At 43.6% G+C, this 234,306-nt stretch overlaps 1 long non-coding RNA gene across 1 annotated transcript; it reads left to right on the top strand.

The window, feature by feature from the left end:
• Positions 1 to 103,093: 103,093 nt before the first annotated feature.
• Positions 103,094 to 222,566, top strand: LOC115073496. The gene is made up of 3 exons (XR_003852030.1): positions 103,094 to 103,228; positions 188,898 to 188,986; positions 222,264 to 222,566. It is a non-coding gene; the product is annotated as an uncharacterized LOC115073496 (long non-coding RNA).
• The last annotated feature ends 11,740 nt before the right edge of the window (positions 222,567 to 234,306 follow it).

Here is a 234,306-nt window from a genome sequence, read left to right as displayed (position 1 = left end):
AATTTTCAATATTCTCAAGTCTCTTATTAACCATATCTTCACTTTTATTAATTTTGACTGCACCTTTTCCATTTCCTTAAGTCGACCTTCTATTGATTCCATTTTTACATTTTGCTGTACAATTCCATTCGCATTTAAATGGACTTGGTCTTTTATTTCTATGACTTCTTTGGTAAGTGTTACAATCGATTTCTCCAGAGACTGTAGCGCAGTCCATATAGTGGAAAGTGTAATTTCCATTGTGGGTTGTAAAATTACCTCCGGCTTAGGAGGGTCCTTTCCTCCACCTCCTCCACCCACTGATGTGCCGGCGCCCACTTCTAGGCCCGCGATCCCCAACATTTCAGCTTTAGGCAGTCCCCCACTTCCATTACCCCTCTGGGGCTGTACCTTTGCCGATTCCACGATGGTAAATCCAACTACTGCTGCTTCTTGCCCAGCCGCACCTTCCCCCTCCTCGGGGGCCTCCCGACGGGGCAGCGGTCTCAAGTTGTTCTCTTCCTTCCTCGCGGCCAGGTGGTGCCGGCCTATTTGAAGAACCGGGGCTTAAGGATGTTTCTATAGTCAAGAAGGACGGCTCTCGCTCCTCAGCCGTCACTTCAGCGACTAGCTCACCCGGCGTTAACGGTGTTGCCGTTGAAAGGAAGCTTCCTATGCGGGGTTGGTTGACTTCTGATGGGGTAGAAGAAGCCTCCTCCTCCCCGTACCCTCGCTTTTCTTTTAGTGTGGGGCATTCCGATAGAGGCAATCTGTAAGAACCAGGAAATTCGGGAGCCTCTCGTCAGCACAACCACTCAGGCGGCCATCTTAAGGGCGTCTCACTAGTGGATCTAAGGGGATAAAAGAACGTGTACATTCCCAATATGAAATGCTGACGTTTTTCAGGATCAAGAACCAGTGTGCTGTGCACAGACCACACCCAATAAATACTGCGTGTATGTGCTAAGCAATTACACAGTAACTTATAAACTAATGCACATGCGCCCATAAACGCACTTATGAGTGCACGAGTGAAGATATGCTGGAACTTCTAATCGTGCGGGCACTTATGCGCATATGGTTTAAAATGCACCAACTGCGCGTTAAGGGGCGGATTTTAAAAGGGCCGCGCGCGTAAATCCGGAAGGATTTACGTGCACAGGGCCCTTGCGCGCCGGCGTGCCTATTTTGCATAGGCCGCCGGCGCGCGTAAAGCCCCGGGACGCGCGTAAGTTCCGGGGCTTTCGAAAAGGGGTGGGAGGGGGCGTCCCTGAAACGACGCGGCGTTTCGGGGGCGTGCCGCGGCGTTTCGGGGGCGGGCCCGGGGGCGTGACGCCGGCCCGGGGACGTGGTCGAGGCCTCCAGACCAGCCCCCGGGACCGGAGGACGGAGCGGGGCTGCCGACGACGCGCGCAAAGTTACGCCTGCTGAAAGCAGGCGTAACTTTGTCGACAAAGGTAAGGGGGGGGTTTAGATAGGGCTGGGGGGGTGGGTTGGGGAGGGGAAGGTGGGGGGAGGGCGAAGAAAAGTTCCCTCCGAGGCCGCTCTGAAATCGGAGCGGCCTCGGAGGGAACAGGCAGCGCGCGCTGGGCTCGGTGCGCGCAGGTTGCACAAATGTGCACCCCCTTGCGCGCGCCGACCCCGGATTTTATCAGATACGCGTGGCTACGCGCGTATCTTATAAAATCCAGCGTACTTTTGAAGATCTACCTCTAAGCGTGCTCCTAATTTTAAGAGATTACTTGAGCACAGCTAGCGTGTGTGTGTCTTCCATAGGACCATGTCAGATTTTATGCGCGCATGTCAGCGGATTTTAAAACATGCTCGCGCGAGGCACATTCCCAGTTTTCCCATTAGTCCACCAGTTTGTCCAGTTAATATCAAGGCTTTTCAGATTCAGACCCTTCTATTTCTTCATCCTGCACAGCGTCCAGTTGACCCGGACCCCTCACCATGTCCTCTAAGCCATACAACTCAAGATCTACAGACTTGCTCCTGATCAGGAGCAGCAGTAAAGTTACGCGGATATCTTGCACGCACGTGCTGTGGTTTTCAGTTTTAAAATTTGTACTTTTGCGCATAAGTGTTGGCTCCACCCCTGTCCCTTTTCCACCCCCTCATTCCTCACTCATGCATGGCAATTAATGCGCATACTTCGTGGCCTTTTTCAAATCCGCGTTGCTCAAGAGCGGCCCACATACGCACATATGTGGGCACTTTTATACAAGCAATGCTTTTAAAATCAATCTCAAGGTGGTTAGTGTATAAAATATTACATTACTAAGCAAGGCAACTTTATGTAGTGCATTCCCTACGATTTATCCCCAAAAACTTCATAATCACAAATAAAGAAAAGGCCAAGGCTGATATATGAATAATCTTGAATAGATCAAGCTAATATCAGTAACTATAGGCGAGGGAAAAGAGACAAAGGCAAGGGATCAAACAGTGATTGGAACTGAAGAGATGCCTGTGAGGTTCTCCAGACAGAGGGTACCTCAACCCCGACCCTGCTGGATAAGGAGTTGGAAGAGAGAGGCAGGAGCTGGAGGAGTGGAGAGAACAGGGAGAGCTGTGAGCAGAAAGGAGGGAGGCATAGGTCGATAGAGGATTCTAGATAAAGGAGAGCAGGAGCTCACTGCTGCTGAAAGAGGCAGGGAGCTTGGGCAGTTCTTTGTGATTTAGGGCGATATGGTCTTGCTCCTTTGGATGGGTGGAGAAACCAATCATATTATTCCACACATAAATAAAGAGGAGGCATATGGGACTGGGGGACAATTCAAAGACGATGGGGACATGTCAAGGACACCATGTATATACCACTGTACATTATATACACTTCACTTCCTCTCTCAGTCTTAAGAAGAGTCCATCAGCCGAGATGGAGAATCATTGCAGAGAATGTGCAGTCATAAAATACAATTTAAAAACGAAGCATGATTGGCTGGTGATTGCTCTGAGTTATGTAATTTTCCTGGAATTACACAGGGATAACATCATAGGCTTCACATCCCTTGGATTCCACACTGGGAATCAAAAATGTAAAAAGCTGAACACTGTAAATGGTGCAGAAAAACATTTTAACAATTTACGACCGTCCAGGGTGTGACTCGGTGTTCTATAATTACAATTATGAGGTGGCAAGTTTCTGTTGTTCCAGTATTGAGCCTCCCCACTGAGTTCTGCCAGGCTACCTCAACCCTAGCCTGAAGTAATCCTGTTATCCTAGTAATGAGTTCAACTCCATTCCCCACTCCTGCCTCAATGCATATCCCTCTGCTGCTATTCCAGTCCTGGGCCTACTCATAATTGTGTTACTGCACCTCAGCTCTGACTTAAAGCACCCCCTGACATTTTCAGTACTGTTGACCTTAGCACAGATTTTCTTAATATACAGAAAAAAAAGAAAAGAAAAATATTAAAAAGGGAGGGGGAGGGGGAAGAAACAGTGCCTCCACTGACACAGCCACCCATATTTTCTTTTTTGGGTTCCAGCAGAGATGCCCTTCAGGTGCCCTTGACACCTTGCTGTGAGAGGTCAACATCCCATCTGTATTGCTTACTGCAGAATGCTGGTGGCGGCTTCCAATGTATCATCAGAGCAGTCACACTGGAGCCCGCTTGTCATTTCCATTCATCTTTGCCGAGCGCCCCATGTCACAGCTGACACACAGACCTGAAAGAAGGAGAGAGAGAGAGAGAGAGAGAAACAAAGAACTGCTGCTCTGGGTTTTATTCTTGGCTAGTTTCTCTCTTCCACATCAGAGGACGAGTTGGATGTGCTCTCAAAAGCCCTTGTACAGCAATGTCTATTAAAGAATGTTTACGTTGCCTCAATAAAAGGTGTCAGAGCCCGTAGAGAATTCAGATTTCTCCAGAACCAATAGGGCGACTGGAGCTGGGCAGCACCCGTTTCTTCCTTTTTTTTTTCTCATCAAGGTGTTTCTTCCATGTCTGCAGGCTCCGTGCCGTACCCATGGCCATCGACTTGCCTCTGCTGTTAAACTCAGTCCCCAAAGCTACACTGGTTCTTCTCTCTCCAGGCCTGACAGAGAATAATGATTGTGACGATGAATGCCTCAGGAGCCAAGCTGAAAGGAGGAAGTCAGTTTCAGCCTAGAGAGTTTTCCCAAAGTCTGCAGTGTGCCATCTTTTATAGTGGGGAAAGTTAACTTGGCAGGAAGGACTTTATAGAGAGAATGCTGTACTCTGCATTAATTGAACACACACATTGCCAGATCATCCCAGGAAAGAGTAATCCTGATAGTTGTTTAAGTAGTTTAGTGGCAGGAAAAAGAGTCATTTCATTGAGTTCAACTGTCTTCCGACTCACTGCTACGGTTCCTGGTTATAGTGATCCAAAAGAAAGCAAAACCCCTCAAGAGCATCAGCTGATGATGTAACCTTTGTAGAAAAGATTCCTTCCTGATATTGAAAGCAACTAATATACATCCCTGGATATAACCTAGTGAAACAGTAGAACTCTAAGGAAATGCTGATTTACATTTTCCTGGGCTTTGGTGCTTTCTCCTTTGGCCTTATTTCCAGGTCTTCTTGCTTTAAAAAAAGAATCTTACAATGCATTATTTCCTAGGGCTTTGCACTTTTCTTTTTAAATTACAGGTGTGTGACTTTTACTGTGAGCACAATACTTTTCTTTTACCTCGCTCTTCCATTTTAAAAAATATCTCTTTCCCCAAGTCAATTCTCCAGCAGTTTGCTCTAGTAAAATTTCAGAATCCACATATGGGGATCTGATAAGGAACAGTGAAGCAGAGCGCTGCGTTTAGAGAGGTGCAGGATCTGCCGTTTGCTGCAGCACACCCACAAGAATTTCAAGGGTTCAGAAAATCAGTTTGATGAACCTGGTTGAAAGAAATCAGAGGTGGAGTTTGCTTAATCAGTGAATTCACATTTTGCTTTCAAGTGGATTTGCCCTTTCACAGAGAACTGCACTGGATCTTCCCAATGCGAGTTTCTGCAAACCTGCTGTTGCGATTGGTAGTCTGCAGGCTTCTCCCACGAACCACTACACTTATCCCTCGGACCGGGCCTCATCTGTCATCCCCTGATGCTGCCAGACTGCTTGGCTCCCCAGCGTGGCGGGATGCCGCACCTCGCCTCAGCAGGACGCCACCAAGGTTCTTTGTAGCAGGATGCCACCTATGCTCATCCAGTCTCTCTCTAAGGAGTGTGCGCTCCTGACAGTCCACCTTTTAAAGGGCCCATGGAGAGAAAGGGCCGGTGGCACCCCTTGATGACCTAATTCTGCTAGGCCTATAAAAGGCCCTCGGGTGCACCCCTTCCTTACCTCGGCAACAGGGCTTTCTACTTGCAAGTAGTGCGTGTTGTCAGCATTCCAGTGTCTTCATTCTTCAGTTCCAGTGGTCCTTGTTTTTCAGTTCCAGTGTATTCTTTCTTCAGTTCCAGTGGTCCTTGTCTTCATTCGTCAGTTCCAGTGGTCATGTCTTTAGTTCTTCTGCTCTTCAGTGTGCCATGCCTTCTGTGCTATTCCTTGCCTTCCTGCCCTGCATATCTATCCCGCCTTCCCTTCAGACCGATACCCGGCATTGACATTGGCCTGACTTCTGGTTTCTCCTGACCGCCACCTGCCACTGACCACTGCCTGCCTCCTGGACATTCTTGAAAGCTGAAGGGGCAAAAAGATTGAGTAGCTCCTAACATGGAAGAATTATGGCCTGGAAGAGAACTTCTGGGAGCCAGCCTCCAACATATTGGACCGAAACCTCCTCAAGGAGTTCCATCTATGTCACCCCAGGAGGACCCAAGCCTCTGGAAGGGGGTTCAAGAGAGGGAGTACTGCTGCATTTGGTGGTCTGTGGGCTCCTCCCAGAACCGCTGCACTTATCCCTCAGGCTGGGACTCACCCATCGTCCCCCAGTGCCGCCAGAGTGCTTGGCTCCCCAGCATGGCAAGATGCCATGCCTCGACGCAGCAGGATGCTGCCAAGCTTCTTCATGGCAGAACACTGCCGACGCTTGTCCAGGCTCCCCCTAAGGCACATGCACGCCCAACGGCACATCTTCAGTCCCAGCATTCCAGTATCTCATTATCCAGTTCCAGCGGTCCTTATCTTCTGAATTCTCCTGACTGCTGCTTGCCACTGACCGCTGCCTGCCTCTTGGACAATCTTGAATGCCACCTGCCACTGATCACTGCCTGCTTCCAGATTCGCCTGACCTACCTCAACCCCGAACCAGCGACCCCAATGAATCGCTTTACCATCAGAAGAGGCCCCCATCTAAGACCTGATGGCTCCTGCACCCAAAAACTCAACCTGAGGGGAACATGGGCTGGTAGAGACAAAACTCCAGGTGGGTCTCTGCCTCATCCAGGTCTGCCTGCCGACGGTGGGGACCTGCAGGTTACGCCAACTCCAGCTTGGTCCAAGGATCCACAAATCCAATACATGCATCAGATTTTATTTGTTTATTTACTTTGATATTCTGCCTAATTCATTTGCACAACCCCTAAATGGATTACAATAAGATTTTAAACAATATTCAATGAGGAAGCAACAAATACAATAGATAGAGCAATAAAATTAATAAATATGATCAATAATAAGCCAAAAGCAGTAAATAAGGAAAAGAAAACAAACTAAAACAGATATTAAAATATAAAAGCAACCTGCTAAACAAATTAATCTAAGAACCTGCCAGATAATTCCTTAATTCTTTCTATCATTCTTTCTGTCATTACAAGGTTCGCCTTAGACATATTGTTATATGTAAACCGATGTGATATACCAAATCGAATGTTGGTATAGAAAAATAAATAAATAAATAAAAATAAATAAATAATATACTAATCTTTCCAAAGAGGTCCAAAACTAAATAAGACCCTTAATAAAAATAACAGATGAAAAGCCATGATTTTATTCTCTTTCTAAAAGCTAGATAATTTAATACTTGTTCCAGTCTTTAATGGCATCTCATTCCACAATGCTAAAGCTTTTTCCTAGCGTTCATCACCCTTCCTAGGTTCAGCACTGGACTAGTCAAAAAGGTTAGTTGAGAAGATTTTAAATCACGTGACAGCAAGACAAATAATCAGGCCCTAGTCTATGTAAAGTTCTAAAACTCATAGCCATGATTTTAAACTTGATTCTCCCACCCGCCTAAGGTTGCCATCTGGCTCTGTCTCATAAGGAACAGGTTAATTGAGTCCTGGTTTTACCCTGTATCATGCAGGGATTTGTAGCTCTGATTGTCCCATTCATTTTCCTAAGAAAATCAGATCTATTTTAAACTGGCCCAACTGGAGCCGATATGGTGGTGGCAGCAGTCATTTTGAACAATTTTAGGCCTAGATTCATCATTCTGCTATATTTAAAGCAGAATGATGGCCCGCAAACAGAAAAGGGGAGGGGGTGATAGTGGGCAGCCGGCTGCATCGCGGTGCTGCCGGCAATAATGTGAAAAACATTATCGCCCCCACAGCGCTGCCAGGACATAACCCCGCCCAAACTCCTCCCCTTCCCTTAATTTGAATAGTACCACCGCGATGCGGCCAGTATCAAGTGCAGCAGGGCGGTCATTGCTCACAATAAAGCCCTGACGCCCTCGATAAGGCCACATTGCAGCTTGATGAATGACCCAGTTAGCTGCAGAAATGGAGCTAAGAAAGGATGAGTTTACAGCAAGTATTATCAAAACCCAGTAATAACATGAGTGCAAATCAATAATGAAATACAGTGCATGAGGAAATTAGACATTCAACTGTAAAACATAATCCGGGGGAGAGAAACCAAGCAAAGCACATCGTTCAGTGCCTACTGGCAACAAAAAGCATCCAGCCAGCCAGTAGGCACAGCGACATAATGCTCTGCTTGAATGTGGGAGTGCGCCATCACCTGGTACAGAGCTTCACAATCCATGGGAGTATCCCTGCTCATGGGCTGCCTCCTAATCATAAAGATGTCCATCTTTATATGAGTCAGGAGGAGATTGACAAGGACATCTTCTTCCCTGTATGTTGGAATCCTAGACATGGTGCACCCCAAAATAAACAGGGAGCAGCAGGGAGAAATGAAGCCAGAACTGCAGCAGCAGCTTCTTTAGCAAAACCAAAAAGGACTGCAGTCTGCCTGAACTCAAAAATATGTGGAACAGGGACTCCGTCCTCCCACAGAAGGCAAGGAAGAATGAGGGGTCCATGAACTGTGCCAAAAACTCATCCATGTTGAGTTCACCATGCAAGATCCTCCAACTTAAATCCCTTGTGGGCTTTGGGATCAGCTGGGAATGGGAATGAGAATATGACTGTTCTGCTTGCACTCATGTGTGGAAGGACTTGATTTTTGCAGATTTTGAGATCTTGAAATTCTGTAATGCCGAGCCATTGCTAGATAGGCTTTCCAAACTCTAGAGAAGAATTGTGTGAATTTTTGCAACACAGCCATAGCCAAAAAGTAATTAGATCCAAATACTGAAGTGAATTCCATGCAATTAATTTATTTTCCTCCAGATTTAAGATTTCATGTTTACATTTTAAGAGAAAGCTGCCCAGAAGCAAAACACAAACTCAGGAAAGAGAATGTTGTAAAGAGGTCAGAAAAGAGCAATACAGGAAACAAAGGTAGCCAGACATGTGGATGACTGAGAAAAATGAAGGCAGCTGACTCAAAGGCAGGACTGAAAAATTCAAGAGCACAGCCTATAAATCCAGGGATCCTTGCCCTCAGATGGTGAGAGAGAGCAGGGGGTCAGTTCTGATTAAGAGCAAAAGGATAATGCTAAGAGAAACAATTAAAATAAGGGTCGCCTGATATATGATACATATTCACTGTGACTACCACAGCTACCACATCATCTTATTCACAGATAGTGTAACTAGTAGACAGAGATAAGCCTAACACACTGACCAAATCATGATCCAAGACCCACAAATCACTGGCAGGAATTACAAGCACCACAATAATTTCTGAATCACAACTGGCAAATTCAAAGTCAGGATCTGCAGGCTGCAAATGTTGGCCTCCGTTTCCTGAATGGAAGAAATAGCAGTCAGAAAGGGTCAGAATGGGCAGTACCTCCACCTTGTGCTCTCCACTTAATCAGCTTTAAGTAGGGACACTAAAGTCCCGCAGCTCAGTCCATTAGTCAGAAAGCTGTCAGCAGCAGTTTGTGAATCTCAGTGAAGGAGTGCAGAATCCCACCCTCACCTCGGATAACCAGCCAGGAGAGCTATGTTGCACCAAGTTAGCTTCAGAAACTAATTCATTCTATTTTTCTCTTTGGGCTAAATCCCCCTCCCCCAAAATATGGCTGGCATTGGACAATGTATCTTATGGGAGTGAGGTGCAAGATTTGAAAGAGGGAGCCGTTAGCTGAAAACATTTATTTATAATTTATTTATTTATAATTTTTCTATATACCAACATTCGATCAGAGACATCACATCGGTTTACATTCAGGTACTGTAGGTATTTCCCTATCCCCAGAGGGCTTACAATCTAAGTTTTGTACCTGAGGCAATGGAGGGTAAAGTGACTTGCCCAAGGTCACTAAGGGCCATATTTAATTGGTTACTTAGAGGTAGAAAGGGGTTAGTTCAATTGTTGGTTTCAATATACATTGGATTTTTTTTTTATACAGTGATTATATAACAGAGGGACTATATCCTGCTGAAATGTTAATTGGGATTTATAGGTTGTACTCTTAAATCTTTCCATCCTGTCATTATAACCTTTGAGTCGTCAGCCTTCAGTTTTCTCATTCCTCCACACATCTGGCCTACTTTTGTTTCCTATATAACTCCTTGCTGACCTCTTCCCAACATTCTCTTTGCTGTGCTTGTGTTTTGCTTCTGGGCAGCGTTCTCTTAAAATGTAAAAATGAGATCTGGTGTCTGCTGGAAAACAAATGACTTGCATGGAATCCACTCGAGTATAAGGCTCTAATTAAATGCCATTGCTGCATGGCAAAAACTCTCATGCCGACCTATTCTGATTCTTGGGAAGCCTACCTGGGAATGGCACTCAGTCAGAGTTTCGAGATCTCAAAAACTCTGAAAATCAAGTCCTGCCACACAACAGCAAGCGGAACGGTCATAGAGTACAGAACAATATAAGCAAAAGTGACAAGAATTATATTCATAGACGTGTAGCCTGAAGATGAAAAAGAGGGTAGAAATTAGGAAAGACAGAGAAACCAAGAGGGGCCAACCTGAACTTTGCATGTAATTACTCATAGTGACTTAGAAATCAGGGTCTGATCTGAGTGGAAGTCTTAGTGCTGAAAGTTGGTGTTAGATTGAAATTCCCGAGGGAATGTTAGATTTTGTGTGTGTGTGTTCATATATTTTTATTGTATTCACAATAATTTTTGATACAATTTTCACTGAGTAAACATTACATTACCTCGTCTCTGGGAGGATGCTATTACCGTATTGTGCATTTTATCTAGTGACACCAGTCTGCATTTTCCCATATTCAATTTCATCTGCCAGTCAGTTGCCTACTCTCGTAGTCTCACAAGGTCTTCTGTAGTTCCTCACAGTCTGCTGCTGTTTTAACAATTTTGAATAATTTTTTGTCATCTTCAAATTTGATTGCCTTGTTCCCTTTTCCAGATCATTTCTGAATATGTTAAACAGCATAGGTCCCAGTACTGATCCCTCTGATACTCCACTAATGACCTTTTTCTATTTGGAAAGCTAATCATTTAGTCCTAACTTTTGTTTTTGGCCTTTTAACCTGTTACCAATCAACAACAGGACACTGCCTCCGATCCCCTGACCTCCCAATTTCCTGAGGAGCCTCTCATGGGGGACTTGGTCCAATGCCTTCTGAAAATCCAATTACACTATATCAACCAGCTCACCTTTATCTATGTGTTTATTTATACCTTAAGAAAATCCTAAAACACTGGTAAGACAAGACTTTCCCTTCCTAAGACCATATTAACTCTTCTCCATTAAGCCATGCCTATCTCTATTGCCAGTGATTTTGTTTTTAAGAATAGCTTCTACCATTTTACCCAGCACTAATATCAGGCTCACTGGTCTAGTTTCCTGGATCGCCCCTGGAGCCCTTGTTAAAAATTGGTATCTCATTGGCCACCTTCTAGTCTTCAGCAGTTGTGGCTGTTTTAAATGATAGATTGCAGATTACTAGTAACAGGTTAGTGATGTCATATATTAGTTCTTTTAGAACACTGGGGTTGGTACTGTCAAGTCCCTGTGATTTGTTACTCTTTAGTTTGTCAATCTGAGCTATTAAATCTTTGTCACAGATATTTGTTTTAGTTGCTCAGAATCTCCATCATTAAATAATGTTTCAGGTATGAGTATGTTCCCAACATTCTCCTCTGAAGACTGAGGCAAATAATTAATTCAGTTTCTCTGCTAGCTCCTTGTCTTCTATGAGCCATCCTTTTGCCCCTCAGTCATCTAGCAGCCCAACTGACTCCCTCACAGGCTTTTTGCTTCAAATGTACTTGGAATACATTTGTATTAGAAGTTTTTGCCTCACTGGCAAGCTTTTTGTTAAAGTCTGTCTTGGCCTGACATATTTCTATTTTACATCTAACTTGCCAGTATTTTTGCTCTTGCTTGTTTTCTTCATTTAGGTCTGCTTTCCATTTTTTGAATGATGCCCTTTTAGCTTTAACTGCATCCTTTATCTCATCATTAAACCATGCTGGCAGTTGTTTGGTCTTCTCTCAATTTTTATTTTTTTAACTCTTTATTTATGAAAATGTTCTGGTGTACAATATGAGAATATTCAGAGTAGATTAAACAATTAATATAAAGCTTAGAGAAATATCTTAGCAATACCAATAGAGTTATAATCCTCCATTCCCTCAATCTTTTTTAATGCAAAGAATACATTTTATCTGGGCTTCCAAAATGGTGTTTTTAGACATTATTGGAACCAGCAAGCCGGAATGATAGCGGCAGAGCATAACAGATTTATCGCCCTATGAGGAAGGACCAGGACTCCGAAACACAGACCGTGTCGGGCGCACCTTAGAGTATAACGTCGGTTGGGCATTAGTCTATTCAATGGATTTCAGTTTAATGAAATAGAGAAAACAAGAAAAAAAGAATGGATTTCGTCTTATAAAAGCTAAGTATTTTGTTCTGAATGTCACTGTGAACTACTATGAACATAGCAAGGAAGGAGACAAAAGAATAATTTTGGGACATTTTGAATACACTTGGGTGAATTTTATTGGTAACAAAATATTGAAAAAAATTAACAAAATGACCTATGATTACAAACATTGGCATATCTAATGAATGTGTTCACACGCAGTATGACATATGCCCTAGTATGATGGTCATATCTTGAAGAAAGAAGAAGATATAATTTTGGTGTGTTAGTTAATTATACAGCTACAGTTTTTAAACAATGTCCATGCCTCATGCAAAGTTTTAACCTTTGCAACTGTTTTGTATAGTTTTTTTCTAACTAATTTCCTCATTTTATCATAGTCTCCCTTTTTAAAGATTATATATACTACCATAGTAGTTTTACTTAATGTCCTCCCTCCAGTGATTATGTGAAATTTGATTACATTATGATCACTATTGCTTAGTGTCACCCCCCCCCCCCACACACACACACAGACACACATAGTAAATTCTCATACCAGGATGTACATTCCACTGATGACTAGATCTAAAGTAGCTGCCCCTTTTGTCAGTTCTAGGACTAGCTTCTCCATGATCCTGATGCTCACTATCTACTTAGCTATCTACATTCCTAATGATTGAATCATCCACTGTAACAAGCATCCAACTCTTCCCTCCTGGGCACATGGACCTGGAGACCCATCCTCAGTGTGAGAGGATAATGCATCACCTTATCAGATAAATTTTATCTGAATAAGTGGTAACTAGATTCAAAACTCAGCATTTATTTGGATAACTCAAAAGTTATCCAGATAAGTGCCTTTGAATATTGACCTCTATATAATGGGCAATAATCAGGGAGGACAACTTTAAAACAGTTGCAAGCGTGCCAATGTATGCATGCATGTGAAATGCGTGGGATATAAAATACACATACATGTACCCTACAACACTCATGCATGTGTAAAAAAAAAACCATGCAAATACATATAAAACTGATAAAACATCAGGGTAAGTTCCGACTTATCTGGCTAAGTAGTGGCACTTATCTGGATTCTATTTTGGACTCTAACATTGGGATTTTCTATCCAAGATTAATGAAACTTGCAGGGAGGTATCAGCAGCAGAGGGAAGAGACCAATACACCAAGCATAGGGTGACCCAAGACACTGTGAGAGGGGTGAAGGAGAGCTGGCAGTGGCAAGAACACTCTAAGGCACTGTGAGAGAGGGAAAGCAGTACCAACAACAGTTTCACGAAGACCCCAAGATACTGTGAGGGGGCAAAGCAGCACCAACGATGAAAAAACTCCACAAGACACCAAAAAAGGGGCAAACATGTACCAACAGTGGCAAGAACACCCCAAGAAACCCAAAGAGGGGCAAAGGGCACAAAAAAAAGTGGCATGAACACTCATAGTATGAGAGAGGTGAAGCAGAACCAATAGAAGCAAGAACATCCCCATGGCATCAAGAGGGTCAAAGAAGCACCAAGACTGGTATAAAGAGCCTAAGCCACTGAAAGAATTGTAAAGGGCACAAACAGTAGCTTGGACAGCTTGAGATACTGTGATAGTAGCAAAGCGGCACCAAGAGAGGCAAGAGTACAAGGTATCATGAGAGGGGCAAAGAGCAACAACAACATAGTCATGAGTACCCACTAGGCTCGGTGAGAGGGATAAAGCTAATGATAGTAGGAGTTCCCCAAGGCATTCTGGGAGGAGCAGGAGCAGGCTGGGAAGTAACAGTGGCAGAACACAGCATGGCACAGAACCACGAGAAAGGCAGGGTGGGAGACGCAGGCAGGGCAGCAGGAGCAGGCCAGGCAGCAACAATTGAACAACACATTATGACACTGAATATATTATTGTCATTTATATTTATTTTATTTATTTATTTATTCAGAACTTTTCTATACCAACATTCAAGTGAATATCACATCGGTTTACAATGAACAGGGGTAACCAATATCTTTAGGAAATAGATTACAAGTAATGAAAGGGAGCTAGAACTGAGGGGAGAAAGGGCTGGAGTAGCAAAGTCAGGTGCATGCGAGGTATGGTAACAAAATTGAATGTTAACATTTGTTTATGCTAAAAATAACCATTATTTACAATATATACAGTAGATACAATCTGCAGGGGAGGAGGGTCTGCGAGGTTAAATGAAGGCTTGAGAGAAGAGCCAAGTTTTAAGGTTTTTTTTAAAGGTTTGGGTTCAGTGTTCTAGGCGTAGGTAGGGGGCATGGAATTCCAAAGGGTTGGTCCAGCGAGGGACAGGGCCCATTCTTTAGTGGCTATGGGCTAGGTAAGTTTGGGGGGAGGAGTGTAGAGGGTTCCTTTGAAAGCCGTTCTCATGGGTCTGTTAGATAAGAGATGCTGTAGGGAGTTATCCAGCCAATGGATGTTTTGCTTGTTATACTTTGATCCATCAAGGATGATCTTTTGGATTTGTGGAATCTCTGTTTTTGAAAATAAAAATAAAAATAAATTAAAAACTGGGTGAGAGGCAGGGTGGGAGGAACAAGCTGGACAGCAGGAGCAAGAGTGGCGACTGGCAACAACATAGCAAGGCACTGGAGGCAAAAAGTGTGGACATTGTGTGCACTCAGTCCTCCTGCCGTTCACATTGAAATTCAGAGAAACCCTGCAGAGGGAGGTTCATTTTAATGAAGACCAACTTTTCTACCAACTCTGGTGCTAGCTATGATTGTGAACTCATAATGCCCCTGCAATTGAGATTACCCATTTACTAGGCACACTGGTTGGTTTGTTTATTTAGTTATTTATATGTTTTATATACCGTTATTCCTTGTGAAAATCACTAGTTCATAACGGTGCACAGGTTTGGCATTCATAAATAAATAGTGAAAAACTGAGGTAGACATACGTACAGGTAGCAAACTAGGGAAACATTTAGACAGGTACAGTTAAGGAAAGACATAACTGAGCAATAGAAGGGCCAAGGGTAGGGGGAATTGGTCAGGAAATTTCTGGTTATCAGACTCATGTTGAACTGGAGTTTTCTGTCAGACAGTAGGTATTTGTGAATAGCCATGTTTTTAACTCGCTCTTAAATTTTTTTTAAATCTGTTATTGTTTGCAGGTCCTCTGGCATGGAGTTCCATAGTTTTGGGCCAGCGACTTAAATCGCTCTTTCTCTTGTTTGCGTTAGATGAGTTAGTGGGTAGAAAAAGAAATGTTGGGCCACCTTGGTGTGGTCTGACTAGAATGTGGCCTTGTGTGCCATATGCCAATAGGTCTATGTCCATGATTTCTATGAGTTCTCCAAGGTATCAGATGACTGAAATTTGGATGATGGGGGGGGGGGGGGGGGGGGGGATTGAGCCTATTTTCCAGTTACAGTCACAAGGAGTCCATTAGCAACACCATCTCTGGTTCAGTCCCTCTAATTTTTCCTCCAGAATATTAACTATGGGGATGACCTCACCCATGGTGGCTCTTGTTGAACTTAGATTCTTTGTGACTTGCATGAATGGCTTCAGGATTTGTTCCATCTATTTCATGTGTAACCAACCAAGATGACCCAGGGAACAAACTATACCTGTCTTGGTTTCCAGAGACAATTAATGAAGGGCTGTCTGTTACTCCATTAACATCAGCAGAATCAGATAGGTGGAGTTCCCCTGGTGCCTACACCCTGAATAAGCCAGTGCAGAGCCTCGATCACAGAGCTGCTGTCCACTCATCATGTTCCAATGAAAATGCCCCACTAGTACCTCTCTATCAGTTCCTTTGGAATTAAGCTGCTGCATTCCTTGACCTCCAGTCCAAAGTATCCCTTACTGTCAGATGCAGCAAGCATGCAAATAATTGGATCCCTTCGTAGCCCCATTTTCCATCACCCTTGTCATGTTATTGCCACTGTCTGCAACAAAGAAACCAGCAATACTCACATTTCCTGCCTAGCTGCCAGCTCTTCATCATCCTCCTTATCACTAACAATATATAGTTCAAGGTAGAGCTCTCATCCATCACCTGGGTGTGCAGCATGACTCACCTGAACCCTGCCGGTCCAACCCTATTGGAGCTTCTGACTCACTCAGCTGTCACCTAGTGTGCCTTCAGGGAGAGATAGGCATATATAGTGTTCTGGCTTGTCCAGATACTACTGGTGAAATAGATGGTATACCCCTCCACCTTGGCTAGCTGTGCTTGCATCTGAGCATGACACTAAGTTTATAGTGTGTGGATCACTTGCATACTGAATGTTGTACTAGAGGGCAATTTATTATTGGGACTAACAGGTACATCAGCCACTTAAATTCTATGTTCTCTACCACCTGCAGAGATTGATCATCCAAGAAAATCATTTTCACCTTTGATGCTGCCTGTCCCTGCTTCTTACCCTGGGACAGTGATTTAGAATGTCACCTTATCTGCTCCATGGTGGCTTGCCATTGACATGGGCATGGGGGTTGCTTGTTTCCTCCCTCACTGGGACAAGATGGGAGGGGAGGAGGGGGGTTCAGCTCTGGAGATTGATTTCTTCTTTTATGTGGGTTTTCTACTCCTGTTGCTACATTGAATGGAAGATGGGGGTCTCAGATTAGTATCAGTGGCCTCCTCTGAAACCTATGCAAATGGGTGGTGTTTTTGCAAATGATGTAGCATATCACTGTTTGAAAGATAGCCCAGTATCTCCTCTCTACTGATGGTCTTCCTGGAGTGAATGCATTCTGCAAAACACTGGTCCTCTGAAACTGGAACTTGCTCCACCCTTTTGATGTCTTGTAGGATCCCCTCTCCCTCTCCGGATCCTTGGGTGCTACTGTGGTGGCTGTGGCTCTGGTTAATGGCAGACGAGGAGGGAAAAGACCAGGGACATTTCTCACTGCTCTTTCTGGGGAGTGATCTTGGCCCCAGCAGTATCACTTCCGCTGCTCACCAGATAGCATGCTGGTAACTTGATGGACTTGAAGAGAAGCTTCTCTACCTTTGCACGCTTTCCCTATGTCATTGATGCTATTGACTGCACTCATGTGGCCATCGCTCCACCTGGTCAGAGGGAGGAGACGTACCGCAACAGAAAGCTCTTCCACTCCATCAATGTGCAAGTGGTCTGCGATGCTCGAATATGCATCCTGGACATGGTGGCCAGGTACCCTGGAGCTGCACACGATTCCTTTATACTTAAGCAATCAGGGCTCTTTCAAAATGTTGAGGCTGGCCTGTATGGTGATGCTTGGCTTGTAGGTAAGACACCCTTTTCTTTCTCATTTCCATCAATGCTTATGGGTATGTGGCTAATGCCACCCAAATTGGGGGGGGGGGGGGGGGGGCTTTGGGGGAAGGACATGATTGGTGGCATAGCACCTGGCTTCTTTTGTTCTGTATGCAGGTCATGGCCCAAGGTCATGCCTTTCTCCACCCATATTTCAGAGGCCTGCCAAAATAGTGCAGGCAAACAAGGCACAGGACCTAAGGTGAGGATCCACTATATACATAGTAGCATGTATGATTACCTAAAAGGCTCCGTTCCTATCCTCCCCCTGGGAGCTGTTACAATGTGTCATGTGCATCCAAACCGTACACTGTGCACACTGCCGGCACAGCACCTTCACGTGTGGACCATTACTGAGCCGTCAGGAATATAGTCATCTACACTTTCTGTACAGTCTCACACAGGCCTGCCATATTCCCTGTGTGTGGGCTCACTAATGGGTTTCAATGCAGGACAGACTAGAGTGCAGCCACAGAAAATCGCTGGCACAGCATGAGGTGCGCCATTTGCTGGTAGCGCAGGTTTTTCACTTCTTACATATGTCTTGAAGGTTGGCAGGCTTACTGATTTGCAAGGGCTTGTCATGCAATACTTCCAATTATCACATCAGAAGCTGTAGTAATGAAGAGATCGGCTCCTTTTGGCTATAGCTTGCCTGCACATCTAGAGGCCAACAACAATTTTTAAATGCTCAGAGGCAGCGACAATCAGGTTTGATGGCTCATCAAGGGTACAGGCTATCTTATACAGTCTTACTGGATGTTGTGGTTACTGGCAGATGTGGACACATCTGCCAGTAACAATGCAAACATTCATGGTTTTCTTCTGTCATTGCCACAGGAGACTCAGGGTACGGTTGCAGGCCCTGGCTTCTCACCCCCATACACATGCCAAACATGCCAGCAGAGACGAGATACAATGAGGCCTTAAGTGCTACCTGCTGCGTCATAGAACACACCTTTGGCCTTCTGAAAAGATGCTTTCGCTGTTTGAACAAGACGGGTGGAGCTTTAATGTATGCCCCACTCAAAGTAGCAAAGATTGTCTTGCTGTGCTGCATTTTCCATAAAGTTACTCTATGCCATGGACTACCAATGGACATACTTCCAGATCTCCAACGGGTTCACCCATGTCTCCCTGCTGGAGGCCAGGAGAACACGCTGAGCGTCAGCCAGATTCGGCAAAACCTTATATGGATACACTTTGCCTGATAGGACTCAGATTCCTATTCCTCTTCTAGGGAAGGTCCGCCTGAGGCCTGTTAGCTGCTGCTCTACTCGCTATCCCTTGTCTTTCTATTACTTCTTGGCTGAGTAGATCACCGTGTACCATACAAACACATTTGGCTGATTAAGATTTGTCTTAGCGATGGATCATAACAGTGTACTTGAAATAAAGTTGTCACTGTAAAAATTACATGATAGACATGTGGCCACCACATGTTATTGACAGAAAATGAGGGACGTTTGGTATGACACTCCGTGGCCTAGTTAGCACGGTGTGGCCTGAGAGCCATCAATAGCACCCCTCATTCTCACCCTCACATGTGGATGCCACAGTGTCATAAGTGTGCTGGTGGCCCACATGCTCCTGGACCCTGGAGAGTGACAGCTGTAGTAATGCAGTAAATGTGAAATAACATTGAAGGTGCAACGTGCATGGCAAAGTAAGAAGGGCACATTTAAATGTAGTACTGGCAGCTAGCTATTGTTACACTCTCATTTGGAAGTGCTTACAGGTGTGCAGGTGAACTAGTGCAACTCTATCTTTTTTGAGATGAGGCGATCAGAATTGCACACAGTATTCAAGGTGTGGTCTAACCATTGAGCGATACAGAATCATTATGACATCCTCCATTTTAGTTGCCATTCACTTCCTAATAATCCCTAACATTCTGTTTGCTTTTTTTCTTTCACTTTCAGGTTAAAATTAATAAGGAAGTCATGCTGGGATAGGCTGGCTGATAGAGTGCTTCACCTTGATTGGTCCTCCTCCTTCCTGTCCTTTTCCACCTTGGCTCCACTCTGGCTTGAAATGAAAAATGCAATTTTGCTTGCCCCATGGCCTATAATGTGTTCATGTAGCAAGCAAATGAAACAAATAATTTTGGACATTTTTGGAGATACCATCCATTTGTTTTAGAAACAATGAACCAAATTGAAAATGTAATAATCTGTTGCATTTTCCCCCATTCATTTCAAATAAGTACACACATCTCTAATGACCTACAGCTCCCAATGATTCCCACATCACGAAGGACTCGGTGCATCTCTCCAGAATTCTCTGACAGCCTCCTTTTTCTGTGCATCTAAAACACCAAGCCTCCATAATGGTTGATTGCCATTAATTTCAGTAGATATGTTCTTATGCTCCTTATATCACAAAAACATTATCCCATAGATAATCTCCTTCAGTTCAAGCATTCTTATATCTTCATCTCCATATTTTCCATTAAAGCCAGAGATTGTTGGCAAAACTCATTGGTTCACATTTTAAGTTAAATGATGTATCAGCACATCTCTGCCAGATTTCCATATAGACCTGGATTACTAAACTGCATTCTCTGCATACCCATTACATTCCACAGGAAACCTCAGGAAGACTTTTCACATTGCGTAGAGGCACTACAGGACTCTACTGCCACATGCAATCAGACTTCATAGTAACAAATCTGCCTACAGACCTAAACTTCTCAAATTATACTAGCTTCAGATTCGCTAATTTACAATTCTCCCTAAATCTCCCTGGCTCACACAGTCCAGTTATAACCTGGACCCTCACTTTAACCTAAACCCTTATGCAAATGCTTGTTTACAACTATAACAGTACAAATACAAAAATTCTCATGTAGTCTCTTAGCCAGGAGTACAGTATAGAAAACTCACGATCGCTCCATGGGTTTCTCCTTCTTCTGCACATATAAATCAGAGTCTCAATTTCATTTTCTGAAAAAGAATCAATATAAACTTATGATCTTCAGGAACCTCAAATGTTTTGGTCTTATGAGGGGGGCAATTTTCAAAAAACTGCTTAGAGTATGAAATACAGAGGTACGTTTAGCTTCATATCTTTAAGGGGATTTTCAAACACAAACTGCATGCTGTTTAAGTCTCAAGGTCCTTCATAAACTGAATTTCCAGCAGCCTTGCCAGAAATGTCTCCATAAATTTCACTGGACCATGACCTTCCGCTCCCTCTGGAATCCTCCATATTCTCTGATCCCTGTGATCTGCATCTTCAAACTCCATTTTCTTTTTCAGCTATGATTCTGCCTTTATCCTGAAGCCGGATCTTCCTCCAAGGAAGTCCTTGCCTCCAGTTCATCCATTCTCTTTGGAAATAGAAGAGGACTGTGCTGTCAGGGAAGTCACCTTCCCTTTTTATTTCCCTATATGCACCCTGATTCTCTGCCATTAGTACCTTTAGGGGTTGCAGTTCCTTCATGATGATGATAAGGGAGGTTTTGGTTTCAGTTTTCTTGTGGGCATCCATTTTCCATGGTTATGGCGGGTCCTCTTTGGACCTTTTGATTCAGAGTGATGCCAGGAAAGCTGATTTACTACTGGCCGTGACAGTTATCTCTGAGAATAAGTATTTGGAAGAGACAGCAATCCTACTTGCAAGGTTTACTGATTTCTGATTTGTTCCTCAGAGAGTGAATTATCTTGCCAACACCCATCTGGCAGGAAGCTCTTGGAGGTGTTAGATCTTAAAAGTTTTTAAAAACTTCTCTTATTCAGCCCTCTCTTCTGTACAAATGTAAAAACCCGTGCAAATGAAGATATCACACTGATGCTACATGTGGGACTATTAGTAAGGACAACTGAAGAGCAAAGGCAGGGAAGGAGATGCTCAAAGAGGAGATGGGTGGCTTTAAAATTAAAAGATACCGATTAATTAAAAAGATGCGTAACTGCAAATAATGAAACATTAGAAAGTAATAAAGGAAAGACACATAGGAACAAGGCCAAAACAGGAAGGGGAATGGAACCAAAAGAAAAGTTAAGATTTTGAAACAATCCAGATGGAATTGTGGATTTCGTGGCCTTGCGACTGAAGCTGGACTTGGTTTTCAGATAGGCAGGAGGAGAGGAAGGGGGGGGGAGGGGAAGGCAGGGCTTCCTTATATTCCTCCTCCATTGCTTTGTCCTTTCTATTTTTCTCTACTGCACTCTTCTCTCCTGCAAAACTGGTGCAGACCGGAAGGAGAAAGCAAACAGAAAAGCCGAATCATATCAGTTATTTTCCATTTACAGTATTTGGCACCTTTCATTCACTGCGCTGTACAACGATGGCTCCAAGAGGCCTCTGAGCAGAATTATAGCTCTGCCCACTGCAGGGCACTTTCTAAAGGGAGGGAGAAGGAATTTCTTGCTAACAGGTCGATACTGTAAGACCGCGGGAGAGCAGACGAACGCCCGCTCTCCCGGCGCGTGCACCAGCCCTTCGCCGGTGCGGGCGATTCAGTATTTAAATGAGGTGACGCGGGAAAAACGGGGAAAAGGAGGCGCTAGGGACACTAGCGCGTCCCTAGCGCCTCCTTTTTGTCAGGAGCGGCGGCTGTCAGCGGGTTTGACAGCCGACGCTCAATTTTGCCGGCGTCGGTTCTCGAGCCCGCTGACAGCCACGGGCTTGGAAACCGGACGCCGGCAAAATTGAGCGTCCGGTTTTCGGCCCGACAGCCGCGGGCCGAATTCAAATTTTTTTTTTTTTTTTACTTTTTTTTACTTTTGGGGCCTCTGACTTAATATCGCCATGATATTAAGTCGGAGGGTGCACAGAAAAGCAGTTTTTACTGCTTTTCTGTGCACTTTCCTGGCGCCGGAAGAAATTAGCGCCGACCTTTGGGTCGGCGCTAATTTCTTAGAGTAAAATGTGCGGCTTGGCTGCACATTTTACTTTCTGTATCCCGCGCGCATACCTAATAGGGCCCTCAACATGCATTTGCATGTTGAGGGCGCTATTAGGTGCTGCGGGTGGGCCGCGTGTTTTCCTCCCCTTACTGAATAAAGGGTAAGGGAAAACACGCGTCCAGAGCAGGCTGACAGTGCGCTCCGACGGAGCACAATTTACTGTATCGACCTGTAAGTTGGGTAAGCGGAGGTATGGCGAGGTAACACACTGGTCCAAAGTCACACTGGGAGCAGGGATAGGTTTGTGCTAGGGGGAGGGATTTGTGCAAGTTAAGGCCGGTGAGCGACATGAAATTAACAGTGGATTCTTTTGTGGAAGTGGGAGGGAATGGGTTCACATTTTATTCTAAGTTATAGCTAGGATATGCTGTCTGGAAGGAAATCAACCTTTCGCTATTACAGCTTAATATCTGCATTATTCTGTCTTATTTTCCCTCCCACCCCACTTTTTCCTTCTTTAGTTGTTTACCCTTCTAGATTCTTCTCCTTCAATCCTCCACTATTGTTTACTTTTACTCTCCCTTCTCTCTCCCATCATTATTCAGCTCCTTCTTACCTTACATTTTAACTTTGCTTTCCTCGCCTACTTGTTTTTTTCTGTTCTCTCTTCCTATTTTCTTCTCTTCCCTTCCCCTCATCAATCGCCCGTCCCTTCAGCCGTGCCTTTTTTTTCCCCTCTGATTTTCTCTCTTCTTCATGCCGACTCCATTTTCAACTTTGTTCTTCTATTCTGCTCGATCCTCTCTTCTTTCCCTTCTGTCCTGCTTGTCTTTCATTGTTTCCTCTATTCACCGCTTCCTCTTGTCTCTCCCTGTTCTTTCTGCGGGCCTTTTCTTTCACATTCGCTTTCTTCTCACTCCTTTCTGTGCCCACCCTTCCCCCATCCTGCATGCTGTGGCGCTGCTCTCCCTGTGTCTCTGCAGGATGACAGAAAGAGCCCTCGCCTGCTGCCACCTCAGCACATTTCCATCCAGGGCTGTGATGAAGACGCCAGCACCTCTGGCCATTGGAGCAGCGAAGGACAATAACAAATGTTCAATTTCTTCTGCCTACTTTGGCTGACGCTGACATCTTAGTTATTATTTAGGGATGTGCAGTCATTTAAAAAGGCATGGAAAACACCAACAACTTTCTTCGTTTCATTTCGTGTCAGTTCCCCTCTGAAACGATACAAAAAAAACAACAACAAAATTTCACCTTGGTGGGCTAAAACAGAGAATGGAAAGCGGTGGTAGAAAAAGTATTAAGAGGTCAAGTGAAAGACATGAGGTTGGGGAGGAGTGGAGTTGGTGTCTGGTTTCATATGGGAAATTGTATGCGCCTCTACCCAAAGTGGAGTGGATGAATCCCAACTGGGCAGACTGGATGGGCATTAGTTACCATCATTGACTATGTTACCTTGAGTACCTATTACTGGGCAGCAGAGGCTAGTGCATTGAGGGTACAGATCAAGGGGTTTATCTCTTCTGCCAAGATAGTGAGGAAGGGATTCTAATTTTATCGGGCAGTAAAGTAAAAGCATGGCCCCCTCTGCCAAGGCAACAAGTAGAAGTATGCCTCTTGTACCCCCGCAGTGGGGCAGATGCAATAATCATGTGCAGTAAAACGGGTGCTTGTATGGTGCGCCTGTTTTCCTGTGCTAAAAAGGACAAGCTAGGGAGAAATCATGCATTCCTAGGGTGCCCAGGAGCTGCGGATGTGCGCACATCAGGAAAACGGGCGCTCAATACGAGTGTCCGTTTTCCCGTCCCACAGTTGATTTGCACGCACGATATACATCGACAATAGCATCGCCTTGAATTTTTTTTTTTTTTTTTTATTATCAGCCCATTACATTTTCCTTTAAATTTCATCGCCACAAGCAGTAGATCTTAGTATCCCAACAATACTACGTAGGAGGAACCAAAGAGAGCAGTGTTTTTTGCTTTTTTTTTTTTCATGCGCCCTTGGCTCACAGTATGACTTAATGCCAATTCCGGGGCTAGTGTTAAATTTGCCATGTTAAGAAGGGTGTGTTGGGCGACCGGCATTTCTCTGCATTGGGGAGAATCACTAACAGCTTCATCTACATGGCATTTCCATGTGATGAGCGCTATTAGCTATGTGTTTGTTAGGATGCGCATTTTACGTCGGGTGTTAGTCTAGCATGTTCAAAACGTGCGTCCGACCACAGTGCTGTGGAAGCATGCATCCTGCCCTCAGACAGTGATTAGGAGCAAACTACCTGTGCCAAGGCAGTGAGCAGGGGCACATCTCCTACATTCAGGCAGCCAATGGAAAGTGCACCCCCCCCCCCCCCCCAATGTCCAGGCGGCGAGTAAATGTATACGTCTTACATCCAGGCAGAGAGTGGGAACATGTCTCCTGTACTCAGGCAGGGAGCCTTCTGTTCCAAGGTCCATTAGCTTTGCAATATTGATGATAAACTGCTTGATTGATTTTTTTTTTTTTTTTTACCTTGACTAGAAAACTGTATTTCAGCATTCCTAGTGATAATGCAGAAGCTTCTGTAAATATTTTAAATCTTCTAATTAAAATACTGTACACCTGCATACGGTAGAGCTGGGAGATCCCTGACGTTAGCCCTCCTGCGCCAGTGATTCTCAACCCATTTCTCAGTCAGGATTCCAGGATACCCACTATGAATTGCATGGGCTAGATCTGCATGCACTGCCTCCATTGATGTAAATCAGACTCATGCATATTCATTGTGGATAACCTGAATATCTGTCTGGCTAGGTGTGTCACCAGACCTGGGTTGAGAACTGCTATCCTACACCATTCCCTAGACTGGCTCCTGCTGTCAGGAGCAAGGACTGTAGGAACTCCCTCAAAGCCAGTGCTCTTGCACCATTCCCTACAGTGACTCCTGCTGGGAGAAGGTAGAACTGCAAGAGCAGAATGCTCTTCCACAAACAGCATTCCTACATTTGCCCCCACGGTTACTTCAGCTGAGAAAGGCTGTGTTAGGCAGCTTCCCCATAGCTGGCACTCTTGCAGGCAGTTGTAATGAATGATTAAGGGTATACTAAAGACTGTATATGCAGGCAGCACCTCATCTTTCCTCCGAAAAACAGAAAAATAATTCACTCAGTTAGTTAAAAATCACTGTAGGGAAAATTCAAATGGCTAATCTTCTCTTCACATGTGTCCCAGTATCCTCTGGCCTTGAGGTTCCTGCTAGCCACCACTTGAATCAGCACTAGAGGATTATGGGACCAGCAGTCATTAATCTAGGTGACAAACAGGACTCCAAAGGAATATTTGTACCCCGAAATTGAAAAGATTACGCCATATTTGTCAAGGATTGGTGGGCTTTATCGCCTGCTGAGCAGATGCTGTTAAATATTCATTAGGAGGATAAGTGGGAGAAGACCTAGCAGGAGCCTGATGACTTTCCACTGGGGAGGAGGGAGGAGAATTTATTTAAGCAAACTCTGCAAAGGATGAAAGGGTCCAGGAAAATAGGGGAGAATTTTTATTCCATAAAAAGGGATAGGATCTGAGGAGTAAGCATCAGAGAAGGCAATCTGTGATGTACACAAACACTGATTCTGAGATGGACTTTGAAGCAGAGACACTGTCCCTGTTGCTGTGGGGTCATTATTCTATCCCTGGATTATAGTGCTGGATGTGACATGGGATACTGCCCCTGTGCTGGGGGGTCATTATTCTATCCCTGGCTTATAGTACTGGGTGTTAGATGGGACACTGCCCTGTACTGTGGGGTCATTATTCTATCCCTGGATTACAGTGCTGGGTGTGACATGGGACACTGCCCCTGTGCTGGGGGTCATTATTCTATCCCTGGCTTATAGTACCGGGTGTTAGATGGGACACTGCCCTGTACTGTGGGGTCATTATTCTATCCCTGGATTACAGTGCTGGGTGTGACATGGGACACTGCCCCTGTGTTGGGGGTCATTATTCTATCCCTGGATTACAGTGCTGGGTGTTAGATGGGACACTGCCCCTGTGCTGGGGGTCATTATTCTGTCCCTGGCTTATAGTACCGGGTGTTAGATGGGACACTGCCCTGTACTGCCCCTGATACTTTACCCTCCATTGCCTCAGGTACAAACTTAGATCGTAAACCCTCTGGAGATAGGGAAATACCCTCAGTACCTGAATGTAATCCACTTTGAAGTGCTGAAAAAAGTGTGAAAAGCAGAATATAAATAAATAAAATAAATAAATAAATCCTGTGGGGGGGTCATTATTCTATCTCTGGATTACAGTGCTGGGTGTGAGATGGGACACTGACCCTGTACTGTGGGGGTATTCTGATTATAGAAAACAGAGCTGACTGTGAGATGAGGCTGCATGCCTGTGGTGTTCAGCTAATAATAGTGGAGGATAATATTGAATAGCTCATGTTATGTGCATTATATCCTGGCACTTTTAGCCTGTGTACATTGCAGCCAGTTTTCAAAGGGAAAACATGCAAGGATGAGACCCTGAAACTATGCATGATTTCCCTTTGAGAATGATCAGCCGCAAAATATGCATGTTAAAATGACCCTTCTGCTTTGCATCTGCTCTTTGTGTGAGCAGCGGGGATTGAGGTGCAATTCTTAAGTAGCGTTTGTCATCTGAAAATCCCATGTATTGATTCAGTTTTCCTCCTCTGATCTAAACAAACATATGGGAATGTCTCTTTCTACCTCTGCTAAAAAAAAGCACATGGTATGGAAGCTGGTGCGTGCTTTGGAGGGAAAGTTTTAGCCCAGCCACTTTACCCAGAGAAATAACTATTTACCTGGGTAAACTGTCCTCCCCAGGGCACTCTGGGATGTGTGCATTTGTGAGGGGGGGTTGGATCACTTCTTTTGATTAAGCTATTTGGAAGTAGCAGACATACATTGGCCCTGGGAAATCTGTTTTTGTTAAGTTACCTAGTACTGCATAAACTTTTAGTCATCCCCATCAGATGGCATCCCATCCCTTCCCAGCTAGTGAAACTTTTTCACTAATCCTAATACCCACCAGAACTTCTCTGACCTCTCTTATTATCCTAGGTTGTATCCGTCTGGCCCCATGACTTTGTCCACTTTCATGATTTCTAGTTCTATATCAGTTCTACATCTCTTCTATAAATGGAGTGGCATCTACTCCACTATCAACTGCAACCCTTGCCAACAATTTGCCATCCTTTTCCAAGCCCTACTTCAGTGAATATGGAACTGAAGAATTTTGTTTTGCATTTCTGCTTTTTCCTTTTACCTCTTCACACATTTCTCCTTTTCTCCTCTCACTCTTACAATCTCACCTTTTCACATCCTCCTTTCATCGACATATCACGTGTGGGAAGCCAGATAACATCAAGGGGCACCCTGCAGCGCTTCTCACCCCACAGTCATGGGAGGGGAAGTGAAGGAAACAGCTTGATCTTCACCTGGAACTGGAAAGAAGCAGCGATGTAAGTGCTGCGATCATTAGACCCGCCCCTCCATGACGTCACTAACATCGGACAGTTAAGACAGCCTCAACACCAGGCGTCGCGCGCCAAAGGGGTGCAACAAAGGGGCTCTCCCCTTTGTGCACCCTTTCGTGCAAACCTTTGTGTATATGTAAAAATTTATTTTTATGTTTCCTTTGTTAACTAAGCTGTTTCATTGTATTCGACTAAGGAATTTTTTCCTGCTTTTTCTGTTTTACTGTAAACCGGCATGATTTGCATTTAATGCAAGAATGTCGGTATATAAAAGTTAAAAATAAATAAATAAATAAATAAATATCTGAATATAATCTTGTCACTTTGCTTTCCCTCTTTAACTATCTTTTCTTCCACCCACATCTTTGCCATCCTACTTTTCCTGGCTCTTTCAGTTTTACCAGATATTCTTCTTTTTGAAATCCTTTGTATATTTTGAATGCTACTTTGCTTGCCTTTACTTTTTATCCACCTCTTTTGAAAACCATATTAGACTCTTTTTCCTCTTACTTCTATTTACTTTCTTATTTTTGAAATCCAGAACTCGGACTTTTATGTAATTCCCTATTGCTTTGACTGTTATATCAAATCAGACCATCTGGTAATCATCGGTGCTTGCCTTTCTGGATATTAGAAACATCTCCATTACCATGACAGTCCTGGCGTCAATGTCAAATTTACTTGATGATTCTGAGTGACATTCGTAAGCTTCTGGCTTGTGACACCAGATTTTTCTTGATCTGGTGTTTCACTTTACAGTGAAGGAATTCCAAGTAGAATCTTTGCCAAACAGGACACTGAAATTGTCTACAGTATATTGTGGGATCTTATGCTGCTCTTGGTTATTCTTGAGCATCTGCAAGTGTGTCCTTGGCTTTGCATCACTGATCCTCAGTGCTGCTTCCTCCCGCTGCTCTTATGCTGCAGATCAATGAGTGAGGTCTCCCTCTTGCTCATCCTATGGCCTTCTCTTCTCCTCTTCTCCCCTGCCTGCTGTCTTCCTTCATGTGCCTACTGAGCCTTAACACTGGCCTCTGCCCTTCCTCCTCTACTTCCATGAGCTGGCTACCCTGCTGCTGCACTGTGCTCTCCTCCCTCTCTGTCATGACCTGCACTCCACTGCTCTTCATGGCAATCATAACTTCTCCTCTCTTGCTTGACCTTCTAGGCACCTTTTCATATACCTAACACCCAAACTATCTTTCACAGCCTTCCACTCTCCACTGTCATTTCCCTGTTGCAAACTCTAGTACACAGACTGGAATAACATGTGGCAAACCAAACCAACAGACAAACAAAACCTCAAAAACATAGCATAAATCAAAATAGGAAGAAGAATAGAAGAAGAAACAAGAAGAACATGGCACTGTTCAACAGGCTGCTTGCTGAGACCACAACTAGTATATTGTGTCCAATTCTGGAGGCTATTCCTTTGAAAAGATATAGGGGCCTGTTTGTCAAATTAAGCTAATGTGCATTGTTAGTGAATAATTTATTGTACAGCCTCTGTATCCCATTCAGAGCTGTAGCTAGCATATGGCTGATATGGCCACGGCCATGGGCACCATCCATCCTAAAGCACCACTGCTCTCACTCAGTGCTGCGGAAAAGCCGCCTCCCCTCCTCCCGATACAGCCCAGAAGTTTGTCGCTGGGGGGGGGGGGGGGGGAAGAGAAGGAAATGCTGTGCCAGTTCTTGTTATCCCCCCTCCCCTTGGAGCCATCCTTGAAAAGGAGAGGGGGGGGGGGGGAAATCAAAACAAAAATATCAGTAGAGGCGGCCGGAGCAGGAACCCCTCCCTCTGCAGTCTGGAGCAGTGCGGTCCACGGATCACAAGATGAATCGTTGGGAGCAGGAAAAGCAGGGCGCCTGCCAGCTTGAAGAAGATGGCCTTGGTCTCCCTCTCACCTCCCCCCCCCACCCCCCAGTTAAAGCAGCATGGTCCACGGGGCCACATAAAATATTAGCCTCCTTTGCCCCGGGCACTCAGGAACAGCGCAGCCTGCGGTTCCGCAAGATGAAGAATCGTCCTCCCCTCTGCTCCCAGTAGTCAGGTGCAGGAGGAGCAGCACCGCCCATCGGCCAGAGGATACATTATCGGCCTTCCCTAAGACTGGAGCCAGGAGCAGGTGCGGCGTGGCCCTGATGCTAGAAGGAGGAGTCTGGTGATCCCTGGGGCAGAAGGAGAGGGGGGGTGGTGGGGGGAACAAGTGACAGAGCAAGAGCAAGTGTATGGGCATGACTGAACATGGCAGAGAGTGTGGGTATGGATGGGACTAAGTATAGCATACAGTGAGGGGAAGGGGGGGTCGCCCGAGGGTGATCTGAAAGGAAGTCTTTCAGAGAGGATCTTTCCTTCACTTGAGAATCAAAATGGAGAATTTTTAGGGGGATGGCTCCATTGGGGGGGGGGGGAGGAGATTGGAAGGAGAGGGAAGAGGATGGGGAGCATTGTGTGTGTCGGGCTGGGTTGGGGGTAATTGACCCATTCACTTTGGGGCAGTAGCGCGAGGGAATATTAATGCTAAAATCCATGGGGGCATTTTTCAAACTGTCTGCCTAGATGGAAAAGTCCATAGCTACTTTGCACCCATGGACCTTGTACCTAATTTTCAAAAGGAAAGTACACGCGTGCTTTCCCTTTGAAAGTTGCCCATGGGTACAAATACTAAAGACTTTGATACCTACTTTTTCTGTGGGTAAACTTTATATGGGAAAAAAAACATGCACAGAGTTGAAAAATCAAACAATCTTCATGCATTACTTTCTGATCTCACTCAAACGCACCCCCTGGAACGCCTTCCCTCAATCTGGTTAACAGTAGGCGCATGGCAACCCGCACACACCTTTAGCTAGACTGAGCAAGGACAAGATTTCGGAAAACCAATTTACCCAATAACATTTTTTGAAATCTGTCTTCCAGATGCAGAGCATGTGTAAAAGGACCCGGATCTCTTTAATGTGGCCCGTGCTCTCTGTAGAATCAGTTTAGTACATCGGGCTATGTTACTAGGTTACGTTACCGTGATGTGCCGCACACGTTCCACCGCCTTATCATCTAGGAACCAGACACGGCTCTAAAATCAGTGCTTTAAAGCTCTGACTTGGCTTTCTGTGGCATAAATCATATTTTGTTTCTCTTCTCTGTCCTGTCTATTTCAAATTCTCTCCTTCCTCTCTAGGTCCCAAGCCCCCCCCCCCCCCCCAAGCCCCTGTTAACTCCAGCACCATTTAATGTCTTTACAGATCGGTCCCTATTTGACAAACAGGTGATTTTCCTAATGAGGAATAAATGACCTCCTGTGACTGTGGGTAAGGGAACGGCAGCTGCTGTGAGGACAGTGTGCACCAGCTTTATTAAAATCATATAAGGCCACATGCTTGGTATTAAAAGGCTCGCTGTGATCTCCCTCCCCACATCCTCGTATCTGGAACATTTTCCAACCAGCAAATTGCCAACTGGAGCTTTCTGGGAGCATCCCAGACCATGCATACCAAATGCAGCTTCTCCAGTTGTGTCATGGGGGGGGGGGGGCGGCTTGCCGTGGGGAGTGGGGCTGTTCTTAATTGAAAGATGACAGGGGTCACTGGATGAATCTGACTAACGAAAGGAGTTTGGAGCACAAAAAGATGAAAAGGGGATGGAGAAAAAAAAAAAGAAGATAAGAGGGCAGTGAGGACAGAAAGGAAAGAGAAAGTGAACAAAAGCAAGGGGAGGGAAGAGATAAGAAAAAAAAAAAAGGAGAGACCAAGTGGGAGAAAGTCTGGAGAGAGAAAGAAACACAGACTGGGAAAGACCAAGAGGGGAACAGGAAGGGATGAAAAGGATCGAGACAACACCGACGTTTCATATATAGGAAGCAAAAGGGAAGGGGGGCGAGAGCAAGTAAAAAGGGACAAAGCAATGGGAGAGATTGATGGAAGTAGTGGGAGGTGAGAGTGGAAGGAGGGACAAGGGAGAAAAACAAAGCTAATGATGATGAAGAGGCAAATAGAGAGATGGAGTGATGGCAAAGAAGCTGAAGAGACTGAGAGGGAGAGATAAGAGGGGGAGAGAAGGGAAGAGGGGGATGGGAAAGCAGCGGGGCGGTAGGAGAGAGATAGGCAGAGGGGAGAAGGGGGAAGGACTGATGATAGATTGGACGTACAGTACATCGCACTTCATGTCAGTGATGAGGCGGTCTTGCTGGCTGACAGCTCCTCGACTTGCTCGATCAGCAGCTCTGTGTTTACTGCTCCTCTGCTGCCAGCTCTGCACTCTCTGCATCCCAAGTGCAAGCAGCCCAGGACTGTGCCTGTGTGCCAATGAGGACAGTGGAGGGTGGGGAGGCAAGAGGCAGAGCAGGGTCTGGATGACCAGCATTGTCTCCTTGACTCCTTGCACCATTAATAGCCTCAATGTGTTGCAACATATTTAAAGAAACAGAAAACCCCAATGTACTGTGTGAGATTGTCACTGGGTCATGCTAAAGCCTAATGCCCTCCTCCAAACCTCTGACAGTGTCAGGGGTTTCTATGCGCCTCTTTCTCAGATTCTCTCTGCCAAGGGTTTCTGCTTCCTGTTCTCCTTCAGCCTACTTTCTTTCCAGTCAGTCTCTCTCATGTTGCCAATTCTTTTTCTGTGTATGGCAGTTTTTCTCAGTTCTGTCTGCTTGTGCAACAGTAGCCTGGCCCCAGAGCATGTAGCTTGCAGACATCTATAGAATATTCCTTGTTAGAGCCTTTAAAACCCCTGCAATGGCTTAGCAAGATACAAGGCATGTGGAACTCCCGGCACAGCAGGTCAGTCTTTGTCGATACATTACAAAATACCTTTTCCCATCTCTTAAGGATTTTTTTCTTCATCATTCATAGGCAGCTTACCTAACCATTAACGTTTAGCACTGGTACCGTAACTGCCAAGCAGATTTTTCCCTTACACAGATTGTATAATAATCAACCCATGCATTACTTTATTGGCCTCAAAGCTCAAAACAACAGCAAACATATCACCACTGGATATCAAACCAGTGGGAAATAGAGCCTCATCTGTCCACCGGAGATGCCCTAAGGACTCTGTACAGGACATCCCCGGCAGCCATGTCCTCAAGCAGGGGGCTCAGTGTTCATATATGCTACTCCTGCCGCACCCAAGTACTTGCACATCTCATCCATTACCCACATTGGGAAAAGATCTGCATAATAGGAAACCCTGCTCATCTCCCATTCTCCCAGCTCTGTGTAGAGATATGGGATATCATCCAACTGACATGTCTGGAGACTGAAGAGCAAGTGATGCCACTCACTCTTCCTGCACTTTCCCAGCAGGTCATTGTCATAAAGAGTTGGAGGAAGTGTTCCAGCTGTGCCAAGTAAGGTCAAACAGATGTTGTCCTTTTAAACGGCTGTAATGCATCAACCTACAGGTGGAACTGGACACCTAGCTGTACTCAGGACCTGCTTATTATTAGACGATGCAGGCAGTTTGGAGTCATTTTTATCCATGTGCTCTGGATTTAAATACATCTGGGATGTTCCAGGCTTTTACAACCACCTCTCTATCGGGATATTTTAACTTACTTGGCTTGCCAGCATTCTTTGAAGATACTTCCCTCCGGACCATGCAAGCGACTGTTGACTTTCCCCCATGTTCTAGTTTAAAAGCTGCTAGAACATGAAAAAATTGCCATACTAGGTCAGACCAAGGGTCCATCAAGCCCAGCATCCTTTTTAAACTTAGCGACAGCAGCCTGGTTAAGATGGAGCCCATCGCATCAGAATAGACTCCCCCTTCCTCAGAATGTTTCCCAGTTCCTAACAAACCTAAAATTCTCTTCCCTGCACCATGGTCTCATCCACGAATTGAGAATCTGGAGCTTGGTCTGCCTCTAAGGCCCTGTGCAGGGAATGGGAAGCATTTCTGAGAATGTGACCCTGGAGGTTCTGGATTTCAATTTCCTACTTAAAAGCCTAAATTTAGCTTCCATAACCTCCCTCCTGAACCTTCCTATGTCATTGGTATCCACACGTACCACGAAAGAGCTGCTCCATATCACTCTCTAGAATCTTATCTAGGTGGTGCGTGAGGTCCATTACCTTTGCATCAGGCAGGCAAGTTACCTCATGTCCACCAGCCACCAAGGTATCTACTTTCCTAATGATCAAATCACCCACTACACCAGACATCTTAACCCATCCCTCCTGGTCATGGACCACTGAAGACACATCCTTAGTGCGAGAGGATAAAACATCACCTGGAGGGCAGGTCCTAGCTACAGGATCACTTCCTGCCACATCAAGGTGATGCTCTCCTGTCAGGTGACCTTGTTCCTCCAAAGCAGTACAAGGGCTGCTAGACTAGCGTTGTGATCACTCTCCTATATTCCTGAAGATCTCCTCTTTATACCTCTCTGTCTGCCTCAGCTCTTCCAGATCTGCCATTCTAGCCTCCAGAGATCAGACATGTTCTCTAAGAGACAGGAGCTCTATGCACCAGGTGCACACAATGCAACACCTCACCAGCAGGTAGATAGTCATACATGTGGCACTTGGTGCAAAAGCCTGGATAGCCCCCGACTCACTGCTGGACTTCTGTCTGCATCTTATTTTGTTGACTCTATAAAATCTTAAAGGCTGATTAAGGAGTAGATATGTCTCAATTTAAGGGCTGTTAATTATGGCTAGGGTTTTGAAATTTATTTATTAGGTGTATGTTAAAATCAGGGATGGCGACTTTCAAGCAGGTGCATGGGCACACAGGGGTACAGCCACTTTATAACTTGCGCACATGTTATAAAATAGCCTGGCCGTGCGCACGTGAGCCTAATTATAAATGGGCACACACAGGGGTGCACAAATCACGCTTCCACCGCATAAATTGGGGGATTTTAAGAGGGCCGTGCACCCACTTTTTTGCCAGTTTACCACTTCAGCCACCAGTTCACCCAGTTAACAGCTAGGTCCTCCAAACCCCCTCCCCTGGTTTGATAGCCTACACCTCCCCCCTAGATACCCCAGACTCTTTAAACCCCTCAGAAATGCTTGATCCTTTTATTTTATAACTTACACATCATCCATAGCTGAAGTAAAGTTACGCAGCAGGGGACCTCAGCGCATGCCTGGAGTGCGTAAGTATTTACGCGTGCATTTCTCGGCCAGGCCCCGAAATGCCCATGCCCCGCCGAGACACGCCCATTCCCCGCCCCTTTTCAGATGTGCATGCAGCAGATTTTGCGTGCGCATCTGGGTGATTTTTAAAATATGGTCGGTGTGCGCGAGCCCGACTTCTTCGTGCATCCCCTAATTGGCGCGTGTCCCAAAGGTAAGCAATATGGTTAAGGATATGCATTTAGCATAGCACAAAATGCCAAGTTCGCTGTCTGGTTGCAACCCACTCTGGATCTGTGTTAGTCCCCTTTAAAGAGGCCATGTGCAAAACTACCTGTGGGATGCACGCAGCACTTTCTATCTTCAGCACAAGGATAGCAAGCATGATGAATTTCCCATCAATAGGACAGGATTATATAATCAATACATCTGTTTTAAAATAATGGTGAATATATGTAATTAGATTGCATATTTATGTTGTTACATTGTTATAGTACACACATTATAAGAGACTTCTTTAAATTATATTTAAAATCCTTTTGCCAATTCAGTCATGTGATCATAGCTGGGCTGTTGATCATGACAATGTGTTTATCTGTGGTCAGGCATACAGTAGTTGTACCAGCTGCAGTATGGTATTGTTTGTTGACCATGGTGCTGATCATGGTGAGCTGCAATTGAACTTGATTGTTTATGGTTATTTCACCACTGCTCACAGCCACAGACTACAGATATCCTTTAAATTAGGAAACTGTGATATTACTTGCATAGCTGGATATTGTTTATTTTTGTATGAATATTTCTATCTCGCCAGTCCAAAAACACTTGCTCCAATCAGATTACAAATAAAATGGAATACCATAAAACTTCAAAATAAGAGAGACTCAAAAAACACTTATATTTCACATTTCCCAAACAATTTTAAGAAAATTTCAATTGAAATAAATCATCTATAATTGTGCACACTATATATGTTTATTTAAACTACTCCATGTCTGAATATACAAAAGCTAAAATTCACCTTATACAATATCAACACAGAAACATGAAACACAGTCAAATTATGCAAAAGTTGCTTACACAATTAAACTAAATATAACAAATGAATGACATACATAAAGAGAGTCTGAATACCACTGATTCCTTTTCATACGTGTGTTTTGTTATCAGTGCAATCAGTCCAACAACAGACTATCCAGCCGATATCCTTATATTACATGTGTAATCAATCCAATAGGTGTTTATCCAGCTGATATCCTTCACTTTCACTGTTCTTCACTTTACCATACCCTGAACGTATGCCAAACCAAAGGCTTTCGCTTTGACTGTTCTTAGCTGAAGTCTGTCGTTTCAAATATTCTTCACTTTCCAATGCTTCATTTCAGATGTTCTTCACTTTCTAATGCCCCAGGAAGGGCCACCTGTTTCGGCCAATATGGGCTTCTTCAAGGGAACTACTTCATCATTTCTTATAAAATAAGAATAAAGAGTCAACGAACAGCATGAAGAATAATGTGGATGTTTCCTCTGAGATATTTCATTTTTTACGATCTCACTCCAGATATCCCAGAGGGACAAGAGGGATGTGGCAGAGTACATCCATACAATCCAGAATCAATTTTCCTGTTCACAAGTAAAGACTTCTCAGGTTTGTAGTGCTGCAAGTTTGAGCAACTACAGAGACAAAGATTGCAGCTCTGTATATAATCTGCCTTCTAAGCAGTTATCTTGACTATCTGTATTGAATAAAGGCCTTTCTATTGTCCCAACATTCAAACGTGATTCTTTCAATACAAGAGTGGAATTGTATAGGTTCTTCAGAAGACTTAAGATTGAAGATTCTTTTGCTAGTAGTACTGAGTTGAACATCGAACCTAAACTTGTCAGAAAATCTAAATGGGTTGCTCCTGATGCCTCCCCCCCAATCCCCTGATTTCTGTGTTTCAGACTCTAGTGTTAAGGGATTTAGACATTCTTGAATCTTCTCATGAATGTTTAATTTATCCAAATCAGAAAGTCAGGTGATCTGTTCTTTACAGGATGATATATCCCTTGTCATTAAGTCAGCCAACAAGGGAGGGGGTGTTATGGTTTCAGATTGAGGACAGTAAGTCAGGAAGCTATTTGTCAGCTAAGTGATACCTCCTAGTATCAGTTACTTGATCATGATCCTATGTTTGAATTACAGGCAGAAATCAAAGGGATTTTACAGCAAGGGATTTCTGAGAAATCTCTCTCTATAAAAACCTATAATTTTTTATATGAACCTCACCTATCAGTTTCTACCTTTTATATAATTACCAAAATACATAAGACTATGGAATATCCTCCTGGGCATTCAATATTTTCAGGTAACAGCTCAGTTTGGAACATTTGTCCAAATTTATTGATCAGTTTTTGCAGCCTTTAATTCCTCAAATTCAGTAGTATATAAGGGATTCCACTTACCTGATTACCATTTTGAAGGATTACCAAGTATGGATTCCTCATGTTATTTAAGTTTTGACAGACATCACCTCCCTGTATACACATTATAGAACAAGTGTTAACTTATATAGGAATGCCCAAGAGATGGAAGAATTTGATTTTACAGTTAAAGGATCTTTCCCTAACTCATAATTATTGTATATTTGGAAATTATTTTTATCAACAAATTATAGGTATTCTGATGGGTTCTGCCATGGCTCCATCAGTGGTCTGTTTGTATGTAGCGCAGTTTGAACAAATGTTTATATGCCCTGCTCCCTTTTCGGTTGTGTTATTAAAGCTCTGTTGATAAAGCTGGGAATTAGCAATCTGTTATTAGAGCTCTGTTGTTAAAGCTGAGAGTAGCAGTCTGTTATTAATGGAGTTGCTGGAGATAGCAATCTGTTATTATTTAGAATAGTTGTGGGTGGATCCTTGGACCAGTGGCAGGTGACCACGCCCTCGGGGGAGCTCCCGAGAGGGACCACTGGTCAGGCTTAGTGTAGGAGACAGACACAGACTAGTTCTTTTATTAGACAATATATTAAACCACCAGAGGTGGCAGTAGTGAGCTGGAAGTGCCTGGCTGGGCTATAGTCCCTCAGGTACTGGAACAGCGATCCCAAGGTGGCTGAGCTGTAGAGAAACTAAGAAAGTGAGTAGGCAAGACATGCAGAGTTCAGGAACAAGTCCTTGATGGTAACACTCACACAATAGTCTCTTGAGGCAGCCCAGAAGTTGGTATGCATTAGGCCCTCGAGGAGCAAGGAGCGAGTACCTAGTTCCAGGGAAAGCTCTGAGAGATAGATAGGAACTCACTGATGTTATAAGCAACAAAGACTTCTTAGTAAGCAATATATTAAACCACCAAAGGTGGCAGTAGTGAGATGGAAGTGCTCGGCTGGGCTGTAGTCCCTCAAATATTGGAACAGCGATCCCAAGGTAACTGAGCTGTAAAGAAACTAAGAAAGTGAGTAGATAGTATATGCAGAGTTCTGGAACAAATCCTTGATGATAACACTCACACCATAGTCTCTTAAGGCATCCCAGGAGTTGGAATACAGTAGGCCCTTGAGGAGCGAATACCTGATCCCAGGGAAAGCTCTGAGAGATCGATGGAAACTCACTAATGTTGTAAGCAGCGATGACTTCTTAGCAGAAGTGGTATTCAGGAGCTGGTCCGGGACATGGGCCCTCGAGGAGCGAGTACTGGTTCCGGACTGCGACCTGAAAAGAAAAAGAGAGAGCGAGGCTCCTGAGGAGCGGGTACCTCTAGTGAAGTCCGAGGAGGCAGAGTAGCTAGGTTTGAGGAGAGCGAATCCCATCCACAACGATACCCAGAGGTAGCGAATGCCCTTGCTAACTCGTCTTGTTAGCGAAAATGGAGACCTTAAATATCTGGAGCTGATGACATCATCTCAGGGGGATGCCCCTGAGGTACGCGCCAACACTGGTATATCAGTCAGGCCGCACACGCCCTTAGGCATCTGGTCAACATGGTGGCTTGCAGCGTTGAGCTGGCCTGGAGACGACGGAGGAGGATGGCCTGGAGACGCTGCAGCAGCTAGCCTTCCATCAACCCCGGATGGAGTCGCCAACGAGGTAAGGTGGACGGAGCAGAGACGTTGGACAGTGGCAGACACAACAGGTTGATATCATCATTTGAAAGACATTTATTGATGATCTTTTTTATGTTTAGTCAGGCTCTTGTGAGAGGTTAATGACATTTGCTGAGTGGATGAACACATTGGATCTAAATTTAAAATTCACTTTGCAATTTCATTCTAATACCATTCCCTTTTTCCGAAATCAAATTAATTAAAATACATGGTATTATCACTATATTAGTTTATTGAAACTTACAGTTAAGAAAATGTTTCTTCACTTACAAATTTTCATCCAAGACTATTTAAAGAGAATATTCCCATTGGCCAATTTTTATGTTTTTGCCGTCTGTGCACCACTATAGCTGAATATAAGATCCAGGCCAGTAAGTTAATGGAGAGGTTTATGAACCAAGGTTATTCTAAATCTTGTTTGAGATGCGCTTACAAGAGGGAGTTGTATGCGAACAGACAGAATTTATTGATTAAGACTGCACGTCCTCCTATCTCTCGAATGGTATGTACTATCCTTTTTTTTGACATTAGCATCAGCTATTAGACACATTATTTTGAAGCACTGGGATGTTTTATCATCTTTGGGACCATTCAAAGAGAAACTGATTTTTGTGGTGAAAAAGGGGTGCAGGAACTTGAACCCATGCCTTTCCTTCTCTGAATTGTTACAAGTAGGAGAGATAGGTGATCCTGGCCAATTTACTTGTGATGGATGCTCTGTGTGCACTCATGTTGTACAATTGTCTAGATTTTTTTCACTCATGTTTAAAACATCCGTACATTCTCCGAGGAAGATTTACTTGCACTTCTAGTCAAGTTGTATATGCAATGGTCTGCCCTTGTAAGATGTTATATATTGGTCAAGCCAGATGTGAGATCTGGCATAGAATTATCGAACATAGGAGTTGCTTACGTTTGTGGCATCATTAAGCTCCCTTGGTGGAGCATTGGGTTGACAAACATCATTTGATTGAAGATTTAAAGTTTTTCGTTTTGACCCAAGTAAATTTGCCTCAAGGAGATATCTGTCTCGGAAATTGATTCAGCAAGAACAATTGTTTATTTTTTCATGGGACACCTTGGCTCCTAATAGTCTAAATGCTGACATTGAATGTCTGTGCTTTTGTGAATTTCATTTATTCATATTTTTACTGTCCTTCAGAGATTGGGTAGTAGCTGATAGTCATATTTTTCATATGTATGCTAGTGACACATTTTTCTGTATGGTACATGCTTTGATTGTTGGATGGATGCTAGTTTGAGGTTTTGATTGGATGTCATATTATATAAGGGTGTGTTGTGATTAGTCAGTGTTAATATATATTTTCGAGTCAGTCTTTGGAAGTATATTGTAATGGGGAAAAGCTTCCTTATAGTTTTTTGGATGTGTTGTGATTGGGTGTTTCAAATAGATATGATTTACATTGATTGGTTAATAGGTTGTCTTTAGAAGTATGTTGTAATGAGGAATAGCTTTTTGGATGAGAAATTTTGAGGGTGTGTTGTGATTGGGTGTCTTGAATAGATATGGACTATGTTGATTTGTTCCTTTATATCTGAGTGACCTTTCAGCATACATCAATTATTTAAGAGCTGTTTTCTCTTGTGGCCCTTAGTGGGTAAAACCAGTATGTAGAAAGTATTGGTGGCCATTTTTGTCACAGTGTCTGTGATTGAGGTATGCTGATGAATGGCTTGCATATTAAATTCTTCCTCTGTTTACTGGGTGTTATTGTTCTTTGTGAATACTTTTTGAGGATAATTTTGGTGGATATTTCTGATCGATGAAGCTGTTTTACTTTATTTTATTTTGTAGGAAGTGAATACTGAGGCACATGTTGTTCACTATTATAAGCCAATAAGAATATTTAAAAGTGATTTTTGCAAAGTTTCTGGTACAGATAAGTTGACCGTCGGGTGAATTTTAAAAGCCCCAAAGCCAGGAGATATGTGCATGTATTGACCCAGCATGCGCCTCATGGATTTTAAGAGGTGCCGGGGTATTATGCGCATATATCCTGGTACGCGAGTAAAACTTTTTTTTCATAAAAGGGGTGTTACATGGGCATGGTTTGGGCAGGGCATGGGCATTCAAGGAAATATGAATGAAACCAGCACGTAAGTATTTATGCACACCAGTGCATGCCAAGGTCCCTATCTGTGTAACTTTTCTTCTGCTATGGACGGCTTGTAAGTCATAAAACAAAAGAACTAGGATAGTCAGTGTTGGGGCTAATAGGGTAAAAGGGAGGCAAGTTAGCTAGGGGGTTTAGGAAGTCCTCTTCTTTACTGGGGTGAATTGTGAATGAACTGGGGAACTAGGTCATTGCGTTGGCATGCATATCTACTAAAATCCCTCCACTTACATGATCTAAGTGGCATTTGTGTGCACATGTGTATGTCAATGTAAAACTGTGTGCACATGTACACGCGTATAGCAGATTTTCTAACAGGCACCCATATACACGCATATATTATAAAATCATTGCGTGCATGTGTGCAAGCTGGCTCAGTGTACTGCAGCAGTCAATAAAGCAAACAGAATGTTAGGAATTATTAGGAAGGGAATGGTGAATAAAATGAAAATGTCTTAATGCTTTCAGTACTGTGTACAATTCTGGTTGCCAAATCTCAAAAAAGATATAGTTGTACTGGAGAAGGTACAGAGAAGAGCAATCAAAATGATAAAGGGGATGGAATGGCTCCCCTATGAGGAAAGGCTAAAGAGGTTAGGGCTGTTCAGCTTGGAGAAGAGATGGCCGAGGGGGGATATGTTAGTTGTCTATAAAATCATGAGAGGTCTAGCATGGGTAAATGAGAATCGGTTATTTACTCTTTCGGATAATAGAAGGACTAGGGGGCACGTCATGAAGTTAGCATGTGGCACATTTAAAACTAATCAGAGAAAATTCTTTTTCGCTCAATGCACATTTAAGCTCTGGAATTTGTTGCCAGAGAATGTGATTAGGGTGATTAGTATAACTGGGTTTAAAAAAAGTTTGGTTAAGTTCTTGGAGAAGTCCATTAACTGCTATTAATCAAGTTGACTTAGGGAATAGCTATTGCTACCGTATTACTGGCATTAGTAACATGGGATCTACTTAATGTTTTGGGTATTTGCCAGGTATTTGTAATCTGGATTGGCCACTGTTGGAAACAGGATGCTGGGCTTGATGGACCCTTGGTCTGACCCAGCCAGTATAGCAACTTCATATGTTCTTAAACGCGCACACATGTGCTCCCACATGCAGGTCTTAAAATTCACCTTACTGTGTGACTTAGAAGAGGTAGCGTGAATCCTTTTGGGTCTACTTTCTGAGTTATATTTAGTGTTATAAATATTGTGTTATTCATTGACTCAGTATTCTTTTTTATAAGGAATGATGAAATAGCCCCCCCGAAGAAGCCCATATTGGGCAAAACAGGAGTCCTTTGCTGGGGCATTAGAAAGTGAAGAACATCTGAAATGGGGGATTAGTAAGTGAAGAATATTTGAAATGACAGACTTTGGCTAAGAACAGTCAAAGTGAAAGTCTTTATTTTGACATATACTGAAGATATGGTAAAGTGTTGAACAGTTAAAGTGAAGGATATCAGCCAAACACCTATTGGATTGATTGCAGTTGTAACATAAGCATATCAGCTGGATAGACCACTATTGGATTGATTGCACTAACAAAACACACAAATGAAAAGGAATCACTGGTATACAGATTGCTGTGTATGTATGTCATTCATTTTTTATTTTTATTGTTAGTAATTTTTGCATAATTTGACTGTGTTTCATGTTTTTATGTTGATATTATATAAAGTGATTTTTAGTTTTGTATATTCAGGCAATGAGTGGTTTAGATACACATTATATATAGTGTGCATGATTATAAATGATTTATTTTGTTTGAAATTTTCTTAAAACTGGTGGGAAATATGATATACTTTTATAAGTGTTAGTATGAGTCTCTCTTGTTTTGGTATTATTTGATATATGTGAAAGACTTTAATTACCTTCAGTTGTATTATACCATAAAAAATAACACAAATGACAAATAAAACATTAAGCACACAAAAATAATATGACATAAACAAAACATAAATCAAGGTTAAATCACAGCAGTACTCAACCATGAATAAAATAACAAGCAGTAAACCAAATAGTCTATCCAAAAGCTTACTAAAAGAAAAAAGCCTTAACTTTCTTCCTAGAAGACAGATAGTCCAGTTCTTGTCTAAGATCTAGAGGCACTGAATTCCAAAAATAGGACCTGCAACGAAAAATTCATGAGTGTGAATCTCCATTAAATGAGCCTCCCTTAAAGAAGGAACACAAAGAAAGGCTTTACTGCTTGAATGATAGAAATCAGATGGAGTTGGTCCATAGGGCAACTACTTAAACAATAAATGGTTAACATCAGAAAGCAGAAAATGGGAACCTCAGAGCTGCCACACCAGGCAGATTTTCAGGCTATCTCTAATGAACATATATGAGATAGATTTGCATGTACACTTGTTCAATTGCAGGCAACTCTGTCTTATGCAAATTTAGTATGAATAGCCTGAAAACCTCACCAATATGTGGCTCTTGAGGGCTGGAGGTTCCCACCCCTGCCATAATGCATATGGGGACAGAAGTAAAGATCTAAACATGTATTTGTTAGAGGAAAGGAGGAAAAGAGGAAATATGATAGAAACATGTGAATACTGGTAAGGAATAAATGCACAGGAGGCAGGCCTCTTTCAACAGCAAGGAGGCTCTGCAATGAGAGTCATGGGAAGAGAGTGAAAGGAGGAAGAATCTAGGGTTGTGCACTGAAAATGTTTTCATTTGGTTTCATTTTTGGATTTTGTCTTATTTTTCTATTTTTCATTTTCTTTGCTATTTGTTTCCATTTGTTTTATTTATTCAAAATGAAATAAACAAAGAAATGAAACAGAAGAAGGAAACAAAAAAATGGTGAATCTGGGACCCACCCTGCCTTCTCTGGCAAAGGTTTTAAAGAAGCCCCCTCCCCCAGGGGTGGTTCAGACCCTCTATATACCCTCCCCAGAAACTTACCCCATCTGTGGAACTATCAGGGTCAAAAGCCATCCCCAGTTGCCCCTGCTCTCCAGTGCTGTATTTCAAAAGGGTGCCAGCCCACTGGATGGCGTAAGATACAGGGTGGGGGACTTGAGGAGCTTGGGGAGGGGGAAGTCAAGCTGGGGGGGGGGAGTGGTTGGGGGAAAAACATTTTAAAAATTTCAGTGGCACAGATTTTTTTTGCTGGATAGGAGCCCCCCAGTGCTGGTTATTGCTTATTTGTTTTTGTCTTTTGAAAACAAAATGAAACAAACAAGATTTTTCTCTTTTTTTTGTTTTGTTTTGATTTCAAAACAAAATGAAATGAAATAGATTTTTTTTTTAGATTTTCTATTTTATTTCAAATGAAAACACATCCTTTGAAGACTCAAGAGGTATCTAAGTAAATATTAATTTAGTTATTAAATGTATAACCTGCCTATGCAAGACACGTTCAATGTGATGCACAAAATAACCAAATACATAAAACAATATCAGATAATGCAATAAAAGAATACTGACATAGAAAACTAACAATTCCAAAATTCCAAGCTATAAACCATCAGACTAAAAGCAAAAGATCAGGAACAAATCAAACAGTATAACTAGAATTATGAAAATCACATCTGAAAGACAATATATCACCTGAAATAGGCTGAAAACCAGCTTAGCTTTAAGCTCTTTACTAAATATAGATCATTAAAGGCCCCAGTCTGGGAAGGAAGTGAATTTCAAAATTTAGGGGCCACAACAGGAAGCATTCTAACAAAATTTCTCTCTAACCAAACTTTCCTGCAGCTTGGGGCAGAAAGTTAATCCATTTGGGGCGATCTTGAAGCTGTAGCAGGAAGATAGTGGACAATTTTATCAATCAGGTAATACAAAGCCATGGCCATGATATATCTTAAATAACAGGATTGCCATTTTAACCTGAAAATGATAGTGAACAGGTAACCAATGCAGTGTAACAGAATTTTCATTGTTAAGGCTTTCTACAAGTCATCGCAATGTTCTGAATTAATTGTAAATGACGTAAAACCTTTGTTGGTAACCCAAAAAGAGCTACAGTATAGTAGTTAAGCCTAGATAGCACCAGCGCTTGCACTACTACTCTCATTTCCTCCAGAGGAAAAAAAAAAAAGCATGCAAGTGACAGATAACCCATAAATGAAATATGTGCTTTTTGAAATGGCAGACATCTGGGTATGCGTTGATGGGTCAGATTAATGAATACAAATTGTTTTACTAATAGCCAACTTTTGCCCATTCAAATGAAGGGAAAAACTAAAATGCAATTCAGAAGTATCCACCCACACATCTCCAGTTTCTTAGGATTAAGTTTAAGACAGCGAAAATTTCAAAGAGACAGCAGTTAATCCCTGATTGATTCTCTAAGACTCAATAGAGAAGAGAAACCGTACATCATCAGCATAAACAGGAACCCCAAAAATGTTTAGCAATTTACAAAGTGGTGACAAAAAAATATTAAACAGAAAAGGAGAAATTATGGAGCCTTGAAGGCCCCCAGAAGAAAGGAAGTTCCTTCCACTAAAAGGGTGGTGGATGCATGGATATATCACTCTATATATATGCCTCTATATCACTCCATGGTGAGACCGCACCTTGAATACTGTGTACAATTCTGGTCACCGCATCTCAAAAAAGATATAGTTGCACTGGAGAAAGTACAGAGAAGGGCAACCAAAATGATAAAGGGGATGGAACAGCTTCCCTATGAGGAAAGGCTGAAGAGGTTAGGGCTGTTCAGCTTGGAGAAGAGACAGCTGAGGGGGGATATGATAGAGGTCTTTAAGATCATGAGAGGTCTTGAACGAGTAGATGTGACTCGGTTATTTACACTTTCGAATAATAGAAGGACTAGGGGGCATTCCATGAAGTTAGCAAGTAGCACATTTAAGACTAATTGGAGAAAATTATTTTTCACTCAATGCACAATAAAGCTCTGGAATTTGTTGCCAGAGGATGTGGTTAGTGCAGTTAGTGTAGCTGGGTTCAAAAAAGGTTTGGATAAGTTCTTGGAGGAGAAGTCCATTAATGGCTATTAATCAATTTTACTTAGGGAATAGCCACTGCTATTAATTGCATCAGTAGCATGGGATCTTCTTAGTGTTTGGGTAATTGCCAGGTTCTTGTGGCCTGGTTTTGGCCTCTGTTGGAAACAGGATGCTGGGCTTGATGGACCCTTGGTCTGACCCAGCATGGCAATTTCTTATGTTCTTATGGAACTAGCTTCCATGAATCCTGAAGGCCTTGCATTGGCTCCCTGTGAAATTTTGCATCATGTTAAGACCTTAACCATCATTCACAATGCTTTAAATAGAAATATGCCTTTTTCAATTAACTTACTCTTCAAACTGTACAGACTGGTCAGGAGCTTGCAATCGGAAGGGCAATGTCTTGATGCTTTTGATGTAACTACAACATCACTCTCCACTTTGACGGCAGTTGGGGGGACATGTTGGGGGGGCATGGAGGCTGGTGGAAGAGGAATTGGATTCAGACAACATGAAAAAGTGCAGGATTGCATCTAAGGCCAAGTCTACCATACGCAAAAAACATCAGCACTGTCTGAATATTCAAGAAGGCTCATTGAATAACTGCATGGAGTGGCAGTTGCTGCCCTTAAGAGAAACATGGGAGTAACCTGCATGATGCGGCAGCTACTACCATAAGCAGCTTGCTGGACAGACTGGATGGACCATTTGGTCCTATTCTGCCATCATTACTATGTTAGATATTCCCAGTTACAAGAACATTAATTTATCTGAGTCCCGAGGTCAGATGCAATCAGTCACAGGTGCACAATTATGTTTTAATTAATGTAACATTTGGAGGCTGCCGAGAACATTGGATTGCACAGCCTTCAAGTTTGCTCTGTTCCACTTTCTCGGGTCCCAGAAAAAAGGTGGCAGAATGCCATTCTGGGTTGTTCTGCCAGAAATGAAGCCCTTGGGATTAGACACAAAAAGGGGTTGAATTAGCGGAAGTCTGAAAGTTGTGAGCAGTATTTATTTATTTATTTATTTATTTATTTATTTAACAGTTTTTCTATACCGACATTAAAATAAACATCATGTCGGTTTACATGATAACAAAAAGGTGGAAATTACAAATAACAGGGGGGGGGGGGAGGTGGGAAGCTAAGAATAACTGGGGGTCGGGAGGAGACCCCAACAAGTGGAAGGAGAGAAACGAGAGGAACAGTAACATCTAAGTAACAAAGGTTAACTATGGTTCAAGAGAAAATATATTGTTAAATAAGGTATAGGAGTATAAGTATACAATGGGTGAATATACAAGGGGTAAATATACAAGGTGCATACCGGGGGTAGTGAGGAAGCTGGGGAAACAAAGGAGGTTAATCCGGGAAGGCTTGATGAAAGAGCCACGTTTTTAGTAGTTTTCTAAATTTGAGAGGGCAGGGTTCCATGCGAAGACTGGGTGGTAGGTCATTCCAGCGTGTGGGGCCAGCAATAGAGAAAGCACGATTTCTTGTAACTGAAAGGTGGGCTTTTTTAAGGGGGGGGATGAGCAGAGTACATTTGTGGATTGTTCTGGTAGGGCGGGAGGATTGTGTGGGTTGGAGGGATTCATTGAGCCAGGAGGAGTTGTGGTTGTAGACAGCTTTGTGTAGGATGGTGAAGGTTTTGAACAGGATGCGGAAGGAGATGGGGAGCCACTGTAGGCTTTTGAGGACAGGGGTAATGTGCTCAGATTTACGTGTGTTACTGATGATCCTTGCTGTGGCGTTTTGCAGGATCTGGAGAGGTCTGATGGTGGAGGAAGGAAGGCCAAGATAGAGGGAATTGCAGTAATCTAGCTTAGATGTGAGTGTGGCATGAATGACAGTTTTGAAGTCGTGGGTGTGGAGGAGTGGCTTGAGCTTTTTCAGGACCGAGAGCTTGTAGAAACCTCCCTTAATAACGGAGGTGATGTGGTTTTTGAGGTTCAGATGAGGATCGATAAGGACCCCTAAATTTCGAACTGAGGGTTGCGAGAGGAGGGATGTGGTCAGAGGGTCAGTGGGAATGGCCAGTTTAAATGTGTGGTGGTTGTGAATGAGGAGTAGTTCGGTTTTGGTAGAGTTGAGGGCAAGTTGCATTGAGGTGAGTAAGTTGTTGATGGCAAAAAGGCAGTTTTCCCAGAAACATAGAGTGGCAGCAAGAGAGTCGCGGGTGGGAATGACGATCTGGACGTTGTCAGTGTAAATATAGAATTTGAGTAGGGCCATTCATCAAGACTAGGGTTGAAGCTTTAACAATTGGCATTTCTGCCAGGGCTTAATTTGTGGGGGAACGGTATGGAATGCATTTCCGGCACTTCTTTTGAAGCTTAAGAGGCAGAGAAGCAGGGGTGTCTGCTCCAGCCCTTCCCCTCCCCTGCAGTCTGCATGGAAGAGAAGAGGAGGGGTGGAGCCTGAAGCACACAGAGAAGAGAACAGCCACTCTGCTCCCAAAACCAGCCCCTCCCCTCTTGTTTTCCCTCTCTTAGCTCTCCTCCTGTATTGCAGGGAACAGAAGGGGAAGGGGTGGTACTGAAGCAGACTCTGCAGAGCAAAGAACAGACACAAAAAAACCAGTTTGAATTAGCACAAGTTTGAAAGTTGTGAGCAGTGATGCCAATTGTTAAGGCTTAGACCCTGTTCTTGATGAATGGCACTGCTGCTCACAACCTTCACATTTATGTTAATTCAAACCCTTTTTTGTGTCTGTTCTTTGTTCTGCAGAGTCTGCTTCAACATCACCCCTTCCCTTTCTGTTCTCTGCAATACAGGAGAAATGGGGAGGGTGGGGGATCAAGGGGCTGGATTAGGGAGCAGAGTGGCTCCAAGCTCATGCCTCCCCGCCCCTGCAGACTGCCTGGAGGAGGAGAGCCTTAAGCAGACCACCCCCACTGCTCTGCCTTCTTAGGTCTGAAAAGAAGTGCCGGGAACTGCGTTCCATCCAATTCCCCTCCCCCCCAAAAAAAAATTAAGTCCTGATCTGCTATCATATTCAATGTTCTATAGTTCTCAGAGTATCACATTTTACAGGATTTGATTTCAGTTAGCACACAGGTGATGACTTTGTCATATAAAACAAAATAATATCAATAATATAATGACAAAGGCAAGTTTCAATCAACATTACTATTATTTTATTATCTTACTAATGTTTGGCTTGACATAGATATCAATGGTTGAGTGCCATTGTCAATGAGGAATCAATGGCCTTGATTAGAACTGCGGCATATTTGCAATTATGGCCAGAGGTTGATGGCTGATAATCCCTGGTCAACCTTGTTCACATCAATATCAATAATATTATATTTTACTTTTTGATGAAAGCATCAGACACCTTTATCACCTTGCACTTGAAAGTTTTACTGTAGTAACATGATCTCACGCAGCTGTTACAGATACCAGAACCATAATTGAACGTTACTGTTTCTTGTGGTGGTTGACTGAATGCGCGAGGGCAAGAAAAGGGTAAATGGCCTCAATGTTCACATGAGTCTAGCAAACAGAGCTTCATAAGATGCCCTTATGAAAATCCACCTATGCTTCACCAATATTTGTCTCAGAAGACTGTTCATTGCATCAAACTTATTTGTCAAAGAGGACCTCACAAAAGATCCATTTATAGAGTAGATGGAAACAGCGTCGGATTTCTAGACCATGGACTTCATAATGCTCGTGTACAAAGGTCAATCGGTGCGCCTCTGTTCTGAACTGCGCTTATTTCATTTTTTAGACATACACACAAATCTGCCAGTATATCTTGATTCTGGCCTGCGACACTCCCTGTTATTTCAGTACTGAGTCCCACACACTGCTCTGCCAGTGCACATCAGTCCTTCTCTTCCAATACTGAGCACTACATATAGTTATGATACTGTACCTCTGTTGTGAACTACAACACTTCTGGATATTTTAGTTTTGCAAAACAGACACAGCTCCGACAATGCACCTTGATTCTGCCCCACTGAACATTTTGATATTCGATAGAGACACCTGCACATCTCAGTAAATGCACTGCGGCTGAGGCTTTCAGCCCCTCCCCCCGTTTAATTACTGAGCATCACACGGAGCATTGCCAGTATCCATCGATCCTGATATGCGGTACCCGCTCAACACTAAAAGTCCTCTGACATGAGGCGTAAGGATCTAAATATGTATACTTTAGAAAAGAGGAGAGTCAGGGGGATATGATAAGGATATTCAAAGGCATAATAATGCAACAGAAGCAAACCTATTTCAGAGGACAGAATGCTCCAGAGCAAGAGGTCCCGATATGATTCTCCCAGGGGGTAGACTCAGGAACCAAATCAGGAAATAATTCTTCACAGAAAGGGTGGAGGCCTAAATCAATTTCCTAAGTTTCGTGGAGCTACATTTAGGTGAATTTTCAGTTGAAAAAAATAAGTTCCAACAGACAGCAGAAAATCTTCCTAAATTTAGGCTCCCTGCATTTTACGCACCTTATTTAGGGGCTAAACAGGTTGGAAAATTGACCCCCTACACACCTTAATATTTTTCATAAGCATATAAGATTTGGCATACTGGGTCAGGCTGAGGATCGATCAAGCCCAGTCTCCTGTTTCCAGCAGTGGCCAATCCAGGTCACAAGTGCCTGGCAGGATCCCAAAAGGTCGATAGATTCCATGCTGCTTATCCCAGGGATAAGCAGTGGCTTTCCTCGTCTGCCTGGTTAATTACGGTTTATGGAATTTTCCTCCAGGAACTTGTCCAAACCCCTTAGCACAATGGGAATTATAAAATCCTATGGTTTGTTCAGTTAAGTCCTGTTCTTAGTTGGACACACTTTTGAATATGGACTTCTAAGTTCCCACATTTATGTGCTTGGCCCTAATCCATTTTTCAAAGCGGTTGATTTAGGTTCCTGATTCCTAAAGTTAGGCACCTAAACCCTTTGAAAATTGACACCATGGTAAATGATGCCAGAAAAAGACCAAATTGGCTCATCCAGTCTGCCCAGATGAGATTCTTCCATTTTTCACTTCTCTACTATTGTCTTGTGTGAGCTGTTTTCTGTGACTATTCAAGCTAATGCAGAAAGTGTGAATATTTTTATAATAATTGGGTATGGAAGTATGACAAATTTTGTCTAGACGCTGCATATTATACATTTCTCTACTTTTTTACTCTTTCTGTGAGCTATGATCATTAATCCAAGCTTTTCATAGATGTTTGTCTGCTCTGAATATCTGTGAAATGCTTGGATTAATGATCTTAGCTCACAGAAAGAGTGGGAAAAAAAAGACGTGCATATAAGCTAGACAAAATTTGTCACTCTTCTGAACTCAATTACTGTAATAATAGTTCCTTAGTTGGCTAGGTGGAAAGACCAGTGGGCCGGTAAATTCAACCTTCTTTCTGACTGCCTGATACTTCTTCCTCCACAGTAATCTATGGGAAGGAGGAAAAAATCGCCGTGCACGTGTAACAATTCTGCTATGGTGAAAAAATTCCTTCCAGACCCCAAATTATAGAGAGTAGCTCAGTTTAACACTTTTCCGTAGTGTGTGGCTACATCATTACAACCGATGACATCTTTTTTGCTCAAAAATCTTCCTCAGTTTACTCAGGAACCGTGTGGCAGCCACAATTACTTCTGCTGCCAAAATGTTACGTAATGAGTACAATATCCCTTGCTCTGAAGGAAGTAAAATGGATTACCCCTTAATTTTAGAGGATGCCCCCTGTTTTGTTGTGATGCCTTTGGTAAAAGGATCCCTGTAGGGACCATTGATATATTTGTATAGTGTAATTAAATGTCTTTTTTTTTTCTAATGTAAATTAACCACAGTGTGGACAGTCTTTCAGCATATGGAAGCCCCCGTGTCCCTTTTATTAGCTTAATGGCCCTTGCCTGTACCTCTTTTACCATTTGGATATCCTTTTTGAGGCTAGCTGCCTGGACTCCAAATGTGGTCTGACAAATGTTTTATGCAATGGTAAAATGCTATCCTCATTCTGCTTCCTGTTAAATGCATTCCAAAAGGCATTCAGCTTTGGCTGCTTCTGCCTGACTTTGTATGCTCCTTGCTAGTTTATCAACTAATGTGCCAAGCTGTTCTTCCTGGTTAGAGTTAGCAAGTTTTGCTCTATTGATACTGTATTGCATTTGCCTATTCTTGCACCCCCAAATGCATTGCTCTTCACTTTATTCACTTTAAATCTCATCCACCAGTTGTTTGCCCATTCACTTAAGCACTGGTTCCCAAACTTGCCCTGGAGGGAACCCAGCCAGTCGGGTTTTCAGGATATCCACAAAGAATATGCATTTGTATACACTGCCTCTATTGCATGCAAATGTATCTCATGCATGGTCATTGCAGAAAACCCAACTAGCTTGGGGGTCCCCCAGGACAAGTTTGGGAACCACTGCGCCTAAAGTATTTATGTCTCTCTATAAAATCAGTGAGCCCTGTTATGTATTTACAATATGGCAGTTTAGTGTCATCTGCAAAAATGATAATACTGCTGTTTATTCCTTCCTCAGATAATTGAAAAAAATTAAATAACAGCGGTCCCGCTTGTCACCTTAATCCAATTAGAATATGTGCCATTAATTATGACCCTTGGTAGTCACCCCCATCAGCCAGTTTCTAACCTATATGAAAAAATTATTAAACCCCATGTTTCTTAATTTATAGATGAGCCTTTCATGCAATACCACACAATATGTGTTGGAAAAATCTATCAGTCATGTTCCCAATATAATATGATGGTGGTTCATCTGATTGGGTCTTGTACTTACATGCTATTGTATGTATATCTTATACATAAAATACTGATGTATTTTGCTGCTGATGTGAGCTACCTTGGGTCCTTTTTGGGAGGAGAGCGACATATAAATAGAAAAATAAAATGAAAGACCTATTGCTCCTGAACCCAGGCTGATTCTTCTCATCATTTCCCTCTCCTCTAACTGTGCAATAATCTCCCTTTTCATGGCAGCTTCCAATGTTGTCCTTCAAATTGACGTTAAGCTAACCAGTCTATAGCTGCCTGCTTCTGTATTGGATATCTATATGAGTATGGACCCTATGGGTTGAATCTTCAACCTGGTTTTGTGCATATAAATGGCTGTTACAAAATCGGCCATAGATCTGTTAGTGTAAAAGAATATATAATCTGGTTTCATGCATACTATTCACATGAACTGAGCAGAGATGTTCCAGGGGCAGAATCACCTCTTATGTGCATAAGTATATAAGAATAAATTTGCTTTGCAAATCTTCAGTAGAGTCTAGGTGTATAATGTATTCGCAGACTTTACCGCGATATAGAGAATTATAAAATTGCCACCCCTATTGTTATTGGTTTTTTTTTTTTTTTTTTTTTTTTTTACTATGTGACGTTTGACAGTCCAAGAAATCTGCCCAAACTTAATTGATTCCTGAAAAATTAGGCATAATGGTCAAGCAATGATTTCACTAATTTCCTACAATATGCTGAGTGAATTTCATCTGGCCCTGGTGCCTTATTGATTTTCACATTGTCTAATTCTTTTTAATAAATGCATTCTTGAGTTATGCAAACCTGATTCTGCTTAATGTTAGGGTCTGGTGCCCTTATTGATGTATCTTGGTTTATCTCCTAACAGTTCCAAGGTTTCTTTTATATCAGTACATAAATTCCAATCAGATAATAGTTGGCTTAGAATAACCCCATCCTACTGTATCTAGAATCAGAATTAATTCAGATCTAACTTCCCTATCTTTAATGAAAATGTCTGATTGTATGTATCTTTAAGATTTCTATGTAATATAAAACCATCCTTTTTTGTATTAAACTTTTAGATAAAATTGTAAAGCTTGAAAAATCACAGATGCATTAGTATCCTAATTTTGCATACTTCTAAGCATCTGAGATGGCCAGCAGTAGGTCAGAGAAACACATATCAATGACCAACGTGCCTGAGGGAAATAATTCTACCTTCAGTTATTGTTTAAGCACTCACCAGGAAATCTGCAAATGTGTTGGGCTCAGCAGCTCAGAGATATCCTCAGGGAAGTAGATGATAAACTTGCTCCATCCCTTTTTTTTTGCTTTTGTTAAAGTGCCAAGGTGCATTAGTCTATGGGGACAAGTTCTATTGCATCCTTTACAGTCCTGCCACACACAGTGACAGAGGCATTTTAGTAGAAGGCCCCAAGGTTTCGGAGGTCTATTCATATGGAAGTGTGCATCCTGCCTCAAATTCCTGACCCCTGACAGTGCTATATCAGAGAGTGTGTGAGAGAGAAAGATAAGAGGGAGAAGGACAGAGAGAAAAGTTAGTTCATTACATAGGGAAAAACTGTAACAAGCAATAAAAATAGAGAGGTCCTAAAAAAGGGAAGCAAAAAAGAAATACATTATTATGCCAATCTGTTTTCCTGAATCTGAAAGAGAAACAGTAGTATGAAGGCCAGCACTTTTGACTCCATTGCCACATAGATGTGTGCAGGGAAAAAAATGTGTTTTCATTTTCAGTTCGATTTTCGGGAAGTTTGTTCCCCACAAATTTCGGGGCCGACCAATGGCACTGGTAGCCCCATGACATAATAAGGGCAAAGGGCTATCGGCACCATTTTGAATACTGGCAGCCGACGGTCTGAGTGCAGGATATGGCTCCAGGACCCCTGCAGGACCACCACAAGATGGCGCCAACCATCTATTGCTCCTACCATGTGACAGGGGCCGACCAATGGCACCGGTAGCCCTGTGACATAGTGAGGGCAAAGGGTATCAACGCCATTTTGAATACCGGCAGGCGACAATCCGAGTGCCGGAGATCGCGCCAGGACCCCCACTGGACCACCAGGGACTTTTGGTAAGTCTTGGGGGGGGGGGGGGGTCAGGAGGGTGGGGGGTTGTAGTTAATTAAATTTAAAGGGTTGGGATGGGGGTTTTTTTGGGAAATGAATACATATGTAACTAATGAACGGATCGGGGTCCTCTGAGAATGGATGCAATGGATTTGGCTCCCCACGAATACGAATACCGAATGGGACGAATCCGTCCTTGCTGCACATCCCTAGAGAGCAGTAACGTTTCAGTGCTGAAGAATTTACGAAAGCCAAATTGGGAGGGGTGTAGTACATTGTGTTTTTCTAAGTGTTCAGTTTGTTGATTGTTGACTATTTTTTTCCAGAAGTTTTGCAAGAAAAGGGAGGATAGAAATGGGTCTGAAGTTATTTGGTTCGGCAGGGTTTAATTGTTTTGGTTTTTTTTAAATGGGTTTGACGAGGGCTTCTTTTATGTTGGTGGGTACAAGTCCCTGTGAACAGGGAAGTGTTGATGATGTTTGCTATGGGTTTAGCTACGATGTTTGGGATCAATCTTAGTTGTTTAATTGGGATTGCGTCGGCTGGGTGTGATGTGCGGTTGATTTTTCTAATGAGAGGTTCTGGTTCTGTGGAGAAGATGATTTCGAATTCGTTGAGTATGGCATCTGGGATTTTAGGTAGGGTGATCTCGGTTGCTAAGGTGGGGGGGGGGGGGATTTTGTCCATAATGTTGGCGACTTTATCTTTGAAGAAGAGGGCAAGTTCGTTTCATTTAGTTTTGGTTTTGTTGTCTGGTATTGATGGTGGGGAAGCTTTCGTGAGATTAGTGACGTATGCAAACAGTACTTTGGGGTTGAATTGGAATTCATGTATTCTTTTTGAGAAGTAATCTCATTTGGCGTTGAGGATTGCTGTTCTATAGTTTCTTTGACATTTAGAAGCACTGACATTTCTTAAAATCTTGGCAACCGTGGAGGATGAGATCTCTTTTTCATGTAAGGAATGGGCCTGTGTAGCCCTGGAAGAGAATGGTCAGTAGCACCTTATGTATGCAAACCCTATCTGTTGAACCAGTAAAAGACATCGCTATCTCCAGAAATATTCACATTTTCTTGGAAAAGATAGGGCAACAGAAACAAAGAATTGCATGAGACAACACAATGTATATACTCATTTATACTGTTTCCTTGCTGTTGCTGTCTAACAAGATGTACCGGTGTGCCATGTTACGTTATGATGCTTATGCTAACACAGAAAACAGTAAGTATTATGCTTAAAAAATATATTTTTTCTAAAATTAAATCTGGTGGCAGGTTGACAGGAGAGAGCAAACATCATTAAAATTTCACGGGAGATGACAATTGATAGCAAAAATTTTAACACCTGTGGACCTGAGATGAAAAAACAAAACAAAAAACAAATTACTTTTAATTTTCGACTTGTAGAGGTCAGGCTTTGCCTTGCAACCTCTTCTGAAAAACACGCAGGCCTCATTAAAACCCAGCCATGCAATTAAGGTAATTATTATTGTTATTTATATTTAGGTTTCTTCTTCGCAGGTTCCCAGGTGTAAATTAAAATAATTGCAAAGTTAGGCTAATAGAGGACAGCAGAAGCAGAAAGGAATGGTTTTATTTCTTAATTGCGCTATGCTTACTTGCAGTGTAACCTGTGTGTCACCAATCTGATGGTAATTTCAGTCAATAGATTATCTGTTCAAATTAGGAAGCTCTTAACAAGGGAAGGAAAGGGAAAAGGGTGGGCTTCATTCCCAGACTTTACTTGATATGGATGAACCCTTAAAAACCGCTTAAGAGGAAAAACAAAGTTTACAGGTGAGCCGAGAAAAAGCAAAGGCTTGGAACATCAAATTCAGCTGAAATGCAGTGCACAGAGGAATAATGATCATTTCTATGGCAGTTACATTCATTCAAGGCTCTTTGTTTCATTCACACTTTTCTTGTTAGGGTTTTAGGGCTGTTGAATGGTGCCGGAACTGAAAGCATCATCTGCTGAAGTCTTCTTTCATTAATTCAGCAGTTACGGCCCAGGCAGCAGCAGCAGCAGCAGCAGCAACAGCACAAGCTTTCCTCCATGCATCCCACGTGCCGCTCAGGTGAGTAACGTTTCTCCATGTACACACAGAACAGCCTCCCCAGTAGAGGCCGAAATAGTAATAGAATTCAAGAAAGCGCGGAATAAGCAGGAAGGATCCTTAAAGGCAAGGATGAGAGGGTAAGCTTGAGATCAGGTAAACGATGCGATATTGCAGCAGGAACTCACCAACTACACACAGGCCTTGGTCCTCATCTGCCATGATTTTCGATGCTTCTGTCCTTCCATGCTTCTGCATCCTTATCTACCTACAAAAACTGCCAATCAGGGGGCCAAATAGTGCTTGAAACAAGAGTCCTCTTTTAATGAAGAGGAAATGCTTATTCTGAGCAAAGTAGAAATGCCACAAATACATTTCACCCCCCAGTATATTGGTATTTTCCAGTTCCTCACACCACTTGTTATCTAACCCAGGTTTGTAGATTTTATTATCTGAACACAAGGCTGCTGATTGAGATGTCTCAGACATGAACCTATGGGACTGTGTCTCAGTCTGTACTAGTCTCAGCTTGCAGACTTGACCGAGCTGATGCACAGACAGAGGTTGAAAGTAAGGATCAACCATGGTAGGTGTGAAATGGCAGCTCAAAAATGGAATTTTGCCTGCTTTGCTGGGTGATGATCAATCACAGGAGCGAAACCGAGGCATTTAAAATCCTCTGTGGAACTCAGACCCTTACAGCAGCAGCAGGAGCATCTTTATTGCTGAAGAATAACAACTTGCCCGTCTCTTGGCCTTGCTTCTTCACTTGATCTTATTCCTTTGGTTCTTTTCGTTCTCGTCTTTCCACAAGGATGGACATTCCAGTGGGAGTAGAAACAATAGGAAGTGATTTAAGAAAGCTCATGCTATGATCAGGAGTTTTTCAACTAAAATTTAATGCTTAAATGTGTATAGTCAAGTGTTCGGGTTGCAGAAATCCAGGAAAGCAGTACTTGATTTCAGAGGGTGGGGATGGCGTTTGAGGTAATGATGTGCACTAAGCAGGAGAGGGATCGTGGAGTGGTAATATCAGTGCAACAAGGCAGTGGTGAGAGTAGGGCAAAGGTTAGGGTGCACAAGGAGAAGTAATTCCAGTAGAAAACAGAAGGTGGCAATGCCTTTGTACAAGTCACTGGTGAGACTTCGTAATCACCAAGCCGTGCAGTAGCGTCCTCAGTGGCCATATTCAGTTGTTGTAATACAGGACTGGTTTACCCTACCGTCATTGACAATACGAGACATGGTTTATATTTTGATACAATTACAAATCTGGGTTATTACAAAGATTCTAACAGTGAAGGCTGGTTTGTATTTTGATATAATTATGAATTTGGATTATTATAAAGACTCTAACAGTGAAGGCTGACTGCACACAGATCCTGACCTGTTTAGAACCTATTTAACCAGGTCCACTGATGGTATGGAAGGTTGAAGCCAGGTGGTTAGATTGTGGACTCTGTGATAAAGAAATTGGTGGTGATATCAAGGTCCATTGCCATACAATCCTGGTCTAGCAGTTTGAACCATATTGGGAGTCATGATGGTAAAAGAGAAGCAGATGAATGTAAAAGATCTTTGTACAACTGCAAATTTGCAATGGCATAGCTTTTCTCCATTGGCTTGCTAGTTACAATAGTAGATTCAGGTCACTGAAGAGTATCGTTTGTTTTTCTTGAAGAGTGAATATCATGTATAGAAGAGTATTGATTGCAAAAATGAACCTTCCTGATGCAGCCTATACAGCGAAACACTGGCCAGGGTCGGAGTATGTTATGGAGTGTGGCTCAAATTGAAAATCCTTATGAACATCATATGGAGGTTTTCATGAAATTAAAATTCTTGTGGATGACACATTGTTAAGTGCAATTTCCTTTTATGAAAAAATGAAGGACTGCATTTCAAAGGAGAAAAGTTATTTTGATAATTAACGTTTAAAAGCATTGATCAGCTGCTTTTTTATTAAAAATATATAATTTTTCAAAAAATAAATTTTTTAAGAAAAATAATTTTGAATAAATAAAGTTTAAAGCCCTCTAAATAAATTACAGGGGGGTTTCAGACTGATGCTTATATATCTACTGCTAAATCTTCGGTAACTGAACTGTTGATTTGGTATCTGAAGTCTTTTCCTCCTGATATTTATTTATAGGTATTTAACACCTTGTAATGGCATTGTGGAACTAGTAATATGCGATTTTCTAGGTTTTTATTTGATTTACTGCAACTACAGCCTGTGATTTTTTGAATTCATAGTAAAATTGACATCATTAAAGATTTGTAGTCATTATAATGGATGAAAAATATAACTAGAGGAGTAGATTTGTACAACACAAACCCCTAACTCCCCCACCACCACCTTCCGAAACCCACCCCAATTCAAAGTGCCCCTCAACAGTGGGTACATATATATAGAGTATCAGACTGAATCTATACAGAGGTGCTCTTTTTCCGTAACGCAAGACTATCGCAAGCACAACACACTGAAAAATAGGTGTAGTTATTTCCAGCACTAAATCCTGCATTGCTGTATTGCATCAGATGCTAATGACCCTCATTTCAATTAACTCCACTCAAACTCCTCCGACTAAAATGCTTAATTTTGCATTTGCATTACGTTATTTATCGCACGCGTTAGGGCATTATTGCGTGCGATAATGCTTTAACGCATGCGTTAAGGCCTTACCGCGAAAAGCTAAATGACCGTGTTAGCTACACATTGATAAGTTAGGTATCTGGAGACCTCATATGAACAATTGTGTCCAATTCTAGAGGCCATATCTCGATAAGAAGAATACAGATGGGCAGTGCAGAAAACAGTTACCAAAATGTTTCAGAGTCTGAACTATAAGTCTTATGAAATGAGATCTAAGGACCTAAATATGCATACCATACTGGTGCAAGAGGGGAAATATGACAGAGACATTCAAAAACCTCAAAGATATTAATAGTGCACAAGAAGCAAGAATTTTTCAGTGGAGAGGAAGTTCTAGAACAAGCGATCATAGTAATAAGCGATCATAGTAATAAGCCAATGAGCAGTGAGAAATGGATCAATTTCCCAGTACCGTGGAACTGGCAAGCCAGATTTTGTTCCTGAGACAAGGAACAAAATCAGTTGTTATGAACGTCTCCCAGTTGCCTACAGAGTAGAACAAACTAACTCAGCAATTCTGAAGGGGGCTGAGGGAAAAAATAAAAGATTAACTGGCCTAAACAGATCCTTCGAAAGAGCAGATGTGTTTATAGACCTGTGTATTTGGATTGAAAACTGCCTGGCTAAGCAATGGCAGGAGTGAAAGGAGCCACACACCTTTTCTTACCTGAGCACTGCTTGCCAGATGTCCCAGGAGCCTCCCTACCCACAGGTAAGGTAGATGGCCATGGGGTGGCCTTAGCCTACCCCTGAAGATAAAGAATGTAGCGGACACCAAAACCTCTGTTTATGCTAGCGGTGTGTATTGGAAAATGTTTTGTTTCATTTTGCTGTTTCTTTCTGTTTATTGTTGTTTTTTTGTTTTGATTTTTGTTTATTTCATTTTGTTTCATTTATTCAAAAGTTTATTCAAAATGAAACAAATAAACATAGGAAAAATAAAACAAAATGAAAGTGTACCTGCCCAATCTAAAAAAATTACTTCCCCTGCCCCCTAATCCTCCTCTATCTTCTCCTGCCAGACTCCTTGGATTCCATCTTATCCCAACAAGCTGTGATATCTTTTATTGGCACATGGAAAAAAATGCAATAGGATTCCACTGGAATAAACCATCAAGTGGATATATGGGTAGGAAGTGGGTTCATAATGAACACCAACATAACGATTAGCCAAGATCTTGCTGTACATGAGCTTTACAGACAAGATGAGAAATGATCTTTGTGATTTCAAAAGCTTAAATTACTCCAGGAGGAATTTTGCGCAACATAGAATTTGTGCAGAATTCTCCTCCTACCTGCATAGTATTTTATATTTATCATGCAGAATTTAGTATGGGGAAGAGGTGCTATCAGTGTTGGTCTGCATTGGCCCCGAAAAGGAGGGAGACAACATTAACAACTTGCATGGGTTGGAAGAGGAAGCTTGGCCCATGTACTAGAAGGTGATGGTTGCTACTACATTATCCTGCACGAGGTGGGACAGAGGGTGGAGAGGGGAAGAGGAGAGAGAGTTTGGGCTTTGAGCCTGATGCAAGGAAGAGAAACAGAACTGAAAGACTAAGCCTGGGGGAAGCAAGGGAGAGAAGGAACTGGAAGGAAAGAGGGTTAGGGGAGGGGGAAGGAGAGATAGCTGGGGTGGGTTGTCTAGGGGGAAACAGCTGGAAGGGGTTGAGCCTGGGGAAGGGGCTGGGGAGGAGTTGGGAGGGAGGAAGAGAGCGAAGTCAGGGGCTCAGTCCTGAGGAGGGAGGAAGGAAGAAAGTGAACTGGGGGATCGAGACTGGAGAGAGAGAGAGGAAGAGAGTGGGCTAGGGCAGATGAGCTTGGGGAGGGAGTTAGAGGATGGGGGAGTTGAGCCAGGGGGGAGAAAGAGAATGAGTTGGGGGTCAAGCATTCTTTACCCTCACCACTCCACACAGTTCCTATATTCCACATAGTTTTATTCAGTTTTGGAAAGTGTTTTTCTTAATAGTGTTAATTGCACACTAAAGTACTAGCATCAATTATCCCTACAACCACTAATTAAAACAATGATGCATAGGTTTACAAGTCACTATAATGAAGTTTTTATAATTATAATTTATTTTAATAAATGAATTAATTCTTTCCTTTTATTAAAATTAATCCTAATGTGAAAAAGTTAATTTTAAGTGGTGGTAGAGGACTGTAATTATTCTTAATTCATTTTTTTGTTTGCTTTCACAAAGGAGACGATCACATTTCAGGCAAGAAAATGAATGCAGAATGTCCATTCATCACCTCGGTCTAGCATTAATCAAGAGACATTCGTCTCTCTTTTCCACCTCTTCTCCCTCTGTTTAACTGCTTTCCCTGCCCTCTGTCATGCTGGCTGTCTCTCCCTCTGTTGGATTGCGTCTCTCTCCTCTTGTCTGACTCTCCTTGTGGGCTTTACTATGTTGTGGTCCGGCTCCCAGTGAAATGGTACTGTAAATACAGAGGGAGCAATTAAAAAGATAATCTACTCTGTGTGCAAAATATGCATGGTACTTTCTACTCATAACTTTAGGTGAATTTTCAAACACAGACTACCTAGAAAGTTGGTTTGAAAATCCAAGTTATGTTGGTGCAAAGCACCTGTGTGTGCGTGCATCCACTATCTCTTCAGATTGCCTTATACTATATGCACATAGTGGAAAAATCAATATCTGTTGGTAGTACTCTCCCCGACCCAACCCCATCTCCCGGAATACCCATATTTTGAACAGCTATATGCAACCACTTGCTTTGTGCCTGTGTCAAGTTTCAACGTGAAAGTATGCATGTATTTTCTCTTTGAAAACTGGTAATAAGCCTGCCTAGACAGTTTGAAAATTTCCTCTAAAGGGTCCAATTCCAAAGGCTTAGTCAGGATATACGTACGTACTATGAAGGAGTTGCATCAGTAGATTGGCAGAATCTGCAAGCATGATGTAACGACTGGCCAGTCAAGGGGAGGTCCCATGACCGGCCGCACCCACCTCAGGACGCCGCTTGCCCACCCTGACGCTGTGCTTGGCAGCACGAATGCCACCGCTTCTGTGCGCATGCCTTCACCAGGTTTAAGGACCCCATGGTGGGAAAACCCTCTTGGCACGTCCTGATGACATCAGGCCCTCTGGGCCATTTAAACCCCAGAAGAACCCTGTATCCTTGTTTCACCAACAGGTTTTTCCTGCTCTGCAATGTGTATTGCTATTCCCTGGGCCTTGTCTTGCTGCCCTGTTTTCCTGCTGTATTGCGATGCCTTATTTGTGCCCTTGCCTTGTGTCCATTGTTTTGCCTTGTCCGTCCTGCCCTGCTAGCCCCTTGGTGTCTTGTCTCTGCCTCTCTTGTTTGACTTGGCCTGATTCTCTGGTTCTGAACTCTGTTTTGGACTCTGACTTTTATTCCTGGATTGCTGCCTGCCCTGGCCCTTGGCCTGGACCCAGATATCGTCTGCTCACCACCCACCCCTGATGCTTGGCCTGGACCCAGATAACATCTGCTCACTGCCTGCGCTGACCACTGTCTGTATTTGGACTCTCTCATGCCTCCCCTTAGGGAACACTCGCCTAAGCCCTGTCAGCACCTGGAAACCAAAGGCTCAACTCGTGGGGAACATGGCTGGCACAGGTGAAGCTCCTGCTCCAGTAGAGCGTGTCCACCAGCTGTTGGCGAGGGCCTAGTAGTTTTGCCTGAGAGGCAAAGTCAACCACATCACAGTACAAGGACCCACAACCGCAACACACGGTTTCATTAATGTGTGCATTTTTTGGATGCACTAAAAAGGGGCATTCCGTAGGGAAGAGGGGTGCATTTCAGAGGTGTATTTGTAAATTAAACTTGCACATATGCATTTAAAGAAATGTACTCACGTAATCAACATTCCAACAACATGTGCCCTTCCTTCATTTAAAATGGCTTCAGATTCTCAGGTACTTTTTAATCACAAAACAAGCACAAGTTCTGCGGGTCCTTTGTGTTTGAATATCAGTTTGGTATACTGACTCATGCAGTTACGAGAGTATTTTCCAAGCTAACAAAAATGCCATTGTTTGCTTCTGCGAAATGGAGTAGGAATGGAACTCAGGAGGTGGCAGCTGCTTCGATTCTGGAAGGGTCAGGAGTGGGGAAATGTCTGAGGAAGGGGTTGCAAGTAGATACCTGCTCTGCAAATCTAATTAACTGTTGTAAATTGCATTCAATTATGCTCATTATTATTATCATTTTTAGAATGGTACATTTAGGAAATAAGCTGTCTGTCTCATTCACAGCATGGATGGAATTGATTTCTTAATGGTTATCTTCATAACAATTTAGCCTTTGTAAGCCCTCTTCAGTTGTGTACGAGGGGATGCATTTGTATATCTGCCTGTGTATATCGCAGGGTATGTGTGTGATAGAACAACAAAGTATGTCAACTCTCTGAGTTTTAGCAAACCATTACCTGAAAGCAGAAGCTCATTTGCTCCAGCTGACTCTAGTTCAGAAAGGACGAATTAAGCCAGCCCTTGTTTCAATGCCATTGCACTTCTGGCATTAGAGTTCCAGCGCTCTAAACAGAAAGAACTAGAGGTCCATAGATGAAATGAGGCAAAACCCTAATGACCTGGAGCCATTTAATAATGGTAGCCCTATCACTACATCATGCAGCTGTCATCAAAGTTTAGATTGCAAATAGAAAAAATGTAAAATGATGCCCCCCCCCCCCCAGATATAGGGATAAGACAAAATATTTAGAAATTGCTAATAAATTAATTTAGAGGCCTTTGGATTAAAACTTGCTCTATAAAATGATAACATGTGCATTGAAAACAATTTAGGGGTAATGCCTGCCTGATAACGATTTTCAAAGTAAACTTATACATGTAAGTACATTTTGAAAATTATTCTACAAAACTATCCACAGACAGTTACACCTGCTACTTTTGGCAGGAAAAGTTATTTACAGATGTATTTTTCAAAGTTGAAAAGTATGCACGTAAATGCAACCTGCACACCCAGACTCAACCCCCAGAATACCTATTCCAATCTGCATAAAATGACATGTATACAGGGTGTATTCAGTCACTTTACGCACATACTGACCAGACAATTTTCAAAAGGGCCATTTTTGCAGGTAAAGCACTGTTTTACTGGCTGAAATACCTTTGAAAATGACTCTCTTAAAATGCATGCTAAAACACTATTTAATTAGCTATGCATTACATTTTAGCATGTAGGCAGTTAAAAAATTACCACATTAGCATGTATACGCAATTAACATACATTTTAACCCAAAAACCTGTAGTTTCAATATGAGAGGAAAGTTCAAAATGGCCGACCTTGAAGATGCCAATACAGCGGGCAGAGCATTGGAGGATGTGGTGCTGACAGTAGAGCCTGCCTCTTCTGAATTAGCAGCCACAATTGTTACCGCTCTAGAAGGACGGTTAAATAAACTCTGGGGTTAAACAAAGCCTGACTGAAGTGGAACACAGAATATCTGGGCTAGAAGACCGTGTGCAAGCCCTGGAAGGTACAATCACGGAACTCAAGTCCTCTAAGGAGCTTCTCCTGGCAAAAGTAGATGACTTAGAGAACCGCTCCCAGTGGAACAATTGTAGACTGGTTGGTTTCCCCGAGACTGTTCCTGATTCTTGTCTGGTGGAGACCCTGGAGACATGGCTGAGCTCTCCCTCTGACTAAGGGACCCTTACATTGGAAAGAGAGCACATAGAATGGGCCCACCACAAAAATCACTTTCTTCACCTGGTGGATGGAACCTTAAGGCTCGTGTTGTCATCTTTTGTGTTCTCAACTTTACCTATAAGGCGGACATATTTTGGGCATATAGAAAATTGCGTGATTTGCAATATGAGGGAAAAAGGATTCTACTGTTGCAGGACTATTCTGCTAGTGTGGCAGAGAAGAGAAGATCCTTTGCATCGGCCTGCACCCAACTGATCAAGAAAAATTTGTGCATTACACTTTTATTTCCTGCTAAACTATGTGTCATCCACCAGGGCAAGGCGCACATGTTCGCTACCCCACAAGAAGCTGCGTTTTCCCTTCAAAATATGGACAGAACTTGACTATTCTTTTCCTTATGATACATGGCTACTTGTTGCTATTGATTCCACTTAAAGCTTTGGAATTTAGCAGGCCAACAGTTGGCTTGGTCACTATTGCTCTTTTTATCTTTTTCATAACATTTCTTTTTCATGGCTGATTTTTCTGGGTTTGAGGGGGGAGGAGTCCTTATGGCATGAACCATGTATCTCCCTGTGTGGATCCCAGATGGCTTTTCTTATGTCCTTTTTTTATTTTTCTGTTTCTCTGTACAGCCACATGGTGTTCTTGTTAGTTTTGGGGAGGTTGGGGAATTGGGTATGGGGAAGTTTACAGGTTTGACCACAGATGTATGTTTTATTTTTCTGAGTCATTTTCACAGGTCCTGTTCCAGGTGGATTCTCTTGGGGGGTGACCTGGGCTGGGGGGTCTCTCCCCTCTACTTAGTAATAATGCATATTCCTTTTTCTTATTCTCTTTCATTGGAGGGGGAGGATGGATAAGACTCTTAAATGTGTTTCATGGAATGTGTAGGGAATTGGTATTTATTTATTTCTGTGCTTTTATATACCGAGGTATAGCGGAAAGCCTTCACCCCGGTTTACAGTAGAACAACTTATTACATCGAAGCCAGGACATGGAACAATGAGGTAGAGAATACATCGAAACTGGTAACAGATAAAAAACGTATAACGAAACTTAAATGCTTGAACAGGGTTGCGTCGTGTTTAACTTAAACTTTGCCTTGCATGCACGCACAGGGAAATGGTTTCAAAGAGAACAAAAATACAAGGTACAAAGTACAAAACTGTAGTGTAGCTTATTGAGATCATCTGGGAAGGGAAGTTCTAGTGGAGGGGTTATATCATTTAGCCCACGCCGTCTCTGAAAGTTTGGCTAAATAACCAGGTTTTCAGTTCTTTTTTGAAGGATTTGCAGTCTGATATCGATCTAAGGTATTGGGGTAGGGTGTTCCATAAGAATGGGCCAGCAATTGAGAGGGCTCTGTTTCTTGTACTTGTGAGTTTCGCTGTTGGGAGTGATGGTATGTCGAGAAATAGTTTGCTTGCCGATCTGGTGTGACGTTGAGGTCTTTGTTGGTGTATCATGTTGCTGAGTGTGTTGTTCTCCGTTTTGTATAAGGCGTTGTGCACTAAAGTTAGGGTCTTGAATTCGATCCGTTGCTTGATTGGGAGCCAGTGCAGACTTTTTAGCACAGGGGTGATGTGTTCCGACTTTTTTTTTGCCTGTTAGGATTCTGGCTGCGGCATTTTGTAGTAGCTGGAGTGGTTTTAGTGTAGATTTGGGAAGACCTAATAAAATCGAGTTGCAGTAGTCAGTGCTGTTGAAAATTAGTGATTGAAGGACTGTGCGAAATTCCTGATGGTGGAGAAGTGGCTTGAGATTTTTCAGGACGTGCAGTTTATAGAATCCTTCTTTGGTTTTGGTAGCGATGGTCTTTTTTAGGTTGAGATCTTTGTTGATCCAGATGCCGAGGTTCTTTGTCTCATTTTTTATCAGGATGTTAATGTTGTCAATTGTTAGGGAGAGTGTGTTGACGGTGAGATCGGTGAGATTTCTTCCTATGAGGATGCATTCCGTTTTAGACATGTTTAGGCATAGTTTCAGATTGTTTAGCGTGTTACTAATTGAGGTTAGGTGGTTTGCTGCAGTGGCGAGAGCTTCTTAAGAACATAAGAAAATGCCATACTGGGTCAGACCAAGGGTCCATCAAGCCCAGCATCCTGTCTCCAACAGTGGCCAATCCAGGCCATAAGAACCTGGCAAGTACCCAAAAACTAAGTCTATTCCATGTAACCATTGCTAATGGCAGTGGCTATTCTCTAAGTGAACTTAATAGCAGGTAATGGACTTCTCCTCCAAGAACTTATCCAATCCTTTTTTAAACACAGCTATACTAACTGCACTAACCACATCCTCTGGCAACAAATTCCAGAGTTTAATTGTGCGTTGAGTAAAAAAGAACTTTCTCCGATTAGTTTTAAATGTGCCCCATGCTAACTTCATGGAGTACCCCCTAGTCTTTCTACTATCCGAAAGAGTAAATAACCGATTCACATCTACCCGTTCTAGACCTCTCATGATTTTAATCACCTCTATCATATCCCCCCTCAGTCATCTCTTCTCCAAGCTGAAAAGTCCTAACCTCTTTAGTCTTTCCTCATAGGGGAGTTGTTCCATTCCCCTTATCATTTTGGTAACCCTTCTCTGTACCTTCTCCATCGCAATTCTTCTAGTGTGTTAGAGATTGGGATGATGAACTGGATGTCATCGGCGTATATATAGTAAGAAATTCCGAGGCTTGAGATGAGGTGGCATAGAGGGAGAAGATAAATGTTGAAGAGGGTTGCAGATAGGGCAGACCCTTGAGGTACACCGGTCTCGAGAGGAAAGGGGTTAGATGAATTGTTGTCCATGGAAACCTTGAAGAATCTGTTCTGTAGGAAAGAGGAGAACCAGTTGAGGGTACTTGCTGTGAGCGATGTTAGCGAGGCTTGAAAGTAGGCTTTTGTGGTCGACGGTATCGAGAGCCGCAGATAGGTCAAGCAGTATTAGCAGATGGTTTATTTTGTTGTCGAGACCTCTTAAGATTTCATTCGATAGGTTGACAAGAAGAGTTTCTGTGCTGCGGTTTTTTCTGAATCCGTGTTGTGTGTCGTGTAGAATTTTGTTGTTTTCTAGGTGTTCATTTAGTTGAGTCAGAGCTGCCTTTTCGGTCAACTTGGCAAGTAGCGGAAGATTTGAGATTGGACGGTAGTTGTTCAGGTCTTTTGGTAATGTGGTGAAACACTTCAAGCTCTTGCAGGATATGCGGTGCTTCCAAGCTGACATAGCACTGCTTCAAGAAACTGCTCTTGATCATGCCAAATTGCAGAAACAATGGGTTGGGCGAGTGTATCCATGCCTCCACTACTGATCATAAAGCAGGCATAGCAATACTGATACATAAATCCTTACATTTTCAATAGTTAAAAGTGATGCAGGATCCCAAGGGCCATAATATATTTGTGAAGGGTCAACTATTTGGTCATCATATACGTCTGGGGAGTATTTATGCACCTAATATTTATTCTCACACTTTTTTTTGCCCAGATTGTTAACCTTTCGGCCCCTTATTCTCATATACCTATCCTTCTTGGCGGTGATTTCAATGTTGTTTCTGACCCCCAAATAGATCGTTACCTGGTTAGAACCCCCAGTAGGAGTTCTCAGAGGAGGGGTATTCCATATATGTGTGTCTTGTAGATGTTTAGAGGTGTCTTCAGCCTCTAGAGGTGGACTTTACCCACTATTCAAGGGCACATGACACAAAGTCCCGACTTGATTATATATTATTGACTGAGATTTCCTTCTCACTAGTGCAAGCTGTGGACATTGGGCCTTTGGCAATATCAAACCATGCACCACTTTGGGTTACTTTGGAGGGGTTTATGATGCAGAGTCTTTGAGATCTTGGAAATTCCCTCCTCATCTATATACTGATAAGGTTTTTCACTCAAGTCATAGATCATTGGAAAGAGTATGTGGAATTTAATAGTGTACATTCTGATACCCCTTTATTATATTGGGATGCTGCTAAAGCTGATTTAAGGGGGCCTGTTATTTCTTATGTAGCCCGAAAAAAATGGATGAGGGCCAAGGAGATTCTCTTGTTGGAATGACAGCTTCGTTCAGATAAACGGAAACTACTTCTTGACCCTTCTCCGTTACATAAATCTCAATTCCTATCGACACAAGTTGCACTTAATGCCTTAATCCACCAACAGACGCAAAAGAGTCTTCTATATACTATAAATTTCAATTTTTTCTGCACAGCAACAAAACTGGTCGCATGTTGGCTAATTTGGTACGGAATTGGAGGGGGAAGACACATATAGTGGAAGTGAAGTGGTCTAGTGGTCAGTCAGGGTGCTCCTCTAAAGGAATACATGTATTTGCTAACTATTACTGTTGTCTATATTCAGAGGAAGGTGTGGAGAACAATGATATATTGTTGTTTATGAATCAGATTGTGACACCTAAGCTTACTGAGGATCAGCTGAAATCCTTAAATGCCCCTTTCAAGTTTGCTGAAATTTATTCTCATGTCAAATTGGCAACCCTAGGCAAAGCACCAGGCCCCGATGGGTTGCAGGAGGAATTTTATAAGATTCTATTTGACAATATCTGCCAACCCTTGGGGAGGGTGCCCTACCTAAGGAGACTAATACAGCGACTATAGTTCCTCTACTGAAACCAGGGAGAGATGCACAGCTGACCAGTTCTTATCAACTGATTTCATTATTAAACTTCGAGATTAAACTAATAGCCAAACTGTTAGCAGATTGGTTGTCTAAATTCCTCCCCCTTTTAATTTCTCCAGAACCAGGTGGGTTTTATAAAAGGCAGATATACTGTGGCTAATGTGCGTAAAGTGTTGGCTTCCGTAGCCCACTCTCTGCAGTTTAATCTGAAGTCTTTGCTGATCAGTTTTGATGCTGAGAAAGCATTTGGCTGCATGAACTGGAGTTACGTGTTTGCTGTGCTTGGGAAGTTTGGGCTTCAGGGTAGCTTTTTGGACTATGTTCATATTCTATACTAGAATCCTAGTACGTGTGTTTTGGTCATTGGCACCCTTTCCACTGCCTTCCCATTACAGGGGGCACACAGCAGGGCTGTCTCTTCTCTCTACTTCTTTTTGTGTTATCCTTAGACCCTCTGGTTCATACTATACTGATGGAATTCCGGGGGTTACCATCCAGAACCATACTTTTAAAATCGCGGCTTTTGCAGATGATCTGCTGATTCATCTTATGGACCCTCAACTTCATCTCTCAATTTTGTTACACACTATTTCACAGTACAGTACCATAGCCGATTTGAAACTGAATTTGGACTAATCTGACGCTCTGGTCATTGGTCATTGGAACAGGTGTACATAACAACATAAGAACATAAGAAATTGCTATACTGGGTCAGACCAAGGGTCCACCAAGCCCAGCATACTGTTTCCAATAGTGGCCAAACCAGGCTACAAGTACCTGGCAAGTACCCAAACACAAAGTAAATCCCATGCTACTGATGCCAGTAATAGCAGAGGCTATTCCCTAAGACAATTTGTTTAATAGCAGATAATGGACGTCTACTCCAATAACTTATCCAAACCTTTTTTAAACCCAGCTACACTAACTGCACTAACCAGTTTGAGTGGATAGGCCCCTTTCCTTTAACATTGTTGTGGTTATGTGTGTTTTGGTGACTCCTTGGATGCTGTGGAGGTGACAATGCCCATGGGGAGGAGCCCTGTGAGGAGCCACAGCACTGGGCTAGACTCATGCTACACAAAACACAGGAAAATGTTCTTTTATTAAACAGCTAGATGGTAGCCACCAGGTGGCAGTAGTGAGGTAGTCTGTAGTTGCAGTCCCAGGGACCTCGGCAGAGGGAGCCCTTCTCTCCACGATGATGTCAGGAGATTCCGCAGCAGGTCTCCCAGCGAGGAGCCATATCACCTCTCAGTTCTTGGAACCAGCTTTTAAAATCCTGCCTTGTAGAAATGTCGGAGCCCTCCGCATCCGCAGCCGAAGCTGTGTCGGTGCCTGCATTTTTCTCCTGCCTGGGTGCCATTTTGTCTCTGGGCCCGATTGCTGCCATCACTGCTGCCAACGCGAACGAAAATCTGTTTAAGTCCGGGTTTTTTTTCGGGGTTGTCATGCTTAACTTCCCGGAGCTCTGCTGTGAATTTTGTGTGCAGTCCCAAGCACCGAAGCTGCCGATGGAGAAGGATCGCGGGGGTGGAAGGCATGAGCCATTAGTTCAAGCGGCCATCTTAGCGGGTGACGTCACCGCTCTCCAGGATTTTCTTTTAAACCATATTGTTGATGAGCAAGGGCAAATGCTTACCCTGGTTTCCTTGTGACAAACTTTTCCTGATCTTACTATTCTCATGTTTAATTATTTACAATTACAATATTATGTGAGATCTTTGGATGGCAAGGCCCTAGCAGCTAAGGGATGGGAGGTTTTCCAGGATAGGTTTGATACAGAAGATCCGTCCAGACATTTGTTATCATTTTTTCATAAATCTTTAAAATTTTTACTTGGTAGCATCTTTTTCAGACCCATTTGGTCCAAGTGGAATCATGACTTGCACACCTCTCTCCCTTTGTCTGACTTTTAGGCTTGTTTTCGGCGTCTCTCTAATCTCACGCAAAATGCACACGCAAAATGCACAATTAAGGGAGATGCAATTTAAATTGTTATCCAGAACATGTTTCCCAATGGCAAGCCTATTTAATGAGCCTGACTCTGATTTATATAATAAATGTATGATTGCAGAGGGAACCTTAAGACACTCTATCTGTTCCTGTACTAATATTCAAGTTTTTTGAAAGCAAGTATTTGATTATATGGAAACCACTCTGTCGCTACATTTGCCTTTATCTGTACAACTTGCTGTTTTTGGGCTCTTTCCTGTGGCTAGAGGTTTTACTGCAGAGCAAAGGCTGTGGGTTTCTAAAGCTTTGCTGGTTGCTTGTAACACTATTCTGCACTATTGGAGGCAGGATGTGGACCCTTTTATTTTTGGAGGAACACTATCCATCATCTGTTAATCATGGAATTAATGCTGGGAAGGCATAGTCACCCTTCCAAGAAGCAGAGAATTCTGGCAATATGGCTTCCATATTTGGATTCTTTATCTACACGGACTAGAAGTTTACTTTTGAAAACTTATTGATAGACCTTGTTGAATAAGAGACTCACATTGTGGCTATTGGGGAAGGTGGGAATGGGGGTTTTATGCTTATTGTCAACTCCATGATTTATACTTTCTTTGTGTGTCCTATGCTCCTGTTGTGTTCAGAGTTCAAACCAACAGGATGCCATTTTGATTCTCCACAATTTATGCTAGTGGAGCTTTTTGTTACTGTTATTATCATTATGTTGATATTAATAAACAGATTTAAACATAAAATAAATTGGAACAATTATCTGGTGTGGACTTTGGTTTTTGTGTAAGTCTCCTCTTGGGTCTCCCAGATTTTCTGGTCCCTGATTGGGGTGTTTTCCCCAGTCCAGGGTTGCAACCACCAAAGGTGACCCCAGTGGAAAGAGGGTTACACACAAAATGGTTTCGTCTACCCCATCCCCATTTGTGGTCTTGTCAGCCAGCAATGATTCATCTCCAGGGTTTTCTTTAGTGAACACAGAACTGAAGTATTTAATATTTCTGCCATTTCTTCGTCTCTCTCCAAACATTGCTCCTTATCACCTTTCAATTTCACTGTACCACTTCTGGCCTCCCTTCTTTCCCTGATATATCTGAAAAATGTTTTGACACCTCGCTTTTCCTCTTTGGCAATCCTTTTTCCGCTTGATCTTTTGCTGTACTGATTTCTTCATCTCCCTCAGTTTCACTAGGTATTCTTCCTTGTGTTCCTCTTTTTTTGGGATCCTTTATACTTCTTGAACGCTGTTCTTTTTACCTTTATTTTTTCAGCCACCTCTTTAGAGAACCAGATTGGTTTCTTATTGCCCTTTCACTTGTTTACTTTTCTAACATATAGATTTGTTGCCTTTGTAATAGCTCCTTTTAATTTGGCCCACTTTTGTTCCACCTCCCCCATTTATTCCCAGTCTTCTAGTTTTTCCTCCAGGTAATCCCCGTTTTGACAAAGTCTGTGTTTTTGAAATTCAAAACTCGGGTCTTCGTGTGACTTCTATGTATCTTATTTGTGTTATCAAACTATACCGCTTGATGGTCACTGGTGCTCAGGTGGGCTCCCACCCGGACATTAGAGACATTATCCCCATTAACGAACATTAAGTCGAAGATCACACCCTCCCTCGTGGGTTCCATTGGCATTTGTTTAAGCAGAGCCCTTGAAGGGCATCCACTATCTCTCTACTTCTTGTTGATTCTGCAGAAAGGATTCTCCAATCTACATCTGGCAAATTAAAATGTCCAACGGGCAACCCTTCGCCCTTCTTTCCCACCTTTTGGATGTCTTTGATCAGATCTCTGTCTAGCACTTCTCTTTGAGGCCTGTAGACCACACTGATGTAAACGGAAGCACCATCTTTTTTATTTAGGACAGCCCATAATGCTTCTTCCCTACCCCATGTCCTTGCATTTCAGTTGCTTGGATATTGTTTTTGATATAAAGAGCTATTCCTTTCCCTTTCCTGTCCTCTCTGTCCTTCCTTATTAAATTATAGCCTGGGATGGCCGATTTCCAATCAGGAGTCCAATATTAGGGCCTGCAGATCTGGGATTTTATTGCCCAGACTACAAGCATTTGTGGTCATAGCTTTCCAACTTTTCTGCCTTGGTTTGATGCTCTTCTTAGTCACCTTTTCTGCTTTTGGGAGCTGATTGATTTTGTTGTTTTCTTCTCTCACTTCCTGTATTGCCTGGGGGTGACATGGCAATTTCATTGACCAATTCCTGCCACTTCCGCACTGTAGTTTAAATGCTTGATAATGTATGATCTGAATTTCTCACTTAGCATCCTATATCCTGCCAAGGACAAATGTAAATCATCCTTATCATATAACATTTTACTGCTCCATGCACGGCCCCAGCCTCCAATGTATCCAAAAGCACTTTCTTTACGCCATGTTTGTTGCGCCGGAGGTGGACCCTTAGGCTGAGGTGGGGTTGATGCTACCAATAGGAGGGATACAACGGGTCCCCATCGTAGGCAGGCAGAGAGGGCTGACGGACAGAGGCTGGCTGGCGCTTCACCAATACAAGCCCTCATTCCCTGCGGGTTGAGCCTTTGGGTGCTGAGGCCAACTGCACTTAGGTGGCCTCCATCAGTGCTCGTCGATGGATGGATCGAGGTCAGCCCAGAGGCAGCAACTAGTGTAGGTATCTGTCTGTACTGGACGAGGCGGAGTCCCTGAAACCCGGGCGCCAATAGGAACACAGTCTGACAGAGGGTGCCCGAGCAAGAGCAGGCCGAAGCCTGAATGAACCACGTCCAGGACAAAGGCTGAAGAAGCGGCTTTAAGCAGGCTGGGATCAGGCTAGACGAGGAGAGAGTCAAAAGGATGGTCAGACAAAGCAGAAATCCAGGGCTGGAGAGAGGCAACGGTGTGGTCAAGCAATGCAGAGGTCCAGGGCTGGAGAGAGGCAACAGAGTAGTCAGGCAATGCAGAGGTCCGGGGCTGGAGAGAGGCAACGGAGTAGTCAGGTGATGCAGAGGTCCGGGGCAGGAGAGAGGGAACAGAGTAGTCAGGTAATGCAGAGGTCAAACCAGGTTAGCAATCTGAAGGAGAGACGAGGGAATTGGAACACAGGAACAGGAAACAGGAATGAAGGCAATCAGGATCGGGAACCAGGAACTGAAGAGGCAACGAGTACTCAACTAGCGAGGGGACCTGTTGCAAAGGCAATTTGAGAGAGTGGAGCCCGGGCTTATATACCGGAGCTCTGCCGACGTCATCATCCGGGGCTGCGGCCAGGTTCCCAGCGTGGGCCCTATTTAAGGACTAGCCGTACGCGCCTAGGGAGGGGCGCAGCGCTGGTCGGGACAGCGTCTGTCCGCGGGCCACGCGGAGAGGCCCGACGCGGAACATCAGGAGTTGCAGCAGAGCCAGAGGCCCCAGGGGCGGCCCGAGGACAGAGCTGGATCACTTTGAAAGAGGTGAGGGGGCCGAGCCGCGGGTCTGCCGCAGCTGGCGTGCCTAACAGTGTTTTGAGTCAGAAATTGAAGTTATCTATATGGCATAGCCTTTCCTTCCCCTTTCCATGAACAGATAATACTTCCACAAAGGCAATGGTCTTTGCCATGTGTTTAATCTTTCCTAGATTTTGGAAATCTTTTTATACTTCAAGGATACCATTTCTAGCAAGTTCATTGGTCCCCAGATGGATGATAACATTGATATCGAGTCTCTACTTTGATTATTTATTTGAAAGGCAATAGATCAAGGAAAATAAAACGAAATTTTTAAATGTAACTCACTGTACCTTTTACATAATGCTGAATACTGACGTATGATGTAGTAAATCCAGAACAAAGTTAAACATGCAGTGCTGAATATTAATAAACCATTAAAAAATGTATAATAAAGATGAACAATTTGATTCTCACATTGTCTATTATTGGAACTTAGCAGTGCACACATTGAAATGCACCATTGTGCTTGAAGATGAACACTGGTATATATTTATTTTATTTATGTAATTTTCATATACTGTTACACAGAACCCAAGATTCTATCTATACGGTTTACATAGTAAAACAGAATAAAGTAACTTTAGAAACTGTAAATTCTTTCCTTCTCCTTTCCGTGCCACCCCCTTTCTCTTTTCTGTTTCTGAGAGGGATAAAATTATTTGAAGGGGGGGGGGGGAGACACTTCTTTTCTCTCTGAAATATTCTGTTGCTTGCTGGACTGATCAATTCCCCGCTTCCTGTAAGGGAAACCATAGATGAATCAGGAGCTGTGCACACATAAACCCCTGAACTTGCAGGGGTCTTACCAATCTTCTAATGTAATAAAGTTTCCATGTCTGAGCTAGGTCTGGGATGTCTTCCTTAAGTTCAGAAGTGAATGGAAATTACTTTTGGCATTTCAGTAGGTAGGTCCTGAAAAGAGAGAGCTTCTCCTTCCTTCTTGTTTGCTCCCTGAATCTGTAGCATACAGGGTCAGGAAGCACTCGCCAGGCCGATGCAATGAACTGCATTCATCCTGGAGCATGGATCTAGGTGGGGTTGGGCGCGCCAGATTGGCACCCGATACAAGGAGATTAGCACGTCCAAAATGCGTAGCTGCTAGCGCCCATCACATGTAAATTCCACGTAGAGGAGGCTATTAGCTATTACCGCCCAATGCAGGAAATCGCTGGGCGCCCAACACACACTTTTATTGCTGCAAATTTGGCTCCAGCACCGGAAGTGCCATAAAATCAGTTCGCAAGTCAAAGGTTCACGACAAATAAAAATATAAGGTCCTCTGTATGTCCTGCTTAATATCGTAGTGACACTTACATTTAGTGTTTGTGGTGTTGAAAAATAAACCTATATTGGCTTGATTTAAAAAAAAAATATCTCTTATGGCCGCACAATTTAGATGGCAAAAGCAAGGGACTCTTAGCTATGGGCGTCTTCAGCAACCTCAGCAACATAACACGGAAATTGGCCTGAAGAAGCGGGATAAGAACGGATGCTCATATTGAGCTCCCGTTGCAATAGCGGGCACTCGATGCATTTGAGCGGTATGGATGCACAATTCTTCCCTAGCAAACACTTTTTTTTTTTGCGCTGCTCCTCATTTAAATATTGCATGGGGGGGGAGGGGGAGGGCCCAGGGGATGTGGCTGCCTGTGCATTAGGAAAATAGGCATCTTATTGCCCCTCGGGGTGGCAGGAGAGCTCAGCTTTGCCATCCAATGTTCTCAGTTTAAAGATGAGTAGCTCACCAAAAATGTTTGTATACATGATGAAATAATATTTTCTAGGACATTAGAGACAGATGAAGCAGAGCCGAGGACATCAAAGTCTGAAGAAGACACACTCTGATCATGTCATCAACATAACATCCATGTGGAGGCAATATCTGCAGAGACTTGGGCCTGCGGGTAATTTTTTCATCCTAAAACAGCGCGCGTAGTTTTGGGTAAAGAGAGCTACGAGCCGTCATTGCTTGCTCCGCCCAATCCCTGCGCCCAGGAAGAGTGGAAAATGTAACGCAGTGCGTGTATTTTTACGCACTAACAGGGTGGGTAAAATTCTATTTTACCCGCAGAAAGCGATTTTGTGGCTTCCAATAAAGTACGCGGGCACTTTCAACGCATAAAATTTGCATGAACTTTCAGCTGCAGGCATTTCCTCTTTGAAAGTGCATGCAAAGTCTGCCTGGTAAAAGTGGCGGGGGGAGTTCGTTCCCGCTTTCTGGTGCGGGCGGCCGAGAAGAGGGGGAGGGGGGATGCTGCTACCAAAGCCCACGTATATTTTTACCTAAGGTCTCAGCCACGCCATTTCACTCAGGGTGTACGGCTTTAAAAATTATCCTCATAAATGTACAGGTTTTTGGGGGGGTTTTTTGCAGGGTGGGCATTGCCTTCCTTCCATACGTAGGAACCCCGCGGAATGCGGAGCAGCTCGGTTTCCTCCAACAAGAAACGGGGAGGTGAGTCATAGAGAAACAAATCTGCAAGGCACAGTCGGCCAACCGCTGCCACTGCCTCCTGTCTGTCGAGGCCAACCAAAGCCTCGACAGACAGGAGCCGGGTGGCAGTGACTGCCACAGCGCGCGGCGGCCCCGATTAGATCACTGTCACGAGGACCAAGGAGGTTAATTGCCATGCGCTTTGTGGAAGGTCCTTGGCGCTGCTTTGGAGGAACCGAACGTCACCTCGCTCTCTTTGGTTGGGCTGGAAGCGGGGCACGGAGACCAGCAAGGGAAGGGCGAAAAGGCGGGGGAGAAGGAGGGAGCGTCAGGCTGTGCATGCTCTAAGCTCGGCCGCTGCGTCTTGTCAGGTTCAGCAAAGAAGTGCTTACCAAGTATTAGGAGACACCAATAATGGGGCTTCTTTTTTTTTTATCCTCCTCTCTTCTCTCTCCCTCTCTTTTTGTGTTAAATCCCGCTTACTATATCTGAATAACAGCATTCCTTCGCGCCGGACCTTTTATGTAGCTCCCCACCCCACTTCCCACTGAGCTGGGTTAGGAAACGAACCAGCCAGTGCAAAAAGGAAGGTTGGCCAAAGCACAACGGAGGGGCAAAGTGCCTTCGGATTACTTTGTCTTTTCTTCTTCAGTCTCCCTCCCCCCCCCTTGTTTTCTTGCTTTGCAAGTGAGTAACGAAGGCTTAAAGTGGGGGGGGGGGGGGGGGGGAGGCGGAATAGAGGGGGTAGGTAGCTACAAACTTAAGGGGATCAAGGTCTATTCAGGGGACTTGTCCACAGCCTGACTGCTTTTTGTTTGGTTTCTATTCTTGCTCTGATTTCTTCACTTGAGTAAAAAAGCACTTTAATTCCTTTTTAGACACTGAGAAATCCCCCCCCCCCCTTTCCCCCATCTTTTGCTTTCTCAGACTTCTTATTCAGTGTCCTAACCACCAACAAAGCACCAACATCATCTCAAAGTACTGCTTTCAGGGTCCAAGGTAGAAAGAAAAAGGGAGATCAGGGGAGAAGCGGGGGGGGGGGGGGGGGATCAGGAGAAGTGGGGGCCATACTCCTTGTTACTTGTTCTCTGCCTCAGTGCCCTGAACAAGTCGACAATAAAGAGCACAGAAACTTTGTTTGCCACTTGGTTAGCCCATGGACAAGACGGCCCTTTGTATGTGTCCTTGTTTGACAAGAACACAAGGCTTAAAGGGTCACTGGGGGTGGGGGGGACAGAGAAGAGGAGAAGAGAGGACTTTCACTGAACATTTTGTAACAGGTTGCATAAATCCAGAAGATGGAATGGTGTAATATGGAGCCCAGGGGGGGCCTTCAGCCCAGCACTTTAATCTCTGGACTTTTTTCCTGTGAATAGATGACATGATAAGATGAGTTGGAGGGCACCAAGTCTATTCAGGAATTTCATCCTTTCACCAGTGTCTATCCATGTTTCTTTGCTATTGATACCCCTTGTCCCTGGCACTGAGCACAGAACTCTCTATCCTTCGCATGCTCTTAATTTCAACAGCTTCTTGTTCCTAGCACTTTCTGTTCCATTCTCAGGATTCCTTTTCCCAAACAGCTCCTGTTAACCATTTCCATTTGTCCGCCGTGGCTCTAGGGCCTTTTATGCACAGCTCATTCTCGGGCTGATACAGTACCTGCCATTGAACGCGCGTTTTCCCTTACCCCTTATTCAGTAAGGGGCGGAAAACGCGCGTCCAACCCGCCGAACCTAATAGCGCCCTCAACATGTTGATGGCCCTATTAGTTATTCCCGCGCGATTCAGTAAGTAAAATGTGCAGCCAAGCCGCACATTTTACTTTCAGAAATTAGCGCCTACCCAAAGGTAGGCTCTAATTTCTTCTGGCACTGGGAACGTGCACAGAAAAGCAGTAAAAACTGCTTTTCTGTGCACTTCTGTTCACTCCGACTTAATATCATGGAGTGCACTTCTGTGCACTCCGACTTAATATCATAGCGATATTAAGTCGGAGGTCCCGAAGAGTAAAAAAAGTAAAAAAAAAAAAAAAAAGTGAAGTCGGCCGGCGGCTGTCGGGTCGAAAACCGGATGTTCAATTTTGCCGGTGTCCGGTTTCTGAGCCCATGGCTGTCAGTGGGCTCGAGAACTGACGCCGGCAAAATTAAGCATCGGCTGTCAAACCCGCTGACAGCCGCCACTCCTGTCAAAAAGGAAGTGCTAGGGACGCGCTAGTGTCCCTAGCGCATCCTTTTGCCCGTTTCTACTGTACTGCCGGGCCTCATTTAAATACTGTATTGTGCACACAGGCGAGTGGCGTGTTCGCCCGCTCTCCCACGGACTTTACTGAATCGGCCCGTCTGTCAGCAGTATCTAAATGTACTCTGAATGACAGCTGGGCAGTTTAAAAGCCTGAAGAGAGAGAGATCCAAGTTCCAGAGATCTATGTAAGGAAATCATAGGGACAGGTGAAAGAATCCCCAGTAATTCATGATTTGTTTCTATCTATATTTCCTATACATTTTGGGGTGCATAAACTCAAAGGAGCAGTACTCGATGGGAGGTGAGAGACTATCGTGCACCCACCAGCAGAGGAATCTTGGAGCTGCAGTGTCTAAAGATCTGAAGGTGGCAAAACCGCAGGATAAGGTGGTGGCTAGGGCTAGGGGGATGCAGGGCTTTATAGAGAGAACCATAAACAGTAGGGGAAACAAAGGTGATAATGCCTCTGCAGAGTTCATTGGAGAGGCTTCACATAGAACACTGTATTCAATTTCGGATCCTGTTTCTCAGAAAGGATAGAAACAGGCTAGATGCAGGCTAGTCTGCAATCAGGGCCATATGAGTTAAGACTTGAGGACCTAAATATGTATGCCTTAGAGGAAAGAAGAGACTGGGGAATATGATAGAGACACTGATATACCTGAAAGATATTAATAGACAAGGAGCAAATCTTTTCCAGTGGAAAAGAAGCTAAGAGATGTGCATTTATTTGAAAAGAATGGGTAAAATGCAACAAATGAGACCATTTTTGCTTCATGCATGGATCCCCGACCCTCTGCATAACTTGCCCAGGATATTCAGCAAAGCACTACCGATTAGGCGTTCTGTTGAGTTATACCTACTTAGCCAGAAAAAATTATCTGAATAATTTTAGGACCTTTCTCTAAACAACTACATTTAGCTAGATAAGTTAGCTAGCAAACTTATCTGGCTAACTTAATTCTGACCTGAATTGCTCCTCCAACTTATCCAGATAAGTTTAAGAACATAAGAACTTAAGAACATACAAAATTGCCATACTGGGTCAGACCAAAGGTCCATCAAGCCCAGCATCCTGTTTCCAACAGTGGCCAATCCAGGCCATAAGAACCCCTCAAGTACCCAAACACCAAGAAGATCCCATGCTACTGATGCCAGTAAAAGCAGTGGCTATTCCCTAAGTCAACTTGATTAATAGCCCTAAGCTCTTCAGCCTTTCCTCATAGGGGAGCTGTTCCATCCCCTTTATCATTTTGGTCGCCCTTCTCTGTACCTTCTCCATCACAATTATATCTTTTTTGAGATGCGGCGACCAGAATTGTACACAGTATTCAAGGTGCGATCTCACCATGGAGCGATACAGAGGCATTATGACATTTTCCATTCTATTCACCATTCCCTTCCTAATAATTCCTGTTTGCTTTTTTGTCTGCCGCAGCACACTGAGCCGACGATTTTAAAGTATTATCCACTATGATGCCTGGATCTTTTTCCTGGGTGGAAGCTCCTAATATGGAACCTAAGCTTGGCGTTCTAGGCAACCACCTAGTTTGCATAATGGAAGCACCAGCCCTAGCTGTCCAACATACAGGAGAAGATGGAAAAGGCAAACATCAAAATTATGGAATTGCCAACACAAGTTTTAGATTTCTTCCATACAACAAATTACACTGGCTGTATGCTCTATAGCCATATGCTCTGTGGCAGTACAACAAAATACTTACCCTGGCACCATTTTGTAGGGGAGTCAGCGAGCCAGTACTGATTGGGGTAAATGTGATCCAGGGGGTTGGGGGATTGTTTCTTTTCCTTTTTTTAAATCATGGGGCCAGTATTCAGCCGCAGAGTGGCTAGTTAAGTTAGCCGGATATAGTTATCTGACTAAAGTGATGGTGAATTCCAGTCCTTGAGTGCCACAAACAGGCCAGGTTTTCAGGAAATTCACAATGAATATGCATGAGAAAGATTTGCATACAATGGAGGCAGTGCATGCAAATCTTTCTCATGCATATTCATTGTGGATATCCTGAAAACCTGGCCTGTTTGTGGCACTCAAGGACTGGAATTCACCATCACTGGACTAACTTAATGGGGATATTCAGTTATCTGTCTAAAAGGCTTTTGAATATTGACCTCCCAATGTTTATTTCAACTCAGCAAGTGAAATGAACCGAAGTAAACATTAAATGAAACAAAACCTGAATAAAAAAGCTCCCTCAAATGAAAAAAACAAAACAAAATATTTTCCCTACACATCCTTATCAAACATACCCTGGCTTAAGAGTGAGGTTCATTCCTATCAAGGTATGTGCAAAACAAGCCCATCTGGTGACACTACCCGAGCAGAAATCCACACCATTGTATCTGATGTTTAAAATATTCCTGCATAATACCATGCCATTCTAAGACAAATATATAATACCTTAGTGATAATGACATTTTACTAAACCCACAGCATCACCAAAGCATGCAACAACTCTATATTAGCACCAAATCAGAAGCATTTCCTTAACAATATATCCTATGGAATATGTCAATCCAAGGCAGTCCTGCAGAGTAAGGCAGATCACTATGCCCAGACTCTTGCCTCAGGTTGATGGTTCCCTTCCCTCTGTTTTCTATACTGGCTGGGTGGGGGAGTGGGAAAAGATTGTACAAGACAGTCTTTGAATCACTACAAAATATAGCTTCATTCTGTGACACTTATTGTGATTCAAGCACTGTGTTCAATGCTCTCTTGTCTTTTTCACTTTTTATTATTGTATTGCAGGAAGTTCAGGAGTTGTACTACTCTTGGAGACAAATTGATTTTGTGGTTTTTTTTTTATATTTTTTCTTATGATATCCTTTTTTAATGCCCAGCAGTTTCCTCCTGTTTCTTTGGGTTTCCAGCACAATCCGAGTGGGTCTTTTTTGGACTCCAGAGACATCAGCCTTCATTCTCACCTACCCAGATTTTTTTCCTCTTGTTTTTAAACCCTCTCCCAATTTACTCAGCCCAACCATTAAAGAAACAGTCCTTGGCCAGAGGGCCTCCTGCTCGGGCTGGGATGAAAGCTGGCTCACTTTGGTTTCTTGTTCCGTGCCGCACCTTTCTCTCTTCTGTTCTCCCCCTTACAGGGAGTTTCGTCATGGGGGTCCATCAAATGGAAAGGGCGGTTGTGGTGTGCTCGTGCCATTCAAAGCTCAACGTGTTGCTAATTGGCGCCATTTGGAAGTGCGAGGCTTAGCTGCTAGGAAATAGAGGGCACTCATCCTGAAGGAGTTAGTAGGAGGTTATGATTTGCTCTAGGGAGGAAAGGTATGGCAGCCAATGAGGGGAAAGGATACTTGTTATTGGGTGGGGGATGATGGGCTGCCTTAGAAAGTTAAGGCCTGGATAATGTCCCTTGCCATACTTAGCTGCTAGCTTGCCAGCAACTTTGTTGTGCTGAAGGTAAACTACATCCCCTGAGGTGTAGTTAAACTAATGTAAGTAAAGTGGCCATGATAACTTGAACTCTCCTTTGCAAAGACTGTGGTAATGACTAATTATTACCATGGAATTTGCATATTTAAAATACATGGCACAATTAAAAATTCATGCACTCATGTTATTTTGAACACAGCTGTGTTCTGGATAATAACGTACAGTTAGGGATCATCATTACCTAACACACGTGTTAAGCCAGATCTAGCATGCACATTAGCAATAATGCTACATAGTACATAGGCCCCATGCTGCATATGATAAAATGAAGGATCCTGTGGAACGCCACTCAAATGGTACAGATGGAAAGTTAACCCCCCCTCTTCTATCTTGCCTCTGCCGTGACTTGACCTACCACAATGATAGTTCCCTTCATTCTGTAAATTCAACAACTATGAACCAGAAATCTTTTGGGGAGTTTTACTGTTCATGCAACAAAAATTATTAAAGCAACACTTATGGGCTTCTGTAGCACATATGCCCAGACAAATTTATATGCTAGTTGATCCAGGGTTGTTTTAGATAAGGGTTGATCCTCTAAAATGAGTTTCTCTTTGACTTAGAAAGTCACAATCTGTATGTTTTAGAAAGGTTTTTCACTTGATGACTTAATATCGATGACAATTTTGGAAGCTAATTGGATATGCTGAAGTTTGACTGTACAAAGCATGCAACTTTCTATCCATGGTGAACAGTGAAGTCTGGCTGAATATAATGATTCTGCTAGGGATACAGACATATAAATGGTTGAATTGGCACAAGTTTGAAGCTGTGAACAGCAGCGCTAATTGTCAAGGCTTCAGCTCTAGCCAGGAATATAGCAAGCTTTGACCTGGACTACAGAATACCTTAACTTTCTCTTTGGTGTGAATTAAATGGTTGCAAATCATTCTACAAAACACCTTGGATGCAATATTAGTTTTCTGAGAAACTGATCCTAAGAAGTGCCATAATGGGTCAGAGCAAGGGACCATCAAGCCCAGTATCCTGTCTCCAACAGTGGTCAATTGATCACTAAGAACTGAAGTTCCCGGAAAATCTCAAAGTGCAGGTCCCTTTCAGGCTGACCGCTCCCCAGGATACGCAATGCTTTTCCCTAACACTACCTGGCTAGCCCAACTACTTACAGGAACAAAAATATGAGAGCATATAACACCAGTACTGTCATCTTTACACTGGTTTCCAATAAAATTTAGAATTTAATATAAGATGCTTACAATTGTACACAAACTTCCAAATGATTCCATTCCATGGTTCAATTCTACCCTTCGGATTTACAAACCTAATCGAGCCCTCCAATCTGAGAATAAAAATACTTTAGAAGTTCTTTCGGTTAAAATTGCCTGATTAGGTATCCCAAGAGAAAGAGCTATTTTGACAGCCATACCTAAATTATGGAATTCTCTCCCAGAACAGCTATGTTTAACATCAGCAGAACTTTGAAAACATCTGTTTAAATCTGCTTATGAAATGTAGGAGCCTAAGAAGATTCTGTAAGCACACTGCAGGTTTCTTACTTGTCTTTTTATTCTATCTGTTTATTTCATCATACTTATTTTAACTTAATTGTACTTTATCTGTAAAACTTAAACTATGTTATATGTTATGTTAATATCTCTTAAACATTATTATGTATGTTTGCTTTGTAACCCACTATGAGCTTTGGCTGTAGCAGGCTAGAAATTGGTTTAAAATAAATAAATAAATAAATAAATGTTTATGCACTATTTTTTTCCAAGATCTTCTCCAAACTCATTTTAAACCCAGCTTGCTAAATGCCTTCACCACATCCTCCAGCAACAAATTCCTCAGTTTAATTGTACACTGAATGAAAAAATACTTTCTCCAATTTGTTATAAATCTAATACGTTTCTTGGGCTATCCATTGATGCAGGAAGTCATGTTGTAGAGGTTTAAAAACTTATAGAAAAATAGTTAAATGTATGTCAGAGAATGGTATCACATAACCAATTTTGTAGAGCAACTATTTTGGTTTTTTTTTGTTTTGCCGAAGTTCCACCTCTTCTCTTGCCCCATTTTTCCTTCTCAGGGAAAGAGACTTTAGGATTTTTTTCTTTTTTATTTCAGTCAGCCGGGGCGGCCCCTGCTGGAAAATGATTCTCACAAAAGGGCTCCCCTCAGCTGTAATTACCTAAACAGGCGGGCCAGAGGGGAGAATCATTTAGAAAATGCATTTCATTCCTGGATTAGCTAATTAATTAACGGTTTCACTGACAACTTGAAGGGGGAAGAGTCTGTTAAATACGAATGCTAGCCAGCTTGATTTATGCACACTGACACCCACATCGCCTTCCTCCCCTCCCCCCCCTTACAGCCATCAGAGAAAAAGTCTGCACAGCCAAAGTGGTCCATATATCTCTCCACCCAGGGGACCATATACTTTGACAGGCAGAGTGGAGAGAGATTGAAAGAAATTGACAGAAAAAGAAGGAAGAACAATAGGGGGATAAAGAGAAGGGAAGTTAACCAGCTGATGCTGGGCAGCACTCCTAGCACTGAGGCAAAATGAGAAGAAAGTTTGGTGCCTTTAGTTTTACTGGGGCCAGGAATAGAAGTCAGTAGGCAGAATTTTTTGTAGGCACTAGAATTAAATATAACAATAAGAAAAGAAATGTGAATTCATTTAGTGTCTATATCCCAATAGGACCTGTAGATAATATTTCAAAACATGCACAGAACAACCTCTGGAGCAGAATGGCAGGCAGCACGCGTCTGGTGCTTGGACTTCATGAAAGCTTTCCAAAGTAGGGGAGGAGGAAAAGGAACAATGTTATTTATATTGGGATCCGGCAAATTTAGGCCAATAAACCTATCTGACTTACCTGCCTGGGATATTCAGTGGTGCGAGGGCTCCTGAATATACCCAGCTATCTTAATGTTAACCATAGAAGATTATCCAGCTAACTGTAGGGTTGCTCTATAGTAGTCCTAGAGTTATTCAGCTATGTTGGCCAGATAACGCTGAAAATCTATGATACCCAGCTGGATAACACTGCTTTGCCCTGGAACACCCCTGGATCGTCCCTGACGTAGCTGGGTAAGGCTTAATTGGCCAAAACCTTATCTGGTTATTTCAGGGGCATTCGAACTTCTAAGTCCAAACTTAGGGCCAGATCCATTAAGGCTTTTCTCTCATTTTGTGTCTATGGGAAAAACTCTTAGGGGTAGATTTTATAAAGTGCGCGCACGCATGGACGCGTGCATGTTATAAAATACATGGACCCGCGCGTACGTGTGCGGGGGCTTCTGCAATTTCTGCCCGGGGATGCATTCCGGCCTTCCCCAGTTCCCTACCCCCCTATCTAATCCCCCTCCCCCTTTCCTCCACACCCGCTAAAACCTACCTTTTTCTTTTTTTTATCCTCGTTTCACAACTTACTTCAGCTCCCGAACTGAAGTAAGTTGAGCGCGCCGGCGGTCAGGTCTTCAGGACAGCGAAGAATGGCGCTGTCCCGGCCTGCCCCCGCCCAGAACAAGCCCCCGGCCAGCCCCTTCGAAGAGGCCAGGCAGTTATTCGCGTACCGGTGTCTATGCGTGTGGCTGGGCCTCTTCGAAAATTCGCCCGGCGCGCATAAGGCTCCGCCATGCGTGTAAACGCCGGAATTTGTGCATGTAGGGCTTTTAAAATTCGGCCTCTAGTGAATTAGGTACTTTGTAAGACTGATTGACCCTATTATTATTCTAACTAATGTACAGTTGGATAAACATAGGTATGGAGGGATAAAGAGACTGGACCAAGGTCACTTGGAGGACATACATCCTGTGTCCCAGAATTTATCCTGGCTTGTAACCCATTATTTGTCCTTTATCACTACCACATGCATCCCAGTGTATGAGCCGGCACAGAATACAACACCTACACTCTCCAGCCCTGGACTGAATGACTTGGTTTTCATCAAGATATACTCAGTGCCTCTTGGACTAAGCTTAAATCTAATTGGAACCCTAGAGCTTGACCCAAATGTTGATTTTTAAAAATAATACTTCTGCAATAGAAATGTCCACGGTCTCATGAAAACATCAGTTAGGTTAAATCTATGGGGAAATCAGAGTTGTGCTGACCCTGGTCCTCTTTAGTAAATCTTCTCAAAGCAGGGGATGAAAACTGCCTTGCCCAACCCTAGCTGAAAAGGAAATCAGTGTTACTTCCGTAACAAATATAACTGTAGTCTTGTTTTTAATGCCAACAGTTGTAATAGTTATTTTGCTGTTACCAAATTTGATTATATTGTTTCTTTTACTTCTGTAATATAACAAAATAACATTCCAAGAACAAACTTGAATTTTGTAATGAAGCAAACATAACAAAAAATAAAAAAATACAATTAATTGAACAACAAGAAAAAGAACAATGCAGCTTCCTTTCAGCCCTCAAAATTTGTTGAGGAATCATAAAGAAAAATAACAGAGAACTAAATGATTAGCAAAAAAAGAATAAAATTAGGAAAAAGCAATCTTGCCTATTACATCATATCAATCCAAGTATTCCCATCAGTCAAAAGTCAATCACCCTTGCGTATCAATAGCTTAAACATGAGACTTGAGCAAAACTTCGCTGACTGGGCTCATAAAAAATAAATATTTTATCAGGCAATTACAAAGTTGTTTTAAGAAAAATTAGTGCCTATGGCAGTAATTTCCTGGTACCTCGCTAAAAACAGTTTTCTCTTCTTCAGTGTTGCTTTACAGAAACCTGGGAATATGTAGATTTCATAGCCTCAAAACAGCTTCCCTATATTCCTGAAAAAAGCCTAAGGATCCAGCCCTGATCTTGTTGCAATGTGAAAGTTACTAATAAGGTGCCACATTCAGAGATCTCTTCCAATGATTTTTCCAAGGCTTAGGTGAGGTTTAAATTGTCCCAGAAACAGGTCTCTCTTTCCTTCTTCCCCAGCCATGTCCCTAACCTGCTTCCTCACTGGTAGATAATGATAGCTATTGATTGTGGAGAGTGCATCCCCTGGAACTCTCAGGATCTCAAAGAGATATTTCTTCACCTTCCCATTTGCTGAAATTATTGGAGATTCGGGAAAGCTCAGAAATCTCAAGCTGGAGTGCCTTGCATGTTTGTTTTTTTTTAATTCTTTATTTATATGAATTTTCTAATAAATCACATAAATTATGATTTACAGAAACACAAAAAAAAATATGGTTTGATAATAAAGAAATGATTACATAACAAATATTTTAAGATAATATTAACAATCAATCAAACCTATTTCCATTTCAAAACAACCTTGAGGGGATTGTGTGGTATCTGAAGTTAGGGAGATTAATATTTTATACATTCCTAATATAACAGGGCTAATACAGAAGCCTACATTTTCCTTTATTTGTATTTAATCTTTAGACACAGGGGATGAAGTTGTTAACTTCCGTTGTTCTAGGAAATTTTTTAAGTGCTCGGGTATGAAAAAAATATATACTTCATCTTGCTTTTTAAGTAAACATTTACAGGAAAATCTCAAAACAAAAGAAAAACCCAAAGCAATCACTTCTTGGCAAAAACCCAAAAAGAATTTCCGCCTTACCTGCGTGGATGCAGCTAGATCTGGGAACACTTTGATCATTTTTCCCAGGTGATTGACGGGCTATTTGCCAAAATATTTTTTCATAACTAGGTTAATGTCATTTAAAGATGAAAACGTTACCAGCAATGTACCCCTATCAATCACCTGGGCTGAGGAATCCTCAAGAAAATTTGTTAAATCTCCCTGAAACATTTGATTTGCCTAGTTTTAAAGTGCAATAACATGTTTTCCTTAGCATCTAGTCAGATGAATCCAGAACCAGTGGGTTATGCACCTCTACCAGCAGATGGAGATAGAGCAAAGCTGACATCACAGTCAGCCATTATTCTCCGTCTCCAGCAGATGGTGGATGGGCATCTCCCTACTGGGGATTGCTTCAAGTTTTGGAAGGAGAAAGAAACAAGGAAATTTAATTCGCCCTGTTCTCCTGTGATGATACCAAATGGTCCCACCCCCAGTTGAGAATTCCTGAGGTGATTTCCATGGTCCCTCAGATGAATGCCTTGGTCTGGTAGCTGGCCTTTGAACTGGCATGAACTTAGCTGTAAAAAAAAAAACAAACCAGCTGAAAGGCAACGGGGTGCAGAAAGCCAAGCGTGGCTGTGACCATATTTAGCTGGAGACCGTGCTGTACTCAGCCGGGATGGGCTAAGCTCAGGTACAGTTTTGTAAAATTGTTTGAGAAAAGAAGGGTAGTTGATTAGGGATTCTTCCCCTCCCCCTTTCTGGTCTCCTTCCTCAGCAAGTGATCTAACGGCCGTTCCTGCCTTTGGTGATGTTTGGGATCTGGGGACAGCCTGGTGGGTTGAGCAGCCCTTGCGGGTAGGCCCTGCTCCAAAGCTCGGCTGGTTCATCACGTGGTAGGCAGCAGCAACCCCTTTGCATGCTGTTTGTGTGCCTAATACTTCCCTCTTCACTTCTTTTGAATCGTGATTTGTGTACCCAACTGTGTGGCCTGTTGTGCGTTTTGGTCATGTGCCTAGTTGAGTGCCTAGCTGGGTGCCTACTTCGGCGCCTAGTTAAAACCATGGTATGCAGATCTGCGAAGGCTCCTGGTGGACTCCCCTCTCCGGCTTCTGGTGCACAGAAATCTGTTGTGGCAGGGACCTGTTCTTCATGAAGATCCGGCTCGATTTTGTCTTATTGTATGGACCTTGAGAGGGTTGCTTGCTAATGCGGGGATATTCTACTACGGTGATTTCCACCTTGCTACGAGCGAGAAAGTTCTCTTCCTCCTTAGCCTATGTGTGGGTTTGGCGAGTGTTTGAGGCTTGGTGTGAAGATCAAGGTTTTCTTCCTCGTTCAGTTCAAGTCACGCTCATTTTGGAATTTTTGCAGGATGGTTTGAATAAAGGGTTGACCCTTAATTCCTTAAAGGTGCAAATAGTGACTCTTGCCTGTTTCAGGGGTCAGGTGAATTGTGGTTCCTTGTCAGCTCATCTAAACATGGCCCATTCCTTGAAAGGAGTGAAACATCTTCGTCCTCCCTTGCAGTTACCGGTGCCCTTGTGGAATCTTAATCTGGTTTTGGATTTCTTAGCGGGTGCTATGTTTAGACTAATGCATAACCTTTCTTTGCGGTTACTGACCTTGAAAACGGTGTTTCTTGTGGCAATTTGTTCTGTACGTAGAATTTCTGAGCTGCGGCCCTTGTTTTGACAGGAGCCATTCCTCTGAGTGACTCCAGGGGTGATACAGATGCGTACTGTTCCTTCCTTTTTGCCAAAAGTGGTCTCAGATTTTCACTTGAGTCAGTCCATTTCCCTGCCATCTCTGGATTGGGAAAGAGATGCGAAGGAATATTGCCTATTGCGACATATTGTGAAGTATCTGGGGTTTTCTAAACCTTTCAGGAAGACGGATCACCTGTTTGTCTTCCATGGTGGTGGTAGACAGGACAAGCTCAGTGGATTAAGGAGGTGGTCAGGGCCGTGTATGTGGGTGGAAGTTAGATTCTTCTCTGCCGTCAACGTTTGCCGAGCTGCGACATGGTCGTCTTTACACACTTTTCCCAGGTATTATCGTCTGGATGTGCAGGCCCGAGAGGACACAGCCTTTGCACGTGCAGTTTTGACTGGACCTCAGGCAGCCTATTTGGGAGTAGCTTGGGTACATCTTACTGGTTCTGGATTCATCTGACTAGATGTTAAGAAATTATTTTATTTATAGATTCAACTTTAAGAGTTTAAATCTGTTAGATATTACGAGGATCCCATTTATCGAGTTTGTATTGTTTTTAATGTGAGCTCAACTGCAGATATATGTCATGCTTTCATGAGTTCACCTCGTTAAATAAAAAGTTTCAAAACAAAAAAGAAAAGAAAGTCAATGTAGAACAGGAAGGAAGGAAGAAAGAAAGCCCAAAGAAAAATGGTGGTGAGACTAAAACTCCCAGAAACCCTGGAGGCAGCAGTGGCCTAGGTAACTGAGCAGCAGGGGAGGGGCAGGAAGTGCCTTTAAACCCCAGCGGACTAAACAGGCGGAAAGAAGCTTTCTGGGCAGCAAAGACCGGAGCCATGGCTGCAGCTGCAAGCCAAGGTAAAGGAGATTTTTGCTTTGAACTTTTCACCAAACGCCAGGGAAAAGGCCAGCGGGTGGATGTGGGAATGGTTTGGAAAAGTTAAAGAAAGAGAATTTAAACTATTTCCCATCAGGAGGTAGCAGTGAGGCTTGGCCCAGAGGGATCAAGACCATACCAGAGGAAATAAGTAATTTTAAATATCTAAATTAAGGTGGAATTATTGTTTGAACCAAATACTTGGGGGTCAAGATAAATTATTCATTTAAGTCTGCTATCTTGACGTTAAAGTGGACTATTGTTTAAGCCAGCATCCCTAAGCAGAGAAGGCACATTAAACCGCATCCCTCCATGAGAAGGTAGAGCTCAGAGCTGGAACCCGGAAGGATAAAGGGTGTAAAATTGTCATAACAGTGTGAGCTGATCACATCTGACCACAGGGCGCTCCCATCAACTAAAATGTAATACAAAAAGCGCAGTTTTGTATTTGTATACAGAAAATCAATGGAGCATTATGCGATAGGAGATGAGTTAGAACATAAGAAGTGCCATGCTTGTAAAGACCATCGAGCCCAGCATCCTGTCTCCGACAGCGGCCCTCTGGGTCTTCGAAGTACCTGGCAGATCCTAATAAGAAAGTCTATTCCATAATGTTCACTTGCAGAAGTAAGAGATGGAGACACCCAAGTCTGTCTAATAAGTAGTAATGAATCTGTCCTTCAAAAATGTGTCCAAACCTTTTTAAAACTCACCCACACTGTTAGCCTTGACCATATTTTCTGGCTTAATTGTGTGTTGAATGAACAGAAAAAACTCTCACCAATTGCAGAGTAAGTAACCACAAATTATAAATAGAAATATGCAGATAAAAACTGAACTCTTGTATACTCCAAGCTCATCTCTGTGCCCTCCTGTTCCCTGCAGGACAGGAAGGAATAGAGAAACAACCAGAGGGGAGAAGTTGGATTAGGGAGCAGAGTAGCACTTCTTTGCTTTGCTCTGTCCATTCTAGCTTCACACTCTCCCATCTTGTTATCTGCATGACACAAAGGGGCCAATGCAATACAGTGCGCTCAGCTGAGCGCACCATATAACCTGCAGTCGGACGCGGGACAAATAGACGCTAATCCACCCCCTAATGCAATAGGGAGATTAGTGCCTATTTATCGCACATCTGATGCGGAGTGAATGAGATAGCGCTCATCACATGCAAATGCATGAAAATGAGCCTATTACTCATCCACTCCGAATGCAAAAAGTAAATGTGTGTCTCAGATGCAAATTTATTGTTCAGATATTAACGCCTGCCTGGAGCAGGTGTTAATAGCTGAGTGCATTGAAAAGAAGTACAGAAAAGCAGAAAAAACTGCTTTTCTGTACTTCTTTTTTAAAGTAAAAAAAAATAAAATAAAATAACTCGGCAGACCGCCAAGTTATGAAGATCAATGCCGGTAAACTCGGCCTTGGTTTTCATAGCCTGCCTGTCTGCCAGTAATAAAAATGGCCGCTGAGCAAGCACAAGCGACCCTAGTACGATCCCCTAATTTCCATATTACATGATGCCCCCCTTGCGGGCACCATGCTTGCGTTAAAAAAGCAGGCGCTGAAAAGTCAGCGCCCACTTTCAGCGCACATAATTGCATCGGCCCCAAAAGAAGGAAGGAGAGAGAGAACATGAGGGAGCAGAATGGCTCTTCTTTGCTGCGCTCTGTCTCCTCCGGGCTCTCCCCCTGGTTCTGCCCCCCAAATTACTGTGCTGTAGGTTCTGCTGTTCCTCCTAGCAGGATTCACTGTAGGAGCATGAACAGTGGGGTCTTTTCAGCATGGTGAGGAGATGAATGAGAAGAGATGTGACAGAGATGTATAAAAGCATGAATGGTATGGAGAAAGTTAATAGAGAGCAGTTATTTATCCTTCCAAATAGCATACTCCATGAAAGTGAGTAGTACCAGATTTGGAACAGTTTTTTAAAAATAGTTTTTCATTCAATACATAATTAGGCTGTGGAACGTAACATAAGAACATAAGGCTTGCCATACTGGGTCAGTCCAAGAGTCCATCAAGCCCAGTATCCTGTTTCCAACAGTGGCCAATCTAGGTCACAAGTACCTGGCAGGATCCCAAGACAGATTCCAAGCTGCTTATCCCAAAAATAAGCAATGGATTTCTGCAACTCTTATGTTTTATAATGGTTAGTGGAATTTTCCTCCAGGAATTTGTCCAAATCTTTTTTAAATGCAGCTACACTAATATCTTTCACCACATCCTCTGGCAATGAATTCCAGAGCTTAATTTTGCATTGAGTAAAAACATATTTTTGCTGACCTAAATACCTATTTGTTTGAATTGGCAATTGGCCCATAAACTGTTTGATGAACATTATTTCAGTTTCCTGATGCTCTAGCTAAGCTGGAGATGACATTAACTTATTTTCTCTTTGTGTTAGTATGCAACAGTATTTTTTTGTTGTGTCTGTTATTTTTCTTTGTTTGATTGCTTAACTGTGAATCAAGCAATCAAACAAATAAAAATACCACAGCCGCTTAGAGTTGTGGTATAGGCAGCATATACAAATGTTTGAATACATATATAGCAGCTCTACGACCTCAAGGACCCCAGGGGAAGGGGTGGCACTTCATAGCAACTCTTCATGGGCCAGCGGGAAGAATGCCCGTGATTCTTCTTCTGCCCAGCAGCTGCATCAGGAGGGGGTGCTGGCACCCCCTAATGCTTGGCGCCCTGTGCAGGCACACAGATCTCACACTTCAAAGCCCAGCCCTGTTTATGTTCCAGTCACAGCTTTTGTTGCAAGAGGCCTGGTAGACTGAAACCTTTGTGCTGACAATGGTGGGAGTGTAACTTAATTTAATTTACAGATTTATACTCTGCATTTTATTGGCCCCGGCCAGAACAAAGCGGGCCAAATATAAAGGATCTAAGTTACAGGGGCAGCTTTCAGAAAGCCCAGGGTTGATTCCCTTCAAATATTTCTAGAAGGAGCCTGCTCATGGACTTTGCACCTGCAATTTAGGTGCCCATAAATTGGCTGGAAAACAACGGGCATAGATTTGAAAATCATACCTATGCGTGTTGCGTTCCTTCCCCAGCCTAAATGTCCCACCCTTCCCCCCCAGAAATGCTTCCTTGCAAGCCAGCTAAAAGCACATGCGCTGAGGGAGCCTGAGCTTCCTCTTCCCAGAACCGAGGGAGGGCAAATTTCCCGACGGCAGGCCAGCGTACCCCAGGGTCGTGATTCAGAGACTGTCTTCCCCTGGGCCCCCTTTCTCTGCTCCTCGGTCACATTATCCTGGTGGCAAGGAGGGAGTTAAATAATAATAATTAAAAAAAAAAAAAAAAAATGTTATCCTAAATGAAATAAAACCCCTCGACGAAGGTCTCTGCGTGCTTTTTTTTTTTTTATAAACAGAGCTGGGTGCTCGCATCTGGGAGAGGAATGGAGCAGATTTCATTTCTCGCACGAGGCACAATGGAGCGCCCAACAAAGGCAGGGAGGCAGGTAATTGTTCTGTGCTGCCATAGCCACATCCTACCTCTGTTGAACAAATTAACCCCTTTCACCCCCTGGCATTGTTGCAACAGCACTTCAGAGTCATTCAACAAAGGTTGGAGAAAACCTCTCCATGTACAGGATGGGGGGGTGACGAGCGAGGGGAAGGAAAGGACAGGCAGAAACGTAGGGGGTTATAGCTACACGTCTGTCATTTTGGTGTGCGGTTCCTTTCCCTGTGTCTGACTTGTCGTTCACCAACAAAGGTGGGGTGGGGTGTGTGTGGAAAGGGGGGGGGGGGAGTCGTTCTCTCTGTCAGAACAGATTGCACAGGCTGTCTTGTCACTCAGCAGCACAATGCACTATTTTTTATGCAGCAGGGAGTGCGCTAGTAGTGTAGCATGTTCAGGTCCTGCGCTAGACAATCTCTTGGTTCTTGTGGCTGCCTTTTATCTTTCTAGCCGTGCAGCTCCCACCTGGATGGGTGCTGGGGGTACATAATAAAAGTTGCTTAATATCTGCTGGCTCCACCTAATAGTCTACACGCACTTCGTGGTAACTGCTGTTGATGTGCAATGCTGGATTGGTGAGTCTAGCACAATTAACCAGTGTAGGGCAGGGCCGTACTTAGAAAGCAAAGAAACGCTTTCCCCCTGCGGTTATGGTCAATTTTGGTCCCACTCAGGAACTGGATGTGGGACAGCCCAATGCCGGAAGCACTTATGCAGAGGGACTATCATTCTATTTGGAAGCAAATAAGATTCAGATCCCAAAAGAGAAATGGGCTGTTCTCTTGACTATGTGTGGGGATAAAAAGTAGGCCATCACACATTCATTACTCTTGTTAGCCTGGCCAAACATTAGTGTTGCTGAAGGCTCATTTCACACCTACGCCAGTTGTCATAATTCCACAAGTGGAATCGAGATCGTAATGGGAAAATTGCCCACCTATGTGGCTGAGCTGTGCAGAATCGCAGAGCATTGCAGATTCGTCCGGTTCTTAAATGACCTAGTTCATGACTGTCTAGTCTGTGGGGTCAGAATGAAGTACTTCAGCGCTGTTTCCTTGCTGAGCCAAATAAGGCCCTTGCAACAGCAGAGGAAAAGGCTTTGCAGCTGAAATGAAGTTTGGATCACACCAACCTCCGTGGACACTGTCAGCCGCAATAAGAAATTCACTCAGCAACCAACCCAAGGGGCTGTGCTTCCAAACTCATGCTTCAGCTATGGAGGACAGCAGCATTGCTCTGTGTGCAGATTTAAAGGGGCAAGGCCACATTGTTTCCTACTCAGAATCCTCCCGAGCTGTCCACTCCCCAGTGCAGGCTCCATGGTTACAATGGGCAGAACGTTGAGCTCATAGCAAGTTATGTTCTAAGTGTTTACTGTGGCCCTTTTCAGGAAGGCTGCCACTCATAGTTATGCAGGGTAAATGCAAGAGTATCTTGGAAAAGAAGTGGTTCACACCTTTGGGAGTCAGTATCCAAGGGGCCCATGTCATCACTAATGGGCATCTCAAGGTCATCATAGATGAATTCGCCATGGAGCTGGGAGTGTCCTTTCACCTAGACCCATTGCACCCATTCATCTAAAGCCAGAAATGTGCCTTTTGCATTACACCCTGAAATCTAGGAGACCTCAAGCATCTCATAGCACTAGGTATCCTAAAGCCAGTTACAGTGCACACACAAAATGGGCCACACCCACTGTATCAGCGCTAAATCAAAATGGGCATGTGAGGATCTGCACAGTTAATCGATGCACTGTTAACAAGGCACTTAAAGATCATCCGTACACCGTGCCTGCTATTAACCAACCACACACCATACTTGCAGAGGGAAGGACTTTGCAAAATTTGATCTTGCACAAGCCTACCATGCAACTGATGGTGGATAAAGAATGGCCAGTCATCACTCATTGAGGATCTTTCTGAGTTAAACGTCTCCAGTTCAGAATCTCTGCCTCACCGGGCATCTTTCAATGCTTCATAGAAAGATTGCTGGCTGGAATTCCAGGCATGCACCTTATTTTAATGCTGTCTTGGTCATGGCAGCCTCAGAGGATAAACTCTCAGGATGAGTTAGGGAAATCCTACAGTCATTTGAGAGTGAAGAAAGATAAATATGACATTGGGAGTACCAGTGTCACATTTTTCGGCTGTCGCATTGATGCTTCAGGAATCTAGCCAATGGAAGAGAAGGTAAGGGCAATCCATGATGCCCCTGGACCAGCTTCTAAAGATGAGTTGAGTTCTTTTTTGGGAATGCTCAACTTCTCTGGTATGTTTCGTCCATAAAAGCCAGCTCTTGCTGAACTGCTACACAGCCTTCTCCACAAAGGAGTGCCATGGAAATGGACCGGCTGACATTGAATGCTTTCTGGAACATTTTTCTTTTACACTGGTACACTAGCTCCTGGATATATGGGGTCCATTTCCCTGTATTTGCTTATTTTGTATGTTTATATACACAGTTTTATGAGTGTTTTTATGTTACCTGCTCTGAACTTTGGAGGGTGCAGGATACAATAAGGACCGGATTTTAAAAGGGTTACACGCGCTGGGCCTATTTTAAAAATGCCCGGCGATGCGCATAAAACCCCAGGATGCATGTAAGTCCCGGGGCTTTACTAAAGGGGCAGTCCGGGGGCGGGGCAGGGGTGGTCCCGGGGCCTCTGCATGGCTGCTGGGCCGGGATTCGCACACCGGCAGTTGGCCAGCACGAGCAACTTCAGCCCCAGGGCTGAAGTAAGTTTTGAAACAATAAAAAGAAAAAGGAAAAGGTAGGGGGGAAAGGGCGGGGGAGGTAGGGGAAGGAAGGTGGGGTGGGGGGGTAGGGAACGGGGGAAAGCAGTGCGTCTCGGCGCGGGCTCGGTGCGCGCAAGGTGCACAATTGTGCACCCCCTTGTGCGCGCCGACCCCCAATTTTATAACATGCGCACCCCTGCGCGCACATGTTATAAAATTGGGCGCACATTACGCCACGCGGGCTCCTTTTAAAATCTACCCCACAATTTTTAAATAAATAAATAGATTCAAAAGCATTTAGCCAGCTATCTCAGAAATGTTAGCCAACTAAATGAATATTTGGGCACATAACACCCTAAATTCTAGCCAGCTAATAAGTTAGGTGGCTAGAATTTAGATGGATAAGTTAGGGGTGCTGCGGGGGCATAACTGAGAGGAGTTGAGTTAGCCGGCTAAGTCTAGTCGGGCAAGAGCTGTCCTACAGTTAGCTGGCTACAGTTAACTGGCAAACTTTAAGATTGCCAGCTACATTCAATAGTGCAGCTGTGCTACTGAATATATATATATATATACTTTATCCAGCTAACTTTGCTATTTAGCCTGTGTCTGAACATGGTCCTCTTTAAAACTCCTAACATCAGACTTTGTACTCATTCATAATGATGAACAGAGGCCTCGTGCACTGGAGGCAGTGCATGAAAATCTACCTCAAGCATATCCATTGTGCGTATCCTGAAAACCAGTCCAGTTTGTGGCTCTTGAGGACCAGAGTTAGCCACTCCTGACCTAGGGGGAAGAGGTGTTATATATGCAGCAGGAAGCACTCTAGTTGTATACTAGGGATGTGAAGACGCAAAATCTTTGTTTCAGTTCGTTCATTTGTCTTGTAGGTCACCTCCTTTCATTTCGTTAGTTTCAAATGAATTGGAAATGTTTATTCATTTTATTAATTTAATTTATTTCCAATTAAAGTCAATAGGGGAAACAATGCAGCCTATTTTGAGCTTCAAAATTGGGGTTTTCTAATCAATTCTAATGAAACTTGTGGGTACACCACATCAGAAGGGGGAAGAGAGCTCTAAGACACTGATTGTGGCAAAGTGACACCAAAAATGGCATGTATGGCTCACGGCACCATAAAAAGGCAAAAGGGTACCAGCAGTGGCAGGAGTTCTCGAAGGCAACAGAAGAGGAGCAAAGCAGCAGCAAGCGCAGCAAAAACGCCCCAAGGTTTCAAAACAGGGCACAGATAACAGTTGCACGAACCTCCGAAGGCAGCACGGAAGGGGCAAAGGTCGCCAAGAATGGCCCGGACATCTCGACACAATGAAAGGGGAGCAAAGCAGCAAAGGTGCAGAAAAAAAAATCCCAGGCACGGACAGAGGGACAAAGCAGCACAAAGAGTGGCACGAATATCCTAAGGCTTCAAAAGAGACGCAAAGCAGCCACCCGCAGTGGCAAGAACAGCCTAAAGTATAGCATCTAAGGCTGAGTGGTTGCAAGACCTCCATGATGGGTACATTCGGAGTATGGCAGCAAGACATTGTAGCAGCAAGACCCCCAAGATGTAGCACAAGGAGGAAAGCAGCAAGGGAGAGCAGCAGCAAAATTAGGGATGTGAGTTGGGCTTCGGACGATTGAAAATATCGTCGATATTTTCAAAATCGTCAGAAATCAGGGGCTCCCCCGAAACAATAGGAAAACCCCACGATATTGATCGTGGGGGTTCTCTTATTGTTTTGGGGGAGGGCAGGAAAAACGGCACACAAAAATAACCCCTAAACCCACCCCGACCCTTTAAAACGAATCCCTTTGCTTCCCCCACCTTCCCGACCCCCCCAAAAACATTTTACAGGTACCTGGTGGTCCAGTGGGGGTCCCGGGAGCGATCTCCCGCTCCCGGGCCATCGGCTGCCACTAATCAAAATGGCGCCGATGGCCCTTTGCCCTTACCATGTGACAGGGTATCCATGCCATTTGCCGGCCCCTGTCACATGGTAGGAGCACTGGATGGCCCGCGCCATATTTAAAGATAGCACCAGCACCCACCTAGCTGTGCTTCTTCCAGCTAGGTGGGTGCTGGTGTAGAGAGCACAAGCTGATCATATCTGCTGGCTCCATCTTTTTAAACTAGCTTTAGGGGTATAATATGAAACATTTTTAAATACCGTAAAATCTTTGTGGTACGATAAACGTTTGTGTTTTGCACTGCAAGCCGCATAGATCAACAATGTTGGATATTGTGGATTGGTAAATGTAACAAATAAATAAATAATATTCCACATGTTCCTTTACCATTTTCGAGCCATGTTCATAGTTGGGCATTTTATAATTCAATAACAATGGCAGTTGAAGTTTATATAGCCTCTAACATCCAAACAGTATTTCATGGCAAATGTAACTAGTGAAATACAGCTGGGTAAGATGTGGTGCAAGGAAGCTACCAGCAAGTGTCTTGTTGAAAGTCACACAGGGTCAGAGTGGCACAACAGACCCCCATCTTACTCTGTTATTCTGAAGTTCTTGATCTACTCTATTTTATTTATATATTTTTTAAACTGGTGAAAGGGGCTAAATTCCCTTTATTGGAAACAGAAGTCCTGGAATCATCCACATTATAAGCACAGGAGATCCAAAGGCAGTGTTCTTGTCTCTGGTTCTGCCCTACCAACGTGCCTCATTTCTATTTTAGAGCTCATCTCTGGAGATCTTGGGGATCTCAGCCTCTACCTGCAATCAGCCAAACCAAGGAAATTACTGACAATTGTGACTGCAGCTTGAAGGTGAGGTGTATAGGCCAGGGACAGCATTTATCAGGTTTAGGTTGATTTTATTAGAGTTAAGTGAAAGTCCAGTACCTCAAGGATGTGACTTAACCTGATAAAACTCTGGTACTTTCTGAGTTGAGTGATCCAAATTTGAACTTCCACCCTAAGAATGCCATAAAACTACATAACATTTTGGAACTATTATGAACTTTACAACCTGCACTTTGATCTTTCTGGAGTGGTGATCTAGTTTTGACCTTTCACCCCCAGTAAACATTTTAAAGATTTGTGATTATATTGATACTGCTATAAACATAAATTTAAATCACGTTGGTGAATGAGGGAGGGGGTGAAGGACGGTAAGAAAAGAGCGTGTTTGACTTAGGTTTAAAAAAAAAAATGTAGACTCTTCCCAAAAGATTAAAATCTTCAGTGAAGTCAAACCCTAGAGTTTGGATGAAGACGAGTATATTTAATTCAAACCAGTTTCAGGTGGGCTAAGACAAACATCCCTGTTCATAGGGGCCACCACCACAGCTCAGATGGGAATGATGTTTGCTGTTTATCCAAGATGGCTATGAGACATGTCACATAGAAACAAAACCAGTTGTATGTTTGTGTTCCTTGCATTTGAACCCTGGAGCCATAGGCAGCATCAGATCCACCTCCCCCAGTGATCTAACATAGAACCTGAACAGTAAGCGATACTGGTACCAGGTACAACTGCTTCTCAAAAAATACTATCTTAAAAAAGACTCTTAAGTACTTTTAAAACATGCAAGAACATTGTTTGTTTAAAATGGCATATATATAAACTCTGGGGAACTTCAAAATGAGTTTGAATTAAGCAACCATTATATTGCTAATAATTGTTTCAGACTGAATATTGTTTTCCTATTATTTCTTCCATGATAGTCATAGCTGCAGGAGATTAAAGGATAGGAAGGAGGGAAAGTGTGAGCTGCAGAATTCATTTTGATTTCTGCTGCTCAGTGGGATGTGCTGCGGCTGATAATTTCCAATTATATGATTCTCCAGCTCTCTTCTCCATTTTCAAGTCACATGGACCATCCCTATTTTATCAAAATTTCCAGTACACGCCCTGCTCCTCCAACCCACTTCCCTCTTGTACAATGAAATTCATTAACTTTGGGGCAAAAGTGCTTTTATAAAGGAAGCTAAACACACACCAAAAGGAATAATAGGTAAAAACAACGATAGAGACAGATAGAAATAAAATGTGATATAGATATGCGGAGAGGGCAGAGAGTGGAAGGGTGATACACCAGAAGACTCAAATTAAATTCAGGAAACTTTATTGAAATAACTATTTGTACATGTTGCCAAAATAATACATAGGCATGGTAATTTTACAGCTACCCACATAACAGTAAATTCTGCGTGTACATTGTGCCTGTAAACTTCACCAAGGATTTTCACAGCAAATTTATGTGCATCCTGCCTTCATTGGCCGGGTATGTGTGGAATGGTATATGCACAAAGTTACAGCTAATCTTTAGAAGGCATAACTTGCGTGCATAACCTTACACATATAATTATGAAAGTATAATAGTATGCATGTCCCCAACTCTGCCCCTTCTCCGCCCCAAATGCTTACTGCGAGTTTGTGTAAAATGATGTGTGTAATAGGGTTATGCAGGTACTCTAACAAGCATCAGCTCCCAAGCTATTTTCATAGATCCAGTGACATCCATAAAATGCTTTCAAAAATCAGGCCCAATGGGGGGAATGAAAAAACGGGTCACATAAATACAGTCTGTAAGAACTTTTTACCAGTGGACTTTCCACCAATTTTCAAAGTGAAAGTATGCACATACCTTCAACTTTTAAATTTATCCCCATACAACTACTGTTTACATTTTCAGCTACCAACATGTGGGCCAGCTTTCAGGACCTTTGAAAATACAGCTACCAACATGTGCAGCCCTTTGAAAACTTCTGCTATGAACAGATTTTAAGCCCGCTGAGTACAGGGAGATATACGGTACATGAATATAACTCGCCTGAGCTACCAATGAAAAGGCGTGAGCTAAATAAAATTCAATAAACTATCTGGGTCTCCAAGAGAATGACATCGTGCAAGAGACAAAAGGAGAGAGCGTGGTAGATGGGAGCTTGCAGGCAGGAGGTACTTTGTACTGTGGACCTGCAAGTGCATTTTAAAAGGGAAACGTCTGACAGTGTTTCCCTCTAAAATTTGGGGCCAGCAGGGACCGTGCTGCACCTGCTTTGCAGCAAATACCAGGTACACACGCTAAAGGGCAGGTGAAGATTTCAAGATGCAATCCTCGTGCCTACTTTGTTTCCCCCCCCCATAGCAGACGGGTACGCGCGCTGCAAGGCACCAGGGAACTGCCTTGCTTTGAAAAGTGTCCTAAAAGAGAGAAAAGCAGCCAGATTGAGAGCGGGAAAGAGAAAAGGGACAGAAGACAGAGGGAGGGGGAAGCAGCGGAAGAAAGGAGACAGAACGAGAAAAAAGAGACACAGAGAAGAAAAGCAGGAAACCAAGAGAAACCTAGGTTGGTTTGTTGTTGGTTTTTTTTTTTATTCACCCCCGAAGATTTTATGTTCACCCTTCGCCGGCTTGAAACCGTTCTTGCTGTGTGAGCTTTATTCCATAAAATAAGCCAATGTGACCCTGTGGGAAAATGCAGGTGCGGGCTTTGAATTGGATGTGAATGGGAGGGGCGAGGCCGGCTTCTGTTTCCAGGCCGAGGCTCTCGTGCTCGAGCGAGGAAGGCGGGCGCCGAAGCGTTCTTTTCAGCCGCCGTGGGATTTAACTCCCCGCTGGGGCCTGGCAAAGGTTAGATAAGGGAATATACAAACACCGACTCCAGATTCCTCTTTTTATCTCTCTCCCTATTTTTTTTTTTTTTTTATTATCTTCTTATGGCTTTTGAATTATCTACGCCGATGCAACATTAATTTAGTCGGGGCAGGTAAGGTCACGCTTGCACACAGGTGCTCGTATTCATGTAGAATTCAGCAGAGGAGATAAAAGGGAAAGCAGACCAAAATCAGGAGGAAAAATATTCAGAAAGATGTGGCGAGAATCAGGCGCCGAGTGACCTCTGAAAGCGCGGTCTGTGTCAGGCAGAGGCTGATAATTCCACCTTGGTCATGAACGGATTTGTAAAAACGTAAGTTATTAATTGTTAACAACACTAATAACAACTTCCACGTTAAAGGGCGCACTGAGACATCTCTTACAGTGTAAGAGAACTGTTATTGCATCCATGTCTCATCAAAGCATGTCTTATAAGAGAAAACACCCAGACTTCATATAACCTGAATATGCATTTCACATTTGTAGGTGCGTTCTATTAATTTTTCAAAAATTGGAACTGCCAATGCCACACTTAAACGGGCATTGTATGAGGGATGTTCCCCTGACCAAATAACCATATGCTGCATACAAGTATAAGAGGCAGTCTGATTGGCCGACTGTTTTCTAACGATTTACATAGCTTGTTATCCAATCAGAATTGTGACAGCGCACTATGAACCTTGCACTAGAGAGCATCCCCCCCTCCCTTCAGAATAGACTCCCGTTCTATACACTATGGTGGGACAGTTACAAGCCACCTTCCTGAAAAATGGCAACCCGAAACCCTCACTTGGCAAGTTGGATCAGAAGGCACGTACTGGAATGATGTTTCTGTTTCCACTTGCGTCAAGTGCGCTTGGAACCAGAACCTTCCGGAAGCGAGTGGCCCGCCACGTGTCCTGATGCCACTGAGTGGCGTGTAATCGGCCGCGCTTTCGGGGTGGGGGGTGAGGGGTGCATTAGTTCCAGGGCATTGCCTTGCACAGCGGGTTGCATTCAGAAAACGATCTGCAATTAGGTGTCTCTGTCGCTCGCCGCCTGCTGCTTTCGAGACACGTCCGCTTCATAACTGAGCGAGAAGACGATAATATGTTCTCCCCCCCCAGCCTGTGCTTCTACATTTAGCAGCCTACAGAGGAAGTACCTCAGTGACTTAAAGGGAGCGTGAGCAAGTGGTGGCCAGCACAGATCTGAGCCATAAATAGCACTTTCAAAGGCGAGCCATGGTCTTTCTATACTGGACAGTATTTAGGAATCATACACAGCAAGCAAAGTGCAAAACTCTCCAAAATATCCGTCTTGAGAGTCGCTATTCTGGAAATTGTTTCTGCTACTTTCCTGCAGTTGCTCTCAGCAGCTGGGAGTAGCCATGTACAGTGTCATAAATGGCCTCACACGAGGGTTGAAAACGATCTTACAGTTTAGGCTGCCCAAAATTGATCTGATTGGTGTATAAATAAATAAATAAATGTGTCCCCTCACTTGTAACATGACAGCGATGTTGAAAATCGGATCTCACCAGTGTGGGGTAATATGTAAATCTCTTGAGTGTATTGGAGTGTGCAAGTTTTTCATTTGTCTGCATGTGCTATCTATGAATCAGTATGATATGTGCATACTTGTGTGTACCTATGTGAATTTTCAGGCATGCCATATGGCACACGTTTGCTTTATATACACTGTGAGAGATGTATATTGGTGCTGTATATGGTACTTAATTGGGTACACAAGGCATGTGTTGTCTATAAACGTGAGGGAATGGGAAATGTTGGAAATATGTCTAATGTTCTGCGTGTTGGGTATAAGAGCTTTGTATTTGTGTGTGTTCTATCGCTGAGCTGTATGTGTCCAGATTTGTGCATTTCTGCAATGTCACTGAGTTGTGTGTGCATGCTAAAACACATGGGAGCCAGTGCAATAAAGTGCGCCCAGCCTAGCACATGGGTTAACACAATGATTGGGTGTGCTATGCAGTAAGATTAGCGTTCCCAAAACATGCACCCTATATATATATATATATATATATATATATATATCATTGTGACACTTTAATTTACTGCTTGTTGTGGAGAAAAATAAATGTATAGTGGCTTAATTAAAAAAAAAAAAATTTTTTTTTCTTATGACCGCACAATTTAGATGCCCATAGCAAGGGGTGCTTAATATAAGACACTTCAGCAACATCAGCAAAATAACAAAAAAATCGGCCTGAAGAAGCAGGAGAAAAACAGACGCTCATATTGAAGTACTACGGATGCGCAATTTTCCTTTAGCACACTTTTTTTTTACGCAGCCCCTCATTTAAATACTGCATCGGGCGCCCAGGGGATGTGGCTGCACATGCGCATTAGGAGAACGGGAACTCAATATGAGCACCTGTTTTTAGTGCGCGTCTTACTTCATTGGCCCCTGAAAGTGGAGGAGTGGTTAGAGCAGCAGGCTGAGAAACGGGAGCCAGGATTTAAATCCAGCGTCTCCTATTGATGCTCCTTGTGACCTTGGGCAAGTCACTTCACCCTTTATTACCTCAGGTATAAATTTAGATTGTGAGCCCTCTGGGGACAAGGAAGTACCTGATAGTAACTTGCCTTGAGTTTGAATTTGGAAAGGCAATAATTATATCCAGAAACAATACGGGGGAAAAAAAATAAAGTTGAAGAGAAACAAAATGTTTTCTCATGCACATCCTTAGTTATTGCATATGTATTCTGTATGGAATGGGCTATATATTTTTGCTGGGATTAAATAAGCGTGCACTCTTTGCTCAGTATAGCATGTGACTGCTGATGTGGAATATCTGTGCTGTGTGTAGCACTGGCTGTATAAATCAGTGCATTTATATCATATGGTATATACACATTCAGTAAATAAAGTGGCCGCTGAGGTAGAATATTTCTGCTGTGTTTCTGTGCTACTGCTTGTGTAAATGAGTGTATGTGTGTATGTCTGTGTTGGTTTTTTTAATGCTGTAATTCTTTTATCTTGTTCTCACACCCTCGGCATTATGAGCATTCATCAAAGCAACTGACGTGACTGAAATTAGCGTTCCCTGCTATGTTGGGCAGATAAACTTTGCTGAATATTGATTTCCCACAAAGAAAATGACATGTGCCTGGTCCTCACCCTTTATCTGGATGGGCCAGGAAGATGCTGGGGGGAGGGGACTCTGTGCTGTCACTAGAGAAGTGTCCATAAGAATTACCTTTATCTCTTCTACTACAGGAAGACAATCCACGATAAGGCTAGGAGGAGCAAGCAAGTGAGAGAGAGAGAGAGAGAATAATACTCCCAGCAAAGTCCTGCAGTGCCGGGGCGCACTGCTATAGGTAGTCCAAAAAAAAAAAATAAAGAACCCAGGACTCCGGGTCCCAGGGCTAGGGCAATGAAGTGTGCAGCTTATTCCCACCAAATAAAGATACGCTGGATGTATGAAAATATGTGCACGCTATTGTTGTTCTGATACTGATGACTTCTAGTTTTCTGATAATAACTATTTAACGTGCTTGCTACTATAGTTTTGTAGCTTCTCTGTAACAAAGCAACACAATGCAGTACAGGCACCAGGAGTAGACAGCATGACACATACAAGTCATATTACACACACACCCACATGTGACAACGTGTACAAATTCACACGTCTGTCATACCTGGTAGCCACATCTCCAAAAAGCTATAGATAGAAGAGGGACTGTCCAAAGGAGGCCTACCAAAATAAGAGCAGATTCCACGCTGTGATACTAACAGGGACCTAAATACACATACCCTAGAGGACAGGAGGGTTGTGGGGGGATATGATAGAGGCATTCAGATAGCTCAGAAGTGTTAATATTGCACAAGAAGCAAGCTTTTTTTTTTTTTTTCATAGAAGTGAAGAATATGGAGGGGGTGGGGGGGGGGGGGATGTGAGGCTGAAAGTGGGGTACACATAAGGAAATGCTCCTTCAGGCTCAGCCTCCCAGCAGGGGTGGTGGAAGCAAAAAAAACAGTAACAGAATTCAAGACAGTATGAGATAAGCCTGGTGAATCCTTAGCTATAGAAAGGGAGGCAAAAGATGGAGACTGGACAAGGTCTGTATTGCAGCAGGAGGGGGGGAATGGGCAGACTTGATTTGGGTTGGTTTTTTTTTTCCATCTATAGCCCTTTCCTTCCCTAGGTTCCCACACTTGATTCCATTGTGCTTCTTGCTTTCTCCCCAGCTCACCTTTTCCTCCTAGCCTGCTATCTCTCCAGACAGCTTCTATGTGAGAGAGCGGGGATGGAGGGATTTTGTGTTTTTAAAGGTGGATGTGGCTGCTGCGGGGAAAGGCACACAGTAATCTCCTGGCTCTTTCCCCCCCAAAAATAAAGAGCGCAGGAGGTGGAGGGAGGGGAAAGACAAGCCAGCAGGAGGAGAGAGGGTACACAGGAAGAGAGGAAGGGTAGAGTGACCTAGCACACAAGGGGGTGAGAGAGGGAAAGCACAAGGGGAGGCAAGCAGTTCAAGCACAGGACAAAGGAAAGGAAGAGCATGCAAGGTGAGGGGGACAGAGAAAGAAAACCATGGGGAGAGAGCAAAGAAGGGGTGCATGAGCACAAAAGGAAGAGGGAGGATAGGTGAAGGGGAAGACACTCTGAAGAAGGTGGGGGGGGGGGGAGAGACAGTATAGGTGGAGGGAAGAGAGTGAAGGAGGAGCGGATAGCATTTACAGAAGGGAGAAAGCACAGGAAAGAGATTCAGGAAAGGACAGAGGAGCTACATGGAGAGGAGAGAGGGTATAGAGCAGAGTGAAAGGAGTGACAAAAAGGAACAGAAGCACAATGCTGAGGAAAGAGAAGAACGGAGGACAGAGACACCAGAGAGAGGGGAGGCAAGAAAACGGGGACTGAAATGAGAGCATTACTTCTCTAACCAACAGGGAATAACTTGTCTGGGACTATTATGACTTGGAGAAAATGTGCAGGATGGAACGGGCTGAATTTGATTAGCTAATGCTTTATCCAGTGATTGTATTCTCTTTTCTGCAGATGTAGCAGCCCTGATAGTTTGCATGGGGTCCCTAATACTTTGTGGCAAATAAGCATATGAATTGTGCATCTTAGGGATCAGAAAACTGCATGTTTTCTCAGGAGAAATGCCCTGGACTCCCCTGTGCTTACACAGGTGTTTTTTCTTGCGGGGGCTTAGGGTAAGAGGGGGAATGGTGCAAAGGAAAAGGAGTATGAAGCTGCATGGAGAAGAGAGAGAGAGAGAGTGGGACAGACTGATTGACATGGAGGGGAAGCTGGGGGGAGGGTGTCCTTTTTCTTCTTCCTGCTTCCAGACCTTGTTACAGAGCATCTCTGGAATATCCCAAAGTAGTACAAAAAGTACCCGCATGCTTCACGCCAGCTAGCTCTGTGGAAGATTGTAGTCCCAGTTATCTCCTTGTTACAGCCTCAAGAATGCCTACATTTAGAGCCTGTAAACGAAGCTGCCCGGAGAAGCTAGCTGCTGTGTGTGTGTGGGAGGGCAGTTTTCATCCTGGGGAATTTTGCAGGCTACATCCTTAGGTGGCGAGTTTCCTTTGAAAACTACCCTCTTAGAGGGCACGGTTTGCCATGGGCAGGGTTGGAAGAAATAATTTCCTCCTAAGTTCTAGTTTTGAACAGATTAGACTGAATTTCAAGCCAATATAGGAATGTCTCAAAGCACTACTACTACTACTACTACTACTACTACTTATTTCTAAAGCACTACAAGACATGCATAGCACTATCCCAGCAATGAGATGATAACTAACATACAGCACACGACTACATGATAAAAAATAATAAGCAAATGAATTAACTCACAAACTTATTGAAATGTAACTGTTAGGAATATAGCACTAACAGAAGGATAAATGGTAAAAAGGAATTGATTCTTATCCTGATGTAGCAGATCCAAGGTAAGTGCTCTCTTACTGTCTCTTCCTCTCTGTCTGTTTGCTGACTTTTCCCCCTGTATCTCTCTTCTCTCTGGCTTGCTCTGTCTTGTTGCTACCTCACTCTTATGTCTCTGCCTTCCATCCAGGGCCAGATTTAAGATTTTGGAACCATAGGCCATGCTACTGTCCTTTTGAAGTTCTGCCGGCACATGGGCCTTAAAGCAAGCAGAAGCAAGCTCTGCTGTGTCCTGAATATTTGGTGCCTTCAGAATTTGCACCCTAAGCAGTTGCCTATGCCTAAATCCAGGCCTGCCATCCCCCTCATCTTGCTGTGTCTCAGTCTTCCCCCTTGTCTCACTCCATCTTGCTGCTGCTTCTGTGTTCCTCCCTCCCCATCTCATCTTTGTCTTGTCCTCACTGCACGTCTCTCTTTCACTCTCCTGTTTTCTGTTTCTCCTTTGTGTCTCTTTCACCTGCTGGCCATACTTAGGGGATAAGGGGCACAGGCTCTGTAGTGGGTTTCCATGCTCCAGCAACTGCAAATGGAATATTTTTACATTTTATTCTAATCTTCCTACTCCTGGGAAAAGCTGCTCCTTTCTGAGTGTGAACCATATTGCAGCTGGCCCTTTAAAGCTTTTTGTTTTGTTTTTATTATTATTATTATTATTATTATTATTATTGCTATTATTGTATCTGTTTTGCCAGATAAAATCTGCTCAGACCTTTCCCAACCCAGAAATTGACCCGGATCTTATTGTTCCTCATCACCCCTCCCTTTTAAAGAAAAGATTAATCCAGTTTGTAAATCTGAATATTCTATCCCAGTGTCCAATCCTCCTTTCTATCTGCTGCCCACCCCACTGTACCCCCATTCTTTCATAAATGCCCTTTTGACCTCTTCCTGTCCGTATATGCTGGACTTGCTGGCTTTGCAAGCTGTGTGAGACAACAGCAACCAGCACAATTTATGTAGATCCTTAATAGGGTATGGCTAGCTAGGAGGAGTTTTTAAAGCACTTATTTCTGCTCAGGTAGAAAATACATATCAGAAGCCAATGGTTTGTCTTAACTTCTAGCTAAATTATTTTTGCTAAAGATATCTGAAGAGCCCTGTGCGCAATATCTCATGTGACGGAGTATGGTTCATAAGTAGCCTGTCACTATTCCAGCAGTATTTACATTAAAATGAGCAGCGAGATCTGGTCCATGGGTGCAGTAAGGTAACACCAGGACTGGCTCAGCCTGTCCCAGAGGACACAGAGCTACCTGTTTTTCACCTGAATTTAATGATGACAGGGCTCTGAAAGCAGACGTGCACGTGGTACACAAAAAAAGAGCTTGAACAGAACAGAGTGCTGCTGCGCTTTCGCTTTGCTTTGAGGTCTTAAATCATGGCTATCCCTGCTCCTAGCTTTGTAGGTTTTTAACCTTAACTTTTCCTGGGCCGGCTGAGTGGCAGTACTGAATCCAGTTTGATCCCCCAAATCAGATCTTCCAATCCCTGGGCCAGGTATAGAGGCAGCATTCACAGTCCCTGGGGGTGGCAGGCAGGGAGAGGAAGTCTTCACTCAGGGGTGACACCTAGAGACCAGACTGCAGTTCTGGCTCAGGACTTTCACTGCAATGACCAAATTAGGTACATGGGGGGGAGAGCAAATATACATTTGCAGAAAGGGTTCAAGTGCCAGTATGCCATACCTGGTTCTGATCGAGCTGGAGGCTCAAAAAATAAATAATTTTCCTGAAACCTCTTATTTGTCTTGTCTGTATTGCGCCACAGAGCAGGGGGACTGTCTTATGTGTATCTGTACAGCACTGCATATGGCTAGTAGAAGTGGAGGAGTAGCCTGGTGGTTAGAGAAGCAGGGTTCAAACCCCACTGATGCTCCTTCAACCTAGGGGATGATGCAATAAGGTGCATTCAGGGGAGGGCATGTTTTACCCTCAGTTGTGTGCACATTGTTTGTTTGTTCATAAATGCACCCTACCAATGCAGCAAGGAGATTTGTGCACATAAAACTGCATTCTGCTTAGCCGCTTTGTATGAAAATCCCATGCAAATGAAGGCATTAACTATTACCCCTCCAGTGCAGAGAGGGGCACTGGCTTAACTCGAGAATTTTACTCCTGGTCAGAGGTGAAATAAAGCTTCCTGCACTTGTCAGCCTATGGACAGAAGCTGAAATTTTGACACTAGAATGGGTAATTGGGATTTAAGTGCGGAAAACATGCTGTGTACACAGCATGTTTTCGGCACATAAATATGCTTTGAGGGCACAGTACATCATTTCTGCACTGAAAGCATTTTTGTGCACATAAATAATGGCTGAAAGGCCCCCCCCCCCCAGTTTAAAATGTGTATTCAGCCTGTGCACATTTCCAATCTGCACACTTTTTAAACTCGCAATGCTTTTAGCAGACCATTAGCTTACTGCATTGGGAAATGTTTGTTTGTTTTTTAACCAGTGTGTTAACTGCATCAGTCTTTGGATAGTAAACCTTCTGGGGACAGGGAAATATCTACAGTATCTGAATGTAACTTGCCTTGAGCTGCCATGGAAAGGGGTGAGCTAAATAAATAGTAGCACTATAAAAATGATTAGTTAATTCAGCAATGCAGAAATTATGTTGGTAGGCTTTTGCCCAGCCCATGTGATTGAACCCTCCCTAGCATGTGACACTGGCTATCCCATGTTGACTAGTTGTTAGATGTGGTTTTGATTTGTGGTTCAAATTTTGGTTCTCCATTTCTGGAATGCTAAGGGGGTAATTGCTTCTCCATCATCAATATAATGCTAAGACATCACTCTTACAGGCAGATACAGAAAAACGCGTGGGAGAGCGGGCAAGTGCCTGCTCTCCCGGCATGCACACAGGCCACTCTCTTGGGCGCACGATTCAGGAGGGTGGCCTATGCAAATTAGGGCCTGCGGTAAAAGGAGCGGCGGCTGTCAGCGGGTTTGACAGCCAAAGCTCAATTTTGCCGGCGTTGGTTCTCAAACCCGCTGACAGCCACGGGTTCAGAAAACGGACGCCGGCAAAATTGAGCGTCCATCTTCCGACCTGCAGGCCGATTTTTACTTTTTTTTTTTTTTTTTACTTTTGGGGCCTCTGACTTAATATCGCTATATTAAGTCGGAGAGTGTACAGAAAAGCAGTTTTTTCTGCTTTTCTGTACACTTCCCCGGCGCCGGCAGAAATTAACGCCAACCTGGGCTAACAGTGCGCACGCTGTACTGTATCGGCCTGTTAGAAAGCTCCTCATCTTTTCTCTCCTGGGATAAAAGATGGCAGTGCTGGGAGTTGTACTTGTTTTCTACTATGATGTCCTGTTTTATTCATAATATTGCAGGTCAGCTATTTAAGACCGCAGTAAATGGGGAAAGTGGGTGTGGAATAATTTCTGGTTTTCTCCAGATGGTGGGGAATGGAGGGAGACATTAGACAAAAGAATGTATTTACATAAACTGTGTTTGCAACTCTAACCCACACTCAGCACCAAGGCTAAGTCCTAGACCTGTCCTCTGTTGGGGGGAAAGGATATACTTTTCCAAGGTCCTAGGCATTCTCTATCCTCTGCTCTTCTTAAGTGCCAATAACAGGACTCTGGAATGGTGTTTCAAGATAAATCTTTCCTCAATCATTTGTGCCATGGTAAACCCTTGGCACTGTGTAAGCACTAAGCGAAGCCTCAAGGAGAAACGGCCCATGTAGTCTCGCAAAATCCACTGCAAATACTATGGCACTACCTTGCATTTGTGCAGGTTACCGAAGTGTTCCTTTATTATCTCTAATCAGCTACTTTGCCGACTGTGGTGGGCTAATACAGCCCTCCCTTTCAACTTTCTGGAAAAAAGATATAATCGGGCCCCACTGGGATCCCCGTTAAGGATGCCAGTGAACCTTTGCTTTCCCATGTTCCGATGATCCTAAGATTGTCATAGATTAACAGGGGGAATAGGGGTATTTACACACAACCTTCCTCCTCTGTCTCACACACTCGTTCTCGCCCACATGCTCTAATAGTCACACGTGCTCATGTTCACTTTCTCTAATACACTCACTTGCTTACTTTCACTTGTACACATGCACACTATTTTTTATTTTTTTTTTTAAACATACTCACTCATTCTCTCCCCCTTCTCCAGAATCCACCAATAGCACCAGCCTCCTCCTTTGGGCCTGCAAGGCCTATAAGATGCTTCCTTATTTATTTATTTATAGTTTTTTATATACCACGGCACGTAATGCACATCACCTCGGTTTACAGCAAACAGTAATTCAGCCAAAGGCTTTACAATGAAAATAAGTGGAAAAAGCAAAGTGCTAATTTAACAGAAGAACTAGGAGTATACATATCAAATACATATGTGTAACAATATTTATTTATATTAACTAAAGTCTGTCTTGAAGGGAGTTATTTCTAAGGAAGAGGAGGGTAAGGGAAAGGGGGAATCATAGTGGGGGGGGGAAAGGGAGTCAGACCCTCACTGCTGGTCTGACTCTCTTATTCCTCCCTCCCCCCCCCCCCCCCCCCCATGTCAGAGTGGAAAGGGAAAGGCAAGGTAGAATAGAGGAATCAGGAATAGGTTGAGCAGTGAAGTATGTAATTGCATGATTCCCATCCTTCAAAGGAAGGCTTTTCTAAACGGCCATGTTTTTAGGTCATGTTTAAATTTTCGGTGGCAAGGTTCTTCTTTTCTTTGGCCAATGCAGGAGACTTAGCATGACTGTGTGTGTGAAAGAGAGAGTGCCTGTGTGTGAGAGTATGTAAGCATGTGAATATAAGAACATTGAGGTAGGATAGTTGTGGATATTTGCTCGGTGCATGCGGTTCTATGCAGTTTGTAAAAGTACACAGATCTTTGCAGTTAGGCACCTTACTGACTGTTTCCCCCGTATGCTCTTTCTACCATAGATTTCAACACACACGTGCATACACTTGTACACACAATCGTAGACTATACTGCATGGCACCAGATTAGGTACACACAACAGTCGCACACTGTAGAACAGCACACTCGCAGTACGCAGATGTAATTGCAAGTTGTTTGTGCACAGTATACGTCCCCCTCTGGCACGGATTCAGATGTATCCATGCTGATATCCCATTTTGTGGGTTAATGTTTATCTGACTCTGGCAACTTTTAAAAGACGAGACTTTCACTATGCAGCAGTGTTAAGGGGTTGTTTTTTTTTTTGTTCTTCTTTTGCTGCAGAGATCTGAGTTGCATAGCGCTCCCCAAGTCTGACACCCACCCCCTTCTCTTTCTTTTCTCTTGCAGGCTCTCTGCCTTTCTTGTCCTTTTCTCTTCCCCATTCCCTTTCTGCCTGGATTTATCTCTACTTGCCACAAATCTGTTTTTTTTTTTTTTTCCTCCACAAAGCAGCTGCCATCTTTGTTCCTCTGCCATTATCAGCGGTGGCACGCGGGGGCCCGGCTGGGCAGAACCGCCAGACAATCGCTGAGTAATAGAGTGTCGAAGAGCTATTGTGGAGTGTGTCCAAGGCAGATCTATCACCATGTCCTATCAGCCACACTGCTCTGTCACAAAGCTATCTGTGTGATGGGAGGGGGGGAAGAATGGGGCAATGAGAATACAATGAGCATGCATGTGTCAGATTATGAACCTGCATGTTTGGAAATACTCTGGAACAGATGTATGCTTCTGCCCTCATCTCCAGCCTGTCTTGTGGGGGATTTTTTCCACTCAGCAGAGGGCACATCATGGTCTAAAAAAAAACCCCAAACAAAACAGGGAAAAGGCTCCTTAGAGGCTGATATTCAAAGGCTTATGTCGGAGTAAATTTTGGAGAAACTAGGATAAAACCTGAGATTTGAAAAATTCCCTTGCACCCAAAGCTAAATTTTGTCCAGATAAGTTGTTACACCCAGAAAATTTACTGTCTACAAAGAGAAGGCCTGGATTTATACACAGACCTATTAGGCCTGTGCCTAGCCTAGCAAATTTGGGGCATGGCGAAATTCTTGGCCTCTCCACCTCATAATCCTGCCCTGCCACTGCCTCTTCCCCCTCAGCTCCAGCGGTGATCCTCAAAGTGCAGTGAGCACAGGACCAGGCCAGTGCTCACAGGCCCTGCTTCTCTGGGCTTCAGTGTGGGGAGGGCAAAGCCTGTGAACAAAGGCTTAGTGTTCCTGCGCTCACTGTGCCGGGAGGATCGCCGCTGGACCTGAGGTCAGAAGGTGCCGTGCATAGTGTGGTGGTGATGGGGATCAGTGTGGCAGAGGAACCGAATCTGTGCCTAGGGCAAGCAGCAAACCAAATCCATCCTCTTGACAAAAAGCTGGCGCTGGGGGACATTCCTGGGCCATGGTTTCGCTCTGATGTTCAGCGCTGCCCGTACAATATTAGCCAGATAACTCTGGCTGAAAAAAAAAACAAACAGCTGCCCTAAAGTTACCTGAATCAATTTAGCTAGATAACTTTAATTGGATATATTCAGTGGAACATTCTGAGTATGTTGTGCAAAATATCCCGGTAACTTTACCAACCACTGGCCTGCTGAATATAAAACTCGTAATGCCTTTCTGTTCTCCTACAGACACCCATGCAGGTGGAACACATACTGTATGTTTTGCTGCATCTGCAGGATTTTCGGTAGGAGTAGCACTTAAAATATGATGAACTTCCTCGACCATCTAATAAGGGCTTCCCTGTTCTGAGCCTGTGAAAAAAAAACTTGTGCTAGGAATGCCAAAGTGACTGTGGGATTTGTGATTGTTTTATATGTTTATATTTGTAGACCACCTTTGAGCTCCATGTATTTTACAGCATTTTCTTAGATATCTCCCTTCCCCCAAAGAGCTTAGAATCTAATTGGGTACCTGAGATAACAGGAGATAAAGTGACTCGTCCAGTGTCTAACCACTAGGCCATTCCTAATCCTGATGGAGTGGAGACCTTTAGCCAAAGAGGTCGGTTTGGACGCTTCCCTGCTGTCGGAAATGCAGCCACTGTTTTTATGCTTAATTATGGCTCTCGGAGATTATCTAGTGAAAATGTATGCAATCATCTTACCTTAATCATCTTTCGGGTTGCATGTAAGGAGAAGGCTTACAACTAGCCTTCAGTCACCCAGCTGATGGACCAGGTTGCATTACATGTGGCCAGCCTCTCCATCAGTTTAATGTCAAAGAAAAATCTGATAGTCTCTCTATACAACAAGCACCCTTATACCAAACTTTGGACCTTATTCAACACTTTTTTTTTTTTTCCAAAAGCAGAGAATGCGCAAAATGTCCTTTCTGAATAAGGTCTTTTGTTTCTAACGAAGGGAAATCCTGGCTCCAGTGGAGTAAGTGACATCTAAACAGCCCCTGCAGTGCAGGGATGAAATCAAGCAAGAAGGGGGCCCAGTGGCCTGAGGCCCTGCAGCAGTTGCTCAAGGCCGGTGGAGATGAGCAACAGTAATAGGAAGGAAAATCAGAGCAGGGGTCCCACTGGGGCATACCGACAGGCTCTGGGGTGGCTGCACCTCTCTGCATAGGCTTCCTGTTACCAAGGAAACCCAAGAGAGGTGCGAGGCCACTGCAAGGCTCGCAGGCCCTGCCTGATTTTTTTTTTTTTCCCCTCCTGTTGCAGCAAGGTGAAGATCCCTGCCAGGCCCAGGACTAGTCAGTGAGGGGAGGTCTGGAGATGCATGGGTAGGAGATGGAGAGGAACTGGCGTGGAGCCATGGGGAGAGGGGCAGGAGTAGGCCTGATTGTATGTGCCAGCACTCCGAATGTTGCTGTCCTCACACTGGCCTGCAAGCCCCTCGCGGGGGCTCACAGGCTGACTCTGAATTTAGAGAAGAGCTGACTCCTCAACTTTAGAGCGAGATTTCTTCTCCCCCCCCCCCCCCCCCCCCCTATATTCCCCCTGGGCTGGTTTGGGCGGGAGGGGCATCTTTGAAATTTGTGCTTGGGAGCCTGGCATTTTAACTTATGCCACTGCATAGCTCCCAATTAAATCTGGTACAAGAATCGGTGTTCTTACATTTGTTGGCAACCTGCCTATTTTTAGGCAGCAGTAATGATCTCATTTCAGTGAGTCAGAGTTACTTCAGCTGTAATGTGTCTCAAAGAACCACATCAAAACGCACATTGCGGCTGCAGGCTACCCCAGGTGAGCTACCAAGGTTCCAATCCCAAGTCCGGCTTCTGCAGAGGCAGCACTCACTGTGCCAGGAAGAGGGGAGGATGTCCCGAGCAGTAACAGTGCTGACACCTAGTGGTCAAACTCTGTGCAATCAGACCAGGTTCCAGAAGGAGCCACACCGTGTGACTCTTAGCCAAAATAGTTGTCACTGCAGTAGCTGGGCTTAGATAAAAATGGAAGAACATTCCCCACCCAGTGATTAAGAATAAAAGCTCATCATGGTGCCATAGCCAAATAGAGAACAGTTCTGATTGTGCTGGAAGCCCAAAAAGGTGGAGGAAACTACCAGGCCCCAAACCCCATCATCATAGCCCTCCCTTCATTTTAATCTTCATATTTAAATATATTATCAGGTCGTCTGAAAAATTCTACAGTGTGAAAGAAACACACTGGGGACCCTGGCAAGCCACATATAGTTTCTGATTGACAAGTTCGGCAGTGCTGTTATAAAGGAACCATTGTACGCTTGTAAAAAAAAACGTTAACATGGGAACAGCAAGCAACAAATACAGACAGTACTGCAGTGGGAGCTGCATGAGGAGGGCCAGATAATTAATAAGCATGGCATTAACCAACCCCCACCGCCAGGCACTATCTCTGCCTTTCACCCTTTGTACATACAATGTCCCACTGGGGAGAAGCTTCAGGTTAAGTCTACTGGCTTTAGATAACCTTCTGGTTGGACCATTGAGAGTAGAAGATCAGCGCTGGAGGATCCCTCAACAAATAAGACAAAAGCGCCCTAATCTCCTTATCTTTGTAGGCCTGAGCCCTGCAGGCTTGGTTATCTGAATAAACAAGGGGACGCCATGCAGTACAGGACCCCCCTCTGGCTGAGACCTCCTCTCCCCCTCATCCCCTCCCCATCCCCCACACCTCCTTTTTATCTCTCTGCATTCTTTCTCCTTACACTGAATCCTGCCCTCTTCTCTCCCCCTCCCCATCCCTTCCTCCTGAATTCCTGATCAGAGGTAGCAGAAATCATAGGACTGGGCTGGTTAATTCAGGTTGCTACCATTAACACCTTCAGGCCAATGCAATACTGTGTGCTGGCTGCAGCGCACGGCTCAAACCTGCGGTTGGACGCTCGTCCATAACCCCCGATGCAAAATGGGGGTTAGCGTGTCCAATTGCGTGCATAGGAAATAGTGCTCATCACATGCAAATGTATGCTGATGAGGCCTATTCTCTATTCCCCCATGCAAAAAAAAAAAAAAAAAGTGCACCAGACATGCACATTTTTACCCAAAATTAACGCCAGCCCTGAGCAGGTGTTAATTTTGAAGGAGCCAAAATAGTGTACAGAAAATACTGCTTTTCTGTACTTCCTCTGACTTAATATTGTGGCGATATTAAGTCGAGGGAACAAAAAAATGAGAAATGTCCCAAAAAATAAAAAGGTGCCGGCAGTCAGGTTTAGGAAAAGGGACGCTCAGTTAACGAGCATCCATTTCCTAACCTTTGGCTGTGCACAGGTTTGGAAAACAGACACTCTAAAATTGAGCGCCCGTTTTCCTAACCGGCTGACAGCCACCTCACCCTGGTGCCCGCTGCCGAGGAGGCGCTAGGGATGCGCAGTTTCCCCTAGCGCCTCCTTTTTACTGCAGCACCCGATTTTTAAATTTTAAATCAGGCGCCCAGGAGAGCTGGATCGGCGTGGATTAAGGGAGTTGGGCGCTCAATCACGAGCGCCCATTTAACGTGCGCCAATGCCGCATCGGCCTGCTTGTGTGAAAAAGAGGTTGTGGAAAGGAACTGGGGAGAGAGGGGACAGTATGGAGGCTCTGAGGGGAGAAGCCAGGTAGCTTCTGTGACTCTCTCTGTCCGCTCAAGTGCTCTATGCTAGCATTGCAGTTATAATATTGATGTTACAAAGATTTGAAATTAGAGGAACAGGCTTCAAATTCCTGTGTGGCAGAATGAGTGCACTTTCACAGATATGCACCTGCCTCGTACATACGCTCCCTCTCCCTGCTTTTCTGTCGTGCTCTGAGCCTCTTCTGTCACCTTTTTTCTTTACTTCTCTCTTGAAGTTGCTATTATCCTGTTCTCTCTCTCTTTCTGTTTCCTTTGTAGCACCTTCCACTTTCTCTAATCGCACAGCTCGGTATTTCCTCACCTCTTCTCCTCTGCATTTCTCCAGGCTCGGTTTATTATACTTCATTTTCTAATGCCAAGTTCTTCCGTTTCATAAATTTCCTTCTCTCTTTTCAGCCATTTATTTGCAAATAAGTAAAGTAAAGAATACCCAATGGGCTGATTTATGGTCCGTTCATCTGTCTGTGATCTTATTTCAGCAGACAAACCACAAAATGGATTGAAGTACCATTTAGGATTTTGCAGTTGGGGTTTTAAAATATTTGAATTTTTTTTTTTTTTTTTTTTTATACAGGGGAGAATGTTTGTTTGTTTTTTATGGGGAAGATTTACCTTAATTTGCTTCTGGCTCCTTTTATGGTGTCTGCAAAGGCAGTAGCATTCACAAAGCCAATGTTGTGTTCGCTAGCTGGTTTTACCTGCACTGAACGAATGTGGTGTGTGTTACAACCTGTTAATGCAGGGGAAAGTGATTTCGTCCATGCTAAGTGGAAGAGTAAGTGTCTGTGGGATGCAAAGTGACTTTGAGAAACGAATGCCACTCCCACATATGTAGCTTCGCGGGGAGTACATCCCTTACGCTGTATTCTTTAATATATTATTCTGTCTAGGCTCTTTTTTTCTTTAAAGTCATTTCTTCTGCCCCTTTTCTTATCAATCTTTTCTTTCCCATGTATTTATTTATTTATTTATTTATTTATTTATTTTATAGTCCTCTTTTCAGCACTTCAGTGTATATCAAAGCAGATTACATTCACCACTTTTATATCCTTTTAATCCCCTCCCAGTTCCCTTTATCATTGTCCTCTACAACTTGTTTCCCTGCTCAGTGTCTTCCATTTCTTTCAATTTCTAGTCCATTTTCTCATAACACATCTTTACGCTGTTTAACGTTTTTCTAAACTAATTTCTGCTTTTGTTCTCATTTAATTTGTTCGCACATCCCTCTCTCTAATCCTTCTTTCTCTTTTATGTCCTCTAGGGGGTGTGCAGACTTTTTTTTTTCCATTTCATAAGAAGATAGATGCCATACTGGGACAGACCAAAGGTCCATCAAGCCAATATCCTGTCTCAGACAATGGCTGTCCAGATCAGAAATACCCGGCAGGATCCCAAAGATTAGATCCAATCCTCCTTGCTCATAACAGGGATGAGCAGCGGCTTCCCCAAGTCTACAGGGCTAATAATGGTTTATGGACTTTTCCTCCAGGAACTTGTTAAACTCTGTTTTTAAACCCAGCTATGCTAATTGCTTTCATCACATCTTCTGGCAGCAAATTCCACAGTTTAATTGTGCACTGAGTGAAAAAAATAATTTCTCTGATTTGTTTTAAATGTGCTTCCTATTAGCTTCATGGAATATCCTCTAGATCTAGTAATACTGAAAAGGGTAAATAACTATTCCCTGTTTACTTGTTTCATCTCACTCAATGATTTTATAGACATATCTTATCTCTTCTCAGCCATCTCTTCTCCAGGCTGAAGAGCCCAAATATATTTAATCTTTTCTCATAGGGGAGCCAGTCCATCCCCTTTATCAATTTAGTCACCTTTGTCTGTATCTTCTTTTTCATGTTTTGTTTTTCCATTTGTATTCCATTTTATTTATTTATTTATTTCATTTGTTTGAAATAAAGCAAGAAATAAAATGAAAAAGAAAAACAAAATGAAAAAAAGTCATCCCTGTGGCAAAAAACCCCCCCAAACGCAAACTCCTGTGAGGTTCTCCCTTGATCCCCCATAGCTTCCCTGGATCTTCTTTCTTCGTGGGGCACTGGTGGTGCCTGCCCTGCTGCTGTTCCAGTTGCATATGGCGCCAGCTGATCGAGGCTCACGGTATGATCAATTCCTTCCATACAACAATGGCACCAGCCAGTGCCACTTTCTTTGAGAAATTGGTAATGGCGCCAGCCTCGGTATGGCAGTGCCATTTGCAAAAAATTAATAAAAAATTTTTTTTCTTTTCTTTCATTTTAAAATGAAATGAACCAAAACAGGAAAATGTGTTAAAATTTCCCATTTCATTTCCATCAAATGCACATCCCGAGTTCCCTCTATCTGTTCCTCCTGAAATTCTCTTTGCTTGTCTATGTTGCCTCTCGCAAGCTGTTTTGCCTTCTGTCGCTCCAACCGTCTTTCTCATGTTTTTTTTTCTGTTCCTCTATCAGCCTCTCTTCTTTCTTCCCTCTCCTCTTCTGCCTGCCTGACTGCCTCCCCCCATTTTATCTTTATTATTCTCTGCACTGCCCTCCTCCCCTCTCCTACCACTTTAATTTCTGATTAATATGTTCTTAGCCAAGGCAAAAAAAAAAAAAAAGAGAGAGAGAAATCTCCCAAATAAATCATTTAGTCATGTGAAGAGCTAATCTCCTACTGACTGCCAGTGTTTACCGAGTTTTTAGCAGCGCATGTTAAATAGTGATATGAGACTAATTTTATTTTTAACATTGGAGTTGCTGTGAAGGGATTTTTACTTCATTTCCCAGAAAGAAAAATGGTAAAATAAGAGATAAGGTGACTAAGCTGCTTCTTTAGATGAACTGTTAGCCAGTATAATTAAACACCAATAAGAGGAGAGCTAGATTGCCGTCGCAGTGCAGGCATTGCAGAAGAACGGTGGGCAGTGTAGCACAAGGATGGTGAAATTATGGCAAAACTGGCTTTCCTGATCAGTGTTACTGGCACTCAAGAGCCACAATTCCCAGCTGAAAAGTCCTCTTGGTATTGGGAGCCACAAGTCTGATGCTATCCAGATGCTGAGCACATTAAGGCCATAAGAAGTGCCATGCTGGATCAGAATAAAGGGCCATTGAGACCAGCATCTTATCCTCGCCAGTGACCGTTCTGGTTCATTAGGAAGTATCCGGCAGATCCCATTGAGTGGATCCAATTTTTTGTTGCTTACTCCCAGGGATAAGCTATTCCCTGGCTAATAATTGGTTATGAGCTTTTCTTCCAGGAACTTGCCCAAACCTTTTTTAAACCCAACTATGCTAGATGCCTTGACTATATCCTCCAGCAATAAATTTCATAGCTTTCTAGTGTGTTGAGTACTTTCTTCCATTTTGTTTTAAATTTGCCTCCTGCTAGTTTCATGGTGTCTGTGTCCCCTAATACTAGTACTATTCAAAAGGTAAATAGTCATACCGTATTTACTGGTTTCACCCCACCCATGAATTTATAAACCTCTTTCATATCCCTTCTCAATCATCACTTTTCCAGAGCCCTAACCTGTTTAACCTTTGTTCAAAAGAAAGTTGTTCCATCCACTTTTATCACTTTTGTTGCCCTTCTCTGTACCTTTCTAATTCCACTATATCTTTCTTGCCCGCAGTATTTGAGATGCCTTTGTACCATATATCTATACAGAGGCACTATGATATTCACATTCTCCATTCCAAAAAACTCTGAACATTTTAATTTTAAACCACTGCAGCACACTGAGCTGAGAATGTCAACATAGTGTCCAAGTGACTCCAATATCCCTTTCCTGGGTTGTTATTGCTAATATGGAATCCACCATTGTATATTTAGAGTAACCACCTAAGAAACAGAGCTTGGACTCACTGTGGACAATTATGTTGGAATCGCTGCAGCTCAGTGTGCTGCAACAGTTAAAAAGCAAATATAATGTTAAGAGTTATTTGGAAAGGAATGGAGAATATGAATATCATAGTGCCTCCATATAAGAAGAAAGGGCTAAGTAGGGTTGGGTTTTTCAGGTTGGAGAAATGATGGCTGAAAGGGAGTTTGATAAAGGTTTGTAACATCATGACCGGGCTATAACATTATGATACCTCTTTTAAATATGTTCAACACTATTAACTCACATTACTGGAGAAAAAAAAAAAAGTGAATGTAACATTGGAGAATGGTAGGTAATCTCACTAGTACTAGCAGGAGAGGGGAAGGGAGCTGTGTTTTTAAGGGCAAAAGATGATATCATTTAATGAATTCTAATAGTACTACAGGAGGTTCCATGACCCTGTGCAACACCAATAGGATGCGAGAAGGTAAGAAGCAACCTTCAAAGGCCGTATTACATTACTCAGGTTTGGTTGTCTATCTCCTGGATTTAAAGAAAAGAATGGATTTGGATGAGCCTTATGGTAATGCCATTAAATTGAACAAGCTTAGAAAAGCAGGAGAATTTATGGAAGAAGTTAGGAAGAGAGTTGGAAAACCAGGATTCAGTTTAAAAATAAATAAATATATGTTGACCATTAAATTTTGATTAGCAACAGTATAAGGGGACCCCCCCTGCTATTTTGTAAACTCTTCCCCATCCGACATATCTACTTTGATTATTTGAGAGCCCTTTAGACGGGGGTTATGCACCAGGCTGCCTTCCAAACCCCTGCAGTCAGAAGCTCTAAATCCAGCCACCAGGTGTGAGCCTTCAGCAACAAACATGGCTTCCCCCCCTGCTTTCACTCCGGGGGCTGTTTATGCTGCCTGTGCAGCATCTCTAGCTGCAGGGAATTGGAAAACCCCACTCGGGGATTCAACGGGGAGCCTTCTGCATTGAGCCACCAGGCTGGCCTAGTAATTGGCTACCCTTTCCAAAAACTTATTTTTCAGTTCCAGCTAGCAAGGGAGAGGTATTAAAAAAATAAATAAATAAATAAGAAGAGAACAAATGATAACAGGATAGGAAAGAGGCCAAGCAGTGAATGAATGGTTCCAAAGTGGACTACAATTTTATTATGTTGTGCTGCTGCATCCAATTTATTTAGCTTCTAGTTGGATCTAGTTACGTTGCTGAAAGCACCCCATACTGCATGCTTTAGCTGCAGATCCATACTGGAGATGTTTCCAATTATTCTCTTGTTTTGTTGGCTTTCTAGTTCTCCTGCTGCTCTCCTGTAACACAACCTGCTGGAGACCAGTGTTGAGGCTACTTCTGCTACCAATACTGCTCAGCAGATCTGTGATCTTCTCTGCACACAGCATCTGTCTTCTTCATTCCCTGTATAATAAGCACCTCCCTTCTATAGTTTCATGGCTGATAAAATACCCCTATGTTTAAATCCGTTACAGCAGCACTTGTTGTGTAAGTTTCCATCGGAGTGTGGCATCCTGTCATTTTATCATGTGCTGTTGCAGCAACCCACAGTTGGCTCCATTGATGTCAATGCTTGCAGGTTTCTGCAGCACCACCATGGATTTTGCAAAAAAATTAGAGCTGACTGTATTCTAGATGCTTTTAACTGATGTGGGATCAAAACACAGGTGTACTGCTTAGCGAAGGCAAGTGAAACTCTCCCATAAGTCTAGTAAACCGGGGTAGTAGGGAATGAGCATGTTGCAAAGATGCTAGATCGAAATCCTTGGAGGAAGGAAACAGGGAGCAGGGGAAAAGAAGAAAGGTAAAGGGGGTTTTGTTGGTGGTTACCTTTTTAGAGTGCCCAGTTCATGGTTCAGTATACTGAACATAAGAAATTGCCATGCTGGGTCAGACCAAGGGTCCATCAGGCCCAGCATCCTGTTTCCAACAGAGGCCAAATCAGGCCACAAGAACCTGGCAATTACCCAAACACTAAGAAGATCCCATGCTACTGATGCAATTAATAGCAGTGGCTATTCCCTAAGTAAACTTGATTAATAGCCGTTAATGGACTTCTCCTCCAGGAACTTATCCAAACCTTATCCTCCAGGAACTTATCCAAACTGCACTACTAACTGCACTAACCACATCCTCTGGCAACAAATTCCAGAGCTTTATTGTGCGTTGAAGGAATAAGAATTTTCTCCGATTAGTCTTAAATGTGCTACTTGCTAACTTCATGGAATGCCCCCTAGTCCTTCTATGATTCAAAAGTGTAAATAACCGATTCACATCTACTCGTTCAAGACCTCTCATGATCTTAAAGACCTCTATCATATCCCCCCTCAGCTGTCTCTTCTCCAAGCTGAACAGCCTTTCCTCATAGGGGAGCTGTTCCATCCCCTTTATCATTTTGGTTGCCCTTCTCTGTACCTTCTCTATCACAACTGTATCTTTTTTGAGATGTGGCGACCAGAACTGTACACAGTATTCAAGGTGCAATCTCTCCAAATTCGGGCAGCAGCAGATTTAATGCTACTTAAGCATTACGACAGCTGGCTACCCCGCTCTGGCTGGGGGAGGGGAGCTCCCTCTCTGAGATCACAGCCACCCCAGGGGTGGGTCCCCCTCTGAAATCATGTTATGGTGACCAGAGGGGTCCCCCCTCCACCCATGTTATGTTGGTCAGCCAATCGGCCTAGATTCTAGAAGAAGGCCGGGGCCATGCAGGAGCACCACGTCCTGTGACAGCTGCCTACTCCGCGTAGCGGGAGGTCCACTCCTGGACTCCGTACGATGAGAAGTTTGTCTCTTAGCTTTTATAAATTGTGTTCAAAGTCACTTACCAATCAGCTACTGGGATTCTTTTTACTTCAGAACAGGAATCCAGGGACCTGATGGCCCAGCAGTAGCAATGGGTGGGAGATTTGGGTTCAATTCCCAGACATGGTCTGCAGTGGCTAGGGACGCTATACAGACAGCATTCAAAGACCCTGGAAGGGAGGGGGGAGTCCAAATCATCACTCAATAGTGTCACATACTGGCACGGTTTCAGATTAAACTGTGGTTCATGCCTCTTAACTAGAAGGCTATAGTGCAATGAGTAGATTAGAGGGGGGGGGGGGGGATGATGTATTAAAAATGGGAGAAAAGCCTGCAACGTTGTAACCTCAGTTGAGGCAGATTTTGATTGGCCTAGGGAAAAGGAGAAAATATCTAATGAAACAAATACAAAATCCCCTAGAAATTAATATACCATGCAGGAAGAATAAGATGAATGAATATCAAGAAAATTACAAACCCCATATTGTAGGTGGCAAAAGTGCTCAGTAGGTATAATTGTTGCTTAACTGTATATATAATACATGCACCTTAATATATATATATATATATATATACATATATTCATCTGCAGTGAGCTACATTGTTCCCTCGACAATAACTGTAGGTTTTAGTAACTCAGATCTCTTGTTTGTAAAATAATAATAATAATAATAGTAATATAACATTAAACAGGTTGAATTCTCTTGAGTATAGTAGCACATCTCTTCAAGATCATTTGAAACTGGTGAGGCAATTGTGATATTCTCAGGTGCAGGCAGCAAAACTGTGGAAATAGAAGGTGACAGAGATTCAGACTATGGTTCATTTGGTAATGTTGACACTTTACAGCTAATAAAGATGCCTTTTGGTCCTGTTGTCTCATTTGAACTTTCCATAGGCTATTTAGGCAGTCTGGTTAGTTCATCTGCATTTGGAAGTGCAGGTGGCTTCCTAAATTCAATATAATTTGTGTATGCTGCCAGAATTATATTCATTCCTATAAACAAGATGCTGATGGGATATGCATACTTGTGTTCGGGCCTAAATATTCATCAAGGGCTTATGACCTCTCACTAGTATAAATGTTTTTCTGTAGTTGAAAGGATAAAACTTCTGTTCTCAAAAAAAGTCTAAACTATGCCCAGTTAGAGAGAGGGGCACTAAAGTTTCTCACTGTTGGTAAAAACTACAAAATGCAAATGTAATATTTTTCTCTTGATCCTTCTTAGTTGCTTTAAATGTTACATCATGTTTACTGGTCTAGTTCCTTTTCAAAAACTCATTCAGTCGCCGCAGTAGGGTAGAGAGATGTTTATTTTATTTATTTAAAAACTTTTATATACCGACGTTCATAGACATATCACATTGGTTTACAGGTAACAGGGGAGTAATATTTGAACTGAGAGGGAAAGATAAAGTTACATGTAACAGGGATATAGATGAACTTGGGAGAGTAGGAGAAAATAAAGGGTCAAGTGACCTAGGAAAGGATGTGACGAGAACTTGCCATAATATATCCGTACCAGAAAATATCTGAATTCTGTTACATTCTGGTGTTCATAAACCCCTCCAAAGGATTTAACATTTTTAGGGGATGGGTATAACCCCTCTGCATCAATGACATGAACTAATAATATGAAACAATGTTTGTATACCTTTAGCCATGGTCCACAGTTTCCCAGTCACTGTAGCATAACATTCAACAAAATAACATATGACACCTTTTTAAACCCCTTGCAAAAATTTTGTTTCATGAGTGAGTGAAAGATTGCTGGTGCACTCCAAAGCCAAAAAGGAAATAATTATGCAAAAATAATTCATGCATGCATATGGTTAAATACTGTCCAGAATCCTTATCAACCAAAATCTGTCGATAGCCTGTGAAAAGTCTAATTTTGTAACAGGTTTACTATCTGTTAATGCTGGAAAGAGATCCAAACATTGTTCTTTAGCCAAATTAACCTATCAGCCTTTGGAAGAGCTGCAGTTGGAGGAAGTCTGTTCATTATACTCCATCAGATAAGTCAGTTGTTCATCATCATGTAAATAGTTGAATTCAATCTCACCAGTACATCTCAAAGCATATGATACAGGTCGAATCTTATTTGAGTTTTGTTGAACTTCTGGAATGACCCTGACTTTAGCCTGATGGTATTTCATAGTTCTAGCATGTTCTTGAAAAGAAACTGTGGTTTGTTTAATATAGTTCCAAAATCTGTCTGTAGCCTATAAAAGGTCTAATTTTGTAACAAGTTTACTGCCTGCTAATGCTGGAAAGAGTTCATTCACCACAGATCTAAAAAAAAACATATAACTTCAATCCAACAAGATGTTCTGAAATCCGTTTCTGCTTATTACAATGGCCTGTCCATTGATTTTGCTACATTTATACAAACTACTGCGGATTAATTCTAGTAGTCGACTTCCTCATCAGCCTGGCCAATTAGTAGCAATCAAACTTTCTCTTCTTTAGTCTCAGCAGATTGTTTGAACAAGTTTCCCTTGTGATAGTGTCTTAGAGTATATATCCTCAGAAATAATTGACATAGTAGCACCAATACTGGCATTCATTGCAAATAATTTATCCGCAACACCTGTCTTAATGGCATCATATTTTGGTACTTGTGCAGTAAACAAACCCAGATGATCCTATTTATGATCTGGGATGCTAACATTAGAAGCTTGGCATACAGAATCCATACTCGCATATTTTACAAGGGCAAACTTAGCCTTATAAATAGAAGCCAATTGTCCTGTTTTTTTTTTTCTGGTAATTGCACTGATATACTGCATGCTGACAGTTGGCTCAATTATGATTAGGGCTTCTGCTTATAGGTGTTTATAAACTGTAAATTTAGGTGTTTAATTTCTAGCTAATTAGGGACTCTTTGAGGATTAAAATCAGTGTTTATGTTTTCATGGTATGGGCAGTAGTGCTGGATACCTTTTCCGGTTTATTCAAATCCATGGCTTGTAATATAGTGACATCCCCATAGCATGGCCTCACAACTTCCCAGCTTACATATCCCACAACCCCCAGCATTTATATACCCCACAGCATACCCCGGTCCCCAATACATCTCTACAGTCCCAGCACTGACATTTCCTATAGCCCCTGGGAACTAAAGAATGCAGCCACCGCCTTCTCTCCCAGTGTGATCCGGGGGGGAGACAAAGAGTGCACCTGCACCCCTTCCCAATTTGCCTCCTGCTGGCTGAAGATTGGAGTCCTCTGTTAATAACTACTTGCCATTGCTGATCAGGATAGAGGATGGGAACGATGCCTGGAGTCACCTCTCCTGCCGGGGGCATGACTCGTGCTGTGAAGAAACTACCTGGCATTGTGGTGTCCTTCGCAGTTCAAACTGCAAGGCAGGCTGCAGGCGGGAGCAATCTGAGGCACTGCTGCTTCCTTCTTCCTGCCGGCCCTGATCAGCGGCCGTAAGGAGCTACCAGTGGAGAACAGGGGGGGGACTGCCAGCTCTGTTCTTTGGTCCCTGTGAGCCAAATTGGTGTGTTTCAGTTTAAACTGATAGACCTAATTTGCACATCGCAGGAGGAGGGAGAATTTGAATGAAGTTATCAGGTCCTATTGGTTTAAAGTAAAAATCAGAAGTTTTAATTATGATCACTTTTACCCCCACTGGTAACACATTTTCCAGGCACTTCCATTCCTTTCAGTTCATTGGGAGCTTCTCTCTGCCATTTCCACTGCCACTGATATTTCTGTAGCATTATTATATTATTGCCTCTGACAATTTTTTTGTTGGGCTGCATGGCTCAGCCCACAGCAATAAAAGCATAGAATGTTTGCTGAGATATGCCAAAAGCAGAGCATTACCAGTGTTCCGAAAAAGTCTGAAAACTTAGCCTTGGGATTCTCCTACCATAGACCCATGCTGGGTCAAATCAATCCAGCAATCCCAGCATTGAGCCCAGCATCTTGTCTGCAGCAGTGGCCAATCCGGGCCCTTTAGAAGTACACAGCAAATCTTAATGGGGAGATCTCTTCTTTTGCTCCCTCCCAGAAGTAAGAGGTGGCAATCCCCAAATCTATCTGGCTAATAATTGTTAAAAGACTTACTCTCCAGAAACTCATCCAAAACATTTTTTAAGCCAGTCTTGACCACATACTCCAGCATCAAATTGCACAGTTTAATTCTGTGCTGACTGAGAAATGACTTTTTAAATTACTTTAAATCTATCACTAGTTTCATGGAGTGTTCCCTACAGTCCTAGTATTATTTGAAAGTGTAAATAACCTTTCCGCATGTATTGGTGACTATTGTCTTTGGGTCGGTGCGGCACTGTGTGCCTAGAATGGAGTTCCTAAGTTTGTTGGGTTCAAGTCCCACTTAAAGACCCACCATATTCCAGCAGTTAAATACATACAAGGCTATATGGATGCACCACTGGTCCATGTAATGTCATTTCTTGGAGTGCATCATTGTCAGATGTAGGGATATTCATGATGTAAAAACTACCTGTGTCATGAGAGGAATGGATTACTTGTCTGATCAGACTAGTCAGAATCCGGATGGCCCTCCATGTTTAGCTGAAAAAGTGGCATCAGATAGAAACCTGAAAGAAGTTAAATATTGCTAAACTTAGACCTAAGAACTCAGGAAGAACGTCAACTTAAGCTGTCTGTGTAGCTCTCCTGCTTCAACTTCACATGCCCAAACTGTGAAATGACATGGTGCAAATTTTATGATGTGAGCTACTCTGTAAATTCTGATGGTCTTTGGACACCCTTTAGCATAAAATCTGTAATGTAGACCTCAAAGGCTTGAAGGATGTATCTTTGGACAAGATTATATGGTGGCAGCTCTATCACCTCGCTGTGACTGTCCAAGGTCTGGAAACCAAGCAAACACAAGCATGAAAGCAAATGAATGAGAGAAGGAAGTCCACTTGCACAACCCACTCAACTACAGGTTTCACTAGTGTCACTTGTGGTTGCAGTACACAGCTTGGTGTCATAGTGCATTGGTGAAAACACAAATAACCTTAGTCAAAAAAAAGTTTATGAAAACTCGTACTTTGTCACAGGGGAGACTCCATATATACACTTAGGGCCGGATTTTAAGAATTACACATGGGCATAGATTTGTGCACGCAATCCAGCGCGCGCACAAATCTACGCCCGATTTTATAACATGCACGCCCAGCCGTGCGCATGTTATAAAAATCCGGGGTCGGCGTGCACAAGGGGGTGCACACCGAGCCCTAGGGGAGCCCCGATGGCTTTCCCCGTTCCCTCCGAGGTAGCTCCGAAATTGGAGCAGCCTCGGAGGGAACTTTCCTTCCACCCCCCAGCCCTACCTAAAGTCCCCCCCCCCCCCCCCACCTTTATTTTTTTATTTACGCCTGCCTCTGGGCAGGTGTAGGTTGTGCGTGCCAGTGCGCAATCCCCCGGCACGGTCGCTGTGCCGGAGGCCTCGGTCTCGCCCCCGCCCCGGACCGCCCACTCCCCGCCCCTTTTTTTTCAAGCCCCAAGACATACGCGCATCCCGGGGCTTGCGCGCGTCGCCAGGCCTATGCATAACAGGCTAGGCGCGCGCAGGAGTGGGTTTTAAAGGGTTACACGCATAGCCCTTTTAAAATCCGCCCCATATTAACTTGAGGCACGCCATTCATGTTTTTGTAAACATCCATCATATCCCTCTCAGTCATCTCTTCTGCAAGTTAGAGTCCTAATCAGCTAAATCTTTCTTCATAAGAGATCTATTCTACACCCTTTAACATTTGTTGCCTTTGTCTGTATCTTTTCTAGTTCTGCTATATCTTTTGTGAGATGGGGCGAACAGAACTGTACATAATATTATTTAAGGTTGTACCATTGCTCTACACAAAGGCATTAACATTTAGCTTTCTATTCTTTTCGGAATAATTCCTTTTGAATTTTTGACCTCTGCTGCACACTGAGGATTACACTGTATTCTCCATAATGACAATGAGGTATTTTTCTTGTGTTGACTCCTAATGTAGAACTCGGCATTGTTGTACATATTGGGGTTGATTTTAAAAGGGTGCGCATGCAAGTTATAAAATCAGCGGTCGGCGCGCGCAAGGGGGTGCACAATTGTGCACCTTGTGCGTGCTGAGCCGCGCTGCCTTCCCCCGTTGCCTTCCCCCGTTGCCTTCTCCCTAAACTGACCTTCCTACCCCTTCCCCTAACCTTTTTTACCTTTTGCGCCTGCTGGCACGCAATCCCCAGCACAGCGGCAAATATGGCCACTGTGCTGGGAGCCTGACCCCGCCCCTTTAGTAAAGCCTCAGGACTTACACGTGTCCCGGGGCTTTACGCGCACCGCCGGACCTTTTTAAAATCCAGCCCATTATAAGGATTATTTTTCGCTATGTGAATCACTTTATACTTTTCCACAATGAATTTCATCTGCTGTTTAGATTCCCAGTTCCGTGGTCTTGCAAGGTCCTCCCGCAATTGTTCACAACTACTTTGCATAATCATATGTCATCTGCAAATTCGATTACCTCACGCATTGCTCCCTTTTCTAGATCATTAATGAATAAATGAAACAATGCTGGAGCGCTCCACTATTTTCACCCCTCTCCATTGGAAAAACTGCCCATTTAATTCCACTGTTGATCTATCCTTTAACCAGTTCCTACTCCACCATTTCTCTTGCTTATTTATTTCTAAGCATTTGATATTCTGTCTTTTCCTAAAGGTATACCCCAGGTGGATTGCATAAAGTAACAAGGCACCGAGTTCAAATAGATAGGAAGTGGACTGCAAGTGAATAAGTAAGAAATGGGATAGATTAGGTAGGAGGGAGGAAGGAGGTGCATTGGGTATAAAGTGTATGTGTTTAGTTAAGAAGTTAGTTAAACATCAGTTGGATAAATGTAGCCCAGAAGGGGGATTCAGTCAGGGGAACTTCTGGTGGGAAGGAATGAGTGTGTGCTGTGGAGTCCAAGAGGAAGTGAAGCAACACGTTTCCAGGTGAAGCACTAGAGGTATCTTATTCCACATTGGGGTAGATTTTAAAACCCCTGCGCGCGTAAATCCTCCTGGATTTAGCGCGCAGGGCACTCGCGCGCCGGCGTGCCTAAGTCCCGGGGCTTCGTAAAAGGGGCGGGAGGGGGCGTGTCCGGGGGTAGGGGGCGGTCTGGGGTGGGTCCGGGGGCGTGGTGACGGTTCGGGGGCGGGCCGGGAGGGTGGTCCCGAGTCCCCCGGCACTGCGGCCTGTGCCGGGGGATGCCGGGGCGGCGCGCGCAAGTTACGCCTGCTTCAAGCAGGCGTAACTTGCCCAACAAAGGTAGGGGGGGGGGATTTAGGTAGGGCTGGGGGGTAGGGTAGATAGGGGAAGGGAGGGGAAGGTGGGGGGACGCGGAAGGAAAGTTCCCTCCGAGGCCGCTCCGATTTTGGAGCGGCCTCGGAGGGAACGGAGGCAGGCTGCACGGCTCGGCGCAGCCTTGCGCACACCGACCCCAGATTTTATAAGATACGCGTGGCTACACGCGTATCTTATAAAATCTGGTGTACTTTTGTTCGCGCGCGTATGTTTTGAAGATCTACCTCATTTTGTTTAGTTCCTTAGGAGTCTCTCATGAAGGGCAACTTCAAATGTCTTCTGAAAATCCAGATATGCTATATTGACCACTTTGTCTTTCTCTACGTGCTCATTTACACTGTCCAAGAATTCTGATCCATGTAGTAAAGTAAGATTTGCCTTTGCTGAATCCAATTATCCATAAGTCCAGTGATTTTCTGTTCTGAGCATTCGCCGCCACCGTTTGCCCAGCACCCGTTTCAGGCTCACGGGTCTGTAGGGATGTGCTTTCGTTTGAAACAAAACAGGGCGTTTTTACAAAATTTCCTGTCTTGTTTCATTTTGTTTGGAAAGTGAAATAAAAGAAAAATGAACAATTTTTGTTTGCATTTCATTTTGTTTTCCTTACAGAGGAGGCACCTTCAGCCTGAGTCTTGCATTTTTTGCAAGGCTTTGTATCGCTTCACAATATGCCTAATAATGTGTTGTCCATTTGTGTTTTTACAGACTTATTTTTGGGGCGTAGAGAGGAAGCTGATCATGATTGATTGATTTTTTAAAATTGGAAACATGTCTTGACTTATCGCTGTAATGACCAAAACCAAGGTACAGAATCTTGTGGGGGGAGGAGGTGGAAGGGCTTATAGACCCGATTCCTGGTTGTTTTAAGTACCTTCCCATGCCCCTGTTAGTCTTTCAATTCCAGATGTAGCAAGTGCAATCCTCCATCGCTCATGCCAAAAAGGGCTGGTGCTTTAAAATAGCACTGGCCAGCACCAGTTTGTTGTATGAACGTACAACAAAATGGCACAGGTCTGAGGGGACGGCTAGTGCTATTTTAAAATACAGACCCAGCGGGGTAAGAACGACTGGGGCTCGCTTCTGCCTCATGTGACTTTTAAAGATCTACGATAGGGTAAAAGGCATCTGGTAGGTAGAGGCAGGCCCAGAGGGCCTTGAACTTTTAATATTTGAAGTTCTGTTCTTTTTCAGGAGGGGGGGGGGTGTTTTATTTTTTTACATTTATATTTATTTTATTTCAAACACAATGAAACAAAATAAATCACAAATGAAACAAGGAAAGAAATGAAAAAATAATGTAGGTGCACCTGCCTACTGGTCCGTAGTTTCCTGGATCACCCCTGCAACCCTTTTTAAAAATTGTTACACTGGCTGCTCTCCAGTTCTCAAATATAATGGCAGATTTTAATGATAGATTAGAGATTACTAATAGCAGGTTTTCAGTTTTATATCTGAGTTCCTTCAAACTCTAGGGTGAATACCATCAAGTCCTGGTGATTTGCTATTTATTTTATCAATTTGTTATAGAACATCTTCCAGATTTACAATGATTTGATTCAGTTCCTCTGAGTCATCCCCTACAAAGAATGTTTCTGGTATGAGTATCTCCCCAACAAAACTGTCCCATGCTGTATCTTGCAAAAATGCTCTAGATTCACAGTGGGATTGATTTTACCAAATTTGGAACTTAGAAAAATTACACTGAAACATAGATGTTATGCAGCACAGTCCATGATATTGTCATTTGATTTTATAGTTTTTGATTTTAAGTTCATTTTTATAAACTCTGTGTTTTGTTTTATTTTATACTTAATGCTTACTTTTTCTGTATGTTTTTTTTATTGTTATTCCCCCACCTTGAATTTTGGACATGTGCGGGTTACAAATCTCATACATTATATAAGTAAAATAAATAAGATCTCAGCAGATAAGGACCACAAGGTTCACAGGTCTTCCTGTTACCTCTGCTGCCTGTCGCAGGTCTTATTTGGTCTTCCCCTCACTCCTCTACCGCTAAGGTCCCTTTGTTTGTGTCTCAAGAATGCTTGAATTCTTTACTGTTTTGACTCTTACCATTTGCATGGGAATATATATATATATATATATTTTCCAGGTATCCACTACTTTCTTAGTGAAATGGTATTTTTTCATATTTTTATTGAACCCCCCACTCCCACTAACCCAGTCATTCTACAGCCAAAAGTTATTTGATAAGTTTGGTGCAGAGGCTGTATATAGAGGGAAAGCTGAATTAATGCCCTTTGTGTGGGATTTTAGACTGGCTTCCATTCAGAGTCATGTAATATATTATCAGTTTCATTAAAATATTCACAGGAAGGATATAAAGAATTCCAAGATCTCCAAAATGCAGTTAACTAAACAGCTCTTTAGGTGTCAGTGTCCCTTATCTGCATGCTGAATAGAGACTTTAAGGCACAGAGAACTCTAACCTTGGAGGGCTGCAAATGGATCTGAAATTCAGGATATGTAAATATGCACATTTACCTGATTTATATATCAAATGTATGCAAAGATAGGTAATGAATATTTAATTTGGATATTCTAAAAACCAAACCATTTTGCAGCCTTTGAGGACGGACATTGCCTATCACCTACTAGCCATCTGCCATCCTCTTACTCTGTAGTACAGGCTGGTATGATTGTTAGGTGGGCAACGGTGGGAAAATGGAATTTTTGTGACTGGCTTAAGCCTTTGGATCATTCCACCTTGGGAAATCAGATTCTTTGGATCTATTTTTGCTATTTATTTCTAATTTTAGGGATTAAAAAAAAAAAAAAGTACATCGCCACTTTGATTCCTGGCTCTTAAATTTTCTTATTACACCATAGGCTGCCTTTATTACTGAGTGGGCAGTAGATGTCTGTAATAATGCAAGAGCAGAAGTGCTGGAAACCAGAACTGTAACATGAACTTCATACTTGGGAAATGGTGAGAAGAGGGCTGAGAGACTGGAAGGTGCTAAAGGACTTCTGGTTCAAGCAAACTTTTAAGCTGAATGTCATCACAGCTAAAAACACAATCTGCAGGTTTCAATTGTAAACAAGACATGGTTTATGGAGTTTATTTGATTGAATTTTTTATTTTATTTTAATTTGTCTGTATTAGAGTAGGTTTTGTTGTTTAACTAGTTTTACTTGTTTTATGTTTACTGAATTTGAATATATATGTTTTTATGGAAACTGCCTAGGAATGTTGATATTCGGATTGTAAATTATAAATAAATAAATAAATGAGTCAGGGGAAAGGGACTGCTTGAAGTACAGAAACCTGTGGGGCAAATTTTCAAAGGCTACGCGCGTAACCCGAGAAAATCTGCCCCTGCGCGCGCCGACCTATTTTACATAGGCTCGGCGGCGCACGCAATCCTCGGGACGCTGTGCCAGAGGTTCGCACACCAGCAGCCAGCACATGTTATAAAATCCGGGCTCAGCGCACGCAAGGGGGTGCACACGTGCACCTTGCGTGCGCCGAGCCCAAGGGGAGTCACAATGGCTTTCCCCAGTCCCAATGGCTTTCCCCGTTCCCTCCAAGGCTGCTCCGAAATTGGAGCGGCTTTGGAGGGAACCTTTTTTCCAGCCCCCCGAACCGTCCCCTCCCTTCCCCTATCTAACCCACCCCCCATCCCTAACTAAATCCCCCCTATCTTTGCTCCAAAAGTTATGCCTGCCTGAGGCAGGCTTAACTTGCGCAGGCCGCTGTGCCAGAGCACTCGACCCCGCCCCCGGATCGCCGCCATGCCCCCAGTCCGCCCCTTTTTGCAAGCCCCGGGACATACGCGTGTCCCGGGGCTTGCGCGCACCGCTGAGCCTATGCAAAATAGGCTCTGCGCGTGCAGGGGCAGATTTTCTCGGGTTACACGTATATGTTACGCACGTAGCCTTTGAAAATCTGCCCCTCTATGTTTTTTTTCCCTGGATGACAGAGGACTATAGATTAATAGGGATGTGAATCGTTTTTCAACGATTAAAATTATCGTCCGATAATGTTTATATCGTCTTAAATCGTTATAGAACACGATACAATAGAAATTCTAACGATTTATCGTTAAAAATCGTTAAATCGTGTTAGTGCGCACTAACTCGAGTTAGTGCGCACTAACTCCCCGTTAGTGCGCACTAACTCGATTTAGTGCGCACTAACTGAAAATGATACAAATAAACACTTTCCAGGTCACTGAAGGTCAGTTAGGAATGAATATGTGTTCCTATTGGCTGGCTGCCCTCTTATCTATTGATGTTACCAAGGTTACCACTGAGGTGATGGTTGGGGGGATGGGAAATGGAACTGGAAACTAACACCAACAGAAAATGAAACAAAGTGTTCACACTTCCCAGGTCAGTAAAGGTCACTTAGGAATGAATATGTATGTATGTATTCCTATTGGCTGGCTGTGCTCTTATCTATTGATGTTACCAATATGGTTGGGGGGATGTGAAATGGAAACAGTTGGAAGCTTGACAAAAAAAGTAATGTAATGATCAGCACTCACGTGACTAGAACTTGTTTGTTTATTATTTTGTTAGCAGGCACCTGAAATGCTAGTGCATGTTGAATTTGCCAATCACTGTGCATTTTAGAAAGGTGGTCCTGGCTGGAACTGTACACAGTTCAAATATATGTAATTGATTGTTGGTAAGTGTATTTTTTAAGTAGCCACACTGGCACCAGTATGTTTACTTTTCCTCCTACTTAACTCACTAGCTCAGCTTTGTAAGAAGGGCTTCTCTGCTTGTGTGTTGTTTTTGTTTGGTGTGAGGAGAGCAGAAACATCAGATCTTTATTCAATCTACTACAGTCATCTCTTACAGTGCCCTATCCCTATTAATACCAGGAGTGTTGTGATCTTCCTGCACACAGTGCCCTAACCCTGATACCAGTCTGAGACAGCTCCCTCCCTGCATTACTAGTGAGAGGCTGGCTTCACAGACAGGGGGGAGCTGCCTGACCCTCACTCCTGACTTCCCCCATGTCCCAGCTAGTGAATGGTGTGTGGGTGGGGGGGGGGGGGAGGATGGTGAAGTCTGAGACAGCTCCCTCCCTGCATTACTAGTGAGAGGCTGGCTTCACAGACAGGGGGGAGCTGCCTGACCCTCACTCCTGACTTCCCCCATGTCCCAGCTAGTGAATGGTGTGTGGGTGAGGGGGGGGGGGAGGATGGTGAAGTCTGAGACAGCTCCCTCCCTGCATTACTAGTGAGAGGCTGGCTTCACAGACAGGGGGGAGCTGCCTGACCCTCACTCCTGACTTCCCCCATGTCCCAGCTAGTGAATGGTGTGTGGGTGAGGGGGGGGGGGGGGAGGATGGTGAAGTCTGAGACAGCTCCCTCCCTGCATTACTAGTGAGAGGCTGGCTTCACAGACAGGGGGGAGCTGCCTGTCCCTCACTCCTGACTTCCCCCATGTCCCAGCTAGTGAATGGTGTGTGGGTGAGGGGGGGGGGGGTGGATGGTGAAGTCTGAGACAGCTCCCTCCCTGCATTACTAGTGAGAGGCTGGCTTCACAGACAGGGGGGAGCTGCCTGACCCTCACTCCTGACTTCCCCCATGTCCCAGCTAGTGAATGGTGTGTGGGTAAGGGGGGGGGGGAGGATGGTGAAGTCTGAGACAGCTCCCTCCCTGCATTACTAGTGAGAGGCTGGCTTCACAGACAGGGGGGAGCTGCCTGACCCTCACTCCTCCGGGGTATTGTGATCTTCCTGCACACAGTGCCCTATCCCTGATACCAGGGGTGTTGTGATCTTCCTGCATGCAGTGCCCTATCCCTATTAATACCAGGAGTGTTGTGATCTTCCTGCATGCAGTGCCCTATCCCTATTAATACCAGGAGTGTTGTGATCTTCCTGCATGCAGTGCCCTATCCCTGATATCGGGATGTGTGCAAGAAGATCACAACACCCCCGGTATCAGGAATAGGGCACTGTGTGCAGGAAGATCACAACACCCCCAGTATCAGGAATAGGGCACTGTGTGCAGGAAGATCACAACACCCCTGGTATTAGGGATAGGGCACTGTGTGCAGGAAGATCACAACACTCCTGGTATTAATAGGGATAGGGCACTGTGTGCAGGAAGATCACAATACCCCTGGTATCAGGGTTAGGGCACAAGTTCTAGTCACATTGACTGATCACATTACTTGTTTTGTCAAGCTACCAACTGCTCCATTTCCCATCCTCCATATACTGTCAGTAGGAAACTTGGTAACATGAATAAATAAGAGGGCAGCCAATAGGAATACATATTCATTCCTAAACTGACCTTAACTGACCTGAAAAGTGTCAAATTGTATCATTTTCAGTTAGTGCGCACTAACTCCCAGTTAGTGCGCACTAACTCCCAGTTAGTGCGCACTAACTCCCAGTTAGTGCGCACTAACTCCCGTTAGTGCGCACTAACTCGAGTTAGTGCGCACTAATCGGAAAAAAACGATTTTTCACGATTTTTTAACTAAAAAATCGTGCCTAAGACGATTTTCTTGCCCTGCCACACGATTTCTATCGTTAAGACGATATGGAAAACGATTCACATCCCTATAGATTAAGGACAATGGAACTGACTTGAATAAGGCGTAATATCCTGCAGGTGATTAAGCTTCTGCAGCTGACAGCTGGGATATATCCTTAAATAGAGCAGCATACAAGAGAACCACTGGACAGATTGGTTCTCATCTGCCACTGTCTATTATGCTACCATAAGTTGGGTTTTTTTGGGGTTTGTTTTTTTTTAAGACACCTTGGGATGTTTGGCCATATGCATGACGTGAAATTGTGGAATAATGAGAATTGTGACATAATACCCCTCCATTCTAGTGAAGCGTAACGCGGTGAACCGTGAGGCATGACAGCAAAGGCCAGATGATACGAGTATCTGTAACCAGTCATCTTGTCTGAGAATGCCCAGCCAAGAAAGTTTTAAAGCTATTATAAGATTTTTATTTTTTGTTAAAGGTTTACGATGCCACACCAGAGTTTTTGCCTGAGCTGTTACCATATGGGCATGACATCACAAAATAGCTTCATCAGCCAATTAGTATATATTACAGCTTTCATCCATCAGCACTCAGGGCTAATTTATAATACATCTAGGGACCTTCATTTTCAGTTTTTAGTTTATTTTTCATGGGACTTTAAAAAAAAAATCAGAGGAAAAATTTACTTTTGCACTATTTTTTTCTCTTGATTGCTATAACAGGTATTTATCCACTGATTTTTTTTTTTTTTTTAATTACAACATTGAACTTTCCAGGAAAATTAAAATTGAAGACAAAGGTACCTAAATACATCATACTGAGGACGCGTAGTCATGAAGAGAACAATTTTCAAGGGAATCTAGCCAGATAACTGCCAAATTGGCCAGCTAGAAACCCTCTTTCCCCTACCCCCACCTCCCCTACATTCAGTGTAGCAACTAAAAATATGCATGAACTTTCACAGCATATGTGTGTGTGTGTGTGTGTGTGTGTGTGTATATATATCTATATCTATATATATCTATATATATATATCTATATAGTGTGTGTGTGTATGTAGCAGGATTTAAGAGGCGTTCTTGAGGATATGTTTAGGCAAAGGGCAGATTACGTGCACATATAATTGTATTTTCAAACGTACATGTGTAGCTTTGCCCCTGATATAACAGGTACAAAGTACGTGGGTTCCCGTGTAATTGTTAAGCAATTTTTCAAAGACAAACTTAGATAACCTCTCTTTCTGAAAATTCACTGAAAATTACACACATGCAAAAGTGTCGGTTATATTGTGCGCCTGTGCGGATTACTTAGGAGCAATTTTAACTAAAATAGTGAAAATAAAAAAACTAGAAACTTATTTTGGACCCAGAAAGACTCGGTGAGCCTCTACTTATCTATTTAAATACATTTTATAATATTTAAGGTCCATTTTTAAAAGGGTTCCCCCACTCCATGTGCTTTTAATCATACTGCTCAGAGCACCTGCTTCTATTAAGCATCTTAGTTGCACCCCCTCTCTCTCCAAATCCCTTACATATTCCCTCCGTGCAACCCCTTCACCATGTGGAAAAGCCTCCATACCCCTTCACACTGAGACCGTCACGCTGCATTGACAATGAGGCTATAATTAGTGGGCAGGAATCCTTGGCTAATTTCTCTGGCAGTTCATGGGCAAAAGCTGCAGAAATGGCAATTAAGCCCTGCACATTAAACACCTTCTAATAACGGGGATCTAGCGAAGGGGAGGCCAGCTGCTAATTGAAAGATATTCAGCAGGAACAAGGAATTCCTAAACGTTCTTTCAAAGAGATTTATGGCGGTAGAGATATATATCTACCTAATTCATTTATTTAGTTAACTATCTTCTTATTGCTATGTCCTCTCTCTCTCCATCTACTGCTTCTCTTTTGATAGATAGAAAGATAAAGGTGATCAAACAGGCAGCCTAGCTGCTAGAGAACTACACCAGCAGAACCTAGAGCTTGCAAGGTCACTTGTTGAAGTACTGGAAATCTTGATATGCATGAGTGGTTTGGTTTTCATATCAAATGGACAAAATAGAGTGCTTGCCAAGTTAGCCCACTTGGATATGTACAAATAAGTCAGCAAACAAGATGGAGGAGCTACCTTTTTCATTTGACTAGGGCCGGTGGAAGCACTAGGAGAACTACGCAGCCACCTAGAGCTGCACAGTTATGGGAGGTAGTGCCACAATGATATCTTCCCTTTCTTGCTCATGCAGGCTCGGAAGAGGAATTGGTTTACTGTGGGGCCCATGTGGACAGGAAGGGAGGAGATGCCATCGCAGCACTGGAGGGAGAGGGAGCAGGCAGAAGTATCAACCACACGGCCGGAAGGAGGAAGAGGCAGAACAGTATTGGCCTGTGGGGCCAAAAGGAGGAGGAGGCAGAACAGCCTCACGTTGGCTGCATTACCAAAGAAAGGAGGAGCAGGAGGCAGAGCAGCATCTGCCCCCGTGGCCTGAAGACAGGGGAGGAGCCCCGAAGGAGCTGAAGGAGGAGGCTGCTATTATTTGTGCTTCCAGAGGGGAAGGAGAGTGAGTGAGTGACAGAGGGAATGTGGGTGAGTGAAGGAGAGAGCATGAGTGAGTGTGAGAGAGAGAGTGTGTGTGTGTGTGTGTGTGTGCATATAAATGAGGAGAAAATTTGTGCCCGACAACCCATTTTTTTCCATATAGTTTCATGGAGTGTCCTCTTGTTTTAGTGTTTTTTTGAAAAGTTAAATCACCTTCCTTTACCTGCTTCACCCCACTGATGATTATATAAACGTTTATTGTGTCCCTTCTCAGCTATCTCTTTTCCAAGCTGAAGAGCCTTAGCTTGCGCAGCACCTCATCTCCCCTTTATCATTTCTGTTATCCTTCTCTGCACCTTTTCTAGTTCTGCTATGGCTTTTTTGAGATGGAGTGACCAGAACTGCACACAATACTCAAAGCCTAATAGAGAGGCAATATGATATATTTTTTTATTTTACTCTCTATTCCTTTTTGGATCATTCCTAACTTTATATTGGACTGTCGCCGCCCATGGAGCTCAGAATTTTAAAATATTATCCAGAAAGACTCCAAGATCCTTTTCTTGGGTGGTGACTCCCAATACAGGATCCAGCATTGTGTAACTGTAGTTGGAATTATTTTTCTCTGTGTGCATCACTGTGCACTTCTTGACATTAAATTTTATCTGCCATTCAGTTGCCCAATCTCCTTGTCTTTCAAGGACCCTCTGCAGTGCCTCACAATCTGCTGCAGTTTTGTGTTATCTGCAAACATCATCACATTACGTGTCATTCCCTTTTCCAGATAATTTATAAATATATTAAATAATATGGGTCCCAGTACTGATCCCTGTGGTATGCCACTAATGACCTTTCCATTTGGAAAACTGACCGTTTAGCCCAACTGTCCATTTCCTGTCGTTTAGCCAGTTAACAATCCACAATAGGATATTATCTCCTATTCCATGACTTTTTAATTTCCTGAAGAGTCCCTCATGGAAGAATTTGTCAAATGTCTTCTGAAAATCCAAATACTCTGTATCAACAGGTTCACCTTTATCTACATGTTTGTTTATAGCTTCAAAAAACCCCTAAAAGATTGGTAAGTCTTTGCTAAAACTATATTGATCTTCCCCATTAAACCATAAGAACATAAAATATGCCATATTGGGTCAGACCAAGGGTCCATCAAGCCCAGTATCCTGTTTCCAACAGTGGCAAATCCAAGTCACAAGTACCTGGCAAGAACCCAAACATTAAATAAATCACAAGCTACTATTGCTTATTAATACCAGTTTATGGATTTTTCCTCTAGGAACTTATCCAAACCTTTTTTTAAACTCAGTTACACCAAATGCTGTAACCACATCTTCTGGCAATGAATTCCAGAGCTTAACTATGCGCTGTGTGAAAAAGAGAATTTTCTTTGATTTGTTTAAATGAGCTACTTGCTAACTTCATGGAGTGCCCCTTGGTCCTTCTATTATCTGAGAGAGTAAATAACCGATTTACATTAACTTGTTCAAGTCCTTTCATGATTTTGTAGACCTCTATCCTATCCCCTCTCAGTCGTTTCTTCTCCAAACTGAACAGCCCTAATCTCTTCGGCCTTTCCTCATAGGGGAGCCGTTCCATGCCCCTTATCATTTTGGTCGCTCTTCTCTGCACTTTCTCCAGTGCAACTATATCTTTTTTTTTAGATGTGGTGACCAGAATTGCACACAGTATTCAAGATACAGTCTCACCATGAGTATCTGTATGGCCAGTGATTTTGCTAAGAATGGTTTCTACCATTTTGCCCAACACTGACATTAGGCTTATCAGTCTATAGTTTCCTGAATCACCCTTGGAGCCCTTTGTAAAAATCTGTGCCATATTGACCACCTTCCAGTCATCAGGCATCATATCTGTTTTAAATGATAGATTACAGATTATTAGTAACAAGTTAGCAATTTCATGCTTTAGTTCTTTTAGAGCTGTGGTGTGGATGCCATCTGATCCCAGTAATTTTTTTTTTTTTTTACTTATTAGTTTTTCATTCTGATGTATTTCAACCTTCATTATCATAGTTATTTATTTTAGTTGCTCAGAATCTTAACCGAGAAGCAATACAGAGGTATTATCATAGTCTCAATTTTATTCTTCTTTCCCTTCCTAATAGTAACTAACAATGGGGGTCATGCAGGGTGTACTGTGCTGTTCGTACGTCTCACTCTGCATGCGAAACTAGCCTCTAAATCCTATACCACCACAAAATCCTCACCTTCACCTATCAGGTGGCCCTCCTATAGATATATAAATACTTAACTAGTATGAGGGTCTTGTAAATAGTCAGTCTCTCTCTCTCTCTCTCTCTCTCTCTCTCTCCCCCTCCCCCCCACAGGGTGCATTAAGTTTACTATACCATGCGAAGTGCTAAGTTCCGCATGGTGCGATAACTTTCCAGTTTCCATAAACAAGCTGCTGCTCAACTCCTTTCCATGAACTCTGAGTCTCTGCTTCAACCTAATGCTGGCTGGAAAAAATATGACAAGAGTTCCAACTGGATTAACCAGTTAGCAAACTATGTACAGGGATATGAAACATGATTACATTTGTGCACTGAATAAATCAGAAATTCATGGATTTTCAACAGTCAGCATTATTCAAAAGATCCCAGATTGCTTAGGATTGTAATGATACATTTGTTCTCTGCTATCCTTCCTTGCACAATTTCTTTCTTGAAGCAACCTGGATGGCTGTTATCTACCTTTGGCCATTAGAGATTGGTATTTCCTATTAGCATACCCATATCAACATTCAAATCCAATGGAGACTAAATGCATATCCCAAATACATAGGTTACTCACACTTCTGTGTGGTCAATGACCTCTACAATTTCCAATTCTTCTTCCTCCTGGTGCAATTTCCCCAGACCACTGCACATCAAAATATACTCTGGGGCACTCCTCGTCTTCAGATTTCCCCACTTCTGAATTACTGATCTCTCCATTTAACCCCTCCAGTAAGCACCTCAGGAAGAGGAAACCTCTTCTTCATGGCATCTGGCCTCTTTCTTTGAGGGGAAAAGGCCCTACAGCGTTAAAGGCCTTTCTGATAAAGCTGGTGTTTAGCTAACTTTAACCCTTTAAGATCTGGACTATGTTGATAGAATGGCCTCACCTGTCTTATTGTTGTTCATTAATTTTGTTTTTGCTTAATAATTATGTATGTTTTGTTAATCACTTAGAGCGTATGCATTAAGCGATCAAGACATTTTAATAAACTAAACTAAACTAGGAGTGTCCCTGAGCCCACAGGCTGGCTCCTCCAGAAGATCACATTCTTGGAGGTCCCAATACCCTGAACCACTTCTGGAATGGGCAGGACAGAGAGTGTAAAAGCCCACCAAAACTCCAACATTTTATAGATCTGCTAAACTTGGATCTCCCAATCACAACAGTCCATGTCTTTAAGGCAACATACACACTATTTTCCCAGTATCACCTTGCATATTAATACAATGCTCACACATATAAAATAAGAGAACCAAGGTTAAATAAAAGATTGAAATACTCACCTTCTAAATATTAAAATTTTTGAGGAGGCCATCATCATATAGAGCCTTATACGTTCGCTAAACAGAAATTCCATATCCAATTTTAGAAGTAACGCATTGCATAAACCATGCTCACTATCCTTTAATCATAGGTCTCCAATTAATTTTTTACTCTTGTCAGCAAATTTGTGACTTGAAAATGTGAATTTAAAAATAAACTCGGGGCTTATCTTCATTTCGTTTGAGTGTATAGAGTGGAGGAAAACCTCCAAACAACTTCCGCTTTTAATGTCTTTGTGATTCCCCCAAAAAAGATCCCCCCCCCCCTTGGCTAAACTGGATCTCCAGTTTTCAATACGGGGAAAATAATCAGTACCCATTCCAAACACCAGCCCGGAGGAGCCCAACACACTGCGCATTTCAATTTTCCGAAGAGACACTGGGTCTCAGCTGGAAATTTTGAATGTTCACGTCAGAGAAAAAAAACGGATGGCTCCAAAGTGCTGCATGAGGGGTTCTTCCGGGCTGGTATTTGGAGTATATACAGATGGTTTTTCCTGTATGGAAAACTGAGATCTAGTTTACCTCAGGGGATCTTTTATGGGGGGAAATCACAAAGACAATAAAAAGCAGAAGTTGTTTGGAGGTTTTCCTCTACTCTATGGACTCGGGTGAAATTAAGATAAGTCCTGAGTTTATTTTTAAATTCACGCTTTCCACAGTCAATTTTTTACTTTATTCAGCAAATTTATAATTGGAAACCTATGATTAAAAGATGTGAGCATGATTTATGCTACGTGTTCCTTCTAAAGTTGGATTTGAACCTGCTGTTTAGCAAACACATAAGGCTCTATATGATGATGGCCTCAAAAATTTAAATATTTAGAAGGTGTGTGTTTCAATCATTTATTTAACTTTTGGTTCTCAGCCACACAAAATGCCATCCACTGGTCTTTAAGTAGTATTATATCAACTAGATCACCGCTGGAGCCCATCTTAAAGATTGGTGTTACATTGGCCACCCTTCAATCTTTAGGTTTTAGATTTTTATGGTAGGTTACCAATTACTAGTAATAGATCTGCAAATTCATTTTTAGTTCTTTCAGCACTCTAGCAAGTCACATGGACTAAATGGTATTCACCTACTCTTTAATTTGTCAGTTTGACCTATTACAACTTCCAGGTTTATCATGATTTGTTTCATTTTCTCTGAATCATCACCATTAAATACCATTTCTGATATAGGTATCTCTTCAGTAAACACTAAAGCAAAGAATGCATATTATCTTTCTGCTATGGCCTTGTCTTCCCTAAGTACCCCTTTTATCTCTTGATCATATAATGGTCCAAGTGACTCTTCACAGGCTTCCTACTTTCTGTGTGTTGGGAGAAGATTTTATTATGAGTTTTTGCCTCTACAGCAAACTTCTTTTCAAATTGTCTTTTTACCTGTCTTATTAATGTTTTGCATCGAACTTCCCAGTGCTTATTCTTTTCCTTCTTTTCTACATTTGGATACTCTCTCCATTTTTTGAATGTTTGTTTGAATATACTAGCCTCTTTCACCTCGCCTGTTAGCCATGCTGGCAGTCGTTTGGCCTTCCTTCCGTCCATTCTAATGCATGGAATGCATCTGGTCTGGGCTTAGGGTATTTTTAAACCATGTCCCTGCCTGACGTAAACTCTTAAAGGTGAATTTTAAAAGCCCGACGTACACCGAAATTAGGGGATGCGCGATTATGTTGAGCTTGCAGGCCGAGCAGATTTAAAAAGCTGCCCAGATAGGCACAAAGTGCCACTGTGCGTACATCTCAGAACTTCTCAAAAAGGGGAGAGGAATAGGCACAGTACATGGGCATGTCGGGACTGTCACCAGAAATTTGCATGTAAATACTTGCACGATCCAGCGCATGCTAAGGCCCCTTGCCACCTAACTTTACTTCTGCTATGGATGGCATGTAAGTCAAAACAAAAAATGAGCCAGTTTGGAGGGGTTTAAAGGGTCTAGGGGTAACTGGGGGGGGTGTACAGGCTATCAAACCAGGGGCGGTTGGAAGATCTTTCTGTTAACTGGGCACACTGGGGAAAGAACTGATAAAACTGGTAAATGCATTGGTGCGCATCCCTTTTAAAATCCCCCCAATTACACGGTAGAAATGGGATTTGTGCACACTGGTGCAGGTTCACTTAAAATTGGGTGCTCTTGAGTGCGTGGCAGGCTATTTTAGAACATACGCGCGTATACACTCATATATTATAAAAATAGCTGCGTCCCTGGGCTGACAAACTTGAAAATGTGCACCCGCATGCTGGTTTGAAAGTTGCTGTCTTAACTTCTAACTTTTACAGCTGCATCTTTTAGGTTTTTTTCAAACAATTTTTTCTATTTTATCATAGTCTCCCTTTTGAAATTTAAATGCTAGTGTAGTAGTTAGTAGTAGTAGTCATGCCTTAAGTTTCTTCCAAAAAGTGAGCTAATTCTGTTCTGCTTTAATAAGTGGGGTAAGTTCATTCCACAGCAGGGGAGCTACAACAGAGAAAGCTCTGTGATTTTCCTCAGTACTTTTCAAGATGGTAAAACTAATAATGCATGCTGAGAAGAACATACATTGCGGGCTGGAATATACCAACAGAGCCTCTCCTTCAGATAAGTGCCTATGCTTTGTAACAATTGCAAAACAAGTGAATAAATCTTAAAACAAGTTCTAAGCTCCACAACAGCAGTGTCACAGGTCACTATTTGCACCCCTCAAGATCCACTGTTGGTTATCTGGAACATACAGCTAAGAGACAGCTTCTTGCAGTAAAAAGCAACTTTATTCCATGCATCAGCGTTCATTTCACACTTGTAACTTTCAATTCTAGCCCAGTAAGATACATTGGGTAGTCAGTCACCTCTCACCTGCAGTGCTATATAGGATAGACTTACCTTTGTAGATTCAGAATCCCTAATTGAAGGCTCTGGGTCTCTCAATCAGGCTTTGGGTTAGTGCTTTCACCCTTAAGAGACATGCTGACTCCACGCAGTAGCTCTGTAATTAACCTTGGCTGTGTCTCTCAGTTATTAACACCTGGAACTCTCCTTAGAGCTTCCTCTGTCTTCTGGACAGTTTCACTGTCCTGTTTCTTCAGGGCCAGTAATTCTGCTTCTGCCTGTGGAAACCCATGTTTCATTACAAGCAGCGAAACTGACATGCCCCTTGGACAACTGAAAATAATGCATGCTATGTTTTGGATCCTTTGAAGCCTGCATATTAGATGTGGTACTAACCGAATTTTAAAAAATGCAGTCTGGACTATCTGAGAAACCTGAGTCTCTAGAGAGAGAGTCGGGATGTGCACTTGTTTTCAATAAATGCAAAATGTGCAACAAATGAGGCCACTTTTAGTTTGTTCTAAATGCAACAAACCAAAATTAGCCTCTGCCAAAAATACCCAGAAATTTTCAAATATTTTCAAATTTGTTGGATAAAAAAAAAAAAAAAAAATAGGCCTCTGATGGCCCAGCACCAAGGTCTAACACTGACTGAGATCTAGCCCTGGCGCACAGCCCCAGGCTGGGCCCACTGCTCTGACCTAGCCCCAGTGTCTTCCTAGAGCAGGCTGGGCCAAATCCTGGCCAAGTGCTGGGGCCCGGGAACGTCTACCCCAGAACCCTCTTACTCCCTTCATGGATCCATCAGCAAAATCGACAGGCGTAATGTCCAGTCGCTTCTACCCAGGTCCTGGCACTAAAACTTGTGCTGTCTGCCTGGGGACTAAGGCGGAAGTGAGAACACTTTGGCTTCTTCCTCTGCTAGAGAAGTTCTTTTAGGTACAATACCTATATTCTGACTGTCACTTGTGTAAACCGTTGTGCTTTTCATTTGGAACGATGGTATACAAAATGCATAAATACGTAAATAAATATTCTAGATTTCAAATTACTTACGTTGTTCAAGCCACTGCCAGACTAAAGGTTTGGAATTTTGAACCCACAAGATCAATTTTAAAACTTCAGAATTCTTTAAAAGATGACACAGCAACTCGTTCTATCTTTATCCTGTGGCTAAATCATTTTTGAATCACATCTCTATTGTCAAGGACTTAGACTAATGCTGGCTGTAGGTCATTGGGCAAAGGGTACATTTCTAGGGGTCGATATTCAAAGGATGTACCTGGCCAAAACCAGGTTTTAGCCAGGTAAATCAACCTATTTGCACATGTTGCCCCTTCTACCCTCTTAAATGTTACTGTTAAAATCTCAAGCTTCCTAAATTTAGCTGGATTATCGAAGAGGCTGGACCAGAAGAATTCCTGGGGTGGGCTTTCAAATATAGCCAGTTAGCATGATCTTCAGCGCCAACCAACATAGCAATCCTACACTGAGTGGCTCAAAGTTTGAGCAGGTAGACTTAGCTGGATATTCAGCTATACAACTAGGTGGATGAAGTCAGTTGAGTATCCATGTAAAACTGAGTAAATTTACCCACTCAGTGTTTTGGTTTTTTTTTTTTTAATATCAACCCCTGTATTCTATGTAGGCCATGTTCTATGGAAAAACATAGTAGGTTATGCACGCACTTAGAAAAAATGGAAATAATGTGGCAGGCCTGTTTTGACTGCCAGAGACTGAAATGTGTCATCGGAGCTAAGCAGAAGGCACTGACCCATCCTGTTAATCAGCGTCGTCCTCTGTGACCGCTGACTTGATGTCTATGGTGCATTTACCTCTTGTGGAAGAAAATGCATGTGCATAAAATGGTTGCAACCTCATTTTGGGTTTGCATAATCCGAAAGGTGCAGTGTAATACTGAAGTTGTGTCCTCATGTGGTGCTGATCCAGTTTAGGCTTTTCCTACCACTTTTTCCAGGACAGTTAAAAAATCTTCTGACCCAGCTACTCATGTGGCTTGTTGGATGCTATGTGGCTAGCAGCTCTGGCATTCTTGAGTGGCCATTTCTATGCTTTCGTGCTCCCCGTTTAATCATCTTGAGAAACTGTGCTTCCACTCCCATTGTTCTCTGTGCGTTCCCACATTATTATACTATAAATATAATAAATAAATATTCACACCAGTAGTCGTTGTCTCCCCTTCCCCTGTCCGCCACCCCAGCAGATTCCTTGGGTAGGCTTCAGTGAACAGCTGTTGGCACGTTGAGGGAGAATGACCGCCTGGAGAGCAGTTAGGAGATAATTAATATTTGCAGCACTGTGCTGTGATAGCTGTATGTCTTCCGTCTGATAAAAGGCGAGGGGGGGGAGGGTAGTGGAAGCTGGATGAAAACAAGCAAGGCAGAATAACTGAGCTTGGGAAATAGAGGTATTTTCCATTTTGGGGGGGGGGGGGCGGGATTTTAATGCTGGGGAAAGATGCGGGATGGGCAGTTCTGGTAAAGATTTAGTCCTCTAGCTACAAGGCAGGTAGAGTGCCGGCAGCTGCCATGCAAACTGGCCCCCTCTTCTCCCCTCACATGACTCCAACAGCGCCTTCATGCCCACTCGGTTCTTGCTTTCTCTGCTCTGACTGGCAACAAATTATTGCCATTTGTGGAAGGGAAGTGGACATCTGTCCATTAGCAACTGGACCACCAAGTCATTTCACAAAGGCCACCATATGGTGCTGAGATGGCATTTTTTCCCTTTCTTTGGCTCGACTGTTTCCGCCTGCTCCTTTGGGCTTTCAGCTGAAATTTAGAACCAGCTTCTGTTGGGCTACAGTGCCATAAGTCTTCCTTTGCTACTGCCTAGGGATTTTCCCTCTATTATACCTCCCCTCCCCTCCCCGGTCACCACAACAATAGTCCTCTGGTGCGGGCTATGCACCAGGGTACCTCCTGGAGCCCTGCGGTCCTGCACTCCCAATCTGGTCAGTAGGTATCAGTATTGCCTCCGCAGCAATTCCCAACCTTGGGCAATTCAGGGAGCAGAAGAGACCTACTACTACTCCCTCTATTACAATCATTTATAAAGCACAATTAGACACATGCAGATATGTACAGATGCACATAAAAGACAGTCCCCTGCTCCGTGGAGCTTGCAGCCTCATCAAGAACTGAACTGGGCGTCGCATCCTGACCTCTCACCTTGGCAGTGTGCAGCCCTGTCACTGAGCAACCAGGCCTACCCATGATGGCAACCTGGCAAAGGCTATGCATCGACGAGGTAGAATTTGACGATTATATACCCCTATGCCAATCACTAACACGTGCAGTACTTGCTGTGGGCATAGAGATTTCTTAGGTTAATTATTCCTCTCACCAGACTTAACTAATAATATCAGCTTAATACTGGAGCACTGCTGGAATTCTAATGTACAGGGGCTCCTGCTGTGTGGCAAGACCTGGGATTTCCCCAGAAAATGAATGGAGGCTTCTGCTGGACCTGCACGTAGCAAACGTTGGGTTCTGACGTAGCAGTACCTGGTTTAAATTCAGACATCAGAAGTTAGGATGTAGATGATTTTAATCCGTCTCCCACATACGCACTTCATTTCTGGGCTGCTATGCACATTCACTTGGCAGCGATTTGCTGTATACAGTGCTGGGTCCTCTACTGATCTGCTAATGTACCCTAATCCTGATTGTAGAGATCTCACTGCTATACCAGTACTGGACTCTTCCACAGACCTGCTGATGCCCCTCAGTCTTGACCAGCTGCCTTCTTTTCTTCCTTACATGCACTGCTAGTAACACTTGCTCTCCACAAACCATGCTGGCTTCCTGCCAGTTGATTTGATTTAACTCAAAGTATTATGTCTGATGTCTTAATGCCCTAAAAGTTGAGACTCGGTGTACCTCTGGAAGCTGCATGATGCTTTCTGCATTCAGCTTGTCGTATTTTATAGCAGTGTTCTCGTCAACTGGTCTCATTGCCACCAGAATGCTGTCCTAGAGAACATCAGTTTGGTTCCACATTTAAGTACCCTGTGGCCCCATCTCTGGATTTTGATTTGTGCCGTCGTGTTGTAGTTGGGTGCCCTTTACCAGGCCCTCCCAAAAATGGGCAAGGGGGGGTCATCTTCAGATGCTGCAAAGGTTGAGGAAAACCTGGCTGCAACACTGGATCAGGATTCTTCCATTGGGAACAGCAAAAGCCGCAAGACCCAGGCAATCGCTCACAGGTTAATGACCACCGTCAGCATGCGTTGTGTTCCAAAAGAAAATATACTTTACTAAAAGCAAAAGTAGAAAATTTCAGCAGGATAAAAATAGAAAAGGTCAGGAACACAGTTCTTTATGTAGTCAACGAACAGAGAATTCTAAGCAGTCGGAGTAAAATTGTAAGAAGTCTATTTATAAAATGTATATGCCACATAATAATCAGTAACATCAATAAAAGCGCTGCGTAACAATAAACTCCGTAATTCTTATGCTGCCTGAGTAAAACGAGTAGGAATTGGATTTTTTTGATGGTTCTCCCCAGAATCTGGTCTGAACGTAAAACTCTTTCTCCAATAGCAGCTGGTATTTTTGTACCTGTTTCTTGCAGTCAGCTGCACGGAGGAGTCTGCCGTTGCATTGCACGAGGGAAAGTCACCCTCCAGAAAACTACTTCAGCTGGGCCCCTCCGGGCGACTGCGCCAACCTTGAAACACCCTACACGTCCTCTCAAAGGGAGAGGAGATAAATGTGTCCTCCCCTCTCACTTGCCTCTCTCGGTGTCTCATGGGGACACTTGTATGCATTTTAGAGACAGAGCCACCTGGGAGGGGATGGGCCTACTCTCCACCCCTAGGAGTTTCCATGCTTTCACCTACAGCTTTACAGTTGTAGGAGGCCCCCTTGGTCCCTATCCGTGTTGTCGCCAGCTTACGCCCTAAGTTAGGAATTAGGCAGGAGGAAGGCGCTGGCAGACCATCCCTTGCAGGCATCTCCTGTGAGGATGCCTTGGATTGGCCAGCCAGTCTGCTTCAAAGCAGGCCGAGCGGGAGGAGCAGCGAGGCAGTTTTCCCTTGGCGTTTTGTGGCAGGGTTGGCCCACAGCCTGGCACCCAGGGAGAGCACAGTACAGCCTGGCACCCAGGGAGAGCAGCATATTCCTAGCACAGTACAGCCTGGCACCCAGGGAGAGCAGCATATTCCTAGCACAGTACCCCAGAGTCTGGCAGGAGGTGTCTGGGAGAGTTTGTTTTTCAGCAGAGTTTTTGGTGTGGAGCCTCCAGGAGGATCCCCTCCCTCCCCCCGCCTGGATGGAGGTCAGGTAAAAAGAACTGTGATTCCCTGCCCGCACCAAAAAGGAGGACAGAGTGTCTTTTCTATTGCAGAAGAGCGTGGCGCTTGTTGAGAAGCAAGTTTTGTTCCTGTTTCGGGAGGAATTTTTGCCACCAGTTCCTGCTAGGAGAAGGAGAAAGACTTTGGGTTTTGCACTCTGAGTCTGTAGCCCAGAGGTCCCCAGTAGCATCAGAAGAGGCAGGAGATCCCAGTCCACACCAGGTGTACCCTTTTCAGCAGCTGGAGGGCTGGGTCATTTTCCTAGTGTTTGCCACTAAAAGGAATTGGCTCAACAATACAGGTCTGAGGCCATCGAACCTTTGGGATTTGTTGTGTGAGCACTGATTTTAAGATTTGGTTGCTGATTGGATTTGAAGTATTTTCGGTTACAGTAAATTTATTTTGGAACGCCCACCAGCATTTAGAAACTGAGTTGCCCTAAAGCAAGGACATCGTAAGTGTGTGAGTCCTGTGGAGAAAAAAAAGGTGTTGGTACCCACTTCTGTGATCTCTAGGGCCCCAGAGGTTGAATCTTGCTCCCCACTGGATAGAACCCGGCACCCTGGAGCCTTCAGTGAACTGAATGGTGCAAGGGAGGAGAGAGAGAGATGGGAGACAATTGGACCCGATAACAGTGGGTCCCTCTGTTCTGGGAGGTCCCCAAACATGAGGTTACACAGTTGTATTTAATGGAGTCCATTTTAGTCATAGAATCTTTATGCTTCTGTGCTTTGTGTTTGCACATTGAGATGAGAGATGCCTCTGTTATGCCAAAGTCTGACCACATCTAGAGCATCCTCTGCTGCAACAGTATTTTCTCACCCCCACCTATCGCACCCTGACCCACCTTACTTTTCTAGAAGACAAATCTGTAAGCAGTGCTAGCTATTGTCCTCACATATGACTTGACAACACTCCTTCTCCAGTATTGAGCTGTCCTTTCCCTACAACTCTAGTGTTCCGGTAGTTCTTTCCAGTGGTTTTCTTCAAAGCAGAGCAGAGCAGTACTAGATGTTTAGGGCTCACTCATTAATACCGCAGAGAAAACAGTCTGAAAGGCCGGGCTTTCCAGTAGCAAAGTGAAAGTGTTCTGTCTCTTTAAAGATCATTTTAACCAGCTGGCTCTGGCAAGCAGGAGCAAACCAACTCTCCATCTCTCTGGTGCATAGACCTCCCATTCTCCCTTCCTCTCGTTCACTTGGCAGCAGAGCGTCTGCCGACTGGCTTGTTTCCATGAAATAGGTAACCTGAGGGCGTGATGCTCTGCAGCTCCGCTATGTGCTTGTGTCTCATAATCACACAACTATTGCTTCCACGCAGCATTAGGCAGGGTATGTGTTTGAGAGTGCTCACTTATATGTATGTGCAGTGAAGGGGACTAGAGGGGGATGCATTTTCCCTTTGAGGATGCCTTCTGTCACCAAATAAACAAATACACAGCATCAAGTCTCACACTGGAATGAAGCGAGTCATTAAATACTAGGTCGGTATAGCTTGGGAGGCCTAGGCAAAACAAACAGAAATAGTAACAGAGAGCACGAGAGAGAGGGAGAATTGATTGGCACAGTGAATGCTGGCAGTGGACTCTAATGCTTTCTATGCTCTTCTGTACAACCGTTTCGTTTCTCAGCATGACACATGGTGGAATAAAACTTCAGCAAATGCAAGGAAGTTTACCATGGAATGAACCTGGAGACAGAATTTTCCTCTCCATTCAAAACATGGATTTCACTCCAGGCCTAGGTGGAGGTCCACTGGTGATGAAATGCATGAGACAATGCTGGCACTGAATAAACGTGGCCTATAGCTTCCTTTCCCCCCCTATGAGACGTGAGATGTCGTCGGAAGAAGAGTTAAGAGCCATCGGCAGCCCAGTGTGTAAGGGAGAATCGCCAATGAAAGGACCCAGACTGTGAATTCCCCTAAGATTTCCATTGCAAAGAGTGGTCCCTATGGGGCAGATTTAGGGAATGGAGGTTTGCTTTGCAGCAGCTGAAACCCCCAATGGCGGGAGGCCTAGAACACAAACCGCATGTGTGGTGAAGATCAAACCATGCACCACCTGCTTTAGTACTGCCTGCTAGAGGAGCCATGCACCGTTGAGTAACTGATCACCATTACCAGCTGTGCCAGGGCCTGTGCCCACAAATGGTCATCATTGTTCCAAGTTGGTGCCATGGATACAAAATAGTGATCAGGGGATTAGCATAACAGACCTGGGAGGTCTGCAAGGAATGAATGTTCGCTGAGACTCAACTGGTCTCCCATCCTCGGAGGAAAAGAAATATTCCTGGCGTTAAAATGTCTGTGTAAACGTTATTGTACCCTCCTTCTGAACAAGAAATGAACTTACTTTCAGTATCAGAATGATTTACCTACCTGTAGCCACAGACAGAAAAATGCAGAGCATGGGTTGCTTTACATTACACAGACTGGATTGGCAGAAAGAGCTTATCTCTGGAGAGAAGAGACTGAATCTGAGAAGAGTTAAAAAAAAATGAAATGAATGCTGGGTGGAACAAATGTAATGCCAGAGAATAGATTTGGGCACAATTCTGAAAAACGGGCACATTGCCATGGAGGGAGCCAGTACTAGAAAAGCAGCAGGCACTGCAGGTCAGGAATGAGGTGTACCAGCAGCAGAGATAACTGCAAGCCCAGTATTGGAATAACAGAGGGTGCTGAGAACTGAGGTACAACAGCAGGTTCTGTAGGGGCTGTAGAAGTGCAGTTCAGGAATAGATGCATCAGCAGTTCTGTAGAGGGATGCCTGTCTTTCTATGGCCAATTCTGTCAACTTCTTATTTCCCATAAAGACCTGAATCTAATCAGAACTTTATAAATAGCTGGCACAGGCAGCAATTAGGCACATGTGATGTAGTAGAAAGTTGATAAGCACCCATGTCCCCATGACTGGAACAACCTAGTGTAGTATCAGGTAGACATGCCAGGTTGCCTTCACCTGCACTGTGGTTCTCCTAATTACCATTTCCCTTTGAGTTGCCAGGATTTTGCTTTCCTCTGAGCATACAAGATGCAGGGAGAAGAGGAGAAGACTCCTGAAGGGCATTGTGCCATCTGCCCAAGCAAGGTGGAAGTGGCACGCCTGGCTGCCTGTGCCTTCCAAATCCAGGCAGGTGTGCCACCATGCGTTCCACACTCAGAAATATTGCCAACCCTTCAAGATGGCACATGCATCTGCTATGGTCCCTGGCAGCTGAGCAGATGTCAAGTTTCACCCAGAGCGACGAGAAAATGAAGCTATATTGGCCAAGGAAGCTACATTTAGGTAAAATACTTTCTTTCATCCCAACCTTGCCCTTCGCCTTATAGAAACACATGGACACACATTTTCACATACACACACGCAAAATCATGCAGATACACACATCGAAGTGTCACGTCATTCAAAGACACAGATACACAATGCCCTTTCCTCGTCACATTACAGGTATGCCCGCGTACCATACGCAGGCACACACACATACCTAAGGCACACACGAGTATGCTAACAGAAGTACACAGATGCAAACATATACACTGAAGAACATACCAGCTTTGCACACACATGCATAAGCAAATTTGTAGGCTTGGACAGATACACACGGCAGAATCCTACCCAAACACAGACATTCACAGTCATAAATATACTCAGACACATTCCCTTTTACACTCCATAATTGTCCCATTATCTTATTGTGTGGCACACATCTGTGCCATCCTTAACAGTGCCCTGCGGATCCCCCAGCTAAATGCTGTGTCTAGTGTCTCAGTGCCTTTTCTTTGTCTGGTAATTAGCCCACTGGGCTAGTGCAGTGGAAACTCTGGGAAGCTTTCCAGTCACTGAAAAAGAAAGACAGGAGAAAAACAAGCCTCCGCTTCATGTTAAAGGATCTAGTCAAACTGTCTGGATTGCAGCCTGCCCAGCCTTTCTTGTGTTTGCGCCTGTTTTTAGGGAGCCTTCAGCACTGAGGCAAAGAACTATAGCTGGCATTTCAGGGGGGGGGATGCGGGGTTCGGAATGAGCTGTTGTGGCGGACCTGGGGAGGGAGCTCAAAGTGAAGGAAGAACTGTTCCTCGCTGCGGTTATTCGGTACAAGCCCTGCTCTGTAAATCCAGATAATCCAGAGATAGCTCAAGTAGGGGGTGCGCTTTCATTTGAAAAGAACACCAAAGCAGCCACCCCCACCTATCATTTCGCTTACACAACAAAAGGAACCAAATTTGGTTTCATTTCATTTTTCCCATTTTTGTGCATGTTAAAACTTTTTAGTGCTCTCTGTGAGAGCAATTTTCAAACTGCCCACATCTCAGCAAAGTCCACGTGTATTTTTACTTTGAAAATTGCCTAAGGAAAAAGTACTCGTATATACTTGCACCTGCTTGCTGCATGGATAATTTTTTTTTTTTTTTTGAGTAAAACAGGGCACATACTTTTTTGTAAACTTCAAAAATACGCACATGAAAGGTAATTTTAGAACAGCCTGGGAAGGGCTGAAGTTCACATGTACAAAGTATAATGAATTGTTGCACTTCTCAATTTTGCTGAAGAGCAGTGGAACTACGGTACAAGAATTCCAAAGGGAGCTCCTTAGGTAGAGCTCCACTAGATTTTGCTGGTTTCAGCACACGGCCGGGTCCCTGCTCTCACAGGGGCTTTCGCTTTGCATCCAGCTCCCTGACCTGTGGCAAATTACTCCACACTCTGTATCTGTGGGGAGTGACTCAGATACTCTCGCTTATTGGGCTTTGCCCAGAAAAGATCCCCAGCGTGAGGATTCCACAAGCATGTTTGTTTTATTACACATTTATTAGGTTATATCTCCAAGTCCTCCAATTCTGAAGACTCTAGGCAGCGTCATCAGGAAGAGTACATTAAATAACACAAATGCAGAGCCCAAAACTCTGCAGCTAGATAAACACATCAGACAGAAACCTAGTGAAACAATTAGAAATAAAAGAGAACCAGTAAATACACAATAGAGCACATTTAGAGAGCCATACGGCCAGGTTTTGGACAGCTTTCTGAAAACAAGATAGTCTTGTTTCTCTGGGAATCAAATTCCAGAGTTTTGGATCAAAGTAGGAAAAAAGATCACCTTAGTCTTCATATAATATATATCAGAAGGAACCTCCTGAGAGGAATGCAAAACTGTAGCCAGGACATATTATTTAAGCTGCTCTCGTAAATATTGAGGTCCTGGTAAAGGCTTCTCTAGATAGTGCTCACCTGCTCCTTGCTGGCTGCTTGTTCCTACACCCTCTCTCTCTCCTCATCTTAGTCTTGTGCACTGCAGAATTAGCACAGAATTCCCCTCTCCTGCAGAGTTTGGCATGGAGTTGGCCCATGTGGGTTGGAAGAAGGAAGGAGAGTCAGTGTTGGCCTGCAGGGGCTGGAGGCAGAAGGAGGCATCCCCAGCCCTAGCTGATCCAGGAAGGCATGATTCAGGAACTGATCCAGCTCTGCCACCGAGCCACCAGCTACAGAATTCCTCCAGGAGTATCCCCTCTGTTTCTCTGCCTAGAAACATTTAGTCATTGCCCAGTTACTCCCTGGGCTCTATCTACTAGTAATCTGTAGTCGGAGGAGCAGTGGGACAGACTACGTTGATGGGGAGTTACATTTTAACGGAAATAACATTTAGCAAAAATACACACAAAATAACAATGACTGGGATTTGCTGATGGTGGATCTGTGGCTATAATAGAATGTCTTTTCTCAATTTTAGTTGCATGCTTCAACAGTCACTGGTGAACTGCAATGTCACAAATGCAGGATTACAACATAGAAAGAATGAGACAGCAGAACAGGTGGAAACAGTAGAAAACTAACTGAAGAGCTCAGTGTTTTAAGACTTGTGGAGTGCCTTCACTTGGTGAGCTGATTCTATAACTTCTACACCAACTCTCAGCAAACAGATCATGAAAAGAAGCCCAGTTGGATCTGCTTACTGGCCACGATTGCTGGGATAGAAAGGCGCCCTCCACTATGGCGGACGGTAGGGGCAGTGCAGAATCTTCAGGGGGGGGGGGGTTTAACACCAGTACAAGAGGGACAGCTATTAGGGAGCATCTTCCTGGACCCGCTGCAGGAGGGAGTAGATGGTAGGACTTAATGGAAAAATCTTGAGGGCTGGGTCCAGTCACAAGGCCTGTCAAAGGTGACAGAAGATACACCAGCTTAAGAATGATGATCGTGGCATGTGCAAAACAAAAAAATCACACATAAGTAACCAGTCAGACTGGTTGCACAAATCTATAAAAAAGAAAGCTCTCTTACAGTGTACAGATGGGGAACACATCTTCTCTTCTAGTCATTCAGCAATAAAAAAAAAAAAAAAAAGCTTCAAGGAAAAGGCTAGATACATTTCTTTTGGATTTTTTAAAAATCTGTCAATAATAGTGAAAACAGTGAAGGGAAATTCTATTGGAATGCAGGGAGGACCTTTGGAAGCTAAATATCTCCCATGCACAGCCAAGCTGGCATTTAGATCAGAAGTAAGAAGTAGGTATTTGAGCGTATTACACGGGAATATTTGGTGTAGCACATGTGAAGGTCTCCTGATTTTAGTCCCTGCACAATTATTGTAAGAGATCACACTGCAGAATGTGTTTAGATTTTAGGAGGGGTTATTTAAAACCCTTTTCTCCCCTTATAAAAAGAATCCAGGATTTTCTCAGTGGTAGTTATTACTAAGGTCTGTTCATCCATGTCTACTGCTGAGATATAATGATGCTATCATGAAAATAATCTAAAAAGTATTTTCTCTGGCAGCTCCCTTGAAGGCTTCTGTTGCAGAATGACTTAAGGAGGTGATGTGCTCCTGTTTCCTATCTTTACCCGATGAAAGAGCTTTATAAGCTATAGAAATGCAAACCAAACTTGGCACTATCCATTTAGAGTAGAAGGCAGGATGTAGAAATAGTCCTTTGGAAACAGAAACTGAATGATTACAATCTCTACCACTCCCTCAGAGATCCTCCTGTTTATCTCAAGCTTTTCTCCTTTCCATTGAAAGAGGCCCATCTCCTCTGCATGGAAACCCTAGGAGGTATTTAAATGTCTCTATCACATCTCCCCTATCTCACCTTTCTTCCAGGGTATACATGTTTAGATCTTTAACTCTGTCCGCATAAGCTTTAGAACAAAGGCCAATGCCCATTTTAAGTAGCCATGCTCTGGCCCGACTCCAGCTGGTTTATATCTTTTTGAAGATGTGGTCTCTCTAGAACTGTACATAGCTTTTCAAATGAGGAGCTTATGTAGGGGCAATATCGCCTTCCTTTTTCTGCTAATTATTCCTTTCCCTTTGCAACCAAACCTCTTTCTGGATTTTGCTGTCATCGGAAAGCACATCCAGCTCAGAGCCAACTTTTAAGCTGCGTGCACTGGTGCGGACTTTTTACCTGCAAGAATTCTCAAAGGGAAAGTATGCAAGGACTTGCACATTGAAAACTGTTGCTTCTTGGAAAGTATGCATGCAGATTGGAAAATGCAATCTGTGTGCATACTTTTCCTCGACCTGAACAGCCCCCTGGAAACACCTCCTCTCAATCAGGCCGATACAGTACAGTGCGCTCTGGTGGAGCGCATTGTTAACCCGCGATTGGACGCGCGTTTTCGACGCGCTAGCATTACCCCTTATTCAGTAAGGGGTTGAAAACGCGCATCCAACCTCTCCGAACCTAATAGCGCCCGCAACATGCAAATGCATGTTGATGGCCCTATTAGGTATTCCCACGCAATTCAGAAAGGAAAATGTGCAGCCAAGGCACACATTTTACTTTCAAAAATTAGCGCCTACCCAAAGGTAGGCGCTAATTTCTCCGGGCTTATGGCGATATTAAGTCGGAGGTCCCAAAAGTTACAAAAAGTTTAAAAAAAAAAAAATGTGAAGTCGGCCTGTGGCTCGCGGGTTGAAAACTGGACGCTCAATTTTGCCGGCATCCGGTTTCCGAACCGGTGGCTGTCAGCGGGTTTGAGAACCGACGCCAGCAAAATTGAGCGTTGGCTGTCAAACCCGCTGACAGCCACCGCTCCTGTCCAAAAAGAGGCGCTAGGGACGCGCTAGTGTCCCTAGCTCCTCTTTTTACCGCCGACCCTAATTTGAATACTGAATGGCATGCACAGGAGAGTGGCCTGTGCGCATGCCGGGAGAGCGGGCATTCGCCCGCACTCCCGCAGACTTTACTGTATCAGTCCAAATGTGTTTAAAAAGCCTTCATATTGGCTTATTTTCAGAGGACCAATTTATTTGAGGAAAATGCTATTCACGCGCCCACCTCACATGGAAAATTGCGCTCTGGGTGACAGCAGATGAGCTGACCTGATGATTGAAGAAGAGGCAAAGAAGGATGTCTAGTATCACTGCAGGGCAGACATTTTGTATGTGGGATGGTGAACCCCTCTGGTAAGGGAGCTCTGCCTCCTGAGGAACAAAGTGAGAGCTTCAGACCTCTGACACAACAGCAGTGATTGTAGAAGACGTAAAGATGAGCCTATGATATGTTCCTATCTTTGACACTCAGTGATCTTATAGCAAAATAAAATGTTTCTTTACCAAAGTAGGGGAAAAAGATATAAATCTGAGAAAATCTAAGAGAAGACTAGAAACTATCCCAATATAAATAACGATTGTATTTTATGTTTAAGCAATCATTTACTTTCTGGTACAGTTTGTTTAGTTAAAATCTGTGTTTATAATATAATTTGTGATACGAATAAAAAAAAAAAGGCGTGCAGGGCAGGAGTGAGGCGCATTTGGCAGAGTTGTGTAGGGATCTCAGTAGTGGCATGGCAGGTGGTGCTGCTGAGAAGGGCTGAGGTGTGCTGTCAGAGCTGTATGGGTGGAGAGTGGAGGCTCCTCGGTACTAGAATAACAAGCAGGAGGGTTCATTACTCTTCTGATGTGTGTGTATATGTATGTATGTATGTGTATATATATTTATATATATGAAGCATGCATATCTTCAACTGATGAATTCATGAATCAGGACTTATTACATTCTGCAGAATTCTGATCTAGGAATTCCTGACCTGAGGTGCTAAAAGAGTACAGTTGTGTGTTGGTGCTGGTTGAATTATCAACGCTGTCCTTCAAGTTGAATGGGAGAGGAATGGTCAATGGTCATAGCAGGGAGTTCACTGTCAGGACTGTTGGGTTCTTATCCAGATTAGGCAATCAGCTCTGAGTAACTGTGGACAGATTGCTTTCACTTTACCTACTTTTAGTTCTGTCTATAATTAGGGAATAATAATGTTATACTTCTCCTAAGTCCCTTTCCATTCTGAAGCTATAGTGAGAACTGAAAACCATTGCAGGTAGAAATGCCATGATTCTGTATTAGATTTGATTCTGTTCACTGAAGGTTTCCAGATAATATATCTATACTATATATCTATACTATTGTAACTTGAACTGGATGATAGTCTATTCTGGGGGAGGGGAGGGTTCATTAATGCTTAATAAAGGTCACTAACCTAAGGGCATTGTCCTCCCAATGAGCCTTACTGCTTCAGTTCTGACATCTGAAGCACGTTTTTGCAGCAGTCACAACTGCGGGATATACTGATTTTTCCAGTCTTGATAGAACCTAGCAGCCATAAGATAAGAAGGTACAAACGTGATAATCCAGCTTGTCACTGGTTTTGGATAATACCAGGCTCTCTTGGATCTGAATGAAATTTCCAGGGTCAGGATGCAGGAGAATCGTACATTCTTAACATGTACATTTTATTTATTTAGTCAAATTTGGCACATGTCTATTAGACAAATGGACATTTCTTTTGGGTTCCTGATGGTCCCTTGAAGTTTTCTCATTACACAAAAAATCCTTTTTAGGCACATTTCATAATGAATGACGGTACCTGCTGGTTTCAGTTGGTTTTCTGTCTATCTGCCCACAGTCACTTGTTTTGCCTTGCTGTGCTTCAACAGATTTTCACTAGTTTTGGTAAAATAATCTAGTGGGAAAGTGGGACATCCAAAATGAGACTGCACATATTTAGAAAATGAATTTCAAGAGGTCCATATTCAGAAGCATTTTAACGAATAACTCAGAAGTTACCCACCCAAATGAATATTTGAGCACTTAGCTGGCTATATTTTAGCAGGCTAATAAGTTAGCTGGCTAGAATTTAGCCAGCTAAGCTAGGAGCATTCTGGAGGCATAACTGGGGAGCAATTGTTAGCTGGCTAAATTATCAGGTTAACTCCAATTTTTCAAAATTACCTAGCTGCATCAAGCCACAATGTTTGGCAACCCCACCCCTCTGAATCTCCTTTCCGCATTCCCAAAACCTTAAAACGTTGCCCAGGATCCCACGATGGTGCCTAGGGTGCCATTTTTCAAAATGGCACCAACCTGATCTTGCCCCATCACATGACAGGGGCAAGGTCTGGAGATTGGACCTAGGCCACTTGGCTGGGGCAAGGTCAGGTTGGTGCCATTTTGAAAAATGGTGTGGAACCAGCCCAGTGCACTAGTCTCCTCAGGACCTGCATTAGATTACCAGTTCCCCAGGAGGTGGTGTTAATTTATCATGGCTGATAACTTTCTAAGCTGGCCATGATAAATTATTTACATGGAATTGCCTGTTAATGAGCTGCTTTGCATGGATTTTCAAAATTCATGCATGTAAATTGCATGCAAAGCAGCTCATTGCAATAGGGGAAAGAATCTGGCAGGGACATGCAAATAGTATATAATACAATACACACTGTTTAATGTGCATTAGAGCCCTATCACGGCTTGATGCATCACCCTGTTAGCTGGCTAAGTCTGGTCGGCCAAATAGCTGTCCTAAAGTTAGCCAACAATAAAAATGTCCATAAAATATAAACAAATATACATAACCAAAAATACAGACTAAAACAAAGAGATACTACTAACATGTAAATTAGTGCATACATCTACTGGGGAAAGGTATTGTTAATCTGGAAATGTATAGGCAAAGGCCTACATTTATGTATTGAATGCTTCCTGAAATATATTTTCAAGGCTTTCTTAAAATTAGCTTTATCCATTGTGAGTCGAATATTCCTTGGAATCAAATTTCATTACAAAGACCCAGCAACTGAGAAAGCCCATTCTCTAGTCTCCACTAAATGAGCCAGTTTTATAGAAGGTGTTTCCTCGAAGAGAGCAACATTTTGTACCTTCACCAATTCTTGCTTTAGGAAAGGCCATGAAACTAGATCTGTCCTCTTAGCCATCACCAACAATATTCATCTAAATGCAGACCAAGAGGGTAACTGCATCCTAGTCTTTGTAGATCTTTCTGTAGTCTTTGACATCTGATCACAAACATCTGATTCAGAGCTTAGGGAAATATTGGCATTGATGGTACTCCCGTCAAACGGTTTGAATCTTTTCTATCCAACAGAACACAGTCTGTATTGTGGGCTAACAAACCTATTCTGAAAAACCTCACTTGTGGAGTGCCACAGGGCTCTGTTCTCTCCTCGATTCTCTTCAATATTTACATTTGTCCAAGCTGCAACCTTACTTGGTCCTTCAACATTGAATGCCACCTGTTTGTGGATGACATCCAACTTTGCATCAAAATAGGATCAGATCAAGCTTCTTCCATTGCCAATCTCAATAACTGTCTTATGGCAGTAGCCACAAACTGAAACTACACCCCTCCAAATCCAAACTCCTCTGGCTAAGACATTGAGGTCATTCCCTACTATCTCTACCTTAGCTATCAGAAACCCTTCTTCAGCCCAAAGAATCAATATAAAGCCTTATGGTTCAACTCGACCAAAATTTCACAACGGAATCTCACATCCCAAAGGTAGTAAGAGCCTCCTTTATGTGCCTATGCCAGATTCACCAGCTACATAATCTAGTTGTTGTAATTCATGCCCGAATCACCAGTTGAATTGACAATTGTAACTCACTACTGAATAGCATCTCTAAGTTCAGTTTGAAATGCCTCTAACCTCTGTAAAACATTGTGGCTAGAATTTTTGTAAGAGCCAAAGCAAAGAACCATATCAGGCCCATTCTACACAAACCAGGATATAATTCAAAACACTCAGATTTATCTATAAATCTATGAATAAACAGCCCCCAGAGTATCTCTCCCTTCTTCTGGCCTCTTATACCCCCACCAGAGATCTCCAATCCTTCCAGAAGGCCTTCTATTCTCCTCCCCTCTGTCTTCTGCAAAATTGAACTGCACGAGACTGCAGACTTTTAGCTGCTATGCACTCAGAATTTGGACTAAGGTACCATTACCACTACCCCTTTGCCTTGAACCATGCTACCTCACTTTCTGGAAAAAACTAAAAACATGGCTGTTCAACCAGCTTTCCTCAGCCTGTTCACTAGTAAAGAATAAACATCCACCATGCCTGAATATTTATGTAATGTTGAATGCACACACACCCCATCTGCTAGTCTAGTATTATTTGATTGGAATCTTATTTGAGACCATTCTTGGAAAAAGAAGAATAGCAAATGTTTGTAAATACATACATAAATAAATATGCTGGGAGCATGTACTTCTCTAATTTGTTATTTTGATCCGTATCATGGGTATTTGTTGCTGATCCTGTGTCACCCACACAATCACTCATATCTAATCTGGCCAAGGTTAAGGGTCACGGTTAGGGTATCTTCATTTTGGTGGTGTCACTGTTTCCATTGTCAATATAATTGCGGTGTTGATGCCGCACGTTACCATCTCTCTGGAAAGCAGGAGCCAAAGGCACAGAAGACAGACAACCAGATGCAGATTTACTATTAGATGGAGTAGACAAATGCCTGTTGGCAGCTGCTCCAGTGGGGTAGCCATCCTGCCTGTGTGAGTCACTTGTTTTACATCATTAGCTGTGGCACTGCGCCATTACGGCTGTTCTTTTTCCTTGGCACTTTCTAAACATCACATATGAAAGTTTTGTATGTGTGTGTGTGTGTGTGTGTGTGTGGAAGGGGTTGGTGGAGGGCAGCTGGCTGTCCACATGCCTAGCTGCTGCTGCTGACAACAAGAAATATATTTCTTGAGTTCTTGGCATGACATGAGAGTGGTCCTACCACAGAGGGCCAGATTTGCCATGCCTGTTTTACAATTTGTAAGAGGAGCCTGCTCCATCAGAAATGTCACTAAATTAAGACTGAATTGATCTTTATTGAACAGTTGTGCAGCAGCAACTTTAGAAAGATTGCTTCTGAATTACTCAACAAGGAATGGCCCTTGTATCGGACAAAGACCTGTTTTTGCTTTTTTTTTTGGACTGGATTGTTCATTTTGTGTGTCCATGCTATGTAATTAATTAAACAACCTAAATTCGGCCTTTTTGGAAGGGACCCATAGTAACCAACTTGTAAAAGATCATTTGAGGGCAGGAATGGCACATTTGTTTATAACCTGTCCTCATTTGAATTTCTTCTATAATAGTGATCTGCATTTTCCCATTTGCCTGTTGGTCTATCAATGGTGAGATTGCTGAGATCTGGTGTACAGTTCAGCCCACTTGTATACTAAACTTCTCAAAAGATTTTATAAATAGCTGGGATGAAGAAATGTAACTTTAACAAGTGTAATAGAGATGTGAATCGTGTCCTCGATCATCTTAACGATCGATTTCGGCTGGGAGGGGGAGGGAATCGTATTGTTGCCGTTTGGGTGTTTAAAGTATCGTGAAAATCGTGAAAATCGGGAGCTGGCACACGAAAACCCCCTAAAACCCACCCCCGACCCTTTAAATTAAATCCCCCACCCTCCCGAACCCCCCCCAAATGCCTTAAATTACCTGGGGGTCCAGCGGCAGTCCGGAACGGCAGCGGTCCGGAACGGCCTCCTGCAATTGAATCGTGTTGTCTTCAGCCGGCGCCATTTTTCAAAATGGCGGCGCAAAATGGCGGCGGCCATAGACCAACACGATTCGACTGCAGGAGGTTGTTCCGGACCCCCGCTGGACTTTTGGCAAGTCTTGTGGGGGTCAGGAGGCCCCCCCAAGCTGGCCAAAAGTCCCTGGGGGTCCAGCGGGGGTTCGGAAAACGATCTCCTGCCGCGAATCGTTTTCCGTACGGAAAATGGCGCCGGCAGGAGATCGACTGCAGGAGGTCGTTCAGCGGGGGTTCTGGACCGCCGCTGAACGACCTGCAGTCGAATCATGTTGGTCTATGGCCGCCGCCATTTTGCGCCGCCATTTTGAAAAATGGCGCCAGCTGAAGACAACACAATTCAATTGCAGGAGGCCGTTCCGGACCGCTGCCGTTCCGGACCGCCGCTGGACCCCCAGGTAATTTAAGGCATTTGGGGGGAGGTTCGGGAGGGTGGGGGATTTAATTTAAAGGGTCGGGGGTGGGTTTTAGGGGGTTTTAGTGTGCCAGTTTTCCTGCTCTCCCCCTTCCCCCGATTTACGATTTTTTGACGATAAATCGGGGGAATTGGTATTGTATCGTGGCCCTAACGATTTTTGACGATTTAAAATATATCGGACGATATTTTAAATCGTCAAAAAACGATTCACATCCCTAAAGTGTAATAGGTTTTCTGGATTTGATAATCTTAAAGTTGGTTATCTTTGCAGGTAAGAGTCCTGACCAGTTTAGGGATTCTTGTAGATCCAGTGCTTACCATCCAAGGTAGAACTATGAAATACCTGCAGGTCACACAGCAGTGACCACCACATAGCATTAAGAGGAAAAAAGTAGAAAACACAAGAGAGAATACCAAGGAATTATATTTTAAAAATACCATGTACAGTTTGCTGGCTAAACTAAGCTAGGATACAGAATTCGTTGGAAATGAAACAAGGGATATTCGATATATTTAGTTCTTATACTTAAACTAATTTAGAAAATTGTCAAGAAGTCTATTTACCAGCAGAAAATAAATACTAGAATAAATCCCATGTCGCTTAATCAAAATGTCAAGAAAAATATCTGAATATGAAACTATCATCCAACTAATAATTTACTTGTACTTACTATATACAGTATATTCAGGTAACATGCCTAGCTCATTTTGCACTAACCTGCTGAAAGGAAAAAGGAGTATACTTCTCAGAAGCTAGTCCAATCAAAAGGTATTATAAACAGTTTCTTTTCTGATAATTATTTTTATATAGTGATTCAATATTTCATTGGCCTTAAACTGGGTCCATTTTTTAAATAATGTATGTATTTATTCTTTGGTTTTACTTCCAGGAATCCAGAGATTCTCAGCTTTTCCATGGGGCCTACTTATAAGTAGGAAGCAGGTGGGGGAGGGTGGCCTAATCCTGGTGAGAGCATGTCCTGGGACATGAGTTCATGATGCTCTCCTGTCTTGGGCAAATTAGTTTGTCCTCCAGTGTCTCACTTCTTCTAGGTCCCACCTAGTAGCTGTTGGTGCGAATCTGTTTTTTCTGGTACGGTTGCCCACTGTTTCCATGTTTTCTGAACAGATTGAGACAGCTCAGATTTTGCCTTGATTTTTCAAGGACAAGCCATACTAAAAGCTCATAAATGCAATGGGTCTGAAACGAGGACTAGCTCTGCCCATCCAGATAACAAGGAAACAGTTTAAATCTACTTCCTGGTCAACTAATTAAAAACAAAAAATACAAAACAAAAACAAATGTTTTCTTATTCTGGAAATTGAAATGGACAGTGAAAACAGAGCTGTAACCAGATTACCAGACAAATATGGGACAATTGTTAAATAGCCTTTGGGGTTTGCAAGCTAACTTAGAGCTCCCCCTCACCCCTACCTTCCATTCTAACTTTATAGACTAATCCATTAATTAAGAGGTTGGACTACACAGAATAACTTGATGTTGATTGGCAGAGAAACACAAGGAAGTAATTTAGATAACTTTAGTCATTTGTGAAATCAGAACACTTAAGTAAAGTTCAAGGGGACATTATTTAGTAATATCATAGTAAATACTTCAGGTAATTTATTTATAGTTTGTCTGATCTTTAGCAGCTAAGGCAACAGGATTTATTTTTACAGAATACATACTTAACAGAACCAAAAACATATTTTATAAACTAAAGAGAGGTTTTGGAAAATGTATGTATAACTACACCTATTAGTGACCTTATGCAAATAAGGGCAAACTTAACCCTAACCAAAATTATAAGATTGGGATAAATTGTTAATCATCAGTTGGAGAAAAGTACTGCTAGGTACCAGGAAAAAGAGGGATAGCTATTGATTTAGGTCATTTTTTGTCTTCTGCAAATAGAACAAATTAAGTAAATTTCTTGAGAGCTTGATTAGTAACATCATATTTGAACTTTGTGGTAATAATAATTTCTAGTTGCTCTGGTTTACTTTTACATCCACAGCAACAAGAATCTACAATGGGAGCAACAGAAAACTACATACCATATTGATTTTTGAATATATTTTGTAGCCTGAAATGTTGAGATAAGACACTTCATACTTCCAAGCAACAAGTAAGCAAGCAAACAGGACCACACGCAGGGATTCCAAGTGTGGAGGTAGAAGGTAGATTCCACAGGTTTCTAATTTTACTTGCAGAACAGTTGAGGAAAAGACAGGGATTTTGGTAGGTCTTACTCCTTTCTTTCAGCAGGTACCAAAAGCTCCCAACAACTGAAGGATGGCCAGGAAACTATGTATCACCAAAGCCATCTCTGCTGTTTCTACTTCTACTGCTGTCCAGACAGATGTCCTCATCAACAGTGAAGAACTGATTTAGTGTGAAAAATGTCTACAGAAATGTCTTCTGGAAATAGTTGGCGGAAGTCAGAGAGGAGGTAACAACACTGAGAAGCAGCTGGGAGAATGAGGTCTACATCAATGAAATGCTTATCAAGGCATCAAAGATGGAAAGTAGCGAAGGTAAAACTGGACCCAAATAACTTCAGCTTGTAGATCTTCAATGCGATTCCGCTTTCTCTTGAGCTGAAGAACCAGTATGCAGCCCTAGAACTCTTATCTATGCAATAGACATAGACGTTAAATGTAAAAACTTAAATATTATGGAAATAGTAGCCAATAAGCTGGTTTAATTATCATATTTAAATTCAGCACATCAACATCAATAAATGGCACATTTTATCACTGAAACAGACTTCTAAAAATTTTGTATACCAGTGTAACACCCAATAATTAAAGCTTAATAAGGATTTAAAAAAATCCCTGGCTGTCCATACCTGGGAACTGTTGATTTCCAGTTACCCTGAGATTATCAAGGATTAGAGGGCTAGGGAGACACACAAACTTTATCCTTTCTCCCTCACACCCACTCAAATGACATTGTCTCTCACACACTCTGTCACATATCAGGTGGAAGAAAAGATTGCTAAAGAGGTAAAGTGAAGTGACAAAACATTTTTCAGATATATAAGGGAAAGGAGAAAGGTCCGAAGTGGTATAGTAAAATTGAAATGTGACAAAGATCAATGTGTGGAGACAAAGAAATGGCCAAAATATTAAACAAATAATTCAGTACAGTGTTCACTAAAGAAGACCCTGGAGAAGGGCCATCTCTAATTGACAAGACTGTGGATGGGGGTGAAGTAGACGAAACTCAGTTTACAAAAGAGAATTTATGGGAAGAACTAGGAAAACTGAAAGTGGACAAGGCCATGGGGCCAGATGTGGTAAATCACAGGATACTGAAGGAGCTCAGAGATGTGCTGGCGGGTCCGCTGAAAGACCTGTTCAATAGATCCCTGGAAACAGGAGTAGTGCTGCAAGATTGGAGAAGAGCAGTGGTGATCCCGCTTCACAAGAGTGGGAGCAGAGAGGAGTCTGGAAACTACAGGCCGTTAGCTTCACATCAGTGGTGGGAAAATTAATGGAGAGACTGTTAAGGAAAGGATAGTTAACTATCTATAATCTGGTGGGTTGCTCGACCCGAGGCAGCATGGATTCACCAGGGAAAGGTCCTGTCATACAAATCTGATTTTTTTGATTGGGTGACTAGAGAATTGGATCAGAGAAGAGTGCTTAATGTGATTTACTTGGATTTAGTAAAGCTTTTGGTATGGTCCCACTTAGGAGGCTAGTGAACAAAATGAGAAGCTTGGGAATGGGTGCCAGGGTAATTGCATGGATTGCAAACTGGTTGACTGACAGGAGACAGCATGTAATGGTAAATGGAACCTACTCTGAAGAAAGAAAAGTGTTAAGTGGCGTGCCACAGAGATCGGTTTTGGGACCGGTTCTGTTCAATATCTTTGTGAGTGACTTGGTTAGAATGGATAGAAGGTAAAGTTTGCCTATTTGCAGATGATACTAAGATCTGCAACAGAATGGACACACCTGAAGGAGTAGAAAGAATGCAAAGTGATTGATTTAAGAAAGCTTGAAGAGTAGTCGAAGATTTGGCAATTGGGATTCAATACCAAGAACTGCAGAATCATGCATCTGGGGTGTGACAATCCAAAAGAGTTTTATGTGACGGGTGATGAAATACTAATGCACACGGACTGGGAGAGGGATCCTGGTGTGATATTGTTTGATCTGAAGGTGATGAAGCAATGTGATAAGGCGATAGCTAAAGCCAGAAGAATGCTGGGCTGCATAGAGAGAGGAATAACCAGTAAGAAAAAAGAAGTGATAATGCCCTTGTACAGGCCTCACCTGGAGTGTACTGTGTTCAGTACTGGTGCCCATATCTCAAGAAGGATAAAGACAGATAGAGGCAGTCCAAAGAGAAGGGTGACCAAAATGGTGGCACTGGAAGACTTATGAGGAAAGGCTGAAAGATCTGAATATGTATTCCCTGGAAGAGAGGAGATGCAGAGGAGATATAATACAGAGCTTCAGATACCTGAAAGGTTTTAATGATGCATAATTGTCAAACTTTATCCATTGGAAAGAAATCTATAGAACTAGGGGTCATGAAATGAAACTCCAGGGAGGATGACTCAAAACCAATGTCAGGAACTATTTCTTCATGGGGAGGGTGGTGAATGGTTGGAATAATCTTCTGGAAGAGGTGGTGAAGATGAAAACAGTGAAGGAATTCAAAGGAGCATTGGATAAACACTATGGGCTGGATTTTAAGATGTACGCGTGCGCGCAACCTAGTACAAATGTACGCCCGATTTTATAACATGTGCGCGCATGTTATAAAATCCAGGGTCAGCGCGCACAAGGAGATGCACACTAGTGCACCTTGCATGCGCCGAGCCCTAGGGGAGCCCCGATGGCTTTCCCCGTTCCCTCCGAGGCCACTCTGAAAGTGGAGCGGCCTAGGAGGGAACTTTCCTTCAGCCCCCTCACCTTCCCCTCCCTTCCCTGCCCCCCAGCCTTACCTAAAATCCCCCACTAACCTTTATTTTATAAGTTGCGCCTCTGGCCACGCCCCCCACCCCACTCCGCCCCGCCCATTTTTTCAAGCCCTGGGACTTGCACACGTCCCGGGGCTTTATGCACGCCGCCAGGCCTTTTGAAAATAGGCCCGGCGCTCATAACCCCCCCAATGCACGTAGGCTTTGAAAATCTGCCCCTGTGGATTACTAAAGGCTAGAGGTTGGAAATAAAGAAAAGAGTGCATGGGGGTAACTGGGGTAACTTGCTGGTGTGGCAGTTGCTACCCTTAACAAATAAACCTTGATACTGTTAAGGCAACTCAATCATTGCTCTCTGCTTCCACGGCAACAGTTAAGGAAAACTGGATTCAAACAGCTTCTGAGGGCCCTGACTTTTACAGTCTGGGAAACTGATAAGCATGGGGGTAACCTGCACAGTGCAGCAGATACTGGCAGAAGCTTCCTGGGCAGACTGGGTGGATCATTTTGGTCCTTTCTGCAATCGTTTCTATATTTGTATATACACTAGGGATGTGCATTCATTTGTGACGAAATAGGAAAGAGATGATATTTCCTATTTTGTCGCGTTTCGGGAGGGTGACGAAACGATAAGAAAACCCACGAAATTTTGTGTGGTTTTCTTATCGTATTTCAGGGGAGGGGAGAGAAAGGGCACATTAAAAAAAACCAAAAAAAACCTAAACCCACCCCTACCCTTCAAATTTAATTAATTGCAACCCCCCCCAAGACTTACCTAAAATCCCTGGTGTGCTAGTGGGGGTCCCGGGAGCTATCTCTCTCTCAGGTTGTCAGCTGCCACTAATCAAAATGGCGCTGATGGCCCTTTGCCCTTACCATGTGATGGGCTCTTGGTACCATTGGTTGGCCCCTGTCACATGATAGGAGCAATGGATGGCCCGCGCCATTTTTTAAGATAGCGCCGGCCATCCATTGCTCCTACCATATGACAGGGGCCAACCAATGGCACGATAGCCCCTGGACCACCAGGGACTTTTGGTAAGTCTTGGGAGTTCGGTCGGGCAAATCTTGGGGGGTGCAATTAATTAAATTTGAAGGGCTCTAGGGGATTTGGGTTGGGGTTTTTTTTGTTTTGTTTTTTTACAACCCCCATTGTAATTCGGGGTAGTTTTTGGGCTTCGTTTCGGGGGGGGGGGGGGGCGGGGCGTAGATGAAATAAAATTGGCCTGAACCCCAGGAAATGAAATTTCCTGCGGCGGGCCAATAATGAAGGCCGAATCAAAAGGTTTGGCCGAATCACATCACTAATATACACATAAACATACATTCTCTCATACACATTCAGACCCCACATCCTCTCTCTCTCTCACAGATCCACACTCTCATACACCAGGCAGTCAGACCCTCTGTTCCCCCACCCCACCATGCACACGTATAGAAACATAGAAATGACGGCAGAAGAAGACCAAACGGCCCATCCAGTCTGACCAGCAAGCTTTCACACTTTTTTTTTCTCACATACTTCTGTTTCTCTTGGCTCTTAGTAACCTTTTTTATTCTATTTCCCTTCCACCCCCGCCATTAATGTAGAGAGCAGTGTAGGAACTGCATCTAAGTGAAATAGCTTAATTAGTTAGGGGTATTAACCACCGCAATAAGCAAGCTACACCCATGCTTATCTGTTTATCCAGACTATGTAATTCAGTCCTTGTTGGTTGTTGCCTGAATATAGATCCACCTTTCTTCATTCCCCCCTGCCGTCATACACATACACACACACACAGGCTCTTGCTCTCACTAGCTCCCTCACACACACACATGCACTCACTCACTGGCTCCATCAGACTCCCCCTCCCCAAGCAAGCTCTCATTTAGCCCATTCATTCTAACATACACATACACACACACACACACACACACACACCAGGAAGGTATCCATTTATTCTCGCCCCTCCATGCAGGCTCCTATTCATTCTCTCTCTTACACATACAGACCCGCCAGGCAGGCTCCCATTCATTCTCACAATACACACAGATCCCCAGGCAGACTCTCATTCATTCTTACTCACTCTCACACAGGATCCTCTCTCTTTCTTTTATGGCAGCCTTGGAGCCCCTCTCACTCCTTGGCTGCTATCACCGCCACTATGTGCCTACTGGGGAGGAGCCAATCATTGCTACAGAAGCCTGTTCTATTGCTCATCCTCTGTGCAGGCCCTGCGCTATTGAAAATTTGCGGGGCTAGCATTTCCTCTATGCTAATCTCATGCCTAAGGAGACGGGCTCAGTTCTCTGCTCCTGATGGTCCTGATGTGCAGCCTCTAATTTCTTCAGCCACCGAGAGGATGAGGTCCATGGCGGCCGCATGGGCCTTTCTCCCTGTTTTTCGGCCACTGGGAGATGAGCTTGTGCAGTGTGCACTAGGGATGTGAATCGTTTTTTGACGATTTAAAATATCGTCCGATATATTTTAAATCGTCAAAAATCGTTAGAGCCGCGATACAATAACAATTCCCCCGATTTATCGTCAAAAAATCGTAAATCGGGGGAAGGGGGAGGGGAAGGGGGAGGGCGGGAAAACCGGCACACTAAAACAACCCTAAAACCCACCCCGACGCTTTAAAATAAATCCCCCACCCTCCCGAACCCCCCCCCAAATGCCTTAAATTACCTGGGGTCCAGAGGAAGGGTCCCGGTGTGATCTTTTACTCTCGGACCTCGGACCTCCGTGCGTTGTAGGAAACAAAATGGCGCCGGCGCTACCTTTGACCTGTCATATGACAGGCCGGCGCCATTTTGTTTTTTTGTCCCCCGATGTCAGGAGCGTAGGAGATCGCTCCCGGACCCCCGCTGGACCCCCAGGGACTTTTGGCCAGCTTGGGGGGGCCTCCTGACCCCCACAAGACTTGCCAAAAGTCCAGCGGGGGTCCGGAATGACCTCCTGCAGTCGAATCATTTTTCCGTACGGAAAATGGCGCCGGCCATTCAGCAACACGATTCGACTGCAGGAGGTCGTTCCGGACCCCCGCTGGACTTTTGGCAAGTCTTGTGGGGGTCAGGAGGCCCCCCCAAGCTGGCCAAAAGTCCCTGGGGGTCCAGCAGGGGTCCGGGAGCGATCTCCTACGCTCCTGACGTCGGGGGACAAAAAAACAAAATGGCGCCGGCCTGTCATATGACAGGTCAAAGGTAGTGCCGGCGCCATTTTGTTTCCTACAACGCACGGAGGTCCGAGGTCCGAGAGTAAAAGATCACACCGGGACCCTTCCTCTGGACCCCAGGTAATTTAAGGCATTTTGGGGGGGTTCGGGAGGGTGGGGGATTTATTTTAAAGGGTCTGGGTGGGTTTTAGGGTTGTTTTAGTGTGCCGGTTTTCCCGCCCTCCCCCCCCACTGGACCCCAGGTAATTTAAGGCATTTTGGGGGTGTTCGGGAGGGTGGGGGATTTATTTTAAAGGGTCGGGGTGGGTTTTAGGGATGTTTTAGTGTGCCGGTTTTCGATTTACACGATTTACACGATATTTAAAAAACCCAAACTGCGACGATCTGATTCCCTCCCCCTCCCAGCCGAAATCGATCGTCAAGACGATCGATCACACGATTCACATCTCTACTGTGCACACACTGTTCTGCTGATTGCAAAGGATCCAGAGTCTTTGTGGACAGGCACACCTTAGAGGGAAACAGTGCTGAGGACCTAATTTACTGAGGCTATTCTCCCATTCTGTGTCTATGGGAAAACTGCTTAGTAAATCGGGCCTTGTGTTTTTATTTCAAATGTTTACCCATGTAAATATATTAACAGACATGACCATCCGCTGAATTTCACTCTAGTCTTTTGAAGCAGAGCTCTACTCTTTTCCACCCAGTTTTCTATAATTAAAGCTCCAAGTGGGTAACTCCGACACCCAACCCACACACCCTACAGGGGGTGATCAGAAGAGAGGAATCAACACCTGAAATTCTCCTGCCTGACTCCTCTGCCTTCCTTTATAATTGGCACCTTTCTCCTTTCTGTCGTAAAATGAATCAAACCCAAGTCAATATTAATAATGGGAATTAAAATCCTGCAAAGCATTAGAGATGTAATTTAAAATTAATAACTCATAATTATTTATCATGGTGTATCGGCAGACGATGGGGTTTTTTTTTTCCTTGGTACAAATGTTCCCTTCATTCCTCTCCCCCGCTTGGTTCCCCCTATTACCATCTCAGGGTCATTAGGAGATGCACAGAGATTCCTGTAGACTCTTCTGACCCTAAAAGACATAATTTTCTTCATTCCACATTTTTTTGGGCTTAATTGTGTTAAGTCAGGTGCTTAAGAAAAGATAAATTGGCACCATTTAATCAAAGCAGACTCATGCAGAGGAGGCCGTGCATTAACTCTCGTTGATCGGAAGCAGAATCTGTATGATTTCAGTTTTGGAATTTTACTTCTGTCTTTTGTTTAGTTTTTAAGTGCTTCATTTCCATTTCTGTCCCACAGAAGTTGTACAGGTAGGTGTACAACAGCCAGAAATAAAGGCCAGCAACCAAGTTTTCTGTGGTACTATTTCTCGGGTCAACCTTTTGTGACCTACCTGTGGGTGCGAGTTCTTCTCCTTCTAGCAGGTCGGTGTGAAACGAGCTGAATGCAGAATGAGGATGGCACAGCTCTGGAAAATTTTGCAAAGGTCGTGCCACATGCTAAAAGGGCATATAGCACTCGTTATTTGTGATGGCGCACACTCTTTGCCCTTTTAGCTTGCAACATTTTATTTGCTTCACAAATATCTACATTATTTGTTGCATCTAGTTCTATGCATGCAAATTTTTTAAAATTCAAATGATTGACTATGATGCAAAATTAGGTAGAGCAACTCATTAACCAAGAGCACATGGTAAAACTGTGGTGAAATAGCTTCCCACACCGGATTTCTTAAAAACAATAGTATACCCTAATAAGGTATAGCTAAAGCTGTTACAAAACATTTGCAGCAAAACTATGCACACTATTTTTCAACCTTCCTTTTTAACATGGAGGTCCCAGTAGGGAAATAATATGTGCTAAAACTGGGAAAACATGCAATATTGTTCTCCCCTTTAGTTCTTTGGCCTCTAAGAGCTGAGACTGCGGAATGAATGTGAAACATATGTAGCATCCAGAACACTGTTTCTGTGGTTTTAATGCAAGCAGTCCTACTCATCCTACCTCGTTCTGAATTCAGGATCGGATTTGTGAATATTCAGTTGGAGTTTACTTGGCTATTCAGAGTCCCCCAGGACATGGTTCAAATCAGGCAGATATTTTTTTTTTTAAAACCCGATTTATGTAGATATTTGCTGATTCCAAGTATTCCAAGGTTGCACCATTCTCTGAGTCCTTCCAGCACAAAAGCTCACACTTATGTCCAAACCAGGTCAGAACAATCTGCGCTCAAGAGACTGCAGAGGTGCCATTTTTAAAGCTTGCCTGTTTCACTGGCTACGCTCAAGGAATTTCTCTCTGAAAGTTAGCTGCAAGTCCTTTAATGAAGGAGGTGGGAAGCAGCATGCATGCATTTGGTAAATGTACCCATCTTGTTTACCCTCCCCCCTCCTCGCCCAGCGATACCTCTTTTTCACCTATCTAAAAGATACAAATTCTGCAAGATTCTGCATACTTTATATTTGCCAAAATAACACAATATACATTACAGTTTTAAGTAATTAATTTAAAATGTAACACAGAAAAAAGTTATTACTTAAAGATGCAGAGTTTTAAATATTTTGAGCAGAATTTCCCCAGAAGTTCACTGTAAGAGTGTCCCTTCCATCCTCTCCTTACTCCCCTGGTCAGTCTTCTTTCACTTTGCCCTCTTAGGCCCCAACTCTTCCACCTGCCACTATCTCTCCCCTCTCCCTTTAGGCTCAACCCCTTCCACTCTATCTCCACTACTAGAGTTTGACCCCTCTCTCAGTACTGCCCCTCACACAGGCTCCCTCTCGCCCTCTCTCTCACACACACACACCCCCTCATAGAGCTCCCTCTTTCTCTCACACACACAGACACCCTCAGACAGGCTCAGTCTCTCTCTCTCTCACACACACACACATACAGGCTCTCTCTTTCTCTCACACACACACACACACACATGCTCACACCTCCCCTCAGACAGGCTTCCCCTCTCTCTCGTGCGTACACATCCCCCCTCATACAGGCTCCCCTCTCTCTTGTGCATGTACACATACACCCCGTTATACAGGCTCCCTCTCTCTCGCGCGTGTGCACACATAATCTCATATAGATTCCCTCTTTCTCTCGCGGCATGCACACACACTCATATAAACTCCCTCTCTCTCTCTCACATGCGCACACACACACACACACACACACTCATACAGGCTCCCTCTCTCTTGTGTGCATACACCCTCACACAGGTTACCTATGTCTCTCTCACACACACACACACACACACACACACACACCCTCACACAGGCTCCCTCTCTCACAAACAAACAAGCACCCTCACTCTCTCACATCACATGATCCCTTTTTCACATACACCAGCTCCCAATCTCTCATACATATGCACACTCCTTCATAATCTCCTCAAATAGGCTCCCTCTTTCTGGCACCCACACACATGTTCTTTCTCATCCCTCCCCCACAGGCTCACAGTCTTACACACACACACACACACACACACACCTCTACACACAGATTCACTCTCACCAGGGCTTGCACCATCTTCGCCATGAGTGGAGCCTGCTCCATTTTCACCAAATTCTGCATAGAAAATGGAAATTCTGCGCAGATTCTGCACTCTGCAATTGCGCAAAATTCCCCCAGGAGTAGCATATCGTGAAAGCTTGTGTATAAGTAAATTCAGCTGCTTTGAGAGGCACAGTTTTCAACCTTTTTAAATGCCTTTGAAAATTTTCCCCTGAGACTGGAGCTAAACTGGGACATGTAGAAAATTGTATTTAGCTAAATGATCATAGTTTGGCCCAGTTTGATTCCAGTTATCTAAATTTCGCCTTGATTCTCTCCTCCCCCCACTACTTTGATAACTTGGGTAGGCATCAGACTTCATCTGAACCAGTTCTTTTAGCTCTGCTCTTAAACTAAGTTTATTTTGTTAAAGCTTTTATCCTGGGTTCTCTGCCCCATATGAAGGACTGGATCACACCTGCTGACATCTAATTGGTACCCGATATGTGAGAATAATGGAAGCAGCGTGCCGACCGTGGCTTGTGATTCTTTTTGATGTGGCTGCAGCGGAATTACAGGAGGGGACTAGTTTAACCTTATTATTATGTAGGTCTGAAATTTTAAGATGTTCTTCTGCAAATCCAGTGAGTGCCCTGGGAGCAGACATGTTGGGAACAGCATCACACATTGTCTCACCTGAGGTGAGATTTGATAGGTTGCTCCGGTGCATGTGATCAGGGGCAGATTGCCAGATCAGGGGATCAGGCTTCCGCCGGTGGGCTGGTTACTCCTATCAAATGATTTTTTTTTTTTTAAACTTCCCGGCCAAAGAGAAGAAGAGGGGCTGCTGCAGCCCAAAGAGAACTTGCGGGGCTGGGAGAGAGGCCTGCAAGGCTGCAGCACAACCCATCTTGCCACAGCTGGAAGAAAGCCATGCGGAGCCGGGAGATGATGTGATGTCATCATGCACAATTTGTATCAAAGAGATGCAGGGAGGATGAGGTTATTTTTGATTCTCTTGATAACATGGCTGTTCCCACCAGAGATGCCGCTGGACTGTGTAGAAGCTGCTTACAAAATGTCGGTAAAATGTTATCCTTGTGTGTTTTTAAGTTCTGCAGGGTATCCTGGGAAGTTTTTTTTCCCTTTCATTTCTCTTACCTTTTCTGCAGCAAAACATCGTAAAAATGTTTTCCTGTTCCTGACTTCTTACAGTTTCCCTATTTGTTTCATCTATATATTCCATTTTAACATTTCCTCCCGACATAGCCAATCAATTTAAGAAACAGACAGCTCCATGCACCTCACCGCTTTCTGCTGGTATCAGCGTGGAGTGTAAAGTGTTTGTCTGTGAATGGGCATGTGTGAGTGTTTGTTTATCTGTGAGTGGGTGTGACTATGTATGGATGTTTATTTGTTAGTGGGACTGTGTGAGACAGTATGTATGCGTGCTCATATGTGAGTAGGCATCTGTGCGTGTGACAGTTTGTGTGTGTTTATCTGTGACTGGGCGTGTGCATGTGTCTATGAGCATGTGCAGACCCCAGCTTGACCTGATGTAGATATCAACCAGTGCTGATGTTTAATGGAATATTATTATTATTACCAGAACGGCTCAGTGCTGTACAGTGTCCCTGCTCCTTGAAGCTTAAAATCTAGTCAAGGTAGACAAGACACACAATCAAAAACAATTAAAAGGCCTTGAGGTAGAACAGCATGGCCAAGGTTGGGAAGAAGTAAAGCAGCTTCCTTGCCATTCAAAGCTCCTGAGGGACTCTTGACTGTAAACCCAACCAAGCCCTCTGACGCTCTCTGCCTCTGTGCTTGGCAGCATGTCTCCTTCTCTCCCTCCATGGTGTCTCTGCCACACCTACAATTAAACAGCTTGTCTCATTTTCTCACTCCCTGGCACCTCTCGCCCTCCCTGTCTTTCCTGCTAATGTATTTTTCTTTTTTTTTCTTTCCCAGGCATTTTTCTCTCCTGTCTCTGCCCTCCTCCCTGGCACCTTTCTCTCTAGCTCTCCTTCTCCCTGTCTCTTCCCCTTCCCCCCAGCACCTCTCCCTTGTCCTTCCCGAAGCCATAATCTCAGAGTTTCACCAAACTTATTCTAAGTATGTCTGTGCCTCTCACAGACTTATGATTGTTTTTAAGGCCTTAGAAATAATGAACTTAGAGCAGCCATCCAAAACTGAAGTAACAAGGGTCCCACACAGGAGACTGGTGAATAAAATGAGAAGCTTAGGAGTGAGTGCCGAGGTGGTGGCCTGGATTGCAAACTGGTTGACGGACAGAAGACAATGTGTGATGGTAAATGGAACTCTCTCTGAAGAGAGAGCGGTTTTAAGCGATGTACCGCAAGATTCAGTGTTGGGACCGGTCCTGTTCAATATCTTTGTGAGCGACATTGCAGATGGGATAGAAGGTAAGATTTGTCTTTTTGCGGATGACACTAAGATCTGCAACAGAGTGGACACGGCGGAAGGAGTGGAGAGAATGAGACGGGATTTAAGGAAACTGGAAGAGTGGTCGAAGATATGGCAGCTGAGATTCAGTGCCAAGAAGTGCAGAGTCATGCATATGGAGAGTGGAAATCCGAATGAACTGTATTCGATGGGGGGAGAAAGGCTGATGTGCACGGAGCAGGAGAGAGACCTTGGGGTGATAGTGTCTAATGATCTGAAGTCGGCGAAACAATGTGACAAGGCGATAGCTAAAGCCAGAAGAATGCTGGGCTGCAAATAGAGAGGAATATCAAGTAAGAAAAGGGAAGTGATTATCCCCTTGTACAGGACCTTAGTGAGGCCTCACCTGGAGTACTCTGTTCAGTTCTGGAGACCGTATCTACAAAGAGACAAAGACAAGATGGAGGCGGTCCAGAGAAAGGTGACCAAAAAGGTGGAAGGTCTTCATCGAATGACTTATGAGGAGAGATTGAAGAATCTAAATATGTACACCCGGGAGGAAAAGAGGAGCAGAGGTGATATGATACAGACTTTCAGATACTTGAAAGGTTTTAATGATCCAAAGACAACGACAAACCTTTTCCATCGGAAAAAAATCAGCAGAACTAGGGGTCACGATTTGAAGCTCCAGGGAGGAAGACTCAGAACCAATGTCAGGAAGTATTTCTTCACGGAGAGGGTGGTGGATGCCTGGAATGCCCTTCCGGAGGAAGTGGTGAAGACCAGAACTGTGAAGGACTTCAAAGGGGCGTGGGATAAACACTGTGGATCCATAATGTGGATAAAAGGATTTGCATTCACAAAAAAGCGGGGAGTAACTTGCTTGTTACGGTGGTTACTACCCCAAACCAAATAAGCCTGATACTTCACTTTCACTGCATATCCAGCATAGCTCTCTGCTTCAATGGCAGGAGAGAAAGACTGATACTTCACGCATATCCAGCATAGCTCTCTGCTTCAACGGCAGGGGAGAAAGTCTGACACTTCACTTTCAATGCATATCCAGCATAACTTTCTGCTTCAACGGCAGGGGGAATGAAGAAAAGTGGATCTATATATAGACAACAACCAACAAGGGCTGAATTACATAGTCTGGGTAAACAAATAAGCATGTGTGTAGCTTGCTTATTACGGCAGTTACTACCCCTAACTAATCAAGCTAGATATTTCACTTAGATGCAGCTCCAACACTGCTCTCTACATTAATGGTGGGGGTGGAAGGGAAATAAAACCAAAAGGTTACTAAGAACCAAAAGTAACAGATAAGTATGAAAAAAAAAGTGCAAAACTTGCTGGGTAGACTGGATGGGCCGTTTGGTCTTCTTCTGCCATCATTTCTATGTTTCTTTATGAATAGTTTCATCTACTCACAGTTACACTACAGGGATTGTACATTTTAAGTTTGGGGAGTAAAAGAAAATTTACTTTAACTCTGGAAGTGCTTTTATGGTTTAGGAAACCAGAGTAATAACTCTGAAAGGTAAAGAAGAACAAAGGGTTAGATGTCAAACACTTTTCATTCTCTGATTTTTCAAGATGTAAATGGTTTTTTTTTATGTTCCCAAATGGAATAGGCCCTTGACTTCCAGATAAGTCTTGTCTGTTCAGCCAAAGGCTGCAGCTCTCCCCAGGCCCCGTCTCTGCCTTGCTCTTTCTTCTGGGCTGATGGAGAGCTGGGAAGAAGAACGCTAAGGAGGGGGTGGGGGTGAGGGTAGACAAGGGAGAAACAGTCTGAAGGGAGGAATGGGGGAAATAGTGGTGTAGGAGAGAGGAGGTACAGTGTTTATATTCATATATATATATGTGTGTTTATTTTATATATATGTGTGTATTTATTTTATATATGTGTGTGTATTTATTTTATATTTTTATATTCTGCTTTTTGGCACTTCGAAGCAGATTACATTCAGGCACTGTAGGTGTTTCCCCGTCCCCAGAGGGCTCACAATCTAATTTTGTACCTGAAGCAACAGAGGGTAAAGTGAGGGGGAAGGAGAAAATAGTGGGAAAGGAGGGAAGAGAATGACTAAAATGTTTGAGAGAAAGTTAGGAAACAATGGTGAGAGGGGAAGAATGATGGAGGAAAATTAGTGTATATAGGAGAGCCAGGGAGGTCAGGAAAGAGGAGAGAAAAGATTACTGTGAAGGAGGGAGAGGTGAATGATAACCACAGACACTTCCATATTTCGCCTTTAAAAAAAAATCTATTATTTCTTGTTTATATTTCCTTAGCACAGCTGCAAAAGTATTTCTCCAACCTCCTGGACTTTCCCTCCACCTTCTCTTCCTCTCACTCGATCCATCCACTGTTCCCTGTCTCTGTCATAGTCTTCCCCCTCTTTATATAGTTCCTTCCCTTTCTCACTTTCCCATCTCTCCCCCTCCCCTTTGTCTTAATTTCTCTTCCCCCTTCTTTCCTACTCTCTACCTCCCTTTTTTCTTCTCTTCTCTCCTCCATCCTTCTGTCTCTCTCTCCCTCCTTTATTTCCTTTCCCTCCATTTCTGTCCCTCTCCCACTACCTCTGTTTTCTCCTTGCCCTTTCTTTCCCTCAGGTTCCCTCTCCCCCTCCCTCTTTCTTCCTCCCTCTCCCCTTCCCTTGCTCTCTTTTTACCGGATGGAATGAGTAGTAAAAATGATTAACCCTGGGGTCAGCTCTGCTTGCCTCGTTCCTCTCTTTAGCTTCAAGCACTTTTCCCCTCATCTGATTTGCAGACAGCAACGTTCTGCTGAACACATTTGCATATGGTTATTGGATTCTTTCTTTTTCTTTTCTTTTTTTTTTTTTTAAAGTGACAGGCTTGTAATTCTTCTAAACTGTAACCACTGCTCGGGTAGCTTCATGTCACTTGATATAATTATTTTAGTCTGACTTCTTGTACATGACTTTGACCTGTTTCGCATTCCTATTTTATTTTAATTCAGTGTTGCTAGTGTAAGCAGCACTATGCAAGTTGCATGAAACAGAGTCCTTTTATCCCAAACCTCAGAATTTCATGAAAAATCTCTGTATGTCAGCAAAAGAATTTCCCCAATGATAGCTGTCTGAAGCAAGAGGAAAACATATCATCCACGCAGCATTAATGAAAATAACTTGAACTGATGCAATGCCTTTTATTCCAACAGAACTGCAGTATGACTTACAACTGAATGCTAAAGAAAACCACATGCAACCATATCAGGGTAGATGGCCTAGCAGTTAGGGGAGGTGCATGGAAAAATGTCATTTTGTTTTATGCTTTGTTTGGTTTTTTTCATTTTCATTTAATTTAGTTTCTTCTTTTTAGCATGTGCTAAAAAGAGGACCCGAAACATTCATTTATATTGGTTTGATATACAGACCTCATTTGCATGCAGAAGAAATGGATAAAGACTTAATTGAGGAAATTCACAAAGTTGCTATGAAAGGGGGAGGTGCTATTGCTAGGAGATTTCAATCTGCCCATGCTCACGGAGACATCTCAACTGCAGTGCCTTCTAGAAGCAGGGAGAACAGTGGCATCAACTGGTAATGGAATCCACATGGAAGGGGTGATTACCAATGGGACAGTGTTTCTGATGTTGTGGAGGATCATCTGGGATCCAAGGATCACCGTATGGTGTAGCTCAGTACTAAAATGCAAGCAGTGATATTAATTCAAAGGCCAAGGTCCTAGATTTCAGAAAAACTAGCTTTCTTAAAATGGGGGTCCTCAAGGAGTCGTTAGCTGGAGGGAAAAATCTAAGGGAAGTAGAATAAGAGTGGGCAAAACTGAAAGGAGATATTGTAAGGGCAACTACCCTTTTGTTAGGAAAGCAAATCAAGGAAAAAAGGAAAGGAGGCTGCTAATGTTTTTTAAAGACGTAGCTGTAAAGATAAGGAAAAAATGTTAGCGTTCATAAACTACAAGTGATCACAGAAAGAGGAAGATAAGCGAAAATATCTAGAAAAGCTAAAAGAAGGCAGGGAAGCAGTCAGCAGAGCAAAGAAACAAATGGAAGAAAAACCAGCAAATGTGAAGATGAATTTTAAAAGCCCGACGCGGGCATCAATTAGGGGATGCACGAATAAGTTGGGCTGCAGCGCGCGCTCAGCAGATTTTAAAAGCCGCCTGGATAAGCTCGTATCTCCTGCAACGCCCACATCTCGGAACCTTCTCAAAAAGAGGTGGGGGGCGTGGACATGCTCTGGGCAGGGCATGGGGGCGGTACCTGGGCGTTTCCAGACTTTGTGCACATAGAATTATGCGATCTGACAAACACCAAGGTCCCCAGCCGAGTAACTTTACTTCTGCTATGGATGGCATGTACGTTAAAAAAAAAAAACCCCCAAAAACTAACAAGCCCTATCTGAGAGATGTAAAAGGTCTAGGGTAACTAGGGGGGGGGGGGGGGGTACAGGCTATCAAACCAGGGGGGTTTGGAGGACCTAGCTGTGAACTGGGGAGGAGCTGGTAAAACAGGCAATGACGTTGGCTCTTGTCCCTTTTAGAATTTCCCCATTTATGTAGTAGAAACAATGTTTGCACGCCCTAACGCGCGTCCACTTCAAATTAGATGCACTTGTGCGTACGGCCGGGTTATTTTATTACATGCGCGCATATACGCATGTATGTTTATAAAATAGCTGCGCCCCGATGAACGCGTGCACATGTGCACCTGCACACCATGTTGAAATTTACAGTCATGGTTTAAAAAAAAATAAAAGGGGGGGACGGACAAGACTTTTGCTTAGATATATTAGTGATAGGAAGAAATACTAAAGTGACATTGTGAGACTCAGAGGTGAAAAGGAAGAATATGTAGAGACAGGCAAGGAAATAGTGGAATTGCTTAACAAATGTTTCTGGTCATTGTTCCTTGAGGAATGGCGAAGAGCAGGACCACAGAAAACAGACAGAAGTAGGATTGGAAGTGAGGTAAACCTCAAACGATTGTCAGAAGACTGTGTTCGTGAGGAGCTAGCTCTACTAAAAGTAGATAAAATGATGGTGCAGAATGGGATACGCCCAAGGGTATTAAGGGAATATAGAGAAGTTCTGGCAGCTCCACTGGCTGATCTTTTTGATGCTTCTTTAGAACTGGGAGTAGTTCTAAAGGACAGAAGACAAAGGTTGAAGTAAGGAGGAGGCTTGGAACTACTTGCCAAATAGTCTGACCTCTGTGGTGAGTAAATTAATGGAATCACTGCTAAAACAGAGGATAGTGCAGTTTCTGGAATCCACTTGATTAGATTAATGTCCTCCCTCCAGTGATTATGTAAAATTTACTGGAGGGAGGACACATAAGTAAAACTACCGCAGTAGCATACAACTTTAAAAAGGGAGACTATGATAGAATAAGGATATTAGAAAAAAACTAAAAGTAGTGGTTACAAAGGTTAAAGGTTTGCATGAAGCATGGACATTGTTTGAGGAAAGAGTCGGCAGCATCCTTGCTGAGGTGGCAGTTCGTGGCATCCCAGGGTGAGGGCAGCTGATCGTAGGGCTGTCCCGCAGCTGGCCAAACGTTACAGTAACCCCCCTTCTAAGTCCCCTCCCCAGGCCTCTTGGCTTAGGCTTCTGGGGAAAGCATTGGTGGAATTCCTTTATGAGTTGGGGGGGCTTGAACATTGGAAGCAGGTTCACAAGTGTTTTCTACAGGACCAAAGCCCTTCCAAGAAATGAGGTACTGTACTCTGTTCCGAATTTTCCTGGACCTCATATTCAGTGTCCTCTTCCAATGTTACCTCTGTTGGTTTAGGAGGAGGTTATGAGGGCCATCTTTCTTGACAACAAAGAAGAATCAGACCTCTGTGGGAGGCAGCAGTCAGGGCAGGCGGCAAGCAGATAGGGTCCAGGCCAAGGGTCAGGGCAGGCAGAGTACAGATGATATTCGTGTCCAGGCCAAGGGTCAGGATAGACAGCGAGCAGGCAAAATCAGAATCCAAGACAGAGGTCAGAACTGGAGAATCAAGCCAAGATAGATAAGACAGACAGAGACAAGGCAAGGCAAAACACAGCACAGGGGACCGCAAGACAAGGCATGGGAACAGTGAGACAAGGTACAAAGAGTAGCAACCCGCACTGCAAGGCAGGAGGCCCAGTTGCTGAGGCATCGGATGAAGCAAGGCTGGGGTTTAAATCCCCAGCCGAAGTCATCTCTGTGCTGCACTGCAGTTCCCACTGTGGGGCCTATATCAGGTGTTGGGTGACACATCTGCATGTGCCTAGAGCAACACATGGGAGCCAAGGAGGAAGGCAGTGGCAGTGTGCCAGCTCATGGCATCCCAGGGTGATGCGGCCGGTCATGGGGCTGTCCTGCAGCTGGCCAAACGTTACATAGGAAGGGTTCCAGGCTGTATCCATCAGAGAACATTTAGAGAACTAGCAAGAAGTTCCCAGCTATTAACTGGTACAGCTGAAACTAGAAACAGGAAGGGGATTCCTGTGACACTACAGCCCCTATTCTTACCTTCTCCAGCTATCAGTTAGCCTTCTTGAATGTACATTTATAAGTGAATTTCAAAGGGGTTCTGCGCAAGGAAGTAGCCTTTATTTGAATAAATGCTATTTTATAAACATTGAAAGTATGCACATAGTTTTGGTTTTGCGTGCATATTTACTGGCGCAAAAAAGGGTGATCTAAGAGTGTTCTGGGGCAGGATCAAGACACGAATGTATTAACCAACTTATTTGTGCACTTTTAAACCTGCTAAATGACTAGCACAAGTGAAATTGGACTTGTCTGTTGTCTGCAATTTTAGGTGGGAGACCTGAATGAACTGGTGAGAGTTCAGGGTGAAGTGCCAGAGGGTTTATGTGAAGTGGAGATGGACTGGGTGAATTGGTGAAGGTATCAGCAAACCTGTGATTTCAAGTATGCATGCAAGTATTTTCAAAATGTTATATGTTGGTACTTTATAAAATACCCGCCTCTGCATATAAATCGGAGTTATCTGTACATGTTACATTTTTTTTGTGCCTAAAACATATGTGTGAATGTTTATAAAATAGGTAGAGAAAGTAAATGTCTGTTTTGCATTGGAAATATTTGCATGTACTGAAACATATGCAGAAGAGAACTAAGTGATATTTTATAAATTGTGCAGCTCTCACATGCAAATGCAGTACCATGAATATGTTTGAAAGTTAGGCTCCTTCTGAGCATTTTAAAGATGGGGAAGAGCTGCACTGTATCAAGCCTGTCCCTCCAATCTAACAGAGTTGTCAATTGTCCCAGTTTAAGGGGGGGACATTTTTGGCCCATTCTGACTTTCTGACAACCCCATGTTGATGCATTATGCTATTCCCTGTGGGTTGTGGGTCCTCCAGAAAGGATTAGTGGAACTGGCAGGGAGGAATTCTCTGAATGGAATGATTGCCACCTCTGCCTTCCCATCAGCATGATGGGAGTCGGGGCAGCTGTGTTCCTGCCTCCTGGCCCCGCCTGGGCTATTTCTCACACTGCTGGGTGAGGGTTGCAGGCCATCATCTAGTGTCACTGTGCTTTGTACCGGCTCAACCTGCACTAGGAGAGAAAATTGTAAAAAAAAAAAATAATAGACTGGGGAAAAACTAAGCAGCATAAATACACCAGGAATAGAGAGAGAGAGAAACACACTGAGAGAAAAGGAGAAGGAGAAAGGGAAAATAGGCAAGAGAGAGAGAGAGACAGAAAAAGAGAATCAAGACAAAAGAGTGACTAGGAAGCATGCACATACCTGGGAACTTTCAATTCACAGTCACCCTGAGGGGGCAGGTTGGGCAGTATGCACATAAGCTTTTTCTTCTTTTATTCACACAAAAACACACTCGCATGTTCACACGTGCTCTCTTACACATTTTCACATGCTCCCTCACATTCCTCTCATTCTCCCAAACACAAACATGTCTCCTCACATACACTGCTTCCCCCCCCCCCCCCCCCCGCCACATACACTCCCTCCTCCCACACGCACACACTTGTGCTCACTCACTATCTCTCCCCACCCTGAACCTACCATGACAGCAATCTTCTCCTTAGGGTCCCTGCAGCCAATGGGATGGCTCCTTAGTTGGGCGGATGTGCTGACTAGATAGAACTTATGGTCTTTTTCTGCTGTCATGTTTCTATGTTTCTCCAGCCATATCTTGCTTCTGCTTCTGTCATGGGCCAATGAGACTCCCCCCTTCTTCCTGCCCCGCAGGCTAATCAGAAGCCACCTTCCTTCTTCCTGCCCGCACTGGAGGAGGCATCTGGTTGGCCCATGGGGGCAGGAAAAAGGGAAGAAGGTATCAGAATGTCCCGTGAGGACAGGAAAAAGAGTGGAGTCCTTAATTGGCCTATGAGAGTAGAAGAAAGGGAGGAGGAATCAGATTGTCTAGTGCAGGCCAATTAGATGCCTTTCAGTTTGTGTGGTCTTGCGAGACAGACAGTTGAAGTAGTAGTGTTTGTTATTTTTTTTGGAGCGGGGGGAAGGGGGGAAGAAAAATATTATGCATTGTGATGATTGTCATAGACCATGTCTTTTGCAAGATTTGTTTTCACTCTTCTCCACAGTTTTCAATTGATTTTTCAGATATCGGTATCTGTACTTTCAAACACGTAATTTTTTATGCAACATCGTCATTTTATGCACACAAAACATGTATTGTCCCCTTGTTTAAGCGTTTGTGTATTTGTATTATTTAATATATTTTTTTTAATATATTTTTTTAAATATGTTTTATATCATATTTATATGTTGATACAAATATTTATGTTTGTGTGTATTTTTAATTGTTTATATTTATGTGCCACAGCCCCTGAGGCAGCTCGGCAGAGCGAAACTCGGCCAGAGTCGGGCAAGTTTCAATAAAGTCCATTTTAACCGATCCATCCTTTCATTCTTCTGCTATCAGATTGTCTAGTGCAGGCCAATTAGATGCCTTTCAGTTTGTGTGGTCTTGCGAGACAGACAGTTGAAGTAGTAGTGTTTGTTATTTTTTTTGGAGCGGGGGGAAGGGGGGAAGAAAAATTACTGCTCAGTTTTACCTACCACTATCACCACCACTACCACTTTTTTTCCCACCAATTGCTGCACCAACTAACTCCCTTTTATCCTAGCCCCAAAAACAAATAAGCTCCCCCACTCTCTTTTGGCTCTTGCATCTGTCTGGGATGGCATAGAGTCCTGCATAAGATTAAATGCACAATCAAATCTTTATGGGTAGAAATCCCTTGTGTGTTGGGGAAGACTATAGTGATAGGAGTATGCTACCGTCCACCTAGTCAAGATGGTGAGCCTGATAGTGAAATGCTAAGAGAAATTAGGGAAGCTAACCAAATTGGTAGTGCAGTAATAATGGGAGATTTCAATTACCCCAGTATTGACTGGGTAAGTGAAACATCAGGACATGCTAGAGATGGAATAAATGACAGTTTTATGGAGCAATTGGTTCAGGAACCGACAAGAGAGGGAGCAATTTTAGATCTAATTCTCAGTGGAGCACAGGATTTGGTGAGAGAGATAATGGTGGTGGGGCCACTTGGCAATAGTGATCATAATATGATCAAATTTGAATTATATAGAAACATAGAAATGACGGCAGAAGAAGACCAAATGGCCCATCCAGTCTGCCCAGCAAGCTTTCACACATTTTTTTTCTCATACTTATCTGTTACTCTTGGCCCTTATTAGTAACTTTTTGGTTCTAGTTACCTTCCACCCTCACCATTGATGTAGAGAGCAGTGCTGGAGCTACATCTAAGTGAAGAATCTAGCTTAATTGGTTAGGGGTAGTAACTGCCACAATAAGCAAGCTACTCCTACTTTTATTTGTTTACCCAGCCTGTGCATTTCAGTCCTTGATGGTTGTTGTCTGAATATAAGTCCTCTTTTCTTTATCCCCCCCTGCCATTGAAGAGGTGAGCTGCGCTGGATATGTATTCCAAGTGAAGCATGAGGCTTAATTGATTCGGGGTAGTAACCACCGTAACAAGCAAGCTACACCCATGCTTATTTGTTTACCCAGACTATATAATTCAGTCCTTGTTGGTTGTTGCCTGAATATAAATCCTCTTTTCCTCTTTCCCCCCTGCCGTTGAAGCAGAGAGCTATGCTGGATATGCATTGAAAGTGAAGTATCAGTTTTATTTGGTTTGGGGTAGTAACTGCCGCAACAAGCAAGCTACTCCCCCGCTTTTTTGTGAATGCAAATCCTTTTTTCCACATTTCCTCTTGCCGTTGAAGCATAGAGCAATGTTGGAGTCGCATTAACAGTGAGTATGTTTATTGAATAAGGGTATTAATCTCGAGGTAGTAGCTGTCATTCCCGCAAGCCACCTCATGCCTCTTCTCTTTATTCACATCCTCTACACTTTATGGATCCACAGTATTTATCCCACGCCCCTTTGAAATCCTTCACAGTTTTGGTCTTCACCACTTCCTCCAGAAGGGCGTTCCAGGCATCCACCACCCTCTCTGTGAAGAAATACTTTCTGACATTGGTTCTGAGTCTTCCTCCCTGGAGCTTCAAATTGTGACCCCTGGTTCTGCTGATTTTTTTCCAACGGAAAAGGTTTGTCATTGTCTTTGGATCATTAAAACCTTTCAAGTATCTGAAAGTCTGTATCATATCACCTCTGTTCCTCCTTTCCTCCAGGGTGTACATATTTAGATTCTTCAATCTCTCCTCATAAGTCATTCAATGAAGACACTCCACCTTTTTGGTCGCCCTTATCTCGAACGCCTCCATCCTGTCTCTGTCCATTCGGAGATACGGTCTCCAGAACTGAGCACAGTACTCCAGGTGAGGCCTCACCAAGGACCTGTACAAGGGGGATAATCACTTCCCTTTTTTTACTCGATATTCCTCCCTATGCAGCCCAGTATTCTTCTTGATTTAGCTATCGCCTTGTCACATTGTTTCGCCGACTTCAGATCGTTAGACACTGTCACCCCAAGGTCTCTCTCCTGCTCCGTGCACATCAGCCCTTCACCCCCCCATCGAATACAGTTCTTTTGGATTTCCACACCCCATATGCATGACTCTGCACTTCTTGGGATTGAATCTCAGCTGCCATATCTTCGACCACTCTTCCAGCTTCCTTAAATCCCGTCTCATTCTCTCCACTCCTTCTGGCGTGTCCACTCTGTTGCAGATCTTAGTGTCATCCACAAAAAGACAAAAAAAACCCCAAAACAAATTAATGACCGGAAGGGGAACAGTAAGTAAATCCACAGCTCTAGCACTAAAATTTCAAAGGGGAAACTTTGATAAAATGAGAAAATAGTTAAAAAAACAAAACAAAAAAAAAAACTGAAAGGTGCAGCTACAAAGGTAAAAAGTGTGCAACAAGCATGGACATTGTTAAAAAATACCAGTTTAGAAGCACAGTCCAGATGTATTCCATGCATTAAGAAAGGTGGAAGGAAGGTCAAACGATTGCCAGCATGGCTAAAAAGTGATGGGAAAGAGGCTATTTTAGCCTTAAGATCTTCATTCAAAAATTGGAAGCCGGGAAGAAGGGACCCAAACCCATTGCCTAACTACAAGGCCCCAACCCCTGGAACCACAGTGAGTACCCGGTGGCAGCAGCAGCAAAAAGAGAAGGCTTCCCTGACCAGCATAGCTGCTGCAGAGGTAAATCACTGACCCCTCCCCTCCTACAGGGCCCTTGACTGAAAGGTCAGAGCCAACAGGTAGCAGCCTCCGTACACAAGGAGGGAAAGAAACTGGAGGGAATAAACAAAAGGGAAAGAAACCTATGGCTCCAGCTGAGGAAGTCATCCCCCCTCCCCCCTTCAAATGATACCACAAAAACCACTCTAAAGATTGAGGAGAAAGAGAACACTGCAATGGAGGACTCCCCCTCTAACAATGGAAATTCAGCTCCTGATGCAATGCTGCTGCCCAAAGGGACACAGGCTGCTCAGGTTTTTAAAGCAAATGAAAGGGAGGAACTACATGAGGCTGAGGAGAAAGCAGAAGGGGAAACCCCGCCAAGAGGCATAAATCACCCTGGCTGTGGGAATCCCTAACTTAGGAAGCTAAGGGCCCCTTGAATCCCCTGACCCCGACCTTCCCACTGCTGAGAAGGCAAGCCTCAGCAAGAGGAAAGCCAAAATACCAAAGGGCAGTAGAAAACAACTCTTAGTTCATGCCTGTATTATGACTGAAAAGGAGAGTAGCAGTGCCACCGTGGCGACAGGAATGGATCAGCTGGAGTCAGACATCCCGTTAATCCCCACTGACACTACCCCGGAGCAGAGAGATCCTTAGACAAAACTCTGAGGCCTTCTACACTTACTTAGTTCCAGAGCAGAGAGCCCAGAACACCCCCCAACAGAATTCCCAGGGCTAAACCTCCCCCTCTCATCCTCCCACCATTGGCCACATCGCAAAGCTTTATTGCGGTGACTGGGGAGGAGGGGGAATCTCCTCAGGAACAATGCCCGTTAAATGTAGGGAGTAGGGCTTATCTCCGGGGCTTATTCCTGGAGACCCTAGCCCTAGTGGGAAAGGTGAAGTTGAAGGAGATGCAGTGACCAGAGATGAGACATCCAGAACAGTGGTATGGATACCCTGAGCCTTTCACAATGGAGACCGGCAACCTCCAACATGACATTTGACGAGTCGCCAGCCAGAACAATGACACAGCCGGACCCAGGCAGAGGGCACTTGGAAGATAACCGGGCAATGAATGGATATTTGGGGCCTGCAGAGGATAGACTGTCCCCAAACTTTTCTGAGGAAGTATCCTTAACTCTGGACATTCCAGACAGGGCTAGGGCAAAGCAGAATCACAACGTTTGATTCCCTTCCGTGAGCTGCACAATTTTCTGTGGGAGCACAAGGGAAAGAGTGATAAGAGTGGACAAGGATCTTGAGAGGTGGCCTGACATGGATCAGCTTTGCAGCTCTACAAAGTCCATGTGGACCACTTCAAAAAGAGCAGACCAGTGCCCTCTAAGGACACCGAGAAAATCCAAAAGTTCTACTTGCAACTGGTGGTTCTCCCTTGAAACTCGCCAGTACTGCAATAACAGAGCCATGATGGGATGGCTCTATCAGCGTGTGAATACCAACGGCTGCAAGGATAGTCTCTGCAAGAGCTGGGCACTCTACTTTCTTCAGAAGTGGGATACTCTGTAAGCCTCTTACAAGAGATCCACTCCACTCCAGAGAGTGAAACCATTTGACTCCTGGAGTGGAATGGCAGAATGTCTTTAGCCACTCTGGACATAATGGGGAAGTGGCCACCCTGCTTATGGAATCCCTGCAGGCCAACGTGCTGAGGATCTGATCTGTCATGCCAGACTGAATGCTACACTTGCAGATCTGGGTAGAAGGATGCATGATCAATTTGATCAACATGTATGCCCCGATCCATGGACTCACTAGATGGGTGTTTTTTCAATGGGTGTCAGCCCTAATGCAAACTTTGGATGCGACAGAGGAGGTGGTGCTCAGGGGTGAATTTAGCTTCATCCTTGAGAGCCTTGATCGCAGCAGTCAAGAGAAACATGCTGCCTCCGTTGTATGCTTACATAGAAATGACGGCAGAAGAAGACCAAACGGCCCATCCAGTCTGCCCAGCAAGCTATGCACTCTTTTTTTTTTTTTTTTTTTCCTCTTACTTGTTACGCTTGGCTCTTAGTACCTTTTAGTTCTATTTCCCTTCCACCCCACCATTAATGTAGAGAGCAGTGTTGGAACTGCATCTAATTGAATATGTAGCTTAGTTAGGGGTAGTAATCTCCTCAATAAGCAAGCTACACCCATGCTTTTGTTTACTCGACTATGTAATTCAGTCCTTGTTGGTTGTAGTCTATATATAGATCCTCTTTTCTACATTGCCCCTGCCATTGAAGCAGAGAGCTATGCTGGATATGCGTTGAAAGTGATCAGACTTTCTCCCCTGCCACTGAAGCAGAGAGCTATGCTGGCTATGCGTTGAAAGTGAAGTAACAGACTTTCTCCCCTGCCGTTGAAGCAGAGAGCTATGCTGGATATGCATTGAAGTCTGATACTTCACTTTCAAAGTGAAGTATCAGACTTTCTTCCCTGCCGTTGAAGCAGAGAGCTATGCTGGATATGCATTGAAGTGAAGTATCGGACTTTCTCCCCTGCCGTTGAAGCAGAGAGCTATGCTGGATATGCGTTGAAAGTGAAGTATCAGACTTTCTCCCCTGCCGTTGAGGCAGAGAGCTATGCTGGATATGCATTGAAAGTGAAGTATCAGACTTTCTCCCCTGCCGTTGAGGCAGAGAGCTATGCTGGATATGCATTGAAAGTGAAGTATCAGACTTTCTCCCCTGCCGTTGAGGCAGAGAGCTATGCTGGATATGCGTTGAAAGTGAGGTATCAGACTTTCTCCCCTGCCGTTGAGGCAGAGAGCTATGCTGGATATGCGTTGAAAGTGTAGTATCAGACTTTCTCCCCTGCCGTTGAGGCAGAGAGCTATGCTGGATATGCGTTGAAAGTGAAGTATCAGACTTTCTCCCCTGCCGTTGAAGCAGAGAGCTATGCTGGATATGTGTTGAAAGTGAAGTATCAGACTTTCTCCCCTGCCGTTGAAGCAGAGAGCTATGCTGGCTATGTGTTGGAAGTGAAGTATCAGGCTTATTTGGTTTGGGGGTAGTAATCGCCGTAACAAGCAAGCTACACCCCGCTTTTTTGTGAATGCAAATCCTTTTTTTTTCCACATTTCCTCTTACCGTTGAAGCTTAGAGCAATGTTGGAGTCGCATTAACCGTGTGTATGTATACTGAATAAGGGTTTTATCTCCAGGTAGTAGCCTTCATTCCCGCAAGCCACCCCCTCTTCATTCACATCCTCTAGACTTGATGGATCCACAGTGTTTATCCCACGCCCCTTTGAAGTCCTTCACAGTTCTGGTCTTCACCACTTCCGGAGGAAGTGGTGAAGACCAGTGGTGCTTGAGGGAGACAGTCATCTGCCTCTCCCTGGCTGATGTCTGGTGGATTTGTCACTCGGCTGATTCCACTTCCTGCACTAATGTCTGGATGCTGGAGGGTTGAACTGCTCTCAGATTGACTGGCTCTATGACATGGGCTACTTAAGTCAGACCCTTTCAAGTGCCATTGAAATGGCAATCTTCTCAGGTTACCATTTGTTGCCCTTGAAGGTGAGGTTCGACCTGGCTGGGCTTCAAGTCACCTACTGGCATTTCAACAACTCTTTATTGGATGAGGAGGGTTTTATGGCAACAATCTGGGAGTTCTGGGTAGAATGGCGCACCTTTGAAACAGATTTTGTCTCATGAAGCTGCTGGTGGGATGTGGGTGAAATCCACCTGAAATGGCTCTGTCAAGATTATGCTAGAAGCATTAACAGGGAGCGAAGATGAGAGATGTTGGATCTCAAAGCAAATCTCTGATGTTATGGATCAGGCTGTGTGCTCTCCGTTGCCTCATGGAGCTGTGAGGCCAGGGAGCCTTTGTGAGATTGCAAATCCAGTTCCTTTGGGAAATGTTTTGTGGCTCTTGCTTCTTTTATGGGTTGGAGAAGACGGATGCCCAGAAGCAGATCACCACCCTGGTGGCTGCCAACAGGGCTCTTTCATGGACCTGGAGAAGATTTGGGCAATGGTCAGGGTATTTTATGTGATTCTCTTCTTTCTGGAGCCAGTTGAACCCAATGTCTGCAAGACCTTGTGGGAGGGATGTTCCGCCATCAGTCAGAGCAGCAGAAACAAGCTAGATAAGCCCTTGAATCAGATGGAACTTTCTGTGGCCCTGAACTGGATGCCCTACAACAAAACGCCAGGCACTGACAGCTTGAGGGTAGAATTTTTCCACCACTTTACCTGTTGGTACCCTATCTTCTAGAGGAAGCCTTGGAGACTGGAGAGTTACCCTGTCGTGTTGCTGCATAGTATTGACGTGGGGGAACCATGAGACTTGCAGACCTGGCACCCAGTCTCTTTATTCTGCAGGGATTACAAGATCATAGTCAAGGCACTTTCAATGCGGTTAGGACTCATGCTTGAGCAGGTGATCCACCTGGACCAATCTTACACAGTCCTGAGCCATTCAATCTTTGATAATCTTTTAGTCCAGGACCTGATTCACTTTTGCCATAGGGAGGCACTGTTGGTGATTTTTTTGCCTCTAGATCAGGAGAAGGCCTTCGACAGAGTGCATCACTGCTATTTCATGCAGACCACGCAGATGTTTGGGTTCGGCCCCCAATTCGTGCATTGCCTTTGCCTCTTGTATGTGCCACAGAGTACCTGGTGAAAATTATCTGGTCTCTAAAGCACCTGTGTCATTTAAGAGAGGAGTACATCAGGGCTTCCCATTGTCTGGGCAAATGTACGTGCTGGCCACTGAACCCTTCCTGTGCCTGTTGCGCAGGAAACTCACTGGTCTAGAGCTTCAGGAGCCCAGGTTCAATGTCCCTTTAACCGTGTATTCCAACAACATGCTCCCGATAGTCAGCAAGTTTATGCATCTTTTGCCAAGATCAACTGGATCAAATGCTCAGGGCTTATGATAGGACTGCAGTGGGTGGATGCACTGTCAAGCGAGTTTAATAATTTTTCATGGAACTGGGAGACCCTAAAATATCTGGGCATCCACCTCTGCAAAGAGGAGACCATGGCCTCAGTCAACTGGAGAGAGCTGGAAGAGAAGATAGAAGTTCGCCTGAGGTCGTGGGTGGGGCTGTTGCGGTTAGTGTCATGCCACAGAAGAGTCTTAGTGGAGAATCAGCTGGTGTCCAACATGCTGTGGCATAGGCTGACCACCCTGAGTCCTCCCATGGTATTTCTAGCTCAGTATCCAGAGGGAAGCTCTTGGACTTCTGGGACAATAAGGTGCACTGGGTTTCTATGGGTACCCTGTCTCTTCCCTTGGAAGAGGGCAGACAAAGACTCGTGTGCCTGAAAATCATGGTACTCACTTTCTGCTTACAGATCCTGCAGAGATTCATGTATGCTGATCCCCCTCCCCTGTGAAACCCCCTGGCCATTTTCTTTTTCAATCTAGATCAAATAGACCAGCAATGAACTGTCCCGAAATTAAATGCAACCACCAAACGAGGCACAGTATCTACCTAATTGATGTAGGCGATCAAGAGAAAATAATAATCATTAAAAAATGATTTTAGTTATAAGATATGGTATCAGCAAGTCGGATGTGAGTGGAAGACCTCCCCAGAAATGGAGGTTTCCCGAACGATTCGATCATCCGCCCATGGCCCACGCAAGGTGCCATACAAATCACTCACAAAGGCACAAGTAAGATAAGAACACAATAACATGAGCCAGGTGAGCGAGTTGTGGTATGGCTGGCAGTTCTTTACCCAAGTGAGAGGGTATGCTCGCGACCTCTCAAAACTGTCACTTTTCTATCAAGACCTTTTAAAATCTTGATGCATGGTTTCCATGAAAAGGAGGCCTGCTATCCCCCCAGAGGACTATCCTGAAGAACCCCCTTTCCATGCTCCCGCTCTGGGTATGGTGAAGTCAGAGTACCCCGGGACATGCAGTTAGCCATCCTTAGCCGGAACCACAAACACTGATCATCCCTGGTTGGATGACCGACATTCACGGGTACAGCAGGTCAAAGTGGCATGGCAGATAAGAGTAAGTCACAACATGCCATCTGTCATAGTCCTATGTCCCATTCAGGCTAGGGTATTCTATATGGGGAGGGGATCTGCAGGCCGGAGGTCCCTGCCAGATTTCCATTCCCTCTCCTCTGGACCTGTATATAGTCCCTGTCTCTCTGCTCAACCCACCCAAGAGCCTCAGCAGGCTGCAGCACATTTTGAGGCAATGCCGAGGAGAGCTATTCACCTTGCATTCTGCATACGATCCATTACATTGCCCTTTCCTCCTGTACAGATACAGTGTGGAGGAGCGTCATCGGGGGTGAGCAAAGTCCATGTTGAAAGGCTTTTTATGCAACACCCATCTTCAAATGCAGCAGTGATTTGAGATGATAATATAGTGCATGGGGCCATCTACACGGATCACATGCTAGAAGTGATCTTGCACTCTCTGTCGCTATATCCCCACCGTCAAGCCAATGAATGGGTAACCCACATCTTCTGGTTCTGCCCTTATCTAACCCTCCTTTCTCAACGTTTTAAAGAAATTGTTCTTGAAATTCTAGATGTCCTTTCCCCCTCACCTATTAATCTATGGGCGCACAATACCCAAGGTCCTGAGAGTAAGTGGCTGAGTCTGCCTCACCAACTATCTTCTGGCCAAAGCCAAGGTTACCATTAGATGGGCCAGAGGGGTGAGGTGCCCTGGACAAAATCTGGCCATGTGTGAGACCTTTTTCAGGTCCATGGTGCACTGATGCCTGAGAGCAGAGCACCTACATGTAGTTTCCAACAACACCACCAACAAGTTTATAATGACTGGGCCATAAATAGTGTGCCCTGCCTACCCCCTTCCCCAAGTACACTCTGCTGCTGTACATTTAGGTTTAGTTGTTCTCAAAATATCTAACTCTTATTATTATCATCCCCTGATATAAATACATTTGCGATGATGAGCTAAAGGACACTGGTTGGTTTTCTTCCAGGGCTTCCTTTCTGCCTTGAGCAGAGCAGTATAAGTTGTTGAATAGACCGATTTCTTTCTTTCACCTTTCTTAATACTACTTTGAAGGGGTTAAAATGATTAGGTGGGCAGGAAGCCCACAGTGTATCTGTTGATATCAGAGGCTATTCAGTTTGAATAGGTGGACACATTTTTCCCTCTCCTGCATGGCACACCATGGGATGTGCAGCCACAGCACTACCTGCTCCTTACTATTATGCAGAGTCAGCAGGCCGCCTTCGGCAGCCCTGCCCTGGCATCCAACCTTTAAAATAAGTCACGTCTCTGCAGGCTGCACAGACCACTTCACTAGCAGCAGCAGGGCAATTCCTGAGTCTCCGGGTCAGATCTGGAGAGCTCCTACTTATATGAGCATGCATATGCCAAAACAACAGAGAGAAGGAGTGAAACAAAGGGACACCAAGAAGAAAGTGAGAAATAGGAAATATGCAGTAAATTAGCAGGAGGTAGAGGCAATAAGATTGACGTGAGAACATAACTCCATGTCAGAAGGGAGAGACTGAGCCAACCTGGTTTCATCCCAGTTTCTCTAAGACAAGCAGGACTATAAATCCATACATGCAATAGGGCAAAACCCTTCTGACATGGAGCTATATGGTTAACTCAAGAGACACTCGCACGCACACATACAAACCTAGATCACTCTACTAGATCACAGTTTCCTGTGGCAGCCCAAGAGTAGATTCTTTGGTAACATTTCTGTGGCACTTTTGGATATCATCTGCATACTTTTGCATCACTGTGCATATGAAACAATGTAAATTTATTTTGCATAATAAGAATGCAATACTTTTCAACCTTGTTTGTGTGCCTATATCATTTTATTAGGGATGAGCATGGCAAAAATTTCTGTTTTGGTTAGTTTTTTTGTTTCGGGGATTTTTTTTAGATTCTGGTTTGTTTAATATTTATTTCAGTTCAGTTGCCAAGGCAAAATAAACATTAAATTTAAAAAAATGAAAAGAAATGGATATAAAATGGGGCCTCCCTGCTGCCATCTCCCTGTCTGCAACTGACCTGGGCCCCTCTGTTCTCCCTGCAACTGAAATGGGGCCTCCACAGCCCCCTCCTTTCATGCGGCCTTCCATATAGAAAGGGGCAGGAGCTATCTTCAGTCACTCCTGCTCCAACGGCTCCTGTTTGACAATGGTGTGCTTTGCAAATGCAAACTTTAGCTCTCCATGGACTACTAAAAATTACCCTCTGAGAAAACAGGACTGCAAATCCCAGCATGCTTTAAGCTAGAATGAATAACCTTTGTCTCTGATGGCTTTGCAGTTGGCTGGAATGCGATTCATGTCTTGTTCATGACATATTTTGCAGTAAATGACATAAAACTATAGTAGCAGGAAGCCCTAGAATCTCACCTCTTGGTTGGTGCTCAGGAATTCCATGTTCTCTTGCTGTTTGTCTGCCTTTGTCTGTCTGTCTTTGTCTTTGTGTCTCTGTGTCTGTCTGTCTGTCTCTCTCTCTCTCTCTTGGAGATCGATATGAACCATGGCGGACAGAGAACTGGTCTCATTAGGCATGAACTGTCATCCTCCTGCTGCCTGGCAGCCTTCAAATTACCCCATAAAAAGTATTTACTGTTTCATGAATACATAAACAGCAGGAGAGCACTGATATTTGATATATTTATACTGGATATATTTCATGGGAGCAGTACGTAAGCATTTGAAGCAGAAATGGGGAAGGGAGGGAATGAGACAGACAGAGACAATGTGGCGATTGCAGAAAGAGACACTCAGGCAGGAATATGCAATGTGTGCCACAATGAGAGCCAGAGACAAAAGATGGGGGTGGGGGGACAGTGAAAGAGGGAGAGGGGAAGGATGACAGATGGATAAATTACATATTTGCATTCTGGAGAAAGAGAGAGGAGGGGTGAGAAAAAGAAGTACTGAATGTGTTGCATTTTTTTAGACAGAGGGGCTATAGATGTCAGCACAGGAGAGAAGCTGTATTTAGTTTACTGTACAAAATATGCCATCCTATTACACGGTATAGTAAATGCGCACAGTACAGTGCTGAGATGGTTCTCTGTGCTCCAGTAACTACAGTACATTATTATTTCTTATACCATAAGAGGTGTTACTAGTAGAATCAATTAGCTTATTGTTAATTACCTCAGACTTTTGCACTACAGGCTACAGGCTGGATAAAAGTGGGTGATGCCTAGGTTGGATACCACTTGGTTTTAGGGTGTTCATCTGGGAAGATCTCATTTTTGTTTGAGGGGGAGAAGTTAATTTCATAACTCTTTGCTCACTGTAACTGTGCTCTCTGTAGCTTGTCGAGGTTCTGCTTCATAGACTTATTCTGAATGTTTCAAGATCAGGAAGCTAAGGAGTCAAATCTTCCTCGTGAAGTCAATAGCAAAGCAGCGTGAGAAAATTCAGATTTCCTTTTCCATGGGCCAGTTTCTCAGGAAAGCAAAATACTATAGAAGCACTATAAAAGAATAGGAAATAATAATTAAAAAAAAACCTAGAAATTCTATGTAGGGAGCAGGAAGGTGTTTATTGAGATTTAAAAAGAAAGAGAGAGACAGCTGTGAGAGAAAGAAATAGCAAGAAAATGGATTTACTCCAGATAGTACATACATACAGCAGATGCAGAAAAAGAGAGAGAAATGATCATATTTGATAGATCAGATGTATACATGCAAACAAACAGGACATGTGGAAAGGTAAATAGACAAGCATGGATAGATGGAAAGAGAGAGAGCCATACAAAGTGAAAGATTAGATAGGGACAGACAGACAGACAGACTAGATAGATAGATAGAAAGTCTAAGATGAGTCCCACATGCATTGTGAGTGCCTGAATGTGCTCCCTGGTGTCCACAGTCATCCTTTCCTGATGTATGAGCAGGTATTGATACAGCGAGCTCTCTCCTTTAACAGAGAGCGCTCAATACTCCATAGAACGGGGTCATTTATATCCCGTGATGTATAAGGCTATGAAACCCAGGACAGCACACTGCTCCCATTGGCTTTTTTTTTTTTTTTTTTTTATCGCTTCCCTCATTCAGGCCAAAGCAAAAGTGTAAATTTAGCAAAACAGCTTCACTAACTTAGGAGTGTCTGCTATTCCCAGGGCAGTCGTGGGGCCTTGCAGCCCTGCCACCAGCTGCCGCAGAGTTTCCCTGGCCTGCTGCCATTGTTGCCTGAACAAGGAACCGTCAGCAGTTAGCATCCCTGCTGTCTGCACTGTAATTGTCTGCATTGACAAAGTAGGGAACCTGGATTTGTTGCCCGACCTAGTGTTCTCCCTTGACTGGGAGTATTGCCGAAGTATCACTCACAAACCAGTAAGGGAGAAGGGAGTAGAGAAGTGGCCTAGTGGTTAGAGCAGTGGGCTGCGAACAAGGGAAACCAGAGTGGAAACGGTAACATTTGACCAACTGCAGAATCAATAAGTATTTAAAATCATGCTCCTAGTTTTTGGTGGCAAAGAATCAATGTAAGGCATCCATATGTCCAATATTTTCTGTTTTCCTTTAGGACAGCACTTCTTCTCTACCATCATTTCCATTAACAAAAGATGACAAACAGCATTTCTCCAGAACCAGAAGGGTGGGCCTGATTCCTGTCTCCAATGATGTAAAATAGTGCTCTTAGCTACTAAAAAAAAACCCCTTTGAAATCCATAGATTTCGTGACGCTGTGTGCTGATGTTCCAAGTTCATTCATCCAAAGGCTGTTACAGTCAAATATCTTAAGCTCGCTCTAGGGCAGGGACCCATCTACTATACCTGAATTGTAATTTGCCTTGAGCACAGGTTTGGAAAAGTAATTAAATCCAAATCCAGATCAACCAAACACTGCTCTTCTGGTGATACGGTACATCTGGTGATACGGTACATCTGCTGCTAAGACATCACTTTTATAAGTTGCTGCACTACTTGGACACACTGAGGTCCATATTTAAATAGTTTTTCCTGCTAAGTTCCAGGCTTAGCCGGACAAACCATGAATTATACAAATCCTGTTGATTTCATTGCCTTTACTCATCTGACTAAGTAGTTAATCAGATAAGTCAGGGCTGGCCCGGGGATGTTCTGAGGAGCAGTTCTAAAGTTATCCTGCTTTCAAATAGCTGGGTATATTGAGCAGTGCACCCGTGCCTCTGAATATCCAGTGAAACAGGCCGATACAGTAAAGTCCGTGGGAGAGCGGGCAAACGCCCGCTCTCCCGGTGCGCGCACCGGCCACTCGCCAGTGCGCGCAATTCAGTATTTAAATTAGGCCCGGAGGTAAAAACGGGCAAAAGGAAGCGCTAGGGACACTAGCGCGTCCCTAGCGCCTCCTTTTTGACAGGAGCGGCGGCTGTCAGCTGGTTTGACAGCCGATGCTCAATTTTGCCGGCGTTGGTTCTTGAGCCCGCTGACAGCCATGGGCTCAGAAACCGGACGCCGGCAAAATTGAGCGTCTGGTTTTCGGCCCGACAGCCGTGGGCCGAATTCAAATTTTTTTTTTTTAACTTTTTTTACTCTTCGGGACCTCCAACTTAATATCGCCATGATATTAAGTCGGAGGGTGCACAGAAAAGCAGTTTTTACTGGTTTTCTGTGCACTTTCCCGGTGCCGGAAGAAATTAGCGCCTACCTTTGGGTAGGCGCTAATTTCTGAAAGTAAAATATGCGGCTTGGCTGCACTTTTACTTTCTGAATCGCGCGCAAATACCTAATAGGGCCATCAACATGCATTTGCATGTTGAGGGCGCTATTAGGTGCCGCGGGTTGGACGCGCGTTTTCCTCCCCTTACTGAATAAGGGGTAAGAGAAAACGCGCGTCCAAGAGCAGGCTAACTGTGCGCTCCGTCGGAGCGCACTGTACTGTATCGGCCTGTAAGTTAGCTGAATAGTGCCCCCTATTAGGAGTAGAAGCCATGGCTTGTGCATGATGGTCATAATTGATCGATGGTAGGCCCGGTGGAAGGGAATCTCGGGCTATGAAAAAATCTAATACGCGGAAAATAAGGAGATGAAGTTGCCGGATTCTAGTGGCCCTGTTGGATCTGGAGGAAAATACAATTCTTTGTAGTCTGATTCCTTTTATTTGACCAACATAAGAATCATCCGAAGATGATGTGCATGAGTTTGTCAGACAACATGGATCCTTGGCATCTAAAGAAGGGATCTATGTGCTTTATGTGCTAAATATTGTTCTTAAATTTAATGTAAGCGCTTTGTCCCTACCTTTAGAAAAAGGCGGAACATCAAATGTTTAGAAACAAATAAAACTCATCTAGGACATCTTTTGGCAGCTCCTACATTGGTCCAGTGTTACAATCTTCAAGGAATCAAGAGTTGGAGTTGAGACAGACTGGGAGAGAGACAGAAGGAAGGGGGAGGGGGGGGGGGGAGGAGAGGAAATTGTCATGTCAGGTATGTCTTGAAGCTTCAAACGGACCAGAGAATTAACTAGGGAAGTTTTGAGCCAGTCCTGTTCCTTCTTAGACTCTAATCCCTGTGTGTTTTGGGACCAGTAGTCCTGTTTCAGAGGGACCCGTCTCAGAGTACTATAAGGGAAAGAAGTGAAAGCATAAGCCACTGAGCAATATTGTGCTCAGTGGATTATGATTATTATAATGGTTGAAAGCCTAGAGAACAGTGTTAAGGGCTTCAAAATCCAGTGTCTTTCATGACATTCACCAAAAAGATGCTATAAACCACAGAAGCAAACTTTATCCCAACATATGGGAACGAACGTGACTTTTCCTCCTACTGAGTTCTCGTTCTTGCCCCCCCTTCCTCAGCTCTCACCTCGGCCCTCAGGAATTCCAGCGCAGTCTGAAAAGTGACATTTAATAAGTTCTGTGAGGAGTGAAACCAGTAAATCCAGTGAGCAGAGAGCAGGCCGTTGATGATTTGCATGCAAGGAAAAAATTAATTTCACACCCGGGACCTGTCACTCTCTTCCAGAGTGGCGGGGTGTGACAAGCATTAGCAGGAGGCTGCCACATGTCTCCTTAAAAAAAAACAAACTCCCCCAAACTACAGTTAATAGAAAAATTCACCAGGCGGATCCAAACAGAAGGAATCAGACAGAATCTGGTTTTGTTCCTCCAGTAGCTTGAAAAAAAACCAAACCCATTTAACTTTTCAGCCTGTACAGCTTGGAGCTGCTGGAGCCCCATTGCATCCTACTGGTGAGCCACCACCACAATTGTCTGAAAAACTCTTGCATCCAGGTACTTGCATGCCCTATTAACAGAGGTAGATCAAAACATTGTTCAGTGAGTCTCAGGACTAAGATGTTAACCTCTTTCTTGGCTATAATAATTTCCAGGAAAACGAGGAAAGATAGCATCAGGAGCATCGTGGGGCTAACTGGGTGAGGGGGTTCCCAACGATGCAGCTGGCTGGGGGGGGGGGGGGGTTCCCTTTTACAATGACAAGTTCCAAAGGGAAGGACTGTGCTTAAGCTTACCTCTGCTGCTGTCATTGCAGTGCAGGAAGTAAACTCTCACAGCAGACTTGTGGGGGGGAGCACACTGGCTCCCCTACCCGGCCAGGACAGGAGACCCTGGAGATGAGACAGTGGGTGAAGTCCCTCTATCCCCACTCCCCTCCAGAGTGCCATGGCAGTGCCCCTTTGAGGTGGATTGCTAAAGCAGGTTCCTCCTTGGCACAGTTGCATATTTTTGGGCCTGGGTATTTGGCGCTCTAGGCAATTGCCCGTGTTACCTATGCCTAAATCTGGGCTTGCTAGTCTGGCCTGGTAGCACAGGGAGCCACCCCTCTCGCCTGCTTCTGAAGGCTCTGCGTTGCACTCTATGTGAAAAATCATTGCAGCCATGCTCAGAATTTAGCAGAAACAAAGGCCATGGGTTTTTTCCAGAGCAGATTATGGCAATATATACAATTGGACCTCTGGGAGGGGTACACTTAACTCTCTGCCCTGTTAAACAAATAGCGCTTTACACAGAAGGTTTCTGTTCCTATGGTTGTGCAGTTTATTTTGCTGAAGAAGATGTTAAGAAATTTACAGATCATTTTAGAAAAAAAATCTGTCTATTCAGTCATCTTCCTCCTCATTTATTTATGTCACACTTTTCCACCAAGAAAGTTCAAAGCGAGTTACAATTAATAATCAGATACACTCCATCAGTTCAGACAGTATGAGAAATAACATAATTTGAGTAGCACTTGAATATAGATTCTGGGAGGTTGTAGCTTCCTGATGTTGTCGTGGGATGGGTACTACCATGGGCTAGCGTTCGTGACTTGCTTAATGGTCCTGTTTGGTTTGTTTAAGTTAATGGATGAGACCAAAAAAGCTGCCTCAAACAGCTAAGTTTTTTTCCTGAAGGATAGGAAGTCGGGGGCCAGCCTAATATTGGAAGGTAGGGAGTTCCAAAGGGTTGGGCACAGAGCCTGCAACGTTTCGCTTTTCTGTTGCTGGCGAGACACACAGTCCTCAGTGGTGGTGCCACAAAGCAGGCTTGTGACAGTGACCACCATAGTGGTGTGGGAGGCTGGGGGGTGATGTGGCTGAGGTAGGATGGAGTTAGATCTCTGAGGGTTTTATAGGCCAGGGTTAGGATCTTGAATTTGGTATGGTAGAGTGTTGGTGGACAGTGAAAGCTTTTCAGCACTGAGGTGATGGGGTCATTATCAGCAGGCAGCAGAATTCTGAATGAGCTGTAGGTGATGGTTCAGGGGATTCCTACATACAGTAGTCCAGGCAAGAGATGACAGTTATAAAAGTAGCCAGAAGTGGCTAGAGGTGGCAAAGCTGGCAAAAGGCTGATTTAGTTACTTTTGGACTTTGGCTTTGATGGAGATTTGGAAGTCTAGTGTGAAGCCACAAGACTGAACTTTTGAGCTGAGCTGGAGAATTGTTCCACCCAAGATTACTTTCAGGAAGGTAAGGTCGGTTCTTTTTTTTTTTTTCCCCTAACCCAGAGCCTCTCTGTGTTTTGGGTTATGACTTTTAATTTATTTTGGTTTAGCCAGTTTGCAATTTTTTCTAAGGATTTGTTGAGGTGGAGGATGATTTGATCTTGGTTTTCGTCTAAAGAGATTAGTATTTGGATGGCATCTGCGTAGGAGTAATAGGTGGTGTGGCAGGTCCTTAGGAGTTAACAGAGAGGGGATAGGTATATATTGAAAAGTGTGGGTGAGAGGAGCCTTGAGGTACTCTGCAAGAGAGCAAATGGGGTTTGGAGAGAGTTGATCGAATGGAAACAGTTTGGGTGTGATATTAGAGGTAGGATGTGAACCAGGGCCAGGCAGCTCAATGTCACTTAGTCGGGTGAAAGAGAGATTGCACTCTACAGTATCAAAAACTGCAGAGAGGTCCAGGAGAATGAGTAAGGCTGATTTCCCCTGGTCAAGACAATTTGTTCACTAGGCTTAGAAGTGTAATTTCAGTACTGAAATTACTGAAAGGGATCAAGGTGTTTGTCATACGCAGATGGTCTGACATCTGAGATAATACTACTTTTTTGATAATTTTACTTAGGTAAAGGAGGTTTGAGATGGGTTGGTAGCTGCTCAGGTCAGTGTGGTCCAGGCTAGTCTTTAATGTGGGTTTCACAATTGCTCTTTTTAGGCCACTTGGACGTTGGGCTTCTGCAAGTGAGGTGTTTGTTATGGCCTGTACTTTGAGTCTTGGTCCCACCCAAGGCAGTTTACAAAACATGATCTATGTTGGGGACCGTGAACCCGGTTGTAAGTATTTGAACTGGGGTTTTTTTTTTATGATGCTATTCAAAGTATATAGTTTGAACAACTTATAAACATTTGTGGACTTTAGTTCATTGCCAAGTCATTATTGTCTATCCATTACATTGGCAATTTGGCTTTCCACCTCCTTTGCTCTGCCCTAGCTTGCATAATGAGCCAGGAGGGGCAGGGCTTCTTCAAATATGTGCTTGGTCTAAGGTGGTAATGGACAGAAATTGGTCAAGTTTGTGATTGTGGAGTCTGTTTTTATCAATCTTGGTTTTTATATGGGTGCTTTTTCCAGTTGCGTTCGGATGCAGGTAATCTCTGTAAAAAATGTGGCCAGCTTGTTGCATTGGGCTTCAGTTGTAAGGTAGGGAAGTATGGGGGATTGGAACTGCAAGAGTTTGTTAATGGTTTGGAATAACTGTCTGGGTAAGTGTTCTGCTTGGTTGATGGATCTTGTGTAGTAGGCTCTTTTTGCTGTTGTGATTGCTAGGTTATAGGAATGGAGGTAACTTGCTGGTGTTGCAGTTATTACCCATACCAATAAGCTTGCAACTCCATCATTGCTCTCTGCTTCAATGGCAGGGGAAAGGGGAATTGGACTCAGACAGCAACCAATGAGGGCCCCAGTCTGGGGAAACAAATAAACATGGGGGTAACTTGCTGATGTGGCAGTTACTACCCTTAACCAATAAGCCTGATACTTTTGATGCAACTCAACATTGCTCTCTACTTCAACAAGGGGTAACGGGGAATTGGATTCAAACAGCAACCAATGAGGGCCTGACTTTTATGGTATGGGAATCTGTTAAGCATAGGGGTAACCTGTGCGGTGCAGCAGATACTATCATAAGCTTTCTGGGCAGACTAGATGGACCATTTGGTCCTTTTCTGCTGTCATTTCTATATTTCTATCAGCTATGTCTTTGATTTCTGCCATTTATTTCTGTTCAAGCTTTCTACCAATTTTTTTAATTTGAAGCAGATCCTTTGTGATCCAGGGAGATGGTTTAGAATTTTTAGTGGAGACATTTTTGCAAGGTGTGATCTTGTCCATGGTTATTATTAGATTATTGTTCCAAGCATCTACCAGGGTGATGGTAGACTGGGTGGCCTCCAGTGGTCCTGGTAAGGCAAGGAGAAAGGATTCTGAGTCAAGGTGGGTGAACCAGTTTTGCGGTCCTTTCTTGTATTTGCTTCTGAATATCAAAACTTACCATGTGGTGGTCAGATCAGTAGAGTCAAGTAGTTTGTATTCATCGGCTATCATTCTTGTAATAGTTGTAGTGGTGCCAGTAATAGGTCAAGAGTGTGTCCAGCTTTATGAGTCAGTTTATTGATTAACTCAGGACTATTGTATGTCTTTTTGTGTTCTCATGTTACTAGTCTTCTGTACTATTGAATCCTGCTATAGGTGGCCACTGAACTGGAAATTTCCTTATCTCTGAGTTGTGTGTCTTTTCTAAATAAAGCAAACGTCTTTTGGAATATCAATCAGTATGGGAGTTCTGTTTGTGAGAGAGCAGGCTGCTGTGCTGAGTATTACTGTCCAAGTTTCAAGAACAACCGAATGGAAACAGAGGTGTTGCAATCTGTGGATTCCTTGTAGCAGCAGGTGCAAGAGAGACTGAAATCTCTGACACAAAAGAATGCATGCAAGCTTGGCACACTTTGTGATCCATGGGTGAAAGGGAGTCTAGCCCTCCAGTTCCAGTGAGTCACACACATGAAGAGATACTGGTAGCTAGGGTGTATGAAAAGTGGTGCAAGTGGCAGAGGCATAGGCATAGTGGGGATATGGCACAGGAAAGAGTGGCCATCCCAGAGAGTAGTGCAGGCACAAACAATATCCCGTTAGCTAGCACTTCCTTCCCCACCTCAGTCTGTCAAAGCCACATTTCCCAAACAAAACCATCTCTCCTTAAACAGGCCATAGGTACAGCAACTGGCAAGTATGACCCTTGGCCCACCCCAACAAAGGAGACTCCAGCAGAAATGTCTGTGACATGTTATTTCACAGAGCCCATTGAGGACATGGACACAGATGCACTGGTATGTTGAGCATACAAGTTGGCAGTCTGGCCAGACCTAGCCAAAGTGATTCAGCACTATTTTTCCTGCTCATCAACCAGCATGTCTTTTCTATGGTAGGAGACATCGTGAGTCCTCATCATTTCCGGCTAGCACCAGATCTGATGGAAAAGTTGGTGTTTTTGAAAATCAATATGCCTTTGCTGGGCTTTCCAGAATTTCCATGCAAATGGAAAGGCTACTGAAATTACCTTGGAGGTCTTGCTGCTATTCTGCCTAGCTGCCATGCCACTGATGTACCATCTTATTTATTTAAGGCTTTTTTTATACCAATAACCGTTTGCACATCGTATCGGTTTACATGGAATAGAAGAACAGAGTATTGGTGCCAATATGCCTACTTGCTATGCCTCTCATGTACCAACATGCAAGTTTTGGTGCCTCTGTGTTGTTTACTGTTTGGATTCCAGCCTAGAACTCTCACCCTGCTTATTTCTTAATTATACTGTGGTGTTTTGTCTCCAAAATAAAAATGTGAAAAAAGAATTAAAAATACAAGTTCTTCCTCTACCCCACCTCTTTTCCAGTTTTCCATCCTGCTGGCTAGGAATATCTAGGCCTTTGTGCTGTTTAGCAATTGAGCACACTCAATGCCTTGGGGATTATAATAATTTTGTGCTGTTTGCAATTCCCCACACTGTAAGCCTTGGGCGTTTTCACACCTTTATGCAGTTTTTAATTCCTCAAACTGTACACATTGAGGATTTCGATGTCTTTCTGCTGTTTGTGAGTCTCCACGCTATACGCCATGGGGGAACTTATCTTCTGCTCCCCCCCACCTTCCCCTCCATTCCCCTATCTAACTCACCCCCTAGCCCTACCTAAATCTACTCCCCATCTTGTTTTACTTATTTGGCGTATCTTGTGCGCGCCGGCCGGCTACTGGCGCACCAACCCCTGGCACAGCTGCTGTGCCGGAGGCCTCGGTCCTGCCCCTGGACAACCCCGGATCGGCACCATGCCTTCCCGCCCCTTTTTCAAAGCCCCGGGACGTACGCGCTTCCCGGGGCTTGTGCGCGCCACTGAGCCTATGCAAAATAGGCTCGGCGCACACAGGAGCAGGTTTTCGGGGTTACCCGCGTAACCCTTTGAAAATCTACCCCACTATGTTTGGGGGTCAGTGCTTGTTGGCATATATTATCTCTATAATTACCATAGTTATCCAAATAACTGATTCAATGATCCATTCACAGTTTCATTATACCATCTGTATGTATGTAAAACGTGCATTGCTTAATCTTTGACAGAAGCATATGCTACTGGTAGGATCAAGCAGGTAACCATACCTCTGACTGGGATAGGCAACCCAACTCTGGCTGTCTTTGAGGTTCTTTTCAAATCCCCTTTTCTTTTGGTAGTTGCTGACTCTTGGTCTTGTTCTGGCCATCTGTTGCTTTACATGCATGCTGCACCACTCCTTGGGTTTTTGATGCCATTTTTTCCTTCTGCCTCAGCCCTCAAGGTACGCCATGGCGGGTTTTCAGTCACTTTTATTGCTGAGTTGCTCTGCTCCTACCATTTCTGTTTTTAATTGCCAGTGCCACTGCTGCCACCACCACTCCAATCCAGTTTTGATCCCTTAGGGTGCTTTTCCTCTGCTCTGGATGTCTTTGGGCTTCTTTCCAGATTCTCTTCCCCAATAGTATGTGCTGACTTTTGGTCTTCCCTGGCTATCTGTTGTTTTGCATGCTTGCTCTACCACTCTTCAGGCCTTTCAAGCCACTCCTGGTATTGTTTTGCTCTTCCTGGTGTCTCCAGCTTTTGATACCATTCTACCTCTCACCTCAGCCCTTGAGGTCCATTTTGATGGTTTTTCAGCTACTTTTCTTTCAACGTTGCCCTGATCCTACCAATTCTGTTTTTAATAGCCAGTGATATTGCTGCCGCTACCACTCCAAGCCAGTCCTCCTGTTCTCCAGCTGTCATCTAGCTTCTTTCCAAATCCCCTTTCCCTATGCTACTTGCCAACACTTGGTCTTAACCCTGGCCATCTGATGCTATACACAGGTTTTACCAAACCAGTTATCTTTAACAGTTTCTTGTCCTCTTGGATATTATCTTCAAACTGTGTTCCCTTCTGGTTCTTGCAATTATTGGTCTCATCTGGTATTTACCTTCAATGGATTATATCACAGCAAAAGGCAAAGACTGCAGACATTTAGCACTCAGAACCATGACTGTGAGTATTGCTTCTGAGGTAATGAAGTCAGTATTTACAAAAACTAATTCAGAAGAAGATTCATGTCCTGGATTCCCTGAATCACAGGATATTAAACAGCTAGTGGCTAAAATGAATTAGAGCCTCTGGTCAGTAGCATCATAGCATCCAGTTAATACCAACTCCAGCCAGCTTCTTCACCTAATAATGCCATATATAAATGACATCAGGCCTCCTGCAGGGATTTTCTCTGACATCTCATTTGGTTGGTGCCTTTTGCTCCTCATTTGGAGCCTTGAGATGTTCTAGCCACTATTGGTAGCTGCTTTGTACCTCTTATGATGCTTTGGGGTCTTTATGCCACTCTTTTAGTTGCTCTGACTCACTATCACAGCTTTGAGGAGGGGGTTTCTGCATCTTTTGGTGCTTTGTTCCCCGTTCATTATGCCTTGAGCTTTTCATATCCCACTTGCCACTTTGCCCCTCTTGTGCAGCCTTAGGGTAGTCATGTCACTGTTGTTGGTGCCCTTTGCTGCACTTTTGAAGCTTTGGAGTGTTCTGGTCACTCCTGATGCTACTGTGTTCCTCTGATGGTACCTGGAGAACTCCTGTCACTGTTGGTTCTAGTTTCTCTCACTGCAGGTCCTTGGGCTCTTCATGTCACCTTTGGTGTCATGTTGACAAAGTCTTGATGTGTTGGCATGCCTTCACCTTTCTGATGATGCCTACCCATCAGTTTCATTATAAATGATTAGAAAAGTCCAATTTGAGAGCCCAAAATAGGCTGCATTGCTTCCCTCATTGATTATAATGATAAATGAACAAATAAAACATTTTTTGTATGACCAAACCAAACTAATGACTGCAACCTACAAAATGAATGAACAAACTGGAATTAATTTTTTGACTCAGCACATCTTATCTGCCAGCTGAGGTTTGCCTACCTCTGATCAAGCTATATAAATGAATATTGTACTCTCTTCTTGCTGGTTGTGCAAAATAACTGTAAATTTTCTATCATAACAATTAGTCTTCATATATTAGAAGCTTATAGGCTATACTGTTACTTCTCTTTGGGAGCTCACAGCCCGGCCTATGCTCTTGCTTTCGTCTTTGAAAGATGAAAAGGGAAGGAAAAAGAGTGCTGTGAGGAGAAAGAAGAGGCATGGAGGTGAATTTTGATTATTTCTGTACTCTCCTCCCCCCAAGATAAAATGCAGAAAATAAACATACAAGGTTGCAGATTAATCTTTACTTTAAATACACATAGGCATGCAAGCAAAGCATAATCAGAAAAGCAAGACTAGAAATATTCTGCTAAACAACGCTAGGGTGGTATTCATATGAGGCGGCTGAACCTGATCATCTTCCTAGCCTCAGGGATGGCAATTTTCAAAAGCCATTGACCTGTGTAAATGACTATTTACAAAAGGGCTTTTCAAAGACTGCCCAATCTGTAAGCAGGAAAAAGTGTGTGTGTTGTTCCACAATGCAAGTACCTTCAATTGCATTTTGATGGAGGCATTCCCAAGGCGGGGTTAGACTGGAGGAGGGAATAACGGATGCCATTTTGCATTTTGAAAATTATGCGCATTGCTTTGGACAGAAAAAGTAGGTGCAAATCTACAGAAGCACTTTCTTTTTCTTTATAACTCTTTATTTAATAACTTTGTCCAGTGTATAATATATTGAAGTATTTGCCAGGAGAAACATCGATTCACAGTACAGTGATGTAGACATAGTCACAAATCAGTACCGGGCCAAATATTATTGCTTACAATATTCCAGGAAGGGACCCTCAAATTTGTTCATGCTTAAATCTGGCATTCTCCAAGTCAGAGCACAAATTTCAATATCAGCAAGCTCAAGCACCTGGGTACACCAATAATCCCAGGCTGGTCTAGTTTTCTAAAAAGTAGCAATGGTACATCCAGTAAACTGGGTACTTTCTTTTTTCATGGGCAGTTTTGAAAGGGAAATAATGCATGCCCTTTGTCTTTGAGAAATGGTGCAAAATCCACAAGGAAAAGTATCCACAGCAGTTTGCACCTGCCCGCACAGTTTTGAAAATTGTCCCATAAAAGAAGACAGAAAGTGCTTTCATTTATTTGTATGAGGGAGGAGGGATCAGCTGATGCTCTGTCTTGGCATTCGTCACACTTCTGCCTTCCATTTTCTCTGTACACAGTTCTCTCTAGCTCTCTCTCTGTGAAACATTCAGATCAGTTTTAACTCATTGCTGAAAGGATACCCAAATTCCTAATCATTCCTAATCATTTTGATGGAGCTTTGTTTCTGTATAAGTTATTTTTTACTCCATGGGACTCTCTACTGGTTGAGCTGGGTGATTTGTATGGATAGATGAAAATGACATCTTAAGTCTAATAATAATAATCAGTAATGTATGTAATAAGATGTAGTCTAAAAATTAAAATAATGCTGGCAATGGGAAAAGGCCTGGTAGTTGCTGTTCCATTAAATGCTCCATTAGTGCTGGCAAAGAGGAGTATTATACTGGAGCACAACTCAAACAAGAGTGATAAGAACATGGGTCAGACCAATGTCCATTGAGCCCAGCATCCTGTCCCCAACAGGACCCCAAAAAGTAGAGCTATTTCTTGTTACTAACTCCCAGGGATAGTAATGATTTTCTCTAGTCTATCTGGTTAATAATGTTTCATTAACTTTTCTTCCAGGAACTTGTCCAAACCTCTTTTAAGCCCTGCTATGCTAGAACTCTTCATCACATCCTTTGGCAACAGATTCTACAGCTTGATTGTGTGTTGAGTGAAAAAGTACTTTTTACAATTTGTTTTAGATCTTCTGCCTGTTAGTTTCATGGAGTGTCCCCTTGTATTATTTGAAGGATAAATAACCATCCTTTATCTTTCCCATTCCATTCATGATTTTACAAACTTCTATTATGCGTCCTTTCAGCTGTCTCTTTTCCAAGCTGAAGAGCACTAATCTGTGTATGCTCTCTTCACAGGGGATCTGTTCCACCCTCTTTATCATTTTTGTTTTCCTTCTCTGTACCTTTTCTAGTTCTGCTGTGTCATTTTTGAGATGGGATGACCAGAACTGCACACTTACTCCAAGGGCAGTTCCAGTATGGTGTTGTGTCTGTGGACCTTTGGGCCAAGACAGGATTGGCTCTACCTGCAGGGAGGAGCCCTGCAGGTTCCCGCCATCAACAGGCAGACCCAGGCAAAGCAGAGACACGTCAGGACCTTCACCTATTGAAGCCCTCATTCCCCTCAGGTTGAGCCTTTGGGGTATCGAGGCCGGCAGGACTTAGGTGGGTTCTCTGCCGATTACAGATGAGAAGGTCCATGGATAGCAATGGTCAGAGGCCAGCAGCAGTCAGGCATGTCAGAGGCCAGCAGCAGTCAGGAGTATCAGTGGTCCAGGCAGTGATCAGAGACAGGCAGTGGTGAAGAGTATCTGTGGTCCAAGCAGTGGTCAGAGACAGGCAGCGGTAAAGAGTATCCATGGTCCAAGCCGAGGTCAAACCAGGTATCTATCCGAGAGCAGAGCAAGGGGATGGATAGGCAGGGCAGGAGAGAACAAGAACAAGTGGACAATGGGGGAAAAGACAGCTGGAGCAGAATTGAAGACAAGCTGGACAAGGCTGGAATGAGGATGAGATGCTGGGAAGCAGCTTGCACTATGAGGCGTAGCTGGACCTATTGCTGAGGTAATGAGGGAAGGAGAGAGTGAGTCCTTTCTAGGGCTTGACAAGTGACATCATCATCCAGCGCCACATGGTTTTTCCCGTCACTGATCTTTAAAGGGAGTGAGGTCTGGCATCTGGCGCACACTTAAGGAGGAGCACATGAAGGTGGGGCCAGCGGCATCCTGCTGTATAAGGGTTTGGTGATGTCTCAGCACGTCAGAGTACCGACAGCATTTGGCCACGTTGGAAGCAGGAACGAAGGGCCCAGTCAGGGAGGGTGAGTATGGTGGTTTGTGAGGGCAGCCTGCGAACCATCAAATATAACACAAGGATCAATACAGAGGTAATATGATATTTTTCATTTTATTCTCCATTCCTTTTTTGATCATTACTAACATTCAATTTGCTTTTTTGATATCTGCCACATAATGCGCTGAGGATGTCAATGCATTGTCCACAAAGACACGAAGGTCCTTTTCCTGGGCAGTGACTCCCAATACAGAACCCAACATATCATTCACTCAAATAACACTGATATGAGTGGCATATCATTACAACCTTTCAATCCCCAATGATCATTAAGATCCCAAAATAAGGGTTAACTGTCTGTCCCCTATATACGAAGCACACACTTGACACAGAAAAGAGACCATGCCTTTTCCATTGCTGGATCAAATCTGTGGAACTCCCTACCTGGAAGGCTACGATTGATCCCAGACAAAAAGACATTTAAAAAGGAGCTAAAAACTAGGGATGTGAATCGTTTTTTGACGATTTAAAATATCGTCCGATATATTTTAAATCATCAAAAATCGTTAGGGCCACGATACAATACCAATTCCCCCGATTTATCGTTAAAAAATCGTAAATCGGGGGAAGGGGGAGGGCAGGAACTTACTTACTTGCCCTAAACCAATGGCAGGAAAACCGGCACACTAAAACCCCCTAAAACCCACCCCCGACCCTTTAAATTAAATCCCCCACCCTCCCGAACCCCCCCCCCAAATGCCTTAAATTACCTGGGGGTCCAGCGGCGGTCTGGAACGGGCTCCTGCAATTGAATTGTGTTGTCTTCAGCCGGCTCCATTTTGCAAAATGGCGGCCTCAAAATGGCGGCAGCCATAGACCATCACGATTCGACTGCAGGAGGTTGTTCCGGACCCCCGCTGGACTTTTGGCAAGTCTTGTGGGGGTCAGGAGGCCCCCCCAAGCTGGCCAAAAGTCCCTGGGGGTCCAGCGGGGGTCCGGAAAACGATCTCCTGCCGCAAATCGTTTTCCGTATGGAAAATGGCGCCGGCAGGAGATCGACTGCAGGAGGTCGTTCAGCGGGGGTTCCGGACTCTTTTCAGTAATCTCCAAAGTTCTTTTTCAAGATCTCCTTTCAATTTTCAATGTCTTCTCTCACCTCCTGTCTTCTGCCCTTCTTCTGTATCAAACATTGATCTTCCCTTTTCTCTGAGGACAAGGAGGATGGCAGTCCTCACACATGGGTGATATCGTCCAATGGAATCCAGCATGGAACACTTATGTCAAAGTTTCTAGAACTTTGACTGAGCCTTTCTGAGCTTGCTGAGCATTCTATTATACCATGCATCCATGCAAAGTCCCTTCAGTGTCTTATTTTCTGTAGAGTCTCATGTCTTGCATGTGAGTTTTTGCTGTGAAGAGGAAGCCTCTGTTTTTTTCAAACTTTTGGTGAATTTTCACATTTTTCTACTCGTGTTCACAGAAGGTCCCTTTATCATCTTAGATAGGTTTCTCAGTCCTTTGAAAGCTTCTTTTCATTCTAATTCCCCCAGTGGCAGTCGGAAATTTTCAAACACCCTGTGGGAGCTGTCTAGATCATTGTAAAGAAGTCATATCATGACAGCAAGTCTCTATGAGCCCATGAAATGTGTCTGTGTTACTGACAGGGGATCAGATCATAGCAGGTTTCAGATGCGCTATGCAAGAGGACAGGTCATGCAAGAGGTCTTTGCCTCTCTCACACTCTATGGAAGGTGCCCTACTGTTGTCAGAAGGTCAGATCATGGCAGACTCTACTTCAGATGCAGTAATGCAGCTCTGAACCCTAATGATGCAGTTGAAATTGGCAGATAAATTAAGAGGCCGAGGAGCTTGGCCCATGCACTGCATCACTAACTAGAATGTAAGCATGTAGGATCCATACATGAAGATCTCTTCTAAACAGCAACCCAGTTATGAAGATGTGTTCTAGTATTAATGGTGAGGTGCCATGCATGCTGGTATCAGTTCTCTGTTTACATCTTCTTCCCTTCCTATAAAGCACGTTCTCTTATACAATTAATATGACCATAGGCTTTATGGTGAACATTTCCTGTACTATGTGTAGAGCTCTAAATTTCAACCATCCAATATAGAGCTTGCTGTCATAATCTGATGTATACAAATAATCCTCTGTGTTTATTGTTTTAAGCCACTGTGTCTAGTGTAAGGTACCCCTCTGATTTAAGCTGTATTACTGTCTACCAAGAGCCATTTGTGTATTTTTAAGAGAAGCTGTGACAAAACCTGCAGTGGATTTATGGGGAAAATCTGATGCAGATGCAGGTAAATCCACAGCTGACTTCCCACCAGGTCTTGAGGTGCAAAGTCCACTGTGCATTTCCATATATATGAAGCTCTTATCCAGTTCTGGGACTAGACAGGGAGGGCACATGAGGTGGGCCACAGACCATGCAAGGCCCCATCACTCCCTGGGGTTCCCACCTGGGGGACGTTTTCAAGGCCCTTAGTGTTCACTCACTCTGGGGGATCTTCTGCACACCAGCCAGACACTCCAATGATTAGTCCAAGGCTGTTCAAATGAAAATCTTTACTGAAGGAAAACTGGTGGCAAACATAAAGCCAAAATAGCACACACAGGATAGTGCACCAATTCCGCAACATAAATTCCTCACCAAAAACAAAAATGACAGTCTCTTTCCATCTTTCCTTCAAACAGGTCAGCTGTTATGGAAGGTACCCTCTCCCACCTTGGGCTCTCCTAGTGCCTGTTTGGTAGCTGAAATCACGCTCTCTACTGTCCTTTCTTCCTCCTCTCTGATGTATTTGGATCAGCCACTGATTCTGGTGACCTTCCCAGATGCCCTTTTCCCTGGCACCTCCCAGGACACTGGTCACCCAAACTTTGCAAGGCCTTTCTCTCTCTTTCTCCCAGAACTCTCAGGCACTCCATCTTGGAAATTCTCCTACTTCAATTCAGCTCTCTCAGGCCCCTCTCTTTGGGAAACAGGCTACATGGAGCCCCTCGGTGGGAGAGAGCTCTAAGATTACCAGAACGCCAGGGCTTGGGATCCTCACTTCTGCTCAACTCTCCTCAATCCACTCAAGATGACCGCCCTCCCCCCACTCATGTGGGAGCAGGGGGCGGGGTTTATGCTACTAATTTACCCCTCCCAATGGGGGAATGGTGCTCCTCCCTACCACGCTGACAGGCCGTTGCAACATGGTGCGCTCAGCCTAGTGTGCGGGTTTACTCACAGTTGGCTGCGCGTTTTGGGCGTACTAAACTAGCGCCTGATGCAGTAAGGAGATTAGCGAGGCCAAAACACATGCCCTAACAAACGAGTAGCCGACAGCACCCGTCACATGTAAATCTGATGTAGATGAAGACATTAGCTATTACCAACCAATGTAGGAAAGCGCTGGGCACCCAACATATGCTTTTTAAGATGGGGAATTTAACTCCGACCACAGAGGTGGAGTAAAAGCAACTCGCAGTCAAGGACTCGTGAGAAACATTAAAAAAATATAGTTCTCTGTATTGCGATAAGTGTGTCCTCCTCCTCAGTATCATCGTGACTCTTTAATTTACTACTTGCAGTGGAGAAAAGTAAATATATATTGACGATCAAAAAGAAATCCACTTTTCTTATGGCCGCACAATTTAGGTACCCATAGCAAGGGGCGCCCAATATATTCCACTTCAGCAAATAACAAAAAAGAGGCGGGATCAAATTGAAGCTCGTATTGAACACCCGTTGCAATGAGCTAGTTTTGAGCGCTACAGGTGAACAATTCTCCCTTAGCGGGCAACTTTTTCCACGCTGCCTCTCATTTAAAGACTGCATCGGGCGCTCAGTGGAATGTGGTTGCATGCGTATCAGGACAAACAGGTGCTCAACGCTAGCGCCTGTTTTGAGGACGCATCTTACTGCATCAGCCTCTCATACTCCCTTAGATCACCAAAGGACAGAGTCTGTTGAGAAGTCAGACCAGCAGAAATCACATCCTGCGTGCTTGTGAGGGGCAGGGACATTTTCTTAGGGGCAGAAAATGGCACCCTCTCCCCAGATATATATATATATATCTCCACATAGCACTTGTGTGTAGCATACCTTCATATTACATAATTTTATATATTATATATGCTGTTGTTGAAAAGGGAGAAAATCAGCAAATAAGATTAATCAGAGATCCACATTCATATAGTTAATATAAGCAAGAATATGGGTCATTAAGAAATCTAGCCATTAATTATTTGGATGCCACTTTGGGCTACCTTACTTAATGGCTCTTATTCTTCATTACTTGCGCATAGAAAACCCCGGTATATGTGCATTTTTGTATGGATACAATCTGCACATATGCCTCTATGTAGATGTGCAGTAGTGACATGCGTTAATTGATGATTTAATAAAACCTGCTGTCTTGTAACAAGTTAAATGAAATCACGTGAAAGCAATAGCTTTAGATGGTGTCAAATCACATTACTCTGCAGCAGAGTGGGCACCAAATGTCATGACATTTGCAATGGATGTGTTTCGAGATTGTTGTGTAGGTGAGGAGCCCTCTCATCACATGGTTATCTTTTACCTAAGGCAGGGGTAAAAATGCATTTAAAAAATGTAAAAATGGCAGGCAAAAGTATTTTAGTATTCAGGAAAAAAATGTTTTCCTTACTTTTGTCTCATTTTTTCACTCTTTATTTTAGGTGCCCAAATGACTTGGTTCCTATGGATTGTATTCTCCCTGATCTTCAGTGAGGGGTGAGGGGTTTGTATAAACTCCTGTGTTAGTTTTGGAAACTCTTCTCTCTTGAGGAGCTGACCTGAATAAGGAGCAAATATCCTACAAGCAGTCAGGCTTCTGCAGGTGGGGGATATCCTTAGCAGCGCAGACCAGAATGACTTGATGATTCATTTGGGTCTTTCTCTGCTATCATTTGCTATGTTACTATCAGTGTTTTCGAGTATTGTATTTTATGTCTACTCAAATTAAAAGTTTTGTCTGCTGATTTTTTTGGCCCCAAACTTTTATTTCACTGATCTCTTATTGGATTTCCCGGAAATTCTGCATCCATTACTTTGGGGCCAATGCAATATTGATACGCAGAAAGCGGGCGCTGAACCGTCAGTGCCCACTTTCCTAACGGATCCCCCAGGCGCCCTTCCTGGGGGCGCCATCCAATATTTAAATTAGGGGTCACATTAGCAAGGAGGCACGAGCTGAGAGTGTCCGCTGGTTAGGGAAACAGATGCATGTAAATTTGTCGGTTTTCCTAAACAGCAGACAGCCAGGGGGGTTCAGGAAACAGATGTTTGTCAATTGAGCATCCATTTCCTGCACCCGACTGCCGGCGCTTTTTTTTAAAATTAATTTTCTGCTTTTCTGTACTAGTTTTAGGAGTGCTCAGCAATTAACGCCTGCTCCAGGCAGGCATTAATTTCTGATTGCAAAAATGTGCATCCTAGATGCACTTTTTTTTTTTTTTTGCATTGGGAGTGAATAGCTAATAGCCTCATTCAGATGCATTTGCATGTGATGAGCGCTATTAGTTTCACTCTGCGCTGACGCGCATTGTAGAGGCGCTAATCCCCTTATTGCATAAGGGGATTAGTTAGCGCCTCTACAACCCGTGTCCAACTGCGGGTTATACAGTCCGCTCGGCTGAGCGCACTGTATTGCATCAGCCCCTTTATGTTGTTGCAAGATTTAAGTACAGCTTTGGAATACAATAATGTGCCAGCCTATGTCTGACTGATCAATTGTGGTGAAAGTTACTGACTCAGGGGTGGGGTGAGGAGGGAATAGCTTTCCTAGTGCTTGATAACATGATAGAGGCTCTGGGACACTGAAAACAGCAGCTTTAGAGGAACAATTATACTGAGTTCACACAGGAGCTGAGCAGCACCAGGTGTAGAAGCATTTAGACATGAGACCTGCAAAAAGGGACCAGTGGCTGCTGCAGAAAGAGGTAATAGTGACTCCGTGACATACGTTTCCCATTGTGTCGATATGGATTCAGTGTGAGTGAGGTCCGTACTGCCAAGGGTCCTGTCTTCCTGAGGTTACTAAATCACCAAATCCAAGCCCAAAACTTAAAGTAATCTGGATTTGTGCTCCTGAGGATACTAAAATTCTCATGGCTTTTTTTTTTTGCTAGTTCAGGAATTTTAATTCAGCTTCACTCCAAGAAATGTAAACAGACACTTTTGTGGGCTACATTTATTGCTTTATTTACTTATTAGAGTTCATTTGTTTGTGTTTATTTCCTAATTATTCGTCTACAGAGCGCCTTAAAAATTTTCAAGTACACAGCTACATGTTTGAAAATTATTCTCCATATGCATATTAAATATGCTAATTGCTAAGTAAGGGGATTGTATGCATAAGTTCTCTGCATCGAACACTGAAAAGTTATTTCTTCTTGTGTGTAAAAATCTTGTAAATCACTGATTTTCAATATTAAGACTAGAAGTCTACTGACCTTTGAAAATTAAATTTTGTATGCATCTAACATTATTACATGATTTTGGTCTTACATGCACAACTACACATCTGTAACCCCATCCCCGGGTACGGATTGCTACCCGATAGGGTCATAAAAGTGTTTGTTTTGCTCTTCGGGGCTAGAAGCGAGGCTAGCTTGAGTACAGTCTCTTACTTCCAGGGCCTGGATTCTTTGTCGAGTTGGGGGGGGGGGGGGGGGGGGGAGATTACTTCCAAGGCCCTGAGTGCTAAGGGTGCCCCTTTATATTTTGGTTCTCATCCCTGGGAGAGGGGTATCTGTATGTCCTAATGTGTGCTGAATGTGCCAAACAAAACCACTGGAGTCACTGAGTTAAAATCTAAAAATAAAGTCACGGATGGGTTGTGGCACAATTAACTTAAACTGCAGCACCACACAATTCTCAGATTTAATCCTCTTTACAATCTCTCCTCATTCTGTGCAGGAATAGCTTCAACCAGGCAAGGTAACTTCTATTCTCCAAGCTGTGGTCAAACAGAGTTCCCAGGTAGACCAGGAATCCCTTGGATGGGTGGGAAACCCTTTCCAGACTGGTAAAAGTGTAACTGTTCTGTCTCTGCACAGAGAGCTTAATTACTCTCTCTCCCCAGGGTAGTGGAAACACCGGATGGGTATTCCTAGTGATCTTTACTCACTGTTAGCAGATCTTCTGGATCTCTTTGGTTCTTACACAGTCTCTTTAGTTTTTCTCTAGGGATCCCTGGTGGGAGGGATCCCCCTTGAAGCAAGCAGCTCTCTTTGCTTCAGACAGGAAGGAAGGGCAGCCAAAACCACCTCCTGGATCTTGAAATCAAAATCTTTCCCTTCAAAACTGAATTTAACACCGGCGTGCCTCCTTGCAGCCGGTCACTGACACCTCCTTCCTCGTGGAGGGTATGGAGGGCAGGTCTTCCCTAACCTGTACAGGCCCCAGACACAGGGTTCCCCATGCCCTGAGCCCAGGTGGTGTACAGGATCTCACAAGGCTCTTACCACTTAAAATCTTAAACTCGAAAAATATACCCAGAGGGAAAAATCCTAATCAGCCATTGAGTGGACTGGACAAGGAAACCCCTCCTGAACCTGGTCAGGACTACCAGGCAGGGTTGCCTGGGTCCTCTGACTGGGCCTAAAAAAACAATTTAAGTAAAATCTCCTCTCTACCTTCTAACTCTTAGCAAACTTAAAGAGACTGCCTCCTGCTAGATAAGTTCTTTGGGGGACGGCCATTCCAGACCCTTTAAAAGGGAGGGGCTGCATTTGAATTGTAATCTCCCCTTTACAGTATCCTGCACTGATTTAGGTGACAGAGGAGAACCCAGGACTCATCAGTAGCGTGACCATAAGGTCCACTACACGTCTTTCAAAATTGATCCTTTTAAAACAAATAATTTGCAAACTACATTAAGAAACTAACCTGCACTACAGAAGTAATCTTGAACTGACAACTGCTCATTATTAAACATGAACATTATTAAGTATGAGCACATCATTTCATTATTAATGTGAACAATAACTTGGACGTTACCAATAAAATAGATTCATTTAAATAATGTGAGAGTCCCCGAAAGTCCCCAGCCCAGACAGCAAGAGATGAGCTCAATTCACCAAACCGTTTATTGCAGGCTTGACCTACCCAAGGGCTTCTTACAGGCAGCTGAAGAAAGGCAAGGCACTGAGTTCTTTACAGCAATGTTGACCTACCCAAGGGTTTATTACATGCAGCTAAAGGAAAGCAGGCCATTGAGCCCATTATTACAGGAATAACCAGCCAAATATTTTACAGCCTTCAGCTAATACCTAACATCTTATTTGCTGCCCACAAATCTACATGTTCATGCAAACAGAGGCAAAGTAGAGTATAGCAACTCATATGAAGGCTGGCCTCGGAGCACTTAACAGTCTTTACCTACCCAAGGGTTTCTTATAGGTAGCTGAAGTAAGGCAGGCCACTGATCCCTTTATTACAGAAGTAACCAACCACATCTTCCACAGTCTTCCACTACTACACTAAAGTTTTCTTTGCTGCCCACAAATCTATATATTCACATGGTCAAACCCAACATAGAGAACAGCACCTCTTTGTTCTAACTGAGCCCTTTATGACAGCATAGATGGAGGCAGTCCACTGATCTACCTTTACAGCAGGCTTGACCTACCCAAGGGCTTCTTACAGGCAGCTGAAAGAAGGCAAGGTACTGAGTTCTTTATAGCAGTGTAGACGTACCCAAAAGATTTATTACATGCAGCTAAAAGAAAGCAGGCCAGTGAGGCTGTTATTATAGCAGTAATAACGCCCACGGCATTTTTCGGTTGTAGGAATATGTTAGTATTGAAATTCCCAGATAAGTTCATTTGTGCGGGAACTTTGGTTTTTGCTGGGGACCATGTGAGAAACAAAAGTGTTTGTGGTGCTCAGTAGTGGAAAACGAGAGATGTTTGCCATGGATATATGGGCTTTATTTGAAAGTTTTACTGAGTTTATACAGATGACCGTGGCTTTCTGATTTAAGTAGCAGCTGCAATTGACGAGAAAATATAGTCCGTCGAGATATTGTATTAATCAGTGTCTTCATTTTTGAAATACATGAAAATATGGAACATTACACATTCTGATCCTGTCATCATATTAAGATTTTATTAGTACTGAAATACATTTTTCAAAGCAGAAACAACAACAATTAGAGAACACTGGAAACCACAGCAGAATACACTTTAGCATCATGATACTTAAGATAGCTAGTTGACATCTCCTGGCAAAGCCATTGGTGAAACAAAGGTCCTTTGTTGGGTATATAAAAGGATTAAGATAGGGGTATATATATGTATTGGTTGTGGTCTCACAATTGATACATTGTATGTGGTCTTACAATTGATACATATTTCCAAAACATGTTTTGAACCATGAATACAATGTCATTATGTGATTCAAGTGCTTCTGATATGCAAAATGTGATTTTTAGGGTATATTTTTGTATTGTATATTTCAGCATTAATATTTTTTATAATTTGTATGTATTACAATATAATCAATTAACCATCTGAGAAGCAGCATTAGCAGTGCATATGTAATTTTGGAGTTCCTCCAGATCATCATAGATTTTTGACAAGTTATTGTAGGTAATTTTCATGCAAGCTGGATATAGGAGGCCGAAGTAGGCGCCTAGGTCTCATAGTTATGGCCTGAGGTTCAAAAACAGCTTCCTCTTCACGGCCATTGATTTTGCTAGATCAGAAACAAAAAGGAGTTTTAAGGCTTCATGGGTAATGGAACCCCTCTCTCTGGATATTGACAATAGTGTCAGATTATGTGGATATTGAACAAGTTTTGCCACAATCAAGCTAGGGTAGCAGCTATGTTGTAGCGGTCGCAAGGGTACTCTGTGTGCATTTTCTATTTCCAGAGTCAGTGTGAAAGTAATGACGAGACAATGAGGGATAAAGGCAGTCAAAAAAGAAGCTATATCTGTTCCTTCTCTTCCCTCCAGTAGACCAAGGATGCAAACATTATTTTGGTGGTTGTGATTAGAGAGATCTTCTATGTCTCTTTGCAAGACCACCATCTTGGTTATCGCACCTTGTAATTGAGAAATAGCCTTCTCTCCATCATCTGCCCTCTGTTCCAAGGATTCTATGCGAGAGTGAAAAGCACCAACTTTTGACGAGATCTCCATAAGTTCCGATTTAATCATTTGAGTTGCCTCAGTATTAACATAGAGCATATTTTTAAGTTGAATTAATTTAATGACACCTGGATCCATCAATGCAGGAACCTTGCTGGGATGTTGTTTCTCTGGGGTAGGAGGGTCCTGTTTAGAACATTTTGATCCGGTTGCGATAGTGAAGATTGCCTTGGGTTTGGATACTTTGGTGGCAGACATGGCTTCCTCTCGTTCAAGTTCAACAGATGTCAGTGGGTTAGCACAATTACTGGTTTTTATACATTTCATTCATGCTGACAGAATTATTGAGCAATTTTTGTGTTGTCTAGAACTTCCAATGAGAACTAGAGGCGAAGATATATTTAAAACATTAGATTGCTTCATGAAGGAAAATAATTTGCAATGGTTAAATTATATAGGAATATGCACAGATGGCGCTCCATCAATGGTTGGTTCAAACAAAGGTTTTACAGCTTTAACAAAGAAAGAGAATGAAAATATTATAATTACTCATTGCTTTTTACATAGCAAAGCACTAGTTGTGCAAAGCATTGGTAACGAATTAAGAAAGGTTATGGATCGAGTGGTTCAAATGGTCAATTACATTAAAAGTAGACCTCTTAAACCAAGATTATTTGCTCATATTTGTGAAGAAATGGGTGCAAAATTTAAAAACCTTATACTACACACAGAAGTTCTTTGGCTCTCAAGAAGTCGAGTGCTTTCTCGTATATACGAATTGAAAGAAATGATGCTTAAACTTTTTGAGGAAACTCAGCAAAGTAAATTCTGCGATCTAATTCAAAACAAACTTATGGTGCACAAAACTAGCATATCTTGCTGACATATTTGAACACTTGAACAAAATAAACAGCAGTATGCAAGGAAAAGGAGCAAATATTTTAACAGCGGTAGATAAAATTTGTACTTTAAGAGACAAGATAGCAATTTGGAAAGGGAAAGTGACAGAAGGAAATTTTGAAATGTTTTCCAAAACTGCTGACTGTGAGCTAAAATGTGAGATCAGTTCGCTAATTGTTGACCATTTAGCATTGCTCAGAGAGAAAGTTCATCACTCCTTCCCAAATATTGAAATCCAAGTTTATGATTGGATCAGAAATCCATTTCTTTCAACTGCAACGATTGACTTTTCACTTATCAAAGAAGAAGAATTAACTGAAATAAAAAATAATCGGTCTATTAATGATGTATAAAGAGGGTGACTTAGACAACTTTTGGATTCATGTTTCAAAAATGCATCCAAACATAAGTAAAAAAAATGTTAAATTCTTCTGCAGTTTTCCACTACATACACTTGTGAAGTATCCTTTTAAACGATGCAAATTTGAAGACATTGAAACGTGGAAGCTTAAAAATGCTTGATGACGAAATGCGAGTATCTTTATCTAATATTTCACCAAATATTCAAAAGCTGTGTTCATCCCATCAAGCTCATACATCTCATTAAAGAGGAAAATAGTTATTGGTGTTATTCAATTTGTTTTATTATTGTTACTCATAAATTATAACAATAACATTAATCTTGGAATATTATATATTTTTAATATAAATGATAGGTTGTGTCGTGAAACATTTTATTTATGTATATATTTATGGAAACATACATAAATTGTCAAAATACGTTTCGTTCGTTTAAACTTTAACCTCTGGTTTGCTAGTAGACTGAATTACTGTGTCATTATTGTTTGTAAGGATTTGGGTGGACCCCTGGACTCTGTGGCTGGTGACCACGCCGACGGGGGGAAGTCCCTTGAGGGGCCACAGGTCAGATTCAGCTTTAGGACACATACACAGTTAGATCTTTTATTAAACAGTATTGATGAGCAACCAGAGGTGGCGGCAGTGAGTAGGAATGTAGCCCGGCTGGGCTTGTAGTTCCTCAGGCTCTGGAACAGTGATCCCACAATGGCTGTGCTGTAGTGGAGAGAAACTGAGATCATGAGTACAAGCAATATATGCAGGGTTCAGGAATAGAGCCTCATTGGTATAGTACTCACACAGCGGTCTCTCGGTATGGAGCACAGGAGCTGAAGTAAAGGCAGGCCCTCGAGGAGTGAGTACCTGGTTCCAGGGAACAGCTCTGAGAGAAGTAGATGGTAACTCACTGATGGTAAAGGCAGCGGTGTCTTCCAGGCAGAAGAGAAGTCCAAGTAGCGAGTCCAGGAACATGGACCCTCAAGGAGCGAGTACCGGTTCCAGACAGCGACCTGAAAGAGAAAAGAGAGAGGCCCCCAAGAAGCGGGTACCCCAAATAGAGTTGTCCAAAAGTGGAGGCAGAGTAGCTAGGTACGGAGCGCGAATCCCATCCATTAGGAAACCTTTGTTAACTCAACGGCTAGCGATCGCATAGGCTATTTGTATCCGGGATGTGTGATGTCATCACAGGGGGACGCCCCTGAGGATCGAGCCAAAGAAGGTACTTGAAGCAGGGCCGCGCAGCATGCATGCCCTAAGGCAACTGGACAGCATGGCGGGAGGCAGCGCCCAAGCCAGACCAGGGATGCCGGAGAGGACGGCAGGCAAACGCTGCGGCAGCCAAATGTCCGTCAACCGCAGGAGGAGTTGCCAGAGAGGTAAGGAGGGCGGAGTGGAGACGTCGGGTAGCGACAGTCATAACAGTCGTGAAATTATGTTTGTCTAAAAAGTGTGTCACCAACATGAAAAGTTTGGAAAGCTCTGCTATAGAGACTGCCGCTATCAGAGGCCTGGGCAGTACTATCAAAAACCTGCTCTAGATCCAGTGGGTGTACTGCAGTACAGGAGAAAGAAGGAAGACTAGCTATGTACTTCTGCGTAGTGGGAATTCCTTCTCTCAATAGCTGGCGGAGAGGGAGAACCTGAGGCTGGAGGTCTGGCAGATGGAAAGGGCAGCTAGGCTAATGGGGCCAGCAAAGCCACTCCCACATGCCGTAGATGCCCAGAGAGAGGAAGGCAGGATTAAATGGCTACAGTTGATTGCTAACGAACAGGAGATTGCAGAAGAGATGACCCAAATGGAGAGGGAGCTAAGGCATCTCATCAGATAGAACACTGTGTTAGTGAGTGAACTGAGAAAAACTGCCAGCCTGCCAGAAGTGAAGCCAGCCAAGGCTGTAAAACCCCTGGATGCTGAAGAAGCACAGCAGACATTTGAATTAAGTGACTGGCACTTGACCCTTCAAAGAAACTCCACTCTAGAAGGAGAGGAAAGCAGCAACGAGGCTGAAGCCAAAATAGACCCTAAGTAGTGAGAGCTTGCTGAGGGAAGAGGCAACACAAACTGCCCAGAAGGAGGCAGTGTTGAATGGCCTGAGGAAGGCAACAGGAAGAACCCTGAGCAGGGTACTGCAGGGAGAACCTGGGGATGGCATTAAAGAAAGCCCAGAGGGAGGTGCTGTAGAGAGCCCAGCCGGAGAAAGCCCACAGACAGGGGCAGCAGATAGCCCTGAGAGAGGGGACCATGGCGTGCCCAGCAGGAGGCAATTCCCAGTGGCCTTTGAGAGGCAGTATTGAGTGGCCAATGGATGGCAGCAGGATGGAGCCTGAGAGAGGTACTGCCAAGAAGCTGGGTGGAAGGGCCGCAGAGGCCCTGGAGACCCCAGCAAGAGGGCTACAGAGGAGCCAATGCATGGCACTGTCGAGTAGTCAGCAAGAGCTGTGGTGGAGTCGACAGAGGGCACTGATTGTGATGGTGCAGAGGAGGCACAAGTCACTGCAGAGATGAATGAAGGTGACTCACCACACATCCCATAGCCAGTCCAAGGAGTTCCGCTAGGTTGGAAGTAGAACTTGGAGCTACAAATGGACTCAGATAAAGGACTGTGGGTGTACACTGGGCAAAGGATGCAATGGATGGTATTAACAATGTTGTCTGGGGTACCCTAATGTGTGAGGGTGAGTCTGACGCTAGAGTCCCAACCCCGAGCCTAGCTGGTGGGAGGCCAGATGAAAAGGAGTGGGATATATGGTACTTCCCTGGATGGTATCCAGGGGGAAGTAGTAACACTTGGATTGACACGTCCAAGCTGAGGGGGGGGGGGGGAGGTATGTGACAGAGTAACCATATTTTCCCCTTTAAATCTGTGTAGGACCAGGCTGGATGCCTAGTCCATCTTAAATCCCACAGAGAAAGAGAGCTTTGTGGGCAGGACCCTACTGGGTAGGGAGAGTCCTGAGGACAGGACCAGTCGGAGCAGGATGAGAGCCCAGCTGGGATCAGGAGGCCCCTTCGTCTCCAGGAGAGGCAGCTCTTGTAAAACTATTCTGACCAAATCAGAAGGGATTGTATGTACACTATCCAGAGGGAAGACAGTCTACCACCTTGTATATAAGCTTAATACTGCTAAGGTAGGCAGTCCACTGTTATATTGTTGTTGATTACACGAATAAAAGTGAATATTGCATTAGAAAAGGCAGGAGTCAGTATGGTTTACTGCTCCAGCCCAGAAGCTTTGCGAGGCCATTTTCACCGGAAAATATTAGAAAAAAATGTTGAAAGTTATTTTAATTACTGAATGTTTGTTTGGGGGGGGGGGGGGGGGGGTTGGGCCACACACAAACGTTGTCCTCTCTCATATACGCACACTCTCTAACACAACATATGCTCATTCTCGCATGCATGCATGCTCGCTCACACTCTCTCCGATGTTTGCTTACAACATATACTCACTCTCTCATCTCCCCCTCCAGAATGCACAAGCAGCAGCAACCTCGACCTTCAGCCCACACTGCTGACGAGAGCTCTCTTTCTTCCCGGGGCACGGGTTGATGCTGCTCCAGCTTCTTTCTTCTAGTCACGTAGACTGGCACTGCTCCTGGTCCTTATGGCTGCAGCGATTGTGCCTCCTTCTTCCCAGCTAGGCAAGCCCATGCAATACATCTTCCTCTCCCAGGCCCATGTAGGCAGGAAGAACAAGGAGGCACGATCACTGTCATTGTCTCACTGATGTGCTGCCCCAAAACTATAGCACCCTAAGCAGCCCTGCACTCTGCCCTACTCACATACTCCCAGACATTCTTAAGAACAAAAGAACATAAGAAATTGCCATGCTGGGTCAGACCAAGGGTCCATCAAGCCCAGCATCCTGTTTCCAACAGAGGCCAAACCAGGCAATTACCCAAACACTAAAACACTAAGAAGATCCCATGCTAGTGATGCAATTAATAGCAGTGGCTATTCCCTAAGTAACCTTGATTAATAGCCGTTAATGGACTTCTCCTCCAAGAATGTATCCAAATCTTTTTTGAACCCAGCTACACTAACTGCACTAACCACATCCTCCGGCAACAAATTCCAGAGTTTTATTGTGCGATGAGTGAAAAATAATTTTTTCCGATTAGTCTTAAATTTGCTTCTTGCTAACTTCATGGAATGCCCCCTAGTCCTTCTATTATTCGAAAGTGTAAATAATCGATTCACATCTACTCGTTCAAGACCTCTCATGATCTTCCTTTCTATCTCCCACCATTTCCCCTTTTACCCTCTCACTCATCTTTTCTCATTCACACCTCCTTCCCTTTCCTTCCCTCTCACTCACCCCTTCCCTTCCCTCCTTTCTCACTCAGCCCCTTCCCTCTTCTCCTCTCCTGTCTCTCACTCATCCTTTCCTCCCCTCCCTTCTTACTCAACCCCCTTCTCTCTCATCTCACTCACCCGCTTCTCACTCACACCCCTTCCCTCTTTTCCCCACTCATTCACCCTTCTTCCTCTCCTCTCATTCCTTCCCTTCTTTACCCTCTCATTAATTCTCCCCCTCACTCACACACTGCTCACTCAAACTCCCTTCCCTCTCCTCTCACTTACCCTCCTTCCCTCCCCCCTCATCACTCCCTTCCCTTCTCTCCCTGCTCATTAACTGCTATCTTCCCACCTCCTCCTCCCTCCCCTGTCACTGCCTTCCCTCTCTTTCCCTCTCACCCCTCCACTTCTCTCACTTCCTTTCCTCTTCGCTCCTCGCACTCACCCCCTTTCCCTCTGCTCTCACCCTCCCTTCCCACTCACATCTCCTTCCCTTCCTTTCTCCCTCAGGCCTTTCTCTCTCACTGACCTGCCTCCCCTTCCCTTCCTTTCCCTCACCAGGTCTTCATTTTCTTCCCGCCAGTGGAGTATGGCAACCCCATTGACACAACATTATTGGCAGTGCAGCAAGGATCCTCTTCTGGGCCCGCAAGGGGTGGGAACCCTGCAGATATTTCATTTCTTTGCACTGCCACGAGACTTCTCTTCTGGTCTGCGGGGGTGGGAACACCACAAGTATGTCATCTATCTGCACTGCTACGAGGCTCTTCTTCCAGTCCACAGCATGTGGGAACTCCATTAGCACGTCATGAAATACTTGTCAATGGCAAGGTGAGGAAGCTGCCACAGGAGCATTTTGGTGGGACACTTTTTGCCACCTCAAAAATTTTGGCGCCTGAAGCGGCCGCTTCACCTTAGGGAGGAATGGAACAGTCCCATTTTGACACTTAGAAAGTCCACACTCCTGTGAGGGTATGTGGGAAGGGAGGGTATGTGTGTGGTATTTTGGGGGAAGGTGGTAGGGTGCAGAGGTGTGAGTAAGGGTGTGGAGGTGAGTGTATGTCCA

The sequence above is a fragment of the Rhinatrema bivittatum genome, chromosome 11 (assembly GCF_901001135.1).
Source record: "Rhinatrema bivittatum chromosome 11, aRhiBiv1.1, whole genome shotgun sequence".
Lineage (NCBI taxonomy): Eukaryota > Metazoa > Chordata > Amphibia > Gymnophiona > Rhinatrematidae > Rhinatrema > Rhinatrema bivittatum.
This window is presented reverse-complemented; position numbering and strand designations above follow the sequence as displayed.